The 288358-nt window shown below is 39.1% G+C and overlaps 2 protein-coding genes and 1 long non-coding RNA gene across 6 annotated transcripts; 2 read left to right on the top strand and 1 right to left on the bottom strand.

Moving 5' to 3' along the window:
- Positions 1–125225: 125225 nt before the first annotated feature.
- On the bottom strand, positions 125226–245578 carry LOC146395137 (uncharacterized). Of its 3 annotated transcripts, XR_014831882.1 has the most exons (4): positions 245349–245578; positions 230751–230857; positions 228399–228658; positions 125226–126799 (listed from the first exon to the last, which is right to left on the bottom strand). It is a non-coding gene; the product is annotated as an uncharacterized LOC146395137 (long non-coding RNA). The 3 variants fall into 3 exon arrangements; XR_014831880.1 differs by lacking the exon at positions 125226–126799 and having other exon boundaries at positions 223237–228658; XR_014831881.1 differs by lacking the exons at positions 125226–126799; positions 230751–230857 and having other exon boundaries at positions 224881–228658.
- FRG1 (FSHD region gene 1) lies at positions 203275–223491 on the top strand. Of its 2 annotated transcripts, XM_003134193.4 has the most exons (9): positions 203275–203523; positions 204127–204197; positions 211343–211468; positions 212237–212294; positions 213168–213282; positions 219010–219114; positions 221365–221456; positions 221970–222080; positions 223392–223491. In XM_003134193.4, exons 1-9 carry the CDS (start codon positions 203462–203464, stop codon positions 223426–223428), a joined length of 777 nt encoding a protein of 258 aa, XP_003134241.1. In that variant the 5' UTR covers positions 203275–203461; the 3' UTR covers positions 223429–223491. The 2 variants fall into 2 exon arrangements, 1 of the variants encoding a protein (XP_003134241.1); XR_014831879.1 differs by lacking the exons at positions 221970–222080; positions 223392–223491 and having other exon boundaries at positions 219010–219188; positions 219458–221456.
- Positions 245579–245870: 292 nt separating the features above from the next.
- On the top strand, positions 245871–283684 carry ASAH1 (N-acylsphingosine amidohydrolase 1). The gene is made up of 14 exons (XM_003134187.7): positions 245871–246014; positions 259076–259122; positions 262624–262714; positions 263456–263542; positions 268428–268506; positions 271771–271845; positions 272671–272716; positions 273258–273402; positions 275561–275615; positions 276396–276477; positions 280555–280686; positions 280792–280915; positions 281308–281364; positions 282549–283684. The coding sequence occupies exons 1-14, from the start codon at positions 245937–245939 to the stop codon at positions 282636–282638; spliced, it is 1188 nt and encodes a 395-aa protein (XP_003134235.3). The 5' UTR covers positions 245871–245936; the 3' UTR covers positions 282639–283684.
- The last annotated feature ends 4674 nt before the right edge of the window (positions 283685–288358 follow it).

The raw sequence follows: 288358 nt of genomic DNA, 5'->3' as shown, positions 1-288358 counted from the left end.
CTGTATGGCGATTCCTCAAAAAATTTAGCCTAGAACTACCATATGATCCAGCTATCCCATTTTTGCATATTTATCCAAAGAAAACAAAAACACTAAATCAAAAAGATATATATACCCCTATGTTCACTGTAGCATCATTTACAATAGCTAAGTTACAGAAACAACCTAACTGCCCATGAATGAATAAAAAATATGTGGTATATATTTATATATATATGTATATTTATGTTATATATATATCATACATACATACATAGATGTAACACAATGGAATGCTACTTAGCTGTAAAAAAAGATGAATTATTGCCATTTGCAACAATTGTGTGGACTTTGAAAATATTTTGCTATATGAGGAAAGTCAGGCAGAGAAAAAAAAATACCATATAATTTCATTTATGCATGGAACATAACCAAAAAAAAGTAAATAAAGAAACCAAATCAAATATTTAGAAGACAGAGTGTAGGTACCAGAGAGGAAGGGTCAAGGGGAGGGCAAAATCAGTAAAATCAGGAAATCAAGAGTATGGTAACATATGGAAACTAAATTTTTGGTGGTGAGCACACTGTAGGGTATACATGAGTAGAAATATAATGTTGTATACATGAAACATAATATTATAAGCCAATGTTACCTCCATAAAAATATTTTTTTAAAAAAGTATCTTGAACAGTGCATGCCATCATCTTATCAAAGTATAACTTATGGATAATATGAAGCAAGCATCTTTTCTATGCCTTAGAAAATTGTCAAACTCTTGTATAAGTCTGGATCAGCTTCCAACATTTTAATTTTTTGTGCTTTCAATATTGAGAAATACCTCCAAGATTTCCTTTAATGTAAAGGTATTTGCTGACATCACTTCTCTGGATACATCTTTATCCTTTTGTCATGACTTATTTATGTCAAAAATTCACCTGTACTAAGATTCTCTCAGATGGCAGTGATGTCAACATTTCCAAGGTCAGTTATTGCTTCAATAACTTCATTCATATCCTATTTGACTAGTGCATGTTATTTACACAGTGGAATAAAAGTTTCTCCCATACTACATGCATATTACTCACTGTTCCTTCCTATCAGGATACTTGAATATTTTCAATTGTGTTCTTTCACTAATATTTCTTCCAAACTCAGCTACAAATCCTCAAATGAATAAAGATGACCTAAACCATTATCCAAATGTAGTAGTGCTTTTTTTACACATAATTTGTATAATTGACATATGTTTGTAATTACTCAAAATAGCAGTTATTCCCAGAAATACACTAGAATCCAATACAATGTAATTGATCATGGATGTTCCCAGGTGGCTCAGTAAGTTAAGAATCTGGCATTGTCACTGTAGTGGCTCTGGCCACTGCTATGGTGTGGATTTTATCCCTAGCCCAGGAACTTCCAAATGCCACAGGTGTGGCCAAAAAAATAAAATAAAATAAATAAATAAATAAAATGATCATTCGGTTGCTAAATTATTTTTATAGTTGATTTAGCATTAAAAGTTAAGTTATGTGGGCTTATCACTGGGAGATAAGGAGTCAATACAACCACACACTTTACTGTGTACGACCTAAATAACAGATGTGCAGTGACTAATCACCAATAGACTTTGAAAAAAATGACATAATTATTCACTGGCCATGAAGCACACCTATTAATTACGTACCAATTTGTGTACTAGAGATTAGTATCAAAGTTTGTACTTTATACAATTACTCACAGTTAATATACTGTGATAACTGAAACTTAAACTATACCAGTGGGGGAAAGGGTGTTATCTAAGTAAACCACGGTAACTGAAATCCATACATATCAAGACCACAAAAAGTAAGGAATGACTATATACTGCCATAAAATTTTACACAATTTAAAAAGTGGTGTAAAAAGATTTGAGGGTCAACTATGGTAAGTTAAGGATAGATACTAAATACCCTTAAGCAATCATTTAAAAAAATTACATGTTGCAACTAAGAAGTCAATAGTTGTAACAAAATTTAATACTAAAGAAACAAAAACAAAACAAACAAAACAAGAAAAAAGTGACCAAGGACATATGGGAAAAAAGAAAACAAACAGCAAATACTAGACTTAAAGCCAACTATATATTGTAATTACATTAAGTGTAAATGTGAGAGTTCCCACTGTGACTCAGTGGTTAATGAACCCAACTAGCAACCATGAGGATGCAGGTTTGATCCATGGCCTTCCTCATTGAGTTAAGGATCCAGCATTGCCATAAGCTATAGTGTAGGCTGCAGATGTGGCTTGGATCCCCAGTTGCTGTGGCTGTGGCATAGGCCAGAAACCTCCATATGCCATGAGTTTGGCCCTAAAAAGACCAAAAAAAAAAAAAAAAGTGCAAATGTAACACTCCTTAATTATTGAGATGATCAGATTGGATAAAATGCGAGAACCTACGATATGCTGTCTACAATAACTCTCTTTAAATATAAGAAGGAAAGAGGATTGATTATAAGAGAAATGCAAATCAAAACTACCATGAGATATCACCTCACACCAGTCAGAATGGCCATCATTAATAAATCCACAAATAACAAGTGCTAGAGGGGCTGTGGAGAAAAGGGAACCCTCCTGCACTGCTGGTGGGAATGTAAACTGGTACAGCCACTATGGAGAACAGTTTGGAGATACCTTAGAAATCTATACATAGACCTTCCATATGACCCCACAATCCCACTCTTGGGCATCTATCCAGACAAAACTCTACTTAAAAGAGACACGTGCACTCGCATGTTCATTGCAGCACTATTCACAATAGCCAGGACATGGAAACAACCCAAATGTCCGTCAACAGAGGATTGGATTCGGAAGAGGTGGTATATATACACAATGGAATACTACTCAGCCATAAAAAAGAATGACACAATGCCATTTGCAGCAACATGGATGAAACTAGAGAATCTCATCCTGAGTGAAATGAGCCAGAAAGACAAAGACAAATACCATATGATATCACTTATAACTGGAATCTAATATCCAGCACAAATGACCATCTCCTCAGAAAAGAAAATCATGGACTTGGAGAAAAGACTTGTGGCTGCCTGATGGGGGGGGGGGGAGTGGGAGGGATCAGGAGCTTGGGCTTATCAGACACAACTTAGAATAGATTTACAAGGAGATCCTGCTGAGTAGCATTGAGAACTATGTCTAGATACTCATGTTGCAACAGAACAAAGGATGGGGAAAAAATGTAATTGTAATGTATACATGTAAGGATAACTTGATCCCCTTACTGTACAGTGGGAAAATAAAATAAAAATAAAAAAAATAAATGAAAATAGATGTACAAAATAAACAACTGATAATATATATATAAAGCTAGAATGGTGGGGGTTCCCATGTGGTGCAGTGGGTTAAGGATCCAGCATTTTCACTGCAGTGACACAGGTCATTACTGCGGTGCAGGTTCAGTCCATTCCTGGGAACTTCCATATGCCACTTTTTTTTTTTCTTTTTAGGGCCACACCCACAGCATATGGAAGTTCCCAGTCCAGTGGTCAAATAAGAGTCGCAGCTGCCAGCCTATACCACAGCCACAGCAACGCCGTATCTGAGTTGCATCTGCAACCCATGCCATAGCTTATTCTTAACCCACTGAGAGAGGCCAGGGATGTAACCAGCATCCTCATGGATACCAGCCAGGTTCTTAACCCACTGAAACACAATGGGAATTTCAAGTACTATTAATATCAGAAAAAAAAAATTGACTTTAGAATAAAAAAAATCAGTGACAGAAAAAAGGAAATTTCAAAATGACAAAGGGTTAATTCATCAAGGAGATTTAATAATCCTAAATATGTATGTAATAACACAATTTCAAAATATTTAAAACAAAAACTCAGAGGACTGAAAGGAGAAATAGAGGTTTCAATACACCCCTTTTGAAAATTGACAGGAGTAGGCCAAAAATCAAGGTAATGAGGACGCAATGCTATCACACAACTTGACCTAGGTGATAACACAACACACTTTTTTTTTTTTTCATTTTCTTTCTTTCTTTCTTTCTTTTTTTTTTTTTTGCCTTTTCTAGGGCCATACCCGCGGCATATGGAGGTTCCCAGGCTAGGGGTCTAATCTGAGCTGTAGCCATCGGCCTACACCAGAGCCACAGCAATGCAGGATCCCGGCCACGTCTGCAACCTACACCACAGCCCATGACAATGCCAGATACTTAACCACTGAGCAAGGCCAGGGATTGAACCTGCAACCTCATGGTTCCTAGTCGGATTCATTAACTACTGAGCCATGATGGGAACTCCTCATTTTCAATTACACATGGTACTTCAACAAGATGGGCTACATGCTGGCACTTAAATATCAATAAATTTAAAGGATTGATATTATGCAGTTAATTCTCTAACTGGAATTAAATTTATACCAAACAAATTTTTTAAATTTCTAAATATTTGAAAATTAAGCAACACATTTCTAAATAGCCTGTGAGGTGGAGGAAGACAAATTCAACAAAAACTAGAAAATATTTTTAACTTGATGAAATCACAACATATCAAAATTTGTGGAATGCAGCAAAACAGTGCCTAAAGAGATGTGTATGTTTTCAGATATTTTTAAAAGAAGAAAGGTCTAAAATTTAATTATTTAAGCTAGCAATCTAAAAATACTAGGAAAAAAGAAACAAATTAGATCCAAAGTAGAAGAAATGAAATAACACAGGAGAGGAAATCAATGATATAAAAAATTAAAACAACAGAGAAAAATCAATGAAAACGAAGCCACTTTTTCTTAGAACAACAACTGCAAATCTTTAGTCAAACTAATCAAGAAAAAAAGAAGGCATAATTTATCAAATCAGGAATAAATGAGATGATATCATGACTTATGCTATAGACTTTTAAAGAACCAATAAGGAAAAATTATGAACAATTTTATTACAGTAAAGTCAGCAACTTAGATGATACAGATTTCCTAAAAATACATAAATCAAACATGAGCAAAAGACTCGCATGTACACCACACCAAAAAGGCTATCTAAATGGCCAAACACAACATGAAAAGATTCAACATACCATTAGTCATTAAAGAAATCTGTATTTAAAACCGTGATGAGAGTCCACTTCATACTCATTAGAATAATTAAAATCATAAAGACTGAAAATGTCAAGTGTTGGTGAGGATGTGTAGCAATTGGAATACTGATACTTTGCAGGTGGGCATAGCAAAATGGTAGAACTATTTTGGAAAACAGTTTGATGGTTTCTTAAATAGTTGAAAATATCCTATGACCCTGCAACTCCATTCCTGAGGCATTTATCCAAGAAAATAAAAACGGAGCTACACAAAAACAAGAACAAGAATGTTTATATCAGCTATATTCATAACAGCTAGTAACTGGACACAACTCAAATGCCTATCAATAGGTGAATTATGGTACACCTGCTACGCAGCAATAAAAGAAACAACAAAATAAAACAAAATAAAATAAATAAAATAAAATAAGACAACTGATGCATGTCACAACTGAGATGAATGTCAAAAACCTCATGCTGAGCAAAAGAAGCCAAACATGAAAGAGTCATAAGTCCAAATATATTAAATTCTATAATAGGCAAAACAGATTGCTATTGACATAAAACAGTGCTGTGGTTGCCTGGGGCTGTGGAGAAAGGCCCTGATTCCAAAGGAACATGAAGAAATTATTGGAAGGCAGGAAATGTTCTGTACTGTGATTGTGGTGGCAGTTACCCAGGTATTTACATTTGCCAAAATTCATTTAGCTATACCCTTAAAATAGATGCATTTTAATATATGTAAATTATGTCTCAATAAAGTTGGGACACAATTATTAAAAAGCACTTAAAATTAAGCATATGCATGCTTAGAATTCTACATAACTTTGTAAACTATTTTGTAGAGTATCCAGCTCTAATAAATACTGTGTTTCAACATTCCCCACTGTAGAAATTATAATCTTAATTTTTTAAATTGACACTAAACTCATTGAAATGTGAATAGTTCTTATATATTTATATCTATATTACATATAGATTTGTGTATATGTGTAATATAGACAGATATATATACACATATATGTGTAATATAGAGATATATTTTATATATGTGTGTGTGTATATATATCTCTATATATATTACACATATATGTATATATATGTGTATATATATATATATATATATATATATATACACACACACACACACACATATATATAGCTCCTATGCTAGATGAAGAGACAGGACCATGATGTTCCCAAGTGGACTGGAAAGGCTCTCTCTATGGTGTTCAAGTGCGTCCACATGGAGCCCCCACTCTGGCTCTGCTGCAGAAGACCTGACACTCATTCCAAAATTCACAGACTGAAAAAGAGCACAGCAGGAAAAATTGCAGGGGGTTACAATTGGGAACAATAGAGTGAAAGAAGAGGTAAGAAATGGCACATTTAAAACTGAAAATTAATATCAATATATGTTCAATCCCATTACAACCTACAAACATATTGAAAGATCTCCATCAATTGAGGAAATATTTAGGAGGGATTCACTTAAAGGGACGTACTCAATAACAACAGCAAGAACAAAAAGGAAATGTAGAGGTTATAATAGTGTTAAGAGTCTCAGAACATCTGCCTTTGGAGAAATAAGTCATGAGGGAAGAAAGGAGAGTTCTTAAGTCTCCTTACCACACGGAGCAAACACCTGCTTCCTCCATGCGCTCCTATAAGGGAGACACAAGCTTTATCCTTCTCAGTCTTCATCAGACAGGGTTCCTTCTCAGAAGCAGGACCTGAGATAAGGGCCTGGGTGCAGGTAGTTTATTTTGTAATTAATAACTGGAAATAGGAGTAGGAGTCTTGAAAGAGTGAAATAGGGAATGACAGAAAATCACTTCAAAGGTACATTATCTAACAGATCACCACTGTGGATAATGGAGGCTCAATACCACTGGGACACTGAGGAATCTGTGCAGAATGAGTTGTTTGTGTAGAATATGCCAAGAATTTTGCACCTAAGAGATCTATTTACCCACCATTGCTCAAGATTAGATGCCTTCAGATTACACCTGTAAAAGGTGGGCAGAAAAGACAAGAGCCAGATCTCCACTTGTACCCACCTGTGACTACCTGTCTCCTCCTGTGACTATCTGTCTCCACCTGTGACTACCTACCCACCTCTGCTTATGCATGTATAACAGGCAGTTGGATTGAGAAAGAAGGTAAGATACATGCCTTGCTCCTGAGAAAGGCAAATGTGAGCTACTACAAGCACAGAGCAATCCTCCTTAGCTGTCCTTGATCATCTGAGACTCCTATTAGTCACATGCAATGCATATAGTTGACACTCCATTAATGTTTGTTCTGCTGAGCTAAATCATCCTCAAGGACACCAGTAATGTGGCCTAAAGGCAGGAAGGACTACATCGCTGTAGGGGTCCCTGAATTCTGTCACCTATGCAACATTGACACACTTGTATTACTTATAGGTAGTATCGTATAATATACACCACACAATCCCTAGAAATCTCCATATTTTGAATAAGTCTGGGTTAAATGAAAAGAAACTATATTTACAATGATATTTGATGGGAAAACTTTAATATAGCCTCACCAGAGATGGACTCCACAAAGGTTGTGGGATTTTCCTATCACCTTGAGAGGAGAGACAGCTGCCACCATCCCTTCCCATTTATTTCTAGAAGAAATATCACATCTTTATGGACACCAAAGGGAGACTAATGAGCTTCACTTCAATGACTATGAGCTTCACTTCAATGACTATGTCTCCCAATGACTATGAGGTGTTGTGTGACCTTGGTGTAATTATGAATCTTCTCTGTGCCTTAGTTCTTTATCAAGTTAAAGCACTGGGCTATATGATCTGAAAGAATCTTTCCATCTGAAAAATTCTATTTTAACTTTCTCGTAAGTATCAATGTGCTAAGGAAAGATTTATTGTTGTTCTTCAATATCTCCTCAATTAATAAAGGCTTTTCAAAATGCTGGCAGGGTATCAAAGAGTTTGACAAATATGCACATATCATTGTCAGTGATTTTAAATATACTCCCTACTATGAGTTTCTGAAATTTCATAGTCTGCACCAAGTCTAGCCCTTGTTTCACTGGTTGGTCTGGAACCTACTTGAATATAGAGCTGTGTATCAAACATCTTTGTTGTCCTCTACAATGCTTTGAAAGTCCTGTCTGCCCTTGATAAGCTTAATAGTAATTATTAAATTGAACAGGATTGAAAGTAACTTTCTGATAACATACAGCAAATTGATTTTAAAAAGGTAAGAATAATAAGTCTGCCAAGTTTTCTCCTTTCACCATTCGATTCCACATTCTATTCAACAGATCTATTGAACACTATTAGATACTGGGCATCAAAAAGTGTGTATTATACTGCCAGACTTTTCACTGTAAAAGGTGTGAAAGAAACATATAAGTGTGGCATTAGAATTATAAGCGTCAATATTTTGAATGTTTGGGGTTAAATAAAAAGAAGGCTGCGTGTTACAATGATATTTTTGATGGGAAAACTTAAAAGAAGTAATTATTTTGACTATAATTATGTTGAGAATCCAAGCAGTGTACAGGTCACAGTTCTTCTCAGCAAGATAAAAGAGAGAAGGTTGAAGATTCTGTCCTGGAGATCCATGAACTGCTGGAGACCAATCAGAGTCCTGTTTTAAGTTTAAAACTAAACATGCTTTCTTTTTTCTTACAATTACAAATCCTCTTTCTTCTCATTCAAGAAGGAGAAATGAGTGTGGCTAGTTTTGTTGTTGATTTTATTATTATTGTTTTCTTTCTTTTTTGTTTTTGTTTTCATCTCCCAGGCAAGAAGTCAAATAATGGGTTCCAAAAGGATTCCATGATAGGGTTCCATGATAACCACAAGGTTTAGAAAAACTATTTATCATAGGAAGTGGTATTTGCTCATTGGGCTATAGGATGCATTTTTCTTTCCCTTTTTTAATGGCTGCACTGGCAGCATATGGAAGTTCCCAGGTTGGGGATCAAACCCCTGCCTCCACAGCAACCTGAGCCTCTTCAGTCAGCCTCTTGAGCCACAGTGGGAACTCCTAGAATATGCTTTTAATGAGGAATTGAATTTTCTCACTTAAGCTGTAAATCAATTTGTCATTTTGCTGTGACTAATTCACATTCTATAAACAAACTCACCAACTTTGTGCTAATTACTTTCCCCCAATCTTTTTCACATAAGAAATTTTTTTTTGGTCCAATTTTATCCCTGCAGAGCTGCTTAAAGTAAAAGTTATCTGGAGATGATTCTTATTCAAACAAAATATAAAGCTTTGTCTTCTATAAAAGAGGGGCCCTTAATTTGTAGTTGGGGTCTTAATGTAAAATTATTCTTATAAAGCAAGTAAAGGTACCTAATTTGGGTGATTTCATCAATTACAATATTTTTACCTTGAAGTTATCGAGATGCCTTCCAATTCTTTATCTCAGCTGACTTTCATATCATACTGTAAACTAATATATCCCAATTTCATACATGTGTAACTGAGACAGAAAGAGGTTAGTAACTTGCTAAAGTTTGTTCAATGTGCAAGTCAGAGGCCACCAATCAGGTCTTCCTTGCCCAGAACCTCATTCTAAAACTGCCTCCAGAATGAAAAGAGTTGCAATACTGAACACTGACAATCAATACAATCAGTGCTGCCCACCCTAGCCTTTAAATCTCCTTAATTCTTAACTTTCCTTCCAGTTTTACTGAGATATAATTAACACTCAGCACCACATAAGGTGTACAGCACAATGATTTGACTTCTATACAACATAAAATGATTTTCACAATAAGTTTAGTGACTCTCCATTACCTCATACACACACAAAAGAAAAGAAAACACATATATTTTTCCTTGTGATGAGAACTCTTAGGGAAACCCCCCTAATTCTTTCTGTCAGTCCCTAAGCTTGGGTCTCCCTTTTCATCTACTTTACCTGATCCCGCCCCAGGAGGCCCAGCAAAATGGAAGAAAATTGTATTAAAAAATTATTTTTAAAATCATCATTACCCCATTTTCTGCCCCATGTTCACTCAGTAAATAATTATTGAGCATCTGTTATATCAAACTAATTTGCTGATTTGGCTGTTAATAAGACAGACAAAATTTTTTTCTTTTTTTATATAATGATTTTCATTTTTTTCCATTATAGCTGCCTTATGGTTTCTGTCAATTTCCTACTATACAGCATGGTCACCCAGTTACACATACATGCATACATTCTTTTTTCTCACATTATCATGCTCCATCATAAACGAGTAGACATAGCTCCCAGTACTACACAGCAGGATCTCATTGCTAATCTATTCCAAAGGCAATAGTCTGCATTGATTAACCCCAAGTGGGTTCCGTCCCACTCCCTCCCACTAACCCTTGGCAACCATGAGTCTATTTTCCAAGTCTATGATTTTGTTTTCAAGACAGATGAAATTTTTATCAGAACTCTGCAAAAGCAAACTTTGATTCTTACTTTTCTACCATTTCAGTGATTTTGTTTTTATTTTTGTTTCCTACTGAAACCCCTCAAATCCCTTATGAGGTAGATGGAATTGAAATAAAGATGTAATTTGAAGTCATTACATATATTGATTTATTTCAAATTCATACTAATCATAGAGAGTATTTGTCTCATTTTTTGGTTTAGTTTTCGTTTGGGGTTGAGGAGAGTTCTTCTTTTGCTACTTTTCTCCCTTCCTAACAATGCCCTGATTTAAGTTCTCTCATTCATTGGGCTAGATCTTTGGAAGATAAATCCAGAAACCAGCCTCTCACTAGAGTCAAAAGGGATTTGCCTTTCAGCTCTGGTGCAGCCCATAGGCAGCATGTGACCAGACTAAGGAGAGTGGTTCATCTCCCTCACAGCTTGGACCCTTGATCCAGTGATGGCAGTGTTATAGGATATTTATCTCAATAACAGGATGCTGATCCAAGTCTTCTCGTCAGGGACAGATGCAAGGGTTCCTGCTTCCTGAGAACTTTGAATCTCTCTACTTTCAAGGCTCCGTGGCCAGCCTCTAGTTGATTCTTTGAGTCTCTCTTCCATTGCTATCATACATATATTTCCAACAAATTCTTCCTTCCTTCAGTGTTATTTTCAAATGTCAGCAACCAAAGAAGACTAAGTGACACCATACTAGCTAAAAGTAACAAGGCTCTACTGATACTTCTGTTCAGAAAGTGTCAAGCTCCACAAAGGTAGGGTCAGATCTCCCTTAATCAGCACAGAACATTCATAATCTAGTCTGTAATAAGTGCTCAATAAATTTTTATGAAAGGAAAAGGAAAGAGGGAGGGACCAATGCAAACACTTCTGATTTCTAATAAAAAGGCCAAGTTAGAGAAAAAATCACTGGAGAACCACTCCATTACTCCTTAGGTACATGTTATCTCTTGAAAGAACAGAGAAATTATAGTGTATGTATTTTAAGTGAGAATTAAAGAAAATTAGAATCAGAAAGAAATTCAGATAAATATATGGAAATATAAAAATAGATACCTAAACTCAGAAAAATTGATAAATATTAATGAAGTGAAATATTAGCAAATAAATCAGGGAGTGTAGTATGACTTAGAAAGTAGTACTGAATAAAAGAATCAAGAGTTATTTTTAATTTATTAGAAAGACATTGGTTGGGATGGAAATCTATAGGATTCCATCTTTTCTAAATATATCACTCTGGTGGCAGTGCTTAAAAGAGGTAAGAAGGAATGGAAAAAACCATGGATGATCTTCCTGCTTAAATAAAATTATATCCAAATCCAAAAGAAAAAAAAAGAACTTTTTATAATGGTATCCTACTATGGAAATCTCAATAAACATTTTACGTGTTCTTTGATTATATGACTCGTTAGATTTTCACACTTAAAACGTGTTTCCCCTCAATTCTCGCTATTTGCTAACTCATATTTCCATTGTAGATGCCTTCTATCCCCTTTTTACCAATTCTCAGCTAATAGAAGAAGTTCTTCTTTCTCCATTGTAATCTCCAGGTCTTACTGATGCCACTTTTAATTCACCTCGGCTGTGTAACCCTGATTGGCTCATCCATTTTCATTTCATGGCCTAAAAACTTAACATGTCCAGCAGAAATGTGAATAAGCAATTACATGTTAAATCATTCTTTCCCAGATGTAAGTTATTTAATATTTTTATTAACCCATAGAAAGGCAATGTTATGCAGTTTCCACAACCAGTGAGTACTCAGTGGGAAATTCAGCTACTGTATCTATATACTCATCATTTAAAAACAAAAGGGAAAAAATTAAAATGTCTCTCTAGGCAAATAAAACTTTTTAACAAGCCTTCTTTTAACATTTGCATATGTTATGAAATATAAATCAAAACAACTTTAGCACTTATAGAACGAAAAAATGATTTTAACATCTGATGCTTCAAAGAAATGATGAGAGATAAATCTAGCCAGCTTATCCAGAATTAAGTGCTATAGGAATTATGCATGATTATTGCATAATTTAAAAAAAACCTTAGCTTAGTCTACATAGGAAGAGACTATAAATTTTGGATGGGAAAAAATCAATTGTCCCCGTCTCACCTTTTCTCAAGAGCACACTGAAACACTTCCTCTTTCTCACCATTTCAAGCAAAATACACACAAGAATTTTGCTAATCGTAAGGATAACAGTGAATTTTAAATCTTGCTTCTAAAAGCTATTCTCAGGCTACAATTATTAAAATGTGTCTGCCAGCACCTAGCACAGCACGGGATGCTACATTAGGCATCTCATCACAGGCAAACTAGTGCAGCAAAAATGCTGCTGGAAGCAACTCCTCTTGCAGCCTGTTCCTGCTTTGTTGAGTCTTCTTCCCATCTTGATGTCACTATCCCTTTCCCTTGCCACTGCTCCTAGGAGCCCTACAGTTCACATGAGCCTTGCCTGGGCCAGCTGCCACCATTCCCAGCCTAGTAAGAGCTTTACTCAGCAGAGGTGGGAAAATGGCAGCAGGTAAAGCAGGAGTTAGACATCAAGTGCGAGTGACAGCAGTAACCAAAGGAGGTTTTGTAGGGGCTAGCGTTTAAATACTCTGAAAACGAGACTTTTGACCATGTTGGTAGAAAATTTAGCACCCATCTATACCCTGTGCAAAGAGAGCTAAGGAGAACCACTGTATTGAGGCCTGATCCATCACCTGTTCACTGGATGCTGGCTTCCCCCACCCCAACTCCCACCCCCCACACACCTGTTCTCTTAGGTCTTCTCTCACCAATTTCACCTCCAAGGTCTTTCTTCATCTTTTCCTACCTCTTTCCTTTCATCCTATCCCATCTTTCCTTCTTCTCAGTTCTCAAGAATGATTAAGTCTTTTCCAACTAATAAAGGAAAAAAAAAAATCCTTCCCTAACCTCGTGTCTCCCTCTTAACTAGAGGGTCTCAAACAGGGATGATCTGCCATCCCAGCCAACAGGATACAACTAGGGGAGAGGATGCTGCTGGCATCACATGGGTAGAGGCCAGGGGTGCTGCCAGACATCCTTCGAAGTCCAGGACAGCACCTGCAACAAAGAAGCACATGGCCCAAAATGTCGGAGCTGGGGTTGAGAACTTTGCTTTAGACATCACATCATGTTGTCTATATGTAACAGCTTCTACCATCCCCCTTCTGACTCACCACTGATCCCACAAAGATTTCCATCTGCCTTCTCTGTTTCACTCACACTGCTCTGGCCAAGGTAACAAATTCTTGTATAGAAAAATTCAATAGATACTTTATTCTCTCCTTTATTTTTTACTTTGCTTTTCAATAGAGATAACCTTTCCATGATTGTGTTCTCTGCTGGTTCCTGTGACTTTAGCACATCACCAGCCTCATCATTGGTCCTGGCAGGATAAAATCTGAATACTTCTGTGGGGCTTCCAAAGCATTTACCTACAGGTCCACAATTGAACCCCAAAGTTCCCACTTACATCTTACTTCCAGCCATGCAAACAAACCAGTTGCTGATTCCCAAAGAGGCCAGGCACTCTCTAACCCCTTCTTTTCTCTACATGCCACCCACTCTGCTATAAGTCCTGCCCATCAGCCCTCCTAATGAACTTTTACCTAACTTTCAAAATTCAGGGCAAATAGCTCCTCCTTTATGACAACTTTCTATATCACAGAAAGAATTCTATGCTACTCTGAATTCATCCCCCTTGCCTGACATATAACCCATAACACTTTTAGTTTATACATATTTGTTCTTATGTTTCTCACTGCCTGTACCCACCCCCCCCACCGCCGCCATGAAAATAAGAGTCCATGGAGCTGGGATCACTATGTTTTTGTATACCCAGAGCCCAGCACAATGTCTGGTAAACAACCAGTGCTAATTAATAAAATTTTGTGAAATGAATGAGTGAAATAAATCATTTCAAAACAAACACAGTTGTCACCAAACAAATCCCCAAGTTTATGCCATTATCTTTAAATTGTCTCTGCTGTTTTCTCTCTTCTCCATCACTTGCTAGTAAAGAGACCTATGATCTGTAAACCTTCCTAGCAAGGCTTGAATTAAGGTAATGAATTAACCTCTTTCAGAGATGAAGGTGCTGAAGCACAAAGAAGTTAAATAATTTATCCAGATGGGAGCTGTGACCTAAAGTCTGTATTCTTTAAAACTAATCTAGGCAATGGAAGGTCCAGGGAAGGGAAACACTGAACTGTGAAGGCAAATCTGGGGAAGACTCCAGAACTGTAACCAGGACAGGCTCTTATAAGATTCCTAGAAGACTGTGAGTGGGCAGGCCAGGTGATGAAAGCAGGAAGGAAAGAGGCAGGGTCATTGTTCCCTTATGATATTTACCTGTATCTGAACTAAGATGATAGCATGTTCCAGGCAGTGATCTGTCAGGTAGGTATGTTAAATACTATGCATGATTCTGATGTACTTGGTTCTCATTTGGTTTGTGGGTTTTTTAAATTATTAAATATTTTATTGAGTAACATTGATATATAACATTACATCAGTTTCATCTATACCACATTATATTTCTTTTTTTTAATTATAGCTGATTTACAATGTTCTGTCAATTTCTTCTGTACAGCAAAGTGACCCAATAATACATATATATACATTATTTTTACCATATTATCCTCCATCATGTTCTATCACAAGTGACTGGATGTAGTTCCCTGTGCTATACAGCAGGATCTCATTGCTTATCCATACTAAAGGTAATAGTTTTGACTGGGGTTGTTAACTCAGAATCAGGTATTACTGGACATGACCCTGGCTCTGGCCCACCTGAACTACACTAGTCAACTGTTCCTAGACTGCAATGGCACAGCTGACTGAGTATCCTCCCTGAACACAATTTCCTCCTTCTTCATCCTTGCTGATATATTTGCTTTTGATAACTTTTCCAATTAAACAAGATCTTTTTTTGTCTTTTTGTCTTTTTAGGGCTGCACGCACGGCATATGGGGGTTCCCAGCCTGAGGTTGAATAAAGGCTATAGCTTCCAGCCTATACCACAGCCATAGCAACACGGGATCCAAGCCATGTCTGTGACCTACACCACAGCCCACGGCAACACCAGATCCTTATCCCACTGAGCAAGGCCAGGGATCGAACCTGCATCCTCATAGATACTAGTTGGGTTAGTTAACCACTAGGCCACAACGGGAACTCCTAGACAAGATCATTTTTAAGGCCTAACTTGCAACTCCAAAGTAAAAAATAGATGAATCTCCAACTTGATTTAAATTAGAAAAAAACTGGTGCTAAAATATCTGTTAGTTTAGGAAACTGTTTTCAACTAAACCAACTCAATGGAAAACACAAGGGAATTATTTTCCAAATTTATTTGTCCAAAGGGTTATATAATTTCTAAAGGTAAATATTAGTCAGAAGGTAGAGTTTTTATAAAATCTCAACCAAAAAATGGCATTCTGCTTGAAAGAGCAGTTCCTGTAAAATTAGTGTATTGTTATACAAAATACTGCATAATACATAATATATGTTTATATTTACATAATATACACAATCTGTATATCAATATTTTATGAGGAGAGTAATATTGACAAGACATAACTTGTTATAATTTTGAAAATCACAATGTTAAGACAATTCGTTTTAACAATATGTTTAAAATGTTCAACTGAATAGTAATTGATGCATTAATGGCTTTTTAACTTTCCAAAACAAACATTTAATATTCAATATTTATACATATCCTGAATAAACTTTACTTCTCGCTTGCCAGCCAAATTTCTTGGAAAAATGAACTTATAAGAGACAATTTCTGTTTAAAGATGTTTCAAAAACACCAGAAAACTTATCCATATATAAAAATGGCCCAAAACTTATAAAGGTAAGTTCATATTTAGTTGTTAAATTCCATTTTATTTTAATTACTTTAAAAATTTTTAAACTGTCCTTACCATTTTTCTTAACCCAAAAAGAAATTCATAAACAGTGGTTAATAACGATGCTCTACCCTGGGGATACCTATGAGGCTCTCTGCATTCTTCTCAAATGGGTTGTGAAAGCAAAGTAAAAAGTTTCTCCGAAAAATAATTAGGCTTTTGAAATTGAGATGGTTATTACATTAGGTCAGAGATATCTACAGCTAAATTTGTCATTTTTATATGTCTCTTTTCATCTGCTAAATATAATTGCCTTGTTATTGGCCTTTTTTAACCATAAAATAAAATTCAGTGAGCAAATAAAAATTCCATGCAGCTCAACACATAAAAGTTGTTTTTACAAGTGATTCGAAATCAAAGCCATCCTGTCCTACCCTGGCCTCATTGAAAATGGTTTCATTTGGAGCAGAAAGGTGGTGATGGGTAATAGCTAATCTGCAGTGAAACTAATGTAATTCTAGAAAACTATGAAAGCTTAGAAGTCACTGGTGTTCAAAGCTTCATTACCCAGATGTCAGAAGTACAAGATTACATGCTTTTATAACATCAAGATAATTACGATAATTCACAAAATTTTGCCCAGGGAATTTTAAATCCAGTTGATCCCAATGGTCTATTTTAAAAAATTAAAGATACCTTTATCTCAGTAGCACTTTCCTTGTTGTCCCTAAAAATGCAAAAATGTATATTGTGACCCCATACCTCTATCTCTGAACAGAAGAGAATAAGAATATGCACTTGCACCTGGGCTTCTGGGAATGAAAAAGGAAATACAAGCCTACTGCAAATCTGCCACCGTGCTAGAAACTTTCATGTTTTATCTTCTCTTCAACACTTTTTGTTGCAGAAGAGAATGTGGAGTCCTAGAGAGACTGAAAAAATATGTGCAACCCAATGGCAAAGCTAGGAGCTGTACCATTAAAATACTGTTTCTAAAAGACTTCAGTAGCACAGGCCAGATTTAAAGATATAAACACAAAATGAGGAGTTCCTGTCATGGCACAGCCAAAGCAAATCTGACTAGTACCCATGAGGATGCAGGTTCAATCCCTGGCCTCACTCAGTGGGTTAAGGATCTGGCATTGCTGTGGCTGTGGTGTAGACTAGCAGCAACAGCTTTGATTCAACCCCTAGTCTAGGAAACTCCATGCAGGTGTGGCTCTAAAAAGACAAAACAAACAAACAAACAAACACAGACTGAGCATAAATGAAAGCATCAATTGTGTGATCACATCCTCCCTTAATTACATGTTTGAATAAATAATTAAATGAGGAGGAATAATATTATATTAACTATCACATTATATTAGCTGTCATGAAAGAAGCTCTTATTTTCATTTTCCTCCCAGTTTTATTGAGATATGATCCAAATACAGTACAGTATAAGTTTGAGGTGTCCAGCATAATGATTGACAATAAGTTTAGTCAACATCCATCATCTCATATAGATGCAAAATAAAAGAAGAAATACTTTTCCTTGTGATGAGAACTAAGGATTTACTGTCTTAACTTTCATATATAACATAAAGTAGTGTCAATTATAATTATCATGTTGCATATTACATCCCTAGTATTTATTTCTTATAGCTGGAAGTTTGTACCTTCACTCAATTCCCCCTTCCCTTGTCCTCCACCTCTAGTAATGATAAACCTGATACCTTTTCTATAAGTTTGTTTGTTTGTTTGTTCTGAAGTATAATTGACCTACAACACTATTTTAGTTCCTGGTGCACAATATAGTGATTTGATATTTCTCTACATTACAAAATGATCACCATAATAAGCATAGTTAGAATCTGTCACCATGAAAATATTGCATTGTTATTGACTAAATTCCCCATGCTGTACTTTTCATCTCCATGACTCTTCCTTTCATAAATGGAAGTTCATACCTCATAATCTCCCTCATCTATTTCTTTTTCTTTATGTATTCAGGCATTGACTCAAAATGTACAACATGTCACTATTAAAAACATGTGCTAAAATTGTAATGATAACCCTCTCACATCAACCCCCTCCCATACAGACTGGCCCATCCTACAAAAGGCATTGTCACCAGCTATAAGTAAAACAGTCCTTAGAGCTGACAAAATTTGTAACAGCAATGTCAATCATTTCCTGTCACGATTTGAGGTTTTTACAAAGTGACTGAGCATTGGCGTTCACGTGATGGCTCAGCAGTTAGTGAACCTGACCAGGATCCATGAGGATGCAGGTTTGATCCCTGGCCTTGCTCAGTGGGTTAAGGATCTGGCATTTCCATGGGCTGTGCTGTAAGTCACAGACGTGTGGCTTGGATTCCAAGATGCTGTGACTCTGGTTCCAGTTCCAACTGGACCCCTAGCCTGGGAACCTCCATATGCCGAAGGTGCAGCCCTAAAAGACAACAACAACAAAAAAAAACCAACAAAGTGACTGAGCATAAACATGTAAAGGCATTTCACTGCATCACATTTTGTATTTGATTCAAAAGTTTCTTAAGAGAAACCCAAGTTGAACTTAATATCGAGCACTAGATCTACTACTATATCAAGTTACTATGTGCAGCCCTTCTCACAGAATCAAGTCGGATGGATCCAGCAGTGAGGTTTTGACAAGAGCTTGCATGTGTGTGTATTTCTTAAGGAATAAGAGAAAGAGAGAGAACAACTTAGGAGCAGCCATCATAATAAAGTCAGTTCTTCCTGAATCCCAAGAACCTCAGTGACTAGAGTTGTGCTGTCCAGTATAGTATCCATTAACCACATGTGGATATTGACCCCTTGAAATGCACTAGTTCAAACTGAAATATGCCAGAAATGCAAAATACAATCTAGATTTCAAAAACTTAGTATTGAGGCAGGAGATCGGTGGATCCCAAGCTGAGCAACTGGAATCTGTCTCTCGTGAGCAAATACTTAAGATAAAGATTATGGCAGGAGCAAGGAGGAGCTGAGTCCTGCTTGGACAAAAGATAAAGAGCCCACATATTTTTCATTCTTGAGGTCAAGGAGACCTCCTGATCTATACATGTGCAAAAATGTTACTTGGTGCCGGAGGACGGAGGGGGCGCCAGACCGTGATACAACCTGGCAACTTCCCAGAGAACTTAATGCTAGAATCCACCTTGGCTAAAAGATGCACAGGTGCCAGGGGAGGATCCTGGGCCAGGCCAAAGATGGACTCAAGGCCAAAAAAGCAACCTAGCTGGCCAGAGGAAACCTGGAAGAACTGTCCAATAAAAGTGATTTAAACCTCCTTCAAAGCACATGGCTCTGTATCACTCTGTCTCTCTGTCTGTCTGTCTGTTTCCCTCTCTCTCTCCCTATGAGTCCACCCGTGCTTTCTCAACATGTATCTTCTCTCTTAATAAACACTTTATTTGCCTCAGTGCTCTCAGTTTCTTTGCCAATTTTTTCTCCAAAGAGACAAGGACTGAGAACCTATATCTAGTGGTTAGGATTCAGCACTCTTACCCCACAGCCACAATTTTGAACAAAGAACAATTTTGAAAAAAGGATGCAAAATACCTTATTAAAATTTTTAGTTGATTACATATTGAAATGATAATATTTTGATAGACTGAGCTAAATTATATATATTATTAAAATTAAGTCCACCCATTTCTGTTCTGACCTTTTTAATGTGGCTACTAAAAAATTTACAATTTTAAAAGTCCTAATTACCCATATATCCAAAAGAATTAAAAATAGGATCTCAAAGAGCTATTTGCACTGCCATGTTCATAGCAATATTTTTTACAATAGCAAAAAGGTAGAAATTACCCAAATGTTTATCAACAGATAAATGGATAAGCAAAATATGATATATCCATATCATGGAATCTTATCCAGCCATAAAAAAAGAATGAAGTACTGATACATGTTACAACATGGTTAAATTTTGAGAACATTATGCTAAGTTAAAGGGGCCAATCACATAGTGTATAGTACCATTCATATAAAATTCCACAATAGAGAAATCTAGAGACAGAAAATAGACTAGCCCTGGGGACAAGGCGATGGGGTGATGGCTAAAGGTTGGACAGTTTCTTTCTGATGTGATTAAATGTTCTAAAATTGTCTTCGGTGATGATTGCATGTACTTGTGAATATACTAAAAACCATTAGATTGTACACTTTAGATGAGTGAATTCTATGGTATGTAAATTACATCTCAATAAAGTGTTTTTTTTTTAAGAAAAAAGAAGGGCATCAAAAAAAAAAAAAAGGAATCTAGGGGTTCCCATTGTGGCTCAGTGGAAATGAATCTGACTAGTATCCATGAGGACTCAGGTTCGATCCCTGGCCTTGCTCAGTGGGTTAAGGATCAGGCATTGCTGTGAGCTATGGTGTAGGCTGCAGATGTGGCTCGGATCTGGCATTGCTGTGGCTGTGGTGTATGCCAGCAGCTACAGCTCCGATTCAACCTCTAGCCTGAGAACCTTCATCTGCTGAGAGTGCGGCCCTAAAAAGACAAAAAAAAAAAATCTAGATGGAGAGAAGGAAGAAGAAAATTTCAGGCAGAGAGCGTGGCAGCTGCCAACAAAGTTGTGAAGGGGCAGATTTGTTCTTTCCCCTGTTGGGTACTCCGCATTCCAGGATTTTCAACACCAATGGGCACAGGAGCAGAATTCTTACCAGGTGACGCTCTCCAGGTTGGTCCTGCCCATAGCACTGCTAATTGCTCCCCTAATTGAGCCTGCATGCAACCTCACTAAAACTTGTACTCTTCCTATACAGAAACGGTTAGGAAAAAACACTTAGCAAGAAGAGGAAAAAAAAAAACAAAAAACCTGCATTTTTGAAACTGCAGTAGTTAATGGAATGTATTCACCATTAACTTGTTAGCAAAGCTATGTAATTAGCATGCTAAGAACTATAGAAGTTGCTAGACAAAGATAATGTAACTTCTTGAACTAATAGAGCAAACAGGCATATTTATGAAAATGAGAATGGTGCAAAATTTTTTCTTACTAAATAGCATAAAATATGCTGTATTTGAAACAAAGGAAAATATTTTCCCCAAACAGCATTTTAAAAGCCAGAAATATGACTAATGCCATTCCATTAAAGAACTGAGACACTTTGCATGATTGCTTTTCAGTCCTCTCTACGTCTTCATTCCTCACACAATTGAATTTTCTTTTAAGTGTAGTTGATTTACAATGTTTTGTTAGTTTCTGCTGTACAGCAAAGTGACCCAATCACACATAGTTTTAAAAAGAATGCTAACCTGCTACCGTGCAGAGGAGCTTTTGACCTGTGATTCACTAAACTGGCAGAATGATGGAAAGGCTGACCTGCTCAGCCTGCAGGTGAAAAAAGGAATCCAAGCTCCTGTCATGGAGAGGACACTGCATTGTTACGTGACCTATTCACCCTTTGTACTTGAAACAAGATGAGGACATCAGGATTCACCACCACATTTAAAAAGAAAATGCCAAATGCTATTCTCCCAAACAGAAGCAGAAGGCCACATGGTACAAATTGTACCTGCCCGGGACAGAAAAACACAAAGAGAATTAATGGTACTTTTCAGTCTTTTTTTTTTTTTTTTTTTTCATTCAAATACCTGTGAATTCATTACCAAACCCTCAGGCAGTAAAGAACTCAGGAGAAAATAAATTGAACTTAATTATACAGCCTTTTTGAAATTGTCTTAGCCTTGGCCAGGAATGCTTTAGGTTCCTAAAGGTGATTTATGTGATCCTATGATGTGGCACAGTAAGACCAGCATGCAACAAATGTGGGAACCACAATTCAGTATTTAGGACCCAAATGAGGGAAAACTTACTTCTCTTCCACAGGTGGGCAGGTGGTTCAGAGTGGCTGAATATCTCTGCTCCATGAAGTCATCCAGGGCTTTGACAATTTGTGCCACATTGCTCTGACACCCTCTCAGGGAACTCTAATCATCCACACAGTCAAAACAGTATTCCCCAACTTCCAAGTTCTATCCTGTAGGAAGAGGAAATGAGAGAAAGTGGATACAAAATAGCTCCCATGAAGGGCATTTCTTTGCTGGGGAGGGGAGGTGGGGCTTGCCTGGATAATGGTTTATGTAGTCCCTTGCTGGGCAGCCATGTGCCCAAGAGGATAGGACTTGTGATGTTAAGGAAGCTGGGAGATGGGCACTGGAGGAGTTAGTGCAGCCCCACTTGGTTTAACAAAGCATTTTTTGAGTTTCTTCTCAATGCAAGAGTCTGTATACTTTGAAATAGTTGGATTTGCAGAACTATTTGACAGATTTTTGAGCTCAGCCACATACTTTTCTGTACACTCATAATTTCCTGCCCCACACCATCCTCCCCAACTCTCCTAACTGCATCGTTGGGTATGAACTATCTGTATCAGCTCCCTAAATCCTCTCTTACCTTCTCAAGGTCCACCCTGAAATCTCCCTTCACCTCCTCATCAGTGAAATCTACTTCCCCAGCCTCCCTCTCAATAGGAAACAGTATTTTTTTCTTCCTGCTGCCCAGATACATAATGGTTTACAGCTGAGGTGAGTTCCCTCCTAGCTCTCACTGATGTGGCCAAATCGTTTCTTCTTCTTTCTCCTTCCAAAGCCCGAGTTTTTGAAGCAGGTACCATGTGAGTATACCACCTATTATTCCCTGTAAACATCTTCAGACCTCCATCCACCAAGGAATTTAGCACCAAGTTCTCTTTTCCTCAGCCCTACTCTTGTTATCTTTTTCAGCAACTTTAGCTTCTACGTGAATAATCCAACCAGCAGTGAACTCTCAAATCCTTTGCCTCCTTATCAGAAACTCCCTTTTCTCAGCCACACCATAGAGACCATGCTCATAACCATGCTTTAGACTTTTCCATATAAGAATTAATGTACTACCCTCAAGATATATAGTTTAATAGCTCACTCTCCTTTTTATCTTCCCAGCACACTTAATCTAGGATAACTACTCCAACAACTTTTTAACACTATAAACCACGAATTCATTGACTATAATTTTTTTTTTATCCATCATCCTCTCCATTCTTATTTTGCTCTTTCCTAAGTTAGAGTCCAGGGCCCTTCATTAAAATAATCATATTTTTAAATTACACAAAGTGTAACCATTTTATTCACATAGCAAATCAACATCCCTGGTTAAACGTGACTATTCTTCTACTTAGCACTGTCATGAGAGGTAGCAATAATGGTTCACAAATTCATGGCTGTTGATCTAAAACTCATTTCTGTCCAGCTGTTCTGCTTCAATTCCCTTGTAAACAGTGTCCCAATAGCTGAGACATCTGAGTTACTTCACATCTTCTCTCTTCTACTCTTCCTTCTTGGCTGTCAGATAGAAGTGATTCTAAAGAAATTCCCTCATCTTCCCCTCACCAATCACAACCTCCTAGAGCTTTGCCTCTTCCTGTGACATTTCAAGGTGTCCCTCTTTCTATCACAAGGGAACACCTCCGCTTGCACGCTGGCCTCTTCATCTCTCACCAGCTTGAAGACTTCAGCACTTTCCCCCTCTCTCACTTGCATCATCATAACTTCCTGTACACTAGATAATTCTCATTAACATACAAACCAACTCCAAGACACCCCTCAGTTAAAAGCCCTTCCTTGGCAAAGGTCTACCTCTCTCTCTTTCTCTGGCTCTTTCTTTCCCTCATTTCTACTCTCTCACATCACATTCTGTCTTCCTCCCACTCCAACCAAGTGTCCATCCCATCTCTTCCCTGAAGCACCTTTTACCAACCTCGGTGCCCTCCATGCTGCTAAATACAGTGATTCCTTTTCTTTCTGCGCCACACTCTACTTTCCAGCAGGATTTGAAACACTGGCTTCCATGACATCATATTCTATTGATTTTCCCTCTACTTTTCTGTCTACTCTTTAGTCTGCTTAGGTAACCTCTCTTCCTCTACCAGACTACTAAACCCAGGTTTTTACTCTAGGCCCCTTCCCTTCTCTATCTATACCCTCTTCTGCTTACCTTAACTCAGGTCATACTATTAAAACCTATCTTTAAGCCAATGGCTCTCAAATTTATATTTCCTAGTCCTGATATCCAGACTAATATGTCTGTCTTCTCAATATCTCCACATAAATGTCTTACAAGCCTTTGAAACTGAACATGTCCAAAACAAAACTCTTTTTTCTTTTTCTTTCTTTTTTTTTTTTGTGTGTATGTGTCAAATTGGAGGTGCAGGTATGGGCCTATGCCACAATCCCAGCAACATCAGATGCAAGCCACATCTGTGACCTATACCACAGCACACAGCAACGCCGGATCCTTAACACACTGAGCGAGGCTAGAGATTGAATCAGTATCCTCAAGGACACTATGTCAGGTTCTTACACACTCAGCCACAACAGAAACTCCCAAAACAAGTCTCTTGACTTTCAATCCAAGTAAATGGTACTATCCACCAGATGTTCAGACCCAAAGTCAGAAGTCCCATCCTTTTCTCCTCATTCCTCAAAACTAGCCCATCAGCTGAATTCGCCTCTTCTCTCTAATGCAATTATACCATCCTAGTCCTACTCATTATCTATTTCCTAAACTATTGTAATGGACTCAGCTGATTTTCCTGTTTTACTTTCTGCCTTCTTTCCCCTTGTCCATAAAGAGACTGCAGTGATCTTTTAAAGTCATAAATCGAATTATGTCATTCCTTTGTTAAGCCCTCCAGCAGTTTGCTATTCATCTTAGATAAAATTCAAACTCCTTATTATATCCCATAAGGCCCTATGTGATCTAGTTCTTGCTCACCTTTCCATTTTTACCTCCTTTGGTTTTCTGTATTTTACACAGAATCCATTTTTTACCAGCTTTGAAACTTTGTTCTTGACTTTTCCTCTATCTGAAATGCTCCTCATCTAAATCTTTAAATCTATAACAATTTAAAATTTTATTAAATTTTGTTTATTTTTATTTGTGTCAAATATTCATATCCATGAGTTTAAAATATATATATATATAGTTGCCTCTATATTGTATTTAAATCAACCTTGAGTTTATATAAGTGTTAAATTTAGTTACAGCAATTTAGATTACCTATGAATACAATTTTTTCTCATAAAACATACTTTAATATAGAAAAGAAAAAGTCTGATAAAAAGTCATGTTGGTTTGGAAAATTTTTTTAACTTTGTTGGTGATCACTGCCTCTCCTTTCCTTTACATGTTATACGGTACGACTCAAGCACTTTCTCAAAACAAAGCACTTCCTCGTTAAAAATTAAAAACTGAAGTGATAGGGACAAGTTCAAATTTGAGAAAATACTTTGTTTCTAACAAGAGCGATACGTTTGTTTTACTTTTTTTATGGTTTGTATGTAAATACTCTTGTAAAAAGTTCAGGATTAACACATTTGACAAATTCCAACACTACAATCAATTTTTCTAATTTACATGAGTGAAGCTAATTTTCTTTATTCATTATAAAAACTTCTCATGGAACTCTATTCTGGTGCAGCAGTAGACAGGCAATAACAAATGGGCATATCAACAATAATGTCTGATAGTGATAATGCTATGCAAAAATTTAATGGAATAAAGTGATATCACATGTTTGGGGAGTGGACCTATTTTAGATAGGAGAGCAAAGACCTCCAAAGAGATGATGCTTGAGTTCTTAAGTACAGATAATTGTGTTGTGAAATGATACATTCAGATCTTCAAATGATTTGAATATGATATCTTTATTCATTACATGTCTAGGAGTGAGTCTTGGGGGAAAAAAGAATTTGAATGAAAATGCTATAGAAAAAAAACAAAAAATAAGCTTACCTCAAACCACTCTTAAAATCGTATTATTGTGCAGACTTTCCAATTCAAAGTAGAAAGTTACTTTAGTAAGTTTCTGAAATGCTCAAATTAATCAGGGCAGCCACCCCAAGTAGAAGCCTCCCCATTCAGGTTTCTTCTGCTTCTTATTTATAACATTCAAACTCCATTGTCCGGGAACTCCTAGGAGCAGTGGTTCTTCTCCATGAACAAGACCATTCATCTTTATCTTTCTACAGCCCTGCTCACCTCTGGGTATTTCATGGCTATTCAATAGTCATTTAATCAACTAATCATTCAATCATCTTTTCCTCCAATGTCAAGCTAACCCAGTTCATAACATACAGGAGGTACTAAATTAATGTTTATTAAATTAACATGTTACAAATTAATCATCATCATTCATCTAAATCCCCGAGATTAGATGGCAGCAAAATCAAAAAAGAACATCAGCTTTGAAGACAGATAGGTCTGGAGTCAAAGGAGCCCAACTCCAATTCTCAGTATCTATTTGAACTTAGACAAGTTGAGCAATCTTTCTGGACTTCAGGCCCTTCATCTGTTAGCAAAGAATATTAGTTCAAAAGGTTCTGTGAAAATTTTAAAGACAATGTGTGGAGGAGTTACGTTGTGGCTCTGAAGTAACAAACTCTACTAGTATCCATGAGGACCCAGGGTCAATCCCTGGCCTTGATCAGTGGGTTAAGGATCTGGTGTTGCCATGAGCTGTGGTGTAGGTCGCAGATGCAGCTGGAATTTGGCATAGTTGTGGCTGTGGCGTAGGCTGGGATCTGCAGCTCCGATTCATCCCCTAGCCCGGGAACTTCCATATGCCTCATATGCCGCAGGTGCAGCCCTAAAAAAAAACAAAAACAAAAACAAAAAAAAAAAACAAAAAAAAAAAAGACAATGTCTGGAGCTCCTACTAGAGTTTCTGACTCAGGGTAAGCCCTGGAATAGTAAGAATAGATATTAATAGACAAATTCAACAAAGTAATAGGATACAAATCAACATGCAAAAATTAGTTATTTTCTATACACTAACAATGAACAATTTGAACACGAAATTGAGAAAATAATTTTACTTATAATAGCATCCAAAAGGATGAAACAGTTAGGAATTAGATTAATCAAGGAGGTAAACAATTTGTACACTGAAAACTACAAAACATTGTTGTCTACATGGTGATCTCTGCTCTACCTGCCCCCTCTTATCTAGAAAGCTCTTCTCCCAAATGTGTTTTAATTTGCATTACCCTAGTACTTACTCCTGCTGAGCATCTTTCCATGTGCTTACTGTCATGTGTATATCTTCTTTAGAAAAATGTCTGTGCAAATCCTTTGTCCATTTTTGAGTCAGGTTTTGCTGCTGGTGTTATTGTTGTTGCTGTTGTTGAGTTTTATGAGTTCTCCATGTAGCCTAGGTATTAATTCCTTATCAGATTTTTCTATTCTGCAAAAAGTCATTGGGATTTGATAGGGATAGTATTAAATTTGTAGAGCACTTTGGGTAGTACTGACATGTTAAAACTAAATCTTCAGATCCGTGAACATAAGATGTTTTTCCATTTTATTTGTCTTCTTTAATTTCTTTCAACAATGTTTTGTAGTTTTCAGTGTACAAATCATTCACCTCCTTGATTAATCTAATTCCTAACTGTTTCATTCTTTTGGATGCTATTATAATAAAATTATTTTCTCAATTTCATGTTTAAATTGTTCATTGTTAGTGTATAGAAAATAACTAATTTTTGCATGTTGATTTGTATCCTATTACTTCATTGAATTTGTCTATTAAGTCTAACAGTTTCTGGTGAAATCATTACGATTTTCTCCATATAAGATCATAACATGGGAGTTCCCGTCGTGGCGCAGTGGTTAACGAATCCGACTAGGAACCATGAGGTTGCGGGTTCAGTCCCTGCCCTTGCTCAGTGGGTTAACGATCCGGCGTTGCCGTGAGCTGTGGCATAGGTCTCAGACACGGCTTGGATCCTGCGTTGCTGTGGCTCTGGCTTAGGCTGGGGGCTACAGCTCCGATTCAACCCATAGCTTGGGAACCTCCATATGCCACAGGAGCGGCCCAAAGAAATAGCAAAAAGACAGGAAAAAAAAAAAAGATCATAACATATGTAAATGGAGATAAATTATATTTCTCCTTTTCAATTTGGATGCCTTCCTTTTTCTTTCCTTATTTCTAGAGATTCTAATACTGTGTTGAATACAAATGAAAAACGTAGGCATTCTTTGTCTTATTATTCTTTTCTTTTTCTTTTTTTGGTTGTGCTCACAGCATGTGGAAATTCCTGGGACAGGGATTGAACCTGTGCCACAGCGGCAACCCAAGTAATCCTCTCACTGTGCTTAAATGTTAAGTTTACTAATTGTAGCCCTTTAGAAAATGCTTTCATCATAAGGACAAGAATTTACAGTCATTTATATGGATTATACCAAGTGCTTTCCATACATAGTTTTACTCAATCATTACATGACATCTCTATTTTATATATGAGAAAAATAATCTAACTCATTTGGTTATTCAGTCACAGAAACATGGTATAAACACAGCTCCATGTGACCTCAAAGACCATACTTCCTTATCAAATCATACTTCTCTTATTCATTCATTTATTCAACTAATATGTATTGATCATCTATAATATGTGCCAGAAACTGTTCTGGTATTGAGGATACATTAATGAATAGGAGAGATAAAGATCCTTGCCTTACAGAGTTGATGTTCTACTGAAGGAAAAGGCAACCAAGGGTAAGGTAGTACACACAGCATTAAATAAAGTGACTTGGATAAGCAAAGACTTGAATCCAGATGGAATAGCTACAGCAAACACTGTAAAAGCAAGCTGAGGCTTTTGGACTCATGGACTGCCAAAGAAGCTGGTATGACTACAGCAGAGTGGGTGAAGGGGAGATTAATAGGAGAGGAGGACGTCAGAGAGATAATAAGGTAACAGGTAATGAGATAAATTTAAATTGTATGATTGCATAATATTTCATATATTTAAAGTATATTCAACATTTCATGTATATATACATAATATATATATTCTTTAAAATAATAACCTTAAAATGAACACCTTTGTCTCCATGCCATCACTTTAAAATTGTATGCAAGCTCACAACCTAGAGAGACATTTTTTCTATTTTTTATTATTCTCATACAATATAATATTTAATTTAGCTTGGATTGGACATGTATGTTAATTGAATAAAACTTTATATACTTTTCTGTCCATTGCTTTTTTCAGTCTATATTGGGTTTGAGATTCATTTTTATTTAATATTTGTAGCTATAGTTCATTAACTTACAATTCTATATTATATCAATCCATTGGGTGAAAATACCACAATTTATCCATCATATTGTCAACTGACATATGAGATTTCTCCCAGGGTTTTATAACCATGACCAATTGCGTTATTAACAGTCTTTTTTTTTTTAATTTTATTGGAGTATAGTTGACTTACAATGTTGTATTAGTTTCAGGTATACACTAAGGTGAGTCAGTTTTACATATACATATATTCATATAGGTTATTACAATCTATTGAGTAGATTTTGTTTGAGTCTCCTGTGAACATATAGAAGAGTTTTTTTAAGTATCTAAAGAATGAAATTGGGATGGGATTAAGATGGCTGAATAGAAGGACTGGAGCTCAACTTCTCGCAATAAAACAACACAATTTACAACCAAATGATGAGCAATCTTCAACCAAATGGACCAGAAACCTTCAAAAGGATCTCCTACTCCAGAAAACAAAGAGGAGGCCACATCAATAGGTAGTAGGGATGAATATGCAATATAAGAAACCCCATACCTCCCAGGAGGGAAGCCCCACAGACTGGAAAGTAACTGTATCACAGAAACTCACCTACAGAAGTGAGAGTTCTGAGCCCCTCATCAAACCCCCATGCATGGGGATGTGGCACTGGAAGAAAGAGCCCCTGGAACATCTGGAATTGAAGGCCAGTGGGGCTTGTGTGCAGGAGCTCCATGGGACTGAGGGGAATGGAGACCAAATTCTTGAAAGGAGCACACAGAATTTCGCATACAGTGGGTCCCAGGACAAAGCAGGGTCTCCGTGGGAATCTGGGTCATACCTGGCTATGGTACTTGGAGGACCTCCTGGGAAAGTGGAGAGAATGTGGCTTGTTTTGGGGAAAGGACATTGGAAGCAAAGCTCTTAGGAATATTCAACAGCATGCCTTTATCAGGAGGTAGCCATATTGGGAAAATCTGGCCCCACCCATCAGTGCTGACAAGCCCCAGACCAAACAACAATCCAGGTGGGATCACAGCCCCACCCATCAGTAAACAGGCTGCCTAAACACCGCCCCCCCCAGATTAATAGGCGTCCTTAAATCTCAGAGCTTCCTCTAATCTCATCCAGAGACAAAGCCCCACAAATGAGAGGACTAGGAATCAGCTCCACCTACCAGTGGGAAGGCACCAGTCCCTCCCATCAGGAAGCCTACAGCAAGCCCCTGTACCAAGTTTACCCACAAGGGGGGGCATATGCCAGAAGTAAAAGAGGCTACAACTCTATTGTCTGTGAAAAGGTCACCACACCAAAAACCTATAAAAACGAAAAGACAGAGAACTATAACTCAGATGAGGGAGAAAGAAAAAAACCCAGAAAATCAGCTAAGCAATGAGGAGATTCTCAGCCTACAGGAAAACTTTAGACTGTTGATGCTGAAGATAATGTAAGACATTGGAAATAAACTGGAGGCAAAGATGGATAACTTAACAGGAAATACTAACCAAAGAGGTACGAGATATAAAACTTAGGCAAGAAGAGTTGCAAAATACAATAACTGAAATAAAAAATTCATTAGAAGCAGCTAACAGCAGAATACAGGAGGCAGAAGAAAGAATACATAAGGTGGAAGACAGATTAGTGGAAATCACAGATGTAGAACAGAAAAGAGAAAAGAAATTGAAAACAAATGAAGAGAGTCTCAGGGAACTCAGCGACCATGTTAAACACAACAATATATCTATTATAGGGGTGCCAGAAGGAGAAGAGAGAGAGAAAGGGACAGAAAAAATATTCCAAGAGATAATAGCCGAAAACTTCCCTAACATGGGAAAGGAAGCACTCACTCAAATCCAGGAAGCACAACAAGTACCATACAAAATAAACCCAAGGAGGAACACCCCAAGACACATATTAATCAAACTGACCAAAATAAAGACAAAGAGAAAATCTTGAAAGCAGCTAGGGAAAAGAAACAATAACATACAAGGGAACCCCAATAAGGTTACTGGCAGATTTTTCAGCAGAAACTCCGCAGGCCAGAAGGGAGTGGCATGATATACTTAATGTGATGAAAGGAAAAAACCTCCAAACAAGATTATTTTACTCAGCAAGGCTCTCATTCAGATTGGAAGGAGAAATCAAAAGCTTCACATAAAAGAAAAGGCTAAGAGAATTCAGCAATGCTAAACCAGCTTTACAACAGATACTAAAGGAACTTCTCCAGGCAGAAAAGAAAAGGCCACAACAAGAAACAAAAATTCCACAAATGACAAGGCTAACCAGTAAAGGTATATATACAGTAAAGATACGAAATCATCCATGCACAATTATACCACCAAAATCAGGAATCATGAGAAGAGGAGGGTACCAATGTAGGACAGTGGAGATGCACTTGTAAGTAAGAGACCAACAACTTAAACAATCTCATATAAATATAGACTCTTATATCAAAACTCCAGAATAACTGCAATCCAAAAACCTACAACTGATACACAAACAAATAAGAAAAATCAACTCAAATACAACATTAAAGATAGTCAACAAACCAGAAGAGGAGAGAACAAGAGAAGAAGGGATGAAAAAAGAGGAACAAAAACAAATCCAAAGCAATTAATAAAATGGCATTAAGAACATGCATAGTAATAATTACCTTAAATGTTAATGGACTAAATGCCCCAACCAAAAGATATAGACTGGCTGAATGGATACAAAAACAAGACCCATATATGTGCTGTCTTCAAGAGACCCACTTCACTTCTAGGGACACATACAAATGGAAAGAGAGAGGATGGAAGAAAATATTCCATGCAAACTGGAATCAAAAGAAAGCTGGAGTAGAAATACTCATATCAGACAAAATAGACTTTAAAATGAAGAATATTTTAAGGGACAATGAAGGTCACTACACAATGATCAAAGGATCAATCCAAGAAGAAGATATAACAATCTTAAATATCGACACACCCAACTTAGGTTCACCACAACATACACGGCAACTGCTAATGACCTTAAAAGGACAAATCAATGACAACACAATCATAGTGGGGGACTTTAATTCCCCACTTACAGCAATGGACAAATCATCTAGACAGAAAATCAAGAAGGAAACAAAGGCCGTGAATTAAGCATTAGACCAGATGGACTTCATAGGTATTTATAGGACATTCCTTCCAAAAGTAACAGAATACACATTCTTCTCAAGTGCGCATAGAACATTCTCTAAGATTGATCACATCATGGGCTATAAACCAAACCTCTTCAGCTTTTAGAAAATTGAAATCATATCAAGCATCTTTTCCGACCACAATGCTATACGACTGGAAATCAAAAATAACAAAAAAAACTGCAAAAACACAGACACGTGGAGAGTAAACAACATGCTACTAAACAACCAATGGATCACTGAAGAAATCAGAGGAAATGAAGAAATACATAGAAACAAATGACAACAAAGATACAACACTCCAAAACCTATGGGATGCAACAAAAGCCATTCTAACAAGAAAGTTTACAGCAATACAAGTCCACCTCAGGAAACAAGAACAAGCCCAAATAAACAAGCTAACTTTACATCTAAAGCAGCTCGAGAGAGAAGAACAGAAGAGACCTAAAGTCTGTAGAAGGAAAGAAATCATACAGATCAGAGCAGAAATCAATGAAATAGAAGCAAAGAAAACCATAGAAAAGATCAATGACACAAAAAGATGGTTCTTTGAAAAGATCAACAAAATTGATTAACCCTTAGCCAGACTCATCAAGAAAAAAAAGAGAGAGGACTCAAGTCAAAAAATTAGAAATGAAAAAGCAGAAGTAACAGTGGACATCACAGAAATACAAAGGATCATAAGAGACTACTATATGCAACTATATGCCAATGAAACAGAAAACCTAGAAGAACTGGACAAATTCTTAGGTACAATCTTCCAAGACTAAACCAAGATGAAATAGAAAAGATGAATGGACCCATCATCAGCACTAGAATTGAAACTGTGATTAAAATATTTTCAACAAACAAAGGTCCAGGACCCGATGGCTTCACAGCGAAATTCAAACATTTAGAGAAGAGTTAAAACCTATTCTTATGAAATTTTTCCAAAAAATCGCAGAGTTAGGGACACTCCGAAACACAATCAATGGGGCACCAACACCCTGATACCAAAACCAGACAAAGATACCACAAAAAAAGAAAACTACAGGTCAATTTCACTGATCAGCATCGATGCAGAAATCCTCAACAAAATACTAGCAAACCGCATCCAACAATCCATTAAATGGATTGTACATCATGATCAAGTGGGATTTATCCCAGGGATGCAAGGGTTCTTCAAGATCCACAAAGCAATCAGTGTGATATACCACATAACAAACTGAAGAATAAAAACCATATGATCCTCTCAATAGACACAGAAAAAGCCTTTGACTAAATCCAATACCCATTTCTGATAAAAACACTTCAGAAAGTGGGCACAGCAGGAACCTACCTCAACATAATAAAGGCCATATATGACAAACCCACAGCGAACATCATTCTCAATGGTAAAAAGCTGAAAGAATTCCCACTGAGATCAGGAACAAGACAAAGCTGCCTGATCTTGCCATTACTATTCAACATAGTTTTGGAAGTCCTAGCCAGGGCAATCAGAGAATAAAAGAAATAAAAGGAATCCAAATTTGAAAGGAAGAAGTAAAACTATCACTCTTTGCAGATGACATGATACGATACTTAGAGAATCCTAAAGACTCTACCAAAAAACGGTTAGAGCTCATCCATGAATTTGGCAAAGTCGCAGGATACAAAATTAATAAACAGAAATTGACTACACTTCTATATACCAACAACAAAAGATCAGAAAGAGAAATTAGGGAAGCAATCCCATTTACCATCTCATCCAAAAGAATATAATACTCAGGAATTAACCAACCTAAAGAGTCCAAAGACCTGTACTCTGAAAACTATAAGATGCTGATAAAAGAAATCAAAAATGATACAAACAGATGGAAAGACATACCATGCTCTTGGATTGGAAAAGTTAATATTATCAACATGACTATACTACCTAAGGCAATCTACAGATTCAATGCAATCCCTATCAAATTACCAAGGACATTTTCCATAGAACTCAAACAAAATATTTTAAAGTTTGTTTGGAAGCACAAAAGACCCAGAATAGCCAAAGACATCCTGACAAAGAAAAATGGAGCTGGAGGAATCAGGCTCCCTGACTTCAGACTATACTGCAAAGCAACAGTCATCATAACCATATGGTACTGGCACAAAGACAGAAATATAGATCAGTGGAACAGGATAGAAAGCCCAGAATTAAACCCACGCACCTACAGGCAACTAATCTATGACAAAGGAGGCAAGGATACACAATGTAGAAAAGACAGCCCCTTCGATAAGTGGTGCTGGGAAAAGTGGATAGCCACATGGAAAAGAATGAAATTAGAACACTCCCTAACACCATACACAAAAAGTCAACTCAAAATGGATTGAAGACCTAGATATAAGACCAGATACTATAAAACTCTGAAACATAGGCCAAACACTCTCCAACATAAACCACAGCAACATCTTCTCATGTCCACCTCTTAGAGTATTGACAATAAAAACAAAAATAAAGAAATGGGAGGTAATCAAACTTAAAAGTTTCTGCACAGCAAAGGAAACCCTAAACAACACAAAAGGACAACCCACAGAATGGGAGAAAATCTTTGCAAATGAGTTAACTGACAAGGGATTAATCTCAAAAATTTATAAACACCTCCTGCTGCTCAATACCAAAAAAAAAAAAAAACAACCCCATCAAAAAATGGGCAGAAGATCTAAACAGACAGTTCTCCAAAGAAGACATACACTTGGCCAAAAAACACATGAAAAGATATTCACCCATAACTCATTATTAGAGAAATGCAAATCAAAACCACTCTGAGGTACCACCTCACACCAGCCAGAATGGCCATCATCAAAAAGTCTACAAACAATAAGGCCTGGAAAGGGTGTGAAGACAAAGGAAGCCTATTCTACTGTTGGTGGGATTGGAAATTGGTGCAACCACTGTGGAAAACAGTATGGAGATGCCTCAGAAAACTAAACATGAACTACCATTCGATCCAGGAATCCCACCCCTGGGCATCTATCCAGAGGAAACCATGACTCAAAAAGACACAGTTACTCCAGTGTTCATTGCAGCACTATTTGCAATAGTCAAGACACAGAAACAATCTAAATGCCCATTGACAGAGGAGTGGATCAAGAAGATATGGTCCATATATACAATGGAATATTACTCAGCCATTAAAAGGAACGAAATACTGGCATTTTTAGCAAATGGATGGACCTAGAAATTATCATGCTAAATGAAGTCAGTCATGCTATGAGACACCAACAACAAATGCTATCGCTGACGTGTGTAATCTGAAAAAAGGACACAATGAACTTCTTTGCAGAGCAGATACTGACTCACAGACTTTGAAAAACTTGTGGTTTCCAAAGGAGACAGTTTTGAGGGATGGGAGGATACACTGGGGTTGTGGGGTGGAAATCCTATAGAACTGGATTGTGATGATCATTGCACAACTATAAATGTAATAAATTCACTGAGTAATAAAAAAAAGAGTGAAATTGCTCTTGAGGAATCATGGGAAATACATGAGCTCATTTTTTTCTGGGTTTACTGTGCTCCAAAGTGATTTACACTCATAAGCATTCTGAACACATAACCAACATTCACTAAGTATTTGAAGAAGTTGCTCTTAAAATTTTCCATTCAATTTTGAAATAAAATTAGACTTACAAAAAAGTTGTGACGATAATGTGATGAGTTCTCCTATACTCTCCATCTGGAGTCCACTAGCGTTAGTATCTCACATAACCATGGAACATTCCATTAAACTAAGTCTAAACTAAGAAACTATGTATTTTCTGTTTGTGGATCCAACCAGAGCACCACATTGCATTTAATTGTCATGCTGTCTCTTCCACTCTAATAGCTTCTGTGTCTTTTCTTGCTACCCATAACTGCGACACTTAGAGTATTAGACAGATATTTTGTAGAATGTTCCTCAATTTGAGTTTGCTGGTGTATTCGCATATGATTTGGGGGGTAATACACCACAGAGGTGAATGACCCTTCCCATCGCACCATACCAGACGGTACATGATGTCAACATGAATTATCACTAGTGATGCTAAACTTTATCACTTGGTAAAGCTTCTATCCACCAGGGATATTTCACTGTACAGTTACTATTTTTCCCTTTCTCAGATTCTAGTTATCACAAGTCAGTCACTAAACCTAGCCCGCCCTCACAGGCTCCCTCTCCTGGAGGATTACCTAAGAATTTGTAAAAGTGTTAAATTCATCCCAATAATGAATAAATATTTGGGGAGAGATATTTAAGCAAATATCCTTTTGCTCCTTAATAGTTCAGTCATTAAATTTAGCATTCATCCGTGAATCAGGTCTGTGGCAATTATCACTGCGGTGTTCTAGTGGTCGTTTTTCCATTTCATTCATTCCTTCTATTTTTACTATTCGGAATTCTTTTGTAAGGAATATTTGTCACTTCTCTACCACTTAATTATTTATTCAGTCATTTATTTCTAGCAATATGAACTCATGAATATTTATTTTATTCTTCAGATAGTAATTCATAGTATTTATTATTTATTTTATTGCTTCACTTGTTCCAGCTTTGGCCATTGGGAACTCTTAGAAGTCAGCCCCGGCATTGTTTTGAATGCCCTGCTCCTCTTTTTTCTTTCCCTTACTTTCACCACAAAAAGTTCCGGACTCATTATGAATTTTCCCTGCCCTGGCTCTATAATCAGCCATTTCTCTAGGAATCCCTAGTTCAGAAGGGACAGTTTTTAAAGTCCATTTCCATGTGTCACAATGTGCAATTCCTAGATTATTTCTATGCTATAATTAATGCTATAATTAACTATTGATTTTCTATAATTAAGGCATGTATACCATAGCACTCAGGGTAACAGACTGTGTTAATATGAAAGATGAATCCAATGACGGTGCTTCACCCTTTTTTTTCTGTTCCGGCACTTACCTACATCATCTCTGTGAGTCCTACAGACTATAAAATTTCATGATTCTACAATAAAAAGACAAAAGGTAAAACATGTTCCTGTGAGGAACATCTTCTTGAGTCACAGAATGGTTTCATTTTGCCAAAAATATGTTTAACCCCTAGTTGAACTCTATTTCATCTTTTCCAGCCCACCCTTAGCTTAGCCCTATCCCTTCCATCTTATTAACAATTTTAAAATGAAATTGTTTGTTATGCATGAAATTACTGTAAAAATAAAGTACTAAAAATATAGAACAATGAATTCTGCTAACATAAAATCTTGACGTTAACCTAATATGATCTACGGCTACCTCAATCATTAGTCTCCAAATAGTATAAACACTGTGGCGCAGTAGTTCTTAACAGAAAGGTGTCCCCTCCCCACCACCAAGGGGACATTGGCAACATCTAGAGACTTTCTTCCTTGTGACAACTGGGAGGGACGCTACTGGCATCTAGTGGGTAGAATCCTGGCATGCTGCTAAACCTCCTACAATGCACAAGAGCTCTCCACAACAAAGAGCTGGCCCAGAGCACAACAGTATCAAGGTTGAGACATCTTGCACTAAGGGAACTTTCAGTTTTCAAATTGGTTAAGTGGTTAATAACAGATATTTTCCTCCCAAACTCTTAAAGGAAATATTACCAAATACCAAGGACTATCTCCACTAAAATACTGAGTACCATAAAAGATTTTATGCAAGAATCAGATGGTAGACTGTGAAGGATCCACGGCAGCTACAAAACACCAAGAAAGCAACAACCAAATTAAAAGTTAAGGATGCATAATAGTTCCTTCCATTTTGGACAAGTTACTTATCTGACACAACCAAGGCTCAAATGTATCAGAAAAATAAATAGTTACATATATGGATTATCAGTGAGTTTCCACTTTAAGTCAATAATGGTTTCTGGCTAACAAAATAGGATTCTAGTGTGATATAGATAAGAGAATTTGGGGTCAGGAGACAGAAACCAGCAGTCTGGCCATGGCTTCATTTCTTGCTGACCATGTAACTCAAGACAAATCTGGTAGATTTCCTGGGCTCCAGTTTCTTTATCTGGGAACTTTCCTATCAAGTTGATAATATATGTGATTGCTAACACCTGCCTTAACTACATAACAGGGTCATTGTGAAGATCAAATTTTTTAAGCGCACTTTTTTCTTTACTTCTTTGGGTACTTATACCTTCTCATAATATCTCAAAAACTGATTATTGTATATTATATATATATTGATTATTGATATTATATATATATTGTATATATATCCCGCTAAGGCGGGATACATACAAGATGATCCAAGAGCATATTGTAGTACCAGAGAGTAGGGAAATTCTCCAAAAAATTGATGAGGGTATGCCAAAGGGACACAAGAATTCCCAATGGCAGGAGTTGCCCTTGTGGCTTAGCGAGTTATGAACCTGACTAGTATCCATGAGGATGTGGATTCAATCTCTGGCCTTCCTCTGTGGGTTAAGGATCTGGTGTTGCCATGAGCTACGGTGTATGTTGCAGACATGGCTCAGATCCTGTCATTGCTGTGCTGTGGCATAGGCCACAGCTGCAGCTCAATTTGACTCCTAGCCTGGAAACTTCCATATACCATAAGAGCAGCCCTAAAAGCCAAAAAAAAAAAAAAAAAAAAAATTTCCCAATGGCCAAAGCTAGAATAATTTGAGCAACAAAATAATAAATGGAAAAATATTAGGTTATAACCCAAAGTATAAAATAGGTATACATAAGTCCATTCTCATATAAATAAATAAATAATTAAATGAGGAAGAAATGACAAACCCTCTGTGCAGAAGAATCCCAAATAACTTATGTAGATACTCTACCCTCAAGGAGGTAGAAGCTCACTCCTTACTCCTTAAGTGTCGGCTGTACAAGGTGACTTCCTTCCAAAGAGTGCAAAATGGAAAGGGAGAAAAGAAGACTAAGTATACCTGGCAAATACCACCTTAGCCAGCTGAGCAAGGTCAACATGAATGACGATGTCATGTTGATAGTATGTACTCTTGATATGATATGACAACAATAGCACTCTATCTCTGAGGGTCTGCTCCCCAAAACCCTTAACCCCAGTTTAATCATGAGAAAAAGAAGAGAAAAATTTCAGGAGATAGACATCCTACTGTACACTTGACCAGTCCTCCTAAAAATTTTCAAGGTCATCCACAGGAAAAAAAAAAAAAAAAGGAAAGCCCAAGAAACTGTCACAACCAAAAGGAGCTTAAGGAGATGTGACAACTAAATATAATGTGGTGTTCTGGATGAGATCCTAGAACAGAAAAATTACATTTGATGCAAACTAAGTAAATCTAAATAAAATTTGTACTTTAGTGAATAATAATGTCTCGATATCGGTTCATTAACCATAATGAAGGCATCATAATAATGTAATGTAATAATGTAGGATGTTAATGATAGGCGACCTGGTGAGGAGTGTAAATGAACTCTTTATGCTCCCAGTTCACAATGTTCCGGTAAATACAAAATAGAAAACTGTTCTAAAAAATAATCAATGTAAAACATCATTTGAGAGAGAAATAATGGATTAAACTGTAATTGCATTTCTTCACAAGCATTTGGCTTTACTAACCAAAGATGAGACCAGAAGACTAATTTCAGAATGTGCTCAGTAGTCTACCCTGCGGCAGCTAGAACCATCATCTGTCATTAGCTAATAGAAAGATGTCACTGTTTAAGTACATATCAGAATACATATCAGAATGAGCTTCACAGACAGTACAGATGGAATAAGCTGGAAAATCTTTCCTTTCAGTGAACCTGACTTTTATATCCCACTTTCCTAAAAAGGGCAAAGGGCAAAGGGCAAAGGATCCCGACCCACATCACTGAGTAAGGGCCACAAGGAAATTTCAATATGGATGAAGATCACTCAGCCACCTTTCTTCCCAGAACACTGGAGCCCCAGTGAAGAGTGTGTGCTTCCAAACATCTCCCTCTCCAATTTCAGCATCTAGTGATCTACTAGAAGTTTCACAATACATGTTCAGAATTTTCCTTAAAACAGCAGATGAAAAGAAGGTTTTTAACATAAATTACTAAACATGTCAGAGAGAGGCTGGCTAGGGCCGCTCACTGGAAAGTGTGGTGGGCTTACCTTCTGTCCTTCCCTCTCTCTCCATTCCAATCTACTTATATCAGCATCAGATCTACTGCAAACAAACAATGAAACTACTTGTTCATTCAGAACAGAGATCAGTTTGCTTTTCCATCCAGTACCTGTACAATAATACATTTCTCCCCCAAGTTCCACCTCAGAATGTATTTTCCTGACCCACAAGAATTTCCATCTCAGCTAAGAGTGAGATCTTCCCTACTAGGAAATCACCAGAGATGCTGTTTCCAGCCTAATTTTGAATGTTCCAATACACTTGAAACTAACTCCTTCTATAAAAGAGGGGAGGGTCATACAGGCACTCATTATATAGCAAATCTTTAAAACACCTAGACTATTGAACTAAAAACTCCTTCTATGATTCCTTTCCCCACCCCGCAAATAGCCACATTAACGCAAATTCTATATATGTGTGTGTGTATATATATATATATATATATATATATATCCTTATTTAAAAAGTAAAAAGACAACCTAAAGAATGTGAAAAAAATATTTTTAAACCACATGTCTGATAAGGAGTTAATATCCAAAACATATAAAGAACTCATACAACTCAATATCAAAAAATAAATAATATAATTATAAAATGGGCAAAGGACCTGAATAGACATTTCTCCAAAAAAGATATAGAAAAGGATGCAGATATATGAAAAGATATTTACCACAGCTAATCATTAAGGAAATGCAAATTAAAACAAGGTGATATCACCTCACACCTGTTAAAACAGCTATCATCAAAAAGACAAGGAGTTCCCCTCATGGCTCGGTGGTTAATGAATCTTACTAGCATCCACGAGGATGTAGGTTCGATCCCTGGCCTCACTCAGGGGGTTAAGGATCCGGCACTGCCGTAAGCTGGGATGTGGGTCACAGACGCGGCTTGGATCCTGTGTTGCTGTGGCTGTGGCATAGCCAGCAGCTGCAGCTCTGATTCAGCCCCTAGCCTGGGAATCTCTATATGCTGCAGGTGTGGTCCTAAAAAAAAAAAAAAAAAAAAAAGGCAAGAGATAACAAGTGCTGTCATGGATGTGGAGAAAAGGGAATTCTTGTACACTGCTGGTAGAACTGTAAATTGGTATAGCCACTACAGAAAACAATATGAAATATCCTTGAAAAAGTAAAACTAGAACTAGCATACAATCTAACAATTCCACTTCTGGGGCTATATTTAAAGGAAGCAAAAACAGTGACTCAAAAAATATCTGCACCCCAAATTCATGGCAGCATTATTTACAATAGCCAAAATTGGAAACAGCCTAAGGGTTAGTGGATGAATGAGTATGTAAATTTGTGATATATATACCACACTTCACAATACCATTTGAGAGACTCCATGTGTGCGCTCTTTAACATCTTCGGGTATGGCATCGAAGGAGCAAAAGGACCAAGTTGGAAGAGGAACCTGGATGTGAGCAACATACTGAGGCAGCCTCAATGTTCTGCAGTTGGATCCTGACATCAAGTTATTAAAATTTAAGATGGAAAACCCATATTGAGTCATTCATTTCTCTCCTTCGAGGGCAGTAGATTATGCTGGACAGTATATTATTTAGCACTTTGTCCCGTCCTATTCTAAATAGCACTTCCTTGGAGGCTATTAAGTCAAACCTGGCAAGGATTTTATTACAAATGAAAAGCTTTCTACTAGCTGGTCATTTCTTCCACAAAATGCACATTCTCCCACTGAGATATTAAAAAAATAAAATCTAGCAAAGAGCAGGAAAGCAGTGTGATAGTAGAAAGAGTGTGGAGCACTAAGCCAATTGTCCCAAAGTGGCCCCAGATGCTCACTCTGACCTGCCTGGACAACAGCTTGCTGAGATTACTCTCCTCTCTGCCTTCTCCCTGGAAGGAAGGGCTGCATCCAGGCTCAGCTTCCCAAGGACTAGTAGCCTTGCCCTCTCTTCCTCCACAGTAACATCCCCCAGTCTCCAAATTTCCTGGTTCAGTTAGTGTCCCAGAAAACTCTTGTAAAGGGCTGACACCCACATCCAGACTGCTGGATGCACAGGAAATCTGATTCATCCCCATCTACAGGTTGGTACTCAGGTTCATCCAGTTAGAAAGGCAGAGCACGCCAACAAGACTCCAAACCCATGCTACTCATCAGCAAAACACCTCTGCACTGGTGTTTTCCCATGGGAAAAATGTGAGAATAAAAGACCCCTGCCCTTTCTCCTCTCCAACTTTTTAAGTTTCAGCTTTCCCCAAGAGGGCAGATTCCCTAACCCATGGCATGTCCTAACCTGCTATATGACAGAGAGTGACCCAGCTGGGACCTTTTTTGAACAACAAAGATTAAGGACTTCAGAGCCAAATGCTGGGTCAAATATGTGCTCTGATGTCCATTTAACTATATAAGCCTCTGTTTTCTCATCTATCAACTGGAAATAAAACTTGTCCTAGAGTTCCCATTGTGGTTCAGTGGAAACAAACCCAACTAGTATCCATGAGGATGCAGGTTGGATCCCTGGCTTCACTCAGTGGGTTAAGGATCCAACATTGCCATGATCTGTGGTGCAGGTCCAGGCGCAGGTTGGATCCTGCGTGGCTGTGGCTGTGGCTATGGCATAGGCCAGCAGCTGCAGCTCTGATTTGACCCCTAGCCTGGGAACTTCCATATACTGCAGGCGTAATCCTAAAAAAAAAAAAACAAAACAAAAAAAAAAAAAAAACAAAAAAAAAACCTTGTCCTAGATTATAAGAGCTGGTGGCTGGTGATAATGTATCCTAAGTACACAGTATGGTTTGTACCTAGAAGAAATGGCAAATGGTAGCTATTATTGTTGCAATTATTGCCAGTAGAAATGAATGGATCCCCCCGGGGACATACGAATATTATTTTTAAAATATGTAACCTAAAATGTACAGTGTTTGGTCTATTACACAGAAATAAAATTTTTTTAATCCATGGACTGCGTGGTAACAATAAAGCAGTGCTTACTGGTTATATAAGTGAGGAAGAAAATAAGTAAAGTGTTTATCATGCTCGAGGCTCATTAACGCATCCACCCCTCTGCTGCCAAGATGAGCAGCGCAGACATGCCTGATGTTCACCAAGGCATGGGCTCCAAAACCACTCCCCACTTCTCTCTGAATCTGAGGTCTTGAAGGGTTTGATCTCCTGCAGGCGCTTAACATTGCTCAGCAGATTACACAGAAGGCATCCATCACCCCTCAAGGCTAAGTTTTAAATGCTATGGAACCAGAAAATGTTAAACACACGAGAGGATGTGAGAGGAGAAGGTGTGAGGTGAGTGAGCTAGAGCATGAGCATTCAAAAACATGAAGTGTGTGTAATATTCCTGCAGACAAAACAAAGGAGAACCTGGCCTCTTGCTAATCACCATTAAGGCTCTAGGCAGTACTCAGAGACATCCCAGCTCCATTCCTACAGCTCTGAGCACTGCTTCTGGTCACCATCTACAAAGCCACATCAGAAGAAAAGACAATAGATAATTATGAGTTTCAACAGCTTAAAATAAACTGGCATTGGATGTTGAAGCCTACGTTCATCTATCTACATTTGCAGCATCTTAAGTTGAATTAAAACAAAATCCAGGAGTTCCCGTTGGGGGGGCAGGAGAAACAAATATGACTAGTATCCATGAGGATGTGGGTTCAATCCCTGACCTTGCTCAGTGGGTCAGGATCCAGTGTTGCCATGAGCTGTGGTGTAGGTCACAGATGTAGCTTGGACCCCACGTTGCTGTGGCTGTGGTGTGGGCTGGCAGCTGTAACTCCAATTCAACCTCTAGCCTGGGAACCTCCATTTTCCACAAGTGCAGCCCTTAAAAAAAAAATCCAGGGGGTTCCCTGGTGGTATAGTGGTTAGGACTTAGTGCTTTCACTGCTGCAGCCCAGGTTCAATCCCTGGTCTGGGAACTGAGAACCCACATCAAGCTACTGCATGCTGTGATTAAAAAAAAAAAAATCAAGAAATAGCACAACACAAGATGCTGTTTACTAGAAACATAAGCTAAAATAAAACTTAGACCAAAGGAAAGTAGGTTTGGCAATATTACCTCAGGCACCACAGTAAGCATTTTAAGTTAAGAGTTGTATTAAATTTAAGCTAATACTAAAGACATAGTATTTATAAACTTTAATATGTCAACTAAGCATGTCTCAAAATGTATAGACGCATGGCAGAATGTGATATTTTTAACACACTTCTCTCAACATATAGCAGATCCCAAGTTCAAAAATAGAACAAAATAAGGACCAGAAAAATAAGTAATACAACTAATGAGGAAGAACTAATAAAATACAGCAACTTCTTTATCTTATAAGTCAAAATCTCATCCTCTTACATACTTTGGCTCATGTATAATCACCAACTGTGAAAATAAAATTATCAGTCCATTTCAGGGAATTATGGCAAAGAGCTGATAAAAACCTTTACCCAAGTGAATCACTGGAATGGTAACTGATGGTGAGGTTCATGATGACGGAACTGCTTCTCGCATGCTTTCCTGGGCCCCATAATTCAGCTATTTGTTTTTAACTTTTGCAACCTTCTGGGCTACAATAATGATTTTATAGTTTGCTGTGGAACTTCACTAAATCTATAAAATCTGTAAAAGTCCTCAAAATTCCGCATATGTGAAATGTCACCAGCCCTAATAATTACTTCCCACATTTTGCACCAAATTCTCCAACAAAGCAAAAACAAATACCCCACGTGTGATAGAGAAATGAATGAAAACTACCTACCAGGTGACTGCTGAGCTGACACTCAGCACCTCCCGTAATTTTGCATTGGAGACAATCTAAGACAGCTCAGCCTTTCAATTCCCCAATCAACACATTAAATAGGCATCCTTTTCAAAAATTATTGTTTTTATACCTGATGAATCCAAATACCAAGATGATTTCACTAAGAGGACCATACTCTTTCCAATGTTGGCTGTGAATGACAAAATCACATTGCTCCAGTGAACCGTGGGCATGCAAACCTAGATAAACCCCAGGAACAGCAGGACCTGGAGTCTGCAAACAGGACCATAAAACTTGCACAGCTGTTAATTTTTTTCCCAGAAACCAAACTACTCAGAAGATTAGTAGCTGTTTTTCTTTCCTTTTTCTTCTCTCTCTGTTTTTCTTGTTGACATTCAAAACATATGTCCTTCTATCCCACTCTTGCTGCCACCAGCCCTCCCCAACAATGAATCAGTCCATTGCACAAAATGAGGGGGAGGCACCTTGTCACCAGTTTCTTCTCTATCCAGATGCGATCCACCAGAGTTAGCAGAGCTCAGGATTCTGGCTTCACTATAAAGGTTATTTTGTGGATACTATTCTCCGATATACTTGAGGAATAAAGTGTGTGCATGTGTGTGTGTGTGTTTTAATGAGGCAAATTAAGGACTCAATGGTCCACAGACTTAGCTAATGGCAAAGCACTGCTCTATATGGCACAAGAAGGTTGATTTAACAAACCCTTCAGAAAACCAGTATTGTTTTTTTGCTCTATAGAATAAATGGTCGAGGAAACACAAAAATTTGTTCTCCAGAAAGGTATTCACTTGTACATGGACTTGCATTCGCACCCATTAACACAAGCTTGTGTGCTATGGCAGTAGTGATTAAAAGAAAACAAAAAAAGGGTCAAATTTACCCTTCCCACCTCCAAGCTTCTCCTTCTGAAAATGGTTTCAAAAGTGACAAAATATAATTATACCCTATAAAGTCAATCTCTGAAAGTTAGAGACAGACACCAAAATATCCTAGATTTCTTTGATTCATCAGGAAGTGATCCCCCCAATAAAATATCTACATAGATATTTTCATAACCATTGCATTTTTAAATTTATCTAGTTCCCTTGATTATCTTGAGAAAAAATTCTTAAGAGTGGATTTCTTTTAGGTTTCAAGGTATACTAACTGAATGTGCAGATGAATATGAAATAATGTATGCTTGTTATAAATCCATGGCTATGACCTTGAAGGTTCCAGCATAAGACAGCTATGTAGGAGGATCCTGTGCTCACCTCCTCCCACAGACACACTGAATCTGCAGCTATATATGAAACAACTTCCTCTGAACAAAAAAACCTAAGAGCTCTCTGAGCAGCACCTATGCACCAGCAAAGGAGAAAAGGCCCACATCAAAGCAGTTAGGAGAGGCTGGAGCACAATCTCACCACAAACTCCACTCCCAGTGCAGTGACCCACACAGGTGCTTACCCCTAAGCAGCGAAGCTTTAAACCCCACATCAGTCAGTGCAACTTCTAAGACCTGCACCTTAAAGATGAGCCCCCAAAACATCTAACTTTGAAAACCAACAGGGGTTAGGTCCACGACGAGACCCACAAGGCGAAAACAATCTGAGAAATAGTTCTTAAAGGGCTGGGACTCACTTGCCCAGGGCTCTGTGCAGAAGCGGCCCATCCAGAGGTTCCCAGACTTTGAGTGAAAGAGGCTGCTGTGCTAATCTTAAAGCATCCACCTGAGGGCAGGTATCTAATTGAGCACCTTCTAGAGGCCTGCTGCCTAACAGGCATCATCTTTCTTTTCCTTCTTTGGTTTTTCCTGCAGGTGCCATCTATTTGCTTGTTCTTTGCCTCACGCCAGCTGGCAGATGCCATCTCCTTTTTTCCTGGTGGGGGCATCTATACACTCTCCCTGCCTTATTCCAGATGATGGGTACCATCACCATGCTGTCCCTCTGCCACACTCTAGAGCACCAGTATCTCCCAGAGGGGAGCTTTAATTTTTTTTTTTTTTTGTCTTTTTAGGGCTGCACCATGGCTTATAGAAGTTCCCAGGCTAGGGGTTGAATTGGAGCTGCAACTGCCGGCCTATGCCACAGCTACTGAAATTCGGGATCCAAGTGAACTACACCACAGCTCATGGCAACGCAGGATCCTTAACCCACTGAGCGAGGCCAGGGGCAAAACCCACATCCTCATGGATACTAGTCCGGTTCACTACTGCTGAGCCACAGTGGGAACTCCCCAGAGGGGAGCTTTAATTGCATTTGATTACCCAGGGTTTTATGTCCAGTGCTCCATTTTTGTGGCTCCTGACAAGGGGGTGCCCTTAGATAGCCTGGCTCTGGAGACAGGGAGGCTTGCGCTCTTGGGTCCTACAGAATTGTAACAATTGGAGAGACAGTTCTTGGCAGGCTACCACCTCAGGGCTCTCCACAGACAGCAGCCTGAAACATATCCCTAGTCTTTTCTGTGAAAGAGGCCTATTTGTTTATCCTAGAGCTTTGACCTAAGTGAACCGCTTGGCCTCACTAAACTCACCTCTATCTCCCAGAAAGGAGAGTATACACTTGACTGATCTTTGTAACTGCCACCTCCAGATTACCTTGCTATAGAAGCTAGAGGGGCTTAAGCTTCCAGCTCCACAGGACTGAACATATTTGCAGACTTTAAAAGCTGTTGCCTGAGGGTCTAGCTTCCAATCAATCTGAAACTAGGTGCTGACTGAAAACCTCTCCTTTGGGACACTGACAGGTTCCAAAGGTACCCCCTCAATTCCTAGGACCTATTAAAAATAAGATAGGCAGCTTGGACAATCACAAAGTTTTGAGGGACAACTAAGAGCTTGGGTAGGGATGAACCATAAGATTCATCTCCTACATGAGGCCACTCCTTCAAGAGTGGGAGAGGTAGCTGTTTTATCTAATGCATAGAAACCAAAACAGTCAAGCAAAATGAAGAAACAAAGGAATATGCTCAAAAAAAAAAAAACAAGATATAACTGAAGGGAAAATCCTAGTTGAATGTAGATAAGTAATCTACCTCATAAAGAGTTCAAAGCAATGGTCTTTAAGATACTCACTGAACTTGAGAGAACACTGGATGAACACAGTGAGAACTTCAACAAAGGGATAGAAAATAGAAGTGCCAAACAGTAGTCACAGAGCTGAAGAATACAATAATTAAACTGAAGAATAAGTCCATTCTTGTTCAGAATCTCAGAAAAAAATGGGATAACATGATGGCAAACCCAGTGTCTGGAGGTCAGTAGATCCAGTTCTTTAGCCTGGTCATCAATTGCTTTTGAGGTCACGGGCAAGTCAGAACCTGCCTCTTGGTTGGTCAAACTGAGTTTTAAACCTTAGGTGCCTCATAGAGTTAATATTTTCCTTGAACTTGCTACCAAATGGTCCCTAGGATTCGATCTGCAGTTCATCCAGTGAGTAGAAAAGGGCTAAAGACACAAAAGGAAAGAAGGACACATCAGGACAGAAGACCACGTTCTCCTTTACTGTCTCTCCCTTCTTCCTTCATGTGTCAGGATGATTGGAAGAATTAGAGGCACTAGCAGAGAAAATGTTTTCATGGTCTACTTCTCCTCTCCTTCAACAAACAAAAAGCTATACGTTGTCTTTCATCACATCTGATATTCGGAAATTTATGTTCTAGTGTCAAGGTGCTGTGGAAGGAAGCATAACCCACTGAGTCCAATGATAGCCCACACCTGTTGCACTAACCTTCCAGCTCATTCTCCTCATGTACAGGCCATTAACTTGACACCATAATTTATCTGCCTGTGAGTATGTCATACATCCCATATCAAGGACACGAAGCATGCTGCAAAGAGCACAGTGGCCCTGAACCCCCACACATCCTAGAAACATAATGGCTGGGCTGGACTGTTATTATGGTGGTAAATAAAGGGCTTGGCTTGCTCTTGGACTGCAGACAGGAGTTGAACCTGCCAGCTGGCATAGCCAGCCTCATCACAGGCTTCCTCAAAGGGATGGTTTGATACCGTCTTGCTTTATTCTAAATCTTAGTTGTTAAGCTTCTCCAAGGAGTCCCAGGAGAGTTTTAGCGTAGTTTTTTTTTTTTTTTTTTTTTTTTTTTTTTTTTTTATAAAGTGAATTCTTTTTCAGAAATCTAACTTTAGGCACAAATATGCTTATTTGTCTAGACCAAAATAAGAATCTGTTGATAATTACTCAGTCACCAGGGCAGATGCGGCTTCAGATGATAACTGTGGCTTCACTGCTATTTCCACTTAGGCAGCCAATTTTGACATTTCTATCCATTAGCAGAAACTAATGTAAGAGGTACTAATGTAGCAGGAACTAATGTTGCAGGAACTTTTATGTAAGAGGTTGGGTTACATCACAGAGGTGTTAGACATTTCCCCAAGGGCTGTGAGATGGACCACAGGGGCACCTAAACTCCTAGACTGATCGAGCTTATACCTCTGATTTTTCACAGAGTTGTCAGTTCTCAAAAATTATCAGCTCTAGCAGTCTCACTCCAAACAGGAAACTGCCTGCGAAAAGTAACACAATCATGATTTTTTATGCATAATTGCAATTCATCTTCACATTATTATTATTTAAATTGTTCAATAACATGGTGTTTTTTTGACTTAGATGTCTCAGAGGTATTCTTCCATGTTAATAAATTCTAGCTTTATTTTTTTCAATTTATTTTTATTATAGTTGATTTACAATCTCCTGTCAATTTCTGCTGTACAGCAAAGTGACCCAGTTATACATATATATATATATATACATTCTTTTTTTCACATTATCCTCCATCATGTTCCATCACAAGTGATTAGATAGAGTTCCCTGTGTTGTACAACAGGATCTCATTGCTTATCTACTCCAAATATTTCCATTCAAATTAAAATATTTTTTAAACCTAGGTCCATTCTTGGGGCTGACATGGACGAACACATTTTCAGAGTTCCCGTTCTGGTACAGAGGAAATGAATATGACTAGGAACCATGAGGTTGCAGGTTCGATCTCTGGCCTTGCTTGGTGGGTTAAGGATCTGGAGGTGCTGTGAGCTGTGGTGTAGGTCACAGACTCAGCTTGGATCTGGCATTGATGTGGCTGTGGCTGTGGCCAGCAGCTATAGCTCTGATTCAGCCCCTAGCCTGGGAACCTCCATATGCCGTGAATGCAGCCCTAAAAAGAAAAAATATATATTTTATTTTATCCTACATCTTAAGACATTACTAGCTGATGCAAACATTTTTTTTTATTACTCAAATGAATTTATCACATCTGTAGTTGTATAATAATCATAACAATCTGATTTCACAGGATTTCCATCCCACAGCCCAAGCACAACCCCCACCCCCCAAACTGCCTCTTCTGGAGACCATAAGTTTTTCAAAGTCTGTGAGTCAGCATCTGTTCTGCAGAGAACTTCAGTCTGTCCTTTTTTTCAGATTCCACATGTCAGTGAAAGCATTTGATGTTGGTGTCTCATTGTATGGCTGACTTCACTTAGCATGATAGTTTCTAGGTCCATCCATGTTGCTAAAAATGCTGGCATTTCGTTCTTTTTAATGGCTGAGTAATATTCCATTGTGTATATGTACCACATCTTCTTAATCTACTCCTGTGTCAATGGACATTTAGGTTGTTTCCATGTTTTGGCTATTGCAAATAGTGCTGCAATAAACATTGGAGTACATGTTCCTTTTTGAGTCATGGTTTTCTCTGGATAGATGCCCAGGAGAGGGATTCCTGGATCAACTGATAGTTCTATGTTTAGTTTTCTGAGGAATCTCCATACTGAATTCCACAGTGGTTGGACCGATTTCCAATCCCACCAACAGTGGAATAGGGTTCCTTTTTCTCCACACCCTCTTGAGCACTTATTGTTTGTAGACTTTTTGATGATGGCCATTCTGGCTGGTGTGAGGTGGTACCTCAGAGTGGTTTTGATTTGAATTTCTCTAATAATGAGTGATGTTGAACATCTTTTCATGTGTCTCTCAGCCACCTGTGTGTCTTCTTTGGAGAACTGTCTGTTTAGATCTTCTGCCCATTTTTTGATGGGGTTGTTTGTTTTTTTGGCATTAATCCCTTGTCAGTGGATTCACTTGTGAAGATTTTCTCCCATTCTGTGGGTTGGCTTTTTGTGTTGTTTAGGGTTTCCTTTGCTGTGCAGAAACTTTGAAGTTTGATCAGGTCCCATTTGTTTATTTTTGTTTTTGTTGTCAATACTCTGAGAGGTGGATCTGAGAAGATGTTGCTGTCGTTTATGTCAGAGAGGGTTTGGCCTATGCTTTCCTCTAAGAGTTTTAGAGTGTCTGGTCTTATATCTAGGTCTTCAATCCATTGGGAGTTGATTTTTGTGTATGGTGTTAGGGAGTGTTCTAATTTCATTCTTTTCCATGTGGCTGTCCACTTTTCCCAGCACCACTTATTGAACAAACTGTCCTTTCTCCATTGTCTATTCTTGCCTCCTTTGTCATAGATCAGTTGGCTGTAGGTGCGTGGGTTCAATTCTGGGCTTTCTATGCTGTTCCACTGATCTATATTTCTGTCTTTGTGCCAGTACCATATGGTTTTGATGATTGTTGCTTTGTAGTATAGTCTGAAGTCAGGAGCCTGATGCCTCCAGCTCCATTTTGCTTTTTCAGGATGTCTTTGGCTATTCCGGGTCTTTTGAGCTTCCAAATAAAGTTTAAAATATTTTGATCGAGTTCTGTGAAAAATGTCCTTGGTATTTCGATAGGGATTGCATTGAATCTGTAGATTGCCTTAGGTAGTATAGTCATTTTGATAATATTAACTCTTCCAATCCATGGGCATGGTATATATTTCCATCTATTTGTGTCCTCTTTGATTTTTTTCATCAGCAGCTTATAGTTTTCAGAGTACAGGTCTTTGGTCTCTTTAGGTAGGTTTACTCCTAGGTATTTTATTCTTTTGGATGAGATGGTAAACGGGATTGCTTCCCTAATTTCTCTTTCTGACCTTTCATTGTTAGTGTATAGAAACGCCATCGATTTCTGTGTATTAATTTTGTATCCTGAGACTTTGCCAAATTCATGGATGAGCTCTAACAGTTTTCTGGTAGAGTCTTTAGGATTCTCTAGGTATAGTATCATGTCATCTGCAAAGAGTGATAGTTTTACTTCTTCCTTTCCAATTTGGATTCCTTTTATTTCTTTTACTTCTCTGATTGCCATGGATAGGACTTCCAGAACTATGTTGAAGAGTAGTGGCGAGAGTGGACATCCCTGTCTTGTTCCTGATCTCACTGGGAATTCTTTCAGTTTTTTGCCATTGAGAATGATGTTTGCTGTGGGTTTGTCATATATGGCCTTTATCATGTTGAGGTAGGTTCCCGTTATGCCCAGTTTGTGAAGGGTTTTTATCAGAAATGGGTGTTGTATTTTGTCAAAGGCTTTTTCTGCATCTATTGAGATGACCATATGGTTTTTATTCTTCAGTTGGTTAATGTGATGTATCACACTGATGGATTTACAGATATTGAAGAACCCTTGCGTCCCCAGGAAAAATCCCACTTGATCATGATGTACAATCCATTTAATGTATTGTTGGATGCAATTTGCTAGTATTTTGTTGAGGATTTTTGCATCGATGCTGATCAGTGAAATTGGCCTGTAGTTTTATTTTTTTGTGGTATCTTTGTCTGGTTTTGGTATCATGGTGATGGTGGCTTCATAGAATGAGTTTGGGAGTATCCCTTCCTCTGCAATTTTTTGAAATAATTTCAGAAGGAGAGGTGTTAGCCCTTTTCTAAATGTTTGATAGAATTCAGCTGTGAAGCCATCTGGTCCTGGACTTTTGTTTGTTGAAAATTTTTTAAACACAATTTCAATGTCAGTTCTTGTGATGGGTCCATTCATCTTTTCTATTTCATCTTGGTTTAGTCTGGAAGGTTGTACCTTTCTAAGAATTTGTCCAATTCTTCTAGGTTTTCCATTTTATTGGCATAGAGTTGCATGTAGTAGTCTCTTATGAACCTTTATATTTCTGTGATGTCTGTTGTACTTCTACTTTTTCATTTCTAATTTTATTGATTTGAGTACTCTCTCTTTTTTGCTTGATAAGTCTTGCAAAGGGTTTATCAATTTTGTTGATCTTTTCAAAGAACCAGCTTTTCGTGTCATTGATCTTTTCTATGGTTTTCTTTGTTTCCATTTCATTGATTTATGCTCTGATCTGTATGATTTCTTTCCTTCTACTCACTTTAGGTCTTGTCTGTTCTTTGCTCTCAAGCTGCTTTAGATGTAAAGTTAGCTTGTTTATTTGGGCTTTTTCTTGTTTCCTGAGGTAGGCTTGTATTGCTGTAAACTTTCCTCTTAGAACAGCTTTTGCTCCATCCCATAGGTTTTGGAATGTCATATCTTCATTGTCATTTGCTTCTAGGTATTTTTTAATTTCCTCTTTGATTTCTTCAGTGATCCATTGGTTGTTTAGTAGCATGTTGTTTAGTCTCCACGTGTTTGTGTTTTTTGCATTTTTTTTCTTGTTGATTTCTAGTTGGATAGCATTGTGGTCGGAAAAGATGCTTGATATGATTTCAGTTTTCTTAAAGTTGCTGAGGTTGGATTTGTGGCCCAGGATGTGATCAATCTTAGAGACTGTTCCATGTGCACTTGAGAAGAATGTATATTCTGTTGCCTATGGATGGAATATCCTATAAATATCTATGAAGTCCATCTGGTTTAATGCTTCATTCAGGGCCTGTGTTTCCTTATTGATTTTCTGTCTGGATGATCTGCCCATTGCTGTAAGTGGGGTGTTAAAATCCCCCACTATTATTGTGTTATTGTCAATTTGTCCTTTTAAGGTTGTTAGCAGTGGCCTTATGTATTGTGGTGAACCTAGGTTGGGTGTGTAGATATTTAAAACTGTTAAATCATCTTCTTAGACTGATCCTTCCATCATTATGTAGTGACCTTCCTTGTCCCTTAAAATATTCTTCATTTTAAAGTCTATTTTGTCTGTTATGAGTCTTGCTACTCCAGCTTTCTTTTGATCCCCGTTTGCATGAAATATTTTCTTCCATCCTCTCACTTTCCATTTGTATGTGCCCCTAGAAGTGAAGTGGGTCTCTTGCAGACAGCATATATATGGGTCTTGTTTTTGTATCCATTCAGCCAGTCTATGTCTTTTGCTTGGGGCATTTAGTTCATTCACATTTAAGGTAATTATGGATATGTATGTTCTTATTTCCATTTTATTAATTGCTTTGGATTTGTTTATTGCTGCTCTTTTTCCTTTCCTTCTTCACTTGTTACTTTCTGCCTACAGAAGTTCCTTTAGTATTTGTTGTAAGGCTGGTTTAGTGTTGCTGGATTCTCTCAGCTTTTGCTTCTCTGTGAAGCTTTTGATTTCTCCTTCAAATCTGAATGAAAGCCTAGCTGGGTAGAGTAATCTCGATTGGAGGTTGTTCCCTTTCATCACGTTAAGTATATCATGCCACTCCCTTCCGGCCTGCAGAGTTTCTGCTGAAAAATCTGCTGATAACCTTATTGGGGTTACCTTGTATGTTACTTGTTTCTTTTCCATAGCTGCTTTCAAGATTTTCTCTTTGTCTTTAATTTTGGTCAGTTTGATTAATATGTGTCTCGGGCTGTTCCTCCTTGGGTTTATTTTACATGGTACTCGTTGTGCTTCCTGGATTTGAGCGAGTGATTCCTTTCCCATGTTAGGGAAATTTTCGGCTATTGTCTCTTGGAATATTTTTCTGTCTCCTTCTCTCTCTTTTCTCCTTCTGCCCCCCTATAATATGGATGTTGGTGCATTTAACATTGTCCCAGAATTCTCTGAGACTCTCTTCATTTGTTTTCAATCTTTTTTCTCTTTTCTGCTCCACATCCGTAATTTCCACTAATCTGTCCTCCACCTCGCTTATTCATTCTTCTGCCTCCTGTATTCTGCTCTTAGCTGCTTCTAGTGTTTTTTTTATTTCAGTGATTGTACTTTGCATCTCTTCTTGTTTAGGTTTTATATCTTGTATCTCATTGGTCAGTGTTTCCTGTAAGTTATCCATCTTTGCCTCCAGTTTATTTCCAATGTCTTGCATTATGTTCAGCATCGACAATCTAAAGTCTTTTTCCTGGAGGCTAAGAATCTCCTCCTCACTTAGCTGATTTTCTGGGGTTTTTCCTTTCTCCCTCATCTGAGTTATAGTTCTCTGTCTTTTCATTTGTATAGGTTTTTGGTGGTGACCTTTTTACAGATAATAGAGTTGTAGCCTCTCTTACTTCTGATGTCTGCCCCCTTTGTGGGTAAACTTGGTACAGGGGCTTGCTGTAGGCTTCCTGATGGGAGGGACTGATGCCTGCCCACTGGTAGGTGGAGCCAATTCTAATCCCTCTGGTGGGTGGGGCTTAGTCTCTGGATGGGATTAGATGCAGCTGTGTGCCTAAGGGGTCTTTGGTAGCCTGTTTGCTGAGGGGCGTGGCTCTGATCCCACCTGGATTGTTGTTTGCCCTGGGGCTTCTCAGCAGCTAACTGATGGATGGGGCCAGATTTTCCCAAAATGGCCACCTCCAGAGAAAGGCAACTACTGAATATTCCCGAGAGCTGTGCTTCCAATGTCCTTCCCTCACGACAAGCCACATTCACCCCTGTTTTCCCAGGAGGTCCTCCAAGAACTGCAGTCAGGTTTGACCTAGATTCCTATGGAGATTTTGCTTTGCCCTGGGACCCAGTGCAAGTGAAATTCTGTGTGCACCTTTTAAGAATGGGGTTTCTGTTTCCCCCAGTCCTGTGGAGCTCCTGCACACAAGCCCCACTGGCCTTCAATGCCAGATGCTCCAGGGGCTCTTTTTCCCAGTGCCAGATCCCCACAAGTGGGAGTTTGACATGGGGCTCAGAACTCTCACTCCTATAGGTGAGTCTCTGTGAACCAGTTAGTTTCCAGTCTGTGGGGCTTCCCACCCAGGAGGTATGGGGTTGGTTATATCGTGTAATCACCACTCTTCCCCCTCGATGTGGCCTCCTCTTTTTCTTCTGGAATGGGATATCTTTTTTAAGATTTCCGGTCCATTTGGGTGAAGAGTGCTCAGTCTTTAGTTGTGAATTTTGTTGTTTTTAGGAGAGAAGTTGAGCTCCAGTCCTTCTATTCCACCATCTTAATCCTGTCCTATGCAAACATTTTAAAACAACAACATTTTACTGGAGTCAACTGCATTGATATAATATGATGGGATTACACATGATTTCTATTTTTTTCTTTTGGCCTTTCTATATTTTCCCAATTTTCTGGAATATTAGAAAATTTATTAGGATTGTAACAAATTTTGAAAGATATACACTTAATCATGTGAAACTCGTGTAATTATGTGGAACAGTCTAAAAAAAGATGAAAGTTCTGACTGGTGCCCTGTTTCTACTCATATCAAAAGACTTGCAAGGAGCCAGTACACAACAAGTGCTCAGGATAAACTGAAGTTTGCCTTTGACATGATCATGCAACCAATAGAAAGATCTGTAAAAGCTGAGTAGCAAGAGTTACTGCTTTTGTTCCTCAGGACACCGAACAATGAGTCTGACTAATATATTCATTGACTTGGCAATTGGCTTGACTTGTTTCCACATTGACTTTTTTCATTCTTTGGTGTCATGTAGAAACAACCTTCAGTTAAAAGTTAGCAACTAAACATGTGATTATTGATTTAACTGCACAGGAAACCCAAAATTTGACAGCCTGATGGAAAAGCTTCACACATTTGTATAAGCATTCCTATCACTGAATGAGCCTTTAGTATATGCCAAATAGTATTCGTAGCATGTGACATGTATTAACTCATTTAATCCCTGTCATAACCCTAGGAAGAAGGCAATGTTATTATCCTCATTTGTAAGAAGAAGAAACTGAGACATGAAGCAAATAATAACAGCGAAGGAGAAAAGAAGCAAAGAAGCAAAGAATTGATCCAAGGGAGTCTTGGTCTTGGATCTGCACTCAACCACTGAACTAGCTGTATCATTCCTCTATAAAGGATGTACTAGTTTGTTAATTTTGTCAGGTTCTCTAATGCAGGGATCAGGACAGGGTCTCTGGTATCACAAATGCCCAGTTTTTCCCTTACTAGATAAATATCCTTAGACAAATTAATTTTTAAGTCAATCTCTCTGCTTCCATTTCCTTAATCAAAAACCTAACTTAACATGATTGTCATAAGAGTTAAATTAGATAATGTTTGCAAACTGGTTAGCCAGGGTAACCATACATTAAGGCTCCTGCAGATGGTACTTACTAGGATTATACCTACCCTCTAATATAAAGTTTATCCTCAAAGATAAAGAATGCATTGAGAATGTTTACAGTTAAATGAGAAATATACAAGGAGGAAGACTAGTTTCCTTGTTCCTGAACTGAAGAAGAGTCAAAAGCCAAGATCTTAGCTGCAGTTGGAAAGTTTTGCAGATCTTAAGTGAGTAGCACTTTAGTCTAGTTGTTCTTTTATTTCCAGGGCACTGGAAATAGCAATATTGGAGTATTTTTAAACTCTTTTTTTGCTGCCAAAAGGCAGAAACACAAACAATGCATTACTTGTAATCTTTGCCTCAAGAGATCTGTAAACAAAATGAAAAACAAAGATCTGGCAAGAAGGACAGTGCTGGACCATCTATCAGTGCTCAATACCACAATGTTTTTCTGGAGAAGGGGAAAAAAAAGAGTAATTTCTTTCAAAAGAACAGTCAATACATATTACTCTGCTGAAAGTACTCAGATATACAAAATACAGACAGAACATTAAAAACAGCAAATTGTTATAGAAGAGAATCAACTGCTTTGGGAAAAAGATGTTCTAGTTTAGTTTTATCCTAGGAAAGTAGAGATTAATGTTGAGAAGAAATAGCTAGCACAGGGCCTAGCATGTAATAGGGAAGGCAGTCAATTAACATTTACTGGATGAGCAATAGAAGAACACCTAAAGAATTTTCTACATGACAACAAAAACCTGTTTTCAGGAAAACAACTGTTTGCTTAGATCTGCTCTTGAACATATGTGCCATCCAACTACAGTTACAAAGAGAGGAAGTTTGCTTATAGACTATTGCCAACATGTTTAACCATTACCTATATTAATGTATATTTAAAAGCCCTAAATTTTATGAAGAAAAAAACTAATTTTGCCTAGTGGAATTAAACTTGACAACTCTTTGTTGAATAATTAAGACTCCTGAGTCTGCAGAGTTGAGAGGTCAGGAGACTTGATGGTTCCAAACGAGATCTTATAATTTTTGCTCCACAAAAAAAAAAATCCCTGGTGGTTATGATGGTTAATTTTACGTGTCAGCTTTGCTTGGCCACGGACCTAGATATTAGGTCAAACACTAGCCTAATGGTTGCTATGAGGGTGTTTTTTTTAAGTTGAGATTAACATTAACATTAAATCAACAGACACTGAGTAAAGCAGACCACCCTCCATAAAGTGCATGGGCATCATCCATTCAGCTGAAGGCCTTGAGAGGAAAAGACTGAGATCTAAGAAAGAGGGCATTCTGCCTCCAGGCTGCCTTTGGACTAGGGTTCTAACATCACCTCTTCCCTAGGTCTCCAGCCTACAAGCCTACTCTGCAGATTTCAACTTGTACACCCCAAGCTTTACATGGGCCAATTCCTTAAAAGAAATATCTTATGTATTTCATATATGTTGCAAATGCATATATACTCATATAAATATACACACACATTTATATACATATATATGTATACACAAACGTATAAATACATACATCCAACAGGTTCTGTTTCTCTGAAGAACACTGACTAATACAGTGACTTATACAACAACTTTTATTTAGCTCACAGTTTGTGGGTTGGCAATATGAACTGCCTTTATCAGGGTAGCTCTGATTATCTGGGTTGGATATAGGTGACCTGAGGCAATCACTTATATATCTACAGTCAGCTGCTTGGTCTGGGGGTTTAGGAAGGCTTAACCAGGATTACTCATCTCTGTTCCATGTGTCCTCTCATCCTTCAGCAGGTTAGGTGCGTCTTATTCACATGGTCACTGGGTGAGATTCCAACACAATGAGCCGAAACACACAAAGCTTCTGGAAGCCAAGGCTTGGAATTTACATAAGATCACTTCCTTTGTACTCTGTTGCTCAAAGCTAGTATAAGGTCAGACCAAATCCAAGGGGGAGTGAAATATGCTCTACCTCTCAATGACAGAAACTACAAAGGGATTGTGGCACCAAGCAATGCATCATATAGCTGACTTGAAGCTCACAGAATGTTTGTGGGGGGGACACTGTTGCTGCTATGGTTACTTTGGAATACAAACAACAAACACTGAATAAGATATTATGCTTGACCTAAAGGATCTTATGGTAAATGAAAGTAAAGGAGGGATAAAATTATCAGTAGTACTGGAAAACAGCCAATACATGCAATAATTGAAACTATATAAATCCCAAAGTGGGAAATTTAAATCAAGTCAACTGGACAAGATTTCCTGGAAGAGGTAACATGGAATAATTATAGTTAGAAAAGTCCATGATAAACCAAAACATATGCATAGAAGTATACAAATTTTCATTTAGGTAATTATCATAGAAAACCATTTATTAGTAACTCCAGTAATGATTAATAGTGTGGTCTTTGAGTTAGAAAGAACTGCGTTTGACACACTCAGCTTTGCCACTTACTATGTGAACCTTGGGCAAATTCTTTTAATCCCATTAGTGCTTCAATTCCCTACTGTAGATAGAAACAAAAATAGTACCTACCTATTAAGATTTGTGTGTGTATTAAGTGAAGTATATGTAAAGTTTGATGACTGTGTCTGGAGCAGAGAAAGCACTCAATAAATTATTCTATTATTGCTACTCTTTTTCTTTTAAATATTCAATGTGGCATAATTTGATTTTTTAACTCCAACAGAGATAATTATCAAAAGCATTTTTTAGTATTAAAGTTACAAAAGTTAAATCAAATACTCAAGTCATTGTTTTTCTTGAGATTCATAAAAGCCCTTTCTTGGGAGGAAGACGTACTCAATGACTTGTCACTAAGACAACAGCATTCATAATTGGGTCCAACAAACCATGGAGGTGCCCAAGCCCTATTAGGTGTAAGCAAGATCTCAGTACTCTTTTCATAATAGTACTGAGATTTTTTTTCCACTGTGTTAACTTTTATACTGATGGTGCAATAGCACTGGAAGGTAAACTTCTGGGTGTCTTAGTACAAATCAAGGCAGAGGCCACAAACTCTATGGTTAGTTATTATATTCTTCACCTTCAAGTGCACATAATAAGAAAATGTCCATTAGACTTAGGGATCTCTTTAAAGAAGCAACATAGATTATTAATTTTATCAAATTAATCATTGGATATGGGTTATTTTAACATTCCATGTGATGAAATGAGAAATATATGTATAGAACTTCCATGCATATTGAATTAAAATTGTTACTTGAAGAAAATAACTTGTGTGATTCAGATGTGCGCTGAACTAGCCAGTTTCTTTTAAAGGAAACATCAATTTTAGTTGAAAGAATGAACCATAAATAAACTATGGTTGTTCAGACTTAGGTGTTTGACAAACATTTTCACAAAAATATACAAAGTGAGTCTGTTGCTCTGAGGAAAGCATTCATTGCCAATGATAAATTTCCAACTTGAAAACTTCCCAATATTTCAAGACTTTTCTAATGAGATTGGTGATGATAGATATGAATGTAATTTTTGGATATGGCATTTTTAATAGGTCAATAATTAGAAGAAATGCATGAGTAATGGGTCAATGTTTTCAAAAATGACCAATGCATAATGTTACAAAACCATGCATGTATAACAAATCCATTCAAAGTTCAAAATAGAAAGGTAGTTTTTTTTTTTTTTTGGTCTTTTTGTCTTTTTGCTATTTCTTTGGGCTGCTCCCGCGGCATATGGAGGTTCCCAGGCTAGGGGTCGAATCGGAGCTGTAGCCACCGGCCTACGCCAGAGCCACAGCAACACGGGATCCGAGCTGCGTCTGCAACCTACACCACAGCTCATGGCAATGCCGGATTGTTACCCCACTGAGCAAGGGCAGGGACCAAACCCGCAACCTCATGGTTCCTAGTCGGATTCGTTAACCACTGCGCCACGACGGGAACTCCTAGAAAGGTAGATTTTAACATAACAGTGTGAAAATGTATTGATATGGCTTCAGATTCCACATTGCAGCTAACTTTTAAGAAATTACCACTTGTCAAGTCTTGATGAAATATCAAAGAAGAATATCCACAATTATGTGAAAAGGCTATTAAAATATTCTTCCTTTTTCCAATTACATATCCATATAAGGCTTTTTTTGTACAACCAAAACAATCACAACCGACTGAATACAGAAACAGATATGAGAATATATCTGCCATCTATTTACTAATCAAGCTTTGAAGAGGTTTGTAAAAATATAAACACAATTTTGCTTTTTTTCATTGATTTTTTGCTTTTGTAAAGTATAGATTTTTTCATAAAAAGATGCTGTTTATGTTAAAATGCCTTAGATATAGTATTATCATTAGCAAATGAGTTAACAAATATTTTTTAAATTTCTCAGTTTAATTTCTAATAGATAAATATAAATAGATATAACCCACAAATGCAAAAGTTCTTGAGGGTCCACAATAATGTTTAAATGTGTAAAGGGATACCCTAAGAAAAAAAGCTTGTGAACTACTCCCTACAAAACATGTAACATCACCTTGAAGTAGCTCCTGGGGACTACAGATTTACTCTCGAGGGCATGGGATTAACCCTGGGCATTGAGATCTCCCTGAGTAGCAACCAGTATTATCCATTACATAAAATGTATTGAACAATTGCCACATGCCAGAAATATGAAGCTTAATGTATTGGCTTCCCAGGTCATAGGAAGCTCAAGTACTTGGCTAGGATTTGGACTTTACCCTGAAAGGGGAAAAAAATGTTTTAAAAAAAAGGTTAAAGTCTTTTTCAGAAGAGATGGTGTAATTAGATTTATATTTTAGGAAGGTAAGTATGGGGTTGAGTCTACTATGGAATGAAGGCAACCAGACTGAAATCGGGATCAGCTGGAGCTCTTAGTTGTAATCCAGGAGAGATGAGATTAAGGCCATTTAAACTAAAGCAGGAGCAGAAGGAAGAGATCTTTGGGGAGAGGTAAAGGAGATAGAACTGCTGCAGCATGACTTAATGGATAGGCAAAATGAACAGCATATCCTTCCTCCAAAGTCTTTCTCAATATTTTGCTAAAACCAGGTTCCTGTTCAATAAAAGTGATGGTTCTCCCCTCCTACATTGTTGGTGGGCATGTAAGCTGGTACAACCACTATGGGAAATAGTATGGAGGTTCCTCAGAAAACTAAAAATAGGAGTTCCTGCTGTGGCACAACAGGATCAGCAGTGTCTCTGAAGCACTGGGATGCAGGTTCAATCCCCAGCCTGGCACAGTGCATTAAGGATCTGGCATTGCTGCAGATGTGGCATAGGTTACAACTGCAGCTCGGATATGACCCCTGGCCTGGGAATTCCATATGCTGAGGGGTGGCTAAAAAAGAAAAAAGAACAGAAAACTAAAAACAGGACTACCATGTGATCTAGCAATCCCTCTCCTAAGAATATATCTGGAAAAAAATCATAATCTGAAAAGATATATACACCCCAATGTTCACTGCAGCACTATTTACAATAGATAATACATAGAAGCAACCTAAATGTCCATCAACAGATGAATTGATCAAGAAGATGTACATATATACACTAGAATATTACTCAACCATAAAAAATAATTAAATGACTTCCTGCTGTGGGAACTATATCAATTATACTTCAATAAAACTTTTTAAAAAATGGAGAAAGTGATGGTTCTCTCTTGCAAAGAGCTGCCTGTTTGGTTGTTGATTCTGATATTGTTTCTTGACTGCTAAAAGTTTAAAATGTCAGGAAAAAGAGTTCCCATTGTGGCTCAGCGGGTTAAGAACTTGACTAATATCCATGAGGATGAGGGTTTGATCCCTTGCCTTGCTCAGTGGGTTAAGGGCATTGCTGTGAGCTGTGGTGTAGGTCACAGATGCAGCTAAGATCCCACATTGCTATGGCTGTGGCACAGGCTGGCAGCTGCAGCTCTGATTCAATCCCTAGCCTGGGAAATTCCATATGCCACAGATACAGTCCCAAAAATACCAAAAAAAAAAAATCAGGAAAAAAAGAATTACAAAAGGATTGCTGTCCTGGGGCTTAAAGATTTCCTGAGAACGTGAGTTGGTCTCTTTTTCTCTCCATTCTCATTTTAGAGTTAGACCTCCAAATGAAACTCTTCAATTCTAGGATTATACAGGGTGGAGATACAAAATACTGTCCTACTCCTGCCCAGACAGATACAAACTCTTCTGAATAAGTCCTTAAAGGTCTTCCTTCCAAAAAAGATTCATTCTTGGAGAACTAAGCTCATTAGTTACTTATTTTGAAATCTCATTCCTGTGGAAACAAGACAAATGAAGGCAGAACCAAAGTGATAAAATCCCATCTCAGTATTTACTACCTTATCAATATTCAAATCTATGGAGCATATAAAAATGATAGAAGAGCAAAATTTCCAGAATATCTTAGTTCTATCATTATTATTGTAATATTAGTCCTTTTATATAAGAAACTGAGTTGCAGGGAATTTAAATAACCAGCTCATTTTTACCTCAAGCGCCACAACATAACACATGCAAGGGAAGAATTAAGAGATGACTGTAGACTTGGAGTCTCTTAGAAACTATCTCATAGCCTTGATCCTGGCTGGGATAATTCAACTGGGAATTTGGTCCTTCTATTCAATAATGTCAGTAGTTCTTGTCACCGTTTGCTTTATGAAAACCCATTTTCTTATGACTTCTTCCAACGTGAGTTTCCTGGCATCATTAGTGTTTAGATAGCACTTATTTTAAAGGTTTTCTTGATAACTTCCTTTATATTTTGTTTTTATTTGTATACAGTGAAATAGAACTTTTTTCTTTTTTCATAGTTTATATTTACTTTCTATTAAAGTATAGCTGATTTACAGGAAATAGTTTTCTGTTTACATTTTGTTTCATTAGGTAAAGTTATTGCTATATAATATTCGCAATACATGAAAACAAGTCTACCTTATTTGGTGATGGATTCTCCAGCAATTTCACCCCATCCTAAAACTAGTCACAAACTGAAAGGTAGACCAAAAATGCAGCTATTGAAAAAGAGTTCTCCAAAACTTTTACACTGTCATAGAGCTGTCTTCAAGCACTACCAAGAGTAAAATTATCATGTTTGGTTATTTGGCTTCTGCACAGGAGAACAAAAAATATATTCCTGGAAGCAGACATTGTCAGAAATAAGTGATGGCAAATAGCCTGACAATAGAGCAAAATAATTACGAGAACAGAAAAGCTATAAAAACTAGTCGTATCCCTTTTCTTTACATTTCCACAGAAGAGGGAACTTCTACTGCAACCCTTACTCTACAAAGAGAGAGGAGAAAGATGATGTCAGGGAAAACAATTCCATCTTTCTATCCCTACTTCTTTATTCATTTCTTGCCAAGAGAGTAAAAAAAGGGTGTGTCAAAGACTCAGAGGTGAGAACTAGGCTGTTGAGTTGCTTCTCTTCAACATATATAATTGTATATGTAGCAGCTACTCTTGCCAAAGTCTTTATTGGGGTGGGGGGAGCACTGTAGGCAGCCCCCTTCTCTCTGTCCTCTCACAGAAAATCCATCTGTACAGAACTAAAAGTCTCCTGTAAATCTTTCTGCATGTGAAGCAGTGCTACCATCTTCCTTGGCCATGCCTGTGAGTTCAAGTAGATGGATTCTAAGTCTGCACTGCAAGCTCAGACTTATGCAGATGGACTGGTGCTTCAATTTACCAAGACGGGAGGATAAACTCAGAAGCCCTACTTTAGTCTCATGGAATTACAGAGTGCATACACATATTGAGAAAATAAATCATACTTCCCATTTTTCATTTATTGTTAAGGCCTGGAGGTAAAAGGAATAAAGAATGGAGATAGGATTAAGATGGTGGACTAGAAGGACTGGAGCTCAACTTCTCTCATAAGAACAACAAAATTTACAACTAAATGCTGAGCAATCTTCAACCAAATGGACCAGAAACCTTAAAAAAGATATCCTACTCCAGAAGACAAAGAGGAGGCCACATCAAGAATTAGGAGGGGCAATTACATGATATAAGCAACCCCATACCTCCCAGGTAGGAAGCACCACAGACTGGAAAGTAACTGGCTCACAGAGACTCACCTACGGGAGTGAGAGTTCTGAGCCCCACATCAAACTCCCACTTGTGGAGATCTGGAACTGGGGGAAAGAGCCCCTGGAGCTTCTGGCATTGAAGGCCAGTGGGCTTTTGCACAGGAGCTCCGCTGGACTGGGGGAAACAGAAACCCCATTCTTAAACGGTGCACACAGAGTTTCACATGCACTGGGTCCCAGGACAAAGCAAAGGCTCTATAGGAACCTGGGCCAAACCTGACTGCAGTACTTGGAGGACCTCCTGGGAAAACAGGGGTGAATGTGGCTTGTCTTGGGGGAAGGACATTGTAAGCACAGATCTCAGGAATATTCATCAGCATGCCTATCTCTGGAGGTGGCCATGTTGGGAAAATCTGGCCCCACCTATCAGCGCTAAGAAGCCCAGGCCAAACAATATTCCAGGTGGAAACACAGCATGGCCCATCAGTAAACAGGTTCCTAAAGACCCCTCAGGCACACAGCTCCAGCTCTAATCCCATGCAGAGACAAAGCCCCACCCACCAGAGACATAGGAATCAGCTTAACCTACCAGTGGGCAGGAATCAGTCCCTCCCATCAGGAAGCCTAGAGCAAGCCCCCATACCAACTTCAGCCACAAGGTGGGCAGACACCAGAAGTAAGAGAAGCTACAACTCTATTATCTGTAAAAAGGTCACCACACCAAAAACCTATAAAAATGAAAAGACAGGGAGAGAGAAAGAAGAAAAAAACAGAAAAACAGCTAAGTGATCAGAAGATTCTCAGCCTCCAGGAAAAAAGACTTTAGACTGTTGATGCTGAAGAAGATGCAAGACATTGGAAATAAACTGGAGGCAAAGATGGATAATTTACAGAAACAATGAGCAAAGAAATACAAGATATAAAACTTAAGCAAGAAGAGATGTAAAATTCAATAACCAAAATAAAAAATTCATTAGAAGCAGCTAACAGCAGAATATAGAAGGCAGAAAAATTAGTAAGCAAGGTGGAAGACAGATTATTGGAAGTCATAGATGCAGAACAGAAAAAAGAAGAAAGATTGAAAACAAATGAAGGAGTCTCAGAGAACTCTGGGACAACATTAAACACACCAACATCCGTATTATAGGGATGCCAGAAAGAGAATAGCGAAAGGGATAGAAAAAATACTCAAAATGATAATAGATGGATCACTGAAGAAATAAAAGAGGAAATTTAAAAATACCTAGAAGCAAATGACAACAAAGATACAGCACTCCAAAACCTATGGGATGCAACAAAAGCCATTCTAAGAAGAAAGTTTACAGCAATACAAGCCCACCTCAGGAAACAAGAACAAGCTCAAATAAACAAGCTAACTTTACACCTAACGCAGCTCGAGAGAGAAGAACAGACAAGACCTAAAGTGAGTAGAAGGAAAGAAACCATACAGATCAGAGCAGAAATCAATGAAATAGAAGCAAAGAAAACCATAGAAAAGATCAATGACATGAAAAGCTGGTTCTTTGAAAAGATCAACAAAATTGATTAACCCTTAGCCAGACTCATCAAGAAAAAAAGAGAGAGGACTTAAATCAAAAAATTAGAAATGAAAAAGCAGAAGTAACAGTGGACATCACAGAAATACAAAGGATCATAAGAGACTACTATATGCAACTATACGCCAATGAAACAGAAAACCTAGAAGAACTGGACAAATTCTTAGGTACAATCTTCCAAGACTAAACCAAGATGAAATAGAAAAGATGAATGGACCCATCATCAGCACTAGAATTGAAACTGTGATTAAAATATTTTCAACAAACAAAAGTCCAGGACCAGATGGCTTCACAGGGAAATTCAAACATTTAGAGAAGAGTTAAAACCTAGTCTTATGAAATTTTTCCAAAAAATCGCAGAGGAAGGGACACTCCGAAACACCATCAATGGGGCCACCAACACCCTGATACCAAAACCAGACAAAGATACCACAAAAAAAGAAAACTACAGGCCAATTTCACTGATCAGCATCGATGCAGAAATCCTCAACAAAACACTAGCAAACCGCATCCAACAATCCATTAAAAAGATTGTACATCATGATCAAGTGGGATTTATCTAAAGGATGCAAGGGTTCTTCAAGATCCACAAAGCAATCAGTGTGATATACCACATAACAAACTGAAGAATAAAAACCATATGATCCTCTCAATAGACACAGAAAAAGCCTTTGACTAAATCCAATACTCATTTCTGATAAAAACACTTCAGAAAGTGGGCACAGCAGGAACCTACCTCAACATAATAAAGGCCATATATGACAAACCCACAGCTAACATCATTCTCAATGGTAAAAAGCTGAAAGAATTCCCACTGAGATCAGGAACAAGACAAAGCTGCCTGATCTTGCCATTACTATTCAACATAGTTTTGGAAGTCCTAGCCATAGCAATTAGAGAAGTAAAAAAGAGATAAAAGGAATCCAAATTTGAAAGGAAGAAGTAAAACTATCACTCTTTGCAGATGACATGATACTATACCTAGAGAATCCTAAAGACTCTACCAGAAAACTGTTAGAGCTCATCCATGAATTTGGCAAAGTCTCAGGATACAAAATTAATACACAGAAATTGACTACACTTCTATATACCAACAACAAAAGATCAGAAAGAGAAATTAGGGAAGCAATCCCATTTACCATCTCATCCAAAATAATAAAATACCTAGGAGTAAACCTACCTAAAGAAACAAAAGACCTGTACTCTGAAAACTGGCTTCACTGATGAAAGAAATCAAGGTGACACAAATAGTTGGAAAGACATACCATGCTCTTGGATTGGAAAAGTTAATATTATCAACATGACTATGTTACCCAAGGCAATCTACAGATTCAATGCAATCCCTATCAAATTACCAAGGACATTTTTCACAGAACTCAAACAAAATATTTTAAAGTTTGTTTGGAAGCGCAAAAGACCCAGAATAGCCAAAGACATCCTGAAAAAGAAAAATGGAGCTGGAGGAATCAGGCTCCCTGACTTCAGACTATACTGCAAAGCAACAGTCATCATAACCATATGGTACTGGCACAAAGACAGAAATATAGATCAGTGGAACAGCACAGAAAGAATTAAACCCACGCACCTACAGTCAACTAACCTATGACAAAGGAGGCAAGGATACACAATGGAGAAAAGACAGCCCCTTCAATAAGTGGTGCTGGGAAAACTGGACAGCCACATGGAAAAGAATGAAATTAGAACACTTCCTAACACCATACACAAACATAAAATGGATTAAAGACCTAGATACAAGACCAGATACTATCAAACTCTTAGAGGAAAACATAGGCCAGACACTCTCTAACATAAACAACAGCAACATCTTCTCAGATCCACCTCTTAATTACAGTAAAAACAAAAATAAAGAAATGGGATCTAATCAAACTTAAAAGTTTCTGCACAGCAAAGGAAACCCTAAACAACACAAAAAGACAACCCACAAAATGGAGAAAATCTTTGCAAATGAAAGATTTGGGGCAAGGGATTAATCTCCAAAATTTATAAACACCTCCTGCAGCTCAATACCAAAACAAACAAACAACCCTATCAAAAAATGGGCAGAAGATCTAAACAGACAGTTCTCCAAAGACATACACTTGGACAAAAAACACATGAAAAGATATTCACCCATAACTCATTATTAGAGAAATGCAAATCAAAACCACTCTGAGGTACCACCTCACACCAGCCAGAATGGCCATCATCAAAAAGTCTACAAACAATAAGTCCTGGAAAGGGTGTGAAGAAAAAGGAAGCCTATTCCACTGTTGGTGGGATTGGAAATTGGTGCAGCCACTGTGGAAAACAGTATGTAGATGCCTCAGAAAACTAAACATAGAACTACCATTTGATCCAGCACTCCCACTCCTGGGCATCTATCCAGAGAAAACCATGACTTGCAAAGACACAGTTACTCCAGTGTTCACTGCAGCACTACTTTCAATAGCCAAGACATGGAAACAACCTAAAAGTCCATCAACAGAGGAGTAGATTAAGATGTGGTACATATACACAGTGGAATATTAGCCATTAAAAGGAACAAAATAATGGCATTTTTAGCAACATGGATGGACCTGGAAATTATCATGCTAAGTGAAGTCAGTCAGACAATGAGACACCAACATCAAATGCTTTCACTGACATGTGGAATCTAAGAAAAGGACACAATGATTGGTGCCCATCCTCCTAAAACTCTTTCAAAAGGTTGAAGAAGAAGGAATACTCCCAAAGACATTCTATGAGGCCACCATCACCCTCATTCCAAAACCAGGCAGAGATACCACCAAAAAAGAAAACTATCGCCCAATATCATTGATGAATATAGATGCAAAAATTCTCAACAAAATCTTAGCCAACCGAATCCAACAACATATCAAAAAAATTATACACCATGACCAGGTTGGGTTCATCCCAGGTTCACAAGGATGGTTCAACATACGCAAATCAATCAACATCATACACCACATTAACAAAAAAAAGGTCAAAAATCATATGATCATCTCAATAGACACAGAAAAAGCATTTGACAAAGTTCAACATCCATTCATGATCAAGACCCTCGCCAAAGTGGGTATAGAGGGAACATTCCTGAATATAATCAAAGCCATTTATGATAAACCCACAGCAAATATAATCCTCAATGGGGAAAAACTGAAAGCCTTCTCACTCAAATCTGGAACAAGACAGGGATGCCCACTCTCACCACTGCTCTTCAACATCGTTTTGGAAGTCTTAGCCACAGCAATTAGACAAACAAAAGAAATCAAAGGCATCCATATAGGAAGAGAAGAGATCAAACTGTCACTGTATGCAGATGACATGATACTATACCTAGAAAACCCTAAGGACTCAACCCCAAAACTCCTTGAACTGATTAATAAATTCAGCAAAGTGGCAGGATATAAGATTAACATTCAGAAGTCAGTTGCATTTCTGTATACCAGCAATGAAACATTAGAAAGGAATACAAAAATATGATACCTTTTAATATTGTACCTCACAAAATCAAATACCTCGGAATACACCTGACCAAAGAGGTAAAGGACCTATATGCCGAGAACTATAAAACTTTAATCAAAGAAATCAAAGAAGATGTAAAGAAATGGAAAGATATTCCATGTTCCTGGATTGGGAAAATCAACATTGTAAAAATGGCCATCCTACCCAAAGCAATCTACAGATTAAATGCAATCCCTATCAAATTACCCATGACATTGTTCACAGAACTAGAACAAACAATCCAAACATTTATATGGAACCACAAAAGACCCAGAATCGCCAAAGCAATCCTGAGAAACAAAAACCAAGCAGGAGGCATAACTCTCCCAGACTTCAAGAAATACTACAAAGCCACAGTCATCAAAACACTGTGGTACTGGTATCAAAACAGACAGACAGACCAATGGAACAGAATAGAGAATCCGGAAATAAACCCTGACACCTATGGTCAATTAGTCTTTGACAAGGGAGGCAGGAACATCAAATGGGAAAAGGAAAGTCTATTCAGCAAGCATTGCTGGGAAACCTGGACAGCTGTATGCAAAGCAATGAAACTAGAACACACCCTCACACCATGCACAAAAATAAACTCCAAATGGCTGAAAGACTTAAATATACGACAGGACACCATCAAACTCCTAGAAGAAAACATAGGCAAAACACTCTCTGACATCAACATCATGAATATTTTCTCAGGTCAGTCTCCCAAAGCAATAGAAATTAGAGCAAAAATAAACCCATGGGACCTCATCAAACTGACAAGCTTTTGCACAGCAAAGGAAACCAAAAAGAAAACAAAAAGACAACTTACAGAATGGGAGAAAATAGTTTCAAATGATGCAACTGACAAGGGCTTAATCTCTAGAATATACAAGCAACTTATACAACTCAACAGCAAAAAAGCCAATCAATCAATGGAAAAATGGGCAAAAGACCTGAATAGACATTTCTCCAAGGAAGATATACAGATGGCCAACAAACACATGCAAAAATGCTCAACATCGCTGATTATAAGAGAAATGCAAATCAAAACTACCATGAGATACCACCTCACACCAGTCAGAATGGCCATCATTAATAAATCCACAAATAACAAGTGCTGCAGGGGCTGTGGAGAAAAGGGAACCCTCCTGCACTGCTGGTGGGAATGTAAACTGGTACAGCCACTATGGAGAACAGTTTGGAGATACCTTAGAAATCTATACATAGACCTTCCATATGACCCTGCAATCCCACTCTTGGGCATCTATCCGGACAAAGCTCTACTTAAAAGAGACACATGCACCCGCATGTTCATTGCAGCCCTATTCACAATAGCCAGGACATGGAAACAACCCAAATGTCCATCGACAGATGATTGGATTCGGAAGAGGTGATATATATACACAATGGAATACTACTCAGCCATAAAAAAGGATGACATAATGCCATTTGCAGCAACATGGATGGAACTAGAGAATCTCATACTGAGTGAAATGAGCCAGAAAGACAAAGACAAATACCACATGAGATCACTTATAACTGGAATCTAATATCCAGCACAAATGAACATCTCCTCAGAAAAGAAAATCATGGACTTGGAGAAGAGACTTGTGGTTGCCTGATGGGAGGGGGAGGGAGTGGGAGGGAGCGGGAGCTTGGGCTTATCAGACACAACCTAGAATAGATTTATAAGGAGATCCTGCTGAATAGCATTGAGAACTATGTCTAGATACTCATGTCGCAACAGAAGAAAGGGTGGGGGAAAAAACTGTAACTGCAATGTATACATCTAAGGATGACCTGACCCCCTTGCTGTACACTGGGAAAATAATAAAAATAAATAAATAAATAAAATAAAATAAAAAAAAAGAAAAGGACACAATGATCTTCTTTGCAGAACAGATACTGACTCACGTTCTTTGAAAAACTTATAGTTTCCAAATGAGACAGGTTGGGGGTTGGGGATGCACTGAGGGTTTGGGATAGAAATGCTCTAAAAATTTGGTTGTGATGTTTGGTTGTGATGATTCACCTATAAATGTAATAAAATTCATTAAGAAATTTTTTACAATCTCAAAAAAAAAAAGGAATAAAGAATGGAGATTGGGATTTCCTGTGTGGCTCAGCGGTAATGAACCCAACTAATATCCACGAGGGTGCGGGTTCGATCTCTGGCCTCGCTTAGTGGTTAAGGATCCAGCATTGTTGTGAGCTGGGTTGTAGGTCGCAGACATGGTTGGATCTGGTGTTGCTGTGGCTGTGGCATAGGCCAGCAGCTACAGCTCTGATTCAACCCCTAGCGTGGGAACCTTCACATGCCACAGGTGTGGCCCTAAAAAGACAAAAAAAAGTGAAAAAAAATATTAAGCACCTAATTAATAAACATATTAAATGTGTTCAAAAGTCACTAGCATCCAGAAAATGCACATTACCAAAAGATAAATTTCATTTAACAAAATAATATTTTTTTAGAAACACTTGTTTTTAAGGGCAGGAAAAGAGACAAGCAAACATTTTTGGTAGAAGCATGAATCAGTACAATCTTTCTGGAAGACACTTTAAAATATGTGTCAGGAGTCTTCTAGGAATTTCTCCTACGGGAATACTATTAAACTTTATTGTACTTATCACTTTCTAATGTGATATAATTTTCTTGTTCATATTTATTGTCAGTCTCCACCTACTAGAATATAAGTCCTACAAGGACAAGGATTGCTCACTTCTGTATCCCAAGAACCTAGAATATTGCCCAACACATTGTAAATGCTCCATAAACTCTTGTTGAATATGTTAAGATGACCACCAAGATTTACGTATAAATGTGTTCACTGAAGAACTGCTTACAATAGCTAAACATGGAAAAATATAAATGTCCACCACTGGAAGACTGGTTAAGAAAATAATGGTGCCACCATACAGCAGGATATCATGTAGACATTAGAAAGTAAGTCATCAAGAATATTTAAGGCTATGAGAAAACATTCACAATGTATTTGCAAGTTAGAAAAGGATTAGAAGATTGTATAGACAGTAACACATTAATATTATTAAGAAACAGTAATAATGCCAAATGTTTAACAATGATTACTTTTGACTCGTGAGCTTATGGTCATTTTTTGGTTTTTTCTCTACATTTTTTCATACTTTCCACAAGCATTTAAATATGATTTTGAAATATCCACATACTCCACAAATATCTGAGTATATTTCATCATGCAGCATGGTATAATAATGTTTATAATAATAATACAAGGTCCTTTTGTAAATATTATATTACACTCAATATCCTCTGTTGATAAAGAAGGGAAATCTGTGTGATGGAAAGATGGATTTGATTAGTCTCTATACTTTTCTGTGCTTTTATTTCTAAATTCAGGTGGTGGACAATGCACTCTTTAAATGCTTTCCATTCAAACAAGTTAAAATTTTAAAAAGTTAAAGTGCTTTAAGGGGTAACCTACAATTACCTGAAAAAGTCATTTATGTGAAATACCTACTCCCCTTATTGCTGGTTAAATGAAACATTATTGTACACGTTACAAGGGAAAAGGTATTTATTTGACCTTTGGTAGTTTCAACTGTGCAATTTAATACTATACTTTCCATATTTCTCTGGCTGATCATAAAATTTAAATGGTAGAATTATGAAAAATTCTATCCTACCTTAGTATCAATGCATTGTGCCAATTACCATCAACGTATTATACACAATATATAGAAGTTTTATGGATATTTTTAATAAGTCTTACAACAAAATTTCAAAATTCAGTATAAGAGAAACAACCAGGGGGAGTCTGTATGGCTGGTTCAGGCTCACGTTAGGGAGCACACCTACACTGACACCTCTCACAGAAGTAATGAGATGAGAGGGGAGTCTAAGTTTCCTCCGAAATCACTGTGGCAGGGTCAGAACAATTTGACTAACATGTCTAATTATATTCTGCCCCATCAATACGCTCCATTAGCAAGATTTTTTTAAACTTTGTAAGTAGCCAAATTTAGTACTACCACTCATAATAATAGAAACAGTTTCTTCTCACTGACTAATCTTCTAGCTGTCATTAAGGAAAGTGACCTTCAGGACTCACATCTTGATTTCAGCATAGCTCTCATCATGCAGATCTCCCTCTGTGGGTTTTCTTACTTTGCAAAACCCAGATATATGCTCAGAACTCAGCCAGAAGCTATAAATGGTGCAAAACCCCAATGAATGCTCTTGGCTTGACATGGTTGTTATACTCAGATTTTGACCACATGGCTCTTTTGTTTCACCAGTCTCTATGTTCTTGGGATATTATTCTTTAAGAAAGTGCTTAAATTGAAGAAAATGCTAGGCTCACAATAAACAATCCAAATAATGGATGTCATGATGTTTATATTTGACTCTGTCTGCTGAGCATTGATTAATAGCCCTTTGGCCTTGTTGATTCATCATCTGAACATGTTTATTTAAAGTATTCCCTCCTCTTTCTCCAGGAATCACTTTCTCACTATCTCAATATGAACACTTTCATTCTTCTTAATGGGATAATTTCAAGGAACTAATCTTAACTCCTACTTCTGCATGTAGGATTACAGATATACTAGATAGGCACACTGGAAATAAGAAAAGACAGTAGATGCAATATTTTAAAATCCTTTAAAGATATATGGATGAGCTGGTAGGAAAATAAGAAATACTAAGAATTATAAATCTAAGTCAAGTAAGAAGCCTAGAAAGATAAAAAGAGTACTAAAATCAAATTGTGATCATCGGGCATTTGCTAAATTTAATGAACTTTATCTACAACTTTTATGACCTAGTGGGTGGGTGGGAAGAGAAAGACGAAGTCCAAGGCCAGTTCAAAAGCCCACCCAGCTCTTCAAAGCGTGGGAATCCTGAGAATATCTTGAGAGAAAAGTTTCATTAAAATAAGATAAAATAAAACAAATAAAAAGCTGTGCCAAAGAGAGAGCACAACTGACCTCTTTACTCCCAGAAAACTGCACAGAGGCACATAACCTAAGATTGAGATATCAGAGCTTCTGCCCAGGTTTAGGATCTTGAGAAAGTAATGGAAAGCTCTGAGGATGGTAGATATTCTGTAAAGCCATTGTGATGGTGGAGTTAAAAGCACAGATGCATTAGGGCAGAAATTGTTCATTAGCAACCGTGCTAATGCTATGTTCTCAGCTGCCTAAGTTTCACTTTGTTCCTGCATATTTTCTGAGTATGGTTCTCCAGATTTGTGATTGGTTCTCCTAAACTACTTCTAATGAACATTACTTTTAATAAAATTTTACTTAAATTAGCCAGATTTGATTTCTGGTGTTTGCACGTGAGCTCTTTATTTATTATATAATTTTTTTCCACTCTCAGAAATCTTCAGTGTCCAAGCCAGAGAACTTTATCTGGATGAGAAGTCACCAAAGAAAGCCTAAATATAAATAAAAGATGATAATCTGGAAGAAATGTTTCTCACAATTACAAACAATTGCTGTAGATCAGGGATCTATCCAAGGTCCTGACCTCCATTATCCTATGACCTAAAAAGCCTTGACAATAATATTAAACACCCTGCTTTAGACCTTCCTAAACGCTCAGCCATATGACTATGACTCATGACCATTCCAATAACCTGTCTTGAATCTTCATGGTCCAGTCACACCCTGACTAATTTACATCAAGAAGAATTATGATGCTCATTTTCCAAATCATAAAACCGAAATTAGTTTAGTAGCTTGACAGAGTTATAAGTGAGGAGCAAAAAGCCTAGGCTTTCACAATTAATGTTGCCATGTGGTACTAATAATTTGTTTCATTTTGTTTACACAGAGGGATTCTCATTCACTTTTTTATAAATATGTATTAAGCACCTGCAATGATTCTAAAACTTTGCTAGGTATTCCACTTGATAGAAAGAAATGAGCTTCCATCAGGAGGGCCTGTAGTAAGAACACATCAACTTCAATACTGTTTTTTTCTAATAACTCTGTGTAAATTTGGATGACCTTCTAACAATTTAAGCCTCGATTTCCTTATTTATTAGGGGCAATACTCATCTGCTCCATCTGCCTAAAATAGTTGTGGTGAAAGTCAAATGTTAATTGTTGACAATGAAATAATAAAACATTCTTTAAAGTACTTGGAAACAAGAAAATTAAGATCACTCTCCAAGGGTATTACCACTTAATATAGAATCTAACAAAACCAAACTCATAAAAACAGAAAGTAGAATGGTGGTTACCAGGGCTGGGGGATGGGGAATAGGGGCCGTGTTGTTTGAAGGTACAAACATACAACCAATAGATATATAAGCCCTGGAGATCTAATGTATAGCATAGTGATTATAGACAAAAATACTGTATAATAATCTTGATAACAAATTTGCTAAGAGACTAGATCTTCACTGTTCCAAAAAAAAAAAGCAATGATAATTACGTGCAGTGATAAAGGTGTTAACAAACACTACAGTGCAATATATAAATGTAACAAATCAACCCGTTGAACACTGTAATCTCGCACAATGTTATACAGTAATTATATCCCAATAAAGATGAAGTTTCAAATGTCCCTCTCCATGAATTAAATAATGAAATCAACACCCAAAGAATCAGAAACAAGCTAGGCAACATCACCTTAAGGAGACAGCATGAAATACAGGTCAGTAAAATAAACAATAACCTGACTCATCCCATTAGACTTAACAGCTAAATGTGGCAAGAGTGAAATGGATTGTCAAAAACAGTAAAATAAAAGCCAGAGGTGCAAATATTGGGGAAGTAACAAACAGAGGAACTCAGCTAAAGAATTTAATGCAGTGGTTACATTAATAATAAAATTTGCATGGCAAAACACCAGACTTAGAAACTTTTTTAGCTTCACGTTTGTCAAGTGACCATTTAGAATTTTCAGATTTCTAGGGCAGCTCTGTCTACAGGATGATATTCAAATAAGCTTCTTATTGATGTGATGATTGTAGTTCACATTGGGAAAGTTGTTTTAAAATTAGTCCTGTGAGCTTGGTTTCTGTGAGCTCACTACTGAGGATGATTTGTTAACAAAAATCTGAATTCTCAGCCTACCAGCCTGGGGGCCACACTCTAAACTCACCAAGATAATATCATTCTAGGAAAATTCAGGAAAAGCAGCAAACACTTAAGCAGAAATCTCAGAGTCTACTGATTCTTCATGGGACAGCTCTTTCCACAACTTTTCCTCAGCTTGACTTTCAAGAATAGTTAATATTCATGTAAGCAGAGAACCACGGCAAGGGTAAAGATATATCTTAGACAAATAAATGGAAATGAGAATGAGGTCAGTAAATTCAAGATTCAGAAATTTGTTCAGTTTGGCTTTTGTAGAGGAGTCAAAGATACAGAACTAGAAAGGCAGGATGAGACTAAATTCTAGAGGAACTTAAATGCCAAGAGGAGGTGCTTGGAGTTTATATTCTAGGTAACAAAGGTAAAGTTTTGAGCAATTAATGTTATGACTTAATGGGTTTGAGATATTGCTAATCTGGTAATGATGAAAATAATCAAAGGGCGAAAGACCAGTGAAGAGTTATTGTAAGAATCCAATTGCAAGTTTATTCAGGTTGCCCAGAAATCCTTATCGCAGTGTGATACAGAGTGGGACATCTCTTCCTAAAGTATCACATGTTCTCAACTTGGTCAATTACTTTTTGGCTTTTTAGGGCCACACCCGCATCTGCAACCTATACCACAGCTCACAGCAATGCTGGAGCCTTAACCCACTGAGTAAGGCCAGTGATCGAAACTGCCTTATGGATACTAGCCAGATTCATTACCACTGAGCCACGGCCCGAACTCCCTCAACTTGTCAGTTTCTATAAACCAAAATATATTCATTCTCTGGTTATTCCCTGAGGGTCCAAATAGGTAACATGCTAGTTTAATGAACTAAGCTGTTAATTGGGAATAATCATTTAATGGATTAGCTATTATTCACACAATATAGTATTTAAACTAAAGTTTCAATGCCTTCACCCAAATAAATTACTTATATATGAGTGTATTAAATTTGAGAGTTTTTATTTCATTTTCCTGAGATTATATCACCTCTCTGTCTTTGCCTAGTACTAACCCTGTGCACAAGCATGGCGTGAATATTGTTGGATATAGATGTGAGATCTTTGAACAAATTCCTAGGTTATTTTGCATCCTTTACTATTTGCAACTTGCAATCATAAAAAAATAGGAAAAAAAACAGGTGAAATCAGAACAAAACAAACAAACAAAACTCCAAACAAAAAAATAAACTCAGTTGTAGGAAGAAAGGCGACGACACTAATATTCAAGGACAAACAATGATGGTATCAATTGTATCAATTTCTTAAGCACTTAGAAATTTTCAGCTTAACCTTCTTTCAAGAATAAAAATCAAAGGCATTTTAAAAACTATTGAAAATATAAGAGCTCTTAAAATTATATGCAACATACAAATATAGGTCATAAGAAGATGAAATTTTGATATCTCACCTACCCAAAAAGAGGAGGAAATGAATCAGAGCTGGTTTCAGTGAGTCATTGGAAACCCACAAAAAGATAATATTGAGCTATTGAGCTATGATGTTAATGAGCATCAATTCACACATTGCCTGAAGATAATGAGGCCATATTCTCACAGTGTAGAATAAGTAATTAATGTTTCCAATTATCATGAATTTTCAGGGGAAACAATGGTTAGAAACTGCCACCAGCTATGCTTTACAGATAGGAGGAGCCAAAGGAGAAAGACTCTCAGGAAGAATGAAAATTTTACATCCCTTTCTGTGCTAGAAGACATAAACTAAGCTATTCAGAAAAATATTTTAATATATAGGAAACGAATACATTTTTTCTAAAGTACCTAACTTACTGCATTCTCTCAAGTTGTAACAAAAAGATTTCATAAACTCTCTAGTCTCACGTGGTGGATCTGTTCTCTAGTAACTCAATCCACTTATAACCCCAGGCTCTTTTCATGGATTGGCTTCTAATTTTGTAAAATCCAAATGTACAGCCACAGGAAAATTTAGAACAGACTCACGAGTTTTGCACTTCAGATACTGAAAGGGATGTTGCCTTGTTAATCTCAAAGGATTGGCAGAACAATTTTATCACATTTTCTGAAAAGAATCTATACAGATTTAAGGTCGAGTTCTGGATTTAATTGCAGTAACCTTTTGTGCAATCTAGCTTTAATGAAGTGCAATGAAGTTAAACTCCATGGGGGCCATTAATCTGAAACACTCCATTTAAAACTACAAGGGGAGTTTTTAATAAACAGTGTGAACTAATGCCCATGTGGAAAGGTAATTGAGAGGGAACTGGTGTCTGGGCCAGACTGTTATTAAACCCTTATCACAGGTAAAGCTGAAACCCCCAATGGCAAGCTGCCCTGTGATTTATATTGCCCTTCTCATCCTAACTTTAAAGGAAAGGCTATGTTTAATAATGAAAAAATCCTGTGACGAAGCTATAAAATAACTGAGCAATTACTTAGAATAATTTATACAGTGCAATACACTGACCTTGCTTTAAGCATAAAATCTACAAAATAACTTTGGCAATAAAGCTGTGAACTACTAAAAGGACTAAAGGTTTTAACCATTTTTATTGTGTGGCACCTGGGGGGACTATAAATACGCATTACACTCTAATCACAGGGCTTAAGAAAATTCATAATTTTTTACTCTTAAAATGCCTTTTCAGAGAAAAGTTTGCTCAGTTTGGCCATCTGCACATCAACAATTCTGATGTCCTTGCTTTAAAGGGATTACATATCATTTCTACAATTTTTTTCCTCCACCTGTGATTTCTGCCTGACTCTGTTTTCACAAACCAGCCATGGCCCACAGAGGAAAACTGGCAGTAACTTTTATGTATTACCTATTTAAATATTTACTCTTTCAAAATTAAAAAAAGAAGGCAACTAGGCTCTATTGCAATAGTAAGGATTGATGCTATCACCCCAGCCAGCTGAGGCAAGGATGCTTCTATTTCTGGACACACAAGTAATACTCCACTTCTCAGCAATCCACCATCAATGTTTCCACTTTCCACGGTGGCTTTCAAAAACAAAGTTCAGCTTTTACTCTCATCTGGCATCAGAGCAGCATATAACCAAGCATGACATATCACTCTAGCTGCCTTCAATTTCTCAATCACCATAGCTGAGCAAACACTTTTGCTCTGAATGCTTTGAATTCAGGAAATGATTCCAACAGATTGTCTTTCAATTGACTTCAAAATTCCATGAAATCCAGTCGATTTCTGCAAGATTGGAATATCAGTACCTCAAAACTCTGTAGAAACAAATTTCAAGGTAGCATCTTCTCCTTGAGCCATAAAAACTCTATACTTCTAAGATTTACCTTGCTTTGCTCCCAACAACCCTAGTGGGTTTAGCTCCCGAATGGGGACAAAGTCACAAAGAAATCACCCTTGGGGGCGGGGGGAGCTTTACATAAACAGACACTGGAGGAAAACCTCTCCGTCAAAATATTGCCTGAATATTCCACCTTTAGCACTCCTTGAGCTACAAGCATGAGAGAGTTACTGCCTGAAAGCGAATGGGTTTTAAGTTATAATGCATGAAGCCATTATTGGTCTCCTAAATACACCTAGCAAAGTAGATAACTCATCCAATGGAGGGCAGTAAAAGAAAGGGAAATACAATAGAGGCAAAGAAAAACTTCTAGGAGCTCTAGCCCCTCAGAGGCCCTTCAGAAAATGAGTTCTGTCCCCTCAGGGAGGCATGCACTCAGCTCAGGTCAGCTGAGACAAGGGACTGACTGACTACTTGCAGATGGTCACAGAAATGGGGGTGGAATATTGAAAAAAAAAGAGAAGGTTCAAGGTTCAGGGTGAGGGCCATGTTGTCGGGCCCTTTGTTTTGTCCCTAGAGGGTATACTGTGCCACAGAGAAAAATCCAGCAATGAGCAAAGACCTAGTTCTTCACTAGCCCACAGGCAGCCAAATCCCTGGATGAACCCTGCATTCTCCAGGAGAGAAAGCAGGCTTTCTGAGTGGGGAAGGATATAGGCCCCTCCTTTCAGGGCTGGGGAATGGGTTTAGGAGACACTAAGAATTGCACACATCTGATTTCGCTGCCTCACAAAATTGCACTAAAATACCATTAGAGAAATTTTTTGAGGGCCTAGACCTACAAGGATGGGGAGAATTGGAGGGAAAAAACACAACTGGAAAACAAGGAGACATGTGGTAATTGATTGGTAGACCAAAGAAAGAATTCCTGAACCAAGAGTAAGGAAAACCGAAAATTAATATGATGAAACCGCAAGATCCCTAAAAGGTTCTGGGATCATATAACTATGGATGTGGAGTGAAGGTGGAGGAATGTTCAGAAGTCTATTTGAAAGCAGAGAGATGTCCAGACCTCAACTCAAGCAGAACATTGGAAGTTTAGTCTTTTGAGAAGATCAACTATAAATGCTCAAGACACCATCAATAGAGTAGTGTAGGGGAGGAAAAATAGTTTTCCTTCTACTCTTCTGAGTTCTTGGCTGAAATGCCTGTAACAAAAAACAGATTAACAAAAAGAAAAACAGGAGTTCCCACTGTGGCACAGCAGAAACGAATCCAACTAGGAACCATAAGGTTGCATACTCGATCCCTGGCCTCACTCAGTGGGTTAAGGATACGGCGTTGCCATGAGCTGTGGGGTAGATTGCAGACATAGCTCTGATCTGGCGTTGCTGTGGCTCTGGCGTAGGCTGGCAGCAACAGCTCAGATTCAACCCCTAGCCTGGGAACCTCCATATGCTGTGGGTGCAACCCTAAATTGACAAAAAAAAAAGACAAAAAAAAAGAAAGAAAAACAAATAGAAGTTTATTAACATGTATACCTCATATATACATGAAAGATATCTAGGGGAAAATGAGTAACTCCATAAGGTAGCTCAGAGTTCAGGCTTAAACACCATCTTAATAGGGCAAGGGGAGCAGGGAGGTCCTGTCATGGCTCAGTGGTATTGAACCTGACTGGTATCCATGAGGACTCAGGTTTGATCCTGGCCTTTATCAGTGGGTTAAAGATTCGGTGTTGCTGTGAGCTGTGGTGTAGGTCACAGACACCGGCTCAGATCTGGCATTGCTGTGGCTATGATATAGGCCAGCAGCTATAGCTCTGATTCAACCCCTAGCCTCAGAACTTCCATATGGCACAGATGCAGCCCTAAAAAGACAGAAAAAAAAAATAGGGCAAGAGAAGATGAAGGTCTCTTAGGGGAGAGAAAATGATTTGTAGGAAAGATGAAGATGAATGGGACAGATGGGAAGTGTGATAGTGTGTGACCACATGTGTCTGGGTGTGGTGTCACTTCTAGTCTCCTCACCAGTAACAAGTCAATCATCCACAGTTGATGAAACTCCCAGGGATGGCATCTGTGACAACTGAGTTCCTTTTAGAGGACCAGTCTTTAGGTGGATAAGGCAAGTTCAGAGAAAGTCTTTGCATTCCTGGTTTTCAAGTGCCTTCAGGTAAAATAATTAATATACAAAAGCAGCATATTTTGGAATGGCATACCTTGAACTCCTCCAGTGTCTAAAAGATACAAAATAAAGAAGAAAACAGTGTTAGTCCAGGAGGACCATTGCCTGACTAATAGGAGTTGCAGAAAGAGGGAAAAGAGAAAATCCCTACAGGGTCAATGTAGGCTGATTGCCTCCCTCAAATGTCCCTTCTGTCCCCAGGTTCCAGTAACTGCTTTCCTAACCTATAGGAAAAAAGAGCATTGCTCTTACTGACCCCAGGCAGCCTCCCATTCCCTTTATTAAATACTCCTTGAAGTTTTCATTTCAGTTGGCCATCTAATCCTGACTGAGCGAGTTCCCATTTTGGTTCAGTGGGTTACCAACAACTAGTATCCATGAGGAGGAGGGTTGGATCCCTGGCTTTGCTCAGTGGGTTAAGGATCTGGCATTGCTATGGTACAGGCTGCAGATGCAGCTTGGATCCCACCAGCAGCTGTAGCTCCAATTTGACCCCTAGCTTGGGGACTTCCATATGCCACAGGTGCGGCCCTAAAAAGCAATAAATAAATAAATAAATAAATCCTCACTGAAAGATCTCCCCAGCATCCTTCATCGCGAAGCTCCTGGAGGGTGTGCATCAGGAAAAAAAAAAAAAAAAAAGGAATCTCAGAAATAAGAGGAAGACTGAGATCCAGGAAAGAGAGAAGCAACGTGGCAAAGGAAATCCACACAATGAGAGCCCAGGATCATTCAGTTGACTGTGGGTTATGAAAGCAGAGTCTGGATTGGATCAGGTCTGAAGTTTCTGGAAAATGTTACTCAAGATGATGGAAGACTCAGAACACCCAACAGATGGGAACTTTTAGAGAGATCTGGACAACAAGCAGAGAGTCTGGAGTTGAATTAGCAGTAAAAACACAAAGTAAACAAATTAAAAAACAATTATTAATCCAGAAAAAAACAAAAAGTCACATAAGAAAAGAAAAGCAATCACAGTTTGCCAGAGGCTCAGCAGTGAATGGCAATTACATAGTCACAATCATGAAATGATGAATATTGATCTAACCAAAGTATAACCTAATGGGAAGGATGCTTGTGTGGAGGTGGAGAGGGGAGGAAGAAAGAAAAATCCTTCCTTCCATAAATAATACCTAAAAGTGAAATTTGAGAGATAGAAATAAAAGCTTGCTATTTTTAAATATATTAGCAGATAAAAAAAAGGGTGGGAGGGCAGTAAAAGTTTGAAACTGTTGCCTCTGGGAAAAAGGTAGTAGGAGGAGAGGGATAGACCAAATGTAATTACTAAATTCTTCAAAATATGTGTGACATTAATATAAAATTAAAAATAAAAATAGAGGAAGACAGGAAGAGAAGGAATAAGGAAAAGAAGGAAGGGAGGGAGACCAAAGAAAGGAAGTGATTTGGTTTAGGAAAGGAAGGAAGGAAAGAGAGAGAGAAGGAAGGAAGGAGAGAAGGAAGGAAGGAAAGAGGAAGGAAGGGAGGGAAACAGAAAGAAAGAGGGAGGGAGGGAGGAAGGGGAAGGAAGGAAGGAATTGGCTCAAATGAAAAAAGGCATAGAAAGCAGAAACCTGGCTTGGAGCTGCCCCAGCCTTCACTGTCCAGAGCCCATCTTTACTGTTTACCCTGACCCTTCCTTCTCCCAGCTGGTCTCAATCTCCCGAAGCCTTCTGGCTAGGTAAATAAGCCTATGTGTTTTTAAAAATCCATCCAGGAGTTCTCATTTTAATTTCATGGGTTAAGAACCTGACATAGTGTCTGTGAGGATTCAGGTTAAATCCCTGGTCTCCCTCAGTGGATTAAGAATCTGGGGTTGCCACAAGCTGCAGTGTAGGTCACAGATGCCACTTGGATCCCATGTTGCTGTGGCTGTGGTGTAGGCTGGCAGCTGCAGCTCCAGTTTGACCCCTAACCTGGCAACTTCCATATGCCACAGGTACAGCCCTAAAAATGACATGATATTAAAAACAAAAATCCATCCAACCTGTCCAAATCCCTTAGCTAAGCTGGATCCTGGCAACTCCCCACCCAGCCTCAATGTGTTTTACTAAACTTTTTGGGCATCTAAACCTCCCCCTGACTGGTAGATGAGGAAACTAAGAAATGAAGGGTATAATATCATGTCCAAGGTCACACAAGAATCAATGAGGCAAGCTGGCTCCCTAATGTGTGATCTTAATCTCCGTACTATATAAATGGAAACCACAGGAAAGCTTGAAATCCAGACTATGGAGCCTGGGAGATGTATGAGGTTGATCTAGGATGTTTAATTGCAACCATGTGTCATTTAATTCAGATGCTCTGATATCTCACTAAGCCCAGTACCTTAATCTCCTGCCGAGAGGAAACCTAGATAGAGGGAAAAGTAAGAACTTCCTGTCACTGTCTTCTCTCTTGGTTGCCAGAAAGTGTTGTATCCTAGAAGAAGATGGATTACTAACAGAGAACATTAAGATCTGTACGATCAAGATGGATGGATTGCTGGAAGAAACTGTGAGGACCTGGAGCATCCATTTCCTAGGAGCTATGATCAACCACCACAGACAATCAGCAATCCGCTATAAATAAGGGCACTTTCACTGATGTTCAAGTCCTATTTATAAGCCTGACTCTTGAGGAGACTCCACCTCAGATCATGAAGAGTGGAGGAAGGCTTCAGCTGCCTAAGCTATTGGGATAGAAAAAGTTCCAGTGCACCAAGAAAGAAAAAGATCTTGCTTGTAGCTGACCTTGGACCTTAGTACCATAGCCTGCCTCACGGATGCACTAGCCTTGATCTCTGCCCATTGGTCATCAAAGATTCTAGGCCCTTGGACCATGCTTTAAGTTTCCCTCCATGCAGCATTCTTGCTTTTACAGATTCTTCTCAACTAAGTCCTGCTATTGCCATTTCCTAAACTTGACAAGTCTAGTTAAATTCAATCTGTGCTCAAACTCTTGCCCTCCCAAATCTGCCACTGCCCCTCAAGATAGGATGTAGGTGCATACTACAGAGTTCTCTCTTTATTAACAATTTTCAGAGGGTTCGTTTCATGCAGCTTTCATAACTGCAAAGATAAGCAAATACATCTTTTTGTGAGCAAGAAAATAAAGTTTCCAGGCAAAATTTAGTCTTAAAGTGTTTGAGTTAGTTCTACTCAAAAAAAAAGTAACATTACCATGTCAGAAAAAATCTTTAAGAGTTTTCAAAGGTTCATTGGACATCAAATAGTCCTAATAAAACTGGCTATAGTATAAATTAATCAAAATTAATTTATGTAATGTCCCTTAAAAATCCAACATTTCATACTTTTTAGGGACCCATTGAACCTTCAGAGCTACAGAGTCAAGAGAAGGAGAAATAAGGCAAAAGAAAAAGAGGAGAAGGATTTGGTAAGCAGTGAAGCAGGCTTTAGAGAAAGGGTAATTTATGGGGAAAGACAAATATAGGCAGAAACTAGAACACTTGAATGGGGAAAATAAGAGAAAAACTGGAAGAGAAAAATATGAAGACAGTAAAAAATGGTGGAAAAGGGCAATAAGAAAAGAATAAACAACAAAAGACACTGACTCAACTCCAAAGCCTAAACACACAATCACACACAAACATACATGATCTCACATTGCTCATTTCCAAATTCATTTATGTTTTTTAGCCAATGAATTCACATTGGAAAAATCAATATGACAGAAAAAAACTCTAGAATAAAGAAAATCCCAATTCTAGTTCCCTTCCTGAAAAATGACTAGTTGTATGTGATTTTCAACAAGTTGTCTAATCTTTCTTCATTTAACCCCTATATAATGGGTGTAGATTTAAAGATATCTAGGCAAGAGAGTACTGGGTCTCTGTGGACGAAGAGAGCAAGAAGACATTGAAAAAGAAAAAATGAGAATCAAAGTACAAGAAATGAAGAATGGAGTTCCTTTAATTCCTTCAAAACTCTCTGGCCTTCTGGGCAATTGAGACAGAGCCCAGTGCTTAGGCCACTAGAGGTGGAGTTAACATTGCTGTTTCCAACCAGACCGGTCAGCCTGATGCCCGTGGTAGATCCGTGTGAGACGTGTACCTACTACTTGCCTCCACAAGAGGCCTTCAAATGAGTGACTGAAGCAAGTCCCAGATGCCCACTTTCCCCTCAAGCCTTCTGAATAGCCTTCTTCAGTGTCCCAGCAGCCTCTTCTGCTGGCCCTCCATCCAGGTTCCAGCTGCTGCTAGAATTCCCTGCTAACATAGAGGGGATATTAGGTGATAAGTAAAGACAATTATAATTATGATGGTCATCATAATTAAAACAATGACAGAGATTATATATTCAACAACTGAAATAAGTAGGAGAGAAAAAGAAAAAGGAGCACCAAGAAAGGGAAGAGGGAGAAAATAAGAAAGAGCGGGAGTTCCCATCGTGGCGCAGTGGTTAACGAACCCGACTAGGAACCACGAGGTTGCGGGTTCGGTCCCTGCCCTTGCTCAGTGGGTTAACGATCCGGTGTTGCCGTGAGCTGTGTTGTAGGTTGCAGACGCGGCTCGGATCCCGCGTTGCTGTGGCTCTGGCGTAGGCCAGGGGCTACAGCTCCAATTCGACCCCTAGCCTGGGAACCTCCATATGCCACGGAAGCGGCCCAAAGAAATAGCAAAAAGACAAAAAGAAAAAAAAAAAAGAGCAGAAAATGGAGAAGAGCTACTCTGTTCCAGTAGCTGTGCTAGTTGCCTTGTTCCTTCTTTCCTTCCATAAATATGTTGGCATCCTAAGCATCTACTATGTTTGTCTATAGTGCTTTCAAAGCAAGCATGCTTTCCTTCCCTCAGGGAGTTCACAGGAAGAATTACAAACATGTGTCCTAATGTATCATGATAAGTTCTATGATAAGGAAAGATGCACAAGGCCCAAACATTCATGACCTGGAAGTCCTCACACTTGTGTGATATATATATATATTCCATATTCCAATTCTCCATATTCCACTTGGGTCTATATATATATGAATGAACTGATAGAGGTAGACATGATTGTGGAAGAAGGATAACCATTTACAGATTATTGCTGGATAACAAGGCAAGAAATGTTGAGTGGAAGTGGGTAAAGAGGGGAGTGGACGGATTGAAAAGCTTAATGGTTAATTAGGTGTGGAGAGCAAAGAGGAGGGCAAAATCAGAATAAATTCCAAATCCATAGATTGGCCTACTGAGTGGAGGGCAATTTCATTTACAGAGATAGAGGATAAAAGAAGCAGAACAGGTTTAGGACAAGGAGATCAACTTAAAAAAATGAGTTTTATATGTATGTATATATGTTACCTGCCTGCAAATAACCAGTGGACTAGTAAATATATGGGACTGTTATAGTAACTGGAAAAGAGATACTATCAAGGAAATAGAGGATTTCTGGGCAACACTGAGGGCTCAGATGAAGTTAGGGATCATAAGAGTGGCCCAAGCTTTGCAGTGGCACACATAATCCCTTCTAATTTTTTCCAACACTGTGTGGAATGTATCATTATCTTCATTTCTCAGAGGAGAAAAGCAAGGCTGAAAGATTTCAGTAATTTGCCTAAGTTCTCAACTCTTGTCTGGACTGACATTCAAACACAAATCTGTCTGAGCCTAAACCTTAGGCTCTGGTTACCACACCATGCTATCCCCTATAAAGTGTTAATTCTTGGCTCTTCCCAGGGGAATTGTTCTGAAGATGCAAAAATAATAATGAGATGTGGATCTGCCTCTCAAGAAAATCAGAGTCTCGTGAAAGGAAAGAGACATATAAATAGACAATTAAATGTGCTACAAATACAAAATGATCCGTGCAAATAAAGCAGGTATAAAATCTTCTTCAAGGGAGAAGAAGAGAAAACCACAGCTGGGATGGAACATTTGAACTGACCTTAGAGAATGCATACATCTCAAGAATGCCTCAGATGATGATTTTTCCCCCCACATTTACAAATGAGGGGAAAAGGCTAAACCAATGATTCCTTGCCAACCAAACACATGTCTTTCCACTAAAGTCCCCAGACTGTTGACGGCCCAGCTGGAGGCCTGCTTCAGCCCTTAACCCAGTGTGCTGGCTGCTTTACTCATTTTGAGCAATATCATGTGTCCATGTCACCAGTCACATAGTTAATTTGCTAATGTCATTCTCTGACACTCCCTGTTTACAACATAGCTCTCTGTAAAAATGCCATTCTGCAGTCAGAGCTGCTCCTAGTAAGACCATGTTTATATCAAAGGGATTTTTCCCCCGAACTTTCAACATCATGCTGTAGGAATAACCACTTCTTGTTTCAAAATGAAGTTCTCCATATTCCACTTGGGTCTATTCATTACATGCTAATGGTAGTCATTTATTACACCCTTGTTTATTACTAAAATTAGAAATTGCAAAGTAATAAGAATCCACTTAGAATATGCTAAAAAAATAAGTTCCACATTTTTTCAAGGTACCTCTTTTGGTTTTATTGCTCTCTTTTAGGGACCAATTTTTCTTCTCATTGATAGAAAAAGAAGTCATCTTTGTGAAACTACATTGACCAGTAATTATCACTTATATCCATCATTTTAGGTTATATGGGGAGGGGTAGCTTATTTAGAAGCCTTCATATTGTCAAATTCTATTGCTGTAGAGCTTTGATGATAGTCTGTGCATCACAGCCAGATTAAGTTCCTATGATACCAACTTTATGCCACATTCCTGCTTAAGTGGTTCCCTATTGCTACCATATCTCATCAAAATTCTTCCTTGACCAACTTGTTTCCACTACTCTCAACACAAACTTTGCTCCAACTGGTGGGACTTCCTTCCTGAGCCCATCTCCTCCACTTCACCGCACACCTACAATAGCTAATCATATATGCCATGTTCATTCCCGCTTTAAGCTGCTCTACTTTGTTCAACCAATATTTATTAACTTTCCACAGAGGGCCAGACAAAGTGGGCAACTTCCAGATATATAAGACAAGGTCTCTGCCCCGCAGTAGCTTACACCTCTAGTAGGGGCGATGGGACATTCACATAAATAATTATCAATATATGACAGCTTCTCTAGCAGGAGCATGGGCAGTCTCTATTCCAAGGTCCAAGGAGAATTAACATCTTCCATTCCCTTTACTTTCTTCCCACGGCAGTCCATTTTCAGTATCTGGTTCAAGTGCTATTTCATCCTAGAAGTTTCTCTAATCCACATCCATCTCTATTGATCTTTCTCTTCTCCTAATTTATACTCCTAATCTGCAGTAAAGAAAGCTAACTCTGAATGATACACCATCCTATACTATTCTTAGGACTTTCATGTGGGTTGGCTTCATTTCCTGGTTATATTGTACATGTAAAGGATTTTCTCTTCCCACTTCTTTTTTTACCTCACTATACCTAGCATAGTGAATAATTATTAAAGGCTTTCGTATATCATCTAAGCCTAGAGTATAAGGTCCTCATGTCATAAAGATTAGGTTTCAATTACTTATAAAAGAGTAATACAAAAAATTAATAAATTAAATAAGATTTTTAATAGGAAACATTTTCAGCTTGCAATGGGAAAATATAGATCACATATGTCTAATAAAAAGAATCTTCAATTTACCTGGTCCTGATTTTTTTAAAATAATGATTCACTTCATTCATTCATCCAGTAAGTGTGTGCAGAGGACATATAATGGTCTAAGTGCTGGTATTTCTTTCATCAGGTGAGCAAAACGGCCTGCTTTGAAGAGCTTCTGTTCTGGGAATGCTCCGAGAAGGAGCAAATCTTACATCTTGGCCTTCAAGGGTTTCCTGATGTTGCAGAACCACCAGGTCACTGAGTTGAAGCCACAGTCAACAAGTCATTTTCATAATGTCTAAGCCAAGAATATATATTTTGTCCTTTGTCATTTTTCTCTCCTTTTGCTTGCCAGGTCTTTGATGTGACATATAATGCAACCAACCCATGGTCAGCTCCAGCAGGGACCACAAACTGTAGGATGGCTACAGAAAGCACCAATGAAAATGTGGTTTACCACACTGTTACTATTGCCCAACAGTTTTCATGATTTTCTCCTAAGAAAAACAGGAATTAGTGGATCTGAACAACCTATGACCATAACATTTTATTCCAATTTGACCGTATAAATAGATTATTGTGGCCCCTGCATTAGGCAGCAACCTCTTTGATAAGTAACACATACCATTTCTACCCACCTAGATCAAAAGGTGACACCCAGAACACCCAGAAAATTTACTGAAGACTCCTACTACCGTGGTTCTCCATTTTCCATTAGCCCTTTGAGGACTGATTTCTCTTAGAAGGAAGAAAATGGTCTTCATTTTCCACTTAAGCCAAACCTCCAGACAACTCCAAGAAAAATTTGAAGGGAGGAAAGGGATTGGAGGGCTAAGGAGAAAGAATATAAAACTCCTTCCTTATTATAAAATCCCAGGGCTCTGTTGCTCAAGAGAACACGGAATCTCAAAAATAATTGGACAAAATAAAAAAGTGACATAATTCACCTATGGATAGCTAGGTAAAATTGTACCCTAACACAGTCACAGAGAAAGTTAATGGTATTTAAATAAAATAAAACAACACAAAACTGTTTGGCCAATGAAGTTCACTATATACGTGATACTGCAAGTCAGTGAGTGCTGGGTGTATCCTCCAGTTCTGCACTGTCACATTAAGGGATCCGATCTGCAGAGAAGTCTTGACAAAGAATTTCATTGACCTCACAATATGTTTTATGTTTCTCCACAGAAATGTTTAATGTCCGCAATTACTTGCCAGCCAACCAGAGAGCTTCAGTGCATTCTACAACTGCAGTCATTTGAAGGAAAAGCACTCAGAAAAGAAAACTGGGACGTTACTGTCCTCTGCTGGATACCCAGGCTAAGGACTATTTCTGTATTCTCTTTAGAGCAGGTTTCGGAGGTGCTGTGAATTAGCTATAGGTGCCTGGGGGCACTTTACCTAAAATGACAAATCTTGGGCACGCAAAGCTTAATCCATGCCATGTATACACGATTCTTGTGATAGACTGAATAATCCAAGGCACGTTCATCCAGATCTAACTAAATTATTTTTAAAATCAAGAAATGATTTTTTTCATATTTTCTTTGTTCCTTAAGAGAAAATTTTGGTCAACATGAACAACGTTTATTGGCATTTATTTAAACATTAAATAATTAACACCACTGTATGTCGAAAAAGATGGAGATGCCAGCATTCAGATGGGAAGAGCCAAAAGTTCCATTTCACAGGTCAGTAGCATTATACAAACCATGACAATACTTGTATGTTTATTGTTTGTAGATTTTGTCTTTGTTTTGAAACTAGCATTTTCTTTAAGTGTTGCCTTTATGCTTAAATTTCAATGGGATTGAATTATTTGAAAATTATTGTGTGTAGAGTTCCTACTGTGGCTCAGGAACCCAGCATTGTGGGTTAAGAACCCAGCATTGTCTCTGTGAGGATGAGGGTTCGGTCCCTGGCCTTGCTCAATGGGTTAAGGATCTGGTGTTGCTGCAAGCTTTGGTGTAGGTCGCATATGCAGCTTAGATGCATGTCTGTGATCATACCTTACAATGCAGCAGCCTGAACACCTAAAAATGCAACTCTGCTAATAATTAATTAATTAATTTAATGCAGCTCTGTGAAGGCCTTCTATTTTCAAAAAACTGAAAAATCAATGCATCCAATGTCCAGTCATCATAATGTCACTAGAAGGACAAGTCACAGATTTCTGCTCTCATCCAAATGCAGTATGTTTACATCAGGAAAACATTTATTGAGCCCCTTCCCTGCCCAAGCATTATCCCAGGTAACTTCACAACACACTAAGGTGCACACTGTTCTATACAGTTTAAAGCTGAGAGAACAGTCTCAAAACATAGAGAAAGGGCTTGCATTCACCCACCACGGCTCAGGCTCCAGAGACATGATCTCACCTCTACCTTAGACTTCTCTTAATGTGACTTTTCTATACTAGGTGGAGGAAGGAAAGTCGAGAAGAAACCAGTTAGAGTTTTACCCTTGATGCTGCCACTAACATACTCTTCACCTGGGATAAATTATAACTTTTCCAAGCCTGAGCATCTACATCTGTCCAAAAGAGCAATATTTGTCCCACATCTTCCTCACTACATAGTCATTCAAATGAATTGCTTTTACTAGCAGATTCTTGGTACTGTGAAGAACTTAGTTCAATCAGTATTTTTAGAGGGGCTATTTAGGGCAAAGAGCTGTGACTCTAAAATAGATGGAGCCACACACAAACCCAGGCACTGCCTCTTGTCAGCTAAATAACCCTGCACAACTCTGAACCCCAAATCCCTAACTACCAGGCAGAACAGTAACCACCTCCCCCCAGAGCTATTCTGAGAATCAAATTAGCCTGTCCTGGGGTGAATACTCAACAAATGTTTGCTAATTTCTATCTGCCCAATTACCTTCAAATGTGATCAGTTCTTTATCTGTCTGATGTATTTAAATCCAGCTGGGAAAAGGGACTAGATTCTTCTCAGGGTCCATTCCAATCCCATACTCTTAAAAACGTTATTAGGCAAACTTTTTCTAAGTGCTTAGGAAATAGGTAGAAATAAGTAAGACTGTCACCTCTATGATCCCAGCATGATCATAGATGCCGGAAGACACTTAAGGAGCACCTGGTTCAGTTCCCTTACTTTAGATATAAGAAGCCTTGGCCCATTGCACTCATCCCAAGAAAGAGCCAGGTCTAGAATCCTAGCCCAGTGGGCTCCAAAAGACATAATGATGCTACTTTGGCTCAACCATAGAGCACACACTGCTGGAAAAGCTGAGTTATAATACAGGGTCTGTAGGTTGAGCTACCCCTCAAATCCCAAAAGGTAGGATGAAAATCAGAGGCATCAGCTAATGAGGGAACTCTTGCAAATAAGCATCAGAAGAGAGATTTTTTTTTTATCTGGGTAGAAATAAGCTTATAGTCTTAAATGTGTTTTTTTTTTTTTTAATCTGCAGGATTTATGTCGTGTTGGGAATGTGAATACATTATCAAAATCTGCTGCTGAGCACATTAATGCAAACTAACTAAATAAATAAACCCATGAGGTCTAAAGGAAACAGAAGAACTGGCTTTGGCACAACAACTGTGAAAGAGATGATTTTTAAGCACAGAAATGCCCCATCTCCTTAGCATACCCTTGGCTCTGTATCCCCCATCTTTGGAATGTTGAGGTATTGTTCATCCAGTCATATCATAAGTTGCCTTTTACCTCATTTTATTCTTTCCTGAATTCATTATAGCATTAAGAAGCCTTGCCTAAGATCTATAATGTAATATTACCACAATTTACTCCTTGCCAACATTCAGCATCCTCAGCATCCTGTATCCTAGAATATATTACAAAGATATTTCACAATAAACATAGTTGCTGTTCAGAAATGAATACAAATAGCACCTTGTTTGATCTAATTAGGCTGGAATGGAGCTTTGATCTATCTCCCAGGTTTAATAATGGGTGACCTATCATGTGTCAATTCTGCTTCCCTCCCTGTTTCCCAGCAAGGACGCCCGTCTTCCCCCAGATTTCACAGGTTTCCTCATTACTCTCCGTGGTGTGTTTGTTTTCTTGGGTAGAAATATAGTAGAATCTCTGCCTGAGGAATGATTTTGGATGTGCTAGTGCTGATTTATTTACTTTTTTTTTTTTGTCTTTTTAGGGCCACACCTGCAGCATATGGAAGTTCCCAGGCTAGGGGTCACAATCGGAGGTGCAGCTGCCAGCCTTCACCACAGCCACAGCAACACGGATCCAATCATGTCTTCGAACTACACCACAGCTCAAGGCAACACCAGATCCTTAACCAACTAAGTGAGGCCAGGGATTGAACCACATCCTCATGGATACTAGTCAGGTTCGTTACCACCAAGCCACAACAGGAACTCCCTGATTTATTCATTTGCCAATGTCAGGGCAGCAGCACAAGACATTTGCATTAGAAAACAGAAATTATTCCTATTATGTCTTTAGTGTCATACATGCACATACATATAATTATGAAGGAAGATAAATTACCTTCTAAAAACCGACAGTATTTTTTGTAGCATCTTGTATCCATGTGCTTTTTAAACAAATGGTAAGATAATGTATGACTTTTTTTAGGAGTACTGACTTGTCAATATAGCCCTGTACAAAACCAACATTTTCAAATACCAACCACACATATGTTAAAAAGAAATATGCCACCACAGAGAACAATATATAAACACAGATCTAAACTTCCTTTTATCTGCTTCAGTCAACATATATAGTAGGCATGTTCCTCCTTAAGTTGTAAACCAGAAGTCAGTCCTGCTGGAGAAGTTCATAAACAGCCAGGCAATTCTGGCTGATTTACGTATAACTTAATGGCATGCACATTTGTATATTATATTTGTCTGCATTAGACAGAGACTGTTTTCAAGCTTCTGTTAATCCCTAGAAATAGGAAAATATAAGTGTGCCAATCCAGGACTTTTATAAAAAGAGACTTACAATGCCCTACTGTCCTCAAGATTCATTCCAAAGACCACCTTAGAGAAGAGGTCCTTTTAACCAAATAGTCACTCAACCCTTTGGATGGAATCCCAGGGAAGAGCTTTCAAACATTAAATTTCACAGTATAACAAATTTGCAAAATAGAAATACATGTACATCTTATATCTGCTCTTGGTAAAATAGAAAGGCAGAGAAATGGATTTTTGACTAATTTTCAGTAGGACAGAAAGCTTCCTTTTCCTTCACTCATTTTTTAAACCCGCCAAACTCTTATCTGTAGTAGATCTATGGAACTAGTCTGGGAAATAAATTCTAAGAAGCAGAACTGCCTGAATCATTTTAAAGTATGTTTCTGAAATTATGCATTGTCCCGCCCTAAAAATTAGGTTGAATTAACAAGGCATGATCTTGAAGGCTGGTTAGATGCTCCATTGTGTAGTCCTGAAATTCAGGGTGCTAACACCAGGTGAGTAATTATGCCTTGGGTTATCCAGCAGATTCCTCCAAATCTCCACCTGATTGGAGAGAAGAAGAATCTGAGATGAGCTCAAGCATGAGAATGAGACATTCTCTTGAGATTTGCCTATAAAAAATAATTTCTTTGTTTGAAATAGCCATTTCAAATAGCTTCTTAGTTTACATTATCTTATAATAAATTACCAGAAAGAAATAGAAAATATAAACAGACCAATCACAAGTACTGTAATTTAAAGATTTTTTTTTTTAATTTAGCTAGAAATGGATACGTATTGTTATTGGTCTCCATATATTCTCAGTTCTTAGTTTTGCTTCTCTGACCTTTCATACAATTCTTTGGTGTGTGTGTGTGTGTGTGTGTGTGTGTGTGTGTGTGTGTGTGTGTATTACAATAAGGAAATACAATAAAGATGTATTTCTCACTCAGGCCCAAGCCCCCAGTGGGGGCTCTGCTCCATGCAGATATTCAGAAAGCCAAGTGATGGGCACTCTCACATCTCAACACATAGCACACCCCATTGCCAAGGCAGGGGAAGAGCAAGCATGGAGGACTCAGTCTGAGCTTCAGCCCAGAATTCACACAAATGACTGTACTTTAAGCCTTAACCAGTGCAAATGCCATGACTTCAACCAAACTAGAATGAAAGATGTGACCTGTAAATGAGCACATGGACACTCAAAGAGCCTTGAGTGTCTCTGTCACACCTGGAATCCTTTTCCTGAAGATCAGAAACTCTCACACCATACTCATTCAAAATCAGGCTTGGCACACTCCAGCTTTAGAGAGATGGCCTGCCACGAAATTTTCCTCCTTCTACCTGCTTCCTGGCTTTAGATTCAAAAGCCATTGTTCAAATCTATTCTTGTTTTTCAAAGAAAAATAGAAAGGAATATTTGATTTTGTGTTAAAGAGGCACTGGTGAGACTAGAAAGAGCTCTTAGAATAAACATAATGATCTGATCATAGCCTTTATTTGTCAAGATACTTAACCTCTCTGTGCTTTAATTATTTCGGCTTATTCTGTGGATTGTCTTACTAAATTACACCTTCCTTAAAGGAGGGTCCACATCCTAACACATCTCAATATCTTCTGTAACGCCTAGCATAGCACCATGCCCAGGAGCTGAGCTGATTTATGGCTACATCAGGAATCCTTTTAAATGCTGGGTATATCATTTATTTGCTCTCATCAGGGAGAAGAGACAACATCTGTCTGGTCCTGGCTTTCATTTAAAATTGAAAGTTGTAACCATATTTTTGACATTTTGTGTTTCAGCATTTCTGATTCTGTCAAGTGAGCTTCTGACTCAGGCAAACTCTCGCTTAGATTAGGGCATGAGGCTTTAACAAGTTCATCTGAAATCTCCCCCGTATTAACACTCTTGGAGGGTAACTTTGGTATATTTGATCTTCTTCTTAAAAGGGAGATGAGGTTCTATTCACTGTATTCACATATCTCTAAAAAGCCAAACCAATCTTAATTTTCTTACCTAACCACATAGAACTTCCTCCACTTGACTTTTAGACCTTATTGAATCTGCCCTAACCCTGTTTCTCTAACCTCATGTGGACCAAGACTTGCAAAGATTTGTATTAAGGGATAATATGCTTTGCACTAAACACACCTGTCCTCCCAAGGAAATAATTTCAGGAAGTTGTGGAGGTTTTAAAACATCGCCAACATTGCCCCCTTTTCCTGCCTAACCTTGAATCTGGACAGGATTGTGACTGCTTAGACCAAAGGAGTAGAGCAGAAGTGACTTTGAGTAACTCCCAATGTGGGTTGTTAAAAAATGATGCAACTCCCGCTTGTACATTCATGCTTGGAGTCTTGAACTATCATGCTTATATCTATCCTAAAGTCCTTAAGCTGTGAGGAAACCAAACCACATGGAAAGGCCACATGAAGGAGCTCCAGTCAATAGCTCTCGTCTTTGCATCAGCCTAGACCAGGCACCAGATATGTGAATGAATGAATCCTCCTCAGACAATCTCACCCACTGGTCTTTTTATAGTCTCTCTAGTTGAAGACCCAGATAGCGTGGAATAGAGAAAAGCCATCCTCATTGTACAGTCTGAATGCTTGACCAATCAATGAAGATAATAAAATGATTATTTTAAGCTGAAGGCAGCTAGAAAAAAAAAAAAAAGACACATTTCTGTTGCAAGAAAATTCTTCATGAGTAACTTGTGTCTGAACATCTCACAAAAGCAAGGTACTAATTGCCCATTGTTCCAGACTATGCATATAAGATTGCTTATGTTTAGGCAATAGAGAGAGAACTATATATAATCTTACAATAAATAAATGGTCTTTCCAGAGCAAAAAAGCAGGTTTGCTACCAGAAGATACAGAGCAGGAGTTCCCATCATGGTGCAATGGAAACAAATCCAACCAGGAACCACAACGTTGCCAGTTCGATCCCTGGCCTTACTGAGTGGATTAAGGATCTGGTGTTGCTGTGTGCTGTGGTGTAGGTTGCAGATGTGGGCCGGATCTGGCATTGCTGTGGCTGTGGCTGTGGTGTAAGCAGCAGCTATAGCTCTGATTAGACCCCTAGCCTGGGAACCTCCATATGCCTTGTGTGTGGCCCTAAAAAGACAAAAAAAAAAAAAAAAAAAAAAAAAAAGAAGTTACAGAGTGAAAAAGCAGATTTGCTAATAGAGGATATAGTGTCTCTCTCTAGAATAAAAGACAGATAAGATTTGTGTCTCTTAAGCTTAGCATTCCCCTCCTATAATGTAACCCATCTGGAATCATTAGAATTCCCCCTTGTATAACTTGGGGGCAAGGGGAACAGATGCAAATATGCTGGTGTTCATACTGCTTTCTGTGCCATGTGTAATAAAGTTCTTTGTTTCTCACTCAAAATCCTTATTTTCTGACAGCTTCTATGAACCTGTGACAGGCTAAGTTTTTAGCTTGGGAGTAGCGTAAAATTCCAGACCCATTAAAGTTCTTTACAGTAAGAAGAGATTACAGGAGATTTCTCACCAGAAAACATGCAACACAGAATGCAGTGAAGTGATATCTTGACAGTGCTAAAGAAAAAACTGTCCATAGAATGCTTTATTCCCTATAAAGATATCTTTCAAAAAATAAAGGAGAAATAAAGACAATCTCAGACAAACAAAAACTGAGAGAATTCATGGCCAGCACATTTACACTATACGAATATTAAAAGGTTTTCCAGAAAGAAGAAATATTACATCAGACAGAAACTTAGACTTAGACGAAGCCATGAAGAGTATTAGAAATAGAATAAAAAATACATTAGATCGCTTGGACACAAACGTCCACCCCAATCATCCCTAAATTTGTCACTTCCTATTGAACACCAAGTATCCAGTCACCTTAAAGGGTGTAGAGGGAAAAGATCCATCCGATACAGGTTGGAGAGCCCAGAAAATGTGCACTAGTGGTAATGAGACCAACCACATCACACAGCTCTAAATGTCTTGACAACAGTGCATGGAAGATTCAGGTTGGAGTAATTCAAATCTGATGGGTACATCCATTCTTAGGGCTACAGCTGCTGCTAAAGGAATCCAGATTCTACCCAAGGACTTGAGCAACATTCCCCTGGTTGAAACAACAAAATAAGAGAAAAATGGGAAAGAAAAAGTTCTGTGGGAGGGGAAATTTATTTGGGGAACTTCAAATGCTGCATAGAAACAAGAAATGGGCTTCACAATCAGTGGAGTTGGACTTAGCTTTTGCAAGTGGCAGCAGACTCAGGAGATTAATACATTCGTTTAGACCACGTGCCATTTGGATTCTGCTGATGTCTGGTAAGGTTGCTTGGACAACATAGCTATGGAAGCCATGATTAGTGTTCACTAATATCTAGTCCTTTCTGAGCACATGGGAGACTACATATCCAAGATTGCTGCAGTTACCCATGGCCATATGAAAACTTCTAGCCAATGCGATGGGAGCAGAAGCAACAGGTGTCACTTTCAGGCTGAAGCTGTAAAAAGCCTTTTTATAACCCTTAGATTCTTCTTTTTCATCCCAGAACAGGGGGGTCTTGTATGGAGTTCATAGACAAGATTAAAGCACACTGAATTGTTGAGTCATCACACAGATGACAGCTGCCCGGGAAAGTTGCCCAGGCCCACAGAGGATTCATATAAATTTTGCGTGTGCCAAGCCACTGGGGGTGGGGGGTGGGGGAGAACACCAGATATTAACAATTTCTAAAGTTTTCTTTTACTTAAAATCTCCCCATATCTTCAGAATATCTTCTCAGGTACAAAAGGAAAGAAAATTAGAAGGCAAGAATCAAACAAACAAAAATAACAATAAGCTTTAGAGGAAATATCTTAAAATTTTTGTTCAGTTTTTTTTTTTATATATCACATATGTCAGCAAACACAAGATCATCTCTGGTTCTGATACAACTGGCATTGATCCTGGCCATGAGTGTAGTCATGATACCAGGGCCAATCTGTGTATCCTCACTTATTCCCCTGTGTCAGAAGGACACAATACTGAAAAGCAAAGTCCTGAATGTGATGAAAATCTCTCCAATTTCACAATCAGTTTAAAATGTTGTGGGCCCGCTGCCAGATAGCATTCTTATGCTGGATCTTTTTCTCAGCACCCTAAATTAACCAGCTGGAACTCCCTTTTAAGTGCCAAGCTAGTCAGCCTTTCAAAATGCCGAAGTTTGGGGTTTGGATTTTTTTTTTTCTTTTTGGTGGGAGATCTGCCTCTCATCATAGAGATGGAGCAATGCATTTTTGACTTCTTCTGAAAAGCAGACTTTTTGGATACAATAAGCTCAGAGGAAGGTAAAGACAGATCCCGGCACACTTATGTCAGGCAGGGTACATGGACACTGCACATAGATCAAGGCAGACTTTCAGAGCACTGACTATGAGGAAATCCTCCACGGTAGTAGCCAGGGCAGCCTCATAAAGAGTTCTTCGGGGCCAAATAACTCAAGAGAGAAAGAACTGTTCTAAAGGAATAATTGAACTAATTAAACCTATTGATAAAGAAGAGCTCATGGTCCAGGAGCACATTTGGCACAATGTTTCAAAAAGGAAGACATGCATGTTCTCCTGGTATATCTCAAATTCTTGTTTGGGAAAATACAATGCTCAAAGGCCATCTTACTTCTAAAATAGCCCAAATTAAAAAGCAAGACAGAAGTATTATACTATAAAACACTCATTCCAAAAAAGATTAAGTAGCTTGAGATAGGTTTTCATTTATTTATTTAAAAAACTTAAAAAGCATTTATTGTGTGTGTGTGTGTATATATATATACATACATACATACATACATATATATACATACATACATATATACATACATACATACATACATGTATATATATATACATATATATATATATACACCAGTCTTTGAGCTGACCTAATTTATGGAGATAGATTATGTTTTGGGATGCCAGTATTTTGTCCTCTCTGCATTTTTCCCTCTTCCCAGTGTAGCAGAATGGGTATTCTCTATAATGTGGGCTCTGGAGTCAGGCTGCTGCTGTACCTTCACCAACTATGTGACTTTAACAAATTATTTAATCTCTTTGTGCTTAAATTTCCTCATCTTTAACATGAGTGATGATGGAAGAGTTAACACATGTAAATTATTTAGAAAAGGGTCTGCAAGGTAATAGGAGCTCAGTCTTACCCATTATGGTTTCCTCTTATTATTTGCCTTGCCCCAGATTCAAATTGGAGGCTCTTTCTAATCTCAGAAGTATATGTCCGAGGAGCAAGCATAAGAGTTTTTAAAAAAACCTCTCAAGGCCTTGGGTGATTAATAGCTCAGCTGATCACTGGGAAGACACTGAATGCTTAGCTTGCTAGTGAATCTGGTTCCATTCCAGTAACATCTCCTTACCGTGACTCTAGCCTTGATTAGCTCTAAACACCTCTAGGTACCTACAGAATGGGAGAAAATATTTGCGAATGATACAACCAACAAAGGCTTAATCTCCAAAATATACAAACAACTCAACAACAGAAAAATAAACAACCCAGTTGAAAAATGGACAGAAGACCCAAATAGAAATTTCTCCAAAGAAGACATAGAGATAGGCATTAGACACATGACAAGATGCTCAACATCGCTAATTATTAAATAAATGCAAATCAAAATTCATTGAGGTACTACCTCACATCAGTCAGAATGGCCATCATTAAAAAGTCTACAAATAACAAATGCTGGAGAAGGTGTAGAGAAAAGGAGACATTCTTACACTGTTGGTGGGAATGTAAATTGGTACAACCACTATGGAAAACAGTATGGAGATTCCTCAGAAAACTAAAAGTAGAATCACCATATGATCCAGCAATACTACTCCTGGGCATATATCCAGGCAAAACTTTCATTGAATAAGATACATGCACCGGTATGTTCATAGCAGCACTATTCACAATAGCTACGACATGGAAACAACATAAATGTCACTGACAGATGAATGGATAAAGAAGATATGGTACATATATGCAATGGAATACTACTCAGCCATAAAAAAGAACAAAATAATGCCATTTGCAGCAACATGGTTGCAACTAGAGATTCCCATACTAAGTGAAATAAGTGAGAAGACAAATATCATATGATTTCACTTCTATGTGGAAATTAAAATATGGTACAAATGAACCTATCTACAAAACAGAAATGGACTCAGACATAGAAAACAGACCTGTGGTTGCCAAGGGGGAGGGGTGGGGAGGGAGTGGTATGGATGGGGAGTTCGGGGTTAGCAGATACAAACTATTACATTTACAATGGATAAACAATATGGTCCTACTGTATAGCACAGGGAACTATATCCAATCTCTTGGGATAGAACATGATGGAAGATAATCTCAGAAAAAAGACTGTACATGAACGTATGACTAGGTCACCTTGCTGTACAGTAGAAATTGGCACAACACTATAAATCAACTATACTTTAATAAAATAAATAAATGCCTCTAGACAATGCTGCCTGCTCCTGATTTTTTCAACCTGCTCTCATAAAACCCTCCCTCAAGAGCACTGCTTGATTTTGTGTTCCTAAGTGGGACAACTATGTGACTCACTTTTATCTGTGCTGTACCAAGACAGTACCCAGAAATATATTGTTGCTCAAAAGACATTTTTGAATGAACTAATGAAGATCTAGAAGATGTACTGAACGACAAGATTGAAAACAGAAGTGCATCATCCTCTTCCCTTCTAGAACAATTCAGTTGAAGAGCCATTAGGTGGGCTGGGGAAGAAAGAAGTCTGTGCCACTGAAAAAGAGGATGGGGATGGAGGTGAAGTGGCCCAGAGCAGGGTGCCAGGGTCTGAGCAGAGGCAAGGAGGATGTCCAAGAAGTGGGGTAAGAGAGAAACCCAATGTTGGTATCAGATCCCAAGTAGGTAGAAAAGGATACCCATGCAGAGATGTGTTAAAAGACAAAAAGCCAACTTAAAGGGGCTCTCACTAACAAAAGCTAGAAAAAAAATGAAACATCAAAAAATGATAGGAGTAGATGATAATCAACTGAATAAAATAGAAAACCATAAATCCATCCTGACATAAATACACTGATTGAGGTTTGACTGGGAATGTGATATTTTCATTGTCTCAAAGTACTTCCCACAAAGTACTTGTTATTTACAAAGGAAAAATGAGTAACTTTAGTGAAGACTGGTAGATACTACCATAATCGAGTGGATTAAACTAAACATTACTAGTAATGGGACAAATTGAAATTTGTACCATATGATATGATACAATGAGATGAACAGTGACACCTGTCTGATATTTCTGCCAAAGGTGCATATTTTGAATGTAACCATGGGGAAACATCAGACAAATCCAAACTGATGGACATTCTACACAATAACTGGCCTGTAATCTTCAAAAGTGTCAAGATGGTGAAGGTCAAAGACAGAATGAGAAGATTTTCAGACGGAAGGAAACAAAAAATACGTGACAACATCACACAAGATTTCTGAACTGGATCCTTTTACTTTAAAGAATCATATTATTGGGACAATTAACAAACTTTGGTGTTTGTAAAGTAGGGTGGTAATGTATCAATGTTAATTTTCTTCTTTTCGGTTATGTTGAGGACATGTACAAAAATAGGAAAGACACCATGGAGTGTTCAAAAGTGATCCAACATCATATCAGTAATTCGCCCTCAAAAGGATCAGGGAAAAAGTTCATTGCATTATGCTTGCAACTTTTCTGTAAGTTTTAGAAAAGAAACAATACAAATTGTGTGTGTGTGTGTGTGTGTGTGTGTGTATTCTTCCTTGACACTGATAGTTATTGCTAAAGAACCAGCTGGCCACATTTGGTTCTATGTATACATTATTTGTACTAAGTATCATAAATACAACTGTTGACTTTATTTTTGGTACTTGAATCTTTTGGAAGTATATCTGGCTGCAAAAAATTAAACATACTTTTGATTTAATAAACATTGTATTTTTTAAAACTTCTGAGTATAAGTGTTGAATTTTTCTAGGAAGAGAAAGAATTGTGTTTTGGTTTTGTTTCAGCACTATTTTTTAATATTAATGTTAGCATAAAAGCATATATATATGCATATGTATATACGTGTTTTTTTTAGGGCTGCACCCAAGGCATGTGGTCCAGGCTAGGGGTCCAGTCGGAGCTACAACTGCCAGCCTATGCCACAGCCATATCAACATCAGATCCAAGCCCTGTCTGCAACCTACACCACAACCCACAGCAACACCAGAACCTTAATCCACTGAGCGAGACCAGGGATCAAACCTGCAACCTTGTGGTTCCTAGTCGGAGTCATTTCCAATGCACCATGATGGGAACTCCCATAATTTCTTTAAACAGCTGACTCTCTTACTAGATCCACATTTGGTTTATGTGTTTTTGTGAACCACTGATAAAATTAGTTTAGTTGCTCTTGGTTTATGCCATTTTGAAATCAAAATGGAATATATCAAAGCAGTCAACCACAAACATACACATAGCTAAAAGGTTATCAGATATCATGCGGGGATAAATTATACTTACCACCTCTTTTGCCTTCCCAGTCAAGTTCCTGGGAAGTAATATGACCACCTCTGTTTTAATTGCTGTATTTCCTTGATTCTAAGATCACGTTTTTCATATTTTTAACATTTATTTTTCTTTGTATGGCCACACCCCCTGTGGCATATAGAAGTTCCCAGGCCAGAAATGGATCCCAGCAGGAGCACTGACCTACACCACAGCTTCCACAACGCTGTATACTGAACCTACTGCACCAGGCCAGGAATTGAACCCACACTGCCACAGAGACAAGTTGTATCATTAACCTATTGTGCCACAGCAGGAACTCCTCATATATTTTTAGCATTTCTGAAACAAAGAGTCAAAAGAAATTTGACTACGTCAAAAGAAATTTGCATCTGCAAGGTGTTGCTGTTAACTAGCATTATAATTTATTATTGCCTATATGAAGGCAGCCAATCTCTTGAAAAACATGACAGAATTTTCAGAGCTAGGAAAGCTTATTGAGAATCCATGAAGGAGCCTCTCTCAGTCTATCTACCTATCAGAAGAGTCAAGTTGTTTACCTTTCAGAGATTTATGAACCAAAAAGGAAAAGGTGAAACAACAAATTTAGACATAGTGTTCTTCAAAGTGTCTCAAGGTATAGCAGCCAGTTACTCTCCAAGTGCTAAGGCGGTCCAGAGCAGGAACATGGGTTATAGGAAGCCATGTGTCACCATGATATTATCCATCACTGCAGAGACTAAAATTGATTCAGGAGAAACCCTAGAGTCTGAATGTGACAAAGGTTTAGAATCAAACTTCAGGATACAAAACAAATTTGCATAAATAATTATATGCTCTTGCCAATTCTTTACATTGTCTACATTTAATGCATTTTTAATCTATGAAGGCTGTTTAGCTTACAAATGGTGTTACAGAATTTTAACTTAATAAAAACACTAGCTCCATAAGACAATTTCCACTGATACAGTGACTACGACGACTAATAGTTCTTTGCTTTCAAAAGCTAGGTAACATGGTCAGACTCAGAAATATAGGCTCTAAATCTCTAATTTCTTTATAATTCTTGAATTAGGGATTTAAGTCTCCACAATTAAAACCTAACTGCAGGGAGTTCCTGGTGTGGCTCAACAGGTTAAGAACCTTACATTGTATCCTTGAGGATGCAGGTCCCATCCCTGGCCTCGCTCAGTGGGTTAAGGATCTGGTGTTGGCTGCAAGCTGTGGCCTAGATTGCAAATGTGGCTTGGATCTGGTGCTGCCATAGCTGTGGAGTAGGCCAGCAGCAGCAGCTCCAATTCCACTCCTAGACTGTGAACTTCCATATGCTACATGTGCAGCCATTAAAAAAAAAAACCTAGCTTCAGCATTTTCTGGGAGGCAATGGGCCTGAGAACATGGGATTGTGCAAACAGCTGAATATAAATCATATGATGCATTTCTCTTTCACTACATGATTACTCTTTTACTTCCTATCTATTCTTTTCCACTTATGACAGCAAAGGACAAGGTAAGGTACAAGATCTAAATGAGTTCTTGACACATAGCCAGCACTTAATAAGTATTTACTGATTAAATGAATAAACAAACTCAATGAGTTCAATCAGTTCATCCACATAGAAAAAAAGCATATTGATGCCTAAGGAAGTTTAATATTAGTACTGCTCTGCATTGCTTCTAACTTGAAAGATTTTCCATGCTCCATTTTCATCCTATTTAAGTGACTTTTAAGTGCCTTACTTACTATGTGACTGCTTGAAGATCTGAAAAAAAAAATGTATCTTACAGATCATATTCACCTACAAAAGAAGCTTGTCAGTTAGAGAATTTTATTACTAAAATAACAAAACACCTGTCTGTTTTGAAAGCTCACCTATAAACCTATTCCTTTTTAGATTATATTTCATTATGCTGTTTTGATTAGAACTCTGTTTTACTATACCCTGGGGTGCCAGCATGAAGAGTTAGGTTGAAATAAAATTCTGATTCATGAACTAATGAAAGTCTTGATATTTCACTTCCAACGTGACCTTTATCTTCACTCTGGTGTTTCTCATTCAAGGAGCTAAAGGTCATCTCTGGCTCAGGAAGTCTATATTCTCTCTTGCTTCTACCTTGTAGATGCCAATGTTTATTAACTGTACAACAGATGGATATAAATAAATACTAATTAGACACAAAAGAGGTCATCTTTGCCCTCTCCAACTTGACCCACTCTTTCTTCCTCAACAGTGAAGGTGCCTGATATCAGCAGACACTCAATACTTGCCAGCCCCAGGCTTCTCTAGTTTTTTTGCTTCCTCTCTGATAAGTGTGTCAGGCAATTGAATCCGCTAAGAGGGGCTCTGACCTTTATTTACTCCTGCTGATAAAATTTGTACTAATCTGGGAAAAAAAAAAACAAAAACCAATTTTGGCCAGGTGGACGTGATATGCAAATGCAAACTCCTCTCTTTAAAATAAATAAATAAACACCCAAGTCCTTAGGGTGATTTGAATGCAATCCTTAGATTAAAGAAATCTTAAGACCCAGAGAGAACTTTTAGGTGTTTACTTCATAGTAAAACCATGAAAATCAATAAGCAGTAAAAACAATGAGTCGTCTAAATGCAATATTAAATTAAGAGGTGAAGAGAGCACAAGAAGTAGAATCAGAAGTTTTGTTCCTGAATTTCAGCACTGATTTCAGTTCAAGATAACTAGTCACGTGAGTTTTGGCAAAGCATTGACTTCATCCATAGAGTGGAGAAAAATGTAGTTATAACTAATAATAATGTCAACAATTATTACACTTACCTTGGGATTATTTGGTAATTCAAAGAAAATAATGTTTTGCAATAATTTGTAAATAAAAATACTATAAAATGTTACTGTTATTATGGTATACTAAATAATAAATAAGAAGCATCATGTTTGCTGACTCCACAAACATAATCATTTCTTCTCAGAATCCTACATACCAGGAAACCTTCATGGTATAATCCCCAGAGTCCATATTGCAAGATTATATTTCAGGGAATGTATATGGTCCAAGACATTCCTCTTAATAGAAAATTCATCATTCTAGGAGGTAGAGGTACAGAGTCTAATATAGTCCCATACAACACATAATTAGGTAACTTAAAACTGACCTCTATCTAGTGCCATTATTTTGCTGGGATTCTTTCAGGACTGCCCCCAATTTATCATAAATTGTTAAATATGGGATGAAAACAATATGCACCACACACAAGTTCTGGGAAATGTAAACCAACAATATGGTTCATTGCTATGAAGTCTGTTTGAATCACCTCCAAGGATCCAAAGTCAGATGAGCACACACAAGCTCAATCTAAGAGTAAACATGAGGCTTATCTGGTGAAATTGTGAACTCCTAGTTCCTGGATGTGTTCAAGCAGAAACTAAATAACACTCTGTAAGAAATATTACAGGGTAGAGTCCTATTTTGGTAGGAGACTAGTCTTCATAAACTTTAAAGATTTCAGAGTCAGCCTCTATAGCCCAGTAACTTAGCTGGTTTGATTAGTTTGTGTAACTGTACACTGCAACTAGTAACATAAATAACACTTATGCAAATATAACTGAAAAATACTTCAAGTTTAATTCTTTAGACCACACCTATATTGACATGTCCATAATCTGAATACAGTTTCTGTATTAATATTTCTAAAAAATAATAATTTTAAATTTTGATATACCACATTAAAAATATGTAGGAAACAATTATTTTCATCCATTGCTAATTGAAATACACAGTGGACAGAAATTAGGAGCCTTAAAAAGTAATCTCTTTTTGGTCAGTAACTTCAGTAATTTTTCTTCTAGGAATTTATCCTAGAAATTATCAAAGACATACAGAAAGGTTTATATATAAAGATACTTCTTTGTTGTACACCTGAAACATTGTAAATCAACTATGCTTCAATTAAAAAAAGATTTTTTGTCTTTTTAGGGCTGCACCCACAGCATATAGATATTCCCAGGCTAGGGGTCAAATTGGAACTGTAGCCACCAGCCTGTGGCACGGCCACAGCAATGTGGGATCCAAGCTGTGTCTGTGAACGACACCACAGCTCACAACGATGCTGGATCTCCCAACCCAATGGGCAAGGCCAGGGATCAAATCTGCTCCCCCATGGATACTAGTCAGGTTGGGAACTCCTCAATTAAAAAAAAAAAAATTTAATCATCTGTAAAACGAGTTTTTTGAAAACATAATAAGGGTTTATTTATACTAGTTAAAAATCTTTAAATAACCTTGAAGTCCAATTCATGCAGATACCACATTCTGCAGTCCAATAAAAAATATATTTTATAAAACTTTATTCACCAAGGGAAATGCTTCTGGTATATTAAATTTTAAAAACAAATTTAAAATCAATATAGACCATGTGATCTTGATTTTTTTACAAATATATATGTAACAATTATTTTTTCTTTGAGTATACACAAACATACATATACAAAGACCAGAAGTAATATACTGATATATCAATGGTGTTAGGTACCTCTGGGTAATAGAATTATTAATGATTTTTATTTTCTTCCTCATGTTTTCTAGAATTTTCCAATTTTTTCTAAAATAAAATAATACTCTGTAGTCAGGAAAATCATAATATATTTTTATTTTGAAACTCTCCTAAACCAGTGGGACCTAATTAAACTAAAAAGCTTTTGCACAGCAAAGGAAAACATTAAAAAAACAAAAAGACAACACACAGAGGGGAAAAAAATCTTTGCAAATGATGCTACAAAGGCCTAATCTCCAAAATATATAAACAACTCACATAACTCAATAACAAAAAAACAAACCACCCAATTGAAAAATAGGGATAAGACCCAAATAGACATTTCTCCAAAGACATATGGATGGTGAACAAGCACATGAAAAAAATGCTCAACATCATGAATTACTAGAGAAATACATATCAAAACCACAACAATGTACCACCTCACACTGGTCAGAATGGCCATCATTAACAAATCAACAAAAAACAAAGGCTGGAAAGGGTGTGGAGAAAAGGGAACCCTCCTTCACTGTTGTTGGGAATGTAAATTGATACAACCACTATGGAAGATAGTATGGGGGTACCTCAGAAAACTTAATATGGAACTACCATATGACCCAGCAATAGTACTCCTGGGTATATACCCAGACAAAACATTTATTCATAAAGCCAAGACGTGGAAACAACCTAATATCCATTAACTGATGAATGGATAAAGAAGATATGGTACTTATATACAATGGAGTACTACTCAGCCATAACAAAGAACAAAATAATATCATTTTCAACAACATGGATGGAACTAGAGATTCACATACTAAGTGAATTAAGTCAGAATGAGAAAGATAAATATCATATGATATCACTTCCATGTGGAATCTAAAATATGGCACAGATGATCCTATCTATAAAACAGAAACAGATCATGGACATGGAGAACAGACTTGTGGTTGCCAGGGGGCAGGAGAGAGGAAGTGGGATGGATGGGGAGTTTGGGGTTGGTGATGCAAACTGTAGCATTTGTAACAGATGGGAAACGGGGCTCTACTGTACAGCACAGGGAACTGTGTGATTGAGTCACTTTGCTGTATAACAGAAGTTGAGGAGACATTGTAAATAAAATATAATTTTTAAAAAGTAAAAAAAAAAATTTTTAAAGAGACTCAAAAAAAAAAAAAAACAAAAACCTCTCCAAATAAGTCCTTCTGAATCCCATGGCCATCATACAGTTCAATAAATATGTTTAAAGGATTAAGTTGGTCTAGTGTTTGGAAGTGTTCTTTTACCATTAACTATTAGCAAAATAAGGTAGGACTGATGGAAATTCAAAAGAACTTTTATTACATACTTTGATAAACTACTTAAGTAAATATAATTATTGCTAATGATTGAGTTGCTCTAATTTATACACACTATTTAAAGCTTTACACCATATAACAAGACACTTAATGTTTTGTTTCCCACTGTATTCCAGCCCTTGCCCATAACAGATATTCAATATTTCTTAAGGAAAGAATGAAGAATGGGAGGGAGAAAGAAAGGATTAAATGTAATGTTCCTTATTAAAATGGGCATTTCTCTCTTACACCATTCCTACAAAAAACTTAGAGTTGATTTCTATCATTTCAGCTTATACCATGTTTTTCCAGAATATAACCCATAGGACAAGACAGAAACAGAAACTGAAGTGGTTCTCCAAAGCCTCAGAGTAAAGCAGTGACAGAAGTTCATAGACATTATCTCAAACACACCTGGACTCTACTAGGTCTCCAGAGCAGAAGCCTATGTTAGATTTGGAAACAGAGGCTGTTGTGGCATCATGACTTTCTCAGAATCACCTCTGGAGAAGGGAAGCACATCAGCAAGGATGTGGCTGAGCTGTTCATTCCAACGTCTCCAGTCAGGGTGGCCCATTCCATCCTACACCTGACTTCCTACATTTCTCCTGCCACATTCTTATCTCTGTACCACTTGTCTGCAGCTGCTGATTATTGGTTACATAAGATTTGAGGTGTGTGCAACAGAAACAAGATATCAAATTACAGATTTAAGCAAATCTATGTGGAAAACAAACAAACAAAAAGGTAGAACTGTGTTTGGTTTAGGCAGCCCTTTGTTAAATAAACTCAGTTAAATTTGTTTCCTATGATCATGTACAGAGTTGGAAGGTGTGGGGAAGTGAATCTGTGTTTTTTTTTTTAATTCTCAGCAAATTCATAAACTTTGCTGAAAAAAATGAACAAGTTAGGTGGGGAATTTTTTTACAACAATGGAATGTCCCATAAAAGTTCAATAACATTTCTAAAGAAATGACCTGTATCATGTCTCATTATTTGGGCCCAAGCTAAAAGCCATCAGCCAACTGCAAAAGAAATAAAAGACTGGTTAGAGTGATGGTTTTGGTGAAAATATACACCAGCAGTCAACATACTCTGTCTCAGGATGATTTACATATGTGATCTGAATACTTTCTTTAAGAGGCAAGAAGCAATTCAGTATATGGTTCATTTTTTTTCAAGGAGAAAGGATGGTTTCCATCAGAGCTGATAGTAGTTAATGGGATGAAGATAGCATAGAAAATGGGAAAAGTTGGCCTTCTGAATGGACCATTAAAGGTGAAAAGCCTCAGTGCTATATGCAATTGGTTTTGAAATTCTCATGACTGGAAGTCAGAAATGTTGGAAGTTAATACACCGTTCAGGGATAAAATGCACTTCTGATGTTCAGAGAGAATGTTTTCAAGGTGAAACCAAAGCCTATAAACAAATAAAAAAGCGACATTAGCTGTCTTAGAAATCTTATCTATATAAATTTTTCACTGTTCAAAATGACAGGCAGAAAGCAAAGCCACATGTTGCTTGCTTTACTGCCGGTTGTGGCAGTGTTTAAATCCCTGCCTTCCTAGGAAATGACCTCATAAGAAAATCTTATAACACTGTCATGTGGGGAAATCCTCATAACATTCAGGTTAATGCGCTTACACTGTAAGAGAGGTCTCCAAGAACATTTAATAACCAGAGAGTCCTGAGGGGACTTGATATTAGCTGGGTCAGGAAGGATTTCTCCCGGTGCACATCTGGGGCATTTTGTGGTATATTCTGTACGAGGCCACGTGGCTTAATAGTTAAAATATGGGGCTGAAAATTACGAGAGTGTGGGGATCAAATAGCAACTGAGCTATTGACCGACGAGCTGACCCTAGACGAGTCATGACCCTGTTGGTACTTCAGTCAGCTTAGCTGTAAAATTGGGCACAAAGGCCAGACGTGACCAAAACCAGATGTTGTTCTCCAGCTCTGTTCTTCAATTAATACCCCTTTTAAATGTGGCTGTCAAGTTTCATTTTTTTTCATACAGAGAAAGGCAATGGCATTCTATAATCTACTTACCAGTAAGACTTGGGCAAGACAAGTAGGTCCAAGAATGGAAGACTGACCCAGTCCACACCCTAGTTCTCTCCTACCTGGCTAAGCTTATGTCTGTCAAAGAAGTTACAACACTTATGCACATTCAGAGTTCTAAGTTATGATTAGAATGATGTCTTCATGTCCCTAAGAAAGGTCCTTAGCTCACTACTTCTCTAAGTTGTGGGTCCATCACAGAGAAAGGTGAAAGACACCAGCTTCCTCCTCTTAAATACAACAGAACCTCTTTTAATTGACTTTTCTTTAATCCAACTTCCTCCAATAACCATCACTCTCCATTTCCTCTGCAAAACATGCTGAGAAATGCCATTTCTGGCTACAGAACCATCTAGTGTGCCCACGCCCTTCTCCTATCCCAGGGGCTGTTTGTTTACCATGCGTCAGCTGAGTTTGTACCCAAAACCTTTAAACTAGTTGCATTTTTAACTACCTAAATTAAGGAATTATTACTGAAATTGTTAAAGAGTACAAAAAGAGAATTATTATTTCTATTTTAAAAAATGGAAGTGATTGTTTTGGAATAGCTCAATAGAGATGAGTCATCTTTTTAAAATGGCCATCAAATTAGGTAAAATTCCAAAAGGAATCTGCCCTTAGGTTGCTCTGCAAGTATCTTTAAGTTCTCACTCGTGTGTGTGTGTGTGTGTGTGTGTGTGTGTGTGTGTGTGTGTGTGTCTTTTTAGGGCTGCACCCACAGCATATGGAAGTTCCCAGGCAGGGTTTGAATCAGAGCTATAGCTGTTGGCCTGCACCACAGCCACAGCAACTCAGGCATCCTTGACCCACTGAGCAAGCCCAAGGATCAAACCCACGTCCTCATAGATACTAGTCAGTTCGTTTCCACTGAGCCAAGACAAGAATTCCTCACTCCATTTTAAAGAAATGGAAACTGACTTGTGGTGGTGCTTTCTGGAAGAAGGACAACCAGGATTCCAATCAGCCAACCAACAACTAAAGAAAAGGCCATGGGAGTTCCCTTGTAGCACAGCAGTTTATGGACCTGGCATCACTGCAGCAGCTTGAATCGCTTCTGTAGAGGGGTTTTGATCCCTGGTCCAGGAACATCCACACGTGGTGGGTGTGACCAAAAAAAAAGAAAGAAAAGAAAAGGTCTTGGACTTATACCAAAAGATTGGCAAACAAATACATGTGTGTGCTTTTTTAAGTTCAAACAATATGTGTGAATAACTGTATTTATGTGCATAAATATGTTTATTATATAGCAGATATACACACACAACCACATACATTTTACATATCAAATAACTGACTTATTAATTAATCAAGTGATCCATCTTAATCTTGTCATTTACAATAACTTCTGAAATATTTGGTTGTTCTGGTAACTTGTATTTTCCCAAACTTGTGGAGGAACAAGTCTGTTTTTTGACTTCCCTTCCACTCAAGTGTCACAAACTGTTGATGGTCCAGGAAGATCGCATCTGGACTATGGATTTAAGGTTTCAGGCAGCAGAAGCATTCCCCTCTTCAGCCCTCACTGGAGCCAGATGGCAGGGAAGATTTCCGTGGGGTTCTAAGGCAGAAGGTGGCCCTGCCAAGGGGCAAATCTTCATTTAATAGAACAGCTCCCCTCTGCTGAATACACACAACTGCCCTGGCAAGTGAAAGCAAGACCCAATCATGCCAGATCCCTGCTGCAGGGAAGGAAACTGAAACCCATCCCAACTGGACCCAACCCTTGTAATCTCCCCTTCACTGACTCCAAGCAATCAAAGGCCAACTGTCACACTCAAAACTGAATGGCTGGCTCTCCCCTTCCTGGCAACTGGAACCATATATTTCATTAGAAAGTACAGTTGACTCCAAAATCCAAGAGTTATCCATCTGTACTCTCAACCAGAAATACAAACAAAGGAATTATGCATTTTACTAATCTCTTCGAAAACAGTTAACTCTTGGCTGCTGGTAGGTAAATGCTCATTTTTTGGTCAATGGTGGCAAAAAATAACAAACAATATTTTTTCACCACAAAACTCAGCCTGAACCATTGTTAGAAAGAAAAGGATTGTCTCCCAACTCTGGCAATTCTGTTGGAATTCCAAAGGCAGTGAAATATGAGAAGTTAACAGTCACTCCTCACAGATGACCCAAGAGGAAGAAATGGACAACAAAAAAGGAGGCACTTATGGGGTGAAAGTACACAGTTCACAGCTGCTTTTATGACTGCTTTGTGAAAAAACTCTACAGAAACAGGGAATGAGTTACTGCAGGACTCTTCACATCAGACATTGTGATGCCCGCTCCTGAGTGACATTAACGTATGGCACAAAATTTGGAACAAGGAAAAAAAAAAAAAAAAGCTTATTTGAAAAACATTGACATTTACAGGTAGTTACATTTTTAGCAGCTCTTTGAGCATTTGATCATATGCCAGCTGCCTCAAGCAGTTTTCTGCTCCATGGGAAAAATCTAGAGCTGGGCAACCAGAGGTATTGTAACATAAACCACAATGACATTATCACTGAGAAGAGCAGCAACATGGAGGTGGCAGGAATAATTGTGCCTGAAAAACTCAAAATCCTCCTTGAAAATGCCTCATTTGTTTTTCTTTTGACATAGTCACTGGCTCTTTCTGGCTTGTCTCAAGGTACAACTCAAGTCCAGGTATTTCTTGTGATGCAAGATCATTTAACCAGAACCTGGAGCATTCACCCAGCAGACATTGTCTCACAGTATGAAGCCATAAAACAGACTTGAGTCCTATTCTTCAAGGGAGGAATTGGGTCTGATAAATTTTGCTATGCTCTGTCTGAAACCAAGTACACCTTTTAAACTGTCTGGGAGTTTGATCTACTACAAATCTGAGCAGGTTAAACTCTTTGGACCCACAGTTAAAAAAAATGTTTTTAGCTCTCCAGGACTGTGATCTAAATGTAGGAGATGTAAGGACACTGCATAAATTGTATGCAGAGTTTGAGGCCTCTCGGTACAAAATCTCAGAGGAAACACTTCCCCTGTTCACTGTCCACTGGGCTGAGACCCTGAATTCACTGAGGTGGCTCCTTCTGACATGGACTGTCTTTACCCTAGGTTAGTCAATACACCTTAAAAACTCACCTTATACCAGAGAACTAATTCTATGTGGGCCACATTTGCATATTTGAAAACCTCCAGGGATTTCTGGATAATAATTCATCATTATATGCTGCATATGCCAGCTGCATATAGTTGGGACATTTGATAAACTTCTCAGCCTTGATTTTCTCACTATAACCAAAGGGCTTTGGACTGTCAGTCTCAAACTTTAGAATGAATAAGAATCCTGGAGAGTTTGATATGGATGCAGATGTGGTAGATGTAGAATGAAACCCAGATCTCATGTGTCTAACAAATCCTCCAGGCAATTCTGATGCTGATGGGCTGTAAACCACACCTGTTGAAACAAAGATCAAGGTTCCTGGGAACACCTGGGTTCTAAGCAGCCAACATACTAGCCAGACTCTAGTAAGTGGAGTAACTAGCGCTTAAGCTCAGGAAATATCTTCTTGCACCAGAGTAATGGAGTTAGGGTGACAAATTTCCTGAAAAATCTTTATTATCAGCAGTATCAATGTGATTATGGCATTTACTGAACAACCTAGGCATGTTAGCAGATGCAAAGAATATCTCATGACACTGCTGTTTAAATCTCCAGAAATATAAAATAATTGGAGTCATTTAAGTGTCAAATTTTCTTAGAACAATGTATGGTAAATACTTGACCCTATATGTTTTATAAAACTTTTTCTATAGAAAAGACGATTATTAATGGACCAACCTATCACAGCGTTGCCTATCGCCAGTTACTGCCTTCTGTACAGTATTAAGTTGCCCTGGTTGGAATTCTGTCGATTGCCTTGTGCTATAGCCAGTAACAAATTATATGTATATTATAGGACAGCCAGACCGATGTGAGCTCAGAAGGCACCTGTATGAAGCTTTTCAAAAGAATGGTAATAATTTTACTAGATGTGACAAACCTTATAAAAGTTAAATAATGTCACACTTTTTAAGCATTTCATTTAATACAACTGAACACATGGAGGGCATTGAGGATGATACTTAATTTTTTCCATATGTGGATTTAATACCACACAAAAGTTCCAGTCCAAGATTGCTAGTTTTCCACCATGTGGTAGCCATTTAGTTGAATTTTTTTAAAACACTTACCAAATTACAGAGTAGGGTTTCAGAGGCAGAAGCTCTAAGTAGGTCTAAGGTGCCTCGTGTCCCTCTGACTTAGTCCTGGGTCTCATGAAGCAGCAGTAAATCTTGACAGTATTTTTATGACAGTGCCTGCTGGTTTTTATAGGAATGAAATGCGAGTTTGCAAAACCACATGCTAATGTACTGCTAAAAATAGATTTGATTACTGCGACTCCTACCAATTCTGATCATTTTTAACCACCTTTGGAAATAAAGGCCAGCATCTAAGAGTCAGCCCTTTTTAGAATGTCTCTGGATCACAAGGCTATCAAATAAATTCTCACCAGTAATCTGAGAACGTAAGTTGAATCCAGTCTTAACTGCTTGTTCTTGAAAAGTGACCTCAGGTTTGTCACTGACCCTCTTCTATGCTTATGTATATTTACTTCTTTAATCAAGACAATAATATTTGCCTTCGTTTTTCATGTCACAGAAAAGAAAGAGGAAAAGCCAGAGGGAAAACACCATCTGATACCAACAAAAGTTTATCTTCTATAACCAAAACCAGGGAACTTGGATCTTCTAGAACAGGAGAGGGCAAGGGTCTCTCTATTCATTTTTGTCTTATTCTGAAACAGCTTTGAGTAACTGAATAAACCTCGTGAAGAAATCCTTACAAAGAGACAAGACCCCAGGGCAGGGTATGGGGGTCGGTATGTGAGGATACAAATCATGCACTACCAGCAGCACCATTTAATGTGATAAATGCACATGAACAGTATTGTGAAAACTTTAAAGCTCCAGCCAAATGTTAGTAATTATTAACCCCGCGAGACTGACCAGAAACCTGGAACCACTAGCCAGAACCTTACATCTGGATGCTGTGGTCAGAAACAAAGACACTGCATTGTACACCTATTTGATGATTCATGTCTATCCAGCCCAGAAGAAAAACTACCCTTTCAAAAATCATCAGCTCCTGGGGAAACATATTTTATCTCCCAGAACCAATTACAGTTAATTCTCCTGAGTTCAAACGGTTTGGGGCCAAATCTATTTCACACATAACTGAATACTATGGACAACTTACCCAGGAAAACTCAAAATATATACATGGGCCTCTCTACGGAGTCTCATAACACAGCGTGGGCAACAGGCATAGCAGTCCAATTTTCAGGCTTGCAAAATTAGTGGGGGCAGCCATAAGAGCAAATGGGGGGTGTGCCCAGTAAGAAAAACTGCCTGCCAAGACTCTGAAATGATCTCTGCCCTCCCTCTGCCAAAAAGTATGTAATGAAATCAAAAGTCATACATTTCTACTCAAGCAAAGAAAACGTAGCATTTTCATTTTCTATGACTAATTGAATCTTTCTCTCCAACCTCTATCATACGGGGTTACCACAGGGGAGTTACAGAGACAGGCTTTCAACTTGCCATTTAATAGTTATCTCAATCTCTTACAGTTCAAACAGCAACTCTTACCAACTGACTCTGTCTGTTGTGGGTAAATGTCCAGTGTTTTAGGTATTCACAGTGGTGGCTCATGGAGAGGAGTTTAAGGAAGTGGCTTTGGGTTGGCATGGGTCCTTTGCATCTTTGGTAATTTCTGTTGTAAAGCCTCCAGCTTGCCATGTTCCCTGGTCCCTTGACATAACTTCTGCTAAGGTATACCTCGAGAAGTTGTGATTTTTTTTTTCTCTTTTCTTGGTCAATGCCTGGTGGGACTGCTGATTGTTCCCCCACCCCCTCAGTCTCATCCATGGCCACCATCTGTCTCCTAAAGGACTGTTTACTCTATGACCTTTGCAGGAGGGCCACCCCAGCTTATGGTGGTGGAAATAAAGCCAGATATGAACTGAGCTAGTGACCATCTACTTTCCCCTTAGTGACCATCTACTTTCCCCTTAGCGACCATCTACTCTCCCCCTAGTTATCACCTACCTTCGCCTTACTGCAAACAGGAGTCCAGAGTATGATTCCAGCTCCCTCTGCGCAACCATGCTGCTTTTACTCTGTGATAACAGCCCCTGTTATTAAGGGGTTGACCTGCACTTCCATCTCCCTATCAAAGTTTAAACAGTAAGCAAGAGAAAATTCCCTTTGTCTTTGGCTTTCCCCTCAACCTTGTTAATGACTCTTCTGGTGAGTTTCACCCCAGGGTGGGGGAGCCAGAGGGTGCCTTGCCTCCCTCTCCCTTCACCTGCTGTGATTCCCCAGGCATGAGGTAAAGGCACTCCACTTTTTCTACAGCAGGAATTTCTCTGATGTCATATTCTGACTCTTCCTGCCTTATGGCTTACAATAAAACTTTATGATCAAGTCAGATCATAGATAGGTTAATGGAAGCTAAATAATTGAGAAAACTCATTTATATCTCTCCAACCCCTGGATTTTGGGCTTATGGTAGTCTCAGAAATCCTATTTTGGATATCAAAAGTGAAACATTGCTTCTGTAATAATCTTAGTGCATGCTGAAGCAAATTACTTTCTGTGAATGAAAAAGAAAAGCATAGTGATAGATTTCCAAATAGTGTCCCCATGACAGGTAGAAAGTAGATTACAAAAGAAAACATGGGAGTTCCCATTGCAGCTCAGTGGGTCAAGAACCTGACTGGTATCCATGAGGAGGCAGGTTCAATCCCTGGCCTCTCTCAGTGGGTTAAGGATCCAGCATTGCCACAAGCTGTAGTGTAGGTCACAGATGTGACTCAGACCCAGGGTTGCTGTGGCTGTGGTGTAGGCAGGCAACTGAAGCTCCAATTCAACCCCTAGTCTGAAAATTTCCATATGCCACAGGTACAACCATAAAAATGAAAAAAAAAAGTTTAAATATAAAGAATAAAAAAGAAAACATGGCAGTCTACTGCACCCTCACATGCAAATACAGGGAACCTTGGAAAATTCCTTCCCTCTACCACAATTCCTCAACACACACACACACACACACACACACACACACACACACACATAAACACATACACATACACACACACATACTTACCGAGCTGCTCTCAACCATGTTGTGTAACTGCTCTTCAGAAATAGGAGATCCTATTCCATATCCCATTCAATACCACCGTATCACTGATAACTAGATTGTGGCAAGGTGTCCCTATAACTGATTTCATGAAACATCCTCCAGGCATACATTCAAATCAATCCTGATTTGATTCTAATTCTAATTTCCTATGGTCCTAAATTTTTGACATTCTAATTATGAACCATTGCATTACCAATAGTATCAGACCTTAAGGGGTTTTTTTTGATATATATTTTTTTACTATTATTACTCAAATGAATTTATCACATCTGTAGTTGTATAATGATCATAACAATCTAATTTCACAGGATTTCCATCCCACAGCCCAAGCACAACCCCCAACCCCCAAACTGTCTCCTCTGGAGACCATGAGTTTTTCAATGTCTGTGAGTCAGCATCTGTTCTGCAAAGAAGTTCAGTCTGTCCTTTTTTTCAGATTCCACATGTCAGTGAAAGCATTTGATGTTGGTGTCTCATTGTATGGCTGACTTCACTTAGCATGATAGTTTCTAGGTGCATCCATGTTGCTAAAAATGCTGGTATTACATTTTTTAATGGCTGAGTAATGTTTCATTGTGTATATGTACCACATCTTCTTGATCCACTCCTCTGTCAGTGGACATTTAGGTTGTTTCCATGTTTTGGCTACAAAACAGCCAAATAGATTTGGCTGTTCATCGGAGTACATGTGTCTTTGCGACACATCAGAGTACGTGTCTTTGCGAGTCATGGTTTTCTCTGGATAGATGCCCAGGAGTGGGATTGCTGGATCAAATGGTAGTTCTATGTTTAGTTTTCTGAGGAATCTCCACACTGCTTTCCACAGTGGCTGCACCAATTTCCAATCCCACCAACAGTGGAAGAGGGTTCCTTTTTCTCCACACTGTTTCCAGCACTTATTGTTTGTACATTTTTGATGATGGCCATCCTGGCTGGTGTAAGGAGGTACCTCAGAGTGGTTTTGATTTGCATCTCTCTAATAATGAGTGATGATGAACATCTTTGCATGAGTTTCTCGAACATCTGTATGTCTTCTTGGGAGAACTGTCTGTTTAGTTCTTCTGCCCATTTTTTGATGGGGTTGTTTGGTTTTTTGGTATGGAGCTACAGAAGGTGTTTATAAATTTTGGAGATTAATCCCTTGTCAGTGGATTCACTTGTGAAGATTTTCTCCCATTCTGTGGGTTGGCTTTTTGTGTTGTTTAGGGTTTCCTTTGCTGTGCAGAAACTTTGAAGTTTGATTAGGTCCCATTTGTTTATTTTTGTTTTTGTTGTCAATACTCTGAGAGGTGGATCTGAGAAGATGTTGCTGTCGTTTATGTCAGAGAGGGTTTGGCCTATGCTTTCCTCTAAGAGTTTTAGAGTGTCTGGTCTTATATCTAGGTCTTCAATCCATTGGGAGTTGATTTTTGTGTATGGTGTTAGGGAGTGTTCTAATTTCATTCTTTTCTTTGTGGCTGTCCACTTTTCCCAGTGCCACTTATTGAACAAACTATCCTTTCTCCATTGTCTATTCTTGCCTCCTTTGTCATAGATCAGTTGGCTGTAGGTGCGTGGGTTCAATTCTGGGCTTTCTATGCTGTTCCACTGATCTATATTTCTGTCTTTGTGCCAGTACCATATGGTTTTGATGATTGTTGCTTTGTAGTATAGTCTGAAGTCAGGGAGCCTGATGCCTCCAGTTCCATTTTTCTTTTTCAGGATGTCTTTGGCTATTCTGGGTCTTTTGAGCTTCCAAACAAACTTTAAAATATTTGGTTTGAGTTCTGTGAAAAATGTCCTTGGTAATTTGATAGGGATTGCATTGAATCTGTAGATTGCCATAGGTAGTATAGTCATTTTGATAATATTAACTCTTCCAATCCATGGGCATGGTATATATTTCCATCTATTTGTGTCCTCTTTGATTTCTTTCATCAATGTCTTACAGTTTTCAGAGTACAGGTCTTTGGTCTCTTTAGGTAGGTTTACTCCGAGGTATTTTATTATTTTGGATGAGATGGTAAACGGGATTGCTTCCCTAATTTCTCTTTCTGATCTTTCATTGTTAGTGTATAGAAACGCCATCGATTTCTGTGTATTAATTTTGTATCCTGCAACTTTTCCAAATTCATGGATGAGCTCTAACAGTTTTCTGGTAGAGTCTTGAGGATTCTCTAGGTATAGTATCATGTCATCTGCAAATAGGGATAGTTTTACTTCTTCCTTTCCAATTTGGATTCCTTTTATTTCTTTTACTTCTCTGATTGCCATGGATAGGACTTCCAGAACTATGTTGAAGAGTAGTGGCTAGAGTGGACATCCCTGTCTTGTTCCTGATCTCACTGGGAATTCTTTCAGTTTTTCGCCATTGAGAATGATGTTTGCTGTGGGTTTGTCATATATGGCCTTTATCATGTTGAGGTAGGTTCCATCTATGCCCACTTTCTGGAGAGTTTTTATCAGAAATGGGTGTTGGATTTTGTCAAAGGCTGTTTCCATGTCTATTGAGAGGATCATATGGTTTTTATTCTTCAGTTGGTTAATGTGGTGTATCACACTGATGGATTTACAGATATTGAAGAACCCTTGCATCCCCAGGAAAAATCCCACTTGATCATGATGTACAATCCATTTAATGTATTGTTGGATGCAATTTGCTAGTGTTTTGTTGATGATTTTTGCATCGATGCTGATCAGTGAAATTTGCCTGTAGTTTTCTTTTTTTGTGGTATCTTTGTTTGGTTTTGGCATCAGGGTGATGGTGGCTTCATAGAATGAGTTTGGGAGTATCCCTTCCTCTGCAATTTTCTGAAATAGTTTCAGAAGGAGAGGTGTTAGCCCTTTTCTAAATGTTTGATAGAATTCACCTGTGAAGCCATCTGGTCCTGGACTTTTGTGTGTTAGAAGTTTTTTAATCACAGTTTCAATTTCAGTTCTTGTGATGGGTCCATTCATCTTTTCTATTTCAGCTTGGTTTAGTCTTGGAAGGTTGTACCTTTCTAAGAATTTGTCCAATTCTTCTAGGTTTTCCATTTTATTGGCATAGAGTTGCATATAGTAGTCTCTTATGAACCTTTATATTTCTGTGATGTCTGTTGCTACTTCTCTTTTTTTCATTTCTAATATTATTGATTTGAGTCCTCTCTCTTTTTTGCTTGATAAGTCTTGCAAAGGGTTTATCAATTTTGTTGATCTTTTCAAAGAACCATCTTTTTGGGTCATTGATCTTTTCTATGGTTTTCTTTGTTTCCATTTCATTGATTTCTGCTCTGATCTGTATGATTTCTTTCCTTCTACTCACTTTAGGTCTTGTCTGTTCTTTGCTCTCAAGCTGCTTTAGATGTAAAGTTAGCTTGTTTATTTGAGCTTTTTCTTGTTTCTTGAGGTGGCCTTGTATTGCTATAAACTTTCCTCTTAGAACAGCTTTTGCTCCATCCCATAGGTTTTGGAGTGTCATATCTTCATTGTCATTTGCTTCTAGGTATTTTTTAATTTCCTCTTTGATTTCTTCAGTGATCCATTGGTTGTTTAGTAGCATGTTGTTTAGTCTCCACGTGTTTGTGTTTTTTGCATTTTTTTTCTTGTTGATTTCTAGTTGGATAGCATTGTGGTCAGAAAAGATGCTTGATATGATTTCAGTTTTCTTAAAGTTGCTGAGGTTGGATTTGTGGCCCAGGATGTGTTCAATCTTAGAGACTGTTCCATGTGCACTTGAGAAGAATGTATATTCTGTTGCTTTTGGATGGAATGTCCTATAAATATCTATGAAGTCCATCTGGTTTAATGCTTCATTCAGGGCCTGTGTTTCCTTATTGATTTTGTGTCTGGTTGATGTGTCCATTGCTGTAAGTGGGGTGTTAAAATTCCCCACTATTATTGTGTTATTGTCAATTTGTCCTTTTAAGGTTGTTAGCAGTTGCCTTGTATGTTGTGGTGAACCTAGGTTGGGTGTGTAGATATTTAAAACTGTTAAATCATCTTCTTGGACTGATCCTTCCATCATTATGTAGTGACCTTCTTTGTCCCTTAAAATATTCTTCATTTTAAAGTCTATTTTGTCTGATATGAGTATTGCACTCCAGCTTTCCTTTGATCCCCATTTGCACGGAATATTTTCTTCCATCCTCTCACTTTCCATTTGTATGTGTCCCTAGAAGTGAAGTGGGTCTCTTGAAGACAGCATATATATGGGTCTTGTTTTTGTATCCATTCAGCCAGTCTATGTCTTTTGGTTGGGACATTTAGTTCATTCACATTTAAGGTAATTATTGATATGTATGTTCTTATGGCCATTTTATTAATTGCTTTGGATTTGTTTATTGCTGCTCTTTTTCCTTTCCTTCTTCACTTGTTACTTTCTGCCTATAGAAGTTCCTTTAGTATTTGTTGTAAGGCTGGTTTAGTGTTGCTGGATTCTCTCAGCTTTTGCTTCTCTGTGAAGCTTTTGATTTCTCCTTCAAATCTGAATGAAAGCCTAGATGGGTAGAGTAATCTCGATTGGAGGTTTTTCCCTTTCATCACGTTTAGTATATCATGCCACTCCCTTCCGGCCTGCAGAGTTTCTGCTGAAAAATCTGCTGATAACCTTATTGGGGTTCCCTTGTATGTTATGTGTTTCTTTTCCATAGCTGCTTTCAAGATTTTCTCTTTGTCTTTAATTTTAGACACTTTGATTAATATGTGTCTCGGGGTGTTCCTCCTTGGGTTTATTTTACATGGTACTCGTTGTGCTTCCTGGATTTGAGCGAGTGATTCCTTTCCCATGTTAGGGAAATTTTCGGCTATTGTCTCTTGGAATATTTTTCTGTCTCCTTCTCTCTCTTTTCTCCTTCTGCCCCCCTATAATATGGATGTTGGTGCATTTAACATTGTCCCAGAATTCTCTGAGACTCTCTTCATTTGTTTTCAATCTTTTTTCTCTCTTTTCTGTTCTGCATCTGTAATTTCCACTAATCTGTCCTCCACCTCGCTTATTCGTTCTTCTGCCTCCTCTATTCTGCTCTTAGCTGCTTCTAGTGTTTTTTTTATTTCAGTGATTGTACTTTGCATCTCTTCTTGTTTAGGTTTTATATCTTGTATCTCATTGGTCAGTGTTTCCTGTAAGTTATCCATCTTTGCCTCCAGTTTATTTCCAATGTCTTGCATCTTCAGCATCAACAGTCTAAAGTCTTTTTCCTGGTGGCTGAGAATCTCCTCATGGCTTAGCTGTTTTTCTGGGGTTTTTTCTTTCTCCCTGAGTTATAGTTCTCTGTCTTTTCATTTGTATAGGTTTTTGGTGGTGACCTTTTTACATATAATAGAGTTGTGTAGCCTCTCTTACTTCTGATGTCTGCCCCTTTTGTGGGTAAACTTGGTACAGGGGCTTGCTGTAGGCTTCCTGATGGGAGGGGCTGACGCCTGCCCACTGGTAGGTGGAGCCAATTCTAATCCCTCTGGTGGGTGGGGCTTAGTCTCTGGATGGGATTAGATGCAGCTGTGTGCCTGAGGGGTCTTTGGTAGCCTGTTTGCTGAGGGGCATGGCTCTGATCCCACCTGGATTGTTGTTTGCTCTGAAGCTTCTCAGCAGCTAACTGATGAGTGGGGCCAGATTTTCCCAAAATGGCCACCTCCAGAGAAAGGAACGGCTGCTGAATATTCCCGAGAGCTGTGCTTCCAATGTCCTTCCCTCACGACAAGCCACATTCACCCCTGTTTTCCCAGGAGGTCCTCCAAGAACTGCAGTCAGGTTTGACCTAGATTCCTATGGAGATTTTGCTTTGCCCTGGGACCCAGTGCATGTGAAACTCTGTGTGTGCCTTTTAAGAATAGGGTTTCTGTTTCCCCCAGTCCTGTGGAGCTCCTGCACACAAGCCCCACTGTCCTTCAATGCCAGATGCTCCAGGGGCTCTTTCTCCCAGTGCCAGATCCCCATAAGTGGGAGTTTGATATGGGGCTCAGAACTCTCACTCCTGTAGGTGAGTCTCTGTGAACCAGTTAGTTTCCAGTCTGTGGGGCTTCCCACCTGGGAGTTATGGGGTTGTTTATATTGTGAAATCACCCCTCCTCCCCCTCGATGTGTCCTCCTCTTTTTCTTCTGGAGTAGGATATCTTTTTTAAGATTTCTGGTCCATTTGAGTGAAGAGTGCTCAGTCTTTAGTTGTGAATTTTGTTGTTTTTAGGAGAGAAGTTGAGCTCCAGTCCTTCTCTTCCAACATCTTAATCCCATCTCTCCCAGACCTTAAGTTTTTTTTATTCTCCTTTCATAATACCCCAAATATTCTGAATCTCAGAATTTTTGAAACAAAAGCATAAAGACAAGCAAATAATTTTGACATGAAGTGAAATTATAGGAGTTTGTAGCCAAACCCCAGAGTATTTCTAAAACATCTATAAAGAACTCAGTCAAACTCTTATGTACACTTAGTAATATAGTTTGTGTTCTTAGAATACAGCAAATTTATTCATATATTACATTTTTCACTATAAGTGCTAATTATAAAAGATTCTAGAAGGGGAAAAAAAAGAAAGTTTAGGAAGTTCTCTTGTGTCATGGCAGGTTGAGGACCTGGTGTTGCCGCAACTGTGTCTCGGGTCAATTATGGTGTGGGTTCAATCCCTGGCCCACGAATTTCCACATGCCATGGGTGCACCTGGAAAAAAAAAAAAAAGAAATTTTATCCTAAAGAGCAGATTTGAGAGTCTAATTGTCTATACCACATCCTCAAATATGTACCTCATTCTGATATAGTCACTTGAATTTATGAATAATTTTGGTGTAAGGCAGAAAATTAGTCATTTCTCTTTTATAAGAGGAGATAGGCCTCATCTTGGCTACAGCTTTTAAATAAAATTTGGAGTAAAAGGCATTCTAAATCCAACTTAACCCCACAAAAAATTATCTTTCTAGCATAGTAGTGCCCGGAGATCTTTTTCTCTATTATCATTCCCCACTAAAAAAAATCCAGGGCTCCTTCAAGAAATGTCTGATTTCAGGACTAGGGTAGAGTAGATACAAGGTGACCCTGGAATATCTTCTTATGGCAGAAAGTAAGAAAGCGCTTTTTTTGTTTTGTTTGTTTTTTGTTTTTCAATAGAGCTGCATCTACAGCATATTGAGGTTCCCAGACTGGGGGTCGAATTGGAGCTACAGCTTCTGGCCTACACCACAGCTCACCACAACACCAGATCCTTAACCCATTGAGTGAGGCCTGGGATTGAACCCGCAACCTCATGGTTCCTAGTCGGATTCATTTTTGCTGTGCTGTGATGGGAACTCCAAGAAAGTGCTTTTTTTAAAAGACGGTGGTATCACAATGACACAAGAGGCAGCTGGAACATGCTCCCATGATCCCAGCCTGGGATAATTTAAACTCTAAAATAATGAAGTATAGATCATCAAAAACATAGAGTTAATGAGTCCAAACAAATAATAAAAAGATTAAAAATCAGTAGAGAGGAAAATTTCCTGTCCTGGCACAGTGGAAATGAATCCGACTGGGAGCCATGAGGTTTCCGGTTAGATCCACAGCCTCACTCAGTGGGTTAGGGATCCGGCGTTGCTGTGGGCTGCGGTATGGGTTGCAAACACGGCTCCAATCTGGCCTTGCTGTGGCTCTGACATTGGCTGGTGGCTACAGCTCTGATCAGACTCCTGGCCCAGGAAACTCCATGTGCCATGGGTGTAGCCCTAAAGAGACAAAAGACCAAAAAAAAAAAAAAAAAAAAAAAAAAAAAAAAAAAAAAAAAAAGAGCTCCTGCTGATGGTAGAATGCTGAATGTTGACTGGTTAAATGTGGAAGAAGTGGGGAATGTAAAAAATCATCAATTTGCAGCCATCATATTAAACTTTGGTTCAGGCATGAGTCACTGATAGATGCCAAATCTCAGGGGAAATTGTCATGAGCAGTAAAATATTTGCCTGGTCTTCCCAGATAGCTTATTAGCTGGAAATGCCCGGGGCGGGGCGGGGGGAACATTACAGGGTTAAATTGAGGAACATCTTGACCAGGTGATCAAAATTAATATCAACGCTGAGGAGCAGGTGAACATCATGTGCCTCTAGAGAAGGAGACACATCACTTCTGGCCCGGAATACATACCTGAATGGAATCTGAATGGAACTTTTTGAATCCCTTTTTTAAAAATGAGACTGCTTTCTTCAAAACGTCAATGTCATAAAAGGCAAAAATAGGCTGTGGTAATGTTCTAGGTTAAAGGAGACTAAAGAGACATGACAATCTGTTCCCAAACTGGATCATGTAATTCGGGGTGTGAGGGGGGAGGCTATGACAGACAATATAGGGTCAATTGACAAAACTGGAATACAAATAGTAGATTAGATAAAATTATTTTCACAATACTAAATATGGTAAAGTTGGAATTCCCATCCTGGCTCAGCAGAAACGAATCTGACTAGCATCCATGAGGAAGCAGGTTCAGCCCCTGGCCTCGCTCAGGGGATTAATGATCCGACATTGCCGTGAGCTATGCTGGAGGTTGAAGATGTCGCTTGGATCTGGTGTTGCTGTGGCTGTGGTGTAGGCCAGCAGCTACAGCTCCAATTCAACCCCTAGCCTGGGAAACTCCATACGCCCTAAAAAAAACAATAAATTAAAAAATAAATAAATAAATAAATAGTAAAGTTGATCATCTATATTTAAGAGACTATCCTTATTCTTTGGAAATATACACTGAAGATTTTAGGGCCATGATGAATGCAATTTACTCTCAAATGGTTTAAGACCAAAAAAAAGAGAAAATAATTTAAAACACACACACACACACACACACACACACATTGAGCATGGAGGATAAGAAAACAAATGAGAAAGCAGTGAGATAAAATGTTAATGATAGGTTAATATGGATAAAAGGTATACAGATGGCTTGTGTACTATCCCTATGTTTCTATAAGCTCAAAGTTAGTTTCAAATATATAGTTTTAAAATCTTCTCTCCTTTCCTCATATGTATTGTACACTTTTTTTGGTGTCTTTATTATCACCTATAGTTTCTGAAAAAAATCAGACTGTTCCATGGGTAAATAAGATAAACTTCATGATGTTTTTAAAAAAATCTTTAACAAGAAACCAAAAAAAATTAAAGTTAAGGGGGAAATTAAACATTTGAAAAACAAAGCACAGATCTATATATAAAAGCATGAGCCTTGATTTGATCAGGGGAAAAAAGCTAAAACACAATATTGAAAAAGCTAAAGTATAACATAAACGTAAAATGTAAAACATGCAAAAGCATAAATGTGTAAAGAGCTCTTGAACAAAGCTTGTGTTTTTCTGCCATGTTCATTAGAACATGAAAGTACTATATTCCTGCCTAAATGATCAAGGTTCCTTTAGAAGTCTGTGACAAAATTTCATGAGATCTTTTCAAATAAAAGTCAGAATTCACCCATTGTCACTATCACAGCCAAAATCATTCTCCAAGAACTGGGGAAGTGCCTCTCTCTAACCTTATAACCTCACCCTCAAGAGTCTTTCTGGCATCATGTTTCCCATGAATTAACATCAGCCTAACACACGGCAACCATCCATTTAAAATGCAAAAGTCTGCTTTACTACAGCATGAAAGCTAAGGAGGCATAAGCTCTCAGCAGGCAGGTAAATTGCAGATATACAAAACCCTTTATCTTGTGACTGGTTCACTCTAACACTCAGGGACATGCATGACCTACAAGGGCCCTTCTGGGAATAGAATAAGGTATCCTTTGGTGGTAGAAGTAATTCTGCAGCACCTTTCATGATTCTGTAAGTTGTTGGATTCAGCTGGGTAGTTTTTCCACCACATGTGATAGTAGCTGGGACTACAGTTCACCTGGAGCTCAGGGTTATCCAAAATGGCTCACTCACAGAGATGGCACTGATGCTATAAGCTCCTCTGGAGCAATAGCAGAGCATTCTTGATTCTCTTCCACACGGCCTCTCCATACAGATTGCACTTTATACCACATGGCGACTCATTTCTAACAGTGAGGATTCCAAGAGGAAGGAAACAGAAGACTCTTAAGACTTGGGCTTAAAAGTGCCAGAATGCAGGAGTTCCCACTGTGGCTCAGTGGAAACAAATCCAACTAGTATCCATGAGGATGGGGGTTCAATCCCTAGCATCGTTCAGTGGGTTAAGGATCTGGTATTGCTGTGAGCTGTGGTGTGGGTTGCAGATGCAGCTCGGATCTATTGCTGCTATGGCTGTGGTGTAGGCCAGCAGCTACAGCTCCCATTTGACTCATAGCCTGGCAATTTCCATATGCTGTGGGTGCAGCCCTGAAGAGCAAAAAAAAAAAAAAAAGTGCCAGAATGCCATTTTCATCACATCCTGCTGGTCAAAGCAGTCACAAGGCCAACCTGGATTCAAGCAGAGGGCATCTTGTTTTGTCTTTTGATATGAAAAGCAACAAGGACATGCAGAGAATGGAGGAGTGTTGGGGACCATCTCAGGCAACTGGCCCCAATACCTGGAAGCCCTGCTAATACCCATTTCCTGGGATGCTTTTGTCCTTTCTGGTTGGGTTCAAAGTGGAATCAGGTGCAGTCCAAAGTCTTCCAAAGCACCTGATCTTTGACCTCGTTTTTTTTGTTTGTTTGTGTTTTTTGGGGGGGTTTTTTGTTTGTTTTTTGTTTTTTGGGGGTTTTTTTTTTTGGCAGTCCTGGCACTCTGCATCCATAAGCCCTAAAGAACCATGGTCTAGCTACTCACATTTAAACACATATTTTAAGAATAATTCTTTCCTGAAAACTGATCTTGGAATGTGTCACCCTTATACATTTTAGCTGTCCAAATGCCAGTCTTGTCTTTCCCCTAAAGTCTTCTCATCTGTCAGTCATAAATTAACATGACAAAAACTCACATTTATATGGCATAATATCACATCCATAACATAATTTGTGCATGCAATGAAAGAGTTATACTTCAAAGTTATACTCCATCATTAGCAAATGGTGGAATTTCATTACAGGACTAAAACTACTTTTTGCCAGTAAAATAAAACACATTAATAATACTTCAGAGCTGATCTTAACCTCTTACAAAACACAAAAAATAAGGCAGAAAAGGAGGAAAAGATGTTTTTAACCTGTGTTAAATCTATTCCCAGTGTGAGTAAATTACTTTTCTTTAGTTTTACAAGAGTTTTCCTGTAAATGCATGACACTGCCTTTGAGTAATTGCTGCCCAATAAAAAGCTCTAACTTTCTCAACTTTTGTTAGTGAGGGGTAAAATCTCAGCAAATACATTCATTTGTAAATGGTAATCTTTCTCAGCATGAGTCTATGAGGCCATAGCTTTGGTGCAAGATCAGAATTGAATTAATGTAGCAATGATCCTATGGGATGAACCTAGTCTAACTCCAGGTGATGCACCAAGGGAAAAAAAAACCTCTTAGGAAGCAACCTTCTCTTCCAGTAAAAGGGATTATCCCCCATTATAGCCATGCTGGTCACCTAGAGCACTCAGGTGCCCAGAGAAAAAAATTGATGTCATTTACTACTTTAAGCAACATATGTTTGGGACCACCAGACATGACAAGCTGTAAAAGGTAATTTCAGAATTCCAGAGTTAAGAGGGTGATAGCACCTACAAAAAGGATTTTTTTATATAGAGACAAAATATAAGAGTTACAGAAAAAACGGGGGGAAAGAGAGGGAGAGAGAAGTTAGAAGACATCAATAAAAGCATGATTAACATACTTTTATAATAATTTTCATCAACATAACTAGACATTATGTATATTGACACGTACTCTATCTTATTTTATCCTGGTATGTCTCACTCTCTTTAAAATGTCTCACTTTGTGTACTAATTTTATATTTAAGCATTTTCCCACTTTCCTCATTTTTCCCCATTTTAAGCATCCCTGAGAGGATATCAGGGCAAGTATTATTAAGTAGAATTAAGCCTCTAAAATAAGTTGCTGTGAGAACTTCCCCTTAAAGGACAACATCTAAGTGATATCAGAAAGAAAGAGAATTTACACACATATTGAATTTGCTTTTTCACTATGTCTTCTTACACATGCAAAACAGAATACAAAAAGACATCTTGGAACAAATTAATATATATTTGCCTCATGTGGACACTGGGCATTAGAGTTAAGATTTAAGAAGAAAATAGTATCTTCTAAAATGAATATAGCAATCATTGAAAAGTGGAAGATGTCATCACTACCATTAAAATCTTTTTGTGAGAAAAATGTCCTAACAGACATCAAGAAAGAATTAATTGCCTACTTCTTAGTGATAAGGAAACAATTACATTTGGTGATAAGATTAAATGAGGTAACTTAATCATTTATTTTATTAAAAATGCTGGCATCACAGTCTGGGTAATGTATTTTTAGAGGGGGATAATGCACTTTTAATTTCTAAATTAATCTTTAGAAAGAACTCAGAACCCCTGTGGTGTGTGCAACTTGGATTTATACTAATGATTTAAAGGACAGCTGCCACCAGCCAAATGCAGGCAAGCATAGAGAAGGAAAGAGATCTGAGGTTATCAGTACGATGCATCTACAGAGTGCTGAAATTGATTGATTTTGCTTGAGTCTAGGCAGTCTGAATATAGCAGCAGGATTCAAAAATGCTTTAAAACACAATTTCACTGAAAAGATCCAGTTCTGCCAGCAAGGTGGAAATGAATTCACCAAGTTTGCGTGGCAGCAGCCACACAGTGTGAAAACAGCTAACCCTTAACCTGCATCATTTCATGGACTTAACTTTTGTGTTTCTAAGCTTGACTTCTGTATCTTCTTATATAGCCACTGCATATTTTACTTATCACTTCCTATTCTCTAAAAGCAGGGAAGCAACTTTGTGAGAAGTAATAAAATTATGAGAATAAACTGGAAAAAAAAAGTTCTAGATAAAATGCAGGTAACATTTAAGGCAAATTGCTCTGGTATAAATTCAGCCCTGTACCAGCATCATCTCATAGATCACAGAGTAGATGGTTGGTGAAGTTGATGGGATATTGATTGCAGCAGGAAAATAAGGGGCTATAAAACAAAAGATGATTAACATGAAATTGTTGAATGAAGCAAAGTCTTAATAGACTGGGAGTTGTTAAGTAAAACGGAGAATGGGTAAAAGAACTAAGCTTTCAGATTACTTATAACAGAATTCCTTTTCATTGTGTATTACAAATCTCCTGTGTGTTTTTACTTTCTGGTATATTGTCAATCCATATTCACCCAGTAAAAAACTTCTGAAATTAACATGTGGGGAAAAGTAACCAAATCTGGGACACATCATCAATCAGAGAGAAGACAACTTAGAAAGGAAGCAATGGCAATCAGGGCCTTAAAAACCTATAAATACTGTCAGAAAATAAGGCTTTTCTTTATTCCCTTCATTTCACAAAGTCCCACTAATATTTTACTGCTATACCATGTGCAACTTTTTTTAATAACAGTTGCTGCAATGCAGTTTTACAAGTCAGTTTGTTGCTTAAAATATGTAGCGCTCAACTAACAGATATATTTCTAAAATATTCTTCAAGTAAACTTCCAGAGCCAAGTGGTTTTTTGGTCGAACCCACTCTAGAAAAGAAATACACACCCATTTCGTCCACTCCTTCAGATACACACACGCACACACACACACACACACATCACCACCACCACCACCATGGTTCCTGCTAAGATATTGTTACTAAAGAAGCTTCCTTTGACCAGAAAACCAGGCATCCCCGAAACATTTTTGGTTTCATTCCATTAAAAAAGAAGTAGCTTTTCTAAACCAAAGTCAAAGCAATTAGGGGAGAAACTCCAGAGCTTAGTGTGTCCAGTCAACCACTGAGGGTCAGTGGATAAATGGACAGCCTTAGCTTCCCCTGTGCCGGCTTTTAAAAGCAGAAACGCTGATCTCAATTGAACAAGTTCATATCCCTGTTAAAGGAAGGACTTTTTTTTCCAGAAGACATCAAGGGCCCTGCAGCACATTCAGATAAAAAGTAAACACAAGAAATTATTAAAATAAGTTTTTCATTGAGGCTCTTGCCCTGTTAGAGCATCAACTGAACTACTGATAAACGTACATAACCCTCGTAAAGTTTCTAATCAATTCCACAGTAAACAAAATATCAATCACTGAAAACACTATTTGATATTAGCAAGATTTGATGAAAACACTAATCATACAGCCTAAGAACTCAGTACAGTTGCCCCCACATTTCCTTTAACCATTTCATCTCGTTTTCCTTTGGCTGCTGAGCAAGGGGCACAAAACAGCAAACTTGTTTCATTCTTTGTACACAAGCCCCTCTGATTTAATTTAGGGCTGCTGGGTATAGCAAATAAAAATGTAGGATGCTTACAGTTCCCGTCATTGCTCAGTGTGTTAACGACTTGACATTGTTTCTGCAAGGATGCAGGTTCAGTCCCTGGCCTTGCTCAATGTGTTAGGATCTGGCTTTGCCACATGCTGTGTCATAGATTGCAGATGTGGCTCAGATCCGGTGTTGCTGTGACTGGGGCATAAGCCACAGCTGCCATTTCGGATCAACCCCTGGCTCGGAAATTTCCATATGCCTAGATGTAGCCATAAAAAGAAAAAAAATGCTTAGATAAATTTGCATTTTGAAAAACAAGCCATAATATTTTAGTATTAGTATATTCCATGCAATATTTGGTACATACGTAAATTTTTTAATTATTCAATGTTTACTTGAAATTCAAATTTAATCAGGTTCCCTGAATTTTACTTGGTAAACTTACTCTATATGCCCTACAATTTACATTGTATTTTAGAACTCACCCCATTATTAAAGGAAATAAGAGAGCTGTCAGGGATAGAAAAACTGGAAAAGCACCAATTTGTGAATGAGAAAATGTACACAAAAGCCCTCTATAACTTTATAACGTGTGATACCAGTAGTTCTCAATGGGTCATGACAGAGAAGAGAGAAAAACTGAAATCATTGAGAAATATCTTCCCTCCGATTGAAGCCACTACATTGTATCAATAATATTATGTAGTACTTTGCCATTTTTATTCTCATCTTAGAGCCAGTGGTTATAAACACAAGCTTTGGGGTAAAACTAACCTAAATTTGAACCACAGCTCTATTACTTACTTACTGCTTGATCCTAGACCAGATACTTAACTTCCCCTAAGCCTTCTCTTTTTCATATTTAAAATTAAAACAATGATACCTCCTCATATGGCAAAGGAAAGCATTAAAAAAGATATATCCTCTTTTTAAAGCACTTAGAACATTACCTGGCACATGGGAAGACCTTGTTAATAGAATGTTATTATTCTTATCATATTGTGCAAATTGTTTTTACCATGCCCATTAATTCAAGATAAAGCTCCCTGGCAATCACAGTCAGAAAAGATCTTCTACCCTGGCTTATCTATGAACAGAGTTTGCTGGGGTGCAAGTGAGAAGAGCCAGTCACTTGTAATCTGCAGAATATCTGGCTCTGCATGAACATTAATCTGAAAAGTCAGGAGCCCAGGGAAAATTTCTCCTTCCTTATGCTAGCTCTTGTTAGAAGCTTTCCAGGCTGAATTCCTTCCCCACACAATGGACAGAAGAAATGAGTCTATCTGGTTCCCAAGTCTTTCATCCCTTAGTATCCAGGGGAGATTTGTTTCAGAACTCCTTCAAATACCAAAAACCAAGGATGTTCAAATCTCTTATCAAAATGGCAAAGTAGAGTTCCTGTCTTGGTGCAGTAGTTAATGAATCCAACTAGGAACCATGAGGTTGCTGGTTCGATCCCTGGCCTTGCTCAGTGGGTTGGGGATCCAGCGTTGCCGTGAGCTGTGGTGTGGGTCCCAGACGCGGCTCGGATCCCCTGTTGCTGTGGCTCTGGCGTAGGCCGGCGGCTATAGCTTTGATTTGACCCCTAGCCTGGAAACCTCCATATGCCGTGGGAGCGGCCCTCAAAAAGGCAAAAAGACAAAAAGAAAAGAAAAGAAAAGAAAAAGTTCCTGAAAGCTACATCTTAAAAACAAAACCAAAAAAAAAAAAGGCAAAGTTCTAATTGTTAGAGAAATGCAAATCAAAACTACAATTAAACACCACCTCAAACAAGTCAGAATGGCCATCATTAAGAAGTCTACAAATAGCACATGCTGGAGAAGTTATGGAGAAAAGGGAACCCTCCTTCACTTTTGGAGGGAATGTAAATTGGTACAATCACTGTGCAAAACAGTATGGCAACCTCTCAGAAAACTAAATATAGAACTACCATATGATCCAGCAATACCACTCCTGGGCTTATATCCAGACAAAACTATAATTCAATAAGACACATGCACCCCTATGTTCATAACAGCACTATTCACAATAGCCAAGACATAGAAACAACCTAAATATCCATCAACAGATGAATTGATTAAAAAGATGCGGTACTGGAGTTCCCATCGTGACTCAGTGGTTAACGAATCCTACTAGGAACCATGAGGTTGTGGGTTCAGTCCCTGGCCTTGCTCAGAGGGTTAAGGATCCAGCATTGCCATGAGCTGTGGTGTAGGTTGCAGACGCGGCTTGGATCCCGAGTTGCTGTGGCTCTGGCGTAGGCTGGCAGCTACAGCTCCAATTCAACCCCTAGCCTGGGAACCTCCATATGCCGCAGGAGCGGCCCAAGAAATGGCAAAAAGACAAAGACAAAAAAAAAGATGTGGTACATATATACAGTGGAATACTACTCAGCCAGGAAAAAGAAAGAATGCCATTTGCAGCAACATGGATGGAACTAGGGATTATCATACTAAATGAAGTAAGTCAGAACAAGAAAAATAAATACTGTATGTTTCACCTATATGTGGAATCTAAAATATGGCACAGATGAACCTATCTACCCAACAGAAACAGACTCACAGACATACAGAACAGACCTGTGGTTCCCAAGGGGGAGGGGAGAGTGAATGGGAGGGACTGGGAGTTTGGGGTTAGTAGACGCAAACTATTACATTTAGAACAGATAAGCAATGAGGTTCTACTTATAGCACAGGGAACCAGCTCCAGTCTCTTGAGATAGACCATGAAGAATGATAATACAAGAAAGGGAATGCATATATATGTATGACTAGGTCATTTTGCTGTATAGCATAAATTGGCACAGCATTGTAAATCAACTATACCTTAATAAAAAATTTAAAAATTTTTTAAATTACAAAATTACAAAATAAAATAGCATTGTATTTGCATATAACCTATGCACAGTCCCCCAGTTCTTTAAATAATCTCTTAATTACCTATAATATCTAATACTATATAAGGACTATGTAAATAGTTGTAAATTTACGTGAATGTTATGTAAATAGTTTCCAGCATGCAACAAATTCAAATTTTGCTTTTGGGGACTTTCCAGGGTTTTTTTAACAAGTATTTTCAATCCTCAGTTTGTTTGAATCCAAGGTAGGTTGAATTCGTAAATGTGGAGCACGTGGACATAGAGGGTCAAAGGTATAGAGCTTCCTCTATAATTCCCTTTTGACTTTGCTCTGTGTGGTCAGAAATATGTATTTTAGCATGATATTCCTGCATAATCAAAAAGGGTTCCCAGAAATCTAGTTCTGTTCTTAGAAGTCAACATTCCTCACACCTGATCTGCCTGCCTGGTTTCTTTCTTTCACATAAATATAACAACAGAATTGGCCAGAGGCCCCCTAGGCAACACAGTGAAGGAGCTGTATGACTGGGGGGAGGAGTTGTCACATTGCTCCAGGCATTCGTTCTGCGTGGGCAAGACTCTCTAATCACATACCCTGAAGGCTTACGTTGCATTTTCAGGCTTATTACCTTATTAGAGGAAATAGGACAGCTGCTTCCCTGCAAGAAATGATGGGAAAGCCCAATTTGTGAAATGTGTTCCATTTCAAAGTCTGTGGCTTACGGGCAACAAGGAGTTAGCAGAAGCAATTTATAACACAATTTCAAACGCACCCTAAGTCTGGAGTTTCTCTTAAGGATTTCTACCTTTCTAGCATGCCTGAGGAAGTGAAGGACTGCTTGTAAAAGTCTTTGCTACCTATAGAGACAGCAGATGCCAGCACAGTTAGAGTGATAGAGGCTGCAGGTGCCTTGCTCCCTGGTGCCCTGACACCACATGGATATTTTGCACCCGATCGGTTTTAAACCTTTTAATAGACACCTAGAATTATACCACTAAATAACAGGGAAATAAGTGTATAGCCTCTTGAGTTTTCTTAGAGAAAAAGAAAATGATTTCCTAGGACTCAGGATTCTGTTTTTTCAAAATGCACTCCCACCTGCCAAACTAATTAGCGGAGGACATCCCCAGGTGGACCAGATGCACATCCTTTGTCTGCATTACATTCCTAAGATGTTCTTTCAGACAATGAACTTTCCCCCGATGCTTAGGCTAAAAAGGAGATAAATAACTAGATGGCAGACAAGTTACAGCACACCTAAATGGTATGTGCCTTGTTATCCTACACAGGTCCCTTGGAAATGCCATCTCCTTAGACCTTCCACTAGCCCCATATTCAATAGGGAAAAGGGAACTAACTACTGGTGATAGTAATTCTTATCCTCTCCATTCTATCCTCTTGCCTTTTCTTGATGCATCCAGCAGCCCTGCCCACAACATCTAGGGGAATAATCCATCACCAAGTACACACAATAATAATAATAAATATATCAGTTTATTAATTATCCATTTTTAACTTTTATTATCTTCAAAAATTAAGATCATACCTTTTTAGTACAAAAGTGATTTCAGAATGCAGTCAGTCCACAAATGCTGAGTTCCTAGTGTTTTCTGCCCACAGTGCTAGCAATAGGTGTGACCTATAAGAAAGATGATCAGAATCCCTACTCATAGTCCAAATGTCTGAATTTTCAAAGTGTGCAGACGTTAATCAATTTTTTATAATTAAGATTCAAAATGCTTAATATTTGAGAATATTCTGTTGCTTCCTTTTATGTAATGTGTCATGCCTTTTAGATCAATACTGAAATTTAAGAGAACACATTTCACCAGAAAGGAGTAGTGATAGAATATTTAGATGGGATGGCTCACTAGGTATTCTGTCACGGGACTATTAGTAGGTAGCCTAGTGACAGAATATCCCTGAAATTGACTATGAAAACAATGAGGTGACATTAGCAACAGCTCTTAACCTCTCTGATCAGAAATACAGCTCTGGCTTAAAAAAAGGGATGGATGGGTAAAATATTCAGAAAGAAGGTGCACATTTACGACTGCCTTGTTGAAAATACGGACCTAGGAGAGAGCTGGGATACACATTATGGGGCCAGTCTCAAAACAGAAATTGTAGGCATGGCACAAAATCTAACATGTAACAATAATCACATGAATGCCAGGTCTTTGGGTTCTACATTTGATGGTACTAAAGAAAAAAATACTCTTCCAAAGATGACATTGTCTAAAAAGTAGATACTTCAGGGCCTCCTCATAGCTGACTCCCCTCCAAAGCAAATGAGGAGTTTACCAGTTCTTAGCACTCCAACTAACTCAGAGCAAGGAGCCTCCATCCAAGTCTATCAGTAATGAACAGGCTGCATCAGGATATCAAAATGCAATGAGCTGGGCCACCGTACTTAAACTTTGAGGGAAAATATGGAACCTAGACTTCAAAGGTTGACTTCAATTTTTATCCACAGTAACAACATTCAATCATTCTTTCAGGAAATATTTAAGCTCCTAGCATGCGCCACACACTGGGTTGGGCACTGGGAATACGATACCCAGGAATACACAAGTGCTCCAGGTCTCTGCCCTGCCTGGCGCACAAGGAATTATGGCAGAGTTGGGTTGGAGAAGTATGACAGATTGTAACTTGGTAGATCCAACCAGCCAGAAAAACAGTTGTTCAGCGTTTAGCCTGCCTTAAACACTAGCACAGTGGGTAGTGGCTAGATCCATCCATTCGTTGCTCACATATTACTGAGTGCCTACAAGGTGCCACGTCATAGATAGTGCAAACCGAGGGACAGCAAGAAGGCCTCCTTGCCAGGCCTGAAACCAGTTAGCTTTCAAACACCCTGCACAGCCCAGCTTCAGGAAAGCATCTCCTTGCATTGCCCAGCAGGTGGTCTCCATTAGCCGCCTCTAGCCACCCCACACCCAGCAGCACTCACAGACCCAGCCACCTGCAAATCAGAGAAACTTCGGTCACCCTAAAGCAATCTAAAACTGTTTGCGTTTGTCTAGCATCAGCCACAATCAAATTTCTAAACAGGCAACACGGATTGTACTTGCTTATGTTTTCCTTTCGCCACCATCCTGCCCAGGTCCTGCCCACCTCGTTCCTCCCAAGCTGGCCGCCTGCAGCCGTTGCTCTCACCATTTTTATTTTTTAGGGCCGCACCCAGACTTTTTTTTAAAGTTCCTTCCTCCACTCATTTCCTTTCTTTCTTCTATTCCTTCAGAAACCTGCCCAAGGTAACAGCTCGTTCATTTCAATGAGAATAAGGAATTATGCTTGGCTTCTTCCAATCACAAGGCTGCATTTGTGACACACATTCCCAGAAAGCAAACCTCACGAAGAGTTCCATCAGTATCGCCTATTTTAGCACACCACAGACAGAGAGAATTTTGTATGAGAACTAGAAGAGAAAGTATGTGGGGCAAAGGCAGTAGAGTAAATGGTTAAGGGCACTTGCTCTAGAAGCAGACAATTTGGGCCAGAATCTCTGCTCCACTGCTAACTAGTTTTGCCTATTTATCATCTCTGGGCTCAATTTCTCCTTTTTAATGTGGGAACCATAGCATTTAACTCAGAGATTTGTTATAAATATTAAATGCACTGATATATATGAGAAATTTAAAACAATGCTTAGTACAGAGTAAGAATGCAATAAATGTCAACTATCTTGGAACTATCAGCAAGAGTGGCCCTATAATTTGTGGGACCTGTTGTAAAATATAAATGCAGGATTCCTGTTCAAAAAATTATTACGAATTTCAAGACAGCAGACTCTTAAACCAAGTGTGGGACCCTTCTGAGAACAGGGTTCTGGGAAAGTATACAGGGAAGATGGCCACCAAGTCATATCTGACTTGGGTCTCAGTCTAGGGCAAAGCCACATTCCTGACCCTGAAATCTAGGAATTTTTTTGAGTGGCCATTGTGAAAAAACCCTGGAAACCCATCATTTCTTTGCCTCTGGGAGAGGAGACACAGGCAAGAAAAACAGCACTCATCAAAAATACAAATAAAATATGCTAATAGCAACCAAAAAAACCTCTGCAGTCCCATCATGGTTCAGTGGAAACAAATCTGACTAGTATTCATGAGGACACAGGTTTGACCCCTGGCCTTGCTCAGTGGATTTAGGATCCGGCGTCGCCATGAGCTGTGGTGTAGGTTGCAGGTGCGGCTTGGATCTGATATTGCTGTGGCTGTGGCGAAGGCCAGCAGCTGTAGCTCCGATTGGACTCCTAGCCTGGGAACCCCCATATCCCATGGGTGCAGCCCTAAAAGACAAAATACAAAATCTCAAAGTAAGTTTTGTAAGTGGCAATCCCTTGAACAAACTATGTGATGGTCCATCTGGGGTAAAAATAATGTTTTCTCATATGTCATTAAAGCTGTTCCGTGGCAACATCTTACAAGAAATCTATGTTGGTCATTCACTATAAACTCTTGCAAACAAAAGCTTTTGCTAAATAGAAGAAACACTAGAACAACAAAGTATGTTATAAGCAGTTTGGATTTCTTCTGAGATTTAAATTAATTTGTTTTTAAAGCCATATTCTTTACTGTTTAATTTTGTAGTTTAAATTGCCTGTCAAACCGTAAGAAAATAGAGCCTGGATCCAGAGCCGAATAGGCCAGTTTTACTTTCACACGCAATTATAGTTTTTTAATCTTTTTTACCAGCTCAGTTTCAGAATCTTTTTATTTTATCACTTGAAATCAATTCTCTGCAACTTACTATACAAATTTTATCAAATACCTTCCATTTATTTTAAAGATCTAAATTCTGATGAAATAAGACTATATGATCAATGCAAATAGCATTCTTTATTCACACCCAGAGGCCCCCCCCCCCGCTGTAAATCATGATATGACAGTATCCATCTAAGGGTCCGATCACGTTACTAGTCCACCTTGTTTAGTATCAGATCACAAAATCTTCATCACTCATATTCCCTTTTCCTTTCTCTTCCACTTCACAATGCAGTGAAAACACATTCATTTTCTAAACTCATCATTTCCAGCAGTGTTCATTTTCAACCTTAATTTCCTGGCCCATCTATTCATTCAGATGCCTTTTTTGAAGGTGGCATTTGTCTGAATACACTGCATTAGAGCTAGACATTTTTTTAGAGCTCTTCTTATCTGCTATATAACCTCTGAGAAAAGGTTAATATATTCTTATATATTCTTAAGTTCCAAATCTCTTCCTATCCCAGGAGCTTAAAATCATATCAAGGTAATTTCAAATCACTTGAATTATAGCTCTGTGCTGTGCCTCTGAACTCTCTCCTATTTTAGTGGACAATGATAGCTATATTAAGTTTGGGCCCCAGAAATAAAAGTGGCATAATTAATTTTTAATATACCTTTTTGCAATTTCCACAATTACACTTAAAAACTTACTTCTGGGAGAAAATTATTTAACTATTTACTTATTTATTTATTTATTTTAGGGCCACAGGTGTGGCATATGGAAGTTCCCAGACCAGGGGTCTAATTGGAGCTGCATCTGCGTGCTTACACCACAGCCACAGCAATGAGGGATCCAAGCTGCATCTGCGACCTACGCCACAGCTTGTGGCAACACTAAATCCTTAACCCAAGGAACAAGGTCAGGGATCGAATCTGTATCCTTGTGGATACTAGTCGAGTTCATTACTGCTGAGCCACAACAGGCACTCCTAAAAAATTATTTTTGAAACAAACTTTTTGTAGAATTAGTTCAGAAATTTAATGTCCCATGGCCTTTGAAAATTTCTGTTAGCAAGCTATTTTTCTTAATTGATTATTTTAATTAATGATCATGCACACACATTGAACTCCTTGGGCTCCATTCTCTTGGATGGTAGAAGAACTAATAATTAGGAGGTGGCTTTTAAATCTTCCCCTGTGCACTGCAATTTCCTTGACTTTTCCACATAACGTTGAATGGCAGTGACAGAACGGGACTCTGGGGTCCACTAGGAGAAGTGAGACCAACCCCTTATTTATACATAACTCCCCCACTTCCCTTTCATGCAGTGGCATCACAATGGCTGTGAGAGGGTTCCAGGCCACAGCTAACAATAGAGTGAATGGTGCCCCACAACCGTGTGGTGAGAAACAGGACTTGGAGGAGCACCGGCCAAGGAAGTAACAAGGAACAGTGAACCACACATTTCCTCGCTTTCCCAAATATACAACAGGAACTCTTAAGAAGAAGAGAAAAGATTGGAGATTAGAACTATTGTCTGAAGATCCCCTGCCACACTCTGGTCTTGCTGAGAACAAGGACCATGTCTTACCCACAGCTCCTAGTAGTAGTGGGCATATGGCTGCATCCACAACTCAAGATGCAGTTGTCAGCCCATCTTATTGGCGTGGAGCGAGCTGAGAGCAGTGCCAGGTGAAGAGGAAGGATCTGTTATCAGGGAAAGATGTGGAAGAAAAGCCTAGGTGGGCATTTGCCAGGCTATGAGAGACTGATACAGATGACATAGGAAAAAGAGTAAACGAGCAGGGTCCTCAGAAAGACACTAAAATCTGATTTCTCCTGCTTTTCAGTTTTTACCAGGGCTCTCCCTAGGCAGACCGGAAGCAACCAAGTTGGAAAAAGAAAGTCTGTTGTTACCGGGTTTCCAAATAGCCATGAATCAATGGAGCGTTAAAAACTCAGAGTCACAGCCATGGGGTATTTAACCATCATATATGGGAAGAACTGGAACATTTTCTAGCGAGGAATCCTTTTTAGTTCAGAACTGACCTTGACCTCTGAACCTCTCTCTCCAATCAATAACCCATAGAGCTGCAGCAGACTCTGTAAGAAGATGATTAGAGAGAACACCAAAGGGAAAACCTTGCTCAAGGTATTTTCAAGCTAAAATGGTCAAGTGGTGTTTTGTGTGATACATTGAATGAAATTGTTGTCCTTAGAAATATTTTATACAATATACAGTTTTTTTATGCTGAGCAAAAGAAGCCAGATACAAATGTGTACATATTGTTATGATTCCATGTATATGAAGTTTGAAAACAAGCGAAGCTAATCTCTAGTGACAGAAAGCAAATCAGTGGTTGCCTGGGGCTGGGAGATGACTGGGGAGGGAAGAATGACTGACAAGGGCAAGAGGGAGCTTTGGGATGACATAAATGTCCTACATGTTGTTATGTCATATGTACTTATCAAAACACATCAAAACTACCTCCAGGAATTCCCACTGTGCTACAATGGGTTAAAAATCCAATCGCAGGAGTTCAGGTGGCTGTGGACGCTCAGGTTGGATCCCTGTCCCAGCACAATGAGTTAAAGGATCTGGTGTTGCTGCAGGTGTGGTGGTGTAGGTCATAGCTGTGGCTCATATTCGGTCCCTGGTGAGGGACCTTCCACATGCCACAGGTACAGCTGTAAAATTTAAAAAACAAAAATGAAACAAAAAAAACAAACAAAAACTACCTCTAAAATGTATAGCTTTTATTGTACGTAAATTATATCTCCACTAAGTTGATAAAAATAAACTGTTTTCATTTAAATATAAATGTTGAGAGCTTTCAGAAAACCATAAAATCAGAGTTCCCGTTGTGGCTCAGTGGAAATGAATCTGACTAGGATCCATGAGGATGCAGGTTCGATCCCTGGCCTCGTTCAGTGGGTTAAAGATCTGGCATTGCTGTGGCTGTGGTGTAGTCTGGAAGCTGTAGCTCTGATTTGACCCCTAGCCTGGGAAACTCCATATGCCACAGGTGCAGCCCCAAAATGCAAAAAAAAAAAAAAAAAAAAAAAAAAAAAAAAGAAGAAGAAGTGTTATGTGGTTATCATATATGCTAAGTTCATTCATTCTGTCTCAACTCAATCCTTCTACTGCCCTTTAAGATCTGGAGGAAGAACTGCCATTGTATATATTTAGACCAGAATGAACTCATCTGATAACAGCAAGAGAGCTCTGGCAGCCAGGCTAGGTAGATCTGACCAACAGTACCCCTTACAGACTAATATCTCAAGAGGTCCTGCTTCTCTTAGGAGAGGATATATTTGATTTTCAGGACAAACTTAAAGTATCCTAAGCCAAAGAGCACTAACAGGACCCGCCTGCCACTGTATAGAAAAAAAGGTTTTATTATGTTTGTCTTTGTTTTTGTTTTTTATTTGTTTGTTTGCTTGTTATGGCCACAATTAGGGGTCGAATTGGAGCCACAGCTGTCAGCCAATGCCATAGCCACAGCAACGACAGATCTGAGCCACGTCTGTGACCTACACCACAGCTCATGGCAATGCCAGATCCTTAACCCACTGAGTAAGGCCAGGGATTGAACCCACATCCTCATGGCTGCTGGTCGGGTTCATTACCGCTGAGTCATGATAGGAAGTCCCTGTCTTTGCATTTTAAGTGAGATGGTTTTTTTCCAAGCTATAGGGCATTTTTCAGTGAGCATGGGGTGCAAGACATATTACAGATGGAGCACAGTGCAGTGCAAAAATCTGAGCCAACTAATGATCGGGAGACTCAGGCTCTACTGCTGGTTCATCCTTAACTAGTTGTACTGCTTCAGGCAAAACAGGAACCTCTGTATGCCTCATCTCTCTTAGATGAGGGGAAAGGAATGGACCAAACATAAGGAAATATCCCTTCTAGCTCTAAAATCCTATAATTTATATGTCAAAGCCACCAAAGGATTCCAGACACCACCCTGGCCTTTTAAAGTTCCCACAGATACAGAAGGGATCCAGGCCTATTCAGGTCATGTATGACTCACAACAATGGACTCCATATTTTTGAATCTCATTTGACCACTGCATTAAGGAGGACATCTCTAGAGAAAAAGACACAATACAAATCACACCTGCTTATCTGAAAGGAGTTTGTCTGAGTGGGTACTTCCTGCTACCATATACATGGCTACCATATCCATTAGTAAACGTTTGACATACCAGCTAAAGATATATCTACACATCTACTATCTTTCAATAGCCTGTTTTGAAGGTACAACCCAAACCATTATCATCATATCTATATTAAAAGCAATTATCATTTTGTTCAATGCAAATTTAGGCCTTAAAAACATTTCCAGAATTTGGAGAACATGTAACACAATTAGACCCATATATCCCCAGGTTTAAGGGCTGCAGTGGGTCAAGGGAGCATTTCAGCAAAGTGGCATTTCCATATGTGACGTTTCTATGTGTTTGCCTCCTTCCTCCCTTCCTTCCTCCCTTCCTCCCTTCCTTCCTTCCAATGACTGTACCCAGGGCACATGGAAGTTCCTGGGCCAGGGACTGAAATTGAGCCACCACTGTGGCAGTGCCGAATGCTTTAATCCACTGCACTAGGCTGGGGATTGAACCTATGCCTCTGCAGCAACTGAGCTGCTGCGGTCAGATTCTAAACCCAGTGTGCCTGCTTACTTTCTTCAACAGCCTCAGGATTTACTTACTAACTGAGACTAGCTAGAGCACATTGTGCTTTAATGGAGTAGCTGGGACTGACCGTAGTAGCTGTCCCTTCAGTTGTATTTTCTCAGAATTTTGGGGGTCCTAGGGCTATACTTACTTGTGATATATTTCAACTTATAGAATTGTGCCCTCCATAACTTAACTGTCTCAGGGTACAAGTACAGAGAAAACACTCAGGAAATATATATCACTTAGAAGGTGAGTTCACAGCCTGTTGTCAAGCCAGTCAGCTGGCCTTGTGCCAAACCAAAGCAGATGGAGAATTCCATGAGGTGGGCCTCACGAGCCACATTCTAGAAAGAATTTTGAGAACTGCTATATAGAAAATCCTGGGTGATCTTAAATATTACCTATAATTAAGCACAAAATGACAAGTTTATATGAATTTTTTTAGAGAAAGTGCACACTTTACACTATCTTCACTGAGTGTTTCTGCTATCTTGGTATAAACAGAGGATTGAGTTTGAACACTGAACCAACTTAGCTTATATATATAAGTGGTACCTAGTATAAGCAACCAGGGAAAAATACTAATTATACTAATATATGGCATTTTAAATATATTCCAAAATGCAACTCTGAGTGAATGAAGAGTAGTTGCTCTTTTAATACGATGACATTTATAATCAACCTGTAAGAATAGCTCCATAAGTAAAAATGGTTGAAACAATCTATCTAATACTCGGGCACTAGTAAAAACAACTTGAAAAATGGATTTTTCTTCTCTTTGTGTCCATCTATCTAATTACAAGCTTTAAAATGTGCTTTCATTCATTCAAAAATATTTATTGCCTACCTATCACTAGGCTGGTAGTTAGGGAAACAGAGAAAAGTAAAATAGACAATACAGTTGCTGCTTAATGGAGCATACAGTCTATGCTATATGGGGAAAGCAGACATTTTAAAAATATCATAAAATAACATACATATTATAATCACAATCCATGATAAATGCTAGGAAAGTGGGGAGGGAAGGGCATGAGAAGATATAATTAAGGGACCTAATTCAGATGGCTAATGGGGGGAAATATTATGGAAGAGGTCTTCAGGGAATGACATTTTCCCAGACATGAATGATGAGAGTAGTTATGCAAGTATAACATGGGAGAAAGAGTTTTTCAGGCAGAGAGATCAACATATACAAAATCCCTGAGTCAGATATGAGCTTGGCTTGTTCAAGGAAACATAGTAGGCAAGTGAAAGCAGCAGAAGCAACTTGAAGCCAGAGAAGTAAATCAGGAAAGATTAAAAAGTCATAACAGACCATACTAAGGATATTCTATATTATACCAATTATAAGAGAAAGAGGATTCATGATGCAATGCCAATCATTTCCAGGCTTCTACTCTGAATACACTTGTTTTCAGTTTTCTCTGGTCTGCTGTACTAGTTTTCACTGGCCCTTCTGTTTACCAGTATCTTAGTTTCCTAGAGTGACCATAAATACTATGAAACAGGTGGCTTAAAACAACAGAAATTTGTTCTCTCATAGTTCTGGAGGCCAGAAGTCTGAAATCAGGTTGACGGCATGGTTGGTTCGGCTCACAGGGAGAAATGATCCTGTGTCCTTCTTCTGGCTTCTGGTGGTTGCCAGCCATACTGAACATTCCTTGACTTAAGGCAGCATAATTCCATTACCACTTGGCTTCTCCCTGTGTGTCTATTTCTGTCTCCAAATTTCCCTCTTACTGAAGACACCAAGCCATGGGTTAGGGCCCACTCTAATCCAGTATGGCCTCATTTAACACTGATGACATCAGCAAAGACCCTATTTCCAAGTAAGGTAATGGTCACAGATACCAGGAAGGTTCAACCCACAACAGGAAACTAGTAAAGGATTTTTTATCAAGGAAGTGATATGTTCATATTTGTATTTTCACGTCATGTTGCCCATTAGATAAAGACTTGGAAGGCAGAAACCAGTTAAGAGGGTACTGTGTGTTTCATTTTTAATAATAGAGTAGGATAAATGTTCTGAAAAATTCTCATCATATAAAACACAGAGAAATCCTAAAGACCATTTTAAAATTCTTTTAAGTATATAATTGAGCTAGAAATAGTAATTCAATTAATTTTAAAGAGGGTAGAGGAGTTCCCATCGTTGCTCAGCAATGATTAACCAGGCTAGTATCCATGACCATGCAAGTTCAATCCCTGGCCTCACTTAGTGAGTTAAGGATCTAGCATTGCTGTGGCTGTGATATAGGCCAGCAGCTGCAGCTCCGATTCAACGTCTAGCCTGGGAACTTCCAAATGCTGTGGGTGTGGCCCTAATGGACCAAAAAAAAATTTTTTTTTAATTAAAAAAAAAGGGGGTAGAAATTTTTAAAGACCAAAAAGTAAAATGAGGAATTAAATACAGAACGGCAAGCTGTCACTGCAGTGGAGGTGTAATCAGCCATTTGCAAAAAAATCTCTGGGGCTGGAAGCTTGAGCTTTACATGCTTTATAGGAAACAGTAGGCAAGGCATGATATCAACCCAAAGAAGTAGTTAGGATCTACAAATAAAGCCAGCGTCTACAAAGTCAACTTAAAAAGTTTGTTTATCCTCTGACAAAAACAGATGACAAAGAAAAATGTAATTCTTGTCCTGGACTCAGGGTGAATAAAAATAAGTAGAAGTTTTCCTTGATAATAACCACAGGGTTGACATACTCTAAGTTTGAGATTTAAATTATGCTACCGAGGATATCCAAGAAAACTCAAACAAGAAACTATTTTAAATAGCCCTGGGTTGGCTATACCTTAGATAGCCCTAGCTTCTCCATAGAAGGATATACTGTCAACACAAATTTTGCAAGATTCTCGCACATAAAGCCCAGGCATTTAAACATGAGCTCAATCTGAAATATGAAAAATTATATTTAAGAGTAGCAGAAACAACTAACAGTAGAATTAAAGCATCAAGGGGAGTTCCCGTTGTGGCTCAATGGTTAACGAACCCAACTAGTAACCACGAGGTTGCAGGTTCAAAACCTGGCCTCTCTCAGTGGGTGAAGGATCCGGCATTGCAATGAGCTGTGGTGTGGGTTGCAGACCTGGCTCAGATCCTGTGTTGCTGTAGCTGTGGTGTAGGCCAGTGGCTACAGCTCAAACTTGACCCGTAGCCTGGGAACCTCCATATGCCATGGGTGCAGCCTGCAAAAAAAAAAAAAAAAAAAAAAAGAATTAAACCATCAAGGACTTCATATATTAGAAATATGAGATATAAATTAAGTATTTTTAATTATTCAAAAAAGAAATTGAAATCACAAACCAGGAACAATACAGTACTTTTAGAAATAAGGATAATTTGTAAAAGAACCAAATGAAACTGCTCAGATGAAAAATGTAATCACTAGAGTTAAAAATTCAATAGTTAATTTTAAAGAGTTGAGGAAATAATGATTGGAAATTATCCAGAATGAAGCTCTGGATATATATCCAGAGACATAATGAAATGCAGAATATGAGAGGCTAAATTACACAAAGAGCAACATGTAAGGTTTTACAAAGCCTTATTTATGATCCAGAAGGGGAGAATAGAGAAAATAAGGAAAGCTGAATATTCTCAAGCAGGATAAATAAAAAAATTTTTTTTAAAAAGAAATCCACATCTAGGCACATAGTGAATTGTATAACATCAAAGAAAAGGAAAGATCTTAAAAATACCCAGAAGAAAAAAATTTACCAACAATGGAATAATTGTTATACAAAAAACAGATTTTTTTTTAAGAGCAACAGTATGTCCAAAACACAATGGAACACTATCCTCAAATCACTGGGAAAAAATAATATCCAACTCAAGTTGCTTATTCAGCCAAACCATCACTTAATAATCAGAGCAAAGTTAATGCATTTTCAGCAAATAAAAATATGTGTTTAATGTAATCAGATACTCACTAAAGGAATTGCTAAAGGAAATACATTAATAAGAACTAAAATAATTCCAGAAAAAAAGTCTAGGATGAGAAAAGTTGTGATAAAGAAACAAGTAAATATAAATAAACATTGACTATATGAAATAATAATGATATAAATATATGAAACAAAAAACGGAATCCAAATAATGTATAAAAATACTATGTAAGATAGGAGGAGGTTCATCAAAATGAGGATATTGTATTGCTAGGGAGAAGAACCAACATTAACTTCAGGTTTTGTTGAGATTAAGAACATACAATGAAGAGAAAAAAGGCTTACGACTTCCAAACCAACATGGGGGAAAGAGGAATGTTTTAAATCAAAATTTAGTCAAAAAGAAAGAAAAAAGGATAACACAGTAAAAGAAAAAATAAAAAGTACAAAATCAGAAGATGAAAATATATCTGACTATAAAAGAAATCATAAAAAATATAAATGGATTAAAATCACTAATTTGAAAACAAAACTTTAGATCTGATTTTTAATTTAGCAATAAGTTATTTATAAGCAACATATTTGAAACATACAAATCCTTTCCCCAAAAAAATACTAAATTAGATGATAAGAGGTAGGAAAGGTCATGGTCTCTTATCAAGTACCTAGTGTAATAGAGATTTTCACGTAAATTACTATTATTATTATTGGTCTTTCGTCTTTTTTTAGGGCTGCACCCATGGCATATGGAGATTCCCAGGCTAGGGATCAAGTCGGAGCTGTAGCTGCACACCTACACCACAGTTACAGCAATGCAGAATCCAAGCTGCATCTGAGACCTACACCACAGCTCATGGCGACACCAGATCCTTAATCCAATGAGCAAGGCCAGGGATCAAACCCGTGTCCTCATGGACACTAGTCAGGTTCGTTAACCAAAGAGCCATGATGGGAACTCCTCTCATGTAAATTGTGACTCAGAGTGAGATTTTATTATTTCCATATTCCAGAGGAGGGAACTAGGTTGCAATGAGGTTAAGTGACATACCTGATGGTAGGTATTTAGAGTCACACTTGACACTAGCTTGCAGGAAAAGGCTAGGCTCTAACTAACATCAGCACACTATCATATGAGCCAAAAGTGTTTTCAGCTTTCCAGCGGGGAATGTCACACTGGGCAAGCCCCATGAAAATCCAGCATCAAGTAAAAAGAAAAGAGCAAATCTCTACAGATTCCCCCCAATAACTTGTTCTCAGTATATATCTGGTTTGATTTCTTTGAAGCTATCATTGAATCCAGGAATCTCTAACACTTTTTTTTCAGAAATTTTTCACAAGGAAGGAGTTCAGTGTGTTTGGTAAGAAATGTCTAACCCACTGGCTGGTAAGCGAATATAAAAATAGTCCAGAAAAATTGAGAAGAAAGCAGCTGACATGGTCGCACAAAGAATTCATTAAGGCAGAAAAGACACTTTCCAATGAGCTGTATTGTTTTTGAAGGGCTAGTATGTTAGGTACGTTTCTTCTAAAAGTCACACACATGGTGGGGTAATAGGAACAAAAGAATAGGGAGAAGAACTGAAACATAGCTTGATGCAGTCTATATCTAAATTCATAGAGTAAAAAGCTATAATTGTGTGATGTTTCCATTTCAGTATTTATATGCTACATTTTTAGCAAGAATTAATCGGGGGGGGTACAAATTATTAAGGTAATATAAAAGATTAGCTTTTATTTTAAGAAACATGTATACATTGATACTGATATAAAATTTTATTTTTTACCTGTCTAACTATTTGGAGAGCTGTTCTTTTTCTTCTGTGTATGTATGTGTATGTGTCTGTGTCTGTGAATATGTACGTGGAAAGACAGAGACCAAGATTTGGTATGGTGTTCATCTAATTTGATGATGATTATTCCGAAGTGGTAAGATTTTAGGTAATGTACATCCTCATCTTAACCTTTCTGTATTGATTAAAATGTTTAAAATGGGAATGAAACAAAAAAATATTTTAGAGATGGGAATAAGATGGGGGAATAGAAGGACTGGAGCTCAACTTCTCCCATAAAAACAACAAAATTTACAACCAAGTGCTGAGCAATCTTCAACCAAATGGACCGGAAACCTTCAAAAAGATATCCTACTCCAAAAGACAAAGAGGAGGACATATCAAGAGGTAGGAAGGGCAATTACACGATATAAGCAACCCCATAACTGACAGGTGGGAAGCCCCACAGACTGGAAAGTAACTGTTTCAAAGAGACTGACCTACAGGAGTGAGAGATCTGAGCCCCAAGACAAATCCCCACAACTGGGGATCTGGCACTGGGAGAAAGAGCCCCCAGAGCATCTGGCATTGAAGGCCATTGGGGCTTGGGCACAGGAGCTCCACTGGACTGGGGGAAATGGAGACCTCATTCTTAAAAGGCTCACACAGACATTCACAAGCACTGGATCCCAGGACAGAACAAAGGCTCCACAGGAATCTGGGTCAAACCTGACTAAAGTTCTTGGAGGACCTCCTGGGAAAATCTGGGTGAATGCAGCTTATCTTGGGGGAAGGACATTGGAGGCAAAGCTGGCGGGAATATTCATCAGCATGCCTTTCTCTGGAGGTGGCCATTTTGGGAAAATCTGGCCCCACACATCAGTGCTGACAAGCCCCAGGACTAACAACATTCCAGGTGGGAAAACAGCCCCACCCATCAGAAAACAGGTTGCCTAAAGACCCACCAGGCACACAGCCCCAGCTCTAATCCCATCCAGAGACAAAGCCGTACCCACCTGAGGGATAGGAATCAGCTCCACCCACCAGTGGGCAGGCATCAGTCCCTCCCATCAGGAAGCCTACAGCAAGCCCCCTACCAACTTCAGCCACAAGGGGGGCAGACACCAAAAGTGAGAGAGGCTACCACTCTAGTATCTGTAAAAAGGTCAGCACACCAAAAACCTATACAAATGAAAAGACAGAGAACTATAACTCAGATTGAGGAAGAAAGGAAAAACCCCAGAAAATCAGCTAAGCAATGAGGAGATTCTCAGCCTACAGGCTGGTGACTGGTGATGCTGAGGATGATGCAAGACATTGGAAATAAACTGGAGGCAAAGATGGATAACTTACAGGAAACACTGAGCAAAGAGATACAAGATATAAAACTTAAACAAGAAGAGATGTAAAATACAATAACTGAAATAAATTCATTAGAAGCAGCTAACAGCAGAATACAGGAGACAGAAGAACAAATAAGTGAGGTGGAGAACAGATTAGTAGAAATCATGGATACAGAACAGAAAAGAGAAAAAAGATTGAAAACAAATGAAGAGAGTCTCAGAGAACTCTGGGACAATGTGAAACACAACAACATCCGTATTATAGGGGTGCCAGAAGGAGAAGAGAGAGAGAAAGGGACAGAAAAAATATTCCAAGAGATAATAGCCAAAAACTTCCCTAACATGGGAAAGGAACCACTCACTCAAATCCAGGAAGCACAACAAGTACCATATAAAATAAACCCAAGGAGGAATACACCAAGACACATATTAATCAAATTGACCAAAATAAAGACAAAGAGAAAATACTGAAAGCAGCTAGGGAAAAGAAACACATAATATACAAAGGAACACCAATAAGGTTATTGGCAGATTTTTCAGCAGAAACTCTGCAGGCCAGAAGGGAGTGGCATGATATACTTAACGTGATGAAAGGAAAAAACCTCCAACCAGGATTACTTTACCCAGCAAGGCTCTCATTCAGATTGGAAGGAGAAATCAAAACCTTGACAGATAAGCAAAAGCTGAGAGAATTCAGCAACACTACACCAGCCTTACAAAAATTACTCAAGGAACTTTTCTAGGCAGGAAAGAAAAGGCCTCAACAGGAACCAAAAATACCACAAATGACAACGCTCACCATATATAGTAAAGGTATATATACAGTAAAGATACAAAATCATCCATGCACAATTATACCACCGAAATCAGAAAGCGTGAGAAGAGGAGGGTACCAATGCAGGACACTGGAGATGCACTTGCAAGTAAGAGACCAACAACTTAAAACAATCTCATATAAATATAGACTCTTATATCAAAACTTCAGAATAACTGCAAAAAAATTACAATTGATACACAAACAAATAAGAAAAATCAACTCAAATATAACACTAAAATAGTCAACAAACCACAAGAGGAGAGAAAAAGAGAGGGAGAGAAGAAAAAAGAGGAACAAAAACAAATCCAAAGAAATTAATAAAATGGCAATAAGAACACACATATCAATAATTACCTTAAATGTGAATGGACTAAATGCCCCAACCAAAAGACATAGACTGGCTGCATGGATACAAAAACAAGACCCATATATATGCTGTCTTCAAGAGACCCACTTCACTTCTAGGGACACATACAAATGGAAAGTGAGAGGATGGAAGAAAATATTCCATGCAAATGGGAATCAAAAGAAAGCTGAAGTAGCAATACTCATATCAGACAAAATAGACTTTAAAATGAAGAATATTTTAAGGGACAAGGAAGGTCACTACATAATGATCAAAGGATCAATCCAAGAAGATGATATAACAATTTTAAATATCTACACACCCAACCTAGGTTCACCACAATATACAAGGCAACTGCTAACAACCTTAAAAGGACAAATTGATGACAACACAATAATAGTGGGGGATTTTAACACCCCACTTACAGCAATGGACATTTCATCCAGACAGAAAATCAATAAGGAAACACAGGCCCTGAATGAAGCATTAAACCAGATGGACTTCATAGATATTTATAGGACATTCCATCCAAAAGCAACAGAATACACATTATTCTCAGGTGCACATGGAGCATTCTTTAAGATTGATCACACCCAGGGCTACAAATCCAACCTTGGAAACTTTAAGAAAATTGAAATCATATCAAGCATCTTTTCCGACCACAATGCTATACGACTGGAAATCAACAACAAGAAAAAAACTGCAAAAACACAGACAAGTGGAGAGTAAACAACACGCTACTAAACAACCAATGGATCACTGAAGAAATCAAAGAGGAAATTTAAAAATACCTAGAAGCAAATGACAATGAAGATACGACACTCCCAAAACCTACGAGATGCAACAAAAGCCATTCTAAGAGGAAAGTTTACAGCAAGACAAGTCCACCTCAGGAAACAAGAAAAAGCTCAAATAAACAAGCTAACTTTACACCTAACGCAGCTTGAGAGAGAAAAGCAGACAAGACCTAAAGTGAGTAGAAGGAAAGAAATCATACAGATCAGAGCAGAAATCAAGGAAATAGAAACAAAGAAAACCATAGAAAAGATCAATGACATGAAAAGCTGGTTCTTTGAAAAGATCAACAAAATTGATAAACCCCTAGCCAGACTTATCAAGCAAAAAAGAGAGAGGACTCAAATCAATAAAATTAGAAATGAAAAAGGAGAAGTAACAGTGGACAACACAGAAATTCCAAGGATCATAAGAGACTACTACATGCAACTATATGCCAATGAAACAGAAAACCTAGAAGAACTGGGCAAATTCGTAGAAAGGTACAATCTTCCAAGACTAAACCAAGATGAAATAGAAAAGATGAACGGACCATCACAAGTACATAAATTGAAACTGTGATTTAAAAACTTCCAACAAACAAAGGTCAAAGACCAGATGGCTTCACAGGTAAATTCTATCAAACATTTAGAGAAAAGCTAACACCTATTCTTATGAAACTTTTCCAAAAAATCACACTCCCAAACTCATTCGATGAGGCCACCATCACCCTGATACCAAAACCAGACAAAGATACCACAAAAAAAGAAAATCATAGGCCAATTTCACTGATTAGCATCGATGCAAAAATCTTCAACAAAATGCTAGCAAACTGCATCCAACAATACATTAAAAGGATTGTACATCATGATCAAGTGGGATTTTTCCCAGGGATGCAAAGATTCTTCAGTATCTGCAAACCAATCAGTGTGATACACCACATTAACCAACTGAAGAATAAAAACCATATGATCCTCTCAATAGACGCAGAAAAATCCTTGACAAAATCCAACACCCATTTCTGATAAAAACTCTCCAAAAAGTGGGCATACAGGGAACCTACCTCAACATGATAAAGGCCATATATGACAAACCCACAGCAAACATCATTCTCAATGGTGAAAAGCTGAAGAATTCCCCCTGAGATCAGGAACAAGACAAGGATGTCCACTCACGCCACTACTATTTAACATAGTTCTGGAAGTCCTATCCATGGCAATCAGAGAAGAAAAAGAAATAAAAGGAATCCAAATTGGAAAGGAAGAAGTAAAACTATAACACTTTGCAGATGACATGATATTATATAGGAAGAATCCTAAAGATTCTACCAGAAAACTGTTTGGGCTTATCTATGAATCTGGCAAAGTCTCAGAATGCAAAATCAATACACAGAAATCGACGGCATTTCTATATACTAACAATGAAAGAGCAGAAAAAGAAATTAGGGAAGCAATCCTGTTTACCATCTCATCCAAAATAAAAAATACCTAGGAGTAAACCTTCCTAAAGAGACCAAAGACCTGTACTCTGAAAACTGTAAGCCACTGATGAAAGAAATCGAAGATGACACAAATATATGGAAAGATATACCATGCTCATGGATTGGAAGAGTTAATATTATCAAAATAACTTTACTGCCTAAGGCAATCTACAGATTCAATGCAATCCCTATCAAATCACCAAGGACATTTTTCTCAGAACTTGAACAAAATATTTTAAAGTTTGTTTGGAAGCTCAAAAGACCCAGAATATCCAAAGACATCCTGAAAAAGAAAAATGGAGCTGGAGGAATCAGGCTCCCTGACTTCAGACTATACTACAAAGCAACAATCATCAAAACCATATGGTGCTGGCACTAAAACAGACATATAGATCAGTGGAAAGCATAGAAAGCCCAGAATTCAACCCACACACCTACTGTCAACTAATCTATGACAAAGGGGGCAAAAATATGCAATGGAGAAAAGACAGCCCCTTCAATAAGTGGTGCTGGGAAAACTGGACAGCCACATGGAAAAGAATAAAATTAGACCACTCCCTAATACCCTACACAAAGATCAACTCAAAATGGATTAAAGACCTATGTATAAGACCAGACACTATCAAACTCTTAGAGGAAAACATAGGCCAAACCCTCTCTGACATAAACAACAGCAACATCTTCTCAAATCCACCTCTTAATTACAGTAAAAACAAAAATAAACAAATGGGACATAATCAAACTTCAAAGTTTCTGCACAGCAAAGGAAACCCTAAACAAAATGAAAAGACAACCCACAGAATGGGAGAAAATCTTTGCAAATGAATCAACTGACAAGGGATTAATCTCCAAAATTTATAAACACCTCCTGCTGCTCAATACCAAAAAACCAAACAACCCCATCAAAAAATGGACAGAAGATCTAAACAGACAGTTCTCCAAAGAAGACATACTGATGGCCAAAAGACACATGAAAAGATGTTCAACATCACTCATTATTAGAGAAATTCAAATCAAAACCGCTATGAGGTACCACCTTACACCAGCCAGAATGGCCATCATCAAAAAGTCTACAAACAATAAGGCCTGGAGAGGGTGTGGAGACAAAGGAACCCTATTCCACTGTTGGTGGGATTGTAAATTGGTGCAACCACTGTGGAAAACAGTACGGAGATGCCTCAGAAAACTAAACATAGGTGTTCCCGTCATGGCGCAGTGGTTAACGAATCCGACTAGGAACCATGAGGTTGCGGGTTTGATCCCTGCCCTTTTCAGTAGGTTAAAGATCCAGCGTTGCCGTGAGCTGTGGTGTAGATCACAGACGCGGCTCGGATCCTGCGTTGCTGTGGCTCTGGCACAGGCCGGTGTCTACAGCTTTGATTAGACCCTTAGCCTGGGAATCTCCATATGCCGCTGGAGTGGCCCAAGAGATGGCAAAAAAAAAAAAAAAAAGAAAAAGAAAAGAAAAAGAAAACTAAACATAGAACTACCATTTGATCCAGCAATCCCACTCCTGGGCATCTATCCAGAGAAAACCATGTCTCAAAAAGACACATGTACTCCAATGTTCATTGCAGCATTATTTGCAATAGCCAAGACATGGAAATAACCTAAATGTCCATTGACAGAGGAGTGGATCAAGAAGATGTGGTACATATACACAATGGAATATTACTCAGCCATTAAACGGAATGAAATACCAGCATTTTTAGCAACATGGATGGACCTAGAAATTATCATGCTAAGTGAAGTCAGTCAGACAATGAGACACCAATATCAAATGCTATCGCTGACCTGTAGAATCTAAAAAAAGGACAGACTGAACTTCTTTGCAGAACAGATACTGACTCACAGACTTTGAAAAACCTGTGGTTTTCAAAGGAGACAGTTTTGGGGGATGGGGGGTGCTCTGGGGGCGTGGGTTGGAAATCCTATAAAATTGGATTGTGATGATCATTGTACAACTATAAATGTAAAAAATTGAGAAGTAAAATAAAATAAAATAAAACAAAACAAAATAGAGACAGACAAAGGGGATCAAATGATCAGGCTAATTATCAGCACGCTTAATTGAAGAATGTGACCCAGGGCCACTTGTCTTCTACCATTTGTGCCCACTTGCCCACTCGATCACAGTCTGCAGGCCCCCTCCTTCGGGGAACACAGGGTCTCATCCTGCTGGTGGCCAGGGGCGGGGAGGGGTCCTCCACCAATATTTGTTCCATCAACCCAAGGGAGTAGATTCAATGTGAAACTGTCTTAAGCCACGTTTGGGCTTTTTTGATTGAGGGTTCAGCCCTCAGGTTGCTATTACAGAGCTCTAATTGGTTTCTCAGAGGTCATTTATTTCTCTTGTTAGCAGACTAGGGCAGGCAAGCATTTCAATCCACCAATATTTAGATTGCCTGGAGAGACCAGCCAGCTCTTCTTGCACCCACAGATTTTATTTATTTATTTATTATATAATTTTAATGGAGTATAGTTGATTTGCAATGTTGCATTAGTTTTAGAGAGACAGCAAAGTAATTCAGCTATACCTAACATATATTCTTTCTTTTTTAAATTCTTTTCCCATATAGATTATTACAGAATGTTGAATAGAGTTCTCTATACTATACAGAAGGTCTTTGTTGGTTATTTTATACATAGTAGGGTGTATAAAAAATTATTTTAATAGTGGAAGTTCCCATTGTAGCACAGCAGAAACAAATCCCACTAGTATCCATTAAAATGTGGATTCCATCCCTGGCTTCGCTCAGTGGGTTAAGGATTTGATGTTGCCCTGAACTGTGGTGTAGTTGCTGACGCAGCACAGATCTGCTGTTGCTATGGCTTTGGTGTAGGCCAGCACTTGCAGCTCTGATTCGACCCCTAGGCTGGAACTTCCATTTGCCACAAGTGTGACCCCAAAAAGCAAAAAAAAAAAAAAAGAAAAGAAAAGAAAAGAAAAGAAAAAAGGGAAAAAAATTTTAAAGCAATTCTAGAACTTTTCAAAAGTATCAAAGAATTTTAGAGAAAAAAAAGTTACATTCCTAATTCCATCAGTGTTAGTATTTGGGCATGTTTCCCGCATGACTGGCTTTGATAGTCAGTTAGGACTCTGCTTACCTACATAAAAACCAGAGTGTTCTCCTGTGTCATTAACTATTGCAGGGCATTGGAAGAGGATTCTATTCCAGTAGTTCAGATAATAAAGAGATGATGGTGATCTGGACTGGGGTGATGGGAGGTAGAATGAAAATAAACAAAGAACTAGAATTATTTAGAGATAAAACTGACAGAATAAAGCGATGGATTTGATGTGTATTTTGAAATAACTTTCAAGTTACATTGAAATACATCATATTTTGACAAACAGAAAAGTCTCACATAATTTTACGATAAATCAAGCAAAGAATACAAGTGCAATAATACCTTCATTGGAAGTACATGAAAATTTCTTCCAAAGTCATAATTTGAAATTTCTCATTCAAGCACCAGCATGTTTACCTAAATAGTCAAAGAGTGGGTTTGTGGAAATTACAATTTTCTAATAATTTTACCCAACATTATGAATGTATATGTTCCCTTCTGAGAAAAGAAATAATAGGATCTAAAATAATAAGAAAAAGTTTTGGCTCTTAACCAGAGACTTTCTATGGCAGAATTCTGTCTTCACCACATTAACAGTGAAGACTATTAAAAACCCAAAACTGAAGCAAATGCAACTCCTCATGCTGCTTTAATAATTGTGTTTTTGAGGGCCTTTGCTCCGTAATTGAAATGTACTATATATTCCAAAGCTAACTGACTGATTTATGAAGAAACACACATGTGCTTTTTTTTTTTTTTCACAAAAGCAACTAAAGCACATTTGGATATTATTAAACCGAAAAGATAAAATATTGCACAGGTCTGACGAATTAATTTTAAAATGTTTCTTTGAGATAAGCAGTGTATCAACTGTACCTTAAATGTCATCACTCTGGAGGACCAACTAAGCAGATTTACAGACAACTGCATGGCTCGAAAGGAATTATTTGGTCTATCAAAAGCTGTTATGTCCAAAGACATGGCATCATCTCCATTCACCTATAAGCAGTGGAACCCCCACTGATAACAAGGGAGATACAACCCACGTTATGCATAATTCTTCAAAGTAGTTTCTCATCTTAAGATTGGCTCAAAAGTGATCTGTTACAGGAGGAAATAAAATGCTAGCGATCACAAGTAAGAAAGGAACTGTCAGCATTCCATCCTTGAGACTGTGATTCAGAGCTGTTATACACGTCACATGCTCGTCTTATCAAAATTCTGCTTTCTTAGCTTTTCTTTACACATTCCAACCTATCTTCACATCCTTTGAGTATTTTATGACGAAAAAATAACTCTAAAATGCAATCATTGGTTGTTGGTTTATACTTTATTAACCAGGTCTAAGGCATGCATTTGATGAGTCTGAGAAAGGCTTCCACAACTGGCGGGCCCCCAGCCCAGCTGGCCATGTGGCCCTGACCCTCTGCTGATTGGTACTTCTCTACAAGGCGGATGCAGCCATTCCGAGGCTTTCCAAATTCTCAACTATACCCCTTGAAGAAATTAGAGTTTGGTAATCTAGGCCACAGAGTTCTGTTCCCTCAGATATCAAGCCTGGAAGAAGGGGAAGCAAGATTTTCTTAGAATAAAAAAGGAAAAAGGCATCAGTGGCACTCACTGATAACATTTTCCTCCCCAAGTGAAAGTCTGGAAATCAAGTTCCAACAAACCCACAGCCCACAGTTTTTCTTGAGAATTGATTCATTCATTCCACAAATAATGGACTGGAGGGTCTACTGTGTCACGTCAGAACATCAAACAGAAGAGGCAAAAATCTCTTTCCCTGTGGAAACTCTATTCCACATTTTGGAATGCCTCTACTGCCAAAAGGGATTCATTCCTGCTTCTGCAGCATTCAGAGACACTGTTGCACCCTTTACAGTAGAGAGACCCAGGAGAGAAAATTAGAGTTCCTGGTTTAAATAATAGCTAATAACAAAGGCAACAGCAGCTGAAATGTTACATTCCTTCTCCAAAGTTAAATTTCTTTAGTCTTCATAAACACATAGCTGTGCTTCTCTTAGAAAAAACAAGTATATTAGAGGGTGAAAATTTTGAACCACTTCAAGTTAAGTGTAAACAAATCTGGTGCTTTTAACTATTCTGTTTCTTAAGAGAAGTCACCTGTGTTCATTACCTTGGAGGAAAAAAAAAAAAGTGTCACAGATATTGGGAAAATAAGTATTGTATTAGTAATAGAAAACCACAGTAAGGTGAGGAATCATTCTCAGAAAGACTTTAAATCCTCCCTCACCTTCTAGCACATGGGAGGCCTAGGGATCTTTAAAAATATCTGGGAGGAGAATGGATAATATCTCTTAGCACCTTGACTCTCCCAGGAACTTGAGATAAAAGCTCAGTGCTGGGGCCCTGTCTTTCAGCAGTTTCTACTCATTTGTAGGAAAACAATGCTTTCTTTCTTATGTAAAGAATTAGCCTTGTATTCACTATGACTGAATTAATCTTGACATCCGATGAGGGGTATAGGCTACAGAGGCAAATTTGAAAGAAAGAATATTTTATTTTATAAGCTTGATTTGAATAAAAGCCTTATATTCATGCTGACTGAATCCAAAAATAAAGTTGCTCAACCAAAATGTAGCAAAGGAGGATCCATTTTTAGTTTTTCTCTAATAACAAGGCCCACCAAGAGAATAATAATAGGGAAATTTTTATCATGGAATGGGAGCCCACAAAACCTGGAGATAAAGAAATACAAAAATTGAAAAATACAATTTATTCCAATTCTCCTTTTTTTTTTGATCCCTCCTCTTTTTTAACATACCTAGTTATCTATACTATGTATTCTCTCCCTCTAAAAGTGAGTTGTTCTTTTGTGATACCTGTAAACCAAATATTTCTGTTATGATTTTATCTACACAATTATTGTTTTATACTCATATACTGTTTATTTTCATAGTCTGTAGACCTCAATAGGTCATTAAATTAAATTTTTGCATAACTGATTTGAGATGGCAAAGAAGTTCATTCTTCAACACAGAAGCAAGAAGATTAAAATCACTTTGCATCCTTGATCAAAGATATTAACATGCAGAAACAAGGCTGACTGGGGAAGCAACATGGATATTCAGTACCTTGATCACACCCCACAATCTGTGGGCGCAGAGTAGAGCCTCTGGGTAATTCACAGAGCCCTATGTGATGAAGATTTAATTTCTGTTTACACAGAGCCTACAATTTCATTCTCAAGCACAACACCCAACACCTGGAGGATTCCCTGATTTCTTGACCTTGGAATTGAACTGCAGCTGAACTAGAGGGAAGACGGCATTTGCTTGGGCGCCCTTGTGGGGAGAAAGCATAACCTTCCTAGGGTTAAGGACTCAAGAAGCACTTCTCAACTCTTACCATGAAGAAGGAAATCTCCCCAGAATGTCCAGAGTGAGAGTTCTCCCAAACTCTTTATCAGCTCATCCTAGGAGTTGGCAGGGTGCCTTCTGCTCAGTGTCAACAAGGGTTCCTTGCACTTAGCAGCTCCGACCCACAAGGATCCAGTTTTGCATAGACCAGCGAGGTACTCCACTCTGGATACACAATCCAGGATGCAGTAAGCACCCATCTCTCAATAAAATGGGTCAAGAGCAGTAAGTCTGTCCATTAATAATTAAGTAGAGGGAGTAAATGAAACATCTGAAATAGGATCATCTCACTGGGTTGAAATATATCTAACTCTTCTTATTCCTTCATCATTTGGAATATAGCAGGTATTCAACAAATATGTGTTGGTTGATTGGTTTATACCTAACCTGCCAAATTGTATTATGTGTAAAATTTGCTCACAGAGTCATAAAACTGGCTACATGGCAAACATACTCCCAGAAACGAGTGTCCTACAGGTTTACCCCTCTGAGCTCTAAAGTTTTCTTACTTTATTTTCAGAATCAATAAATAAACCACACAGGAAAAGCAAATGCACTGTTTTACATTAACCCCTTGTTTTTGACCCAATGGAATATGACTGAATCTCAACTACCATTTTCTTCACCAGACTTAACTTGGTAGATCTGGACTATTTCACCCTCCTCAAAAAACAAACAGTCCTTCCCCAGACAATATCCAAATTAACGTCATAGTGTCCAAAGGCATTTTCAAAAGGAGAGTTCAGAGAATGCTTTGACTAAGGGAACAGGTAGACAGAATGTGGCCTCCCAAGGTCACATCACACACACACAGACACTCAAATGGCAAACAATAACCTGGAATGATAAACTCAGCATTTTTATTACCTGTTACTTGATTTTATGTGTTTAGGTTACCTTCTGGATGGGAAGGGAAAGAACTCATCTTTTACAGATTGTGAAACATAACGAATATAGTCTCTGCTCCCTAAATAATCATGTAATTATATCATAGTGCCTACTATTCAACTCTTTTCATTTAAATCCCCGCATATGACAATTCTAACATCATTTTAAAATTCACTGAAAGTGAATCTTTATGCATTATTTCAAAATTGCTTATATTACTCTGAAACTTTTAAATTAAACCTTCCAAAAAACTGTTAGATTAAGATATTCTTCTTACAAGTAAAGTAGTTAGCTAAAATTTCCAGAGATGTTTTCCCTTTGCAGCCATATCCTCATGCCCTCATTTTTAAAGTCGTTTGGGCTGACTTATTTTTTCAAAAGCAAAGTCATCATCAACCAGACAGATTTCATTGCAAGTCTTTTTAACTGAAATGTTAATTGAAATAATTATAGAGTCACATGCAGTTATAAGAAATAATAGAGCGCCTCTGTATATTTTCCCAGCCTGCTCCAGGGGTAACATTTTACAAAACTACAATACACTATCACAACTGGAAAACTGACATTATACAATCCAGTAATCTTATTCAGATTTCCTCAGTTATACTTTTCCTCATTTGTATGTGGGGTTGTGTTTATCAAGTTTGATACCATTTTAGCACCAGTGTAAAGGTACTGAATAATTCCACTGCCACAAGAATTCATTGTTAATGTATTATTTTTCACTTGGTATGTAGCCACATTGCAGTAGAGGGAAAATACTAGAGTCTTGCTTGGTTTTCACATATTCAGTTATTATCCAAATGTGATTTTTCACAATAGGTTCCATTTCTCAAATTCATTTTTCATAATCTGCCATCTCAGAAGGATCCAGGTTAAAAGTGCAATTTTTTAAAATCAAGCCTTATTTTCAGCAGACCATACCTGCAGCACATCATTGTCAAAATAGAGAAAGCAACATTTTTAAAATGGCAGGAACCATCAAAGTCCCCAGACTGATCAATGGTAGAGTCCCCAGAAAAATGGATAACCATAATCCATATATTCCTTTGCTTTTGGTCCTGCTGCTATATCCCCCTCTCTACTTCTGTGAACTGTTTTAGTGTATCCTCATTCTTACTTATTTTTTAGGGAGATATTGACAAGTAAAGGAAATTTTAAAAGAGAGGAAATTTTTCTATTTTCTAATATTAGAAGAACTTGAAATCAAGAGCGGCAGTTGCTACAGAGTAGAAGATACAGGTAATCAAAAAGAGCAAAAGACTAGGGGGATGGAGAAAGGGAAATGTTATAAATAGCCATTCAAGTAATTCCCCCTTCATGGAGCCAGGAAGATTCTAGCACAGCAGCAAATTTTAAAATAGAGACTATACAACAACAACAACAACAAAAGACAAAAAAAAAAAAAAAAAAAAAAAAAGGAGTTCACGTCGTGGCGCAGTGGTTAACGAATCCGACTAGGAACCATGAGGTTGCGGGTTCGGTCCCTGCCCTTGCTCAGTGGGTTAACAATCCGGCGTTGCCGTGAGCTGTGGTGTAGGTCGCAGACGCGGCTCAGATCCCACGTTGCTGTGGCTCTGGTGTAGGCCGGTGGCTACAGCTCCGATTGGACCCCTAGCCTGGGAACCTCCATATGCTGTGGGAGCGGCCCAAGAAATAGCAACAACAACAAAAGATTAAAATAAAATAAAATAAAATAAAATAAAATACTATGATAAAAAACAGACCAGAACCAAAAAAGTATGAAAAATATAACTTAGGAATGTAAACAAAGACATTCACCTGTTGGAGCCTGCATCTAAGATTCTCCAACTAACAATTTCAGAGGTCACTGCTCTTATGGGCAAAGCAGAGTACAGAGACTGGGACGCACTGTCTCTGCACCAGGGGCATTTCTACAAGTCTAAAGGCCAGGATGGCCATGTCAGGACACTGCGCCTCCTAGTTTATTTCAGCTGGTACCCTTTCTTTGAGGCAAAGCCAGCTTTGAGGGTTTCAGGATTGCATAATAGACTCCATTCCTGGGATTTACCAAAAGCACCAACCTAAGTTTAGGACACTTTCTGAAGTTTACTGGAGAGAGATACCTATTTCCCTGTTAGGGAAGGGATTGGATGGTCCCATGAGAGACCATCTGATTTGGACTTCACTCAGGAAGCAATCCTGGAAAGCTCCTCCTTCGCAGTCATTGGAAATAACCCAAATGAAGTTTGCCCTCTGATACAGTCATACTTAATTACAGTTTCAACTAATTCTACTGCTCTGCATCTCCTTAATTCTATCTGACAACTAGACGAATGTCTACTAAGAACCTATAGTTATGCCATGAAGAGTAATCAGTGAATAATTCAATGGTATTCTTTCTACAGCTTCATATTGCATTTATGCACATTCTTATCAGATTTTTATGGAATTATATGGAGTACCATATGTGTTTTATTTTTTTTCTCTTTACGGCTGCACCTGCAGCATATGGAAGTTTCTGCGCTAGCAGTTGAATTGGAGCTGCAGCTGCCAGCCTAGCCACAGCCACAGCAACACCGGATCCGAGCCGCATCTGTGACCTATGCCCCAGCTTGAGGCAACGCCAAATCCCTAACCGGTTAACTGAGCAAGGCCAGGGATCGAACCCACCCACTCACAGACACTATGTCAGGTTTTTAACCTGCTGAGCCACAATAGGAACTCCATTGTTTAATACTGTTGCTAAAAACTTCCCATGTTTCTTCCTCTTTCGGTCTTAAAAATTACTTTTATGTCAACTAATACAACTAAATTATTAATCTACAATAACTAACTCAAGTAAATAAATATTCTATGTTGATCCATCCAACTTTTTTTTTGTCTTTTTAGGGCCACACCCATGGCATATGGAGGTTCCCAGGGTAGGGGTCAAATCGGAGCTGTAGCTGCTGGCCTACACCACAGCCACAGCAACAAGCCACGTCTGCAACCTACACCACAGTTCATGGCAACACCGGATCATGAACCCACTGAGCGAGGCCAGGGATCAATCCTGCATCCTCATGCATACTAATCAGATTCACTTCTGCTGAGCCATGATGGGAACTCCCTGTCCAACATTTTTATTCCATTCCAGTTCCAGTGGAACTGCTAACAGTTTCAAACATGAGATGTCCATTATCTGTTAGTTCTAAACAGGGCAGTTGCTCTGCCAATGAGCCCCTACAGCAATTTGAACTTCCTGGGTAAGAGAACTGATCATCCTGTACTGAAAAGGTCTTTCCACTTGTCAGCTAACCCCAGTATAACATGCCTGCAGAGGAACGAATGTGTCTGTCTTATTCATCATTGCCACCCCAGGGTCTAGGGTGGGTATTCAATTGTTAAATGAATGGCCATAGGTAATTATCCATTTTCCCTTTCTGCATGCTGTCTGGTTGAGACTGCTGCACCGGTATGGCCTGAACACAGAATTACCCCCACCAATCTGTTGCAGAGGAGGGCAACCGCGCCTTAACGCACTTCAACCCTTTTCAGTATCCTTTCCCAGCTGCTGTTTTCCTTGAAAGCATAACAAATCAAAGGATGTCTCTTTTTCAGCAAAGTATGAAAAACAATCACCTTATAAATCATGCCAGGTGAATCTCATTAAGCTCTTTTGATGCAGTTAATACTAATTCATAAAAAAAAATGTCCTAAATCCTGACTTTAACAATGACGAAAGATCAGGGACTCATCAAATTCAACTCCCAAAACTGGGCTACATTTCTTTTGCCATGAACATAGTAAAAGGGATTCAACTGACTGAGAGAAAACAAAAGGAAGGGTTAAGTAATGGCATTTTAAATTTGGTTTGGGGTGGGGGAGAGTTTCTAATGTTATAACACAGGGATTACTTTTGAACTTGGTTTTCCCCATCTTTATTAATGACTTTGGGGAGGAGAAGCAAATAGAATCTTAATAACCTCTGCAAGAAAATCACAACATCCATCTGTGCAGTGTTGTTAACATTCAGAGCTGAGAAATGAAACCAAGTAATACAGTCAGATTAGAAATGGAGGCAGGCAATAAAAATAAGATCCAGCCTAGAAAGGTAATATCTCTGTAGGGAATGTTATAAAACACCTTTCTTTAATGGAAGGAAGGTCCTCGTAAAAGCATAATAGTAGAAGAGACATAGAACTGTTATAAGAAACTAAAACAGTATTTACTATGAGTGGTGACAGCTTAAAAAAAAAAAAAAAAAAAAGCACTGACTGAGGTGTGGGTGGTATAAACACAGGCATCTAGTCCCACTGAGAAGTGATCTGGTTATCTCCAAACGACTCAGAGAATCAGTGCCACAGTGTCATGCTTAGTTCTCAGAACATCAAGTGAGAAAAATACAGAAAATCAAAGTAAATTTAGGAGACAGAAAATAATAAGAATTAAAGGCCTCAGTGGACAATTTATGGAAAGATTTGAAAAATTAGATCTGTGTGGTTTGCCTAAATAATGACTTTTGAGAGATGCAATGTTGACAGCTGTCTATAGAGAGTAAATATTTTAAGAAAACATAAAATTACTTAGAATGCTACAGAAAACATGTAACAATAAAGAGAGAGTAGGAAATTGAGAGAAAAAATTATCATGTTTTTACTTGGATGTGCTAATAGTCTCTCAACAGACATCAAGCAAACTATGTATGGGCCAAATCTGCAGTCCTGCGTTGTATGACTTGAGGATATCCTATAGTACAAAAGAAAATTATAGGTGCTTTTTTTTTTCATAAACAACTGAGGATACATTTTACTCATCCTTTCGTCTTGTACTAAAAACCCGTGTTACCCAACGTGTGTTGAAAATGTGTGGAAAATATTGAAAACTCCATTCACACTCTTAAAATGGAACGTTCAACACTCCTGCACAAATATTTGTCAGCTGGGAACGATTCAAGGGTTGATGCCAAGGTTGGCGTTGATATTATTACAATCACCTTCCAATAAGTCATATTTAGAACTTACTATATAGAACAAAGAACACTCAGACTAAAGTTACTGGTGCTATTTTCCAGGTTTCTTCTTTGAATTCTGTTCTACCTTAACTTTTGGACCCAAAGCCACATAATGTACAATATGCCCTAATCTTGAATCATGTGTATGCATTGAAAATGTAACTAAAAAAGATTCTAATGAAACCATGTTTAATTTATATGTTAAAAATTCATTTTGTACCTAACACAAATTTAGGACCCAGAACTCACCCTCAAAAATTTTGTAGTGTTCTTAGAAAAAGTGGACTTGTACATAAAAAGTAATTCACCAATACAAGATAGAACTTAATCATCAAAAAACAGGACAGAGACATAGTATGTGAGTCATTAAGAGTCAAGAAACCAAGAGACTTGGGGGGTACTAAGCTAGGACAAAGATTGAGGGAAAACTTTGAGAAAGAATTTAAGGAGCTCCCATCATGGCTCAGCAGTTAACAAACCCAACTAGAATCCATGATGCGAGTTCAATACCTGGCCTCGCTCAGTGAGTTAAGGATCCAGCATTGCCATGAGCTGTGGTGTACGTCACAAACGCAGCTTGGATCCTGCATTGCTCTGGCTGTGGTATAGGCCAACAGCTGCAGTTCCAATTCAACCCCTATCCTGGGAACTTCCATACACCTCGGATGTGGCCCTAAAAACAAACAAACAAAAAAAAAAGAATTTGGAATCTCTATTGTTTGTTTTCCTGTGTCACAAATAAATATTCAGCACCTAGCCTACTAAAACAACTTTTAAAATAGTTTAAGTGTACCTCGTGAATACATACATTCACCCGTGCAATGCCTACCTGCATGCCACCATATGCCAAGTACTATTTTTAAAACTGGAGATACAACAATAAACAAAATTAAGTCCCTGATCTCGTTCACATAAGGGAGATGGGGAGCAACCACTAAAGAATATTTTTAATGTCAGGTTGTAAGAGGTGCTATGAAAAGAATAAAATAAGGGAATAGAGAATGGTAGGAGTGCCATTTTAAATGAAGTGGTCGTCCAATGACACAGTAGTAATACAAAGCAGAGGCTTCAATAAAGGAAGTGAGCCATGGTGATATTTGGTGGAAGAGCTTTCCAGGCAAAGGCCAGGTGATGAGATCACATCTACCTGGCATCTTTGAGGATTGCTATGAAAGAGGGCAACATGGTTGGACTTGAGATCAGGAAAGTGTCAGGGAACAAGATTTTTTTTTTTTTTTTTTTTTTTTGCTTTTTAGGGCTGCACTCTCAGCATATGTAAGTTCCCAGGCTAGGGAACCATAGCTAACAGCAACACCAGATCCTTAACCCACTGAGCAAGGCCAGGGATTGAACCTGGTCCTCATGGATATTAGCTGGATTCATTTCCACTGAGCCACAATGGGAACTCCTGGAACAAGATGATTTATGGCCTTGTTAGCTGTGGAAAGATCGTGGCTTTTAGTTTGATCTAGAAAACTATTGCAAGATTTTAAGAAGATGAAAACACTATTTCATGTTTTAAAAGGCTTACTCTGGCTGCTCAGTGAAAAATAAAATGCAAGGGGGCCAAGAGTGAATAAATGAGGTTAAGAAGCTCTTTCAATAATTTGGAAAACAATGTACAAAGTGAAATAGAGTGAACTCAATAGATACAGTGAGAAGAGGAGGGATTTTGAATGTAGTTCAACAGTGTTTACTAGTTGGGGTATAAGAAATAAAGAGGCGTCAAGGAGGGTTTTCTGGCCTAGCAATGAATCTGTCATTTGCTGAGATGGGAAAGACTGAGGGCAGACAGCTGTGGGGACCCAAGGATGTGAGTAAAGGATCAAGAATCCTCCCATGCAAGTGCAATGTTTGAGTTGCCAACTATTCTTCCCAGTGGTAGGAATTAGCAGGCAGTTAGAGATTGAGCCTAGAGTTCATGGAGCAGCTGGAGCTAGAGATATACATTTGTGCACCTTCAGCATGTAAATGACATTTAACGTCATCGGGCTTCATCAGGGATACGTGTAGATAGCAAAGGGGCTAAGGAGGAAGACCTGGGATGCTCTCGTGTTAAAAGATGAAGGTTCCTTTTACATTTTGAATTTGTAGAAATGACGATATAATAGTCAAAGGCTGAAACACTGCTCAGTTCATAGTAAAACAAAATTCCTATTTATCAGGTCACCGAATGGCATTTAAAGTTCAGAACTTTAGCAGGGATCACAAACATCTTAAGAAAGGTTAAAGCCTAAAGTCAATCAGTGGCCAAGACTCTGTCTTCCTTGACCTTCCCCTTAGAAAATAACGATACTAACATCAATAATAACAAGAATGTATGTATGGATCTCAAGGTCATAATGTTGCAATACACTCAAAGGTAGAGCCATTTTGTCTACTGTACCACTGTCAGGGACCTGTAGCAACAAAATAGTTCAACGAAATACACTGTCACTCTCAAACCAACAGCAGTTTACAGGTACAAGGCCAAGAGCCTGGTCTGGAGATGCTAAAAGTAACTGAGAGAACAAGTAAATATGAAGTTTACAAGTAACACAATCAAGAAGAAGCGGGCAGATAAGCCAGAGCCAGAGGCAGTAGAAGTGGCAGATGAAGCCAGGCAGAAAGACAAAAACAGAAGTGTACTAATACCAGAAAATACAACAGGTCAGACAGAGGTCTTGAGTTCAATAACATAGGCACTAGTCAATCAATCGAAGGTTAAACAAGAGGAAGGCAGCTAAGTAAGGGGTAGAGGGAGAGGCATGGAGTTCTACAATAGGAGGCAGGAAGCTGTAAGGTATTTGATTACTTTGGAGAAAGAAGAAAGGTTTTTTTTGTTTGTTTGGTTGGTTTGGTTTTTTTGTCTTTTTAGGGCCAAACCCATGGTATATGGAGGTTCCCAGACTAGGGATTCAATCAGAACTGTAGCCACCAGCCTACACCACAGCCACAGCAACTGGGGATCCGAGTCGCGTCTGCAACCTACACCACAGCTCATGGCAACGCCAGATCCTTAACCCACTGAGCGAGGCCAGGGATCAAACCCGAAGCCTCATGGATGCTGGTCAGGTTCACTAACCACTGAGCCACAACAGGAACTCCAAGAGGTGGGTTTTAAGGCTGGAAAAAAAAAAAAAAAAAAAACCTGGGACCCAGAAGGTGGAGGACTATCTAAATTTAGTAAAGAGTTAGTGCTTGATTCTGTATGTGTCAGGGACCTGTGCAAGATTTCTTAGCAAGGCAGTGACATCATCATATCACATCATGTTTTAGAAAGAATATAAATTGGGGAGGGACAGAGGCAGGGAGACTAGGAGAAATCTCTTACAATAAAGGTCTAAGCTATACAGTGGCTGTGGAAATGGAAATAAAGTGGACTTAAGAGAGTTTTAGGGAGTTCCCGACCTAGTGGCTCAGCATGTTAAGAATCTGGCATTGTCACTGCTGTGCCTCTGGTTTGTTCCCTGGCCCAGGAATTTCTACATGCCACCAGTGTGGCCAAAACAAATAAATAAGGCTAGGGAGGTCCCACTGTGTCTCAGCTGTAATGAACCCAACTGGTATCCATGAGGACGTGGGTTCAATCCCTGGTCTCCATCAGTGGGTTAAGGATCTGGCACTGCTGTGAGCTGTGGTGTAGGTTACAGACATGGCTTGGATCCCTCGTTGATATGGCTGTGGTATAGGCTGGTGGCTACAGCTCGCATTCAACCCCTAGCCTGGGAATTTCCATATGCCATGGATGCAGCCCTAAAAAGACAGATAAATAGATAGATAGATAGATAGATAGATAGATAGATAGATAGATAGATAGGGCTAACATCCTACTTAAGGAAGAAAGACAATCACAACATTGTAAATCAGCTATAATTCAGTAAAATTTAAAAAGAGACTTTTAGAAGGCAGATTAAGCAGAAACTAGAGGGGGCAAGGAGACTCACAGTTTTCCAACCTGAACAAGGTAGAAATAATTGGGACTACAGGAGTAAAATAGTCCCAGGGGCTGAGGGTAGAAGGATGAATTAGGTTCCATTTTGGACAGCAGGAAGAGGAGGAGAAAATTCAAGTAATTCATTTTGATTGTTTAAGCTAAAAAAAAATTTGAAGCCAAACATTACAGAAGTGTCAAGAATGTTTTATGATGCTGAGGCATAGAAAGCAGGCCCAGGAAAGCAAAACATTTCACATTTCTCTTCTGGTTAAAAACAAAGAAGAATTTTTTCTGTTAAAGTTTATGATAACATATTGTTTCAATTAATCAAAGGTAGGCAAGACGAATTTGGTTAAAATTAAAAATACAAAAAAAAAATAGTTTCCTCTTTGGAAAAGTCAGTATTTCCTATGGTCTTCAATCATCCTTCAAAATGATAAGACAAATGTGATTCTATTTATTTATCTAGCCTTTTCCCTGATAAATTAAAAATTTATACAAAATCTTTCTGCATCTCAAGGACAGTAACACACTTAATTGCTAATCCACATTATACTAGAAGTATAAATCTATGGAATTTGAAAACCAGAAATGGTGTTCTAAAGAGAAAGATTATTACAAAATTCTTCTTCATGTCTTAGAATAATTTCACAATTAAAATATCTGTATTTTTTGGAGTTCCCTTCGTGGCACAGTGGCTAACGAATCCAACTAGACTAGGAACCATGAGGTTGTGGGTTCGATCCCTGGCCTTGCTCACTGGCTTAAGGATCTGGCATTGCCGTGAGCTGTGGTATAGGTCGCAGATGCGACTCGGATCCCGTGTTGCTGTGGCTCTGGTGTAGGAGGTCGGCGGCTACAGCTCCGATTAGACCCCTATCCTGGGAACCTCCGTATGCCATGGAAAGAGGCCCTAGAAAAGGCAAAAAGACAAAAGAAAAAAAACCTGTATTTTCTAAAATCATCCAATATTTTAAAACCATATCTATAATAATAACAATATTAGAACTTAGTTTATAAATCACCTTCCTTACCTTTCTACATTTAAAAGAACTCTACGGCTGGCTCAGTTTATTCATGCATGTTAGAAAACAATAGTTTTGGAAGACTGTGTTTATTAGTGTGAATCACAAAATTTAAACTATTTATGACCCCTGCTATAGGTTTAAGCCTGGGAATGGTTATAGGTTATCATTTGCTCTGTAAATAAATCACAGAAGGCAGACCATCCCCGCTGGAAACATTGGGGTGGTGTAAGGCTCCCATGCCGGAGGCAAAGGGTTGTAATTTAGTTCAATCATGCATTTGTCATAAGAAGTCTGACAAGCTTCAGCTCTATAAGTAAGCTTGGCAACAAAAGAAATCCTGTGGAAAATACTGCACAAAAAGAATTGATCCTCTCTTCTTGTCCTAAGATACAAAATGTGAGTTTTGTATCTTTAAAAATCAAATGAAATAGAAATTCCCAGCAAGTACCAAGGTAGGACACGTAACTAACAAAATGCCCCTTCTATCTGCCTCATAAAACCCTACTCTTCCTTCAAGACTAACTCAAATAGCACCTTCTCCATGATATTATCTCTGTTCCTCTCAACAGATACACACACCTGCTGACGGCATCCTCTCGCCCAGAACACAAGGTACTTTCTCTGAGGCATGTTCACTTAGGTAACTGAGTGCCTATGGTCAGGGACTTTCCAATTCATTTTGTGACTCCCACTACAACTGTCCTCACCAGGCACATGAAGACACTTACTAATGCTGGTTGAATACTTTGAAATCTTGGAATGCTGCATAGTCATTCTAACACGGCTAATCATCTTTAAAAACATTTTGGAAGTTCTTTTTGTACTGGTGATACTGATTTCTTTTTTTTTTTTTTTTTTTTTTTTGCTATTTCTTGGGCCGCTTCCATGGCATGTGGAGGTTCCCAGGCTAGGGGTCTAATGGGAGCTGTAGCTGCCAGCCTATACCAGAACCACAGCAACGTGGGATCCAAGCCACGTCTGGAACCTACACCACAGCTCACGGCAACGCCGGATCGTTACCCCACTGAGCAAGGGCAGGGACCGAACTCGCAACCTCATGGGTCCTAGTCGGATTCGTTAACCACTGCGCCACGACGGGAACTCCTGATTTCTTAAATGTTTTAATATTTTCAGAGATAGCAGGTCTTGCCCTTCCAAGTTAGATCTATTTTATTTTAGAAACTGTCAAGGAATTTCCGTTATGGCTCAGCGGAAACGAATCTGACTAGCATCCATGAGGATGCAGGTTCGATCCCTGGTCTTGCTCATTGGGTAAGGATCTGGCGTTGCCATGAGCTATGATGTAGGTAAAAGATGCAGCTGCAGCTCAGATCCCTCGTTGTTGTGGCTGTGGCGTAGACTGGCTGTTATAGCTCTGATTTGACCCCTAGCCTGAGTATAGCCTTAGAAAGACGAAAAAAGAAACTGTCAAAAGTCATACAAAATCAAGCCTGTATCTCTGCACATTCTCTCTTCCTTCCCTCTTGATGCTAAAGAATGTTCCCTTCTTCTCAGGCCAAATGCTCTATAAATAAATGTGTTGAATTAATGAACAAGTGAGTAAGTGAAATAAAGAAACTGTATAAAGTTATATATGTATTCTTATGAGGGAGAAGAAACTGTATAAAGTTATATATGTATTCTTATGAGGGATGGAGGGTTCCCTGATGTGGCCCAGCGGAAATGAATCCAACTAGGAACCATGAGGTTGCAGGTTTGATCCCTGGTCTTACCGAGTGAGTTAAGGATCCAGTGTTGCCATGAGCTGTACTGTAGGTCCCAGACACAACTCGGATGCTGAGTTGCTGCGACTGTGGTGTAGGCAGGCAGCTACAGCTCTGATTTGACCCCTAGCCTGGATCATCCATATGCTGTGGGTACAGACCTAAAAAGACAAAAAAAGAAAAAGAAAAAAGAAACTGTCAAAAGTCATGCAAAATCAAGCCTGTATTTCTGCTCCTTCTCTCTCCCTTCCCTCTTGATGCTAAAGAATGCTCCCTTCTTCTTCTCAGGCCAACTGCTCTATAAATAATGTGTTGAATTAATGAACAAGTGAATAAGTGAAATAAATGGGAGATGAAACTGTATAAAGGTATATATGTATTCAAATATAAGGGATACAATTGCCACACTGCTAAAACCAAGCTCTGTCCTGACCTTGGCAACCCACAGCTTTGACAATACAGAGGAAAGTGCACCTGCCCCGGGTGCGCTAAAACTCTTCCAGTTCCCCAAAGAAGATGCTCTTATCAATGAGAAATAATGGTACAGAGACCTGATCAGAAATACAGGAAGAATTTTAATTGCCCATGTATTTGACTGGAATAGAAGGGATTAAACTGGACTTGAAATTCTGGACTTTTGACAAGGCAATAACTTTCATCCGTCTCATATCTGCCACCACCTCAGGCTCCACATAACTCAGCACTGATAATGTCCTGACCAGAGACCTCAGTGACTGCCTAAGGAGGATTCAGGAATATCACTTCCCACTCTCCTGACCTGCCTCACTTTCCTCCTTCACCTGGCACAGGCTTCCACCAACACAGATACCATTCCCTAGTTTCCTAACACCCAAATCCAGCTCCTCATTTTCTAGCAGGAATCAAGTTTGATTGTGTGTCTAACCTCTCAGAGGTTAGACCTAAGAGTAAGCTTTGGTGGAAAATCAGGGCCAGGGAGGAGAGAAGCAGGGAAAGAAGACTCTGTACTCGACTTATACACATGTCTGCATTTAATCCACACCCAGAAAACTGAGGCCCAAACAGTTTAAATTAACTTGACTAAAACTTCATCTCCCTATAGAGAATAGAGTCTGGATTTTGAATAGTTGTGAGATTTCAAAGTCCATGTGTTGTTAACATGGCTTGTATCCTCAGGGTCGAAAAATGAGACACGTGAACACGGGGAGATCTTGACAAGGCTCTTTACTTCTGCAGAAGGGGCAGGTGCTCAAAAAGCACGGACAAAGAAGAAAAGACCCTCCCTATTTATCCCTAACGCAGGTGGTGTACCTGTCCCCTTCCCATGGGTCAGGTCAGGGTGCATATTCTTCTCGGTTGGCTAATTTGAAACAAACTGCTACTGGGAGAAGAGGGAAAGTGGAGGGGGGTCTCAGGAAGGCATTTCAGCTGAAACTGGAGCAAAATGGAGTAACCAAGGTTTCCTTTGATAGAAAAGCCATTATGTTACTTTCCACACATGTTAGTCCCACTGTATGTGACCCTAAAATGCAGCGTAAACCAGTATGACTGACTTCATCACAGGTCTTATCACTAGCTCTGAAGACCGATCCAATAGGAGAATCTTCAGAATGCTTTGTGAGCATCATGGTAAGAAGCTGATACATTTCCAGGGTTTCTACTTGAGACTCATTTGAGTTTCTTCTCTATACATGAAGTCAGATTAAGGAAAAGGAATCTAAAGAGGAAAAGGTGGGTAGGGATGGATGGGGCAAACAGGACTGAGCTTTACACAAGTCAACCCTAACAGATAATTTGGGGAATTTTCTTCCTTTTTCCAAACAAATCCAATAAAGATGTCTGTATCTATTATCTAAAATCAGTTGGAAAAGTTTGTCCCTCCCACCTTAGGCAATTATATAGAGAACACATAATTCAATGTTAGTTCCTACAGCAAAGTTATTTCTTTCAATATTTTCATAATATCATTCAAGGTAAGTTTTTTTGATGTTATCCTTGGCAACCACAAGCAGAAAGTCAACAATGCTCAACACATTAGCTCTGTTAGAGAAAGCACCAGGAAACTCTAAAAATCTTGATTATTGGAGCAATGAAAAATTCATGCCCTGCTCTGGGGGAGCAAAGCTTTGGCAGCCTTAGTGAGATGACTTCAAAGTGTACCAGTGAAGTTTCCAACCTGCTGTTTCAGATAAATGGTTTTCATTTTACTGTTTGCTTGTGTTTGATAAGGTTACTGGATTGATTCAACTTGTTCACAAAGCCTTGAAGGCAAAGGATGTTATAGCACCCAGTGTCCTTACAACTCACTATAGCTTTTCTAAGGAGGACTCTTGTCACACAGAAAATATCCCACTTCTCATCATACATTAACTTCACTCTGGGGTAAATAAATACCAGAAATGCCCAATGAGGAATTCACGTTGATGCTTATGTGTAATCGCTAACCTGCAGGTAGACTGCAGGAAGACCCATGGTTCCAAGTCTCAGGCCACAGCAGGACAAGCATCAAAATATCTATTCTCAACTTGGAGATGAGAATTCTAAGAAGAATTCTATTTTCTCCATAAATACTGAGTGGTCAGCATGATTATCTCCCCTCAAGAAAATGCCTATGTTGAAACCTAATCCTGGAGTTCCCATCATGGCTCAGTGGTTAATGAATCTGACTTGCATCCATGAGGACACAGGTACAATCCCTGCCCTTGCTCAGTGGGTTAAGGATCCGGCGTTGCCGTGAGCTGTGGTGTAGGTTGCAGACGCGGCTCGGATCCTGCATTGCTGTGGCTGTGGTGTAGGCCGGCAGCTGTAGCTCCGATTTGACCCCTAGCCTGGGAACCTTCACATGCCAAGGGTGAGGCCCTAAAAAGAAAGAAAGAAATAAACCTAATGCCTAATGTAATGGTACTTTGAGGTGGACTTTTGAAGATAACTAGGTCATGAAGATGGACCCTCCTCCCCCATGGATGGAATTAGTGTCTTTTAAAAAGAGGCCCCAGACAGATCACTCAGCCCTTCCACCACATGAGGTTACAGTAAGGTGACCATCGAGGAGGAAGGAGGTCCTTACCAGACATAATCTACCAGCACCATGTTCTGGGACTTCCCAGCCTCCAGAAATGTGAGAAATAAATATTTGTTGTTTACAAGCCACCCAATTTATGGTATTTTTATGATAGCAGCCTAAACAGGTTAAGACAAGTATCAAGAAAAGTATCTTGACATCTTAAAATAGAGATCATTGGAAAGTAAATCTTTCTCTCCTGCGCATAAACAAATGGAAGTTTTTTTTGGTTTTGTTTTGGTGTTTTCATTTGTTATTTGTTTATTTTTTCAGGGCCACATAAAAAGATATATGGAATTTCCCAGGCTAGGGGTTGAATCAGAGTTGCAGCTGCCAGCCTACACCACAGCCACAGCTGCCGAGACCAGCTCAGCAGGTTAGGACTAAAAAATGGGCACTGTGAAACTTAAGAAAAAGTTAACATAAAACAAGACACAGAGACATTTATCTTAATTAAAGGTGGGAACCAGGGGACTCAAGGTCTCAGGGACCAAGAGTGCTGCCTTAAGAAACCACACTGCTTTTATTGTGCTCTTGGGATTACATCAAGTGAGGAGGGGGTTGTAGGGGCAGGATATAGTTTTTTTTATTATTTTAGAAGTCACTTAGCTGGTAGCTGGTTAAGCTTTTACTCTGACCTTTAGGCATTTAACAATCATTAGCATTAAGGAAGCTTGGAGTCAGCTATCTATGCATAGCATTCTAGAGAATCACCACTGTGCTTCTGCAGACAGCAGCTTGCCTATCTGCAGCACCTTGGTTCTCCTTGCTGATGCATATCCTGCTAACCCCTTGGGGCCATGAGGTTCCTCTTTCTCTTATTCTTAAGAGGACATATCATGCTGTGAAAACGGGGTGCCTATCTGCACAGGTCTGGCATGCCTAGACCAACGCATTATGTCCTCATTCAGCTGACCTCATGAATAATTTATGCATTTTGGTTTTAAGATATTTACCAGCATTGTGGCTGTTTTTCAAGCAGGAATATAGGGTAAAGGTAAAGCAGGACAAGATGGAGTTTTTAGCATAGAAAATAGAAACAGAGAGGCTAAGAAAAGATTGCAGAAACATGTCTCCCAACACACAACAATGCTGGATCCTTAACCCACTGAGCGAGGCCAGTGATCAAACCCAAGTCCTCATGGATACTACTAGGGTTTGTTACCACTGAGCCAAGCAGGAACTCCAACAAATGGAAGTTTTGCGGGTAAAACTTCTCTCTTGTACCGTCATCCTGAAATGGATGGAAATGGAAATGGATTTGGATTCTCGCCGAGAGAAAATGTGTGTTCTTGTTAACCTATATCTAGAGGTAACAGAAGAGTTGTAGCAGTGCGTGAAGTTTGTGGCTTTGATGGGTTTAGATATAAACATCTCAACCTATTATTTCACATGAATCAGAATATCAAGCATAGATAGCTTATATGGAAAGACCATTTCTAAAGGTATTCCAACTTTCTTATCACTGCTCCCAAACTAGGAAAGCTACATTTGCCGTACAAAGAAATTTTCTTCTATGGGCCTCACAGCTCCCCAACACCCCCCCCAAAAAAAAACCCACAGACAATTGAAAACATTGGTCCCTTTCCTCCTTTAAGCTGATTTAAATGAAAGGAAAGAAATCGGAAAAGTAAATACGAGGCACCTATGTATCCAATATTTAACACTATGCAAACAGAGTATAAGGGCTACAGAACTATGAGAGGGGAGATTTTTCTTTCCTTCAGGAGTTCATAATCTAGGGTCAGAAACTAATACAACATTTTTGAGAATATTACAAAGAAAGATCAAAACCAAACATGAGAGAAAAGATAAGAAACCAGAACTTGGGCAAGGGTTTCAATTGGGACAAAGCAGCTCTGACTTGGGAGGTCTGGAGCTTTTCAAAATCTTCTATAAGCTCCACTACACAGTCTTTTCCCATCACTGGAGAACACCTCAGGCCATGTCAGTTTCTTTTCCAAAGTCCTCCACCTAATATATTTAAATGAATATATGTGCGAGTGTGTGCGTGTGAATGTGTATGATACTATGAGTTAAGCGCGGTTATAAGCCATGAAAATGCAGAAATGACAGACAACAAAAATATTTACCCCATTCAAATTCCATTCTAGCGAATGAAGACACACCATTAACAAAATTAAATAGGTAATACATATAATATTCCAGAAGGTGATAATGTGTACAGAGAAAAATTAAGCAGGGGAGAGATGATAGGAATGCTGGGAGTGAGTGTAGGTACAAAGTCAGATAGGAAGGTGTAATGGGCAGAATAATAGCCCTCATTTTCATGATCTTATATGGCAAAAGGGACTTTGCAGATGTGGTTAAGGATCATGAGATGGGGAGTGTCCCCTGCATTACCCAGGTGGGCCCAATGTCATCGCCAGGGTCCTTATAAGGGAAGGAGGCAGGTAGGAGAGTCAGAGGAAGCAGATGTGAAGACAGAGGTCGAAGTGATACAACTGTCACCTGAAAGGGGCCCTGAGACAGGGAATGCGAGCACATTCTAGAGCCAGAAAAGGTAAGGAAATGGATTCTCCCCAAGAGAAAATGTGTGTTCTTGTAAGCCACTGAATTTGCGCTGATGGCCACAGTCATAAGAAACTACTACAGATGATCTCAATGAGAAGGTGACGTTTGAGCAGACTTTAAGGAGGTGGGGAGCCAGGTCTGCAGATATCTGGGGGTGGGGGGTGGGTGTTGCTCCGGGGAAAAAAGGCAAGCAGCAGGGTAAATGCCCTTATAGGAATCAGGCCTCTGTGGAGAAGCAGAGTCACGCTGGGAGTGGGGCGAATACGAGGAGGCAGGTCAGGGAGGGGGATGGGTCAGCTCGTGAAGGGCTTTATTGGCCACTGTAGGCACTTCGGCATATTCTAAGTGAGAGGGAGTATAGGAAGGGCTACAACTGTTTATAGGAATTCTGAATGTTTACAGGATGAATGAAAGTGGTGTGCTGGTAAATGATTTTAGGGTCAGGGGAGCCTGGATTTGTACTATTTGCTGATTTCCATGATGTAAATTCTCCCAAGCTACTAGGAGCTTACCAACCAACTCACAAAATTCCTGAATATTGTACTTATCAGCCCCAGCAGGTCATTGCACATGTGATCCCCATTTGCCAGTTCCACACTATATTCCATTTTGGCCAACCAGTTTAGGATTCAACTGGTGGCAAAATATGTAAGAAAGGCCTCAGTAAAAACCAGTGAGAAGATACCTAAGTTTGACAAATGTGAGATTCTGGAATCTAATTTCCCTTTACCTACTCTGCCTGGTATTAAATGATGAGTTAAAAAGAAGCACTCTCTCGTTCTTATCAGAATGTTGTCATTAAATAACTATATTCAGTCGTGTCTATTTTTCATATCCTCAGCAGAAACATTATCAGACTAGCTTTTCATAAAATGAGCTTTTGGGTTTTAAAAAAAAAAAAAAGTTTTAATGTATATTGGATCAATCAGAAGAGGAAAAAAAGCTGGAGAGTAAAGAAGAAGGCAGGCTTGGCCAAGCCAAGGGATGAAGCTAGATTTAGGAGGCACCATGAGAAAAAGGAACTCTGCCATTGAAGTATTCAATCTTAGCGTTTCAAGAGAGCAGAGAGATTGTTTAGTCCAACACTATAGTTTACATGAAAGGAAAGTGAAATGTATATCCCGATGCAAGATCCAAATTCAAAATGGCTTGAAGAGACGTCATATGTATACTACGTCCTAGGAAAAACATGATCAAGATGACACGTGGTGACATAGCTGTTACTGAAAGGAGCACCACATTCTTTCTCTGGTGTTGGAAGCCAGCATGGAACTAATCATGGCCCCTGACTTAGTGGAATTTAATGCAGCTCAGCACCCTCACTTCAACCATGCTCCTTCATTCTAGAGCGTGGAAGATAGGTGACTGGGACTGAGGATGACTCAGGATCCAACCCCCGGAGAAGCTGCAGTGGGCAAAGCAGAGAGAGTAACAAAGGTGGAGACGGGATGTGAAGCCAGCCGTTTCCTTCGTTGCTTCTGGCCCTGGAAGTGATGAGCTCTGAGGTCTTCACGGGGCCTCAGATTAGCTTCTGGCTCTCTCCATTACATTTTCCCCATCCCTGGCTTTAGCACAAATAAGGAAATTTTTGATATAGAAATGCCTGACTGAGCTGTAGGATTTTAGGAATCCTTCACACTCAAGGGAGTCTTACGGGTTAATAACCAATAATCTTGGAGATTATTTGGTACCTACAGCAAATTTTTAGTCATATCTTGATTTTCTCCTAATACCTAGCTGAGGCTGAGTGTAGAGAGCTAAAGTGAGAGAAAAAAAAAAAAGAAAGAAAGAAAGAAAGAAACAGAACTGGCTTTTCCATGTGGAGATCTTCAGAAGCAATCACGCCCAAATTGGAAACCAAGAGGGATCTTGGAACAGCTCTGGAAAGGACAGCCTGAAAGAAGACAGTACCTCAGGGCACTGATGCCCAGGACCCAGCTGAGAATGGAGCCCAAGCAACATGTTTAGTTTTATTGTGGTAAATATAAACAGCATAAAAGTTACCATTTTTCCCATTTGCAAGTGAACAATTCGGTGGCATTAAGTGCATTCCAAGTGCTTTGCAACTGTCATCACCATCCATCTCCAGAACTTTTTCATCATCACAAACAGAATGTACCCCTTAAACAATGACTTCCCATTCCCATGTTCCCCAAGTCCGTAATAACCTTTATTCTACTTTCTGTCTCTATGAATCAACCTATTCTAGACACCTCATAAAATATTTCTTTTTGTGTCTGGCTTGCTACACTTATCACGTTTTCAAGGTTCATCCATGTTGCACCAAGTATCAGAATTTTGTTTGTTTTTATGGGTAAATAATATTCCATTATATGTATACACCACCTATTGTTTATGCATTTATTGATCAATGGACTTTTGGGTTCTTTGCACATTTGGGATATTGTGAATAATGCAGCTATGAACATGGAAGTACAATGATCTCTTTGAGTCCCTGCTTCCCATTATCCTGGATATATTCCAATCTCTGAGTGGAATTGCTGGCTAATATGGTAATTCTGTTTAAATTTTGAGGAACTGGCATACTGTTTTCCACAGCAGCTGCACCAGCTATGCATGAGAGTTCCAAATTTGCCACATCCTTACCAACATTTGTTGTTTTCCATTTTTTAATAATAGCCATCCTAACAAGTATATAGTGTGTTTTTTAATGCCACTCCTATAGTTTTATTATGTACCCATGGAGAGAGAAAACATGCATCTGAGGCTCAATTTTCATTTGGGTAAAATGGAACAAATAAATCCCATATTAAAGGGTAGATGCAATGATTAAATGAATACCCCGTAGAAGGCAATTAACAAACAATGGTCCCTTTCTCATTCCCTTAGTTTTCTACTAAACTTCCCCCTCCAATGTCCAGAAAGACTCTGTGAAGTTTTAAACTATGTAAATTTGATGTAGGGATGATTTTAACTTCTCTTTTGATTTACTTATAGGTCACACAACTGATGTCAAATATTACATCTAAATAGCACTACACCTGCGCCCAGCCTGCCTCTCAAATTAAGTACTCTTAGATCTATTATTAAATAAAAAAGGAGCAGCTATAATGATCAAGGATCGTGTGGGATTACACTTTAAAATGACAGCCCTGCCAACATTTTTGTTTGTTGAATAATTCCAACAAATTGTCTAATTAAATTAATAAAATACTTTGGCACCATAAAATCCTAAAATACTTGGCAATAGAAGCAACAAAATATTTTACAAGTAAAGCATACATGTGTGACACCTTAGAAATGTTTTTGGAGATAAGTAACAAAGGTGTTTACTTTTAATTAGTGTGTTTTCTTTCATCTCAGTCACAAACCATGGCTTAATTCATTGGTTGAAACTTCATTTCATGTCCTCTGTAAAGTGCTGGAGTTCTGCAATAATATTATTTTGGGGCATCTGACAGAATCCACAGAAGGCCCCGGGAACAAACAAACCAACCAGTAAACAACACAATGTCTATAAAGTGTTTACAACAAAACACTGAACAATTGACTTGCCACAACGCTGGAATCAAACTACATTAAAGAATAGGTGTTCTAGCCAGATTTTCTACGACACACAACCATGGATCAATGAAATATTGAAAAACCCAAAGTGATTCTGACTCACTGCTGTGCATTTATCCTATGGTGTCATAATGTGGCAAATCAACACAAAACAACCACATAAAGGAGTTTTCAGAATGGACTCAAAAATCTGTTAAGCAAACAAAACTTGTTGAAATTCTCTGTTTGCTCAAATCAAACCAAACTATGCATAGATTTCACTTGCTCCTCTGTGTAATCCAAAACTTTTGAAAGGTCAGCCTTAAGTAAAATTCTAAAGTCGACAGCTTCTGATTGACAAGATTCACCTGCCCTTTGCCTCCCTCCCTTGCATCTCACTTCCTTTCCCTTCTGGGTGTCACAGATGCTGTGAGTGAAGGCATTACGTGGCCTAATTTGCACAGGCCATTTGGGGAAGGTCTCTGAAAAACTAACCCTGAGGCTGACATCTACAGCATAGCTTCTCACAGGTTAATGTGTCCATGCATCACCCAGAGACTTTGTTAATGTGTGGATTCTGATTCATTATGTCCAGAGTGGGGCTTGAGTCCTAACAAGCTCCCAGGAGTGCCCATGCTGCTGGCATTGGATACTACTTAGTATAGCAAGAATACAAGTGAATCCTAGCCAAAGGGAGAGCCAGTGCATCACAGACCAGGCTGCCCAGACTAGCAACTCACAGATCTGAGAAAAGATCCAAGTGACCAAGATAGATCAGTCCTAGCATGAGAGTACTCAGATCAGTACTGGCCGCAAAAGTAGACAAGAGCGAAGTCAATGTGTTAAGTGCCTACTAGGTACAAGGCACTGAGATAGGCTCTGGGTGAACAGAAAGAAATAAAGCAAACCAAGTCCCTGAATCCTAGAGCTTGCAGTCTCATCCTTGTGGGTGAGAAACCATTAAAAATTTGTTTAACAGTGAGGAAATATGATCTAATTGAAATCATTAAAGGATCTCTTTGGATGCTCTGTACAGAATGAATTAGAAGGACACAGAGTTAGAGGAGTTCCCTGGTGGTTCAGTAGGTTAAGGATCCACATTGTCACTATTGTGGCTCAGGTTGCTGCTGTGGCATGGGTTCGATCTCTGGACCCAGAATTTCTGCATGCCCCAGGTGTGGCCAGAAAAAAAAAAAAAAAAAGAAGGGCACAGAGTTAGAAAGAGGAGTTTGGTTTACTGACCAAGTGGGAGATATTGAGGGGGACTGAAAGAGATTGCTTTTAGGAATAACAGGACTTAATTGCAAGTGGTTCTGATAGATGGGTTGCAAAAAGAAGGAGGCATCAAGGATTTTTTCCTGATTTCCAGCAGAAGCAAGGAGGTAAATGAGGTGATTTCTATGAAGAACAAGAAGGTTGGATAAGAAATAAAGTAACAGGAAGGAATAGATTTAGGAAGAGGCATAAATTTTGGGGTAGAACCCAAGAGTTCTGAGTGCTGGTTTTAGGTATGCCTGTGGTGGTGGGGAAACAGTTGGAAGGGATGTTTTGGCACTTAGCAGGAAAGGTTTGCAGTACAGATTTCTATTTGAGAGTCATAGGCATTGAAATGACATTTAAAGCATTGCAAGTCTGTATCAAGTGAGAAGAGGACCCAGAACCAAACCCTGAAGAACTTCAGCGATTAGAGTTTGGAGGTGAGGGAGGAGGAGATGGGGTGGGGGAGGGAGGATCTGAGCCAGAGAAAAGGAGAGAAAAATCACCCAGCATAGAATCAAAGGAGCTCCCCCTGAAAAGAGAGTCAAACCAGAGGAAGAGGTTTACTCTACTGAATATTCCTGAGACCCCACTGGACTTAAAAATAGGAAGGCTGTTTGTGACTGTTATTGTCGCAGTTGTGTTCACCCAAATCTCACACATTGAAGTCCTAACCCCTGTACCTCTGAATGTGACTGTATTTGGAAATGGAACCTTTAAAAAGGTAATTAAGGAGTTCCCTCATGGCTCAGTGGGTTAAGGGTCTAGCAGTGTCCCTGTTGTGACTCTGGTTACAGCTGTGGCACAAGTTTAATCCCAGGCCCAGGAACTTCTACATGCCATGGGTGTGGCCAAAAGAAAAGCTAATTAAGGTTAAATGAGGTCATTCAGGTAGACCCTATCAATATGACAGGTATCCTTATAAGAAGAAGAGATTAGGACACAAATAAAGGGATGACCACATGAGGACACAGTGAACAAGTGCCAAGGACAGAAGTCTCAGAAGAAACCAAACCTGCCAACAACTTGATCTTGGATTTCCAGCATCCAGAACCATGAGAAAATGAATTTCTCTTCTTTACACCACCCAGTCTATGGTATTTTGTTGTGGCAGCCCTAGCAGACCATTCCAGTGACCTTAGCAAAAGCAGTTCAATGGATTTGGTGAAAGTGAAAGCCAATTGCCCTAAAGAGTGAAAGGAAAGTGAGGAAGAGGAGACAGTACATGTGGAATATTCTCAAGGAAAATTTGGCCATTAAGGGAGAGAAGAGTTGCCTTGGTAGCTAGAAAGGCCTACAGACTCAAGGGAAGGGGTCTCTCTAAGATACAAGATAATTTCTTTTTTTCTTTTTAGGCCCGAACCCATGGCACATGGAGGTTCCCAGGCGAGGGGTTGAATTGGAGCTGTAGCCACCAGTACACCAGAGCCACAGCCATGCGTGATCCAAGCCATATCTGTGACCTACACCACACTCACCACAATGCCAGATCCTTAACCCACTGAGCAAGACCAGGGATCGAACCCACATCCTCATGGACAACTAGTCAGATTCGTTTCTGCTGCGCCACGAAGGGAACTCCCCCAAGATAGTATTATTAAATGAATGATTTATATTTAAATGCTGACAGAAAACATCAAGGAGGAGAAAGATTGAAGATGCAGATGAGAAAAGGAAAAGTGGTGAACAGAATCCCTAAAACGGCAGGAAAAGAAGAGATTCAGGGATCCTGCAGAAATCCTGCAGAAGGTTCTTTTACCAGAAGGATACTTCCTCTATGGCTGTGGTATTGCAGAAGCTTATAAATGACAGATAATAGTGTACCTAATTGTAGAGCTTTATGCTTTTCAGCAAACGTGGTTATCCATGATCTAATACAGTCACACTCAGAATTAAGTGGGGCAGACAAGTTATCTACATTTTACACGTAAAGAAAGAAGGAGCAGAAAGATGAAGTGGTTTGCTTGAGGTCACACGGGGGGGTTCGTTTTAGTCACAGGCTAATGACATTATTTCATGCTGGAAACGTAGATGAAAGTAGAGCTGCAATGTCAGTTACTATATTTTTAAATCTTGACAATTGGAAAATTCTTAGTAAGATTTTTACGCATTAACAAAGTACCAATAAGGGAGTCAGTATCCACCTCGAAGTGTTTTGTTACACACATCACCAGACACAGGAGAGGTCCCCCTTTCCTGCTTCTTTGCAAGCATTAAATAGCTCTGGATCCAATAGAGAGAAAACTCAAATTCAGGAAGGTTCTTTTGAAGGGATGAAATTAAACCTAGCACAACAGTTGAATGAAGTTCTAATTAAGTGAAAGACGATGAAGTTCAAAATGAAAGGATTTCACTTTCAGGAATCCGAGATTTTGTAATGGTGGGGAAAAACCCAAGGACACAAAATCAGAAACCTTCTGGGGGAGGTAAAGAATATAAGAAACATCAATTTAAAAAGCTTTTCAAATTCAAACCCACTATTAAAACTATCAAGTCCCTAGGACAACATTCCAATTGGGAAAAACTCTGAAGGAAATGATCTCCCATTCCCAGGAAAGAGCAGACATGATTTAGGCAAAAAGTTTTTAGTTTTACTGCTGCAGAGGTAGCAATAAAGAAAAAGAACTTCCTGCCAGTGATTCTTTTTCAAGCCCGACCAATTCCTGTGTCTGGGGAATCTATAAGGAATGTCCGGCCTCATGTTATAAGAATCGTCACAGATCTCCAGCTTACCTGCACGCAGGTACTGCCACATCCTAAGCCTGTTTCTAGCCCAGCCTGGAACTGAGAGGAATGGGCAATCCTTGGTTTTTGTGTGTCAGTGTAACAGGGCCCTGGACAGTAGGTGCTGGAGAGATACAGACTGCTGGAGTAAAGGGCTGATGAAAAGCAGAATCTTTTCTCTTTGGCAGCAATACCAGTCCCATGGAGCATGTGTCTTTTGGAGCTTTCCAAACCACTTCAAAAACATGTTTTCTGGTGTGGATCAAGAAAGCCAGACAAAATGCCCCCCAGTGCATATGCACCAGCCAAGATATTGATGAGGGAAGGCAGCTCAGGACCCACACTCAGGGCATGGAGTGGTCCTTCTCAGAGCTCTTTTAACTCCAGCAGACATGGGCAGCATCTGAAGAAAGCAGAGTTGTGTGATCTTCAGCCAACCCAAAGTCCCTAGACTCCCAGCACCACCCTACCTGGTCCCTACATGCTTCATGGTGGCCTGCGCAGGCTCAGCGTTAAAACGAAGCAGTCCTGTGTCTATTTCCCTTCAGACCACACAAACTAACTAGCTAGGTAAATCTGTATAGTGAACTACGCATGGTTTAGTGAACCTTGCACGCAGATGGCTTTGCTTAAAGATTTCCAAACTCAGTTCTGCCTTCTTGAACCAAGACCTGGTAGGTTGAACAAAACTCTGGGACCTAAGTATGAAATCTGAGTCAGCTTTCTCTCTCTCCCTCTCTCTGTCCTTTTTATTTTTTAACTTTTCATAGAAATTTTCCATAATTTAACCCAAAAGAGAGACTTGTATGACATTTGAACTAACACGGAAAAGCCAAAAGGATGAAGAATTTCAGAGCCCCAAAAATTATATGAAGTTTATAAGTAGAACCCCCTCCACTGATCCTCTCCCCAAGTTCCAAATCTGCACTTTCAGCCACAGAGCTTCTCCCTGTGAAACCTACAGTTGAAGATTAATTCCTAAAGACTAATGACTTTGAGGAATCAAAGAAAGAACCCTCTAGTGAAGAGACAGCACAAAGGTGATGGTCCAGAGTTAGACCTGCTATAAATTTCAGCACCAACTCTTCCCAGCTGTGGGATTCTTGGTCTCTCTGACCCTCAGTTTTATCATCTCTAAAATGGGACCAATCACATGTGCATCAGAGCATTGTTGTGGAGGTGAATGTGAAGATAGTCAAAACTGTTTAAAATGTCCAATGCTTAACATAGTGCTGAGCACAAAGCCGGTAATCTGTAAATATTAACGGCCTCTGCAGTTCACATCCCCAATTTGTGGAATTTCTGACTGAGACAAGAGATAGTTCCCAGCAGGCCTATGGGAGGTGGTCAGATTTACTGCTAACCAATCAGAAAGTTTTGCCTCAAACCAAAACATCACTTTTATGCAAGCCTAGAACTTAATGAACCAGGGGGAAATATCAATGTCTCTAAGAAGACACTAAAGGATTTATCTCACGGCATAATTCCCTCACTATACTTGTTGGCTGAGTCTACATTGAGATTTCAATTCCACGAGGGAATACAATTTGCCGTAATGGAAGTGGCTAAGACAGTATTTAGCCAAGGAGCAAATCTCCCCACAATGTCCCTAAGAAAGATATATGTGTACAGAAAACAAAGCACAGGAAAAGAACATTTTATTACCACCTGGAGATTTTCTCCAAACCTCAGAGAGAGGTCTGCTGAGCTGAGCTTAAACCTGGAAGGACACTGTTACTGACTTGGTCTGATGCCAAAGCAAGAAAGAGACCCCTCCCACCCACTTCTCCCAAAACCCAGACCCAAGTCTTAGATCTGGATGCTCCCTTCGGAGAAAGGGACACAACACCTTTTAGGAGGACGAGGAAAGCAGCCAGACAGAGTGGTAAGAAGGATGGAAGGGAAGCTTGCCTAGGTTCTGTTTTATTTTTTGTTGTTTGGTTTTGGTTGTGCGTTCAGTGGAAGAGAGTAGTTATCCTCTGCTGTCAATGAATTAGAATGTAGACGTGTCTTATCCAACCTTTGGGGAAAAAAAGGAAGTTCCCAAAAAAAGAAAGGATTAGACTTCCTCCCAAAATGAGTAGTCAGAAGCTACATTAGCTTGCCCGCTTGCCCATAAATCTTTACCTAGCATTAGGAAAATTCTACCTCTAGCTGTGGTTCATAAAAAAGCCAACCGTAGAAGTCCATCTCCTTAGCGCTAACGTAAAAGGGAAGGTAAGATAGAAGCTATGGGCTGTCTGTCCTCCACAGGCCAATGGAAATGTCTCTGCTTCTTACAGAGCAGGTACACAGAGAGCCTTCAAACGATGCTCATGCACTGATAAAACCACAGAATTGTTCCTCATCTCATCACAACTATTAAAGATTTCAAAGAAATTTCTGTCTTTATTATGGTGCCCTATTCACAGATTAATAAATCTGCCACCCAGAAAGAAATGAGATTTCAAAAGAAAAAATGTTAGAGGAGTTCCAGTTGTGGCTCAGCAGGTTGCAGGTTTGATCCCTGACTCCACTCACTGGGTTAGGATCTGGTGTTGCCTCAAGCTTTAGGTTGCAGATGCAGCTCAGATCCCGTGTTGCTGTGGCTATGGTAAAGGCCAGTAGCTGCAGCTCCAATTGGACCCCTAGTCTTGAGAACTTCTATGCCACAGGTGCAGCCCTAAAAAGAAAAGAAAAAAAAAGTTAGCATGCTCAGGGACTTAAAAAGCACTGTAGGAGAATGGCAAATAGGTCCTGGACTCAGAGAAACTCAGATTCAAACTCCAGCTATATCACTTATTAGTTGTGCAAATGTGGGCAAGTCTCTCAAACTGAGTTCCTCAGCAAAACTGATAGTAAGAGTAGCCAAAGAGAGGATTTCGGTGGATTTGTTCATAAATTCTACAGTATGACTTCAAAGTACATGTCTTTACCTGAAATGTCATAAACCCTCTTGTGATAGATTAAGCTATGAGAAGTTTTACTGTGTAATTCTATAAAAAAAATCTGTAAATGTAACGGGGTAAGAATGAATAAATCTTTAGAAGACATAGTCAAGTATGCTTTGTTTTTAACAAATCCAGACAGACAGGTTGGACAAGAATCTAGTCAGAATTTTTTTTTTTTTTTTTTGTCTTTTGTCTTTTGTCTTTTGTTGTTGTTGTTGCTATTTCTTGGGCCGCTCCCACGGCATATGGAGGTTCCCAGGCTAGGGGTTGAATCGGAGCTGTAGCCACCGGCCTACGCCAGAGCCACAGCAACGTGGGATCCGAGCCGCGTCTGCAACCTACACCACAGCTCACGGCAACGCCTGATCGTTAACCCACTGAGCAAGGGCAGGGACCGAACCCACAACCTCATGGGTCCTAGTTGGATTCGTTAACCACTGCGCCATGACGGGAACTCCTAGTCAGAATTTTAAGTCTTTTTTTAGGGACCACATTTTATTAGATAAGGTAGTGTGGAGTACATGTCTCTCAAATCTCAAATTTCATGTGTGAAAGACGTAACCTATGACGGGATGGTATCAAGAGACAGGGGTTTTCAGAGGTACTCAGGTCTAGGTGAGGTCATGAGGATGTGGCACTATCATGGGATTCGTGTTCTTTAAAAGAGAAAGAGCTCTCTCAGCCCTAGGAAGGTACACGAGAAGACAGCCATCTGCAAAACAGGAAGCCAGTCCTGACCAGACCTGGGATCTGCCTTGATCTTGGACTTTTCAGCCTCCAGAACTGTGAGAAATAAATGTTTCCTGTTTATGATGACATGTTGTAGCAGCCCAAGCAGAATAAGACATAAGAATTCTCTTTTTTTTTTTTGGAGTTCCCATCATGGCTCAGCAGATTAAGAACCCGACTGGTCTCCATGAGAATGCAGGTTGGCTCCCTGGCCCCCTCAGTGGGTTAAGGATCTGGCCTTGCCACAAGCTACAGCATAGGGTGGATGTGGCTCAGATCTGGCACTGCTGTGGCTGTGGAGCAGGCTGGCAGCTGCAGTTCAGTTCAGACCTCAGCCTGGGAATTTCCACGTGCCAGAAGTGCAGCCCTTAAAGGAAAAAAAAAAAGAATTCTCTTTTTAGAAATCTGGTTTCATTGCAGTCACCTACCATCCTGAGATGCTGTCTCCTCCCTCCTCCCTTGACGTGTAAGCTCTTGGGCTACAGTTCAAAACCTCCAGCCCACATCTGAAGAGTTTGTCCATGCTCCCAAAGGATGCTTCTGTCTAAGACAAAGAACGTTGACTTAGTTGAATTAAATATCACCATGTTGCTCGCCAGCCAACATCTGCAGAGCACACCTCCGTGGGTTCTGTTGGATCTCTGAGACTATTTAATCCTGCTCATCAGGCTGAGGTCTCAGATTCAGCTGGAAAGTCCAGATTCTGGTGTCAGCTTTGCCCTCAGGATGCACTTAATGCCCTGCTCAGCTCTGAGCGCTAAACATGAACATTTGGCCATTACCTCTGGCCAGTGGCTTCTCTCCCTGCCCCAGTGCCAGTCAGCCTTGGCCTTCAATGAACACCAGGCCTGCTGGGCCACAAATGACTCAGTTAAAGTCAGAACATGATCGACTGGCTCCTAATCCAGGGTTTTCCCTCAACTCCATCAGCAGATATATTAAACAACCAGGCTCGCTTTATTTTCACTTTCTCATTTTGCCACTTCTTAGAATTCTCTTTTTGAGAATCCTGACCTCCCCACATTCCATAATCTTCTTGAAAGGGACACAGAAAATATGCTGCATGCACAGTGCAAACAGAAGCTGATTTCATTTTTCCATCATCTAAAAAGCACATAAGGTAATTTCTAAACCAGCAGTAAAATCTATTTATAAAGAATGCTGATTTGTTTTCTGCACTTTCAGGCACAGAGTTTCAATTTATTTCCTTACCATAAAAAGAACCATTACTTTCTTTAAACAATCATAGTTAGTACATTTTAGAAATGTTTTAATTTCAAAAAAAAAAAAACCTTACAAATTAGAGTGTAAATAGCTTTCTTAAAATGGCCCCATTTCAGACCTCGTTTGCTGATTGATGATTTTGCTGTGTTTCAAGGCAGATGATTTCACAGTCATTGGGTATATAATATAATGATCTTTTTATGAAGCTGGTAGTATCACTAAAAATATAATTATTATAAATGAAATTACAAGGGGAAAAGAGAAATCTTCATTCTGACAATGCCAAATTTTGAATTAACTCATTGCTAAAATTATGTTTCTAAAAGAAAAACCCTACATGGCTCTTCTAAGGGGCAAACCTAATTCACCCTGAAAACTTAATAATCATGGAATAGGAACTTTGGTAATATTTTAAGACTAGCTTGTGTTCTTGGGAATCAGCTGCTCTGTGTTATTAGAAGGGAAACAGCACCACCTTGTGGAAGTAGATACATTTTGCTCTATTTCAGGCTGTATTAAAAAATACCATTTTTTTAGGTTTGTGGAGCCCTTTCTACAAGTGAAGTAGTGCCTTATTTGTATTTAAAGGACAGCACAGCTTTGTTCATCAAGATTGATTAATGAGGGAGTTCCCATTGTGGCTCAGCAGTTAGTGAACCCGATGAGCATCCATGACAACACAGGTTTGATCTCTAGCCTTGCTCAGTGGGTTAAGGATCCAGCGTTGCCATGAGCTGCAGTGTAGGTCACAGACACAGCTTGGATCCGGCGTTGCTGTGGCTATGGTGTAGACCAGCGGTTACAGCTTCCATTGGACCCCTAGACTAGGAACCTCCATACGTCACAGGTGCGACCCTAAAAAGACAAAAAGACCAAAAAAGAAAAAAGAAAAAAAAAAAAAAAAAAGATTGATTAACGGTCCCAAAATGTATTCAGAAAGACACAGCTTCAAGGATGCTTTCCAAATTCCAAATTTGGGTGGGGGGGAAAAAATAAGACAGAAGACTGCTTTATATGTACCAAAAACTTAGAAGACGACCCAGAAAGTTCTTCAATCAGGCAGTATCAATGACATCCTTTCGCATAATTCCTAGCTTACGACAATATCGTAACCTAAAAAGTAAACTCCAGCAACAAAAGCGCAAGGGGAAAGGGGAGCAGGACCTTCACCTCCACGCTCCCAAACCCCGCCTCCCCGCCCCCCTCAACAATCCCCCCCAACGAGGGCTGCTTTTTCACCTGAACTTTACCTTCTACTCCGTGCACACGTGGTGCAGGGGGCCCTGGGAGGTCCCGAGTCCCTTTTAGGAAGTCTGAGAGGTCAGAATCCCTAATAACACTGGGGTGTTATTTGTCTCTCCCACCCCCATTCTCTCCCGCGTGGACACCACCGTTTCCCAGAGGCTACTGGACATGGGATATCATAAGACACTGGATATGGAAGCAGACGAGAGAAGCAAAGTCTCATCTATTAAGCCAGACAGTAAAGATACATGCAAAAATATAAAACGGTGTTACTCTTCTCATCAGTCTTAATAAAATGTTACTTATGTTAAAATGTAATAGGTCTATTTTCTAATAATTTTTAAAATTTATTAGTTTTAATTTTTAGTTTGGCAAATATAGATATAATCCTCATAAACAAAAGCTCTTTAGAGTCATAACTTTTAGGAGTATAAAGGAGTCCTGACACCAAGTTCGAGACCTGAGGCTCTGGAGCGCTTATCTCTGAAGGAGCGTCCACTCACTCCATGCCTTAAAGACAATACTTGATCATTCATCTCCTATTCCCCTCAAACAATCTGTGTTGCAAAATCCAGAATTTGGTTTTTTTGCTTTGTTTATTTTGCTTTTTAGGGCTGCACTCGGGGCATATGGAAGTTCCCAGGCTGGGGATCAAATTGGAGCTGGAGCTGCAATTTGGGTTAGGGTTCGGGTTAGGGTTAGGGTATGGTTTAGGGTTAGGGTTAGGGTAAGCCACAGCAGCGCAGAATTCCACCTGTGTCTGTGACCTACACCACAGCTCGAGGCAATGCCAGATCCTTAACCCACTGAGTGGGCCCAGGGATGGAACCTGAATCCATATGGATACTAGTCAGATTTGTTACTGCTATGCCACAGCAGGAATTTCTAAGTCAAATTTTGTAACTGTTCCCTTTCTCAGGGCCCAAGTAAATAGGGCTCTGCTAAGAAATATGCCAATGGGGGGGGGGGGAGATGCTTCAAGGCTTTCATAAGTGAGAAAATAATGATAGAATGTGGTAGAATGTCATATATCCCAACACAAGTCCTGTCATCTTGAACTCAATGTGATATATCTTCCATGTGCATTAGTCAGTGTTTCAAGTTGAAGTGGTAAATCCATAAGGAATACAGTCCAGGAGTTCCCGTCATGGTGCAGCAGAAACAAATCCTACTAGGAACCATGAGGTTTTGGGGTCGAACCCTGGCCTGGCTCAGTGGGTAAAGGATCTGGCATTGCTGTGAGCTGTGGTGCAGGTCGCAAACACAGCTAGGATCTGGTGTGGCTGGGACTGCAGTGTAGGCCAGCAGCTGTAGCTCCAATTAGACCCTTAGCCTGGGAACCTCCACATGCTGCTGGTGCGGCCCTAAAAAGAAAAATAAATAAATAAATAAATAAAAATAAAGAGTACAGTCCACAATGTCCCAGCTTAGGTAGGTCCTTAGAAGATGTGCTTATGATAGCCTTGATAACACTCTTGAAATGTTAAATATTTCTATTGAAAGTGATTAAAGACATAAACATAAGACCTGAAAACATATAACTCCCAGGAGAAAATGCAAAGAACAAGTTCTTCAACATTGGTCTTTGCAAAAATTTTTTGGATATGACACTAAAAGCACAAGCAAAAAAAGCAAAATAAACAAGTGGGACTACCACAAACTACAAAGCTTCTGCACAGCAAAAGAAACAATCAATGAAATAAAAAAGCAATCTACAGAGTGGGAAAATAATATTTGCAAATCATATATCTGATAAGGGTAACCCCAAAATATCCAAAATATATATGATTTATAACTCATCAAATAGCAAAACAAAAATCGTGAATGGTCAAATGAACTGAATAGATATTGTTCCAAAGGAGACGCATAAATGGCCAACTGGCACATGAAAGGATGCTCAATGTCACGAATCATCAGAGAAATGCAAATCAATATTGACTCGCAGACTTTGAAAAACTTACAGCTTCCTAATGAGACACCTTGGGGGGAGGGGGAAAAGATGGGGATTTGAGATGGAAATGCTATAAAATTTGGTTGTGATGATCATTGCACAACTATAAATGTAATAAAGTTCACTGAGTAATAAAAAATTAAAAAAGCAATGCAAATCAAAACTACATTAGATAAGACTGTTAGAATGACTATTACCAGGAAGACAAGAGATGGTAAGTATTGGCAAGAATGGGGAGAAAAGGGAACCCTTGGGCATTGTTGGTGGGAATGCAAATTGGTGCAGTCTCTATGGAAAACAAGTACCAACATGGTGATCAAATATCTAGTCATGTTTCATTTTAGCTCACTGCCCTTATTACCAACATCATCATGATATACTCTGATCCTCTGACTTAATTCTGAATAATTTGGTTATCAATTGCCCTACACACTCCTTAGCAGAAGGAATGGGGAGTGCCCTGCTGGCTTAGTGGCTAAGGATCCAGCATCATCACTGCTGTGGTGCCAGTTCAATCCCTGGTTCCCTGGCCTGGGAACTTCTGCATGTCGTGGGCACAGCCAAAAAAAAAAAAAAAAAATAGAAGGAAAGGTGCTAAGGATGAAAATAAATACAGGGGTAATAGTTTCTGTTGTTATTGGCTTGGATGAAACAAAGGTAAAGAATAATATGTTTAAGGAATTATATAAATCAGATGTCAGAGTAAACTTAAGGTAATTACTGATGCAAATTGAATAAACACTTTCACTAGTGAGAGGATGATGTATAACTCTAGCTTTAATTTCATAAAATAGAGTTGAAAATTCACTACAGCTTTGTGGCCATTGTGGGCTGCCTTCATGCATTGTCTTTCTTTTTCTCCTCCTCAGTAATTAACTTTTACATTAATAATAATATTTTTAGGAGTTCCCGTCGTGGCGCAGTGGTTAACGAATCCGACTAGGAACCATGAGGTTGCGGGTTCGATCCCTGCCCTTGCTCAGTGGGTTAACGATCCGGTGTTGCCGTGAGCTGTGGTGTGGGTTGCAGACGCGGCTCGGATCCCGCCTTGCTGTGGCTCTGGCGTAGGCCGGTGGCTACAGCTCTGATTAGACCCCTAGCCTGGGAACCTCCATATGCTGCGGGAGCGGCCCAAGAAATAGCAACAATAACAACAACAACAACAACAACAAAAAAAAAAAAAAAAAGACAAAAGACAAAAAAATAATAATAATAATAATATTTTTAGCAGAAAAATTGTTTTTGACATTGTGGTCTAGAAATGCCTAGAAATTCCTACAGTCTCAGCTCTACTTCCTCTAGTCTTCCTTTTGGATTAAAAATACTTGTGGAGGGAGTTCCCTTTGTGGCTCAGAAGTGAACGAACCGGACTAGGATTCGTGAGGATACAGGTTCGACGATCCCTGGCCTCGTTTAGTGGGTTAAAGATCTGGCGTTGCCATGAGCTGTGGTGTAGGTCGCAGATGCAACTGGGATCCCACATTGCTGTGGTGTAGGCCAGCAGCTACAGCTCCAATTCGACCCCTAACCTGGGAACTCCTATATGCCGCAAGTGCAGCCCTAAAAGCTGGAGAAAAAAAAAAAAGATTTATTTATTTTTTTATATCAGCGTTATATGTTTCTCCTCCATTTTCTTTTAGTCCAAACAACAGAACAAGACTTTAGTAAAATGTTAATGCAATTGCTCTGGACCCAATGTACACCTCACTGCTCTCACAGTGAGCGCACTGTTAAACCTAATGTCTTGTCACCAAAAAACCGAGGCAGAAATTACTGTATGCGCTTGTCAAAATAAACTGTTTTACCCTGCTTTTAAAAACTCAAAGTAAAACAATTCCTTCCAGCAGAATCAATAAATAAAACTTTGGAAATGTGAAGTATGCTGTCTTTGCATAAGGATGTTAATAGAGCATAAACATCAACTTATAAGGTGAGGGCGAGGAGTTTGCTAAAAACTTTTAATACAATTTTTGTTTGTCTTTTGTCATTTTTTTAGGGCTGCACCCCTGGCATATGGAGGTTCCCAGGCTCGGGGTCTAATCCCAGCTACAGCTGCTGGCCCTCGTCACAGCCACAGCAACTCAGGATCTGAGCTGCGTCTGCGACCTACACACAGCTCACAGCAACGCTGGATCCTTACTTAACCCACTGAGTAAGGCCAGGGATCGAACCTTTGTCCTCATGGATACTAGTTGGGTTCCTTAACCACTGAGCCATGATGGGAACTCCAAAAACTTTTAATTTTAAATTCCCTCAAGTAAATATGAGGATTTTCCTTCATTTAAAGTATTTTACAAGAACATTTTAAAGCATAATGGATTTCTCCCCTAAATCTAGTTCCAAGTCACCATTTACAATTGAACATCAAAGAAGATTAGGGACATGATTTTGAAGCTCTTATACCTTACAAAGTGCTATTTGCAACATTAGATTTCTGTTGTTTTGGCCTTATACTTTTCCACAGCAATAACCACACTTCTCACATTATGCTCCACCTCCATACACCTCTCTTTTCATTTAATATATAATTTTTATCATAGTACTCTTTTTGTGTGTGTGTGTGTGTCTTTTCATCTTTTTGTCTTTTGCCTTTTAAGAGCCGCACCCACAGCACATGGAGGTTCCCAGGCTAGGGGTCTAATCCGAGCTGCAGCTGCGGGCCTATGCCACAGCCACAGCAACGCAGGATCTGAGCTGCATCTGTGACCTACACTGCAGTTCATGGCAACGCCAGATCCTTAACCCTCTGAGTAAGGCCAGGGATCGAACCCACAGCTTCACGGTTCCTAGTCAGATTCATTTCCACTGCGCCACAATGGGAACTCCTTATCATAGTATTCTTACCCATCTTTAATTATAAATATTATAAATATAACAAAAGTATAAAGTACAGTACAATGTCTATAATATGTGTATAAATATCATTTCTAATTTAAAATTTTTCCTTTAAAAAATATTTTATTTTCAGGAAGGATAGAAGTTTGGGGGACGACTTTCTCCAGCTGCCAGTTATGAAAACATAAATTAGGTCAATATTTCCCAAACTTTCCTGACTGATAAGAATCATTTGTGACATCTGCCAAAAATACATATTCCTGGGCCCCATCAGTGATTTTCTGAATAAGAATCTCTAGGTGAGGGACCTGGGGATCAGTATTTCTAACAAATATCTGTAGTTTTTCTTAAGATCAGTAAAGCTTGGAAAACTGCACAAGGATCCCTCTCATTGAATAACTTTGAAAACTTGGGAATGTGCCAGGAAAATATCCTAACAAAATTTCAAATTTCTCCTTTTGCTAAAAACAGTTGCTCACACCTCCTCAATCCATCAAGAGCCTAGAGGACTTATGTAACTCCAGAAACCCACAGAAACCTGGAGGAGTTGGAAATGAAATTAATTTTTTATAAAAACACACACACAGTTGCTTAACTTCAAAACATAGCATGGAACTTGAAGGAAGAGTCATGAGTTTACCTTAATTCAAGGACAAAGCATTGTCTTAGGTCTGTAAACTAAACTGGTCTCATTTCTGTTTGGGCTTTTTTTTTTTTTTTTTAAGTTTTTGCTGCAACTCTGTGTATGTACAGGCGGTGGAGAGAAAGGAATGAAATCTAGAAATGCAGAGTGTACCACCCTAATTTATTTTTCCCTGAGACCAAACAGCCAGTAGTGACCTACTCTCACTTCTCTACCTATTCCCTGTATCTCTCTACCACTCTGCCAAAAATGTTTTCCCAAAGGGTACCTCAATGTTGACTCGATGGCTTTCCTTCCATCTTGTCCTGAACTTCTTCCCTGTTAAATAATATTGTTCTTTCTGGAATTTCTCTTGGTTTTAATGTCTATAATTTCGTTCTGCTTTTTCCTTCTTTTTATCTTCCTGTCCTCACTTTTTTTTTTCTATCCATTTACTACAGACATGGCTTAGTTCTTGTTTTCTGGTCTCTCCACATTTATTCCCTCACAGCAGGAACCCACTCCCTTGCTTTCACCGTTCCTGTCTATGTGATGATAACCATCAAATAATAACCAAGTTATAGATAATCACAGTCATCTACTGAGCATTTACTATGGGGATCACAACAAGGCTACATGAATTACACCATTAAATCCTCACAACCCTAAGAGGGACTATTACTAAGCCCATTTTAACAGACGAGGAAATTGAGATTTTGCTCTAAAAAAGCCAACACGGCAGTTTCTCATCTTTTTTTGTTCATGACTGGCAATTTTTTCATCATGACATATGGATTGTTATGATGCAGGAAAAGGGAAAGTATTGTGAAAATATTGGAAAAGGTGTTACAATAGCAGACAAGGATGCTAATCTACTAAATTATTTGTGATGATTCTGCCTTGAGTCAGGTTTGAGATGGACTTATCCTGATTCTGTGGTGCCACCAGGAATCAAGTTTAAAATCACCTGAGATTCTTGAAGATATTCAAACGGGTCTCCATATTTTCTATGTCACCAAGAGCTATGGCTTGAGTGGGAGGGCCCTGGTATCACTTCCACGACCCATCCTACCCAGTGCTGTAGAACAAGGATGGTAGAGTACCACTCTGTTCATCTCATCCCTCTGCTATTTAATCTCTCTCATGCAAAGTCTTCAGCTTGTAAATGACCCCCAATTGCCTTCTCAATCCTAGTCCAGATCATTCTAATCTACCTGCCCTGTGTCCCAACCGACAGGGCTGCTCACTGCTCCTCACGCAAGTCCTTTCCTTCTTTATCTCCATGCCTTTGCTCACAGTTCCCACCATCAGACATGCCTATCTTCCCCCATCTCCACCTGTCGAAATCCTACTCATCGTTGAAGACCCTTCTCAGACGCCACCTTGACTAGTAAGCATCTCCTGATCTCTGGAAGAAGAAAGGAGCACACACTCCTTTAACATGTCACTGCCATACCCTGCTCTAACATTTTGTTTGTATCTTTCTCAGGGCACTTTGACATCTAATAATAATAGCTAACGTTTATGATGCACCATTAAATTCTTAGGAATTTTAAAGAGTATGTTTCTTATATTAACTCTCCCAATATTCATCATAACCCCAGGCAGGGTCATTCCATATGATAGTTGAAAAAAAAAGGAGGTTAAATAAATTATGAAGTCATCTAACTTGGAAATACAGCAGTGTTTGTCCACCCAAGCAGTCTGTCTCCGGAAGCCACAGTCTTAATTATATGCTACACTGCCTCTCATTGCACATTATTTACTTAGATGAAGCCCCTTAAGATCAGGCCCTGAGTTGGAGCATTTTTGTATCTTTCTATTACCAAGCACAGTGTCTCTGCAGAGACTGCTGATAAAGGGCTGCTATTCCTTACTCCTTCAATTTTTTTTTGCTTTTTAGGGCCACACCCCGGGCATATGGAGGTTCCCAGGCTAGGAGTTCAATCAGAGCTACAGCTGTCGGCCTACACTACAGGTACAGCAACATCAGATCCGAGCTACCTCTGCAACCTACACCACAGCTCACAGCAACACCAGATCCTTAACCCACTGAGCAAGGACAGGGATTGAACCCATAACCTCATGGTTCCTAGTCAGATTCATTTCCTATGCGCCACGACGGGAACTCCACTCCAATTTTTCAACTTCTGTTTTTCTACCAAACCCCTCCTAGCTAACAAGTCACACTCTCTTCTTTACCCCACACCAGGCTTTCAAATTGTGTGTGTGTGTGTGTGTGTGTGTGTGTGTGTGTGTGTGTGTCTTTTTGTCTTTTCTAGGGCCACACCTGCGGCATATGAAGGTTCCCAGGCTAGGGGTCGAATCAGAGCCGTAGCCACCGGCCTATGCCACAGCCACAGCAATGCGGGAACCGAGCCACATCTGTGACCTACACCACAGCTCACAGCAATGCCAGATCCTTAACCAACTGAGCAAAGTGGCTCCTGGCTCAAAGCAAGGCTGTGAGACCCGCTGTGTCCACCAGAGGGCGCGTCACCTCTAGAGCCCTCATTTAGACAAGCGCTAAGGTTCAGTTCGCAGGAATTTAGGCCCTTTGTGGTTGCCGTAGCCCCAGGCTGTAAACAGGAAGTAGAACTTTACTTGGGACACAATCTTCAGGTGAAAGGGCCAGGGATTCGGAAGAGACATTCACCCCTGGTGTTGCGTAAGTTCTCAGGGAGTCTGTACTCGACTCAGTCTCCACTTTCGAATCCCTCTCGCCTGCTGCTGCTCCGGTTCACGTATTTTGCCCTGAGCCAGCTTCCACCTCTTAGCACCGAGGCGTTCCCACGGCCATGGCCGAGTACTCCTACGTGAAGTCCACCAAACTCGTGCTCAAGGGAACCAAGACCAAGAGGTAAGGCCGCGGGTGTGCGCGGGAGACTGTCCCTCTTTGCCGAAGGTCCTCCGCTCCCCCTTCAAGCGGCGAGTCCGGTGGAAGCCGCGGGGAGCTGTCATTCAGGCTCCCAGCTCTAGGGCCTGGCTTCCTGCTGGGACCGACTGAGGCTGCGACTCAGTTCTCCACGCAGAGGCTGAGACGGGCCGCCGGGGTCGCCCCCTTAGTGGGCGGACCTGTAGCCTGGGGTTCGGGTCCCTTGATGAGCCCCCCTCCAGACCTCCACATGGTGGGTCTGTATTAGTCCGTATGCAGGTTATAACAATAACTTATTTTAATAGGGATAATTATTTTCAACATCGTCTCCCTCTCACCTAAAAAAAAAAAATGTTTTTTTATGCAATATGCGGATGTGAATTTTGAAAAGGATATGGATTCGAACCTGGACTCCACCAATTACTAATTTTGTAATTTGTGGCGGGTTCATTACTATCTTTTGAGTTTCCGTTTACTCGGTTCTTGGGAGGGATTAGCGATATTATAAAAGGATTATTATGAGAATTAAATGAGATATGTATGCAAATAAATATAGCTAAACTTATCTATATAAATTATCTACTGCAGTAAGAAGAAAAAGAGCAAAGAGAAGAAGAGAAAAAGAGAAGAAGATGAAGAAACTCAGCTTGATATTGTTGGTGAGTTAGTTTTCTCTACATTATTCTGAGAAAAGTTAACATTGGTTGAGATCCCTTTAAAATATTTTCCTAGTTAGGGTTAAATAGGAAGAAGAAAGTAGAAGGAATTTATGACCAACTCATACTTGTCTTAAATATGACATACATACAAATGACATACATGTATGTCTGACATACATTTGTCTTAAAATGCTCGAATGTTACAATTATAGATTTCTGTTATGCTTAGAACAGTAGATGTCATTAATGTCTTTTCTTCATTATCAGAACTAAGTACAAAAGAGAGGGAACATAGCTCTGGTACCATCATTAGACTACTTAATAACCCAGAGATTCTGGTATATATCATTTTAAAGGCCTGATATAGATGAATTTTTTTTGGTAGCACCTGGCATGTGGAAGTCCCCAGGCCTGGGATCAAACCCACACGGCAGTTGCAGTCTGTGCCACAGCCGTAGCAATGCTGCATCCTTAACCCACTGCATCACAAGGGAACTCCTAGATAAATCTTATTAAACCAAGTAGATTTTACAAATTGTTTTCTCTCTCTCTTTTTTTTATATTATATCCAGTTGTTCCAGCACCACTGATGAATAGACTTTCCTTTCTCCATTAAAGTGCTTTGGTATTTTTGTAAAAAATCAATTGACTTTATATGTGTTGATCTGTTTCTGGACTCTGTTCCATTGATTTGTCTATTGTCCTGTTGATTTATTTGTCTTGATTACCGTCATTTCATAAAGTCTTGAAATCAGGTGGCGTGAGCCCCCCACCTTTATACTTCTTTTCCGAGATTGTTTTGATTCTTCTAAATCTTTTGCATTTCCATATAAATTTTACAACTAGTTTATTGGTTTGTTGTTTTTTGTGGGAATATTTTTAATTACAAATTAAACTTCTTTAAGAGATATTTTCAGATTTTCTTTTCTGTCAATTTTGGCAATATGTGTCTAAAGAAAATTTTCATTTCATCTAAGTTGAGTTTATCAGCATAAAGTTGTACAAAATGTAGAATCTATATTGTAATTCATCATTCTTCATATTGATAACTTGTGTTTTTGTTCATTTTTTTCTGGACCAGTCAGTCTAGCTAAAGGTTTACCAATCTGTTCATCTTTATAAGATGCACTTTTTGATATCATTTATTTTTCTTTCCTGGCTTTTCTTTTCGATTTCATTTATTTCCAGTCTTTATCATCTCCTTCCTTTAACTTACTTTCAGTTTACTTTGCTCTTATTTTATAGCTTCTTAAGTTGGGGGGGGTTAGATATTCTTCACACCACTTTAACTATAGCCAACAAATCCTGATGTTTTATGTCATTTTTATTTAGTTCAAAGTATTTTCTATTTTCTTTGTGATTTCTTCCTTGACCCATGGGTTTTATCCTTTTTTTCCTGCTTTTTCTTTTTTTTTTTTTTTTTGGTCTTTTGTCTTTTTCTTGTTGTTGTTGCTATTTCTTGGGCCACTCCCGCGGCATATGGAGGTTCCCAGGCTAGGGGTCCAGTCAGAGCTGTAGCCACCGGCCTACGCCAGAGCCACAGCAACGCGGGATCCGAGCCGCGTCTGCAACCTACACCACAGCTCACGGCAACGCCGGATCGTTAACCCACTGAGCAAGGGCAGGGATCGAACCCGCAACCTCATGGTTCCTAGTCGGATTCGTTAACCACTGTGCCACGACGGGAACTCCTTTTTTTTTTTTTGACCCATAAGTTAAAAGTATGCTATTTAATTTCCACTACTTGGAGATGCTGTTACTGATTCCTAACATGGTCGAAGAATATACTCTTGGTAAATTTCCATGTACTGTAGAAAAGAAAGAGTATTCTGAAGGTGTTAATTTATTACTCTCTAAATGTCAGTTAGGTCACTTGATGGACTGAGTAGTCTTTCAAATCTTCTGTGTCTTTACTGATTTTTTTTTTTTTTTTTACTAACCCTTCCATTTATTGAGAGGGTTGTGTTAAAGTATCTATGATTCTGGATTTTTCTACATCTGTCGGTTTCTAGTTAGAATATTTTGAATCTCTGTTATGAAATGCATTCACATTTAGGACTGTTAGTTCTTCCTTATGAATTCAGTCTTTCAGTTTAATAAAATGTCCATCTTTATTTCTGATACTCGTCATTATCCTGAAGTCTAGTTAAATTATTTGAAGATCCTGTCAGACTTGTTTTTTGTTTTGTTTTGTTTGTTTGTTTGTTGTCGTTTTGCTATTTCTTTGGGCCACTCCTGCGGCGTATGGAGGTTCCCAGGCTAGGGGTCGAATCGGAGCTGTAGCCGCCGGCCTACGCCAGAGCCACAGCAACGCAGGATCCGAGCCGCGTCTGCAACCTACACCACAGATCATTAACCAGTGGAAAAGAAAATGCCACTTCCAAAGCTAAGCTGTATGGTCCCTTTGTGCCGGGTTCATAGTACCTAAGAGATTTAAGGGGATCTTTAGCACAGAGGGATTGGGTCAGATTGGGTCAGATTGCAACGCCAGATCATTAACCCACTGAGCAAGGGCAGGGACCGAACCCGCAACCTCATGGTTCCTAGTCGGATTCGTTAACCACTGCGCCACGACGGGAACTCCTGTTTTTTGTTTTTAATTATTAGGGCTATTTGGTTTTGCCCTTAGACCTAGACTGTGATCCTTACTCTCCAGGAAATAGTTCTTCTCATGGGGACTCAACCAAATTCCTAAGGTACTCTGAGCTATCTCCATGCCAGTGTCTGCTGTCATCTCATGATCTCAGGTATTTTCAGTCACATCCCCTCTACTAAGCCTGTGGAGTCTGCCCAGCCCCTGGCCAATGACCTGCAGAGAACCCCCCCCACATACTTCTGCAATCCCAAACCCTGTGCAGTTCCCTTTTCTCCCGTACCTTGCTCAGCAAGTTCTGATCACATCAACACCCCCAAATCTCAGCTCATTGAGGCTGCCTTGCTCTTTGGGGGGCTCCTCCTCGCTGACTGGTTGAGAAGCTGCCATTTGGCAGATAGCTGAAGTGAATGTGAAGTTCATGTCATGTTTTTCCCTTTTCTCAATAGTCACAAGCCTGTGTTCCAATACCTAAAAACAGTTTTCTCGGTCCAGTTTCCTAGTTGTTCATGATGGCAGGGAAAGTCCAGTACTGGTTATTCTGTCTTGACTGAAAGAGGAAGGCACTCTGCATCTTCTTCTCTTTATCCTCCCACCTTCTCATACATTCACAATTTCCCCAAATTCCTGTGTAAGTAATGATGTACCTGTGGGGGGGAGGATCTTTTTTAACTTATAAAGCTGTTCTGTTGATTCCATACAAGAATCTGAAAGGCAGGTGTAAAGCCAGAGTAGACTGGTAAATAGGATGAAAGAAGTTCTGCCTTTCACATAGGAAATATCAAGTCTGGACAGTAATAAAGATCATGTCTGTAAGAAAATAATTTCAGTGAGTCCTGCTAGGTTTGGAAGTAACTGAACTTGTAATAGCGTAGTTTGTGAAATCCTACATACTTTTTTATCCCGGGAACTAAAGCCAGATAAGTTCCGTGTCAGCTTCCTGCAGCAGTTCCGTGAAGGGCACTGAGACTACTGCATGATAGGAAAAGAAAATGCCACTTCCAAAGCTAAGCTGTATGGTCCCTTTGTGCCGGGTTCATAGTACCTAAGAGATTTAAGGGGATCTTTAGCACAGAGGGATTGGGTCAGTTGCAAGGTGAGGTAAACTGTCACACACAGCCTGTCATCTCTCTCCTCCTCAGGGATAAATGGCAGTACAAGAGTGGGGGCAGCACTGGGACACAGATTAACCAAAAAGAAAGGCCTCTCAGTATACAGGTCCTTCCTCTGTCTTTAGTATCTTCAGCAGACTTAATTACAGGAAGTGAGTACCGTTAACAGTGTTTTATCAGCTGCTATGGCTTTTAAAGTGGGATGTTGATCCACCTGATATTTAGAAAACATGTGTTCATTTCTTCCTCTGTGTCAGACACCTGTAAAGCAAGATAGATCTGGTCCCTCCCTCACAGACCTTATTTTCTAAACAGTTAAATAAAAATGTACAGTGTGTTTAAGGGTGCAAACTTAAAACTGGTAGATAAATACGTCCTGGAAATCTAATGCACAACATAGTGATTATAGTCAGCAGTGCTGTACTATAAACTTCCAAGTTTCTATGAGACTAAATCTTTGTGTGTGTGTGTCTTTTTGCCTTTTCTAGGGCTGCTTCCCCTGGCATATGGAGGTTCCCAGGCTAGGGATCTAATCAGAGCTGTTGACACCGGCCCTCGCCAGAGCCACAGCAATGCAGGATCCAAGCCGCTTCTGCGTCTGCAACCTACACCACAGTTGATGGCAACACCGGATCCTTAACCCACTGAGCGAGGCCAGGGATCAAACCCGCAACCTCACGGTTACTAATCGGATTCGTTAACCACTGCGCCACAATGGGAACTCTGTCTAAGAGACTAAATCTTAACCATTCTCCGCACAAGAAAGAAATAACAATTATGTGACATGATAAAGGTGTAAGCTAATTCTATTGTAGTCATCTATTGCAATATATAAATGTATTAAACCAACATGTTGTCCACCTTAAACTTACACCTTGTATGTCAATTATATAATTTTTTAATTTAAGAAATAAATTTAAGTGATTCAAAAGAAAAAATTACAATGTGTTACAAGCTTTTCAGTGTTACTGTTACTTCTCAGTGTGTAGTGAGATTGCATAGCAGGAATACCTAACACTCTGCATAAGATTTGGAAACAAAGAATTTTAAATATGTCTATATTTTGATTTTTAAAATGTCAAGTAATATGTGAGAATGGATTCTTACGTTGAGCTTAGATGTCTGCCGCACCGTAAACATAGCCTGGGCTATAACCCAGAGATGGGCATACTCCAGTTTCCACTGTTCTCAGTGTCCATTGCTTGTTTTACAAGCAAAATCCCAGGGTAATACTGACAGGTATTATGTCATGTTCTTTATTAAACAGATACATGATTTACAAATATTTCCTCCCATTCTATTGGTTGTCTTTTTATTCTCTTGATGGTGGTCTTCGAGGCACAAAAGTTTTTCATTTTGATGAAGTCCAGTTTGTCTGTTTTTTTCTTTGGTTATTTGTTCCTTTGGTATCAGATCCAAGGAAATCATTGCCAAATCCAATATCATGATGCTTCCCCCCATATGCTTTCTTCTAAGAGTTTTATAGTTTCAGCTCTTACATTTAGGTTTTTGATACATTTTGAGTTAGTATGTGTATATGATATTAGGTAAAGTCCAACTTCATATAAGCTAAAATTTTACTAATTTTTTATTGGTTATGAAAATCTGATCTGTTTAGCTGAATAGCTAATTTTACACAGTGTAATTAACTTAATTTTTTAAAACATTTTATTATGGAAATTTTCAAAGTAATATATAAGTGGAGAAAAGAATATAATGACTCTCCCGTGATTATAATGAATCACTAAGTTTTAGTATTTATCAGTATTTTAACATCCTTGTTTCATTTATACACAAGCCCACTGTGAGAAAACATTTCATGCATACTTTTTTCTAGAGAATTTTAAAATAAATAACAGAAACTATGGCATTGTATATCTATATCCATAAATGTGCATTTCTTATAAGGTCAGTCTCTCCCCCCCCTTTCTCTTTTCATCTTTAATATACAGCACTATCATTATCAGACCCAACAAAAATCTGATACAATTTAGGTTCATACTCAACAGTGAAAAGCTTTTCCACTGAGATTGGGAACAAGACAAAGATGCCTACACTTGCCACTTTTATTCAACATGGTGTTGGAACTCCCAGCCAGAGAAGTTAGGCAACAAAAATAAATAAAATGCATCCAAATGAGAAAGAAGTAAAAATGTCACTATTTGAAGGTAATAGCAGAAAACCCAAAGACTCCATCAAAAGAACTATTAGAACTGAACAATGAATTCAGTAAAGTTGCCGAATATGAAATGAATATACAAAAATCTCTTGCATTTACCATACATTAATAATGAACTATCAGAAAGCAAAATTAAGAAAACAGTCCATTTACAGTTGCATCAAAAAGAATAAAACACCTGGAAATAAATTTAACCAAGAAGGTGAAAGACCTCTATGCTGAAAACTATACAACATTAGTGACAGAAATTGAAGAAGACGCAGAGACAAGATACTCCATAGTCATGGACTACAAGAATTAATATTGTTAAAATGTTTAAACTACCCCCAAAGCAATCTGCAAATTCGCTGTAATCCCTATCAAAATTCCAATGGCATTTTTCACATAAGTAGAACAAACAATCCTAAAAGTTGTATGGAACCACAAAAGAGCCCAAATAAACCAATACAGAGAAAGAAGAACAAGGCTGGAGGCATCATACGTCTTGATTTCAAACTATATTATAAAGCTGTGGTAATCAAAACATATGGTATTGACATAATAATAGACACATATATCAATGGAACAGAATAGAGAGCCGAGAAATAAACCCATGCATATATAGTCAGTTAATTTACAACAAAGGAGCCAGGAATATACAAAGAGGAAAGGACAGTCTCTTCAGTAAATGATGCTGGGAAAACTGGACTGCTGTCTTGTACCGTACATAAAAATCAACTTCAAATGCATTAAAGATTTAAATGTAAGACCTAAAACCATAAAACTCCTAGAAGGAAAATAAAGGCAATAAGCTCTTGACATTAGTCTTAGTAATTGTAATTATAATCTGGAGGAATGCATAGTGAGAAATAGGTCCTTGCCTCTGGAAAGCAGTCATGGATAACTGGAGGCTGAAATGAGAGACTGTTCTCTATGATTTTGTGCCTTCCATGTCCTGCTTTTTATATTTCAAAAGAATCTTGACTTTGGTGGTGGTCCCCTGCATCTGCAAACCCACTTACAAATGTGTGATGTAACCTGATGAGATCTGAGTAAGTTTTGTGAATTACGTCAGTCAGTGTCAGTCTTCTGGTTTTGACGCTGTACTATAGTTGGGCAGGATGTTACCATTGATAGAAAGTGAGGAAAGGGTATGTGAGATCTCCCTATATTGTTTCATACAGCTGCAAGTTTTTTAAAAATTTAACAGATACAGTAGCAACAAGTAAGAACCTTCTGTCAAATCCTAACTATAAATTTAAATTACTTTTTTTTTTAATAGGAATCTGGTGGACAGTGACAAACTTTGGTGAAATTTCAGGAACCATAGCAATTGAAATGGATAAAGGAACCTACATACATGCACTTGACAATGGACTTTTTACACTGGGAGCACCACATAAAGAAGGTTCGTATCTGGTAGAAGCAATGGAAGGGAGAAAGCCACATAAAGAATGTATTTTATGACATTCATTCACTTTGGCCAGATTCTAACTAATCTGAAATATAATCCAAAGGTTATATTTGATTTAACACTTCCACTTTTTTCCTCCCTATTTACCAATGTTGGAACTTCCCTCTATTCATTGTAAGCATTTAAAAAGATTCTGTATAGTTCCAGGAGAGTGTGTCTTTGGGAATCAAAAACAATCTGAATAACTGAAATTATAAGTGGAAAGAAAAAACCTGAGTAAAATGTTTGAATTCCTTTATTCTTTAGATCTTTTGCCAGAACTAACCTGAGCACTGTTAATAATTTGAAGTTTTCTCATTCCTTTTAGCCCATAGGAAGAAGTGCTAATAAGATATGAAGTAATTAAGAAGACAAAAAAGCAGTAGATTTTGGTCTAAAAGGCCATCTCTTGAATAAATTAAAGCTTTTCATTTTTAAAATATTAAGTGTTTATTTGTGATAACTGCATTTTAAAACACAAAGAGATAGTATCATAGAAAGGACTAACTAAATAAGCATCATGCTGACCTATCTTGTTAAGGATATAAAGCTAAACTTTACTTATTTGGAATACAAAGTAACTCTTGATACTATATATCATAATATAATATTCTTATATTCCATTTTAAAAGAAAAAAGTTATTTTGTTAAGCTAAGAAATATCTTTTCATGTGTATTTATAAGAAATGTCAAATTTATTTCAAAACGTTTTTTCTCCTGTAGTTGATGAGGGTCCTAGTCCTCCAGAGCAGTTTACAGCTGTCAAATTGTCTGATTCCAGGTAAGCTTGGGTTGAACTATAATTAATACATTGTGGGTTTTTTGTTTGTTTGTTTTGCTTTTTAGGGCCACATCTAGGGCATATGGAAGTTCCAGTCTGGGGGTCTAATCAGAGCTGTAGCCGCTGGCCTACACCACGGCAACCCCAGATCCAAGCCACATCTTTGACCTACACCACAGCTCATGGCAACACCAGATCCTTAACCTACTGAGCCAGGCCAGGGATCTAACCCACGTCCTTATGGATATTAGTCAGGTTCATTAACCACTGAGCCACTATGGGAAGTCCTAATTAATACATTGTAATACAATGATGCATTATAATAGAATATTATATATCCATTTAAAGTAGTATATTTGAAGAATAATGAATTTGCAAAGTGTTTGTTATATAAGGGTTATATAATGTTTTTATTAAAAAGTAGACTATTGGAGTTCCCATTATGGTGCAGTGGAAATGAATCCGACTAGGAACCATGAGGTTGTGGGTTCAATCCCTGGACTCACTCAGTGGGTTAAGGATCCAGCGTTGCCATGAGCTGTGGTGTAGGTCGCAGACATGGCTTGGATGCCATGTGGCTGTGGCTGTGTCTGTGGCCAGCAGCTATTCCAATTCGACCCCTAGCCTGGGAACCTCCATATCCTGCAAGTGCTGCCCTAAAAAGCAAAAAAAAAAAAAAAAAAAAAAAGGTGGACTATTAAATTTTATTTATAGAACTACATTGTTCAATACAGTAGCTGCTAGCCAGCCACACATAGTTTTGAACATTTGGACTATGCTTAGTCTGAATATACACACACATTATTTTTATGTTCTATATTTAATTTTCTTTCTCTTAGTTTTTAACATTTATCTAATTTGTTAAATCTGAAGAATTGCCCTGAAATCTGGCTATGGAAAATACCTTGGTATAAATTCAGATGGACTTGTTGTTGGGCGTTCAGATGCAATTGGACCAAGAGAACAATGGGAACCAGTCTTTCAAGATGTGAGTACTATTATTGTTTATAAAATCTTTTTTTCAATGTAAGAGAAAATCTCTAACAGTCAATGAGAGCAGGTATTTCTTTTTAAAAAAGTAGTATATAATAATATATTAAGTTGTAAAAAACCAATATGAATTTATAACCTTAAAAAGATCTTTAAATATAGTGCAAAAGGGAGTTCCCATTGTGGCACAGTGGAAACGAATCCAACTACTGTCCTTGAGGATGCAGGTTCCATCCCTGGCCTCACTTAGTGGGTTAAAGGATCCAGTATTGCCATGAGCTGTGGTGTTGGCCGGCAGCTGTGGCTCCGTTTGGACCCCTAGCCTGGGAACTTTCATATGCCATGAGTGTGGCCCTAAAAAGAAAAAAAAAAAAAAAAAATAGCACGGGAGTTCCAGTCATGGCTCAGCAAAAACAAATCCAACTAGGAACCATGAGGTTGCAGGTTCGATCCCTGGCCTGGCTCTGTGGGTTGGGGATCTGGCATTGCTATGAGCTGTGGTGTAGGTCGCAGATGCGGCTCGGATTCCACATTGCTGTTGCTGTGGTGTAGGCCGGCAGCTACAGCTACAGTTCGACCCCTAGCCTGGGAACCTCCATATGCCGTTGGTGCGGCCCTAAAAAATGGACAAAAAATCAAAAAAAAAAAAAAGTCTAACACCGGAATTAAAAAAATTAATTAACAAAGTGAAGAGACCAGCTACAGAATAGGAAAAAGTATTTACAAACCATGTATCTGATAAAGAGTTAATATCCAAAATATATAAGAAATTCATTCAGTAGCAAAAAAAAAAAAAAATTAAAAAATGGACAAATAAACTGAATATATATTTTTCATTATATAAACAGAAAAGGCCAACATATTATAAGGCTAGGATGAGTTAGATACTACCACTCATACAGAACTTTACAGATGTTCATTTCATTTCACTTTATTTATGGGAAAGACACTAAGTTTTACATTTTTAAACTTAAATGAAAGAAAGACTTAAAAGTCCCTGATAGAACAAGTAAAACTTCATTGCAAAGAGGAACTCAGTAGGGAGTTCCTGTCGTGGTTCAGTGGTTAACGACCAGTACTAGCATCCAGGAGCATGCGGGTTTGATCCCTGGCCTCGCTTGGTGGGTTAATGATCTGGCATTGCCAAGAGCTGGGGTGTAGGTCGCAGACGTGACTCAGATCGTGCATTGCTGTGGCTCTGGCATAGGCCGGCGACTACAGGTCAGATTCGAACCCTAGCCTCGGAACCTCCATGTGCCACCAGTGCAGCCTTAAAAAAGAGGAAAAAAAAAAGAAATGAGTCACAATGGATACTACAGAAATACAAAAAATCATGAGAGAATACTGTCAACAATTATATGCCAACAAATTTGACGACCTAGAAAAAACGGACAACTTTCTAGAGACTTACTGCCAAAACTGAATCAAGAAGAAATAGATCAACTGAACAAACTGATCACTAGAAATGAAATTGCATATGTCATAAAAACACTCGCTACAAATAAAAGTCCAGGAACATATGGCTTCACAGGCAAATTCTACCAAACATACAAAAAGGAACTTATACCCATCCTCCTTAAACTTTTCCAAAAGGTTGAAGGAACACTCCCAAAGTCATTCTCTGACGTCACCATCACCCTAATTCCAAGAACAGACAAAAGATACCACCAAAAAAGAAAACTATCGACCAATATCTTTGATGAATATAGATGCAAAAATTCTCAACAAAATTCTAGCCAACCAAATCCAACAACATATCAGAAAGATTGTACACCACGACCAGGTACAGTTCATCCCAGGTGCACAAGGATGGTTCAACATATGTAAATCCATCAACATCATATACCACATTAACAAAAAAAAGTCAAATCCACATGATCATCTCAATAGATGCAAAAAAAAGCATTTGACAAAGTCCAACATCCATTCATGATAAAAACTCTTAACCAAAGTGGGTATGGAGGGAACATTCCTTAACATAATCAAAGCCATTTATGACAAACCCACAGCAAATATAATACTCAATGGACAAAAGCTGAAATCCTTCCCACTAAAATCTGGAACAAGACAGGGATGCCCACTCTCACCACTGTTACTCAACAGAGTATTGGAAGTCCTAGCCACAGCAATCATTCAAACAAAAGAAATAAAAGGCATCCAAATAGGAAAAGAGATAAAACTGTCACTGTTGCAGATGACATGATACTATATATATAGAAAACTCCAAGGACTCAACCCAAAAACTGCTTGAACTGATCAACAAATTCAGCAAAGTAACAGGATATAAGATTAACATTCAGAAATCAGTCACATTTCTGTACACTAACAATGAAATATTAGAAAAGGAATACGGAAATACAATACCCTTTAAAATTGCACCCCAAAAAATCAAATACCTGGGTATACACCCAACCAAGGAGGTGAAAGACTTATATGCTGAGAACTAGAAAGCATTAATCAAGGAAATTAAAGAAGATATAAAGAAATGGAAAGATATTCCATGCTCCTGGGCTGGAAAAATTAATGTTGTAAAATAGCCATACTACGCAAAGCAATCTACAGATTCAATGCAATCCCTCTCAAATTACCCATGACATTTTTCACAGAACTAGAACAAATAATCTAAAAATGTATATGGAACCACAAAAGACCCAGAATTGCCAACGCAATTCTGAGAAACAAAAACCAAGCAGGAGGCATAACTCTCCCAGACTTCAGGCAATATTACAAAGCCATAGTCATCAAGACAGTGTGGTACTGGTACCAAAACAGACAGACAGACCAATGGAACAGAATAGAGAACCCAGAAATAAACCCAGACACCTACGGTCAATTAATCTTTGACAAAGGAGGCAAGAACATAAAATGAGAAAAAGACAGTCTTTTCATCAAGAAATGCTGGGAAACCTGGACAGCTGCATGCAAATCAATGAAGCTAGAACACACCCTCACACCATTCACAAAAATAAACTCCAAATGGCTGAAAGACTTAAATATAAGACAAGACACCATCAAACTCCTAGAAGAGAACATAGGCAAAACATTCTCTGACATCAACCTTACAAATGTTTTCTCAGGTCAGTCTCCCAAAGCAACAGAAATAAAAGCAAAAATAAACCGATGGGACCTAATCAAACTGACAAGCTTTTCACAGCAAAGGAAACCAAAAAGAAAATAAAAAGACAACTTATAGAATGGGAGAAAATACTTTCAAATGATTCAACTGACAAGGGCTTAATCTCTAAAATATACAAGCAACTTATACAACTCAACAGCAAAAAAGCCAACAACCCAATTGAAAAATGGGCAAAAGACCTGAAGAAACATTTCTCCAAGGAAAATGTACAGATGGCCAACAAGCACATGAAAAAATGCTCAACACCCCTGATTATTAGAAATGCAAATCAAAAACTACCATGAGATACCACCTCACGCCAATCACAGTGGCCATCATTAATAAGTCCACAAAGAACAATTGCTGGAGGGGATGTGGAGAAAAGGGAACCCTCCTGCAATGTTGGTAGGAATGTAAGCTAGTAAAACCACTATGGAGAACAGTATGGAGATACCTTAGAAAATATACATAGAACTACCATATGACCCAGCAGTCCCACTCTTGGGCATATGTCCAGACAAAACTTCCCTTAAAAAAGACACATGCACCCGCATGTTCACTGCAGCACTATTCACAATAGCCAAGACATGGAAACAACCCACATGTCCATCGACAGACAATTGGATTAGGAAAATGTGGTATACATACACAATGGAATCCTACTCAGCCATAAAAAAGAACAAAATAATGCCATTTGTAGCAACACAAATGGAACTAGAGACTCTCATCCTGAGTGAAGTAAGTCAGAAAGAGACAGACAGGGAGTTCCCGTCGTGGCACAGTGGTTAACGAATCCGACTAGGAACCATGAGGTTGCGGGTTCGGTCCCTGCCCTTGCTCAGCGGGTTAACAATCCGGCGTTGCCGTGAGCTGTGGTGTAGGTTGCAGACGCGGCTCGGATCCCGCGTTGCTGTGGCTCTGGCGTAGGCCGGTGGCTACAGCTCCGATTCAACCCCTAGCCTGGGAACCTCCATATGCCGCGGGAGCAGCCCAAGAAATAGCAACAACAACAAAAGACAGAAAGACAAAATAAAAAAAAAAAAAGAGAGACAGACAAATACCATATGATATCACTTATATCTGGAATCTCATATACAGCACAAATGAGCCTTTCCACAGAAAAGAAAATCATGGACTTGGAGAATAGACTTCTTGTTGCCTATGTGGAGGGAGAGGGGGAGGGAGTGGGGTGGATTGGGAGCTTGTGGTTAATGAATGCAAACTATTGCTTTTGGAATGGATTAGCAATGAGTTCCTGCTGTGCAGCACTGGGAACTATGTCTAGTCACTTGTGATGGATCATGATAATGTGAGAAAATAGAATGTGTGCATGTATGTGTAACTGGGTTACCTTGCTGTACAGTAGAAAAAAAATTGTATTGGGGAAATAACAATAATAAAAAATAAAAATAAAACTGCAGCCTTACCATCCAGGAAAAAAAGGTGGGGGGGAACTCAGTGGAAAGATCAGCACAGATTTAAATCTCCTTGGACTATCTAGCCACCTCCAAGCTCACCAAGAGTTACCCAAATGACAGAAAACCCAGCCCTTGCCACCTCAAATAAATTAAATCAAATCCATGTGTTTAGCACTTTCATAACTGATACAATGGAAAATTATTAATATACCTTATAATGATTTCATTTATAAATATATTGTCTGATGCTTAAGGTAGTCATAGTTTTCCAAAACAATCAACCATATATGAGTTATAATTAAACCTTATATTTTAATGGAATTTAACAAAGTTTATAATCTAAGTTTAGATATATAAAAAAAGGTTCAGTTTTATTTATTACAGTCAGTATAATACACTGAACATTAAACAACTAAAAAAGAATATAAATAATTCTTCCTATACCCAGAAGCCCCTCTGACATTGATTCTTTTTTTTTGTCTTTTGTCCTTTTAGGGCCGCACCCACGGCATACGAAGGTTCCCAGGCTAGGGGTCCAATTGGAACTGTAGCCACCAGCCTACGCCAGAGCCACAGCAGTGCAGATCCCAGCTATATCTGCAGCCTACACTCACAACTCACGGCAGTTCAGGATCCTTAACCCACTGAGTGAGGCCAGGGATGGAACCAGCCACCTCATGGTTCCTGGTCTGATTCATTTCCACTGGCTGCGCTACTTTGGGAACTCCCCAGGCATTGATTCTTAAAGTTCTGAGCAGTAAATTCAAATGCATTAAAGGCTACCTTTTATATGATATGTTTTTATATTTTCTAATAATGGAGGAAATTTTTACTTAAAACTACTGTTTGAGTAAAACATTATACTATAATTTTTCTGTCTTTAAAACTAATTTCTTAAACTGAACTAAATTATATCTTAAATAATCTTCGAAGTCAAAAGAAACAATTCTATTCCATCTAGTTAGAATTTAGTCCTACTAATAGAATATACTAAAAATATTTTATGTGGTTATCTTTGAGTAGTAAGATAGGTGATTTTGGTTTCCTTGTCTATATGTTTTTGTATTTTCCAGGTTTCCTTCAAATTCTTTCTCCTGATTACTTTGACTGAAGAAAAAATTTAGTCTCAAGACTTAAGAATTTTTTTGCAGATATTCTTATAATTTATTTTTTGCTATTTTGTTTCATTTAGGGGAAGATGGCTTTACTGGCCTCAAATAGCTGCTTTATTAGATGCAATGAAGCAGGAGATATAGAAGCAAAAAGTAAAACAGCAGGAGAAGAAGAAATGATAAAGGTAATCATGACACTTTTCTATTGACTAATACATGTCACATATATGGTGTGACTACATCTCTTTAAAATGTTACAGTCTGGGAGTTCCCGTCGTGGCACAGTGGTTAACGAATCCGACTAGGAACCATGAGGTTGCGGGTTCGGTCCCTGCCCTTGCTCAGTGGGTTAAGGATCCGGCGTTGCCATGAGCTGTGGTGTAGGCTGCAGACGCGGCTCAGATCCCGCCTTGCTGTGGCTCTGGCTTAGGCTGGCAGCTACAGCTCTGATTAGACCCCTAGCCTGGGAACCTCCATATGCCGCGGGAGTGGCCCAAGAAATACCAAAAAAAAAAAAAAATGTTACAGTCTGATCCAGATTTGCTGTGTGTAATGCATTAGTGAGGGCCAAAGTGGAAGACTTAAAGAAATGGGGAAAAAACACCTTTTCTAAAGAGACCTTAATCCCTATAAATGAAGCATAAAAATCCATGTTACATTTTTTTCTACTATCAGCATAATTTAAAACCATCTATCAAATATCTGGAGTTCCTGCTGTGGTGCAGTGGGTTAAGAATCTGGCATTGTCTCTGTGGAGGCTTGGGTTTTATTCCCTAGCCCAGCACAGTGGCTTAAGGATCCAGTGTTGCTGCAGCTGAGGCATAGCTCAGATTTGACCCCTGACCTAAGAACTTCCATTCCACTTCAACTGAAAGTGCAGCCAAAAAATAAATAAATAAAAGGTAAAAACATAATTAAAAAAATAAAAGCATCAATCAAGTATCTTTATATGCTTTGTGTTAAATTCTGTCATATATTTGCATTTATTTTTTAAGTGTTCTCAATTTTCATAATCCTCAGTTTTACTAAAGCAAATAGCTGCAGGTACTCTCCTGAATGCGTCATGTGCGTTGTTGTCTTTAATCTTCATAACGTTCTTACGCTGTAGTTAGTATTACCTTAACTTTACAGAGAAGGAAACAGTCTTTGGACCCTCACCATTTGAATCAGTCCCTTCATGAAAGTGATACAGGAGAGGCAGGATAGGTAGCCAGGCCCAAGTGACTCTAGAAATTATATCCCTCACCATTCTGCTTCTGAGGAAGTAAATCATTAGAAAAATGCAAGTGGATTTCTGACTCGCCGATTTTTAATTTTATTTATTTATATTTTATTGAATCTTGTTTAAATTGTTTTTCATCTGGATTACACTATAAAAGTATGATTATTGAAGACAGAGTGCACATACATGTGCAGTACTTGCACGTCTACAGGGGTGGTGGGGGGAATCCCACTATGCTGTATTTATCATTAATTACAACCATCTTTATCTGAAGTACCTGTCACATTTCCCTGGATCTTTTTGGTCAGTCAGGTACTTGAACCTCTGAGCAGTGATAATCCAGGATTCTCTGCACCTTGCCTTTGTCATCTCAGGCTCTGATAGCCTGTGTCGGCATCCACCTTTATGCCCTGGCCTTCAAGAATACTGCCGTCAAAAGTATTGCGTCACAGGCATGGCCTGGAATTTCCTCAAGTCTTCTAGGACCCCCCCCAGCCAAAACTGTTGCACACATATTATTAGCACATGCTTTATCAGTCACCACTTTCTAAGCAGTCTTGGAATTGTGCTCTGAGCTGTGGAGATCTGGGTCCTTTGGGTTGCAGATTGCCACTTCCACAGCCCTGTATTCTGTCCCCTTCTTGCCCTGCTCAGTTGATCCTTATTGCTATATCTGTGTCAGTTAATTTATGGCATGTGATAGTAATTGTCAGTCAAAATTTATGAGGCTATAAGGAGGAGTTAAAAGGGATAGATTCCAATTAGGTGAAAATAAATTGTATTATGTTAAAAATTGTAATGTATCTGTTAATATCCTATGACAGTAAACCAGCTACTGGCTTAAACTTTCAACATTATAAAATAAACCCTAAATATTGGGATAATCTGATCCTACTGTATTTACTTTTGTGACCAAAATTAATTTATTGCCTAATTGGCTTATGGGATCTGATCTATATATAATATGCTTTTCAAATAATTTTCTCTGACTTCTTTCTGATATAAGGACTCTAGAGAAACATAATAGCAATTATTTACATAAATTATATATATAAATAAAAACACTATCTAAAACCTGTCCTTTTCTCACCCTAATTGCTAATTTTTTTCTTCTTTTACATAAATCACCTAGAATATTCTTTTGTAATAAGTAAAGTGGGGCAGGGGGAAAAATAAATGTGTAACCTGTTTGTTTCTCATCTCCAATATCCAGATTAGATCCTGTGCCGAAAGAGAAACTAAGAAAAAAGATGATATTCCAGAAGAAGACAAAGGAAATGTTAAACAGTGTGAAATCAATTATGTGTAAGTATTTTTTTTTTCCTTTTAGAACTATAGATTTAGCAGTGGCATGCTTTTCAAAGTGCCTAAAATAAAATAGCTAAAGGGCAAGAGGAGGCAGCATAATGTAGACTGTAGGACACAGCACTAAACTGAATGCATCTCTTAAGGTTTGTTTTCCTCACTATCCTTCTAGCTTTCAAAGCTCAGGTCACTTGGGTGAGTCTCTTTCCCCTACTCTGTAGAGTGGGGATAATTGTCAGTACATAATGCCAACCAATGCTGCCGGGACACAGGAGACTCCAGCCCCCGTTCCCAAGTGTTGAATTTGTAGAGCTACCCAAACAATGGCCCTCTTGATGGATGGTGAGATACTAAGGTCGTTTTTGCAGCTGAAAAGCTATATGTTATTTAAGAATTATCATTAGTTTTTTTTAAATGAATGAAAACCTTTTAAAATGTTTGTAAGCTCATCAGTAAACATGTATGTATAATCAAAGTGTGAGATGTTTTTCAAGAAAGGTATTTTCTTAACAGAAAGAAATTCCAGAGCTTCCAAGACCACAAACTTAAAGTAAGTAAAGAAGACAGTAAAATTCTTAAAAAGGCCCGGAAAGATGGGTTTTTGCATGAAACACTTCTGGACAGGTAGGTGTATTTTTATTCATTTCCACCTATCTTCAGTAGCCAATAGAAGTGATGTATATAAACCCATATTATTTTTTTAATTATAGTAATTTTCAAATTTTTGTCTTTATTTCTAATTTTTTAATGTGGTATTACTACCTAAAAAGGACATCGTAAGTCTGGGCAAAGATCACTAAGAAAGAATATCTGAACATAGCCAGATTCCGAGTGCTTATATATTTTGTTGTAAGAAATTCAGGATTGACTGAAAGTACTTAATAAATTTAATGAAGTTGAAATCAGAAGTGTGCAGGATATTTATCATAGGACATTATTAATATTTATTTATTACTAGTCCTATTTAGGTAAGCAGTATCCTAGATTTATAATTTAAAAAAATAGTTAGGTTTAGCTGTGAGCTTGCAAGTATAAATCAAGTAACTGCCAGATCAAAAGAGAATTTGGTAATCTGTTGCTACTTGTTCAAGTCCTATGTTGCAAATTTAGACTGAAGGTTTTTTATATTACTTAATGCTTTATTGTATGTTTCCCATTTACCCGTCAGTCAAGTGGTTACTTGCAGGCAGCAAATGATGTAATAATTTTTTCCAGCTAAGCAAATTAGCATGTATCTGTTTCTAAGAAATCAAGAATGGGATATATGGAGTTCCCGTCGTGGCGCAGCAGAAAACGAATCTGACTAGGAACCATGAGGTTGTGGGTTCGATCCCTGGCCTCACTCAGTGGGTTAAAGATCCAGCATTGCCATGAGCTGTGGTGTAGGTCGCAGACACAGCTCGGAACTGGCGTTGCTATGGCTCTCGAGTAGTCCCACAGCTACAGCTCTGTTTCAGCCCCCAGCCTGAGAACTTCCATATGCCACAGGTGCAGCCCTAAAATGACAAAAAGACAAAAAAAAAAAAAAGAATGGGATATTAAAAATAATCAGGATATGGACCCAAAAGAAATAGAATTAAGATCTATATCCTGTAAGTTATATGACTTATGAAAATACATCATTGCTACCTTGTTACATAGAAGTTTAGGGCATGTTTAAAATCAGAGGAAATTTAAATTGCTATTATGGATTTAAAAAAGCCCTTAGGCAAGATTAGGAAATTCTGTAATTTTTGTAAGAACAAAATCTATTTAGTATGATATGTAAAACTGAAAAGTAAAATTTTAATTGAAGTATTTTAATATAAGCAGTGTGGTAATATAATAACCAAAATTGAGAACGCAATCCTAAATATGATTTTATGTTTAGTAGCAGTTGAATATATGACATGTTTCACTTAGATTAATTTTTATCATTTGTTTTTGTTTAAACAGGAGAGCCAAATTGAAAGCTGATAGATACTGCAAGTGATCAGAATTTTCGTTTTACTCCTCTTTTTGTTTTTTTCTGAATAAAAAAAAAAATCAGTGGAAATGTTTTTACGGAATTATTGGGCTGTTATGGAGTTATTGCTGAACCAGTAGCTAGATTTAAGCAATTGATTAATCAAGTTTGAGATTCTCTATGTATGTACCTTTTAGTTAACTGCATTGTTTCCACAGAAAAGAACTTAGAGTACACAGTTTAAGTGCTACAGAATTGTTTTTCTTTTTCTGGATTTTCTGTCATAAATCATGAAGTGCCACTCTATGAAACTGATGTTTCTTGTGCAACTTATGGAAGCCGTCTTACTGCTTACAGTCTTACTTTATATTACTCAGTACAATAGATGCTTAATCAGCACCTTTAAAAAAGGAAGTTGGAAACTCTCTAGTCCAGCCATTCAACAGGCTTGGATTCTACCTGTTCAGTATTGCCCAGATCACACACAAGCCAAACAAATATCAGACAGAGGAGGTGGGCAGAGGGAAAGAAATCAGGTATCAAGCAGTGGAGTGAGAACAGGAAACACTAAAGTAAGTAGACTCAGAACAGAGGATACGAGTAAAGTTGGGGCAATTCCCTACTTGGGACAGTTTAGCCACAATGGATATGGATATAATGCTTTCATCCTTATTTGTGGGATGGGATGGGAGCTATTAAAGTGGTTCAGACACTACAGATTAGTTGGTACCTATAGATTAGTACCTATAAATTTCCAAGGCCTGTCCTTAGAGCTGTAGGCTTAGAAAATCTAGGATTGGTCCCCAAAACTGACATTTTAAAAAGGACTCCAGGTAATTCTGAAGAAAGCGGTCTGAACCACACTTTGAGAAGCACGACAATCAAGAGATTGAAGTTACTTCTAACACTAGCTTGGTACAGGAAACCATCTGCGGGCTTACTGATTTCCCTCAAACATTCTGTCTGCTTGAATTTCTAAACATACTGTGTTCCTGCATCCTATGTCATCATACTCAACCTCGTGTTCATCCAGTTCCTGCCCCTATTCCAGACAACAGGACGGGAAGATACAGATTAAAAATAGGTATTGCCTTCCCTCATGGAGTTTCTGCACTAGTGAAAGAGGACAACAAATGAATAAAAATTGCAGGCAATAGGTGAATGTTCCATCCCTATTTCTAGCACTGCCTTTTATACAACCCCTGCCATAGCGCTGAAGTCAGTCTGGGAGAATGACAGAGATCAAGAATGAGTGCATCTAAGAACAGCCGTGTCCACATTTCGCCGTCTTGCACATGAGCATGCCATGAGAAGTCTTGGTTAGGGCACAATCAAGATCAAGATACATACTGTTCAAGTATTCCCCTGATTTACCAATCTAGTAATCTTATCAAAAGGAAGGTTAAATGCAATAGAATCACTAAAGAAAAAGCTCCATACCCCCAATTTTGACTGCTCATATTTTTTAGATTATTTCAATTTTTGTATCGTCAAGTTCACTAACTCACTCTTACCATTTCCAAACTGCTGTTAAATCCATCTGGTGATTTTTTTTAATCTCGGACACTGTTTTTCACTTCTAGAATCCATTTGCTCCTATTGTTACTGTTGTAGTTATAATTTACTTTTCTCTGCTGAAATTTCCTATCCATTCATTACAAGTGTTTTGGTGGTGGGGGTGTTATTTTTGCTTTTAGGCAGAGTTAAAACAGGTACCTTAAAATCCATGTCTGCTAATTCCACCATCTGACAGGACATCTCAGAATCAGTCTCCACTGATTGCCTTTTCCTTTCAGTGTGTGTCTTCATATGTCTGACATAATTAGATTATATCCTTGACATTGTGAGTAGGATATTAGAAACTGAATCCTGGAGTTCCTGCTGTGGCACAGTGGGATCGGTGGCATCTTGGGAGAGCTGGGATGCAGGTTCAATCCCAGGCTGGGCACAGTGGGTTAAGGATCTGGCATTGCTGCAGCTGCGGCTTAGGGCACAACTAAAGCTCAGATCTGATCTCTGGCCCAGTAACTCCATGTGCCACAGGGCGGCTGTAAAAGAAAAAAAATTGTGGATTCTGTTTCATCCCTCTGAAGAATTTTTTGTTTGTTTAGTAGGCAGTTAACTTGGTTCATCTTGAGCCCCAAATTCTATCTCCCCATAGCGGCAGCATCTGAAAGCTTCATTCAGTTCTTTTAGTTGAAATCTGCCCCTAGGATGTGGAGTTCCAAGATCAGTGAGATTTGGAAAGTGTGGCTACTCTCTGTGGCTTTCTCTCCTCTTTCAGGATTCCTCACTTTCCAGATTCTTTGGTCACTCTGAACTCTGTCTTCAGATCCATTATTAAGACTTAAAGTTTCTGTATGAGTTTTCATTACTTTCAGTGAGGCTTTCCCAAAGCTGAAAAGATATTAAAAATATGATTCCCTTCTTACTAGAATTAACTCCCCTCAAGTTTCTGTGTATTTTTGGTCACTCTCCATTACCTGTAGGTAATTTTAAACATTATTGTCCAAAGTTTAATTTGGACGTGTGAGAGGGTTAGTCTAGTACAAGCTACTCTACTTGTTCAAACTCTTATTAGTTCCTTGCTCTCCCTTCCCCAAATTAAGGACCTGCCTGGACTTGCCTAGACACAAACGCAAAACTCTAACATCCTACAGAAGGAAGTGAATAAAGGAATCATTAAAATAAATGAATATATGCATGCATCTTAAAATAAGCCTGAATTCCAAAAATGGACTCAGCACACCTCACAACCTAGTACCCACCAAATGCTCCAGAGTTATACTTAGTTATCCTAAACTCTTATGACACAGAAGTATATATTAAAACATGCTGGCTTAATATTTTATCAACCAAATTACTGTGACATGATAGCTTTCATATCAGGGATGAAAAACAAAAAATAACTTTTAAGATATTGTTCTTTCATAGTATTATCATAATATTAGCCCAAGGGGCTTAATACAGGTAAGCTCCATGATAATTTTTTCAGGCTCACTCATCTTGAAATCCATTTCATTTAATGAAAAGATGAGAAACTAAGCAAGAAAAATAATAATTTCATACCTTTATTTCCCCTTTCCTCATTCACTGGGGTTTTTTTTAAGTGCTTATTTCTTTAAGGGAACTTGGTTTTGCCTTATGACATTTTCCATGTACTTTATCACCAAGAAAATCTCTGGAACTATTTGATGTATTTCTGTTTAACTTTTTGCCACTGGCCTTCTCTTAAAACATTCCTGAGGCTTGTTTTCCATGAAAGAATGCCTTCTTTCCATTTGGCCTTGTGTTTCAACCCTGCCTTTGTATTTCATAAAAAGCAGATTTTCTTTTCAGAGTGCACCGTGAGGACTTATAAATTAAAATCTGCAGGTGTTTATTTTTCTTAGTGTTCTACACACCTAGTGAGGTTTTGCAATCCTGCTCTGAGTGCTGCTAGTAGGGAAAATGGGGTGTAGCACCACTTATTAGTGTTTATTTTTCCATCATGCTATTTCCTAAGTATCATCCTTAGATACTAAGTAGAATCATAAGGAAGAGAACAAAGAAAACAAACCACATCTCTTTACTCCTTTAGAAAGATGGAAACTTAAATATAAGTAAGATCCAAGGTGAGAAATCAAGTCATGGCCTCTCACCTCAACTTTTTAACCATACCACCTGACAAAATTAAGTTGCATAGCTGCAGTCATTCACCTGGGGGAAGAATAGGCAATGCTTCAAGTTTCTAATGTCTTATTTTTTGTTTGTTATCCTTTATGTTTGTATAAGTACTATTCTCTCTTTTTTGTTAATCCTCTAAAGTTTTTTTTAACTGATAACCAGGAAAAAAAAATAGGGAAAACTTAAAATTAAGACAATATTTAGCGTTCAGAATTCATTCAGTCTGATGTTACCTATATATACAAAATGGCTTTTTAAAATGTGGTAACTTGTTTGGAAATGGACCAAACAAGTTACCTCAGACCAAGTTACCTCAAATAGTGGACCTCAGACCAACCCAGGCGGCTATACAGTTCCTCAGCCCTAAATCCTAGTATAGACCAGTTTTAAAGCAGAGCAGCGGGGATTGTTTAAATGTATCCCTTCCTACTGTTGTTTAGGAAAATAATTTCTTCCCCAATTCCTACAGACAGAGAACCTTGTTGTATGTTCCCTTATTCTTCATTTTCAGCCCCAGAATCCTTTCTAGAAGGCCTTGGGTATGTCCATACTGCCCCTTCCCTCTCTCCACCTACGATGACCAACTTTTCTTTTTCCATGTTCTTTTTACTACCATCACCTCATTCCATACCAGTGTGTTCTTTCCATGACAGAAAAATGGATAAAGGCTTAAGCATTTAGCAGAAGGGTAAACAAAAATTTCTAATAGACAAATGTCGTCTTGACTTTCCCAAGAAAATACTCCTGATTTTTTTCCAAACAATTCAGCTCTCATTCCAGTACATCCAGAGTTGGGGAATCATATAGCATGGCCCCAAGTACCAGTTTTGAAACTTTTCATTATTCCCACCCAGCAACTCAGGCCTTGAAACACATACCGTCCATACCCATTACTACTGCAGAATGTTCCAGGTAGGTAGAGTAGCATCCCTGACCTGCCTGGAACCCGGCTCTGTCTTTCTCTTCACTGAGCCTCCCATCCTGTTTCATGGACTTCAGCACTAACATTATTGTGATCATTCATTCGACTGCCTTAAAAATTCTATCAACTCAGTTCAGCTAATCTTTCACTGCACTGTAAATTAACTACAGACCAATGAGCAAATATTTTGCTTCTGCTACACCTTCTTCCTAGATTGGAAGTCCTTATCCCTAACTCTGAATGACCCTCCAGGAGCGTGGCCGTTCATTCCTTTACCAAGTACTCTTTTCATTTTTAAAAGTTTTGTAACATAACTGCTCAGTTCAAGCCCTCCATGTAATTATTAGATTTAATTTTCTTGCAGTTAGTGTTTTATTTTAAACCTAATAAATTATTTGCTTCTCAATACCTTATTTTATAGCTATTGAGTTCATAGAATAAAAAAATTATCAGGCGTTCCTGTCACGGCTCAGCAGTAACTAATCCAACTAGCATCCATGAAGACATGGATTCGATCCTTGGCCTCGCTCAGTGGGTTAAGGATCTGGCTTTGCCCTGAGCTGTGGTGTAGGTCACAGACACCGCTCAGATCTGGTGTTGCTGTGGCTGATGGTGTAGGCCAGAAGCTGTAGCTCTGATTTGAAACTTTCATAGGTCGGGGGTGCAGCCCTAAAAAAAAATAAAAATTTAAAAATATCATTTTTCAATCAAATACTAATATTCTCTTATATAACAAATATATCTGTGAAATTCCACATCTTGCCCAATTCCAACTGTAAACAGGACATTCAGTTTTCTCTTTAATATTGGAAAATTACTGATGGATTTGCCATATGGCATAAATAGGAAGTGAGCAATAAAAAGTCATTTTACATGTCTAAGAATACATTATTCTCTCTTCTGCTCTCCACCTTCCCACCCCACCCCGTTCTCATGCATACCCAGGAGTTGGGGGTGTGGTGCTGACAGACCTGCCTTTTAACTACATGGAGTCAAACTAATAAGTACTAAATACACTGACTTTTTCTTTCTTGGGATTGCTCATCTCACTCATATCAAACCCAGAAGTGGGGGAGTTTCACCTTGATTTTACAAAACTAGGGCTTCCACTTTAAGTTGTGTAGCAGACTAGAGACCATGAATGGTACTCCTTTTTAAAAAACAACTAGTACACTGGGAAAATATTTCCAAATATCTTTTAAAAGGCCACTCAGCTGCACAAAAGAAAGGAATCTATAGATATCAAACAAAGGAGAAACTGGAACCCTCAGAGGTAAATGAGCACCATAGCTCACTTTCACCTGAACATTTCTGCCAAATTCTGGAGACTCTGAGCTTTTGCTTTGACAAGTGCCCACGATATGGGAGGTAGGAGCCTGGTCAGCCAGGAGGGAATTTATAACTACAAAGGGCTATGCCTTCAAGGGTAACAGTGAGTGAGAAATAAATCTTATTACACAGAAAGTGGGTGACAAGGAAATTTTTTTTCTTTTGCTTGTCACTGAGTAGAAGAGAAGGAAAAAAATTTTCTCTGAGATGTTAAGCACAAGATGGCTTCTGGTGGAGTTGTGATTCAAAATCACACTACTTTACATTTAGAATGGATAAGCAGGAGTTCCCATCCTGGCACAGTGGAAACGAATCTGACTAGTATTTATGAGGATGCAGGTTCAATCCCTGGCCTCGCTCAGTGGGTTAAGGATCCATTGTTGCCGTGAGTTGTGGTGTAGGTCACAGACACGGCTCAGATCCCACAAGGCTGTAACTGTGGTATAAGCCAGGAGCTACAGCTCCAATTCAACCTCTAGCCTGGGAACTTCCACTTGCCACGGGGGCAGCACTAAGGAAAAAAAAAAAAAAAGCAAAAAGTAAAATGAAACATCTTACTCATGTTAACATTTATAAAATGACTTAGAGGTGTAAGAAGAAATGTTCAGCAAATACATGGGAAGATAATAATGGGTAAGGCTAAGAAAAACTGACTGTATAAAAAATAATATTGCTTAATTAGTAAGAAGATTTGTTTACTATGTTAGACCAAAAGAGCATATAATTGGCAGGAAGAAGGAGATTGGACTTAAACTATTACAAGGTCTTAGATTTGTTCAAAAGGAGAGGGACTTTAGACTCTGTTAAAGAAAATTAAAATACTTAGGGTAACCACAAAAAGAAGAGGCAAAGAGCATATATCATCCAACAAGCAGAGGGGAAATATTTAATCCAAAAGAATGCCACGGGTATGGCCCTAAAAAGACAAATATATATATATGTAAGTAATGAGGTCCTACTATACAGCGCAGGGAACTATATACAAAATCTTGGGATAGAATATGATGGAAGACAGTATGAGAAAAAAATGTATATGTATGTATGACTAAGTCACTATACTATACAGCAGAAACTGGCATACACTGTAAAACAACTGTACTTTAAAAATTGGGAGTTCCCATTGTGGCTCAGCAGTAACAAACCCAACTCATATTCATGAGGATGTGGGTTTGATCCCTGGCTTTACTCAGTGGATTAAAGATCCAGCACTGCCATGAGCTGTGGTGTAGGTCATAAATATGGCTCAGATATGGTGGTGCTGTTGCTATGGCTGTGGCGTTGCAGCAGTTTTGATTCAACACTTAGCCTGGGAAGAGTTCTCTCTCTTGCATCTTCGACTTCTTCTGCCTATTGCCTTTTTGATATTAACATTTAAATACTCAAGTCTCTTCTCTGTTAAGAAAAAAAATCTCTCTTGGATCCTGTTGCTCACCTTAGTCTCTTCTGTTTGTAGCCAAAGTTTTCAAAAGAGTACTACACTGGAAATTCCCAAACACTGATCTGAGGACTAGTATCAGATCACAGGAGACTTTTACGCATCTGGGGTAAAATTGCAAACAAAAGTTAACGTTACCCATGTCTACCCATTTAGCAAGTTTGAGATTATATATGTCAGATTAAGATTACCAGTTGCCTTCCCCTGATAACTGTTGTTTTTATTGATGTTATATTCTTCCTACTTTTTTCTTGAAATATAAGCTTTTTTATGAAATTATAGGACTAGCTGGTATAGTTTTAAAAATATTCCTGCTTGGACAAACCAAAACTCGCTACTCTTGTCTACATAATATAAAAATAATTTGCATTTATTACTGTTCCTTTAAGTTAAAAAGTAGGGAACCCACTTTGTTATATCTATCTCCTAACCTTTCACTCACCCACCAACACTTCCTAATCTGGATATAAACCAGCCACTCTATGAAAAATGCTCCATCCAGGGAGTTCCTGTTGTGGCGCAAAGGAAATGAATCCAATTAGCAACCATGAGGTTGCTCGTTGGATATCTGGCCTTGCTCAGTGGGTTAAGGATCTGGCGTTGCCGTGAGCTGTGGTGTAGGTTGAAGATGTGGCTTGGATCTGGCATTGCTGTGGCTCTGGCATAGGCTGGCAGCTGCTGCTCTGATTAGACCCCTAGCCTGGGAAACTCCATATGCCGCGGGTGTGGCCGTAACAAGGACAAAAAGACAGAAAAAAAAAAGAGAGAGAAATGCTCTATCCAATGTATTCAATGAGCTCTCTAATGCAAAAGACAATTTTCATTTCACTATATCTTTCAGTACTCTAGATAAAACTTTTCACTCTTTCTTTCTTTTTATTTTTTTGGTCTTTTTAGGGCCACACCCATGGCATATGGAGGTTCCCAGGCTAGGGGTCTAATAGGAGCTGGAGATGCCAGCCTACACCAGAGCCACAGCAATGCTAAATCCAAGCTGCGGCTTTGACCTACACCATAGTTCCCAGCAATGCCAGATCCTTAACCCGCTGAGCAAGGCCAGGGACTAAACCCGCAACTTCATGGCTCCTAGTAGGATTCGTTTCCACTGCACCACGGCAGGAACTCCTAAATCTCTCTTTCTTAAAAAAACTCCCTTTTTATGGCTTCGACTATGGTACTACATTCTACTGGTTTTCCAGATACTTCCTGGATCTCCTTTCCTCAGTCTTTTACCAGCTCCTTCTACACGAAACCACACTAGTGTTGGAAATCTTAGATGTGTTTCTGTCTTATTCTTGTCTTGCTCTGTGCTGCCTTCCAAGGTGATCTCATTCTCTCCTGCCTTCTGTGTCTGATGTCTCCACACGGCATTTTATAGGCATTTCATGACAAGTCAGAGACTGAACTCATCGGATTTTTCTCTTCCAAATCTCCTCTCCCTCCATCTCAGCAAGTGGTTTCACCACCCACTCTAATGCTCAAGCCAGAAATTTAAGAGTTGCTCTTGCCTCCTCTCTTTATTGTCAACAGTTAATCTTGATCATTAGGACAGTTACTTATGTTTTAAGCAATTCTCAAATCTATCATCCTATCTCCACTGCCAACACCAGGTCCAGGCTATCACAATTTCTTGCCTCCACCACTGTGATTTCTTCCTACCTGCACTCCTGGTTTTCCTTTTTGCCCTTCTCCAAAATATCCTCTAAACTGCAACCAGATGTGTAGGTTTGTTTGCCACGTCCAGGGCATGTGGAAGTTCCCACGCCAAGGATTAAACTCATGTCACACAGTGACCTAAGTCACTGCAGTAACAATACTAGAATCTTAACCCGCCTCACCGCAAGATAACTACCAGATGGTCATTCAAAACTGCAAATTTAATACTCTCATTTCCCTGCTTAATACCTTTCAGTGATTTCCCATTATCCTGATAATCAAGGCCAGAATTCTCAACCATGGCTTAAAAGGCTCTGCTTAGAAGCTGGATTGCTTCTGACTTCCTCTCTGGAAAGCATTATTGCTTATCACCTGCCCTCACTCATTCCCTCAAAGCAATTCTTCCAAAATACATATATTTTTCCTGCCTCAGTGTTCCTGCTCACTGGATTCCTATGCATGAAATATTCTCTATCAGGCTTGCCTTCACCCATATAACTTCTCAGAGTTAAGCTTCAATTATGTCCTCCTTAGAGAAATCTCCTCTGATCTACATCTTTTCAAATCTATTAAGTTCTTAGATATCCTATACTTTTCCTTGTCCATCCTTTACAGACATAGTTATTTAATTAATTACTTGTTATTTGTTTAAAGTCTGCCTTCCTTAATCTATAAGCTCTATTAAGACAAGCATTTGCATTCCCATCATGGCTCAGTGGTTAACAAACCCGACTGGTGTCCATGAGGACATGGTTTTGATCCCTGGTCTTGCTCAGTGGGTTAAGGATCCGGCATTGCTGTGAGCTTTGATGTAGGTTGCAGATGTGGCTCTGACCTGATGTTGCTGTGGCTGTGGTGTAGGCTGACGGCTACAGCTCTGATTCGACCCCTAGCCTGGGAACCTCCATATGCCACAGCGCAGCCCTAAAATGACAAAAGTCAAAAAAAAAAAAAAAAAGATAAGGCGTCATGTTATGTTGATATTACTGTCCCTGCAATATCCAGCACAATGCCTGACAGAATGATGGTGGATAATAAATATATGATGATTAAAGGACTGATTACATATAGAGCTTAGGATCCTAACTTCTCTAAGTAACAGTGCTTTGTGGGGAATGTATTTAAGTTCTAACTGGGTTTTTACAAGCCTATCCTTCTCTCCTCTTTCCGCAATCACACTTCATTTTCTTCTCCCTCTTTTGCTCTCTGTGGATTCAGTCCCCAGCCTTTCATAGAAAGTCTCCCACCTGTGATGGGCATTGGAAGAAGGACTGGATCAGGGACCTAGCATGAGGAATGTTGGGACTTGGGGTTTTAGCTCAGAATATCTCTGAGATAAGCTTTCTATTTATTCTTCTGTCTCTAAAAGTTTTAGGGATCTTGTTGTTCTCTTAAAGATATAATAAGCACAACCAAACCAACCATGGAGTGCCCTGGTGGTCTACTGGTTAAGGATCAGGTATTGTGACTGCTGCACAGGCTCTGGTTGTTGCTGTGGTGTAGGTTCAGTCCCTGGCCTTGGAACTTCTATATGCTATAGGTGTGGCCAAAAAACCCCCAAACCAACTACAATCCTATACTTAATTTTATCAGAAGCCTGTAGGAAAAGAGCAAATCTATTCCTGAATCTTAATATTGCATTTTAAATAAAGAAATCTAAAAGAGTGGAATCTATGTGTTGTAGGATATGCATATATTCAGCCAAAGTGATTAATCCTATTTACTACCACAAACAGTAGATGAGAGTTCCTACTGTTTCATATCTTTATCAACTCTAGTATTAACTAACTTTTATATATATATATATTTTTTTTTTTTATTTTCTGTCTTTTTGCCATTTTCTTGGGCCACTCCCGTGGCATATGGAGGTTCCCAGGCTAGGGGGTCTAATCAGAGCTATAGCCACCAGCCTATGCCAGAGCCACAGCAACGCGGGATCCAAGCCACATCTGCAACCTACACCACAGCTCATGGCAACACTGGATCTTTTTTTTTTTTTTTTTTTTTTTTCCCCACTGTACAGCAAGGGGGTCAGGTTATCCTTACATGTATACATTACAATTACATTTTTCCCCCACCCTTTCTTCTGTTGCAATATAAGTATCTAGACATACTTCTCAATGCTACTCAGCAGGATCTCCTTGTAAATCTATTCTAAGTTGTGTCTGATAAGCCCAAGCTCCCGATCCCTCCCACTCCCTCCCCCTCCCAACAGGCAGCCACAAGTCTCTTCTCCAAGTCCATGACTTTCTTTTCTGAGGAGATGTTCATTTGTGCTGGATATTAGATTCCAGTTCTAAGTGGTATCATATGGCATTTGTCTTTGTCTTTCTGGCTCATTTCACTCAGGATGAGATTCTCTAGTTCCATCCATGTTGCTGCAAATGGCATTATGTCATTCTTTTTTATGGCTGAGTAGTATTCCATTGTGTATATATACCACCTCTTCCGAATCCAATCATCTGTTGATGGACATTTGGGTCGTTTCCATGTCCTGGCTATTGTGAATAGTGCCACAATGAACATGTGGGTGCATGTGTCTCTTTTAAGTAGAGCTTTGTCGGGATAGATGCCCAAGGGTGGGATTGCGAGGTCATATGGAAGTTCTATGTATAGATTTCTAAGGTATCTCCAAACTGTTCTCCATAGTGGCTGTACCAGTTTACATTCCCACCAACAGTGCAGGAGGGTTCCCTTTTCTCCACAGCCCCTCCAGCACTTGTTATTTGTGGATTTATTAATGATGGCCATTCTGACGGGTGGGAGGTGATATCTCATGGTAGTTTTGATTTGCATTTCTCTTATAATCAGCGATGTTGAGCATTTTTTCATGTGTTTGTTCGCCATCTGTATATCTTCTTTGGAGAAATGTCTGTTCAGGTCTTTTGCCCATTTTTCCATTGATTGATTGGTTTTTTTGCTGTTGGGTTGTATAAGTTGTTTATATATTCTAGAGATTAAGCCCTTGTCAGTTGAATCATTTGAAACTGTTTTCTCCCATTCTGTAAGTTGTCTTTTTGTTTTCTTTTTGGTTTCCTTTGCTGTGCAAAATCTTTTCAGTTTGATGAGGTCCCATGGGTTTATTTTTGCTCTAATTTCTATTGCTTTGGGAGACTGACCTGAGAAAATATTCATGATGTTGATGTCAGAGAGGCAACACTGGATCTTTAACCCACTGAGTAAGGCTAGGGATAGAACCTGAAACCTCATGGTTCGCAGTCGGATTCGTTAACCACTGAGCCACAATGGGAACTCCCTAACTTTTAAATTTGTACCAGTCTTGTAGTTAAAAATGCTATCTCATTGTAGTTTTATTTTGCACTTCCCTGATTGCTAAAGTGGTGGTGTGTTGGGTTTGACTCTCATGAGCCAGTGATATCACACTATGATTGTGTTCAGTGATATTACATTGGTTGTTTGCTTCATCATATGATATTTACTCCATGGAAATCAGCGAAGACTACAAATCAGGGCTTTCTCAGCAGTTGCTAATGATTAAAGTAGACCATTGTTGATAAGGTTGAACATTTTCTCATGTATGTATGGGCTTTTTTAATTCTTTGAATTATTTTATCTTAGTTGGCTTGGGCTGTTATAACAAAGTACCATAGACTGGGTGGCTTATAAACAACAGAGATTTTTTTCTCACAGTTCTAGAGGCTGAAAAGAACAAGATCAAGGTGCTGGCACATGTGCTGTCTGGCCTGGGCCTGTTACCTGGTTCCTAGACCACCATCTTTTTGCAATAACTTTGCATGGTGGAAAGGGAGAGGGATCTCTCTGTGTATCACTTCTTTGTTTGTTTATTTCTTTTTTTATTTTAGGGCTGCTCCTCTGGCATATAGAAGTTCCCAGGTTGGGGTAGAATCAGAGCTATAGCTGCTGACCTACACCACAGCACAGCAACATCAGATCTGAACTGCACCTGTGACATATGCCACAGTTTGTTAACCCACTGAGTCAGGCCAGGGACCAAACCTGCGTCCTCTGAGTTCCCGTTGTAGCTCAGTGGTTAACGAATCCGACTAGGAACCGTGAGGTTGCAGGTTCCGTCCTTGCCCTTGCTCAGTGGGTTAAGGATCTGGCATTGCCAGGAGCTGTGGTGTAGGTTGCAGACACGGCTCGGATCCCGCGTTGCTGTGGCTCTGGCGTAGGCCCGTGGCTACAGCTCCAATTCAATCCCTAGCCTGGGAACCTCCATATGCTTTGGGAGCAGCCCTAGAAAAGGCAAAAAGACAAAAACAAAACAAAACCAAACCAAACCTGCGTCCTCATGGATACTAGTCGAATTCGTTACTGCTAAGTCACGACAGGAACGCCTCTGCATCTCTTTTACAAGGGCAATAATCTTCATAGTGGAGTCCTCATGACCCAATTACCTCCCCAAAGGCCCCACCTACAGATACCATCACACTGGGAATTAGGTCTCAACACATGAATTTTTGGGGGACAGAAGCATTCAATCTATTTCATATCTGTGTTTTTTTTTAATTGGGGGACTATGTATATATTTTAAAATTCATTCACAATTCATATAGTTGTTCTTCATATCTTATAAATACTAATCCTTAACCAGGATTGGTTAGACAAATATCTTCTTCCAGGATGCAGCTTATAGTTTCATTCCCCTATTTGTGTCTTTTGATGAATAAATATCCTTAATTTTAATAGAGTTGAATTTATCACATATTTTGCCTTGAATTAATCCAAGTAACAAATTTGTCTTCTAAATTGACTTCCAAAATTTTTGTAGTTTTTGTCTTTCACACTGATGTTTTTATTCCACTCAGAATTTTCCTGCCTCAATGGTCCTGGATGGGACATGCTCTCTTATGCCTGCCTTCACACATAGACCTGCTCAGAATTCAGGTTAACCATGTCCTCCTTGGAGAAGTCTTCCCTGCCTGACCTACATCTTTCCAAACCAAAAAAGATAACTTTGATAACAAAGTTGATAACACCTGTTAAAAATTGATAACACCTGTTAATCACTTCTCAGATATTCAGTACTTTTCCTGTCAGTCCTTTGTACACATAATTATGGATTCATTATTTATTGTTTGTTAAAGTCTGCTTTCCTTAATTTATAAACTATCGAGACAGGAGTCATACGTTATCATCATATCTGTAATATCCAGCACAATGATAATTTAAATCAATTAATTTCAAAATATAAATGACCCTTGCATTCTGGTATAATCTGAAGGAGTCATGGTTGATTTTATTTTTAATACTTTGTGGGATTTGATTTACTAATATTTTGTTTAGTTTTATATTTGTATTTATGAGTAAAACTAGCCTATAATTATTCTTTTAATATGTTTTGTATATTTTGTCACTTATTTTAGTGTCAAGATTATGCTAACTTTACAAAATGAATGGAGGAGTGTTTCTTTTTTTGTTCTGTTTTTTGAAAGAGTTCATACAAATTTGGAGTTACCTGTTCCTTGAATGTTGGTAGAACTTACTTCTCTGAGCTTATTTTCTTGCTGAAAACATTTAAAACTACTGACAATTTACTGAAATAGTTAAAAGATAATTCAGGATCTTAACTTCTTGAGTTGATTTTTGTAAATTTTTAAATAGAATCATAGTTTCATTTAAATTTTTAAATACTACATAATTTTTCATGAAATTCCTTCTCCACAGCATCTGCAATTTGGGCCATTTTTTCATCCTCAAAATAGTTATCTATGCCTTCTCTTTACTTCTTGATTATTCTCTCCAGAGGTTGTGTCTACTGTACAGGTCCCCTCAAAGAGCCAAACTTTGGCTTTCTTTATCCTGTAAAATGTTTTTGTTTCTTATTTCAGTGTTTTACACTATTTATTCTTTTCTCCCTTCTATTTCCTTTGAATTTGTTTTGATTTTCCCCAAAGCTGTAAGTTGGATATTTAGAATATTTTTCTTTTCTACCATAAGCATACAAGGTAATACATTTAATTATTTTTTATTAAAGTATAGTTGATTTACAATCCTTCAATCTCTGCTATATATCAAAGTGACCCAGTCATACATACATATACATTCTTTTTTTTTTCATACTATCTTCCATCGTATTCTTACCCGAGAGATTGGATATAGTTCCCTGTTTGTACAGTAGGACCTCATTGCCTATCCATTGCAAATATAATAGTTTGCATATACAAGTCCCAAACTCCCTATCCACCCCACTCCCTCCCCTCTCCCCCCTGGCAAACACAAGGGCATGTCTGTGATCTGTTTCTTTTTGTAGATAGGATTATTGGTGCCATATTTTAGATCCCAGATATAAGTCATATCATATGGTATTTGTCTTTCTGACTTCACTTAGTATAAGAATCTCTAGTTCCACCCATGTTTCTACAAATGGCATTATTTTGTCCTTTTTATGGCTAAGTAGTATTCCATTGTATATATGTACCACATCTTAATCCATTCATCTGTCAGTGGACATCTGGGTTGTTTCAATGTCTTGGCCGTTGTGAATAGTGCTGTGATGAACATACGGGTGCATGAGTCTTTTTTAAGGAAAGTTTTGTCTAGATATATGCCCAGGTATAGAATTGCTGGGTCATACGATAGTTCTATATTTAGTTTTCTAAGGTACCTCCATACGGTTTTCCATAGTTGTACCAATTTACAGTCCCATCAACAATGTAGGAGGGTTCCCTTTTCTCTACATCCTCTCCAGTATTTGTTATTTGCTGACTTGTTAATGATGGCCATTCTGACTGGTGCAAGGTGGTGCCTCATTGTAGTTTTGATTTGCATTTCTCTAATAATTAGTGATGTTGAGCATTTTTTCATGTGCCTGCTGGCCATCTGTATGTCTTCTTTGGAGAAATGTCTATTTAGGTCTTTTGACCATTTTTGATTATTATTATTTTTTTTGGTTGAGTTGTATGAGTTGTTTATATTTTGGAGATTAGGATCTTGCTGTTTGCATTGTTCGCAAAGATTTTCTCCCATTTTGTAGGTTGTCTTTTTGTTTTTTAAAAAATTGTTCTTTTCAGAGTTCCCGTCATGGCTCAGTGGTTAATGAATCCGAATAAGAACCATGAGGTTGCGGGTTCGATCCCTGGCCTTGCTCAGTGGGTTAAGGATCTGGCAATGCCATGAGCTGTGGTGTAGCTCACAGACATGGCTCGGATCCCGCATTGCTGTGGCTGTGGTGTAGGCCATCAGCTATAGCCCTGATTCAACCCCTAGCCTGGGAACCTCCATATGCTGTGGGAGTGGCCCAAGAAATGGCAAAAATACAAAATAAATAAATAAATAAAATAAAATAAAATAAAATAAAAATGGTTCTTTTGCTCTGAAAATTTTTTGGTTTAATTAATTTATTAAATTTATAGTTACTGCTTTTTCTACTTCCCTAATGTTTGATATATAGCATTTTAATTATAAAAAAGTGTGTGTTTAAACATTTTCCCAAATGTATAGAATTTTAAATTTATCTTTTAAAACCCTCCAAATGTACTTGAACTTTCTATCTCCCCTTAGCTCTGGGTTAATTTCTGTAACATAAATTCCAAGATGGAGCACTTTTTGTATTTTTGATGGTTTTCTCTAAATAGTATATATTGCTTCTATGGTAAGTATATTGGTGAACGGTAAAGACATTAGATCTCTTTTTTAAAATTATTATTATTTTGTCATTTTAGGGCCATACCTGTGGCATATGAAAGTTCCCAGGCTAGGAATTGAATCAGAGATGCAGTCTTTGGCCTGCACCACAGCCACAATACCAGATCCAAGCTGCATCTGCTACCTATGCTGCAGCTTGTGGCAATGCTGGATCCATAATCCACTGAGTGAGGCCAGGGATCAAATCTGCATCCTCATGTATGCTAGTTGGGTCCTTAACCTGCTGAGCCACAAGGGGAACTCCAAAGTTAGATCTCTTTTATAAACGCCAAAGGAGGCAACTCTAGGTGGATAAGAGTTAATCATTCACGAAGTATCATTAACTTTATATTTTTTGTTGTGGTTTCTAAATAATTTATTGCATTTTGCAGAATATGATTTTTGTTGTTCATTTTATATTTTTTGAAGCTAACCTCATTGCTAAACATGAAGTCAATTTTTGTATGTGTTCATGGACCTGAAATATGAGTCCTCTGTATGAGAACTGATCTTTACATCTTTTAGGTCACATTTCATGATTATGCTATTCAATTCTCTGAGTTCATCTACCTAATTTGGTAATTATTGAGAGAGGTATGCTGTGGTCTATATGCCAGTTTCTCCTTGTAGTTTTCAATTTTTGTGTATATATTACAATCAGAGGTAGTGTGATTTCTTAATGATAAATTTAATTAATTGATTGATTTTTTTTTTAGGGCCACACCTGCAGTATATGGAAGATTTAATTTTCTTGCAGTTAGTGTTTTATTTTAAACCTAATAAATTATTTGCTTCTCAGTACCTTATTTTATAGCTATTGAGTTCATAGAATAAAAAAATTATCAGGAGTTCCCATCATGGCTCAGCAGTAACTAATCCAACTAGCATCCATGAAGACATGGATTGGATCCTTGGCCTCGCTCAGTGGGTTAAATATTGACCAAAAATTTTCTAAAGAGTTACCAGCACACCACTGGGGCCATGGCCCAGGCCTGCTACAGCTTCCCAGGGGTTCAGAAATCTCTAAGGAGGGAAAAGAATGGATAGCAGGGGTCTGGGATGTTGGACAAAGAAAAAGATTCAAGAAAGGTAAAGCAGCCAAGGTTTTTGGATTTGGATGCCAGACCTTCCTTTATCTTTCACCATTTTTGAGATTCGGTGGATTATTTGTGACCTGGTTCTGAGAATTAAACCATGGGTAGTACTGACCAAAAAAAAAAATTAAAAAGACATAAGAATTTAGGAAAGTCAATGAGTGGAAAAAAGATGTTCTAAAAAAAGCATTATAGCCAAGTTATAATGCATTATGCATAATGTATTAGCTAGTTGTGTGTGCTCTACAAACACCATTTTTGAAAAATTGATAAAAGGAGAGCCAATCAAAGTTTTGGGAATAGGATTTGAAAGAGTTGTTAAGAGAGAAATAAAGTGCATGAGAACTACAGGTTTGCTACATAGTTTAAGGGCCCAGGCATCAGTCCCTCCCATCAGGAAGCCTACAGCAAGCCCCCTAACAACTTCAGCCACAAGGGGAGCAGACACCAGAGGTAAGAGAGGCTACAACTCTATTATCTGTAAAAAGGTCGCCACACCAAAAACCTATACAAATGAAAAGACAGAGAACTATAACTCAGATTGAAGGAGAAAGGAAAAACCCCAGAAAATCAGCTAAGTGATCAGGAGATTCTCAGTGTCCAGGAGAAAGACTTTAGACTGTTGATGCTGAAGATGATGCAAGACATTGGAAATAAACTGGAGGCAAAGATGGATAACTTATAGGAAACACTGAGCAAAGAGATACAAGATATAAAACTTAAGAAGAGATGTAAAATACGATCACTGAAATAAAAAATTCATTAGAAGCAGCTAACAGCAGAATACAGGAGGCAGAAGAATGAACAAGCAAGGTGGAGGACAGATTAGTGGAAATCATGGATACAGAACAGAAAAGAGAAAAAAGATCGAAAACAAATGAAGAGAGTCTCAGAGAACTCTGGGACAACGTGAAACGCACCAACATCCGTATTATAGGGGTGCCAGAAGGAGAAGAGAGAGAGAAAGGGACAGAAAAAATATTCAAAGAGATAATAGCCAAAAACTCCCCTAACATGGGAAAGGAATCACTCACTCAAATCCAGGAAGCACAACGAGTACCATACAAAATAAACCCAAGGAGGAATACACCAAGACACATATTAATCAAATTGACCAAAACAAAGACAAAGAGAAAATACTGAAAGCAGCTAGGGAAAAGAAACACATAACATACGAGGTAACCCCAATAAGGTTATCGGCAGATTTTTCAGCAGAAACTCTGCAGGCCAGAAGGGAGTGGCATGATATACTTAACGTGATGAAAGGAAAAAACCTCCAACTAAGATTACTTTACCCAGCAAGGCTCTCATTCAGATTGGAAGGAGAAATCAAAAGCTTCACAGAGAAGCAAAAGCTGAGAGAATTCAGCAACACTAAACCAGCCTTACAACAAATACTAAAGGAACTTATCTATACAGAAAAGAAAAGGCCACAACAGGAAACAAAAATACCACAAATGACAAAGCTCACCAGTAAATGTATATATACAGTAAAGATATGAAATCATCCACTCACAATCATGCCACCAAAATCAGAAAGCGTGAGAAGAGGAGGGTACCAATGCAGAACAGTGGAGATGCACTTGCAAGTAAGAGACCAACAACTTAAAACAATCTCGTGTATATATAGACTCTTATATCAAAACCTCAGAATAACTGCAAACCAAAAATCTACAATTGATACACAAACAAATAAGAAAAAACAACTCAAATATAACATTAAAGATAGTCAAAAAACCACAAGAGGAGAGAAAAAGAGAAGGAGGGAAGCAAAAAGAGCAACCAAAACAAATCCAAAGCAATTAATAAAATGGCAATAACAAACTAAACACCCCAACCAAAAGACAAAGACTGGCTGAATGGATACAAAAACAAGGCCCATATATATGCTGTCTTCAAGAGACCCACTTCACTCCTAGGGACACAAACAAATTGAAAGTGAGAAGATGGAAGAAAATATTCCATGCAAATGGGAATCAAAAGAAAGCTGGAGTAGCAATACTCAGACAAAATAGACTTTAAAATGAAGAATATTTTAAGGGACAAGGAAGGTCACTACCTAATGATCAAAGGATCAATCCAAGCAGAAGATATAACAATCTTAAATATCTACACACCCAGCATAGGTTCACCACAATATATGAGGCAATTGCTAACAACCTTAAAAGGACAAATCAACAATAACAGAAAAGAAAAGAAATTTGTTTGGTGACATGTTTAAAGTGCTCTCAATAGTATTTAAGATAAATGATCTTCAAGGATGTGGAAAAAAGGGAAGTCTTGTACGCTACTGGTGGGAATGTAAATACAGAAATACATACATACATACAGTGGAACACTACTCAAGTCACAAAAAAAATGGAATTTTGCTGTTTACAGCAACATGGATGGACTTGGAGGGCATGATGCTAACTGAAATAAGACAGAGAAAGATAAATATTATATGATATCATGTATGTAATCTAAAAAACAAACTAGTGAATGAAACAAAAAGGAAGAGACTTGCTGGTGTAGAGAACAAACTAGTGGTTACTCATAGGGAGATGGGGGGCAGGCTAGGGCAAAAATGGGATTTTATGAAATCGTGTGTGAAACTTTTGAAAACTGTAAAGCACTACAGAATTTAAAGAATCTTTCATTCAATTAAAAAAATCTAGAGTTTCTGTTGTGGGTTAAGAACCCCAATAGTATCCATGAGAATGTGGGTTCAATCCCTGGCCTCGCTCAGTGGGTTAAAGTTCTGGTAATGCCACAAGCTGCGGCGGCATAGGTGGCAGATGTGGCTCAGCTCTGGTGTTGCCTCGACCATGGTGTAGGCCAGCAGCTGCAGCTCCCTTTCGACTCTTAGCTCCAGGAACTTCCATAGGTGGTGGGTGCAGATCTATAAATAAAAAAATTTAAAAAATGCCCCCCCAAAGATGAATGATCTTCAAACCAAGTAGCTATTTATATAAAAGATGAGAACCCTCTTTTTCTTTCTTTTTATTTTCCAAAATAATTCAACCCATTTACACATTTGCAGAGAGTGAAGCCCAGGTCTATACAATGGCTCCTTAAATGCCATATAAATCTGCTCTATCCACCCCCTTACCTCTCAGACTTCACCTTCTTTATCTCCCCTTTATTTCCACCTACACCGATTTCCTTACTGTAGCCAAACATGGTAGGTGCATTCTCAGTGTTAACTTTTTGTGCCAGCTCTTCCCTCTGCCTGAAATATTTCCTAGGAATTCACAAAACTAACTTCCTCAATTTCTGCTCACACATCACTTTCTCAATAATGCTTCTCCTTTCCATGTCAAAATTGTAACTCTTCCTGCTCGTGGTCTCCCTTACTACGCTTTTTCTCTATAACATTTATTACCCTCTAACATCCTACATACATTTTCTCAGGTATGATGTTTATTGTCCATTTCTCATCTAGAATTTAAGCCTCATGAGGGGAGAACTGTCTGTTTTGTTCCTGCCTTTTCCTAGTGTCTGAAGAAATGACACATTATACATGGACAGTGAATTTTTTTAAATTAAGTAACATCTTATGATCTGCTTGCTCACTGCTGAATCGGGAACCACTTTAATCATGTGATGTATTTCAAATGTTAAACTTCCTCCTCAGAGAGAGGAAACCTGTCATTTACTAAAAAACAAAAATAAAAACTCTCAAATATCAAAATTCTTAATTCCAAATCTCCAACAAAAAGATTAATTTTTCTAACGAAGTAATAAAAATGGGTAAAATTTCAATTTCACGCACACAGGGGAAAAAAGAAATATATGACGATTTTAATGACAGTATTCTGAGTTTTACTGAAGCATTAAAAAAAAATTCTAATTGGATGTCAAAGAGGTTCAACCAAAAGAGTGGAACCCAGAGGGTAAACTTTCCTGTTGGACTTTTAAGAAAATCCAAACACTTTGTTTTTCAGGTGCAGGCCCAGGGGACACTGAATACTACCCTCCTCCCAAGGTCGCCTTGGCTCTGCCAGCCTAAAGCCTTTCACGAGTTAGGTGAAAACGCAGAGCTGCTGAATACCTGCAGTGAAGGAAGGTTCGCGCTTCTACCTGAACATTTCACATGTTGTATACAGGCAGGTAACTAAAACCTAAATTCTGCGGCTTGTCTGCTTATCTGTGTAAGCCTAGATGAATAATTCACAGCCTAGGGTATCCGTGAGGGTTAGTTATCCCCCCCACTCCTGGCCCCTGACACATGCTTGGTGACCCCATGGTCACTAACCTGACTCACTTCGGCCCCGCTCTCCTCTGAGCACAAAGACGGGTCGCGTGCTACGCCGCGTTTTGAGACTCTCCTGAGTTGGACCCTTTCTGTGGCCACCTGATACCGAGCGGCCCGACTGTAGACCTCGCCCTGGACCGTTTGGGGACGCTGCAAGGCATCGCCTGGCCGGGCCACAGACTCGGAGATGGGGGCGGCCCCTCGGCTGCCAGATCCAGGGAAAAAGTTCCTCAGCTAAACCCGCCGGGGCGGGGCCGGGGCTCGGGGCCGGCGCAACCACTGCCCGCGAAGCGGAGGGGGAGAGGGGGAGACGCGACAACACTACGGTCCTAACATGAGCGCTGAACGCCATCCTGTGGGTTGGTGTGTCCTCTTGGACGGCTCCTTCGTCCTGCTGCACCCCCAGAAAGCCTGGTCTTCTCCTTGCTGTCCCACCTCCTGGGCGCCCGTCTCCCCCCATCCGTCCTCCTATAGTGCGGTCCGGCTCTCGGGTCACGCGGCGGCGGGGGCGTGGCATGTTCCGACCTCAGGTGCTGCCTCCCGCGGCTTCAGCTGGCGTTTTTTGCAGCGGTGTTGGCTACTGGAACCATGCAGGGCAGGAGTCGCCTAACCCTGGTCCTCCTGAGCGTTGCCATCGCCTGCGCGGTGGCGCAGTACGTGCCACCGGTGAGTGAGCTGGAACCGAGGGTTCGGAGAGCGTCCTGCAAGAGCATGGGTGGGGTCGGGTGGGGTGAGGTGGGGCGTAGGTGCTGGGCTGGCTGGGCAAGCGGGGCATGAGGGACACCTGATCCTGGCAGCTTCTTTACCCAGGTGGATGTATTGCTGGGCAGGGATGTGGGTGCGGACCGGGCTGACAAACCTCACCCCAAATTGATTCGGTACAAGCACGAACAAGGAAATCTTTACGGGAAATCCTGATTTCTGCGGGAAGGTGATTGTGATTTGCACATTTGAGTGATTGCACTTGTTCTAAGAGTGCCGGACTAGCGCATCCAGAACTGCAGGCGAAAGTTCCAGTTGACTTGTGTACACAGTTAAGTGACAAACTGCTTGAAGACTTTGGCACGAGGTGCTGAAGTAGCAGCTAAGGATTCCGAGGGCCCTGGAAAAGGGCTTGGCGTCCCCGTCAGGGCAGCGGAGTAGCCGAGGCCGCCCCCATGTGGCTGCCTTGGCCTTCACCTTCCCATGGTCCTGTGAATACCCGTCCTGTGACTCTCCTTCGGAGAAGTAGCAGGAACACAGAGCTGATACTTGCGAAAGACGATGAGGGACCAGTTTCACTCTTATTTTACTTGGAGGAAGTAGACTCAGAAAATGGCTAGCTAGAGGTCACACTATTGTTTTCTTAAGCATGCTTGAAATCAAGCCTCTGGTCACCCAGTTTGGTGCTCTTGCATAATTCTCTCTTTTTTTGGGGGGGGGGCTTTTTTTAGGGTCCCACTCGCTGCATATGGAGGTTCCCAAGCTAGGGGTGGAATAGGGGCTGTAGCCGCTGGCCTACACCACAGCGACAGCAAGGCTAGAGGCCAGCCGTATCTGCAACCTACACCACAGCTCACAGCAAGGCGGACTGGCTTTTATTTTGACCTTATGACCTTTCAACTTTTGTCATTACAGTGTTCTTTCTTATATGTGTGTGTTTTTGTTTTGTTTGTTTTAACATCTTCACCTCGGGATCCTTAATCCACTGAGTAAGGCCAGGGATCGAACCTGCGTCCTCATGGATACTAGTACTAGTCAGGTTCGTTTCCGCTGAGCGACAGTGAGAACTCCCATAATTCTCTTCATTAAAAGCAATAAGAGTGCATTTTTCTTTACCAACAAATCAGTTAACTAGGAACTTGGGTGCATGTGACCTAAGCCTAGATGAGGATAATCTTGAGTAGCTCAGGTAGGCTATTGACATTGGGAGCTAGATGTGCATTTTATTCTTTTATTTCTCTAAGGCGAAATACTTTAATAATAAAATCGTGGTGAGATACTATTCAGCCATTCAAAATCGATATAAGGTAAAGCAGATTTAAGCAGAATACAAAATAGTATGCACAGTAATTTCAATACGAGAAAAATACACAGTTTATGCATGTGGGCAAGGAATTAATTTGCTTTAAAATGGTTGGGATTGGAGTTCCCGTCGTGGCGCAGTGGTTGACGAATCCGACTAGGAACCATGAGGTTGCGGGTTCGGTCCCTGCCCTTGCTCAGTGGGTTAACGATCCGGCGTTGCCGTGAGCTGTGCTGTAGGTTGCAGACGCGGCTCGGATCCTGCGTTGCTGTGGCTCTGGCGTAGGCCGGGGACTGCAGCTCCGATTCGACCCCTAGTCTGGGAACCTCCTTATGCCGCGGGAGTGGTCCAAAGAAATAGCAAAAAAGACAAAAAAATAAATAAATAAAATAAATAAAATAGTTGGGATTATAGAAGTTTTTAAAGAATTTTATGCTTTGATATTATCAGTGATTTTCTGCTAAAGACCCCAGGAAACACACCTGTAGTTGAGTAAATATGGTTTATTATTTTTGGCAGTGAAGGAGAATGCACGACACCATCAATTGTGGGACCTCTCAGTGAAAAGGTTATGGTGCAGTGGGTTAAGGATTTGGTGTTTCTACAGTTGTTGCTCAGAGTCTTTTCTTGGCTTGGGAACTTCCATGTGCTGCAGGTGTGGCCAAAAAGGGGGGATTAGGAAAAACGTATTTTATAACTTAGACTTTGGTTATGTGCTTTAAGAGTAGGTATAAAGAATGGGGTTTGCTCTAGATCGAATGCTTTTAGGAAGTGGGGCAACACAGGGTAAATAAGAAACAGTCATCTATTTGTTTAGCAGGAGAAGAGGGTGTTTGGTACTTCGTGGGTTGCAGTATGCTTGTTTTTATTTGTGCTTAGACAGAATCATGAAGTGGACTTGCTTTGTCTCATTTGATCATGTTTCGGGTTAACCTTAAGTGAGGTGGATATTCTGTGAGGTTGGTTATGTCCAACAGGAGATGGTTTTAAGTGTCAGACCGGCATGAAGTAATACTGAGAGTTAGTTGTGGACCTCAGAGCAGTTTCAGACATCAGGGTCTGCTTTTTTTTTTTTTTTTTTTTTTCTTCTTAATATTTTTTCAATCAGATGTACTTTAAAAGGTATTTTTAGAACAAGAAGAATCAGCCCTTCCATGAATTTAATTGTTTTTATCTGGAACTGTGGTTGTCGAAGTCTAGTCAGGCCACTGGTGTCAGTTTGGGAAGCTGTTTCACAAGTCTTTAGTGAAATGAGAAAAAATGAGGGTGTAAAACTAAATTAATTTAGAATGTCATTTTTTATTTTGCCTTTATGACCTTCCAATTTTTGTCATTACAGTGTTCTTTCTTATATGTGTGTGTTTTTGTTTGTTTGTTTTAACATCTTCACCTTGGAGAACAAAATTGGGATTATCCTGTTCTGGGCCCCCTCTTAATTTTTTAATTGATCTTGAAATTCTGGGAGCTGCTGGTTGAAAGGATTAGGGGAACGTCACAGAAGTTGTGACCTCATCCATTGACAAGAATAGCAGTTTTTTGTTTTTAATTTACCATGATAAACTGTAGCCACATAGTGATAAGAGATATATCAAAACTACTTTAGGTTATGAGGCCTAGCTTTAAATTACAAACAAGAATCACTGGATTTGGAATATGTGTAGGTTTTTCCTTTTTGAGTCTTTTCAGTATATGGCATATTTCTTGAGTCGTTTTTGATTCTACTAAGAGAACTATTAAGAGATGGTGGTGACAAGTTCTTCCACTACTGGGTATGCATCCAGAGAAAACCTATACACTAATTTGAGAAGATATCTGCACCCTCATATTCAATGCAGTATTATTTATAATAGCCAAGATATGGAAATAGCCTAATTGCCTGTTAATAGATGAATGAATAAAGAAGATGTGAGACACACACATACACGCACATGCATGCATGCACACAGAAATACTGCTGAGCTGTAAAAAAGATGAAATCTTGCCACAGGCAACAACATGCATGGATCTTGAAGGTATTATGTTAGGTGAAATAAGTCAGATGAAGAAAGGCAAATACCATACGATTTACTCAAATGTGGAATATAAAAAGCAAACAAAATACATCAACAAACCAAACATATATATGGAGAACAGAGTAGTGGTTATGGGGGGGTGGGGCAGGGGGAAGGTGAAACGGATAAAGGGGAATCACCTGTGTTGTGATGGACAGAAACTAAATTTTTGGTGGTGAGCACTCTGTAATGCATATAGAAGTAGGAATATAATGTTAGATGAAACTTACCTAATGTTACAAACCAATATTATCTCAATACAATTTTTTAAAAAATATTTTAAAAAGAGAGTTGGTGGTGACAGGAGTGGTGCAAGGAAAGTCTAGAGAAGAGATGGAGAGGACATCATTGGGGCTCTGTAAACCTTGTCCTATCTTTATCCTTACCTGGAGTTTATCTTAAAAACAATGGGAATCCATCAAATGGTTTTAAACAAGATAAGATACATTTTTTTCACTCAAAAGATTAGTTTGGGTTGGAAGAGAGCAAGGGTAGACATGAGGAGACTCGTCAGGGGAGAAAACAAGGTGACTTACAGAAGGGTGGCGCCAATGGAGAAGGAAAGAAATGAATGGTTCCAGGGAAAATTTGGAGGTAGAATGGGCAGAAGGAAGGATGGATGAGGATGAAGAATAGGCACCTTTCTGAAGTGCTCAGCCAGGAGAATGGTGGTGTCACTGCCAGAGAACAGGGGAAGCATGAAGATCGTTTTCATTTGGTTATGTCAAGTTTCAAGTGGCCGGAAGATATCCGGCAGGCTTTTAGAACTGGGCTCAGAAGAGGATATTGGGAGTTGTAGGCATAGTATTTGAAGCCCATTGGAGCCAGTGAACATGGAGCAGACAGAAGGAAAGAGGCCTAGCCAAAGGCTCAGGGGCCTGTTAACCTGTAGTCAGGTGGAGAAGAGCTGGCAAAGTTAAAGCAGCAGCCAGACTGGAGAGTGAGTGTTACAGAAATGCACAGGAGAAAGTGGGACAGGTCACCCTTAAGTTGAATCCATTGAGATGTCTGGTGTCTGTCGTGCTTGGCACCTAGTGGTAATTGGTCACTTTGGCCAGAGCAGCATTGGGAGAAAATAGATTGTAGTAGCCTACAGAGTAATCTCAGAGGAGTACATATGTTGTTGTGCCAAAGCAACATGGGATCGGAGCCTTGTCTGCGACGTACACCACCACAGCTCACAGCAACACCAGATCGTTAATCTACTGAGCAAGGCCAGGAATCGAACGCACATCCTCCTGGATACTAATCGGGTTCTTAACCCCCTGAGCCACTGTGGGAACTCCAGAATCTTTAAATAACAAATGCTCTCACTGTAATTCTATTTCAAGTCTATGCATAGATTTTTTTTTTTTCTTTTGTCTTTTTAGGGTTGCACCCTCAGCATATGGAAAGTCCCAGGCTAGGGGTCGAATCGAAGCTACCACTGCCGGCCTATAACACAGCAACAGCAACATGGAATCTGAGCTGCATCTGCAACCTACACCATAGCTCATGGCAACACCAGATGCTTAACCCACTGAGCGAGGCCAGGGATCGAACCCTCTTCCTCATGGATACTAGTCAGGTTCATTACCACTGAACCACAATGGGAACTCCAATATGCATAGATTTTGAAGTTGTCTTTCCTTGTAGAAAGTCTCCTGAAAGTGAGAATGTTGCTGACTCCTTATGGTAACCATAAGTTTGTTTTCTCTATGAGTCTGTTTCTGTTTGTTTATTTATTTATTTTGCTTTTTAGGGCGGTACCTGCGGCATACGGAGTTTTCCAGGCTAGGGGTCAAATCAGAGCTACAACTGCTGGCTTATGCCACAGCCACAGCAACACAGGATCCAAGCCATGTCTGCAGTCTACACCACAGCTCATAGCAACAACAGATCCTTAACCCACTGAGTGAGGCCAGGGATTGAACCTGCAACCTCATGATTCCTAGTCGGATTTGTTTCCACTGTGCCACGATGGGAACACCTGTTTCTGCTTTATAAATAGATTCATTTGTATTATTTTTCAGATTCCACATATAAGTGATATCATATAATATTTGTCTTTATCTGACTTACTGTGACAATCTCTAGGTACATATATGTTGTTGCAATATGGCAATATTTTATTCCTTTTTTGGCTGAGTAATATTCCATTGTATATGTGAACTACGCCTTTATCCATTCATCTGCCGGTGGACAATTAGGTTGCTTCCACATCTTGGCTATTGTAAGTAGTGCTGTTGTGAACATTGGAGTACATGTATCTTTTTGAATTAGAGTTTATGTCTTAGAAGCAAACCTTTAACTATTGTACTCAAGTGATGTTCAGCCAGAAAGCACCTCTACTGCCCTACCAGTTATTTGCAGCTCCATCTGATGTGATTAATTGGTCCCCATGTCAAATTGGGTACTAAAAGTTTTAAATATCACCCCTTCTATTTTTATGAATACTGCCATTGGTAAAATGTTTATGCTGAGTTCGTATGACTCCACTCTAGATGTTGTCTGCTGTCATATATATCCGTCTCAGGGATGGTAAAAAGTTAGCTTATTTTGAACAATCTTCCCTATACTTTTTTTTCTTTTTTAACAATTTTATTGAGTTGATAAGGCATACCATTCAATTCTCCAGCTAGAAGTTAATGGCTTCCATGTATTCATAGAGTTGTACAACCATCACTGCAGTCAATTTTAGAACATTTTCATCACCCCCTAGAAACCTCTTATCCCTTAGCCCTAACCATGAAACCTACCCTCAGCTCTAGGCAACCACTAATCTACTTTTGTCTCTATGGATTTGCCTATTCTGGACATTTTCTCTAAAGAGGATCCTTGGAGTTCCTGTCGTGGCTCAGTGGTTAATGAACCTGACTAGGAACCATGAGGTTGCAGGTTCAGTCCCTGGCCTCGCTCAGTGGGTTAAGGATCTGGTGGTGCCATGAGCTGTGGTGTAGGTCACAGACTTGGCTCAGATCCTGCGTTGCTGTGGCTGTGGTGTAGGCCAGCGGCTACAGCTCCAATTAGACCCCTAGCCTGGGAACCTCCATATGCCGTGGATGCAGCCCTAGAAAAGACAAAAAAAAATAAATAAATAAATAAAGAGGATCCTATAGTACCTAGTCCTTTGTGATTGATTTCTTTCACATATCATAATGTTTTCAAGGTTCATCTGCACTGTTGCATGTACCAGTGCAATAAATGTACATTCCTTTTTATTACTGAATAATATTCCGTTTAGGGATATATCATATTTTGTTCTTCAGTTAATGGACATTTGGGTTGTTACTGCTTTTGGCTATTGTGAGTAATGCTGCTGCAAATATTTGTGTACAATTGTTTGTATGGACACATGTTTTCATATCTCTTAACTTTATACCAAAGAGAGGAATTGCCAGGTCACGTGATAGTGCTGTTTAACTTTTTGAAGAACTGCCACTATTTTCCACTGCCAGTGTTCATGAGGGTTCCAGTTTCTCTACATCTAACCAATAATTGTTTAACTTATTGTCATTCTAGTGGGTGTGAAATGTTATCTCATTGTGGTTTTGATTGGTATTTCCCTATTGGCAAATGATGTTGAGCATCTTTTCATGTACTCATTGAGTTACATTTTCTTTAGAGGAATGTCTTTTCAGATCCTTTGCCTATGTCTTAATTGCCTTTTTTATTAATGAGTTGTAAGATTTTTTACATATTCTATATTGAAGTTTTTTTAATCAGATATATGATTTATAATTGGTATAAATATAAAGGTTTATTTCTGGAATCACAATTATGTTTCATTGATATATATATCTTTATACTGTAGCTGTGATAGTAAATTTTAAAATCAGAAAGTGTCCTCCAAATTTGTTATTCTGTTTCAAGATTATTTTGAGTATTTTAGATCCCTTGAATTTCCATATGAATTTTAGGATCACTTGTCTATTTCTGCATAGAAGCCAGTTAGGATTTTATGAGTATTGCACTGAATCTGTAAATCAATTTAGAGAGTATTGCCATCTTAACAATATTAAGTCTTCCAATCTATGAACATGTATAATCTTTACATTTATTTAGGTCTTTAATTTCTTTCTGCAGTGCTTTATAGTTTTTAGCATACAAGTCTTACACATCTTTGGTTAAATTTATTCCCCAGTATTTTATTCTTTTTGATGTTGTAGGTAGAATTATTTCTTAATTTCATTTTCAGTTAGCTCATTGCTACTATATAGAAATACATTTGATTGTTACACATTGATCTTATATCCTACAACTTTGTTGAACCCGTTCATTATTTTTAAAAAGTTTTTGGTGGATCCCTTAGTATTTTCTATAGATTATGTCATCTGAAAATGAGACAGTTTTCCTTTTTTTCCAGTTCAGATTCCTTTTATTTCATTTTCCTGTCTAATTGTTGTGGCTTGATACTCAAGCATAATATCGAAGTGGAGCAAGTGGACTCCTTGACCCCTCTATCATTTTCACCCTTTTCTTCCTCAGGTCTATATGCTTTTAGTCTTGCTTAATAAATGTTGATAATCTAATTATAACTGTAATTGAGTGATCCATGCATTGTCTACATGTCTTCTTTCAAAAAATGAAATCAGGAGTTCCTGTCGTGGTTCAGTGGCTAACAAATCTGACTGGGAACCATGAGGTTGCAGTTTCGATCCCTGGCCTCACTCAGTGGATTAAGGATCTGGTGTTGCTGTGGCTCTGGCGTAGGCTGGTAGCTACAGCTCCGATTGGACCCCTGGCCTGGGAACCTCCATATGCCATGGGTACAGCCCTAGAAAAGACAAAAAGAGCAACAACAACAAAAAATGAAAACAGTAAACAGTGTTGAAAGAAGCGTGACTTAAAAACATTGATAATGTAATTGAAAACATAATTGATATTGTAATCAATCAGTCATTCGAGCTTTGTATATCTCCTTTCAAAAGGATAAAAACATGTGGCCGTCTAATTTTCCCAGCACACTTATTGAAGGGGCTGTCTTGTCTCCATTGTATATTCTTACCTCCTCTGTCATAGATTAGTTGATTGTAGGTGCATGGGTTTAATTCTGGGCTTTCTAGCCTGTTCCACTGATCTATAGTTCTTTCTTTGTACCAGTACCATATGGTTTTGATGAATGTTGCTTTGCAGTATAGTCCGAAGTCAGGGAGCCTGATTCCTCCAGCTCTATTTTTCTTTTTCATGATGTCTTTGGCTATTCTAGTGTCCCTTCCTAACACCATACACAAAAATAACTCAAAATGGATTAAAGACCTAGATATAAGACCAGACACCATAAAACTCTTAGAGGAAAACATACGCCAAACACTCTATGACATAAACTACAGCAACATCTTTTCAGATCCACCTCTTAGAGTAATGACAGTAAAAACAAAAATAAACAAATGGGACTTAATTAAACTTAAAAGTTTCTGCACAGCAAAGGAGACCCTAAATAAAAGGCAAAGACGACCCACAGAATGGGAGAAAAATCTTCACAAGTGAATCAGCTGACAAGGGATTAATCTCCAAAATTTATAAACACCTCCTACCGCTCCATACCAAAAAAACAAACAACCCCATCAAAAAAAATGGGCAGAAGCTCTAAACAGACAATTCTCCAAAGAAGACATATGGATGGCCAAAAAACACATGAGAAAATGTTCAATATCACTCATTATTAGAGAAATGCAAATCAAAACCACTATGAGGTACCACCTTACACCAGCCAGAATGGCCATCATCAAAAAGTCTACAAACAAGTGCTAGAGAGGGCGTGGAGACAAAGGAACCCTATTACACTGTTGGTGGGAATGTAAATTAGTGCAGCCACTGTGGAAAACAGTATGGAGATTCCTCAGAAACTAAGAACTACCATTTGATCCAGCAATCCCACTCCTGGGCATCTATCCAGAGAGAACCATGACTGAAAAAGACACATGTACTGCAGTGGTCATTGCAGCACTATTTGCAATAGCCGAGACATGGAAATAACCTAAGTGTCCATCGACAGAGGAGTGGATCACGAAGATGTGGTACATGTACACAATGGAATATTACTCAGCCATTAAAAGGAATGAAATAACAGTATTTTTAGCAACATGGATGGACCTAGGAATTGTCATGCTAAGTGAAGTCAGTCAAACAATGAGACACCAATATCAAATGCTATCACTGACCTACACCACAGCTCACAACACCACCAAATCCCTAACCCACTGAGCAGGACCAGGGATCAAACCTTATGGATACTAGTCAGGTTCATTATTGCTGAGCCCCAATGGGAACTACTCAACAGCATTTTAATAAGTGCCACATGTATCAATGCAATATGTTATTTTAAGCTTTAAGAGTATTTTTAGTCCAAACCTATCACATCAGAGTGAGAAAAGTGGATTTCTAAAGTGCTCTTGAGGCCAAGTGGAGTAAGGATTATCTTGTTACTGAATTAGCTGCCTGGCAGAGCATTGTGTTTATTATGTAGGACTCTAGAGTTGTTCTAAAAGAACACAGTATATATTTTTTTTCCCTGTCTTTTTAGGGCCACTCCTGTGGCATATAGAGGTTCCTAGGCTAGGGGTTGAATGGGAGCTGTAGCTGCTGGCCTATGCCACAGCAACGCCAGATCTGAGGCACGTCTATGACCTACACAACAGCTCAAAGCAACAAGCCAGTATATGTTGACATTACAAGATGAAGCAGTCATCACAATATTCCCAACTCATGGGAAAAAAGGGATCAAAAAGACAAAATGTCGAATAGCTTATCACAGCAGAGTATATTTACAAATATTAAAAAGTAAAATGAGGCTGTAGCCAAAGTAAGTCTCTAGATAGCTTATTTGTTAGCAAAACAAGGAAAGCTATTTACCAAACATGAGTTAATGAAACTGATTTCAGAAGTAGAAGAAAAATGTCCTGGGAAAATTTGTTTCACATTCTTAGCCTTTAGCTGAACATACTTGCCTGGAACTTTAACAGCAACATCAGCATCAATTAAAAAACAAGGAAAGTGATTCCCAGTTGTTTCTATTGGCTCTTAAAGTTATTGATACTAATCAGTTATCAGTATTTGTCAGATTGTCTTTTGCCAAGTTTGAGACTGTAGAATTGGCTACTCTGAATGTCTGCATAAAACAACCACAGGCAATTGTGTGTTCAAAGATTACTGAATTTAGTAATTCAGTAAAACTTGAAGTAGAATCTGCTGTGATGTAAAAATATGTGAGGAGCAGAAAAAGGCTTAGTTGGACAAATGTACAAAACTTGTAAAAATGCAGGATGTTTAAAGCTTGTGGTTATTTATTATATTGTTGACTGGCAGGTACTTTGTGGAGAGTACTTAAACCTGTCGTGTTATTATTATGTCAACCTTGAACCACTTCTGTTTTCATAGATTTTCACTTGCATGAATTTTTTTTTTTTGGGGGGAGGGCCGCTCCCGCGGCATATGGAGATTCCCAGGCTAGGGGTCCAATTGGAGCTGTAGCTGCCAGCCTACCCAGAGCCACAGCAATGCAGGATCCGAGCTGCGTCTGCAGCCTACACCACAGCTCACGGCAACGCCGGATCATTAACCCACTGAGCAAGGGCAGGGATTGAACCCGCAACCTCGTGGTTCTTAGTCAGATTCGTTAACCACTGCGCCACGACGGGAACTCTCATGCATGAATTTTTTAATCTTATTTTTTTATTGAAGTATGGTTGGTTTACAATGTTGTGTTAGTTTCATGTGTACACCAGAGTGATTCATTTATACATAGACATATGTCCATTCTTTTTCAGATTCTTTTCCTCTATAGGTTATTAGAGAATATTAAGTAGAGTTCCCTGTGCTATACAGTGGATCCTTGTTGATTATCCATTTTATATGTAGTAGTGTGTACATGTTAATCCCAAACTCCTAATTTAGTTTTCCTCTCACCTCTCCCTTTTGATAACCATAAATTTGTTTTTGCAATCTCTGAATGTTTCTGTTTTTTTAATATATAATGATTTTTATTTTTTTTCCATTATAGCTGGTTTCCAGTGTTCTGTCAATTTTCTACTGTACAGCATGGTGACCCAGTTACACATACACATATACATTCTTTTTTCTCACATTATCATGCTCCATCATTTGTATCCTTTTTTTAAGATTCCACATATAGGTGATATCAGATTTGTCTTTCTTTGACTTCACACTGCCTCTTGATACCAAACTGTCATGTTGATATTATTTAATATCTAATATTTTATATCCTAATAGTTTAGAAACAGTTTAAATTCTGATGATTAGATTAACTTTTTGGGGATAATTTGTTTATGCTTGATGCTGTTTTTAATGAATTCAACCAAAAATGACAAAGCAAAGCAGTACATATATGAGAAATGTACTGTGGTATTTTGACAATTAATGCTTAAATCTCAGGTAATGTCAGGCTACCTTATATGCTTCCCATATGATCTCCATTCCTATACCAATTTGCTGCAGTATATATATATATATACTTCTACAATATTGAGTCTCAGTGAAAAGGAGAAACATGCTTGGCATCTTGAACTAATAATAAAAGGATGATAAATCAGTGTGGACTTTTTTCATCATTTTATATTAAGAACTGTTTAGCTGCTAAACTTGAGCAGCGCTCCTGGAAACAGTCTCATTCTTTCATTGCCTAAGCAATGGCCTCAGTACTGGGGGCTCTGCACACACCTCAAGGGACATAGCATCTGGTCGTGAAGAGAGACACAAACAGATAGTTACAATGCCATGTCATAAGTACAGTGATGGATATATATACAAATGCTTTGAGAGTATAGAGCAGAGAATGGCTGGTTTCCTATGAATGGTAGATGAAGACGTCATAAAAAAGACAGTATTTGAACTGGATCTTAGAAGTTGGACCCAAAGTTCACATAGTAAAGAAAGGGTATTCTAGGCACATAGAACATCAGGTGCATACACAGGCATGAAAGGGTGAGAGAGCACAGTATGTGATTGCATGCAGCTGTACGGGGAGTGGTTGGAGAGGAGGCTGGAATTCATGGCCAGATTATGAGGGGCCCTGTGCAGTGTGCCCTGAAAATCTAGTTTGGGATGCAAATTTCTTGCAATAGAGTTGGCTCATAAATTCAAATAACATCACATCTTGTCAAGTAATTTCCTTTGTCATAAACATTATCTATCTACGTCCTTACATTTCCTCTTCATTCAGTTTATTTGCAGTAGAAAAGCCAAATTACATATGCAAATAGTGCATATTGAATTTGAGACTGGAAATGCGCTTAAGGTTGAGATTTTTAGAAGTTTCATGGAAGGAAAAGACTTTTAAGAGGCATTGAGAAGTTCCTATTTTGGCTTTGTGTGTTAAGGACCCAACATTGTCTCTGTGAGGTTGTGGGTTCGATCCCTAGCCTTGCTCAGTGGGTCAAGGATCTGGCATTGCTATAAGCTGCAGTGTAGGTCACAGATGCGGCTTGGATCTGCTGTTGCTGAGACTGTGGGGTGGGCTGCAGCTGCAGCCTGGATTCAACCCCTAGGTTAGAACTTCCATATGTTCCACAAGTGCAACCCTAAAAAGAAGGGAAGGAAAAAAATTGGGGGGGAGGGTCATCGAAACAGTCAAAAGGCCAAATCATACTTGATTTTATCTTCACAAACTTAACTTTTTTCAGATTGCCTACTCATTTTGTAGTTTCCTGACATTTTTCTCTTCCTTTTCTTAGTGGACAGAAGACTGCAGAAAATCAACCTATCCCCCCTCTGGACCAACGTGAGTAAACGTTACATGATCAAAACCCAGTCTTTCCTTTGAGGAGAGTTTTCTTCTTGTAATGATCACATAAAAATAATGACAGTAAATAAAATCTTAAGCCATGTCTTCTATCCTGAGACAGAACTTTTCTCTCAGGTTTGTGTATTATGCATTTGGCTAAGACCTTGGGCAAATATGAAAGTATCCCATGATGAAAACCCCTGGGAACTTGCATAAGCTGCAGATGTGGCCCTAAAAAGCAAAAAAAAAAAAAAAAAAAAAAAAAAAAAGCCATTTCTAACCTATCAAAATCATAGGAAAAAATGTTTTGATTCTCCACTAAATTCTTCTCTACCCCTGAGTATATTTCTCACGCTGACAAATGGCAGAACTGACCTGTGATACTCTGTAGTGCATCAGTATAAATTACCCAATCATACTGAAGCAAAAAAGGGTAGGGCCTCATGTTAAACATTCAAAAAATAAACCCTGCCATGTTGAAGCCATGCTGTTGAAGATAACAGGATTGGAAAACATAAAGGAAGGGCCAGTGTCATCTTTTGGTGTGTTTACCATTAATGCTTTTAGTTTAGGATTTTGGCTTTTTCACATCCTTTGTGCTTAAATAGGACTATGGGAAAGACATAAGACTAGCTCACTGGCCCAGAGGGTACAGAATGTGGAAGAGAAGGAAGAGGTGTCAGGAAGGCTCATCTTCCTTCCCCTGCTCTTTGTTCTTGCTCAAAGTACCCTGCTGCAAGGAAGGAAGGGCAGAGTATGTACAACTTTAACCAGTAATATCAAGATGACATTGAGGTTTTTGAGGCCCTTCAAATGTGTGTATTGTGCTGCATTTGTCTGAATTATGTATTCTAAATAACCTCTGTCACAGAAACAGTGAAGTTGTCATAAACTTAATTCTTTGAATTTATGCACCTTTCTGAAAGAAGCAAATATTTGGCAGGAAGTGCATAGATACTGGAGGTGTGCCTGTCCACTTGTGAGGGAGTAGAGAAACACCTGTTTATCCAGCCTGACCAGTCCAATCAGGACTGGAGACCAAGGGACTGATGGCCAGGGCACCCCTGGATCCATCTGAATCCCATTAGCATTTATTTTCTACTGCCCACTGGTGCTTAGCATCTCCTGACTTATTTGTGTGTGTGTTGTGTCACTTGGACCAGTTTCTAAGCTACCTGGGCAGCCAGGTGGGTTCAGTCAGTGATTAATTAATTTATTATGATGACCTGGACACAGGAAATGCTGAGTCTCAAAAATAATGTCATGATGTTTATTGTTTGTTGTAAAGTAGGGACATACTCTGTTCTATCACTATTGATTGAATACTGATGCTGCTAAGTATTTTCTGCTTATTTTCTGAGATCCTCACTGCCTTCAGAGGGTAAATATTCTTTATTTCTCTAGGAAATTGAGGTGCAAATGTTAAACATTGAAATATTTAGAAAAATGTTGAGTGAGAAGTGAAACGTGGGATGATGGCTAGCTAAAGTCACAGTAAGCTTTAGCTGTTCACATAACTTTGTTAATCAGACTGATAACAGTTCTGTCAAAGAATTCTGATGTAGAGTGGCTCCTGGAGTCTTCCCATCCCCACTTAATTGTAACTCCCTGCTAAGGAGTTTGTCTCCTCTCCATTTCTTCTGTGAAGTCAGAGACTGAAAAAGAATCAGGAGTTTAGGGCGGATGACAGGGGCATGATTTGGGTTTTGTTGGATGTTGTGAGGGAAGAAGCTGCTGATCGGAGTTCACAGGTAGAACCCATATCTTAGGACAGTGCCACCAACGTGCATGGCTCCAGCAGGCCTCCGATTGATCACTGCTGCTAGACGTTGAAATCCAAATGCACACTGGTGGGGAAGGGTGGTCACATCTGCCTGTAACAGGAGGAACAACAATTATTTATTGAATCATAGGGCAGAATTTTGCGTGTGAAATTATGATTAGTCAGAAGCTGAATTCATTTGTTTTGTGTAAAGCTTTGTCCTGGGATTTAAGTATTATAGTATTTAATACAGACATCCGCGACTAAGAAAATGGAAGTGCTTTGAGAAAAACAAGATCCAGTCTTGTGATTTGGTTTAAATGCGTATTTTCAGAATTCTGTGTGCTCTTCTTTTAAGTCTCAACATGAATGGCTGCTTGTTAACAATTTCATAAAACCTTATGTATACACCCAGACCTCAAGCTCAGAGGCATTATTTAGAGCATCAAGTAATTATTCATGACTACAGGAGTATTAAATAGGACCCCAATTCTTGACGTTTGGAAACTAACCTATCCCCAGTTAACTCTTCCCCATTATAGACTTTAGCCTGGATAACAATTTAAGAGCCTGGTGACATTATAGCACATGCCAGAGTGTACCTCCTGCTTCTCAGGAGCAGAGCAAGGAGGGAGCAAATGCTGGCTATTTTCAGGCAGTTTTAAACTGAGAAGCCACTGAATGGCACACCCCTGGAGGCTTTTTCACTTCAGGAACAAGTGCCATAGTGACAGAGAATAGTTGGAGGGTTTATCCTCCAAAAATAGGGCCCACCTCCACTGATAAGGGAGTGGACATTGCTACATCCTCATAGCAGAAATTGCTGTATGTCAGCTGAAGAGTGGGGCAGTGGAGGGTGATCCAGCCGTGTTTGGGCTTGGATTTAGAATGAGAAGAGAGGAGGTGTGGGGGGGGGAAATAGAATGGCTGAGGGAGTAGTAAAGGTTCTTGAAGCCAATCATGGGAAACTAACAGTATGTTGCCACTTGGGGGGCTTAAAAGGTGACCTTACTGAAGCCAATGCCAGAGACAGTGATTTGACAGTAGTGTTAGACTGTCTCGGAGAGAATTCTGAGGCTGGAAATCCAACTGGAGAAGTGCCCAAAGCATTGACTAAGTTTTTTCAGAGATTGTGGAGGGAAAAATGGAGTTCCTGTCATAGCTGAGTGGAATCTAACTAGCATCCATGAGGATGCAGGTTCAATCCCTGGCCTTGCTCAGTGGGTTAAGGATCTGGTGTTGCCATGAGCTGTGGTATAGTTTGCAGATGTGGCTTGGATCCTGTGTTGCTGTGGCTGTGGTGTAGGCCGACAGCTGCAGCTCCAGTTTAACCCCTCGCCTGGGAACCTCTATATGCCATGGGTGCGGCCCTAAAAAGACCAAAAAAGAAAAAAAGAATGAAAGAAAAAGGCAGATATTTTCTAGCATCTAGCAGTGATATTCAGGTTACATATAGCTCTTGAGCCAAAATTGATTATTTTACCTATCACCAGTTCACATGAACCTTCCAGATTGTGTAATAATTCTATTCTATGATTTGTAAAATGACTTATGATTTTATGTACAAGATGGGGCAGATGCCCTGGGTGGAAAATGAGCTTTTGTGCAAATTTTTTTGAGTATCAAATTCTATATTATTATTAAGAATATGTCTCTAACATATCCATATATATGTAACTAACCATCACCGGAAAACTGCTTTTAATAATTTCAAGATGGCACACTTCTCATTACAGCTATAGAGGTCCAGTTCCGTGGTACACCATAAATCTGGATTTGCCACCGTACAAAAGATGGCATGAATTGATGGTTGACAAGGCGCCAGCGGTATGCTATGATGTTTAAATCTTCTCTTTCCGACTTTCCTGAATATAATTGTGTTTAAAAGAATACTTCATAAAATTATCTACCAAATATTTTAAGACTCTGCTTTCCAGGTTTTTCTGCCATTTGTGATAAATTATTCTAGAGGAAAAGATGTCATTTTTCTGTAGCTTTTTGCTCTTGTTAATAGCCTTTATCTTTGTGTCTTTATCTCACATCATCTACCATCATCTGAATAGTTAAAATCAAATGTCATATTAAAGAATATTGTGTTTACATATATATTTTCTTTTTTTTTTTTTTTTTTTTGTCTTTTTAGGGCTGTACCAACAGCCTGTGGAGGTTCCCAGGGTAGGGGTCTAATCAGAGCTATAGCTGCCCACCTACGCCACAGCTCATGGCAATGCCAGATCCTTAACCCACTGGGCGAGGCCAGGGATCAAACCCAAAACCTCATGGTTCCTAGTCGGATTCATTTCCACTGCGTTACGATGGGAACTCCTACATATATATTTTCAGATACTACTCTTTTTTTAACTTATGTATTGGTAAGTCAAAAAGTCTTTGTTTTCCTTTTTTTTTTTTTTTTTAGGCAAGAAATAGATTTATTAAGATAGAATTCTTTTGAAAGATACAAGCAGGCAGGCAAGGAGGCTCTTTTAGCTATTTTCTTTATACCAGTATTAATTCTAAATGTCAACACTTCTTTATGTCTCTTAACTAATTTTTTAATTTATTTTTCAGCTAAAAGTTATAGTGAATTCCCTGAAGAATATGGTAAATGCATTTGTGCCAAGTGGAAAAATTCTGGAGATAGTGGATCAGAAATTGGTAAGAAATAGTATTTTTCACAGTAAATTGGTTTTTGGCTTCCCAGGCCAGGGATGGAACCTGGGCCAAAACAGTGACCCAAGCCGCTGCGGTGACAACACCAGATCCTTAACTCACTGAGTCACCAGGGGACTCCCTCTCATAATAAATTTTAAACACACGCATGTCCACATATACACACAAGAGTTCAGCAAAGGCTCTGGTATTTATTCAAAGGCATAATTTGACAACCTCTTCTGAAGAGCTTGAACAAGTTTGCTTTTATCCTAGACCACTGTCAAAACTTTAGAGGGTCTTAAAATTCTGGAGCTTGGTAATATTACAGTAACAGGACATAAAATTGCATGGCAGATTTTGGCAATTAGCTGTTCTTTACTGTTTCATAAAAGTTTGAACTGTTGGACTTCTCTCTTGTGGCACAGGAGGTTAAGGATCTGGCATTCTCACTGTAGCAACTTGGGTTGCTGCTGTGGCATGGGTTTAATCCCTGGCCTGGGAACTTCCATATACTGCAAGTGTGGCCAAAAAAAAAAGTATGAACTGTTTTGTAGAGCAATGGGCAAATACCCATATTTCATCTGAAAGTGCAGCATTTCCTTCTGTTATATATACTTAGGTTTGCCAGTTCACTATTGAAAATTTGGTGTCTTTTTTTTTTTTTTTTTTGTCTTTTTGCCTTTTCTAGGGCTGCTTCCCACAGCATAGGGAGGTTCTTAGGCTAGGGGTCTCGTCAGAGCTGTAGGTGCCAGCCTACTCCAGAGCCACAGCATTGCAGGATCTGAGCCTCATCTGTGACTTACACCACAGCTCATGGCAACTCCAGCTCCTTAACCCACTGAGCAAGGCCAGGGATCGAACCCGAAACCTCAGGGTTCCTAGTCAGATTCGTTAACCACTGCGCCAGGACGGGAACTCCAAAATTTGGTGTCTTCCTTAAGTACTTTGCCTGAGTATCTCAGGACATTGAGAGATGTTCTAGATATTTTGACCAAATGAGAGGTTCAGCTCTTCCCTGTCCCTTAGTAGCTGCATTGAAACTCACTTGGGTTGTGTATTTCTTGTGACTGTTCATTCACCAAGCCGTTTCATTTTCCTCCTGGTCATGCAGGAAGATTCCCTTTCTCAGAGCCTTTTTTGATTTAAGTGAAACCACTAGAAAATCTAGGGTCTGGTCCCTAGAGCCTCCAGAGAGATCCTCATCACCCTCTTTCAGTTTTTGCTTTGGGCCTCTCACTGGCTTGCAGGATGTGAGAGATTAGGGGGGACTCCAAGGCCTTCGGGCAGATGTTTTAACCTCACACTCATGTCATTTGGATAATGTTTTGGTTTTGGGCATTATCTGCTGTGTGGAATGTATAGCACCCTCTGGGTACCAATAGCACCCCTTCACTGTGACAACCACATATATCTCTAGACATCACTGAAGCTCCCCTGGAGGGACTGCCATCCCCGGTTGAGAATCACTGTCCTAGATAGAGGCTGGCCATTCGGGGCATACCATCCCTATGGCACTTGGATCTGCCAGTGCTCTCAGAGCCTTTGATGAAGGCTATCCTTTATGCTCCTACTAACCAGACTTCCCCCAGATACAGACATTAGCAGGAGCAGCAGTAGAAGCCCCTGTGTACCCTAATCCCCCAACCATCATGTCATTGGCGGGGGCAGCAGGTGGTTTAGGTGCTCAGGCTTTGCCATCAGGCATTTGGAGTTTTGTTTATTCTTTAAGCATTCGATTTTACGGTTAGATCAGTCGTGTACTAGCTGTGTATCCTTTGCAAGTTTCTTTTTCTTTTTTTTTTTTTTTTTTTTTTTTTTGGCTTTTGAGGGCTGCACCTGCGGTATATGGAAGTTCCCAGGCTAAGGGTCAAATTAGAGCTACAGCTGTCATCCTACCCCACAGCCACAGCAACGTGGAATCCAAGTGGCGTCTATGGCCTATACCACAGCTCACGGCAATGCCGGATCCCTGACTCACTGAGTGAGGCCAGGGATCAAACCTGCATCCTCATGGATGCTAGTCGCATTCATTCCCGCTGCCCCACGATGGGAACTCCTTGATGAGATTTCTCATCAGGGAAAATTTACTAATAATATATATTTCCTGTGTTGTTTATGAGGATTAAATGACTTACTGTATGTAAAGCCCAGTGCATGGCTGTAAAACATGGTTAATAAATGTTCAGTAAGTCGTTTTGGTTTGTTAAATTGGCAGGTATGTTCCACTTGTGCAATGCTTTGAATTCCTTGGGGGGGGTGAAATGATGCAGTTAGATTATATTACATATAAATAATCATGTCATGAATAATGCAACTTGTGAATTTTAAACACATTATCTTAGCAAGAGGCTATGAGTTTAAATCTTGATCCCATTGTTGGTGAATAGTTGCAGTTTAGAATAAAAGTATATATGAATGGATAAAGACGTGGTCTGTATATACACACACTGGAATAAAACCCATAAAAAAGAATGGAATCCTGCCATTTGTGACAATATGGAAGGATCTGGAGAGTATTATGTTAAGTGAAATAAGTCAGAGAAAGGCAGATACCATGTGAATTCACTTATATGTGGAATTGAAAAAACAAAACAAATGAACAAACAAAACAGAAACAGAGTCGTATATACAGAGGATAAACAGGTAGTTGCCATTGGAGAGGGCGTTTGGGAAGGAAAGTAACAGGTGAGGAAGATTAAGAGGTTCAAACTTATAGTTACAAAATAAATGAGTCACATGTGAAATGCACAGTGTGGGGAAAGTGTTAATAATGTAACAACTTTGTATGGTGACACATGGTAACTAGACTTACTCCAGTGATCGTTTTTAAATGAATCGTGAACGCCAGCGATAGTTTTTAAATGAATCACTGTGTTATGTTCCAGGAACTGACACAGCGTTGTAGGTCCCCTATACCTCAAAACAAACAGACTCATGGAAAAAGAGAACAGATTTGTGGAGGTGGGAAGTAGGGGAGGGGGGAATTGGATGGAGGTGGTCAAAAGATACTGTCTTCAGTTACAGAGTAAATAGGTACCTGGGGTGTAATCTATCGCATGATAAAAGTCGTTAACACTGCTGTTATGTTACATAGGAAAGCTGTTGAGAGAGTAAATCCTAAGAGTTCTCATCACAAGGGACAATCTTTTTCTCCTCTTACGTTGTATTTTATGAGATGATGCATGGTTATTATTGTAATCTTTTTTTTTTTTTGTCTTTTTGCTATTTCTTGGGCCGCTCCCACAGCACATGGAGGTTCCCAGGCTAGGGGTCGAATCAGAGCTGTAGCCGCCAGCCTACGTCAGAGCCACAGCAACGCGGGATCCGTCTGCGACCTACACCACAGCTCACGGCAACGCCGGATCGTTAACCCACTGAGCAAGGGCAGGGACCGAACCCGCAACCTCATGGTTCCTAGTCGGCTTCGTTAACCACTGCGCCACGACAGGAACTCCTATTGTAATCATTTTATGATGTATATCAATCAAATCATCATGCCAGAAAGTTTATATGTCCGCCATTGGATTTGCTCACATGTCCATTGTTAGCAAAGGATGAGGTAAAGCATCTCAGCCCAAGGTCAGCTGTTAACCATGACAAATACTTTGTGAATGACTAGAATACAGATTTGTTGCTGTGAGTATGGGGAGGAAATAGGACAGTAGTCCCCCTATTCTCAGGAGATACATTCAAGACCCCAGTTACCTGTACTTACATACCTATGATAAATTTAATTTTTAAATTAGGCACAGTAAGAGACTAATGACTAGTAATAAAATAGAACAATTTTACAGTACTCTGTAATAAAAGTTATGTGAATGTGCTTTCTCTCTTAAACTCTCTTACTGTACTGTTCTGTACTCACCCTTCTTGTGATAATGTAAATGCTTACGTGATGAGATGAAGTGAGGTGAACGACATAGGCTTTGGGACGTACTGTTAGGCCGTGATCCACCTGACGCTACTTTAGAAGGAGAAGCATCTGCTTCTGGTGATCCTGGATCATCAGCCATGACGAGGTTGATAGTTGGATGTCAGGCTCCCAGGTGGGACTCAGGGGGATGGCATGAGATTTTATCCTGCTGCTCGGAACAGCATGCAATTTAAAACTTAGGAATTGTTTACTTCTGGAATTGTCCACTTAATATTTTGGGGTTGTGGTTGATCGCATGTAACTGAAACCACAGAAAGTGAAGCCATGGGTCAGGAAGAACAGTAGTGAGGGTGTGATGCCAATGGCTAGAGGGCGAGTTTGAGTGAGACAGGTGCGTATTGCGATGTTCCTGTGTTGTGAGTCATGTTAGCACATTCAAGTGGGATTATTCCAGTTTCCTCTCTAGAGAATAGGGTGAAATGTAAGGCAGGAGAAAACAGTCAGAGGAGAATCATCAATCTCTGCATAATACCTGAGAACAGAGGCGTTTATGGGTGCACAGGCAAGAGTTACAGGGGCCAAATATTGAGTATTACTTAGAATCTTTCAGAAATACGTGATATGAAAGTGCTTTCAAAAATAAGCTTTGAGAGTTCCCTTTGTGGCTTAGTGGTAATAAACCTAACTAGTATCCATGAGGACATGGGTTCGATCCCTGGCCTTGGTCATTGGTTAAGGATTTGGTGTGGCACATAGATGTGCCTCAGATTCAGTGTGGCTGTGGCTGTGGCATGGGCCAGTGGCTACCGCTCCGATTTGACCCCTAGCCTGCGAACTTCCATATGCCATTGGAGCAGCCCTAAAAAGGCAAAAAAAAAAAAAAAAAGAAAAGAAAAGAAAAAGAAACTTTGATCATCTGTTGTGTCAACAGTAGCTAGGACAAATTATATGTAAAAGAACCAAATCTCAAAGCAACACTCTGGTTGAATGATTATTAATGTATTTGTTTTTCAGCCTGGTCTGCTTGGCAACTTTCCTGGACCTTTTGAGGAGGAAATGAAGGGGATTGCAGCTGTCACTGGCATACCTTTAGGTAAAGCTCACTTGACAGCTTTTTAAAAATTTAATGAAGTACTTAAAAAAATTTTTTTGAGGTGTGGTATACATACAGTAAAGTCTACTAATCTTAAGTATACAGCTCAAAGGAGTTTACCTATTTATTTTTGTCTTTTTAGGGCTGCACCTGAGGCATGTGGAGGTTCCCAGGCTAGGGGTAGAACTGGGGCTGCAACTGCCGGCCTATGCCACAGCCATAGCAGCACTGGATCCCAGCCTCCTCTGTGACCTACACCACAGCCCATGGCAACTATGGATCCTTAACCCACTGAGCGAGGCCAGGGATGGGATCCGAGTCCTCATGGATACTAGTTGGGTTCATTAACCACCGAGCCATGACGGGGACTCCTCGATAGAGTTTTAAAAATGCAAACATGCATTCAATGATGATCAACTCAGATCAAGATACAGAAACAAATTCCAGCAATTCAGGATGCTCCATCCTGCCCCTATGCAGCTACTTTCGAGTCCCCGATAACCACTGTTGTGACTTCTGCGAGGTTGGTGTTACCTTCTAAATTTCTTATAAATGGAGCCAAACAGTATGAACTGTGGTGTCTGATTTCTTGCTCTTACCATTGTAAGTAGTAGTATCCTACTGTATGAATAGGATATTTATTGTTTCCAGGTTTGGGATATTAAGCGTAAAGCAGTTAGGAACATTCTTGCACATGTCCTTCGATAGGCGTGTGCACTCCTTCCTCTGGGATATGTACTGGGTTAAAAGGTGTATATTTAGCCTTGTAAACTCTGCCAACCGATTTTCCAAAGTGATTGTATCCATTGACAGCATAATACAAGAGTTTTAGTTTCTTCCATTTGATGCTTCTCCTCTTGATAGTGTCAGGTCTTTTTTATTTGTGCCATTTTGTTGAGTGTCTTCTATTCACCCATTGTTGTTTAATTGGCATTTTGTTGATGACTCATGAGATTGAACATTGACCTTTTCCTTCCATGTTTCCTTCCTTCATTTCCTCCTTTGTGGTTGTTACATCTAATGCCCATTTTATTAGTTTGATACAAGTCCTTTGTCAGATATATGTATTCCAAATATCCTCTCCCAGCCTGTAGCTTGCCTTTTTATTTTTATTTTTTTAAATTTTTACTTTTTGGGGGGCGCGGGTGCGGCATATGGGAGTTTCCAGGCTAGGGGTTGAACTGGAGCTACAGTTGCTGGCCTACACCACAGCTACAGCCACAGCAATGCCAGATCCTACCTGCATCTGTGACCTACATCTCCGCTCATGGCAATGCTGGATCCTTAACTCACTGAGCAGGGCCAGGGATTGAACTAGTCAGGTTCATTTCCACTGAGCTGCAATGGGAAATCTGCATTTTTATTTTCTTATTGGTGTCTTGATGAACAGAAAGAAATTCTTAATTTTTTTCTTTCTTTTTTTTTTTTTGGCTGCTCTCGTGGCATGCGGAAGTTCCCAGGCCAGGGATTGAACCCACACCACAGCAGCAGCCCTAGCCAGGGCAGTGACAATGTCGAATTCTAAACCCACTGAGCTACAAGGAACGCCTGAAAATTCTTAAGTTTAATGAAGCCCAGTTTTTCAAATTTTTTTTTTTATGGATAGTGCTTTTTGTACCCACTTAAGTGATCTTTGCCCACCCCAAAAGAAAGTCTTCGGTTTTCTTCTATATATGTTTTATGTTTGCTTTTTACATACAGGCCCATGATGTATCTTGATTTAATTTTTGTATATGGTATGAGGTAGGGATGAAGGTTCAGGTTTTTTCCATATGGAATGTCCAGTTGACAACACCTTTTATTAAAAAGACTATCCTTCTCTCAGTAAATTGCAGTAGTGCCTTGATATAAATCACATGGTTGCAAATATCCGCTTCTGTTTGGGGACTTTATACTAAATTTCACTTGTTTGTCTTTCCTTATACCAGTACTGTGCTACTGCAATTACTAAAGCTTTATAGTAACTCTTAATGTTAGGTAGTGTAAGTTCTCTGTTTTTATTTAAAATTCTCTTACATATTTTACACCCTTTGCATTTCCATATAAAATTTAGAATCAGTCTGTTAACTTTGACAGAGGAGCCTGCTGCTATTTTCAGTGGGATTAGAATACTCAGTTTTCTAACCCACAGACTTGGTATATGAGATTAAACTGTTATTTAGGTTATTGATTTCTCCGAGCAGTATTTTTTTTTTTTAAGGAAAAAGATCTTGCAAATCGTTGATTCATCAGATTCCTTGTTATATCACCTATCATCTCCAGATGTGGGAGCTGTTTTTAAACTTTAAATTTCCAATTTATAGCAATTTAATGAAAAAGACTTTTTCTGCCACTTCAAACTTTTTATTTTTAAGCTGCCAAAGCAATAGAGTTATTGTAAGTAGCCTGTATATATCTTGGTTTTACAAGAGATGATTGAGAATTTCTGAAAATCAATAGTATTTACAACAGAAGTGCATAGATTTTTTTGTTGTTGTTTTTGCTTCTTTGTAGCCTACATGAGAAGTGTCTTTAATTCCTTTATTATCTAAAGAATTCTAACAAATGAACACCACATATAAGGATCTCGAGAAAAATGGATTGAGAAGATTAACAGATGATTCATCATAAAATAAGAGTGGAATTTCACAAAAACGGAAATTAAATGGAAATATGGGATTAGGGTGGGAAAAAATGTTTAGCATAACATGTTAAATGGAACTGAGAAAAAGCATGTTGTTTAACCTGCAAATTAAATGCTAAATGGCATTATTATTATCCAGTTTGGGAAAATTATTCAAAAATTAAAATGTTTTTCAATAGAGTTTCTTGATAAGCTCTGCACTTACTCTATTAATAGGTCCCTTATCTCCTTTCTCACCTCAGAAATATTAGTCATGCTCTTGCTGGGTAAAATACATTTTCAGCAGTCACCCAAAAGCCAGATATATTAAATTATCGTATTTGAGCCCTACAAAGTAAACTAAAAACATACTGACAAAAAATGTGGACACTATGTTGTAATATAATTCCATCATGCCCAGATGTTCAAGTTGCCCGATAGCTCCCTCTCTAGGGACTTGTGTTGAGTCTGCAGAGAGCACAGGCTGAGATACCTCCACTCCACCAGCTCCTCAGGCTCGTTCAGACTGTCTGCAGACACTTAAGTTTGCCCACGCAAAAACTCTCACGGTGATGACAGTAAAACCTTTTCTTAAAAAAGAATTTTCTAACAATGTCTTGGTTCTGTATATTGACCAAAAAATATCCTGTCTTTTCTTGCAGGAGAGATTATTTCCTACAATATTTTCTATGAATTTTTTACCATTTGTACTTCAATAATAACAGAAGATAAAGGAGGTAAATAAATGTGTGCTGAGGGAGGGTGGGCAGTGCAAGGTATGAAGTAAAAGAAAAGTCTTTAAATAAATGCAGTGATAACTTGTAGAACACAGGCTCAGTATGCACATACCATATGCGTGTTGCATCCAGTTTTAGAGTCCTTGGTAAGTTTTCGAAAGTGCATTGAAGATTATTTAAAACCACTGTTTTGCCTATTGAAGTTTAATACAGGTTTGCAAAACTCTTGGAGGTAGTGTTTCAGCACTATAAACATTCTTGCTCTTCCTTGTAGTCTGCTGATACGCATGTTTATGCTTCGATGGAAGTACTCACAGGCAGGACAGGACAAATTTTCCCCCATAATTTCCCAGCCAAGGAACCCTGTGTAGACAAGCTTCACTTCCCCATGTTTTTCCTGACAGGCCCCCAGAGTACAAGGCACGGGATGATTTACCCTGATTCACTCTTCCTTTTGACCTGTACTTTGGGTATAGCTATAGGTGAAAATTCCTGAGGGCAGCATGTTGGTAAGTCACATTAGGTGAGGCTGAGATAGCTGTTCTGGGTAGGACCTTGTCAGAGTGAACCCCAAAGAGACCCCCGTCCCTTTCCCATATTCTTACCTGGAACCCTGTGCTCTCAGGTGGTGTTGGGGAATCTGGCCTGTGTAACAGGGACAGCAGTTTGATCTTGTGAAGGGTTGTGATACCAGGTGCTGCTAAAGTCTTGTGGTTGGATTGCGCCTTTGTGAATATCATTAACCAGAAAGTGTCCAGATTTGATTTAGAATCAGTTACGCTGTCATCATTGTGATACCTGTCTCTTCTGCTTACTTTCAATTAGGTCATCTGCTACATGGGCGGAACATGGATTTCGGACTATTGCTTGGGTAAGCAGAGAATGTGGTGTGTATCAGCCCTTGAGAAGAGTAGATTGTATTACATTGATGAAAAGTAAGTCCCAGATCATTCCCAGAATATGACCAGAAGTGAAGATCCTAGATTCCTTAGTTTTGGAGACGAGAGTTTGTTGCTGAGTTGCACCCAGTGAACAGAAACCTGGAGTATGCTCGAAGGCCCTCCATGTATGTCTAGTTTATTGCCTAGAAGGAAAAGTAGCATTCTATTTCCTGTGTCTTCCTGACCTTCCTGGAAAAAATATAACAGGACTTTATAAAGTTAAAGACCTAAATATTAATCTGGGGTTTGCTATTTCTAGGCTGTGTTGTGTCGGAAGTTACTTAACTTCTCTGAGCCTTAGTTTTATCGTGTGGGAAATGGAGCATAAAACCACCCGTGTTGAAAAACATCCTTTCGAGGACTGAACATTTGGGATTAGGGCGATAAAGCACCTCGTCTAATGTTTGACCGTCATCATATTCATCATTATTACCATTGTTCTTAAATGTCACTGAAATTTGTCTTTTGTAGGTGGAATATAAATAACAATACCTGGGTCGTAACTGAGCAACTGAAACCTTTAACAGTGAATTTGAACTTCCAAAGAAACAATAAAACTGTCTTCAAGGCGGCAAGTTTTGCTGGCTATGTGGGCGTGATGACAGGATTCAAACCAGTAAGGAATCTCTTCTTACATAGTTTTACAGGTAGCTCTCGTCTAAGGAAATGAGGACCTGAAAAGAATATGAAGCCCCAGTTCATCCCATTGTACTTCTTGTCTGTCACCTTGCTTCATAGGTGTGAATTCCTGTGGTAGAGAAGAGTAGGAAGGAAATGAAGGTTTCTGAGCCTCTGCTGGAGATAAATCACACCTCTGGGTATCAGGGACTGGGAGTGTAAATCCAGAATCTGGTCATGGGTCTGCCCCTCAGGCGAGTCAGGCATCACATCTCTGCACTTGACCAAGAACATCCCACCTACTTACTCACGCCCTAATATGAAAATGCTTTGAACTTCTGAAAAAGCTCTGTTAATAGGAAGTGATAGGGGAGTTCCCATTGTGGCTCCGCAGGTTAAGAATCCAACTTACTCGAGTTCCCTTCGTGGCTTAGAGGTTTACAAACCCAACTAGTATCCATGAGGATGTATGTTCGACCTCTGGCCTCGCTCAGTGGGTTAAGGATTCGGTGTTGCCGTGCGCTGTGGTGAAGGTCGCAGATGTGGCTCGGATCCTGTGTTGCTGTGGCTGTGGTACAGGCTGGTGCCGAGGTCCAGCCCCAGCAGCCAGGGAGCGCCGAAGGAGAGGATGGGCTACAAACGGCGCGGAAAGAATTGGAGGCAACTCCTCAGCTGCATGCTGCAGATGACCCAATTTATTAAATGAAAAGCATCAGTTTTTATACCATTTCACAATCAGATTTCGTGTAAGATTTAACATTAACATTTGATTTAAAGCCCTTTTGTTCCCTCCACCCGAGATACAAAAAAGAAGGTTAGTTAAAACATGTTCCGTTCAACTTCAGATTTTCCTTCAAGATTACAAACTTAAAGTTTCACACTGTATTTTTCTTAAAAGGTCAACAACAGTAGCTATTCTATTCTATATTAAGAACAAAGCTTTAATAAGTAATAAACTATGATACCTAACATTCTTTAACTAAAGGTGTATGTGGTTAACAAAACACATGAAAGCTTTGGGCTCATGGCATTCTTAAAACCACGATTTATTTGGCGCCAGCAAGCTAAGCATGTAACCTATTGTACTGATTTACGTAAGTTCCAAACCACCAATTTCAATAGAAAGGAGTATTATACCCAAACATTAACAAATGCCCCCACAAGGGATGAAAGTTACAAGTGACACTGTTAAAAATATATCTATTATAGAAAATAGCAATTTATAGGCCAAACAACATTTTCCCAGCCCCAAACTTCTTTTTAAGTAAAGGGACTGAAATCATAAGTTTCCCCTGTATACTCTCACAAAATAGGTGCCATAAATTGTTACTCCAAAACAAAGGCTTTTTCCATTACATTGTTTAAACAACTTCATTCTGTTTTGGTTCAAGTGTTTTACGTGCCCAGGGCAAATCTTTAGCAGTAAGAAAGCTGTGAATAGAGATAGAAAAGGAAAGATAAACACAGAAAAATAGATTAACATATTTTTAGGGGATATCATTTTTATTTTCCTGGAACCGAAGTCTTTCAAGGGATTGCTCTGCAATCCTTCTTCTTTCTTCAGCTTGTCTGTAGCTCTGCTAACCAGACAAGCCTCACGCATCCGCAATCCTTCTTCTTTCTTCAGCTTGTCTGTAGCTCTGCTAACCAGACAAGCCTCATGCAGGTGCCGACTGTGGCTTTGCTTTCTTTACTGGAGCAGCCCTATGGCTCCCGACAGGCTGGCAGCTGTAGCTCCAATTCAACCCCTAGCCTGGGAACTTCCATATGCCCTAAAAAAAAAAGAAAAAAGAAGAATACAACTTACTGTCCCTTACAAACCCAACTAGTATCCATGAGAATGTGGGTTCAATCCCCGGCCTTGCTCAGTAGGTTGCAGATGTGGCTTGGATCTGGCGTTGATGTGGCATAGGTCTCAGCTGCAGCTCCAGTTCAGTCCCTAGCCTGGGAACTTCCATATGCCACAGAGATAGCCGTAAAAAGAAGAGAAGAGAGAAAAAAACAAGGTGATAGGATCATGGTTTTGATTTATCTTTGCACCCCCACCTCGTTCCCCAATCCAGGCCCTGATGTAACAGTATAAATTATAGCAGAGTGAGAGGGCCTTAGACAGGAAGGTTGAGGTTTCTGACTTCATTGCTTTGTTTTCTTTTCAGGGACTGTTTAGTCTTACACTAAATGAACGTTTCAGTTCAAATGGCGGTTATATAGGTGAGTAGAGAGTTCTTAAAAAATGGGAGTTTCATAGATGTTTTAAGAGGTGGGCTAGACAGTACCTTCTGCTTAGTAGTTTAACCTTATAGCTGAAACCCAGCCTCTGTACACCAGCACCAGTTAGGCTCAGAGACAGTCTTGGGTGAGGCTGAAAGAACAGCTCTGTTGCTTTGCTATGGAAAGGAGGCCACAGCAGGCCTGTGTCCTCCCTTGAGAGGGGATACAAGGGTTTTATAGATTTAGCTCAAAAAAACAGGGCTAAAGATTGATAAGGATTAGGGAACCTGCATTCTTTTCCCTCCGTGGATCATTTCGAAGTTGTCAAGGCTGGAGTCGGGGGTCTGGTGACAGTTTCTGGTGGTCTTTGGGATCATCGCACCTTGACCTCTTCTCTGCATTGAAGATTTCTCACAAAAGAAAAGGGTATCGGAGTGTTTCAAAGGGGGAAAAAATACCAGGCACACAATCTAACTCTTAACTAGAAAAGTAATCATTAGTAAAAGAAAGCAATTAAGTAAGAAAGAAGTCATTTGTGTGAAGTCAGTTAGAGTGAGTGGGCCAAGGCAGGGCATAACGTCATGGAGACTGCGTTAACTAGTTTTTAGCTATAACAGTATTTCCTAATCATTAACTCTTGAGTCAGCCTTTTGAGAGGAGGGGAGTCCTGAAAGGCTAAAGGAAAAGCCTTTTACTTCAAAACACAAGGACATGGGGGCTTGTACAAGGTCTCAGTCTCTTCCAGGTCTTGTGACACTGTGTGTGTTTGATCTCTTCCAGGGATCCTAGAATGGGTTTTGGGAAAGAAAGATGCCAAGTGGATAGGGTTTATCCTTCGATCAGTTCTGGAAAATAGCACAAGGTAATCTGTTTGCTTTATGGTCAAATTTAATATTGTATTTTTTCTTAAGATATGATTGGCATATAACAGTATTAGTTTAAGGTATACTACAAAATGTTTTGGTATTTGTGTGTGTGGCGTAATGATCACTACAGTAAGTCTGGTTAATATTCATTACCACACAGAGTTACAATTGTCTTTTTCCATGTGATGAGGACTTTTAAGATTTACTTTGCAGCCTTCAAATATGCAATACAGTATTTTTAACTGTAGTCACCATGGGTGCATTGCATCCCCAGGATTTTTTTTTTTTTTTTTTTTTTTTTTGTCTTTTTTGCTATTTCTTGGGCCGCTCCTTCGGCATATGGAGGTTCCCAGGCTAGGGGTCTAATCGGAGCTGTAGCCACCGGCCTACGCCAGGGCCACAGCAACGCGGGACCCGAGCCGCGTCTGCAACCTACATCACAGCTCACGGCAACGCCGGATCCTTAACCCACTGAGCAAGGGCAGGGACCGAACCCGCAACCTCATGGTTCCTAGTCGGATTCGTTAACCACTGCACCACGACGGGAACTCCCCACATCCCCAGGATTTACTTTGTAACTGGACGTTTGTATCCTTTGACCTCCTTAACCCATTTTGTCCCATCTTTCACCCCCCTGCCTCTGGCAACTACCAGTCTGCCCTCTGTATTTTCGAATTTGTTTTGTTTTGGTTTTTTTTTAGATTCCACACATGAGTGTGATCGTATGATACTTGTCTTGCTCTGATTTATTTCATTTAACAAAATGCTCTCAAGGTCTATCCATGTTGTCACAAGTGGCAAGATTTCATTCTTTTTTATGGCTAAATAATATTCTGCTGTACATTTACCAATTTTTTTTAATCCATTCGTCTTGAGATGGACACTTAGGTTGTTTCTATAACTTGGCCTGCAGGGAACATGGTGCTTGTATCCTTTTGAGTTAGTGTTTTCGTGTCCTTCAGATACATTCTCAGAAGTGGAATGACTGGATCATACGGTGGTTACAGTTTTTTGAGGAGCTTCCGGTCTGTTTTTCATAGTGGCTGCATCAACTTACCTACCTACTAACAGTGCACAGGGGTTCCCTTTTCTCCACATCCTGGCCAGCACTTGTTACTGCTTGTCGCTTTGATAATAGCCAGTCTGACAGGTGTGAGGTGATACCTCCTGGTGCTTTTGATCTGCATTTCCCTGATGAGTGTAGTGTTGAGCCTCTTTTCAGCACCTGTTGGCCATCTGTATCTTTGGAAAAATGTCTGCTGTAGCTGTCTGGTTTCCCAAACATGATTTATTGAAGAGACAGTCCTTCTGTAGGATATATTGTTGTTCCTTTTCCATAAATTAATTGAGCATATATACCTGAGTTTGTTTCTGGGCTTTCTGTTTTGTTCCATTGAACTATTTGTCTGTTTTTATGCCAGTACCATTGTTTTGACTACTATAGCTTTTTATTTATTTGTTGTCTTTTGTGTTTTTAGGGCCGCACCTGCAGCATGTAGAGGTTCCCAGGCTAGGGGTCTAATCAGAGCTGTTGCTGCTGGCCTACGCCAGAGCCACAGCAATGCCAGATCTGAGCTGTGTCTGTGACTTACACCACAGCTCATGGCAACACCGGATCTTTAACCCACTGAGTGAGGCTAGGGATCAAACCCAAAACTTCATGGTTCCCAGTCGGATTTGTTTCCTCTGTGCTGCGATGGGAACTCCTTTTTTCATTTATTTAAAAAAATTATTTTTTTCTCTTTTGTCTTTTTAGGGTATAGCTTTTTAAAATAGTTTGAAATATAGTTGTTATTTTTCAAGATTGCTTTGGCTATTCAGGGCATTTTGTGATTCTTTACAAATTTTAGGATTGTTTATTTCTGTGAAAAATGCCGTTGTAATATTGATGGGGATTGGAGTGAATCTGTGGAGTGCTTTGGGGGTAGTATGGACATTTAAACATTAATTCTTCAAGTCCATGACCATGGGTTGTCTTTCCATTTATTTGTCTTCTTCCATCAATATTCTATTGTTCTTAGGAAGAGAGGCCTTTCACCTCCTTGGTTACATTTATTCTCATGTATTTTATTCTTTATAATGTAATTGGAATTGTTTTCTTTTTCTGATAGTTTGTTATTAGTGTATAGAAACACAACTGATTTTGTCTACTGATTTTGTGTCCTGCAACTTAACTGAATTTATTAGTTCTAACAGGTTTTTTTTGGGGGGATGGAGTTTTTAGAGATTTCTATATATAGTATTATGGCATCTGCAGATAGTGATCATTTCACTTCTTCCTTTCTGATTTGGATACCTTTTATTTCTTTCTCTTACCTAATTACTCTAGCTAATATGGCCAGTAATACTATATTGAAAGAAAATGAAGAGAGTGTGCAGCTTTGTCTTGTTCCTAATCTTAGAGGAGAAGCTTTCAGTGTTTGACTATGGAGTATAATGTTACGTGTGGGCTTGTCATACATGGCCGTTATGCTGAGGTGTGTTCCTACTCTACCTACTTTTTGAGAGATTTTTTTTAATCATAAACAGATGTTGAATATTGTCAAATGCTTTTTCCGCATCTGTTGAGATGATCATATTTTAATCCTTCATTTTGTTTCATTAACTTCATTAGTATATCGAATTGGTTTGTAGATGTTGAGCCACCCTTGTATCCTGGTGTATAGTCCTTTAATATAGTTTATTTTAAATTACTCATATTAAAATATAAAAATATTTCCCAACCTTATCTTTCACTGAGGAACTATTTCAGAATTTCTTAGGTGAACTTTTGACATTCACTTGGAGTTCCTCATGTTTTGTTTATGTTTATCGCAAGGATATGAAAAATTTGTTTAAAAAGTGCTAAGGACAGTGCCACTATGAAAGGTATCTGTGAATTTTTCTTGGTGTACTGAAAAAAAAAAACAAAAAAACAAAAAACAAACCCATACAGAAAAGAAAAATTTGTGCAATAAAATCCTCATGAAAATCATAATACCTATTAACCAGGAAGTTATATTCTGTGCTGGTGCAGAAATCTTATAATATCGAAAATGCCTTTAGCTCATACTACATCCAAACAACCTAGAATAAATGGGCCTCAGTCCTATTTTTAATGATTTCCAAGGCATAAGATTTAGTAGTCTTCTTTGAAAATCCGCCCCCCCCCCGCCTTTTTTGCTTTTTTTAGGGCTGCATCTGCAGGCTAGGGGTCAAATCAGAGCTGCAGTTGCCAGCCACAACCACAGCCATAGCCATGCTAGATCCAGACCACATCTTTGACCTACACCACAGCTCATGGCAATGCCAGATCCTTAACCCACTGAGCAAGGAGGCCAGGGATCGAACGAACCTGCATCCTCATGGATACTAGTTGGGTTCTGAATCTGCTGGGCCATAGCAGAAACTCCTCTCATTTCCATTTTTAATATCCCCGATTTCTAAGAAGTTTACTTTCTATTCCTAAACCTTATGTATAGTAATTTTTATTATTTCCCCTAGTTCTATTGTTGAGTGAAAGGTATAGACTCTAAGGGCAGAAGGTGATCTCCTGCAGTCATTTTGTGTTTCCTTCAGATGAGAAGAAATATTTCAGATCTCAGTGTTTTCACTGCACAAGAGTCAGGGATTGTTTCTCCCTGAGCCACTGTTTACCATCCTGTTTTAAAAACACGTTTCTCGGGAGTTCCTCTTGGGGCTCAGTGGAAATGAATCTGAATAGTATCCATGAGGATGCAGGTTCAGTCCCTGTCCTAACTCAGTGGGCAGGGATACAGTGTTGGCATGAGCTGTGGCGTAGGTCGAAGACAGGGTTAAGATCCAGCATTGCTATGGCTGTGGTTTAGGCCAGCAGCTGTAGCTCTCATTCAACCCCTAGCCTGGGAACTTCCATATGCCGTGGGTATAGACCTGAAAACAAACAAACAAACAAAAAAACAAGACAAAACAAAAAAAAACCACACACCCAAAAACCCAACAAACCAAAAAACATGTATCTCAGGTACTTGTTTTCCCTTAGTTTCCACAGCTAAAAAAATTTCCATTCCAAGTCAACTAAAAATGTTTCCTTTGTTTTAAATGTTTCTATATAGTTATGAAGAAGCCAAGAATATATTGACCAAAACAAAGCTATTGGCCCCAGCGTACTTTATCCTGGGAGGCAACGTGTCTGGGGAAGGTTGTGTGATTACACGAGACAGAAAAGAGTCTTTGGATGTGTATGAGTAAGTATGTTTGTTAAAGTAAAATAAATAGCAAATAGAGCATAGGCTAACATATAAACAGGTTTAAGGCATAAAGCCTAAGAGGAATCTCTTTTTTGTATCTAGACTCGACCCCAAGCAGGGTAGATGGTATGTTGTACAAACAAATTATGACCGTTGGAAAAATACCTTCTTCCTTGATGATCGCAGAACACCTGCAAAGATTTGTCTAAACCAGACAACCCAAGAGGTAACTTTCTCCATGTCAATATGTAGAAAGAAACAGTGACCATCAGAAATGATCTCTGTTCTGGGAGTTCCCATTGTGGCTCAGCAGAAATGAATCCGACTAGTATCCGTGTTTTAAATATAAAGAGCAAAATTTTGCCGTACTTTTCCCCTTTTCTTATTTCAAACTGGATACCACTCTGTGGAATTGAATGGCAGGTGTTTAAAAGGGGAGGAAGAGAAAGAAAGAAAAAGTGGGATATATTAGAATCCTTACCTGTAGTGGTGATGCCCAAAGGACAGTCGTTTATGGGTGAGGTTGGTTGAAGAGTATCTTCATCTCGTGACCCATTTGTGTGGCTAAGATGCCAACATGTGTTTATAAAGTACTGAAAAAAGTTCTTTGTGTTTTAGAATATCTCATTTGCAACCTTGTACGATGTCCTGTCAACAAAACCTGTCCTCAACAAGGTATTTTTAAAATATATATTTGCTTTTAGGAGAAGAGTTTGATTCCATAGCATATCTTTCCCTGTTGTCTTGAATCAATCAGAGCTAGAATCCTAAGTTATGTCTGGCTTACTGCTGCCTATTCAGATGTTCTTAGGTGGCTAAAACTGTAACTCTCAGGATGCGGCAGAGAAGCTGGTCATTGTGGCTTGATGTACAGTTTGGTCAGAGTATTGTTTCCAGTTTTACTTACATGGCATTTGGATTGAGTCTCGCATGTTAATCTTGCTTTCTCCATCTAGGAGAAATGGGATGCTGTCTGCTGCAACTAACACCTAATACTTGACAAAACCAAGGCTGCACTTTATTTTCAGTCAGCTTTGTGTCTTAGTGGATTAGGGTTTCTCTTCAACTTTATTGTATCCTTTTATCCTTTCCCTACCCTACAGCTAAAATATGCCAAAGTTTCCTAATCATCCAGTTGGCTAATAGTCTCCCTGTCCTTGTGTGTTTCTCATTTCCCTGATTTCCCCTTCTGTTCCTTCTCTTTTCCTTGGTCCTTTTCCTTAACCCTCCCTAAAAATCATGTGCCTCAGTCACCTCTGCCTGGACAAACTGTCCTGCCCCTCAGCATTTCCTTGGCTCCTGAGGAAGTCTTCCCTGCTGTGCTGCTCATTTTGCCCATGCCATCTTCACGCGAGCTCACAGTTGGGTTACTTAGAGAGTCTGTGTGAGTTTGGGTGTGTGCCTTGGAATCTGCATGCCCGCATAGTTTCCCACTGCAGTAGAAATGCTTTAAAGGTAAGGACAGCCAACGCCAAACTGTTTATACCCACAGTACACTGTTAGTCTTTGCAAATTATGCACTGAAGAGGGTTGAGTGAGTCTTCAAGCCTTGGCAGTGAAGCGATCAATATGCTGCTCAGAATCAAGACCTTGTAGAGAACTGAAGATTCCCTCCCACCCTTGTTTACATTCATGACTTGGAAAAATGCTTCTATTGAAGTCAGTTGTTGTAATTATTACTAACTTATTATTAGTTATGTGGATCTTTATATTAAGATAGAAAATATTATATAATATCATATATGAATTATTTAATAGTAACTTTATAAGCACTTCCGTAAATAAAGAAAGGCTTATATGAGTCAGGTCATCCAGAATTTAAAATATCCTTAAAAAAAAAAAAAACCTTTTCTTTTCAGCTGACAGTATTCACAACCTTGATAGACGTTATCAAAGGTCAGTTTGAAACGTACCTGCGGGACTGCCCAGACCCCTGTATAGGTTGGTGAGCACACGCCTGGATTCCAGGATGCGCCCTCTGTGACATCAGGACTGGAGCTCACACGTGGCTGAGCAGTGCAGCCGTCTCATCTCCTTGCAAAGACTGAGACTCTGGGCAGGTTCTCTTTGAGGCATGAGCTTGTCCTTTTCAGTATGTTTACACGTTATAGGATGTCTTGGCTGTGATGATTGATTATTCTTATATAGGTAGTTTATGTCTTTAGGTGGAGCACAACAATCAGCCAGAATGTACTGTTTTTTTTTTTTTTTCCACTCCGACATGTGGGGATGGGGATGGGCAGGTAAACTACTGGAGGACCCACCTCCGTGTAATAAAGCAGGATTCTCTGTGGGCATTGAATCTTGTACATTCGTGTGAGTATTAGTTAAACAGTCCACATTATTCAGTTTTTCACTTTTATCTACATATTTGTATGATTTTCTATCTTTTCTGCCTGGTTCTAACTCCTATTAAAATTTACATAGCATTGCTTTGCTGACAGCAGAGTATTTCACTAATTTTGATTGAAGGGTGATGAGACAGCCATTCAGCTGTATGTTCCTCCTAATGGGCAACTCATGGGCTTTTGACTCTGGATAGAAGTACTTGTGGGGGTTCATGATGTAGCCAGTCTTTCATACTCAGAATTGAAGTGTTTCCTTTTTTATAATTAGCCTACCTCCCATTAACCCCAGGAAGTTATTAAATAAATTTTAAAACCAGTCCCAGGTTTTGTGAATCAGTAGTAAATAATCAGGTCAGACACTTGTGGAAAATGAGGAGGGAACCACTACTTTAAAATCTCTTAAGTATAATTCATTTACATAGATTTTTAGTTCTTCTGATCAACATGTATAGTTTTTTTTAAATTGAGTTACAAAAAAAATCTCAGAAATCTATTTAGGAGAAGTACGAATAGAACTTATTAACCTTTCAGTCTTTCACAATTAGTTGTGAAATGTATGTCAGTGGGGCAACACGGTGGCCACTTCATTTCTGTATCATGTCAGTTGTGTTCACGAGAGTCAATAAACAGTCATTGGAAGAAGTGTCCGTCAGTAGTCGTGTATGATGATTGATGTACCTGTCGGTGTGAGGGTGGGGTTATGGAGAAATCCAAGCTGAGTATAATATTTGAATTAAATTGCAAGGGTTATGTAAGTGGGTTATTCAACTTATGACTAAATGGTTATAATCTTACATGACTGATCCTTATTACCACTTAACCCGGTGGTATCAACCCATTGTGTAGGTGTCCAGAGGAAGCTTCCCCGCCACCAAGATAGGAGGTGCCTCTATAAAACGGCAGTGATGCCAGTTTAGTGACGCAAGGAGAATTACAAGAGGGTTTGTGTTAAAACAGGATTCAAGTAATTTAAAAAAAGACTTGACTTTGGATTTTGTCTCTTTTTAAAAATGAGGTGAGGTGAATGTTTTTTTTTTTTTTTCCTGAAGTAGTAGTCTGTGATATACAGGAGAATAAAGAGGTGGGAGGTTAATTGTCTGATTCCTCACTTAGGCCTACATCAAAGCATTCGGAGGAAATAACGACGACTGGTACCGGAGTTTTAGGTAGTATTGTTTAGTGGTAAGTAGTTTATGAAATGGGATGCACTGTATAAGCCTCTTCATGTTATACTTTAGACATGGACTTAGGCAGCCCCAGATACACATCGAAAGATGATGAGGAAGCTGTTTACCAAAATGGTTACACTGGTTCCCTCTGGTGTTCATTAAGTGCTGCTTTTTTTCTTTTTCTTTTTCTTTTTCTTTTTCTCTTTTTAGGGCCACTCCTTTGGTGTATGGACGTTCCCAGGCTAGGGGTCAAATCAGAGCTGCAGCTACCGGCCTACACCACAGCCATGGCCACACTGGATCCGAACCACATCTGTGACACCACAGCTTGGGGCAATGCCAGATCACCCACTGAGCGAGGTCAGGGTTGGAACTCACATCCTCACAAACACTATGTTGAGTTCTTAACCTGCTGAGCCACAAGGGGAACTCCAGTTAAGTGCTGTTTTAATTTGGAGAGGACATTAACGAAACTGTATTTTTAGAAATACTGAATAAAATTAAAGGGTAGGTTGGATCCAAACCATGGGCCATCATTTCCCCACCTCATTTTAGGGAATCTGATTTAAAATGGGAGGCTGGAGTTTCTATTGTAGCTCAGTGGTAATGAACCCGACTAGTTTCCCTGAGGATGCAGGTTAGATCTCTGGGCTTGCTCGGTGGGTTAAGGATCTGGCGGTGCTGTGAGCTGTGGTCTAAGTTACAGACATGGCTCAGATCCCGCATTGCTGTGGCTGTGGTGTAGGCCCGCAGCTGTAGCTCTGATTCAGCCCTAGCCCAGGAACTACCATATGCCGTGAGTGCAGCCCTAAAAAGAAAAGAAAAAATAAATAAATAAATAAATAAAATAATAATAAAATGAAGGTCTGAGTCAGACCTGTATTCCTTCACACATGGTTTTGAGATAACTTATCTTAATGGCAGCAGCCACTCCCATAGAACTTATGTGTCCCAGGCCTCGTGAAGCGTGCTTCACATACGTCATTACATTGCATCTCGGCAAACCCTGGTTATACTCGTAATACCACTTCCCAACCACAAAGGTCTCTCTGGTTCAAAGCTGCATTAATAAGAGGAGTGTGAATCAGGATTTGAGCTGCATTAATAAGAGGGGTGTGAATCAGGATTTGAGCTGCATTAATAAGAGGGGTGTGAATCAGGATTTGAGCTGTCATCCTTTTGACGATGACATTTTAATTCTTAAATGACAAATAGGGCTGGGAGACAAGACGGTGTTGTCATAGGAGCCCCGCACTCAAACTGAGTGTCCTAGGCCCTCCTGCTGGGTCTCAGCTTGGGTTCTGTCATCCGCTAGTTCTCTGCAAATCATTCCTGTTTCCATAGGGATTGGGAACCTTTTGTAGCAGTTTGGTGACATGTTCATCTCACAGGTCCCTGGTTTCTCACCACCCTGGCACGTGGTTATCAGTTGTGGCTCTGACCTAGCACCAGCTTGGAAACCTGGACAGTTCAAAAATGGAAAAGCTTGTGTGTTGTCACTGAAGCTGGTCCCACAAGCTGTGATGGGCAGTTTTTGTTAATTGATGTACAGTCACAAAATATCCCACAGCCTAGCACTGTGTGTAAGAAATGCAGACCCCAGACTACACTGTGCAGTGCCCTGGCCTGGGCAGGGGTGCTTGGGTTCTTCAGCTGCTAATGTGACTGAACCGGTGGCAGCAGTTTATAGAGGCTGTCCGCTCACACCAGTGCAGTGCCCTTTCCTCTCCTCCAGGGAATTCCCTCCCTCTTTCATTGGTGAGTGTTGGGCAGTCTTTGTGGCATTTCTGCAAATCCTGTGACAGCTCTTGCCTCAGACATCATTCCAAGGATGCTTGTCCAGCAGGCAGCCTTGGAGATAGACATAGGGAGACCCCCTCTGGAGCAGAGGACAGATTTGCTGATGAGGATAAGATAGACCCTGAGTGCCTGCAGGCTCAAGGTTGGACAGCTGGCTGGCAGAGCGGCCCCTTACACACTGGGCAGTAATCTCTGCTTCCCCAGCGGTGGTACAGATGCAGTGTGTGCACTGTCCATTGGTTACTTCTGTGGGCCTTGGGGTGGTGGGGGGGCAGGGGGGAATGGTGTGAATCTGAACTCATGCTGCCTGGTGTGCAGGGAGGTAGTAAAATCCTTTGCCTCTTACGCAGAAGTCCATCAGCGTTGGTGCAGCAGCAGCAGGCCGCCTCCTTAGCCTGAGAGCAGGGTAGAATATCAGGCCCTTTGTGGTTGGTGTGTGTGTGTGTGAGGCCTGGGTTACAGCCATGCCTGGAGAATTATACCTCAGCCCATAGGGCAGCTGCCTTCCCACCAGCCTCCTCCCGGCTCTTTGGAGGGCAGGCTTGAGCAGAGTAGGTTTGACTGCATCTCTTGTGGTCTCAGGCTGGGGAAGGAAGTGGGAGTGAAAACTGGCACACATGACTGGCTCTCCAGACCAGAGAGAGCCTGGGGAACTAGATTTTGCCTTTTAAGCCCCAAACCCATATAAAGAGATCTAGACATTCAGCCCTCACTCGAGGAGGGGACCCTCACTTTTTTTTTCCCACTAGAATCAAACCCATCTTGGTGGCCCTGGGCCTCACTGGCCCTAAACACCCGGAACCTCCTGCTCCCCTAGAGAGGTAGAGCAAGGCCAAGGAGGTGCCCTGGCACCTGGCCTTATACAGATTTCACCACGGCCCAGATGACCGCTGGTCTTAGGCCGGAGGAATTGATATGCCAGGTACCAGGAAGCCCAGCACTCAGCCCCACTGCACCCAGGGGTGGGAGAAGCAAGGTGCATTCCTAGTGGTCCAGCTCCAAGCAGCAGCCAGAACCTGCTGTTATTGATCCACATCTGATTCCTCTGTCCCATTTGCAGCTGCCCGGCCGATTTGGGGGCATCTGAGCCACTACTCATGATTGCTGTAACAATACATGTACTGTGCTTTCTGCAAATAGGGTATCGTTTTAAAATACATGATGAAAACATTTTGATGAGATTCAAAATCCTTTTCCTAATATAATTTAGTCTAACATTTCTCAAAGAAAGACTTAGAAGAGAGGTATGCATCTTCAAATACAATTTCAACTGCTATCACTTCTTGAATGGCTGTTAAAATGTATCTTAAAAGGTATGATCTAGTTACACATCCTCGGTGACTTTCAAAAATCTGAAGAGATAATAAAGTCTTGATCAGTAATTTTTTGTAGGAACTTCAAATATAAAATAGGCTATAAAACTATATTGAGAAGTTCACAGTTTTAAATATTTTTGTCCTGTCTTCCTTAATATATTCCCATTTCATAATTTTTTAATAGAAAATGTCCTGAGTTTTTCACGAAGTCCTACATCCCCTCCAGTTTACCCCCGTGTGTCTTATAAACACTGTCATTGTTTGTGTGTGCCATGGCACGAGAAAAGGTTGGGAAGCACCGTCACAGAGCTCTGGATGGCAAGTGAACCCAGAGACCTCCTTGTGGTTCTGATGCCTTCATCGCCCAGCTGTGTGCCCTCGGACAAGTCACCGAGCCTTCCTGCACCTTCAGGTCTGCCTTTGTCAAATAAGCGTTTAACCCCACTTTTCTCTGAGGTTTCCTCCAGCTGAGTGAATCCAGGTTTAAACTGCATCTCAGGTTAGCAGGCAGTTCAGTAGCAGCCGACACCCAGGTGCTGTTGGACGTGTCGGAACCGTTGCAGTTTTCTTTATTCACAGACATGCATGGGTGAATCTAATCAAAAGCTTTCTTATCAAGTATTTCAAAGTAATGATGACACTAATTTGCAAAGAGCACGTGCACTGTCAAAACAGTCATGGGCAGCTAGCTAGTTGCAAATGGACTTTACTTTTACATATGGCTAACAGCTGTATAATATGTGTATCTTATACACACACACAGACAGCAAATATGTTTAATTCTGAAAACATGTAGCACCTGAGTTCCCTTGCCAACCCTATTTTAATCTCAGGGAAACAATCAAGTTATGCTCTACAGTAACTACAATAATTCACTGGGCTAAACGATTTCAACTTCCCACATATATGAGACTGGGTTGGTAACACTATTTCAAAATATGATGATAAAGAGGTAGGAATTCTAGCAAGTCAACTGCAAGGCCGTGAGTGCCCTGGTGTAGATGGTGAATGAGATCTCATTGCCCCCAGGAGCAGT

Source organism: Sus scrofa, chromosome 17 (assembly GCF_054392235.1).
Source record: "Sus scrofa isolate SSC_HxYL_T2T_F1_AM1 chromosome 17, Sscrofa_HxYL_maternal_Yorkshire_Landrace_v2.0, whole genome shotgun sequence".
Taxonomy (NCBI): domain Eukaryota; kingdom Metazoa; phylum Chordata; class Mammalia; order Artiodactyla; family Suidae; genus Sus; species Sus scrofa.
The sequence above is the reverse complement of the archived record's forward strand: the minus strand, read 5'-3'. Positions and strand labels throughout refer to the sequence as shown.

Excerpts from the sequence above, each read along its gene's own strand:
- ASAH1 (XM_003134187.7), top strand. The coding sequence starts at position 245,937 with ATGCAGGGCAGGAGTCGCCTAACCCTGGTCCTCCTGAGCGTTGCCATC. Across the intron at positions 263,543-268,427 it reads AGATAGTGGATCAGAAATTG|CCTGGTCTGCTTGGCAACTT; the intron begins GTAAGAAATAGT and ends TTTGTTTTTCAG. Across the intron at positions 271,846-272,670 it reads AATAACAGAAGATAAAGGAG|GTCATCTGCTACATGGGCGG; the intron begins GTAAATAAATGT and ends ACTTTCAATTAG.
- FRG1 (XM_003134193.4), top strand. The coding sequence starts at position 203,462 with ATGGCCGAGTACTCCTACGTGAAGTCCACCAAACTCGTGCTCAAGGGA. Across the intron at positions 213,283-219,009 it reads GGGAACCAGTCTTTCAAGAT|GGGAAGATGGCTTTACTGGC; the intron begins GTGAGTACTATT and ends TGTTTCATTTAG. Across the intron at positions 219,115-221,364 it reads GAGAAGAAGAAATGATAAAG|ATTAGATCCTGTGCCGAAAG; the intron begins GTAATCATGACA and ends TCCAATATCCAG.